At 37.1% G+C, this 271439-nt stretch overlaps 43 protein-coding genes, 2 long non-coding RNA genes and 2 other non-coding genes across 103 annotated transcripts in view; 28 read left to right on the top strand and 19 right to left on the bottom strand.

Annotated features, from left to right (window-relative positions):
* The first annotated feature begins 361 nt into the window (after positions 1-361).
* Positions 362-2641, top strand: LOC111778904 (uncharacterized). Its single transcript, XM_023658907.2, has 3 exons — positions 362-709; positions 1328-1482; positions 2212-2641. The coding sequence occupies exons 1-3, from the start codon at positions 556-558 to the stop codon at positions 2428-2430; spliced, it is 528 nt and encodes a 175-aa protein (XP_023514675.2). The 5' UTR covers positions 362-555; the 3' UTR covers positions 2431-2641.
* A 43-nt stretch (positions 2642-2684) lies between these two features.
* Positions 2685-5332, bottom strand: LOC111778903 (uncharacterized). Its single transcript, XM_023658906.2, has 2 exons — positions 5221-5332; positions 2685-4986 (listed from the first exon to the last, which is right to left on the bottom strand). Exon 2 carries the CDS (start codon positions 4904-4906, stop codon positions 3059-3061), a length of 1848 nt encoding a protein of 615 aa, XP_023514674.2. The 5' UTR covers positions 4907-4986; positions 5221-5332; the 3' UTR covers positions 2685-3058.
* Positions 5333-8900: 3568 nt separating this feature from the next.
* LOC111779156 (putative serine/threonine-protein kinase PBL25) lies at positions 8901-12939 on the top strand. The gene is made up of 5 exons (XM_087119246.1): positions 8901-9198; positions 9980-10173; positions 10286-10475; positions 11572-11963; positions 12174-12939. The coding sequence occupies exons 1-5, from the start codon at positions 9063-9065 to the stop codon at positions 12567-12569; spliced, it is 1308 nt and encodes a 435-aa protein (XP_086975372.1). The 5' UTR covers positions 8901-9062; the 3' UTR covers positions 12570-12939.
* A 436-nt stretch (positions 12940-13375) lies between these two features.
* On the top strand, positions 13376-15704 carry LOC111778049 (uncharacterized). Its single transcript, XM_023657660.2, has 5 exons — positions 13376-13523; positions 13882-13974; positions 14053-14150; positions 14731-15047; positions 15126-15704. The coding sequence occupies exons 2-5, from the start codon at positions 13966-13968 to the stop codon at positions 15503-15505; spliced, it is 804 nt and encodes a 267-aa protein (XP_023513428.2). The 5' UTR covers positions 13376-13523; positions 13882-13965; the 3' UTR covers positions 15506-15704.
* A 749-nt stretch (positions 15705-16453) lies between these two features.
* Positions 16454-21470, top strand: PRT1 (proteolysis 1). The gene is made up of 7 exons (XM_023659252.2): positions 16454-16766; positions 17716-17744; positions 17829-18008; positions 18956-19279; positions 19452-19655; positions 20286-20380; positions 20755-21470. Exons 1-7 carry the CDS (start codon positions 16594-16596, stop codon positions 21145-21147), a joined length of 1398 nt encoding a protein of 465 aa, XP_023515020.2. The 5' UTR covers positions 16454-16593; the 3' UTR covers positions 21148-21470.
* A 1121-nt stretch (positions 21471-22591) lies between these two features.
* LOC111778965 (cyclin-dependent kinase inhibitor 3) lies at positions 22592-25778 on the top strand. Its single transcript, XM_023658980.2, has 3 exons — positions 22592-23123; positions 25111-25224; positions 25412-25778. Exons 1-3 carry the CDS (start codon positions 22756-22758, stop codon positions 25479-25481), a joined length of 552 nt encoding a protein of 183 aa, XP_023514748.2. The 5' UTR covers positions 22592-22755; the 3' UTR covers positions 25482-25778.
* A 1501-nt stretch (positions 25779-27279) lies between these two features.
* LOC111779030 (uncharacterized) lies at positions 27280-29872 on the top strand. Of its 13 annotated transcripts, none has more exons than XM_087118836.1 (5): positions 27280-27801; positions 28029-28595; positions 28730-28780; positions 29074-29138; positions 29360-29872. In XM_087118836.1, exons 1-2 carry the CDS (start codon positions 27297-27299, stop codon positions 28106-28108), a joined length of 585 nt encoding a protein of 194 aa, XP_086974962.1. In that variant the 5' UTR covers positions 27280-27296; the 3' UTR covers positions 28109-28595; positions 28730-28780; positions 29074-29138; positions 29360-29872. The 13 variants fall into 13 exon arrangements, with proteins under 13 accessions (XP_086974962.1, XP_086974960.1, XP_086974963.1 ...); XM_087118834.1 differs by having other exon boundaries at positions 28730-29138; positions 29360-29454; positions 29541-29872; XM_087118837.1 differs by having other exon boundaries at positions 28704-28780.
* Positions 29873-30603: 731 nt separating this feature from the next.
* Positions 30604-30688, bottom strand: TRNAM-CAU (transfer RNA methionine (anticodon CAU)). The gene is given in 2 exon segments: positions 30604-30639; positions 30651-30688. It is a non-coding gene; the product is annotated as a tRNA-Met (tRNA).
* Positions 30689-31064: 376 nt separating this feature from the next.
* On the top strand, positions 31065-38862 carry LOC111779026 (Eukaryotic aspartyl protease family protein). 3 transcript variants are annotated; one of them, XM_023659057.2, is made up of 11 exons: positions 31065-31479; positions 31571-31700; positions 31801-32048; positions 34087-34314; positions 35147-35309; positions 35396-35469; positions 36106-36193; positions 36936-37011; positions 37817-37888; positions 38211-38406; positions 38582-38862. In XM_023659057.2, the coding sequence occupies exons 1-10, from the start codon at positions 31223-31225 to the stop codon at positions 38372-38374; spliced, it is 1500 nt and encodes a 499-aa protein (XP_023514825.2). In that variant the 5' UTR covers positions 31065-31222; the 3' UTR covers positions 38375-38406; positions 38582-38862. The 3 variants fall into 3 exon arrangements, 2 of the variants coding, with proteins under 2 accessions (XP_023514825.2, XP_023514824.2); XM_023659056.2 differs by having other exon boundaries at positions 31066-31479; positions 38574-38862; XR_015413544.1 differs by lacking the exons at positions 36936-37011; positions 38582-38862 and having other exon boundaries at positions 38211-38288.
* Positions 38863-39725: 863 nt separating this feature from the next.
* Positions 39726-44104, top strand: LOC111779027 (putative protein phosphatase 2C 33). The gene is made up of 7 exons (XM_023659058.2): positions 39726-39953; positions 40251-40696; positions 41355-41723; positions 41824-41941; positions 43069-43292; positions 43487-43684; positions 43805-44104. Exons 2-7 carry the CDS (start codon positions 40427-40429, stop codon positions 43838-43840), a joined length of 1215 nt encoding a protein of 404 aa, XP_023514826.1. The 5' UTR covers positions 39726-39953; positions 40251-40426; the 3' UTR covers positions 43841-44104.
* Positions 44105-44233: 129 nt separating this feature from the next.
* On the bottom strand, positions 44234-47034 carry LOC111779032 (small ribosomal subunit protein uS8mz-like). Of its 3 annotated transcripts, none has more exons than XM_023659076.2 (4): positions 46841-47034; positions 46574-46765; positions 44679-44839; positions 44234-44553 (listed from the first exon to the last, which is right to left on the bottom strand). In XM_023659076.2, exons 2-4 carry the CDS (start codon positions 46701-46703, stop codon positions 44455-44457), a joined length of 390 nt encoding a protein of 129 aa, XP_023514844.1. In that variant the 5' UTR covers positions 46704-46765; positions 46841-47034; the 3' UTR covers positions 44234-44454. The 3 variants fall into 3 exon arrangements, with proteins under 3 accessions (XP_023514844.1, XP_023514845.1, XP_023514843.1); XM_023659077.2 differs by having other exon boundaries at positions 46574-46705; XM_023659075.2 differs by having other exon boundaries at positions 46574-46732; positions 46841-47032.
* A 966-nt stretch (positions 47035-48000) lies between these two features.
* LOC111779028 (CMP-sialic acid transporter 2) lies at positions 48001-58540 on the top strand. Of its 2 annotated transcripts, none has more exons than XM_023659059.2 (17): positions 48001-48157; positions 48273-48373; positions 49078-49307; positions 50685-50801; positions 51348-51404; positions 52286-52363; positions 52842-52886; positions 54018-54077; positions 55281-55403; positions 55522-55599; positions 55926-55995; positions 56556-56663; positions 56813-56946; positions 57035-57108; positions 57342-57387; positions 57493-57554; positions 58114-58540. In XM_023659059.2, the coding sequence occupies exons 3-16, from the start codon at positions 49140-49142 to the stop codon at positions 57535-57537; spliced, it is 1203 nt and encodes a 400-aa protein (XP_023514827.1). In that variant the 5' UTR covers positions 48001-48157; positions 48273-48373; positions 49078-49139; the 3' UTR covers positions 57538-57554; positions 58114-58540. The 2 variants fall into 2 exon arrangements, with proteins under 2 accessions (XP_023514827.1, XP_023514828.1); XM_023659060.2 differs by having other exon boundaries at positions 49050-49307.
* Positions 58541-59476: 936 nt separating this feature from the next.
* On the bottom strand, positions 59477-64479 carry LOC111778895 (protein CYTOSOLIC ABA RECEPTOR KINASE 5). Of its 2 annotated transcripts, none has more exons than XM_023658897.2 (8): positions 64145-64479; positions 62308-62482; positions 61738-61991; positions 61493-61619; positions 61123-61396; positions 60422-60554; positions 60095-60181; positions 59477-60012 (listed from the first exon to the last, which is right to left on the bottom strand). In XM_023658897.2, exons 2-8 carry the CDS (start codon positions 62399-62401, stop codon positions 59881-59883), a joined length of 1101 nt encoding a protein of 366 aa, XP_023514665.1. In that variant the 5' UTR covers positions 62402-62482; positions 64145-64479; the 3' UTR covers positions 59477-59880. The 2 variants fall into 2 exon arrangements, with proteins under 2 accessions (XP_023514665.1, XP_023514663.1); XM_023658895.2 differs by lacking the exon at positions 64145-64479 and adding an exon at positions 63834-64080.
* Positions 64480-65399: 920 nt separating this feature from the next.
* LOC111778599 (Ubiquitin-like superfamily protein) lies at positions 65400-74093 on the bottom strand. 3 transcript variants are annotated; one of them, XM_023658515.2, is made up of 10 exons: positions 73945-74093; positions 73565-73664; positions 72134-72186; positions 71982-72063; positions 70519-70584; positions 70358-70425; positions 68447-68674; positions 67871-68366; positions 66065-66322; positions 65400-65766 (listed from the first exon to the last, which is right to left on the bottom strand). In XM_023658515.2, the coding sequence occupies exons 2-10, from the start codon at positions 73662-73664 to the stop codon at positions 65528-65530; spliced, it is 1590 nt and encodes a 529-aa protein (XP_023514283.1). In that variant the 5' UTR covers positions 73945-74093; the 3' UTR covers positions 65400-65527. The 3 variants fall into 3 exon arrangements, with proteins under 3 accessions (XP_023514283.1, XP_086975316.1, XP_086975315.1); XM_087119190.1 differs by having other exon boundaries at positions 67871-68363; XM_087119189.1 differs by lacking the exon at positions 73945-74093 and having other exon boundaries at positions 73565-73937.
* Positions 74094-75332: 1239 nt separating this feature from the next.
* Positions 75333-81314, top strand: LOC111778055 (uncharacterized). Of its 3 annotated transcripts, XM_023657672.2 has the most exons (11): positions 75335-75731; positions 76496-76590; positions 77563-77620; positions 77880-78074; positions 78815-78891; positions 79015-79097; positions 79302-79353; positions 80247-80315; positions 80454-80540; positions 80637-80698; positions 81022-81314. In XM_023657672.2, exons 1-11 carry the CDS (start codon positions 75614-75616, stop codon positions 81116-81118), a joined length of 993 nt encoding a protein of 330 aa, XP_023513440.1. In that variant the 5' UTR covers positions 75335-75613; the 3' UTR covers positions 81119-81314. The 3 variants fall into 3 exon arrangements, with proteins under 3 accessions (XP_023513443.1, XP_086975403.1, XP_023513440.1); XM_023657675.2 differs by lacking the exon at positions 77880-78074 and having other exon boundaries at positions 75333-75731; XM_087119277.1 differs by lacking the exon at positions 80247-80315 and having other exon boundaries at positions 75334-75731.
* Positions 81315-81805: 491 nt separating this feature from the next.
* LOC111779199 (histone H3.2) lies at positions 81806-82501 on the top strand. Its single transcript, XM_023659295.2, has one exon. It carries the CDS (start codon positions 81880-81882, stop codon positions 82288-82290), a length of 411 nt encoding a protein of 136 aa, XP_023515063.1. The 5' UTR covers positions 81806-81879; the 3' UTR covers positions 82291-82501.
* Positions 82502-83549: 1048 nt separating this feature from the next.
* On the bottom strand, positions 83550-92823 carry LOC111778519 (clathrin interactor EPSIN 2). Of its 3 annotated transcripts, none has more exons than XM_023658405.2 (14): positions 92672-92823; positions 91881-91971; positions 90476-90527; positions 90255-90334; positions 90064-90142; positions 89742-89825; positions 89488-89633; positions 88615-88962; positions 88003-88044; positions 87823-87921; positions 87585-87736; positions 86494-86708; positions 84557-86282; positions 83550-84463 (listed from the first exon to the last, which is right to left on the bottom strand). In XM_023658405.2, the coding sequence occupies exons 2-14, from the start codon at positions 91913-91915 to the stop codon at positions 83886-83888; spliced, it is 3636 nt and encodes a 1211-aa protein (XP_023514173.2). In that variant the 5' UTR covers positions 91916-91971; positions 92672-92823; the 3' UTR covers positions 83550-83885. The 3 variants fall into 3 exon arrangements, with proteins under 3 accessions (XP_023514173.2, XP_023514172.2, XP_023514174.2); XM_023658404.2 differs by having other exon boundaries at positions 92620-92822; XM_023658406.2 differs by having other exon boundaries at positions 86494-86687; positions 92620-92821.
* A 3792-nt stretch (positions 92824-96615) lies between these two features.
* On the top strand, positions 96616-98788 carry LOC111778612 (protein TRIGALACTOSYLDIACYLGLYCEROL 1, chloroplastic). 5 transcript variants are annotated; one of them, XM_023658540.2, is made up of 4 exons: positions 96616-96807; positions 97432-97444; positions 97522-97630; positions 97716-98788. In XM_023658540.2, the coding sequence occupies exons 3-4, from the start codon at positions 97584-97586 to the stop codon at positions 98722-98724; spliced, it is 1056 nt and encodes a 351-aa protein (XP_023514308.1). In that variant the 5' UTR covers positions 96616-96807; positions 97432-97444; positions 97522-97583; the 3' UTR covers positions 98725-98788. The 5 variants fall into 5 exon arrangements, with proteins under 5 accessions (XP_023514308.1, XP_023514307.1, XP_086975248.1 ...); XM_023658539.2 differs by having other exon boundaries at positions 97384-97444; XM_087119122.1 differs by lacking the exon at positions 97432-97444 and having other exon boundaries at positions 97575-97630.
* An 81-nt stretch (positions 98789-98869) lies between these two features.
* On the bottom strand, positions 98870-104440 carry LOC111778611 (MACPF domain-containing protein At1g14780). The gene is made up of 7 exons (XM_023658537.2): positions 103707-104440; positions 102881-103119; positions 101552-101744; positions 100753-100830; positions 100485-100668; positions 99937-100103; positions 98870-99749 (listed from the first exon to the last, which is right to left on the bottom strand). Exons 1-7 carry the CDS (start codon positions 103962-103964, stop codon positions 99042-99044), a joined length of 1827 nt encoding a protein of 608 aa, XP_023514305.1. The 5' UTR covers positions 103965-104440; the 3' UTR covers positions 98870-99041.
* Positions 104441-106920: 2480 nt separating this feature from the next.
* On the top strand, positions 106921-113934 carry LOC111778343 (splicing factor U2af large subunit B). Of its 9 annotated transcripts, none has more exons than XM_087119135.1 (14): positions 106922-107200; positions 108057-108349; positions 108654-108779; positions 109835-109905; positions 110202-110289; positions 110536-110609; positions 110744-110791; positions 110888-110947; positions 111289-111349; positions 111451-111563; positions 111667-112113; positions 112678-112810; positions 113099-113163; positions 113623-113934. In XM_087119135.1, exons 1-14 carry the CDS (start codon positions 107124-107126, stop codon positions 113758-113760), a joined length of 1794 nt encoding a protein of 597 aa, XP_086975261.1. In that variant the 5' UTR covers positions 106922-107123; the 3' UTR covers positions 113761-113934. The 9 variants fall into 9 exon arrangements, 8 of the variants coding, with proteins under 8 accessions (XP_023513870.1, XP_086975261.1, XP_023513869.1 ...); XR_015413360.1 differs by having other exon boundaries at positions 106927-107200; positions 112675-112810; positions 112942-113163; positions 113623-113777; XM_087119134.1 differs by having other exon boundaries at positions 106940-107200; positions 110539-110609; positions 112675-112810.
* Positions 113935-114446: 512 nt separating this feature from the next.
* Positions 114447-116437, bottom strand: LOC111778344 (F-box protein PP2-B11). Of its 2 annotated transcripts, none has more exons than XM_023658115.2 (3): positions 116107-116437; positions 115915-116039; positions 114447-115031 (listed from the first exon to the last, which is right to left on the bottom strand). In XM_023658115.2, exons 1-3 carry the CDS (start codon positions 116389-116391, stop codon positions 114638-114640), a joined length of 804 nt encoding a protein of 267 aa, XP_023513883.2. In that variant the 5' UTR covers positions 116392-116437; the 3' UTR covers positions 114447-114637. The 2 variants fall into 2 exon arrangements, with proteins under 2 accessions (XP_023513883.2, XP_023513884.2); XM_023658116.2 differs by having other exon boundaries at positions 115915-116033; positions 116107-116436.
* A 1909-nt stretch (positions 116438-118346) lies between these two features.
* On the top strand, positions 118347-118917 carry LOC111778347 (cysteine proteinase inhibitor B). Its single transcript, XM_023658118.2, has one exon. The coding sequence runs from the start codon at positions 118395-118397 to the stop codon at positions 118791-118793; it is 399 nt and encodes a 132-aa protein (XP_023513886.2). The 5' UTR covers positions 118347-118394; the 3' UTR covers positions 118794-118917.
* Positions 118918-119542: 625 nt separating this feature from the next.
* On the bottom strand, positions 119543-121399 carry LOC111778346 (CRIB domain-containing protein RIC4). Its single transcript, XM_023658117.2, has 3 exons — positions 120671-121399; positions 120425-120556; positions 119543-119979 (listed from the first exon to the last, which is right to left on the bottom strand). Exons 1-3 carry the CDS (start codon positions 120807-120809, stop codon positions 119726-119728), a joined length of 525 nt encoding a protein of 174 aa, XP_023513885.2. The 5' UTR covers positions 120810-121399; the 3' UTR covers positions 119543-119725.
* Positions 121400-121551: 152 nt separating this feature from the next.
* On the bottom strand, positions 121552-136709 carry LOC111778341 (histone-lysine N-methyltransferase ATX2). 5 transcript variants are annotated; one of them, XM_023658098.2, is made up of 25 exons: positions 135717-136707; positions 135484-135535; positions 135319-135393; positions 134938-135157; positions 132316-132439; positions 132087-132191; positions 131557-131762; positions 131002-131094; positions 130793-130890; positions 130150-130314; positions 129771-129914; positions 128845-128892; positions 127107-127224; positions 126949-127014; positions 126810-126871; positions 126352-126408; positions 125511-125579; positions 125176-125374; positions 124325-124600; positions 123879-123940; positions 123733-123810; positions 122899-122994; positions 122454-122557; positions 122233-122379; positions 121552-121935 (listed from the first exon to the last, which is right to left on the bottom strand). In XM_023658098.2, the coding sequence occupies exons 1-24, from the start codon at positions 136361-136363 to the stop codon at positions 122238-122240; spliced, it is 3306 nt and encodes a 1101-aa protein (XP_023513866.2). In that variant the 5' UTR covers positions 136364-136707; the 3' UTR covers positions 121552-121935; positions 122233-122237. The 5 variants fall into 5 exon arrangements, 2 of the variants coding, with proteins under 2 accessions (XP_023513866.2, XP_023513867.2); XM_023658099.2 differs by lacking the exon at positions 121552-121935 and having other exon boundaries at positions 122233-122378; positions 122452-122557; positions 135717-136708; XR_015413357.1 differs by lacking the exons at positions 121552-121935; positions 122233-122379 and adding an exon at positions 123230-123285 and having other exon boundaries at positions 122543-122557; positions 135717-136708.
* A 2817-nt stretch (positions 136710-139526) lies between these two features.
* On the top strand, positions 139527-149230 carry LOC111778342 (importin beta-like SAD2). Its single transcript, XM_023658100.2, has 22 exons — positions 139527-139894; positions 140128-140260; positions 140343-140430; positions 140628-140777; positions 141260-141422; positions 141778-141962; positions 142076-142249; positions 142679-142824; positions 142915-143038; positions 143114-143294; positions 143940-144099; positions 144323-144364; positions 144444-144562; positions 144649-144847; positions 145195-145326; positions 146057-146160; positions 146530-146709; positions 147305-147444; positions 147548-147687; positions 147784-147944; positions 148068-148197; positions 148301-149230. Exons 1-22 carry the CDS (start codon positions 139805-139807, stop codon positions 148456-148458), a joined length of 3099 nt encoding a protein of 1032 aa, XP_023513868.2. The 5' UTR covers positions 139527-139804; the 3' UTR covers positions 148459-149230.
* A 2933-nt stretch (positions 149231-152163) lies between these two features.
* On the top strand, positions 152164-152619 carry LOC147787679 (transcription factor IBH1-like). Its single transcript, XM_087119241.1, has one exon. The coding sequence runs from the start codon at positions 152164-152166 to the stop codon at positions 152617-152619; it is 456 nt and encodes a 151-aa protein (XP_086975367.1).
* A 1204-nt stretch (positions 152620-153823) lies between these two features.
* On the bottom strand, positions 153824-170079 carry LOC111778486 (signal peptide peptidase-like 5). Of its 5 annotated transcripts, XM_087119128.1 has the most exons (16): positions 169821-169944; positions 168469-168532; positions 168333-168394; positions 167924-168079; positions 164955-165066; positions 162167-162286; positions 161048-161202; positions 160407-160586; positions 158521-158555; positions 158271-158427; positions 157335-157388; positions 157176-157268; positions 155918-156060; positions 154839-154996; positions 154186-154269; positions 153824-154087 (listed from the first exon to the last, which is right to left on the bottom strand). In XM_087119128.1, the coding sequence occupies exons 4-16, from the start codon at positions 167957-167959 to the stop codon at positions 154005-154007; spliced, it is 1410 nt and encodes a 469-aa protein (XP_086975254.1). In that variant the 5' UTR covers positions 167960-168079; positions 168333-168394; positions 168469-168532; positions 169821-169944; the 3' UTR covers positions 153824-154004. The 5 variants fall into 5 exon arrangements, with proteins under 5 accessions (XP_086975254.1, XP_086975253.1, XP_086975251.1 ...); XM_087119127.1 differs by lacking the exon at positions 168469-168532 and having other exon boundaries at positions 169821-169960; XM_087119125.1 differs by lacking the exons at positions 168333-168394; positions 168469-168532 and having other exon boundaries at positions 169821-170079.
* A 416-nt stretch (positions 170080-170495) lies between these two features.
* TIC22-III (Tic22-like family protein) lies at positions 170496-177735 on the top strand. Of its 5 annotated transcripts, none has more exons than XR_002812555.2 (10): positions 170496-170973; positions 171386-171472; positions 174284-174898; positions 174983-175057; positions 175325-175381; positions 176506-176565; positions 176654-176734; positions 176813-176848; positions 177004-177175; positions 177477-177735. XR_002812555.2 is itself a non-coding variant. In XM_087119130.1 (9 exons), exons 2-9 carry the CDS (start codon positions 171407-171409, stop codon positions 177085-177087), a joined length of 1074 nt encoding a protein of 357 aa, XP_086975256.1. In that variant the 5' UTR covers positions 170496-170973; positions 171386-171406; the 3' UTR covers positions 177088-177302. The 5 variants fall into 5 exon arrangements, 2 of the variants coding, with proteins under 2 accessions (XP_086975256.1, XP_086975257.1); XR_002812554.2 differs by having other exon boundaries at positions 171369-171472; XM_087119130.1 differs by lacking the exon at positions 177477-177735 and having other exon boundaries at positions 177004-177302.
* Positions 171564-173932, bottom strand: LOC111778488 (Pentatricopeptide repeat (PPR) superfamily protein). Of its 2 annotated transcripts, XM_087119129.1 has the most exons (3): positions 173498-173932; positions 172713-172902; positions 171564-172622 (listed from the first exon to the last, which is right to left on the bottom strand). In XM_087119129.1, exons 1-3 carry the CDS (start codon positions 173888-173890, stop codon positions 171742-171744), a joined length of 1464 nt encoding a protein of 487 aa, XP_086975255.1. In that variant the 5' UTR covers positions 173891-173932; the 3' UTR covers positions 171564-171741. The 2 variants fall into 2 exon arrangements, with proteins under 2 accessions (XP_086975255.1, XP_023514113.2); XM_023658345.2 differs by having other exon boundaries at positions 171564-172902; positions 173498-173930.
* A 2406-nt stretch (positions 177736-180141) lies between the features above and the next one.
* On the top strand, positions 180142-182988 carry XTH15 (xyloglucan endotransglucosylase/hydrolase 15). Its single transcript, XM_023659397.2, has 4 exons — positions 180142-180430; positions 181505-181619; positions 182167-182245; positions 182359-182988. Exons 1-4 carry the CDS (start codon positions 180155-180157, stop codon positions 182750-182752), a joined length of 864 nt encoding a protein of 287 aa, XP_023515165.1. The 5' UTR covers positions 180142-180154; the 3' UTR covers positions 182753-182988.
* A 950-nt stretch (positions 182989-183938) lies between these two features.
* Positions 183939-186280, top strand: LOC111779220 (uncharacterized). The gene is made up of 2 exons (XM_023659316.2): positions 183939-184883; positions 185939-186280. The coding sequence occupies exons 1-2, from the start codon at positions 184150-184152 to the stop codon at positions 185955-185957; spliced, it is 753 nt and encodes a 250-aa protein (XP_023515084.1). The 5' UTR covers positions 183939-184149; the 3' UTR covers positions 185958-186280.
* Positions 186281-187537: 1257 nt separating this feature from the next.
* LOC111778113 (Nucleotide-sugar transporter family protein) lies at positions 187538-191212 on the bottom strand. Its single transcript, XM_023657768.2, has 8 exons — positions 190965-191212; positions 190596-190679; positions 190303-190517; positions 190124-190202; positions 189138-189307; positions 188704-188890; positions 188521-188598; positions 187538-187955 (listed from the first exon to the last, which is right to left on the bottom strand). The coding sequence occupies exons 1-8, from the start codon at positions 191013-191015 to the stop codon at positions 187809-187811; spliced, it is 1011 nt and encodes a 336-aa protein (XP_023513536.2). The 5' UTR covers positions 191016-191212; the 3' UTR covers positions 187538-187808.
* Positions 191213-192143: 931 nt separating this feature from the next.
* On the top strand, positions 192144-194219 carry LOC111778041 (F-box protein At5g39250). Of its 4 annotated transcripts, XM_023657652.2 has the most exons (3): positions 192144-192365; positions 193062-193127; positions 193229-194219. In XM_023657652.2, exon 3 carries the CDS (start codon positions 193273-193275, stop codon positions 194017-194019), a length of 747 nt encoding a protein of 248 aa, XP_023513420.2. In that variant the 5' UTR covers positions 192144-192365; positions 193062-193127; positions 193229-193272; the 3' UTR covers positions 194020-194219. The 4 variants fall into 4 exon arrangements, with proteins under 4 accessions (XP_023513420.2, XP_023513418.2, XP_023513419.2 ...); XM_023657650.2 differs by lacking the exon at positions 193062-193127; XM_023657651.2 differs by lacking the exon at positions 193062-193127 and having other exon boundaries at positions 192144-192548.
* A 4063-nt stretch (positions 194220-198282) lies between these two features.
* Positions 198283-199382, top strand: LOC147787678 (ribosome-inactivating protein cucurmosin). The gene has a single exon (XM_087118925.1). The coding sequence runs from the start codon at positions 198317-198319 to the stop codon at positions 199247-199249; it is 933 nt and encodes a 310-aa protein (XP_086975051.1). The 5' UTR covers positions 198283-198316; the 3' UTR covers positions 199250-199382.
* Positions 199383-202204: 2822 nt separating this feature from the next.
* LOC111778239 (ribosome-inactivating protein luffaculin 1) lies at positions 202205-203282 on the top strand. Its single transcript, XM_023657945.2, has one exon. The coding sequence runs from the start codon at positions 202237-202239 to the stop codon at positions 203134-203136; it is 900 nt and encodes a 299-aa protein (XP_023513713.2). The 5' UTR covers positions 202205-202236; the 3' UTR covers positions 203137-203282.
* Positions 203283-207198: 3916 nt separating this feature from the next.
* Positions 207199-208217, top strand: LOC111778051 (type I ribosome-inactivating protein trichoanguina). The gene has a single exon (XM_023657662.2). The coding sequence runs from the start codon at positions 207234-207236 to the stop codon at positions 208110-208112; it is 879 nt and encodes a 292-aa protein (XP_023513430.2). The 5' UTR covers positions 207199-207233; the 3' UTR covers positions 208113-208217.
* Positions 208218-209422: 1205 nt separating this feature from the next.
* On the bottom strand, positions 209423-212827 carry LOC111778089 (aluminum activated malate transporter family protein). The gene is made up of 6 exons (XM_023657733.2): positions 212368-212827; positions 211297-211437; positions 210931-211203; positions 210704-210831; positions 209967-210110; positions 209423-209887 (listed from the first exon to the last, which is right to left on the bottom strand). The coding sequence occupies exons 1-6, from the start codon at positions 212693-212695 to the stop codon at positions 209462-209464; spliced, it is 1440 nt and encodes a 479-aa protein (XP_023513501.2). The 5' UTR covers positions 212696-212827; the 3' UTR covers positions 209423-209461.
* A 7011-nt stretch (positions 212828-219838) lies between these two features.
* On the top strand, positions 219839-223317 carry LOC111778046 (E3 ubiquitin-protein ligase SINAT3). Its single transcript, XM_023657656.2, has 3 exons — positions 219839-220388; positions 222275-222661; positions 222761-223317. Exons 1-3 carry the CDS (start codon positions 220188-220190, stop codon positions 223088-223090), a joined length of 918 nt encoding a protein of 305 aa, XP_023513424.2. The 5' UTR covers positions 219839-220187; the 3' UTR covers positions 223091-223317.
* A 1338-nt stretch (positions 223318-224655) lies between these two features.
* LOC111778235 (phosphatidylinositol 4-kinase gamma 4) lies at positions 224656-227431 on the bottom strand. The gene is made up of 2 exons (XM_023657939.2): positions 225440-227431; positions 224656-225344 (listed from the first exon to the last, which is right to left on the bottom strand). Exons 1-2 carry the CDS (start codon positions 226853-226855, stop codon positions 224958-224960), a joined length of 1803 nt encoding a protein of 600 aa, XP_023513707.2. The 5' UTR covers positions 226856-227431; the 3' UTR covers positions 224656-224957.
* A 465-nt stretch (positions 227432-227896) lies between these two features.
* Positions 227897-232613, top strand: LOC147787677 (uncharacterized). Its single transcript, XR_015413232.1, has 3 exons — positions 227897-228024; positions 228103-228253; positions 232394-232613. It is a non-coding gene; the product is annotated as an uncharacterized LOC147787677 (long non-coding RNA).
* Positions 232614-237281: 4668 nt separating this feature from the next.
* Positions 237282-237421, bottom strand: LOC111789452 (small nucleolar RNA Z247). Its single transcript, XR_002814350.1, has one exon. It is a non-coding gene; the product is annotated as a small nucleolar RNA Z247 (small nucleolar RNA).
* A 1493-nt stretch (positions 237422-238914) lies between these two features.
* On the top strand, positions 238915-240583 carry LOC111778517 (Eukaryotic aspartyl protease family protein). The gene has a single exon (XM_023658401.2). The coding sequence runs from the start codon at positions 238964-238966 to the stop codon at positions 240362-240364; it is 1401 nt and encodes a 466-aa protein (XP_023514169.2). The 5' UTR covers positions 238915-238963; the 3' UTR covers positions 240365-240583.
* Positions 240570-244752, bottom strand: CNX3 (cofactor of nitrate reductase and xanthine dehydrogenase 3). 4 transcript variants are annotated; one of them, XM_087119271.1, is made up of 3 exons: positions 244526-244752; positions 243224-243821; positions 240570-240942 (listed from the first exon to the last, which is right to left on the bottom strand). In XM_087119271.1, exons 1-2 carry the CDS (start codon positions 244628-244630, stop codon positions 243234-243236), a joined length of 693 nt encoding a protein of 230 aa, XP_086975397.1. In that variant the 5' UTR covers positions 244631-244752; the 3' UTR covers positions 240570-240942; positions 243224-243233. The 4 variants fall into 4 exon arrangements, with proteins under 4 accessions (XP_086975397.1, XP_086975398.1, XP_023514171.1 ...); XM_087119272.1 differs by lacking the exon at positions 240570-240942 and adding an exon at positions 242094-242723; XM_023658403.2 differs by lacking the exons at positions 240570-240942; positions 244526-244752 and adding an exon at positions 244233-244441 and having other exon boundaries at positions 242094-243821.
* Positions 244753-254894: 10142 nt separating this feature from the next.
* On the top strand, positions 254895-258560 carry LOC111778516 (auxin response factor 18). Its single transcript, XM_023658400.2, has 12 exons — positions 254895-255440; positions 255558-255673; positions 255763-255858; positions 255936-255992; positions 256078-256230; positions 256310-256394; positions 256464-256554; positions 256644-256808; positions 256877-257063; positions 257133-257280; positions 257377-257960; positions 258038-258560. The coding sequence occupies exons 1-12, from the start codon at positions 255401-255403 to the stop codon at positions 258356-258358; spliced, it is 2043 nt and encodes a 680-aa protein (XP_023514168.2). The 5' UTR covers positions 254895-255400; the 3' UTR covers positions 258359-258560.
* Positions 258561-264161: 5601 nt separating this feature from the next.
* On the bottom strand, positions 264162-267438 carry LOC147787676 (uncharacterized). The gene is made up of 2 exons (XR_015413336.1): positions 267119-267438; positions 264162-264454 (listed from the first exon to the last, which is right to left on the bottom strand). It is a non-coding gene; the product is annotated as an uncharacterized LOC147787676 (long non-coding RNA).
* On the top strand, positions 264655-267136 carry LOC111778997 (protein trichome birefringence-like 26). The gene is made up of 3 exons (XM_023659023.2): positions 264655-265011; positions 265233-265519; positions 266063-267136. The coding sequence occupies exons 1-3, from the start codon at positions 264840-264842 to the stop codon at positions 266825-266827; spliced, it is 1224 nt and encodes a 407-aa protein (XP_023514791.2). The 5' UTR covers positions 264655-264839; the 3' UTR covers positions 266828-267136.
* Positions 267439-270298: 2860 nt separating the features above from the next.
* LOC111778216 (putative WRKY transcription factor 53) overlaps positions 270299-271439 on the bottom strand; it is a 1636-nt gene continuing 495 nt past the window's right edge. The window contains exons 2-3 of the mRNA XM_023657910.2: positions 271369-271439; positions 270299-270958 (exon numbers count right to left, since the gene is read on the bottom strand). The exon at positions 271369-271439 is cut by the window's right edge and continues 58 nt beyond it. Of these exons, the coding sequence (XP_023513678.2) occupies positions 270481-270958; positions 271369-271439 (549 nt within the window). The 3' untranslated portion in view covers positions 270299-270480. The remainder of the gene's footprint in view (positions 270959-271368) is intronic.

Genomic DNA, 271439 nt, shown 5'->3' with positions numbered 1-271439 from the left:
TAATGTTATAAAATACTCATAAACTTTTAAACATTAAAAAAAAAATGATAATAATATATGAGGTGTCGTAGACTTTCGTCCATATATTGACAATAAAAACTTATTTTTAATTTTTTTTATAAAGACTACTAATATCAATTCTAATTTTAAAATTTCAATTTAAAAATAATATTAGTATTAATGATTTTTTTTAATTTGGTATTTTTGAAATAAATAAAATTTTTAATTTTTAAAAAAAAAATTATATATATTATTAAAATTAGTTTAGGAATATTTTTTATATTTTTTAATTAATTTTAGCCTAATTAAGAAAAAAAAAATGTCATTGGAGGCAGGGTTCGGACAACCCATCCATGAAAGCTGGTATTGGATAATCCAGAGTGAGCCACGTTGTGGTTGCCTTCTTGTCAAGAATCAGGGGGCGTTTCCGGGTTGCTGACATCATACAGTCCAAGCCACAAGTACCCATTTTTATCTCTGTTTGGCTGTCAAGAAAACGAGCGAGAAACGCTGAGAAAGTGACGCCACGCATTTTTCAGTTCCCGTCGCCCAGAAATGACTAGTGGGGTTACACCTTCAGTTTCCCCATCCCATTTCTCAATTCTTCACTCTAAACCAAAGATTACCCACTTTTCATCTCCTTCAAATCTCAAATTTCGACCGATTTCACCAATTGGGTCTTCCAGATTCGTAGTCCGTTGCAGCTCTGGTACTTTGAATCTTCGCCTACTCTGTTTTTGTTTTGTTTTGTTTTGGTATATGTTCATAGTTATTGGCGAATTTTACGAAGGCGTTAGTGGTGAAATCTGTTTAAATCTGTGCTATTGATTCTCAGATTTGAGGGCATTTCTGCGTTTTTCTTGATTTTTGTTTGCAGATTGAACACTTGTTTTGGATTTCATATCTGATTATATGCCTACAAACTGTTTGATATATATTGTCAATGGCTTTATTAAGTATGAAGCTCGCCTGATTTTATAAGATTAGTATCCATTTCCCCCTTATTAAGAGCTAATTAGTTTTCTAGAGTAGGAATTTGTTCTCCTTGATCCTTTTTGTACTCTGAATTTGGATCAATTTATGAGATTTATCACGTTCTACAGGAGGAAATGTTGCACTTTTTTTTTTTTTTCTTTTTTTCTTTTTTTTGGTGAAGATTTGGAAGCTTAATGAATTTTTGGGATGGTAATGATCTTAAGAACATGATATTGATCTTATTAGAAGAAAATTCTGTAGAATCACAGTGGAAACATAATCTTTTTGGTTTCTATGATCTTAAGTTTCGTTACTGTTATCAAGCATTCAACGAGCTAGCTGTATGATGCAGGTGATGGCGACAGCAGGACTGTTCTAAATGCCTTTTTCTTAGGAAAAGCTTTAGCAGAAGCCTTAACCGAGCGCGTTGAGTCAACAATTGGAGAAGTTTTGAGTGGGATTGGTAGGCTGCAAGCTGAACAACAAAAACAAATTCTTGATTTCCAGGTAAGATGCTCCGAAGTTAATGATAGAACTTCCTAACTTTGTTTTTAATTTACTTTTCCTTTTACATGATAAAAGGGTTGACCAACTAATGAACTTAAAATCCGATGTCCTATGAGTTATCTCGACAACTAAACTTAGTCGAGTCTTAAGTGGTTGTCTTGTGAGAGTTGTCGAGGAATGGATATCAAAAGAGAAAACGACACTGCATTGTGGTCTTTTGTACTGTGGATTATACAAAAACAAAAAGAACAGCAAAAGAAGACAACTGTGAGATCCCACATCGGTTGGAGAGGAGAACAAAGCATTCTTTATAAAGGTGTGGAAACCTCTCCCTAGTAGATGCGTTTTGAAGACCTTGAGGGGAAACTCGAAAGGGAAAACTGTAGGTCAAGCCTGGATTGAAGCTTTTACTTACTGAAACCATGATGCATGGCTCAAAATTGCTGTGGCTCTAGCATCATTCTTATTCATTTCGAGTGTTTTTAGGCTAAAATTCATGGTTTGGGGCTCGTGGGTAGCTTTCGATTTAGTTTCGATGTGATGAGATTAGAAGTTTGAGATTAAAATTGACCGAGTAGAGTATGAAGAGTAAAAGCAAAGAAAACTCCCTTATGCATGCATTATTGTTCTCTTGAGAACATTTTAATTTCCTCCGAAACTAGATTGAAGTGAATGAAGCTCAATAATGCTGAAAATGGCATATTCATACTGGAAACAAACTTTGTACAGGAGGAGGTGATAGAAAGAGCCAAAGAAGCCCAGGAAAAAGCAGCACGTGATGCCAAAGAAGTACAAGGTCCGATATCTTCTTCTTCTTCGATAAGATCGCCTACGATCGAAGTTGCTTCATCGTCGACTAGTTCGACCAACCAACAACAACTCTCGAATCCAGGCTCTGATTCAGGAACTGCTCCGAACCAGGATCCTCCTCTTGGTGGCGAAGAGTAATTAATTGTGTCTTTGTCAATTCTCTTGGTTATATATAGAAGACTTATAGTGAATGTAACCTTTATATACTGATGATGAGTTGAGTAGGTTCGTCTTTCAGATATCTTATGAGATTCTTGACGTGACCGAACACAACCTGTTTAGTAACATTATTATTTGAAATTTTGAATATAGGAACGAGTTAAAAATGACTGTTATAGTCAATTTAATATGCCTACATTTTTGGTACTTGATCAAGTAGAGAGCTAAGAAACTTCTCGAAAAATAAATGTCTATCCAATGTATTTCGTGTAGATTTTCGGACTGAACCAAACCAGGTCCTGCGCCACCATTTTTGGTTATAGATCAAACGACAAGCACCATCACCTCCTTTTTGAGAATTTTTGAGATAATAACACTACAAAGGGTAGGACTAGTTGTTAAACTAATCATAATCCAAAAAGAAGAGCATAATTCGTCCCTGATTGCACCATCTTTGCTATGATCCTGATGCAGCTGAACTAGAAGAACAACAGGTCCTTTGCTAATCCTCCCCTCGAAGTCGTATCGTTAAATACGCTAAGAATTCAGATATTTGAACGTAATAAGCATGTCGATTAATCAAAACAAATCACCTCACCTCACCCTTTCAACTACTTGAGGCTGCAAATTCAGAAACCTTGTATCCCTGTGTAAATCTTTTCAATTTTGCAGTTTCACCCACGGAAGAAAGCCATTCTGTTAAAATCTCCATTGTTATATAATCAGCATTACACGCTTGTTCCACCATTCTATCCATAACTTCTAACGCTTTCTCCAACCATTTCTTCTCCTTAAGCCCTTTCAAAATAGCATTATATGTTGTGGTGTTCGGCTTAACCCCGTTAACGTTCATATCGTCAAATAGAGCAAGAGCGGAACTGACCTCATTTCTTTTGCATAGAGAATCTATCAATATATTGTATATCACTGTGTTGGGAGGAACCTTTGATGTGGCGCTCATTTCCTTGAAAAGCTTCATGGCTTCATCAGTATTGTTGTTCAAGCAATATGCATGAATCACAGCTCCATAAGTGAAGACACTCGGTAAAAGACACGCCTCCTTGGTCATCTTTTCCATAAATTTAAGGGCTAATTCTAGATTCCCCATTTTACTGAAGGAAGAAATCAAAGTGTTGTATGTGACACTGTCAGGCTTGATTCCAACCACCTCCATTTCATCCAGCAATTCATTAGCTTCATCTAATTTGTTCTTCTTACAGAACTCACTGATAAGAAGATTGTAGCAAACAAGATCTAGTCGAAACCCTGCCGCTTTCATCCTCGACACAACGGAGGTGGCATCATCCAACCTTCCAGCTTGGGCTAAACCACATATCAAAGTATAATAGACAATAGCATCAGGAAAACATCCAGCTTTGGACATTTCATCAAAAAATTCTATTGCCTTATCAATATTGTTCACTTTGCAAAAAGCATTAATGAACACCGTGTAAGTAACAGAATTTCCTTTCAAGCCCTTCTGCTGCATTTCCCTGAAGAACTCAACCGCGCTGCTTATTCTGCCATGCTTGCACATTCCATCAACTAAAGTATTGAGGGTGATTACATTTGGCACGACTTGTTCATTGACCATCTCGTTATAGAGCGCATGGGCTGGCTCGATTGCGCCTGCCTTACAGTACCCATCAATCAAACAATTGTAGGTAACGGTATTGGGTTTACAGCCATCAGATCTCATTGTTCCCAGCAAGCGCAATCCTTCTTCTTGTCTACCCACTTTACAGAGCCCATCAATCAATGTATTGTAAGTGATTGCATCAGGCGCAACGGCCTTGGCCTCCTCCTTTTCGCCCTTCATTTTCTCAAACACCTCTAGTGCATCATCAATCATTCTGAACTTACACATATGGTTGATAAGAATACCAAAAGTTATAACATTAGGTTGAACATTCATGTCCTTCATCTTTCGCATTAGCAAATTCATTTTCTCAAATTCCCTCTCCTTTCCCAAACCTGTTAAGAGCGCATTGCAGGGTGCAGCATCTTTAAGACCATTCCATGTCATCAAATCATCTAAAACACTCCATGCAAGATCTATATTTCTACTCCTACAAAGCTTGGAGATCAACTGGGTTAATGTAATGGGATTAGGAACAACATGGTGTTTACCAAATTTGGCTACCAACCCAGCAATTTCATTTTCCTTGACTCTCCAATCTGACCCATTTATCTTCAACAATCTAGTGAAAACAATATCAGCAGTTATATCATTGGGTCGAAACTCCGAACCTGGAAGCAGCATTTCGTCGAGCACATTCAATGCATTATCAACTCGCCCAGATTTCAGAAGCAAATCAATGATCACATTACGAACATATGTGTTTTTCTTATCTGGATCAAGTTCAGAGAACACAGCAAGCGCCTTATCAACCATGCCAGACCTTCCAAGACGCCGAAGCAGATTAACAGCATTCTGGGCTGTCGAGTGAGCCATTTCTGCTCCTTTAAGGTCTCGTAAAGCTCAAAAATCAAATTCGGTTAACTGGGTTCTCGAATAGGGAGATCAATAATGGCCTGGAAAGGAGAAGACAACAAACGCCGATCAGTTCCAGGGATAAGTTAAATCGTCTCGAACATAATTTCAAAAAAAAAAAAAAATTAAGAATTGTTGAACTGAAAGGGAGAGAGAGAGAGAGAGAGAGATCCAAATAGAATTCTCGGTCCTCAAATCTTCTTTGAAGTAATGGAATAGCAGAGTTCTTGAATTTTTTGTTTATGCTTTAGATTCCAAAAGAGAAGAAAGCATACTTGTCCACCGAAGTGAGAAGCCGGCGTTTGCTGCCAGCGGCTGAGCGAGGGGAGCAAGAGCAATTGAGAGAGACTTGGCGCCTTTTGGGCGTTTGTGATTTTAATATCTAGGGCATAATACTAATACTAATTTTAATTCCTTTTAGATTATGGTCCTTTTTTCCTTAGACCCAAGGACCCGGATTAATTTGGGATGTTCATTCGGTTGGATCGGTATAGCAACCCTAAAGGAGTGAATAAGTTAGAAGATATGACACAGTAGTTTTATAGTGGTTCGGTCAAACTCGACCTACTCCACTCCTCAAACGTCTCTTGAGAATTTGAATAAACAACATTCGAACAGAGATATGATCTCTTATTTCATTTTTCATTCTCGAAAAATTTCTCATTTATTTGCAAATGTAGCATTAAACGGAATTCGCCTATATATATCAAATAATTTTTAATAAATAGTTTCTATTTAAAATAAAAAATAAAAAAAAATATATTTTAATAAATCTAATAATATTTCATGAAGTTAAGTGAGGTTGGAGTTAGAGACAAGGACGAGAAATGTAATTTCTGTCTCTCTAACTCGATGACTCGATTTCAGTAGGGAGAAAAAATTCTCCCTTTTCCTCCCCGACTCTCTGTATAGCTAACACGATTTTGTTTCAGTTCTTTAGGGTCGTCCAAAAAGAAGGGGTCTTTTTACTTTTCTCAAAATTAAAAATTAATAAATAAGATAAAATAGAAATTATGGGCAGAGACTAATTTAAAGTAATTTTAAAAATTAATATTTCAAAAGAAAAGGCATTTATAACATTTTTGTAAGAATACTTTTAGTCATTGATTGGCTCGATGTTTGGCTCCATGTTTGTTATCGATTTTAATTATTTGTACTTACAAATATTATTTATTTATTTATTTATTTATTACAAGTAATCATGAGTCTAAAACTAATTAAAAGTTTTAAAAAATAAAATCTTGAGAATGTAATAAAAATTAATTAAAATTCATTTTTTGAAAAAAATAAATAAAGTGACATGCTAAATTGAGAAATTTATATGCATTAAGGGTAAATTTAATGATTTTAAAATATTAAAAAGTAAATTAAGAATTACCTAAGATAAAAGAATAGCCATTATTTGAAAAATCTATCCAACTTGGTCAAAAGATAACTTTCCTTTTTTAACCCATAGTAGAAAGTTTTCAAAGTTAAAAAAAATGGGGGTTATTGGAGGTCTAGCTTTTACCATTTTTGGGGCAAAAAGGTCATTTCATCTTTTATATCGTTTTAAAATTTTAAATACCATTGAAAATTATATTCTTACCATATGGTATATTTAACTTTAATTAATGGACAATTTTTTTTAATAGTTTATTAGAAGCCAAATGGAATAAACCATCTCTTATCGTCTCTTACTTAAGTATATGGGCAAAAAGGTAATTTACTCTTTTGAAAAACAAATTAAAATTAGTATATTTAGCTTTAATAAATTGAAAAGTTCCTTAAAGTTGGTCAAAGTATAACTCTCCTTTTTACTATAAAATAACAATAAAGAAATGTAAAATTACAAAATGGTACAATATGTCTCTACCACTATACTCTTTCTCGAACCAGATAATACTCTTTTAGATTAAACTACGTTTTACTCGACTATTTCTAATGACATCATGTGAACATAACAGGTCTTTTGCCTTGAAACCAAACGACCCGGTAAATAACTATTTTTGCTACACTATTTTACATAGTTAACTCTAACGATCTTTTCTCGGTGACGTAATTCTTGCCCTAAATATTTATCCGTCCCCACGAAAAAAAAAATGGTGTGTACAAGGGCATTATTGTATTTTCACTCAACCCCATTTAAAGCATCTTCCAAATATTATACTTTTTTTTTTTTTTTTTGTTCTTTTTGGTTCTTAGACATTTACGAGCCCTATTTCTCTTAGTTACAAGCTTCTTCACCCTCTCCCTCTCTTCCTTCATAGGTTGGTGTTGATGGTGGTTCATGGAGATTGAACCATTGTATGGCACCTACTACACAAAAACAATCTTCATCAGCTCACTTTCTCTCTCTCTTCTTCTCCTTCCTCCTCCTTCTAACCCTCACTTCCTCCCCTTCCATGGCGGCCGACCGCCACCGTCTTCTCTCCACCGCCTCCACCGCCACTGCCGTCCAACCATTTGAATCTCGACTCCGAAACTCCCCAGCGACGACCGGAGAGCTCGGAGCCGAAGCCCATGAAGTTCCAAGTGGTCCAAACCCTATATCCAACTAAAGACACAACAGAAAGATACAAACGTTTGCAGAGGTTTGGTGGTTTTAGTTTGTTTATTTGTTTGGTTTTTTTCATTTTATGTGTATGTAATAGCCCTTTATTTCTTGCATATATTCGTGATGATACTTTGGATTAAACTCATCATATCTTAGAGATTAAATCATATATTATACATATCTAAGAACCATTAAACAAATAAAAAGCATATAATATATGAAAGATTAATATAAAGCAGCACTGAGACAGGGCACAGAGAGAGAGAGAGAGAGGACCCTTTTGTTTTTGTCTTCTTTTCTCAAACACATTTTCCAATAAAGTTGATATGAAATATGATACCAAACTCATTTTTGGTTTAATTTTTCAAATTTTGAGGGCACTTTTTATCATTATATTCTAAGTTAGGGGTTTATTTTTTATAATTAAAAGTTAGGGGGTCTAATTTTTATTTGTATTAGTTTGAGGTTTATTTAGTTAAAAAAAAATTGGAATCGACTATAGTTTATGGGTATTTTTTTTAGTTCAGCGTCCCTGAGGTGGGGTGGGATCGAGATGAGACTTCCCTATCCCTGTTCTCATCTCTGTCACCTATTTCATTCTCTATTCTCACAAAAAATTTCATTTATTTTGACAGGAATTTATTGAATAAATTTTTTTTAATTTTTCAATTTTTAATATAATTTTTATTAAAAAAAATAATAAATTATCGACTTAATTTCTAAAAATTCAAATTTTAATTCTTAAATAATTAAAAAAAAATCGGGTTGCCAACGTTGCAAATCAAAGACATGCTTGTTGAATGACTGTAGGTCAACGCATTCCAAACGTTGACCTCCACAAAACGTGGAACCCCATGCTCTTTATATTATAAATAAAAAAATACCTCAAATAAATGCATTATGTAGCCATACATCACATAAATTTAATAATTTTTTAAATATAATCTTAAATTTAATAATGTTTGAATAATGGATGTGACGCTATTAACTTATGAATTATTATGATACTCGTAATATTAACGATGGTCATATATCTGTCTATCTTGCATTGGGGAGGGTATTATATCTCGATAAGAACTTTGATATTAAATATTTAGATAATAGAAAGAACGAGAAGTACAAAAATTATAAGATTTAAACTATAGTTTAACTAATTGACAGAAAGAACGATCTTCCAAACGATCTAAACGATAAGGGTTAAAATAAACGAAATGAAACTAAAATAAGTATGATAGTCAAACAAAAGGGGAAGATGACCCTAAAATGGCTCACACGTCGGAGTATGAGTTGTTTTATGGCAATCATTTGGTGTCTTTTTTTAACTCTTGTTTCCTCCAACCTTCATGGAAACACCAAAAGAACAAAAATTATAAATTATTTTTCCTCCTTCTTAGCCCTTCTCTCCTTAACTTCCTCGTTCAAGCATCGTTCTGGGTATCTCTGTTCCTTGCAGAGCCTGCAATTTGCAGTTCATCCATTGGTTGTAGGGGCCATTTGGTTTGATGTTGATACCCACAAGGGGTTTAAAAAGATGATATTTTTATGGTTTTTTGAGATTGTGGGAGGAAGATTATTACAATAATGGGTTGCTTTTCATGTTTTTCGTCTCACGGGAAAGCACCCAAAAGAAGAAAGAATTGTAGAAGGAAACAATCTGTTTCGTTGCATTCTCGCAGCCTTAAACCACAACAACAACATCATCCTGCTCCTCCTTCAGGTCATTTTTACTTCTTCTTTTGAATTTTCTTGTTAATTTTCAAATTTGTAAATCGGGTTGTGATAGAGATTGAAAGTCTCGATGAGGATGAGGATGGAGAAGGCTTCCCAATTCGATTCTGTTCATGGAAATTGGATAGGAATAGAGTAATAGAGATTGAGAATCTCGTTAAGGATAGAGATGGAAAAGGCATCCCGACCCAACCCCATTTGTGGAAATAGGGTAATGATCGTAATTGGAATTCTTGACCGAGATGGAAAGACATGTCCTAAACCCAACCCCATTATCTTCCCAGGACGTAGGAATGGTCATATTATGTAAGATCCCACATTGGCTAGAGAGAGAAACGAAACATTTCTTGTAAGCTTGTGAATGGTATCAGAGCTAGAGGTAGGTTTGGGCTATTGCAAATGGTATCAGAGCTAGATATCGGGCTGTGTGCCAACGAGGACGCTGGCCCCTGTTGAGGATTGTTGGGAGTGAGTCCCATATTGGCTAATTTAGAGAATGATATCTCCATTGGTACGAGGTCTTTTGGGGAATCCTAAAACAAAGCCATGAGAGCTTATGCTCAAAATGGACAATATCATACCAATTTGGAGAGTCGTGATTCCTAATAGCCCCTACATTCGTTGGAGAGGATAACAAAACATTTCTTATAAGGGCGTGGAAACCTCTCCCTAACATATGCGTTTTAAAAACCGTGAGACTGACGAAGATATCTTTGACCGTAAATATTCATTGAGCTTCTAAAAATGACCAAGTTTACATATATGTACAGATAATACAAAAGGAAACCAAGTGCAAAATGAAGCAGAGAAAGAGAATGAGATTGGAGGAAAGAACAACATTGCAGCAAAAACCTTCACGTTCAGAGAGCTGGCCACTGCCACGAAGAATTTCCGCGAAGAGTGTCTGATCGGAGAGGGCGGGTTCGGGAGAGTTTACAAAGGCAAACTCGACAAAATTTCCCAGGTACCATATTCATCGTCCCGTCTCCCGTTTTCCTCGATTGATAATCATTTTGTTTATTTTAAGACGACGCGTTATAGTGAGTATCAAAGAGTGTAGTTTTGGCATGTCACAGGTTGTAGCAGTGAAGCAGCTTGATAGGAATGGACTGCAAGGGAATAGAGAGTTCCTTGTGGAGGTTTTGATGCTAAGCCTTTTACACCATAAGAACCTTGTCAATCTCATTGGGTATTGTGCAGATGGTGATCAAAGACTCTTGGTCTATGAGTATATGCCTTTGGGATCTCTAGAAGATCATCTACTTGGTAATAAACATATATAAAACCTAACCCTTTCAATCTTTCATAGTTAGCTGTTTTTAATGGTGAGATCTCACGTCTGTTGGAGAAGGCAACGAAACATTCCTTATAAAAGTGTAGAAACCTCTCCCTCGTAGATGTGTTTTAAAACTGTGAGGTTGACAATATGTGCTAGCGACGGGCTTGAGCTGTTATAAATGGTATTAGAGCTAGTCACGGTACGGTGTGCCAGCGAGGATGCTGGGTCCCAATGAGGTGGATTGTGAGATCTCATATCGGTTGAAGAGGGGAACGAAACATTCTTTGTAAAGGTGTGGAAACCTCTACCTATTAGACGCATTTTACAACCGTGAGACTGACAGCGATACGTAACGAGCCAAAGTGGACAATATCTTCTAACAGTAGGCTTGGGCTCTTACAAATGATATCAGAGACAGTCACTGAGTGGCGTGCTAACAAGGATGCTGGCCCCCAAGGCGGTGGATTGTGAGATCTCACATCGGTTAGAGAAGGGAACGAAACATTTCTTATAAGAGTGTGTAAACTTTTTTGTCCCTCGTAGTTGCATTTTTAAAACGGTAAGGTTGACAATATTTGCTAGCGGTGGGTTTGGGCTGTTACAAATGGTATCAGAGTCAGTCATGGGGCGGTGTGCCAACAAGGATGCTGGCCCCAATTGGGTGGATTGTGAGATCCTACATTGGTTGAAGAGGGGAACAAAGCATTTCTTATAAAGGTGTGGAAACCTCTCCCTATTAGACGCGTTTTACAACCGTGAGACTGACGGCGATACATAACGAGCCAAAGTGGACAATATCTTCTAGCAGTAGGCTTGGGCTCTTACAAATGGTATAAGAGACAGTCACTGAGTGACGTGCTAACGAGGACGCTGGCCCTCAAGGGGGTGGATTGTGAGATCCCACCTCGGTTGGAGAAGGGAACGAAACATTTCTTATAAGAGTGTGTAAACCTCTCCCTAGCATACGCGTTTTAAAACCGTAATGGGTCAAAGAGGACAATATCTGTTAGTAGTGGGCTTGAGCTGTTACATTGATTTTCCATTATCATTTCAAACAAATGACGAGTTGTTGTGTTGGCATAGACCTTCCAGCGGATAGGAAGGCATTAGATTGGGCAACAAGAATGAAAGTAGCGTTGGGAGCAGCAAAAGGGCTAGAGTACTTGCACGACAAAGCCAACCCACCTGTGATATATAGAGATTTGAAAGCATCAAACATTCTATTGGACAATGATTTCAATGCAAAGCTGTCGGATTTTGGGCTCGCAAAGCTTGGGCCTGTCGGGGACAAGTCCCATGTTTCCTCCAGGGTTATGGGAACCTATGGATATTGTGCTCCCGAGTATCAAAGAACAGGCCAGCTCACTCTCAAATCAGATGTCTACAGCTTTGGCGTTGTCTTGTTGGAACTCATCACCGGCAAGAGAGTCATCGACGACACTCGTCCAGCTAACCAGCAAAACCTGGTCGCTTGGGTAAGCCGTTGAATTGACATGATTAAAAAAAAAACATTACATATGTTAGATGAACACGACTCTCTACCATGATATGATATTGTCCATTTTGAGCATAAGCTCTCGTAGCTTTGCTTTGAGCTCCCCAAAACTCAATCATTCCCTAAATTAGCCGATGTGAGACTTTCATCCAACAACGTATACGAACATATTTCATTTTCATGCATGCAGGCATGCCCAATATTCAAGGAACCAACTAAATTCATGGACCTGGCAGATCCTCTTTTGGGTAGGGACTTCCCTGTGAGATCTCTAAACCAAGCCGTCGCCGTGGCTGCAATGTGCCTCCACGAGGAAGCGACGGTGCGACCATTGATCAGCGATGTTGTCACGGCTCTTAGCTTCTTGGGTGCAGAAGCCACGCACTCGTCGTCTTTGTCGTTGTCGTCGATCGATGACCCTTCACCGGTAGTATCTGATCAAAATTTGATCAACCAATCAAAATCCAACGACGAGGAAATAGCCGAGGCACGTCAGCGAGCAGTCGCCGAAGCCATCGAATGGGGTTCCTCCTCCAAGCAAAATGCCGCCGCCGCGAGGCGCCGGGGAAGTTGTTCTTCCTTGTAAATTTGTTAAGAACAGATATGCACAATGTGGTGTTGATTTTACATGTATAGTATTGGATTCTCCACGATGTGACGATGAGATACAAAAACGGTAAAAGCGGGGTAGGGTAATTGTAGGATTAAGAATTCAAAGCTCTGACCTTTCGATCGAGATTATAATTATTTTAGCTAATGAAGTTACGTTTCGGTTGATGTACCATTACTCCTCGAGAACTTTTCAAGGGCCCAATCTGATGGTAATCGATAGTCGAGATTGATCCTACAAAGACGACTCCCATTACATGTGGGAGACAGAAATAGTTTCACGTGGAGTTGTAATGATCTCGTCGAATAGTTTCTTCTAAAATAAAGGTCGAGACGACTTCTTTAAACACCTCGACAGCTGATTCATGTTTATTTCCGAGCTCACCAATTGAGTTTTACCGTTCTTTTTGTGATTCTTATGATGTTAAAGAAATAAAACAAAAAGGGTCAGAAGGTGTAACGAGATTAAGAATTAAGATTATCTAGAAAAGAGTCGTAAAAAGTTCTCACAACATCGAGATTCTTTAGACAAAGACGGTCAGCGCTCGTTTCATATAAGATTATATAAATAGCTCATTTTAAACAAAAACAAGCACTAATTAAGATTTATATATATAGATAATAAAATTAAAAGATATATATTTTTAATAATTCAAGAATATTTAGTTTTTTATTTTTTATTTTATTTTAAAGTCAACGTAAAATTAGTATAAAATCAATTGGTCATTAAATGTTGACTTTTCAAACGCTTGCCTTTCAAGGAAAGAAAGAACGGTGGAATGGTAGATTCTAGAAAGTCGTAGACAATTCCAATGGTCCAGTCGACTTTTCCAATAATAAAGGCGCTTCCAAGTTCTACCGAACAAATCGTTCTTACGTTTTGCATTTTCTAGCCTAGACATCGCCTCTCCTCCGCGATCTTGCTTCTCAGGTTCGTCTTTCTCTCGCTTTTTGATCAATTTTGTTCTTCTTTTTTCGCATTTCATCTTTTGATTCGGAATATTTTTGGTCGGTCTTTCACAATTGTTTCTAATTTTCCCTTCACTTGGGATTTTTTGAATTTGAATCGGAGTTGGGGCTTTTTTCAGCCATGGAATTCTCTAGAACGCATAATTATTCAATGGATCACAATGCAGATCTTTTCTTGTATTTGCCCTATATTTTGAATTGGAAGAAGCATATGACGTTAACGATAATTTTGAGTTTCCGGTTCTCTTGATAATGTTGGGAGAAATATGTCTTGATGCGTTGGTGATTTGCTTGGCTCTGTTGTTCTATGATTTGCGTAGGTTATCCGTCTCTGATTCTTGCTGATTTTGCTTCCTTGAGCAATTGAAGATAATAAGAATAACTGTTGCTTAAACGCTGGAGTTATGGCTGAGGTAATGAAGACTAACACCTTTAATTCATTTCAATTTGTGGCTTGTGTTGTTTGGAAGCTGATTATGGGTTTATTTCAGGAGGGTCAGAAAGTCACTTTGAATGTTTATGACTTGAGCCAAGGTCTAGCGCGGCAGCTGTCCACTGCCTTCCTTGGGAGACCCATCGAGGCCATATGGTAAGTCATTACGCCCTGTTCATTAGAAAGGGATAGCCTGATACCTTGAATGCTAATAATGGTTTGATAAGCATCTGGTTTTTGGCTTTTATGTTATTCGTTTTGTTAGCTAGTCAAATTTAAAGAACTAAATAGTAGTTCATACACACTTGTTTTTGGAATTTGGCTAAGAATTTGAACTTTTCTTCGAGAAAGGTTGAGTCCATAAAGAACTCGCAAGGGAACAAACAATTTTTTTTTATGATATTCGTGAGTTTGTGAGCTAGCTCGCACCAATACCGACTATTTTCATAAGACAATTACCTGATCCCATTACATTTAGTTGCCGGAAACAAGCACAATTTTCAACTTCGCTTCTTGAAACCTTCACGTTTTCGTGCAGTGCTTGAAGTTCTGGATCGGCAACTAGTTTTTTTGAAAAACTTAAAACTTTGTTGAGTTGTCTATGGTTGGCTCCATTGAACTTCTACTAATGCATGCTAGTAACATAGTTTAGGCTCTGGCACTTTATTTCTTCATGATCTTCATTTGATAATTGATAGAAACTTGGGTAGAAAATTATTTCCTATTCTTTTGGCAGGCACACAGGAGTTGTTGTGTATGGCAATGAATATTATTTTGGTGGAGGTATTCAACATGATCCTGCTGGAAGAACCCCGTATGGAAAACCGATTCGGACGATAGATTTAGGAACGACCCACGTTCCGAAGGACATTTTTGAGACGTACTTGCAGGAAATTAGTCCTCGGTACACAGCCGAAACCTATAGTCTACTCTCACACAACTGCAACAACTTCAGTAATGAAGTTGCACAATTTTTAGTTGGTGCTACCATTCCTGATTACATTCTTGACCTCCCCAACATAGTTATGAGCAGTCCCATGGGCGCCCTCATATGTAAGTAATTTTAAGTAACCATGCTTCGATCTCTTATTCGTGTTCGTGTTCGCTTAACAAATATCATTTCTTGTCCAGTGCCTATGATTCAGAACCTGGAAAATACATTGAAGGCAGGTGCAGTTCCGATGGCCCCGCAGTTCAATCCTACTTCAGTAGGTCGGTCAGTTCCAACAGCCAACATCCCTAGATCATCACCATCGGGGTCGGGGTCGAATAACACTAGATCATCATCTGATGCCAAGCCACTTGAGATGGGTGCAGGGCCACAGAAATCAAAAGCAAATGGAACTGCTGACCCACTTGGGGATGCTCGTAGCAAGGTGCAGGAAGAAATTGGCCGAGAATTTGCAGCGATCATGGCAACGGGGACTCTGCGTGCGAGCGAAGCGGCAGCATTGGCAACAAAAAGAGTGATGCAGAAGTATGGACATGCTGCGGCCTTGTCACAGGGCTAGCTAGCTAAGCTAGTGCACATTTTCATTCATTTTCAATTGAAACGTTTACGGATAAAGAGGTGTATTACTTTTGTGTGGGTTTTAAGATGACCCAACAGCATTCAAAACCATACGAGAATCCATATCATTCTGTTACTGGTAGTTGTAAAACAAACTTTCTTAGTCTGATACCAGTTTCTGGAGATAAAGATTTAGATCATTTCGATAATAACTCCATTTTTAGTTTTCTGTGTTAGAAAAAAAAAAAAAAAAAAAAAATTGCTTGATTATTTAATTCATATAAGAAATATGTTAAACGATTTTGCTGCCTAAAAGAAAATAATTATCTAAGTAATGCTATTAAGATTAAAATTTTAAATTTCATATCATTATTTAATTTTTTAGAAATAAAATTTATGAATGTTTTTTTTACACGTGAGTTTCCTTGTTTTTTCCAAAGTAATAATAATAAATAAACATAATTTTTAACACTTATTATTATTTTTTTTATTATAAATTTAGTATTTTCTTAAAATGGAGAGTTACATATGTCATTGTTTAAAAATAAAACACTTTTGTCCATTTTCATTATTCAACTCGAGATTTTTAAACTTTTATCTATATTATATTGTCATATTTTTTTGTACGTTTATGGATTTAAAAGTTGACATTTTCATTATATTATAAAAAAATTTATGGTATGTAATAAAAATGTAAACCATAATTTTTAATTATTTTAAAAAGATGAAATTAAATATTTTTTTAATGAATTTAATATATTTATAATATTCTAAAAATACCATGGGCGTAAGATATTTCCATAAAATAGACACCTTGATATTTTTTTGTTTCTCTTAATTTAAAAAACAAAATCTTAATTATGATATTATTATTAATTAATAATTGCCGTTAGCATAACTATAAGGCGTTGGCTTCACATCTCATCATCATCTTAAAAAATGGTAACGAAGGATGGACAATTATTTTGATTTTGATTTTGATTTTGATTTTGATTTTGATTTTGATTTTTGATTTTGGTTGGTAATCGAACAGTGCAATTACAGCCTGCTATTTGATTCTATTCCGTGAATCACAAATCCCCCATTTTCATGTTTCTATCTGTTCGCCGCCCTATCTTTTCTCTCCTCCGATTTTTTCCCCAGTTTTTCAGAGGATTCGTCTCTCTCCCCTTCTCCAGAACCTTGTCAATGGCTGATTCTAAGATGCTTGACGATGTGGACTCCGACGACATTCCTCACGCTTTTCTCTGCTGTGTCTGCTTGTGAGTTCTATTCCTCTATCTCTCTCTTGTCTTTTGTTTTAGGGGGATTTAAATATGTTGGAATCATTTCTGATTGCTATTGTTTAATACTTGTTGCTTTATTTCAATTTGTTTGGCATGGAGTTTCCTATTCTGAGGATTAGGAATTTTGTTTTTTGTTCTATCGGTGCTTCATGTTTGCAGATATGCATGTGCGTGCCCTGCATTGTTGAGATGTTCTATCGATGAGATTAGGAATTAGAATAATCAGTTATTGTCAATGGCGTCCCGGAATTTGCCCTAGTTTTTTGTGATTTGAATTGGTAGTCGTTTTTAATGGCTGGAGGACTGAACTTGGCCAATGTAAATGGTAAAGAACCGATTTCCGGTGAGATAGCCTCATCTCGCCATCTTACTGCCTTGCGTATTCCAGAACCGATTGGCTATTTATTGGTTTGGGTTGTCTAGGACCCGCTCTAAACCCATATGTCATGGTTAAGATATAGAGTTCCTGAAGGTTTCAATACGAAGGCTATTCTTCTCTATAAAATCGTGCATACAAAAAGTTCCAGTTTGGGAAGCCTTTCCTCCTCTGGCCCAAAATCTACCTAGGTGGGTTGATATCTTGCATAATTGGACGAAATGTACTAGTAGTTGCCTTTTTCATTTTTATGCATTTTGTCTAGAGGTCAATAGTGAGGAAGACGAGAGATTACCAACCCTCTTTAATAGGTTGGGAGCTCTTCTAGTCCCTTAGGCCAAGCCCAGCAAAGATTGAACCAACCCAAAAAGTATTTTCAATTTTTTGGCCAAGCCTAGAAAAGATTGAAGCATATAAACAATCTATCCCAACAAGAAGCAAACGGTCAGAGGAAAAAAAGATGCAGTCCATCCTTTGTTCTTACTACTATTTGTTTTTATAAGTTCCTTCTTACATGTGTGGCTGATTTAAGTTGGTTGTGAATTGCAGGGATCTTCTCTACAAGCCAATAGTGCTCTGTGAGTATAATTAAATGCTTACCATAATTTTCCTTTTTTGAGAGTTGCCATCTGTTTGTTAATTTTTGGTTTCTTCTATTTCAGCTTGTGGTCATATTTCATGTTTTTGGTGTGTGCACAAATCCATGAATGGTTTTCGTGAGTCCCACTGTCCAATTTGTAGGCGTCCATATTATCACTTTCCAACCATCTGTGAGATGCTTCACCTATTGATCCTGAAGATGTACCCTATGGCGTATAAGAGAAGGCAAAATCAAACACTAGGTGAGCTTTCTATTTTCTGCTGTTATCACTGTGTAATAATATCTTCAATAGCTGCAATCATGGCTGTTAAAAACAAACAGCCATGATTTGCCAATATAATTTTTCGACTACTCGAGAATGATTTATATGTTTTAGTCGTATGTTTGATTAAGGGGAATTGTTTCTTTTAGGGAGGATGTTTTCTCTCTTTTGATGATTTGTAGACATACTTGGTCGAACTCGTTGTTGAGACCTGGTAAAAAATCATAGACACGATCTGCTTTCAATAAATTTCTTCAGAATTAAGTAGAGACCTGGTAAAAATTCATAGACATGATCTGTTTCGATAAATTTCTTCAGAATTAAGATATATGTAGTACAATTCATCTCGAATATCCTATAATAATTGAGTTCTGGCCACAATGTTTGTAAGACATTGACATATTCAATGACAATTTTTCCTTCTTGCTTCATGGCTTTGGTCATGATCTTCATTCATAGATTTGAGCAGCATCTCTATCCATGGCGTAAATGCGATGAATGAAATCTCATATGGAAAAACACAAATATAAATAAATCCCTAGATGTTAGGTATAGAAATACATTTGAGAGGTCAACTACTTACCCTATTTAGTGGGACAAATATCTCTTAACTTAAGGTTAGGAATTACACAAATATTGGTCATTCCTTCAACATTTTTTATGTTCCATATTGAAAAAAATAATTTAAAACACAAATGATTCATTACTTTATGCATTTGATGTTTATGTTGAAATTCAAGTGAATCTCAAATATATTATTTAATAAGTGGAACTATATTCGTGCAAATATAATTTCCTTAATGCAAATGAATAATGGTTCATGGCTGATTTTTCTAGTTTTTGGGCAGAGATATTTTAATCTTTTAGTTCACTTCTGTACCATTCTCTTTTTACTGTTTTATTCATTTAAATTATTCCATTTTCAGAAGAGGAAAGGAAACTTGGCCTGTTCTCTCCACAATATGATTCCCTTGCATGTGGCTCCCGAGCTGGTGAAAAGATTGAACACCTAGAAGATTCTGCTAATGGTGAGATGAATGCAAATACAAAAAATGACAACGTTGTTGCTGAATTAATATTAGAAGAAAATTCTGAAGTTGTTCGATCTGCTTCGGTTGAAATCCTCAATTCTCTTGGAGATCTTCACGGTCAAAATACTCAAAACCAGGAGACGGTTACAGTTGCCGATGTGCTTTGTCGAGCATGCACCCAATTGCTCCTCCGTCCAGTGGTTCTTAACTGTGGTCATGGTATATATAATCTCTTTTCATCCCTTTGTGGGCCTGCATTTTTTTCTATCCTCAATTATATACTAAAAGTAATATTTAAAATATCACGGTATTTCAAATTTAATACCATTCCCAAAATATCTTGACTTCAATGCCAGAAAGGTTGCAATAGAACTTATTTTTATGTTTACAGCATTTTGTGAGAGTTGTATCAACTTGCGAGTTGAGACACTTGAGTGTCAAGTTTGCCAGTCTTTGCAACCAAGGGGATTTCCAAATGTCTGTTTGGAGCTTGATCAGTTTTTGAAGGAACAACTTCCTGAAGAATATAAGCTTCGAAGTGACTCAGTACAGCTTAAACTAGCCGAAACTTTCAAGCATGAGAGTCCAACTTCCTGTACGTTTATTTACACTTGCTTAATTTATCAGCTTCAATATTATAGCATTCGTGATCTTAGATTAGTCCATTTGTTGTGCTTGTAGTGCGTGCTTTTCATTTCATGCTACTTCTCTTTTTTGCTTCTTCATTTCTAGTTCGTGTATTTTTTGCACTTCTGTTCATTCTCAACTTGTGCGGAATGAAGGTAGTTTAGTTGTCCAAACTATATATGTGTTCGAGCTTGTAGGAAAATTGCTTTGTGAATTGTTTGAGTAGGATGCCTTATCCAATGCATACTAGGCCTTAACATGGACTGTCGTAAGAGCTGGAATAGATAGACCATCTAAAATTTCCGGTATGTCTATATGATCATCGAAGTGATGCAATTTTCTTTATTTCAATGTTTACCTGTCTATATGATCAGGAAAACAAAACTTTGTACACATATAGGGATAGAAAATGATGGTGTAATTTACAAGTTTGTTCTTCTTCAATCCTTCGGATCAGTGTAGAAATGTAATTAAAATGCTTGATGGCATATTGTTGCTGTACAATAGTGAAAATTATTCATCAAGGTATTCTCATTAATACAAAATTAGGCTGTATAATATCAGTTTGCTTTATTTTAAGTTTATTATTTGCGTCCAGGTTCCAGTGAAGGGGGTAAGAAGGGACAGGGTCTACCAAGATGGGACGAAGTTGCTTCTAAAGTGCATCCTGCCGTTGGATGCGATTCGTGTGGGGTAATTTCCTTTTATTTTTATCATTCCTCTCATACTGTTTGAGATCTTTGTTGCTGAACTATAAAAGATATAACCAAACAGCGAGTTAGAATAATATTGAAACATAAAAGATAGAAAAACTGCAATACAACTTCAAGTATTCAACGCACATGGAACCTCCCTCTTCTTGAACACTCGAACTCGAGCCTAAACTTACTAAAAACTGTCTTCGTTCATTTCATCCCACTCCATCTCATTATAACAAACTCTTTGGTTTGTAGCCGATGCTATGTATAAGAGTAACTTTATGGTATCTTATTGAGTACAAATAAGGATATTTATTCAAGAAAGAAATCATTTGGTTAGTGATAGTACTCTCTTATTGTACACTGCAGATGTATCCCATCATTGGCGATAGATACAAGTGCGAGGATTGTTTCGAGGAAGTAGGTTTTGACCTCTGTGGTGAATGCTATAATACACGTTCGAAGCGTCCCGGTCGGTTCAACCAACAACATAGACCAGAGCACAAGTTTAAGCTTGTACTTCCTACAATGTTTTCAACTATGAGGTCGAGGATAGTGACAGAAATAATGTTAGAGGAAGGTTCTACAACCTTTATTATTGCTAATGATGAAGGTTCAGAAAGCTCAGAGGACATTGGCGCTATTCTCGAACTATCTAGCGATGCTCGTGAGAGCGAAGAGGACAATTCTGATGTCGATGTTAGAACTCAGACAAACTCCAATGACAGTAGAACTGATCAAAATATGTCTCGACCTACCTAAAATGTCGAAATCTATAGAAGACTCTGGTTCTTGGAATGATCTCTTACTCTGGTGTCTAGATGGTCTATAAACTGAAATTTCTATGTTTGTTCCCATGCCGAATAAAAAGAATAGGCGTTAAAAACTTCTCATCTTTGTACAGAATAGGCGTTAAAAGGATCCCTTATCTTCAATTTTCAGCTGCTTCTTCTTCAATATGTACAGACAGTGGACAGGCACCTCGGGCTGGTTTCTTGTTAAATAGCAACACCCAACTTCTGGTATGTATGCTGCGTTCATTCATGACATTTTCTGTCCAAATTTGGAAAATGAGTTCTTCTATAGTTTCTGGTGTGTTCTTGTGTCAAGAATTGTTTCCTATTGTGATGCCCAGGTAACAAAAATATTTTCATGCTTACTCGAGTTACAAACTCGAGTAATACAGCCTCTATATTTTCTTTTTAGTTCAAACGTGTGTCAGTAATCTCGATTGAGAGGACATGTTTTAACGAGTTGAGCTATGCTCAAGTTAGCCTCATCTCAGACAGGGAGGATATGTCCTACGAGTTGAGCTATGTTCAAGTACACATTTGATTATATTTTAAAAGTTATTCTCGATAATTTTTAAATGAAGTTTTTATTATTATATATGGTTAAAATTAATGGTGATTTCATAAATATAAAATTTTATAAAGTGTAAATGTTGGCATATTAGTAAATATAATACGTTAAGAGAAAGAATTGGAGGGAAAATTCTGAGGAGCTTGACATTTTGTATTTTGCATAGGTTTGTGTGATGAATGACTACAAATTTTGGTACATTTTAAAGCCCTAAATTTAGCTAAAAGCTTTTTTTTTTTTAATTTTTTTTAAATATACTTCATATAGTTTGATCGATTAAAATAATAAATCATATGGGTTATTTTTTAAAATTAAAATAATATTACAAATTTTAAATAAGAAAAGTAACATGTTTTTGTAAATTTAAATTTTGATGAAGAGACCAAATGAGATGAGAGGTAAGTTTCGTTGTCTCAAAGGAAGATAATTTGGATTACTAACTAAGATCCCTAAATAATCGCTCTTCCCAGTTCCCTCCCTGTTACTGAGGGAATCCTGGTAAGTTTCTTTTCCTTCCACTTATTGATATGCTTAAACTCAGCGGGTAGTCCCGCCTGACCTGGGGTCGCGTCGAGAACATTGTCGTTAGGGACAATGTTAAGATTCTCACTCACTCATAAAGAGGAGGACACAAGCTGAGGTCGAGATATAGTATCAATGTTGAATCAACCACCGTAGTGTCACGACAACAGATGCTGAGGACTCAATTTTAAGCCATCCCGGCACGATGAGGGTAAAATAGTAATAATATAAGCGGATTTAATATATATATATATATATATAGAAAATACATGAAAAGAGAAAAATAGAAAAGAAAATTGTATATGATTGTTTTGTTTGTCTGTTTTCCCTCCCCCGCCCACTTTCTTCTTCTTCCGCTCTTCCCTCTTCTTTTTTCCCTTACAAATTTTCAATTCCTCTTCTTCTCTTCTCTCTCTCTCTCTCGCTCTAAAACCTCTCTCATCTTCTCATTCTCTGAAACCTCAAAGCTCTGAATCCTATGACAAAATGGGCAAGTACATGAACAAATCCAAGATCGCCACCGATATCACAGTCATGGAGGTCTTCTCACAGCCCACCACGACCACTGTCCGCACCAGAGCCGCTTCCAAATCCCTCGCATTGCAGAAACTGCAGAAATCCTCCCTTCCAGACGCCATTCCCGACCTCTCCTTCTCCTATCTCCAGCTCCGCACCCGCCGCCTCGATAAAACCAACAGGTCCATTGGGGCTTCCGCCAAACAGACATCAAAACCTAAGAAGTCTGCTCGCAGTTCCAGTTCCTCCGTGAAAACGACCTCTAATTTGGACTGTGAAAGCCAGATTGTTGGCGTTGAATCTCAGGCTGAGAATTTGGAGTTCGAAATCTCAAGAAGGTACATTTCTGTTCTGTTGCTTCAATCGTGATTCTGAAATTAGTTAAGTGGATTAGTTTTTTTTTTTTCTTTTTTAAAAAAAAAAAATTGGCGAAGATTTCAAAAGTCTTTTGAAGAAGTAAAATATACTAAAGAAAACACACATATATGTATATGCAGATACAGTAGTGTTCAAAACATGCCCTAAAACTTCTGAACTTTCTTCTTCATAAACTTAGGCCTCTCTTTTACCTTCTAGCGGTTCGTGGATTATACATATTCTTTCACATAATTTAATCTTACATGTATCCAAACATTGAAAATTCTTCCTGTTTATTGATTTTGAATTCTGTTCTTGCTGGGATCAAGAATTTAATATGTTTGGGCTGTAGAGCTACCAATTGCATTTATTTTCTGCCATACGTTATTCAAATTTTTCTCTGCCGTAATTTTTGATTTAAATTGGTTTATTGTCCTTTTGCATATGGAAGCTTCAAAAAATTTTGGTAAACCACTCTGTTGCTTTGCAGTTCCTTGCCGAAAGATGTTTTGTTTTTAGTTTACATAAATTTAAATTGTCCTTGATTACTCATTCAAATTTGATAGATTTGGTATGTTCTGTGTATCATCATTTTCAGAAATAGAAAACCAGAAACAAAAACTTTGTCAGTTGTCAATTGGGTCTTCAATATTTTGCTTGATTTTGTTGTTCAATATTTTGCTTGAATTTAAATATCATTCGAGTCTTTTCCTCCTCCAATATTAAAATACTTTAGCCAATATAAACTAAACTGTTAAGGTACCTACTCCTTTATTTAACGTCAAAGCTTCAAATATTCCCATTTCTAACTATTTTGTACTACAATTACAAAGGAAGTTGTAATTATGTATTTGCCACCATAGATTCGGAGAAACAAAAACATATTAATAGATAAGAACATAATACAGCCAATTTCCAAAAAGAAAAAAAGTAAAATAGCTTGATACCTTAAATCGATCAAGACATCATAATTTAGATAAATCATCTTACCTATTTTTCCTGAACCCTTCTTTTTTCCTTTCTTTATCATGATATTAGTTGAAAAGAGATTCAATTTAAAAGTTTTATGATATTGTGTTATTAGAAACAATTATTTGGTATTCAGAAAATCCATAAAGGCAATGACGTTATATTCATTTGCAATGACATATCATTTTCACGGGGCCTAGATATGTCCCGGAACACGTATCATGGGATGCCTCTGTGTTGATGATGCTTTCTCTAGCTAACAAGCAGTTATTACAACTTTTTCTTTTGGTATTCTGCTGCTGCCAGTTGACACTGATTTTGTCCTATTAGATTCATTGCTTCTTTGCCACTAACTTTATGTTTTTTTTTTTTTTTTTACTCTGTATATCTAAGAGCTAGCATGAATGAGGAATGTATATACAGGCCCCTTGGTGATAATTTTGGCCCCTTGGTGATAATTTTAACTTCGGTTTTTCTTTTTCTTTTATGAACTACTGTTTTAGCTTTTAAAAAAAGTAAGATTATTTATTGTAGTTGTTTATTTTATTTTGGTTTTGAGTATTAAATTACCAAGTTAGTCTCTTTTGTTTGTGTGAAGTTCAGTCCTTTCAATTTGGTCTTATGATTTGGTTAAATCTCTCAAAAGCCTTTGGCATTACTACAAAAAAAAAAAATGTTTTGATGGTAATAGTCATGGGCATTTTTGAAAGACAACTAAATTTTATGGACGAAATTGAAAGTTTTAAAGCTAGAGAGATCAAATTGAAATCAAACTTAAACTATAAAGACTAAGACAATAATTCTACCTTTTATGTTTTACTTCAAAAAAAATGTGGCTAGAATTTAACAATGTTTTCCAAAAGTAAATTTGAGTCAAATGGATCACAAGCATAGATGGTTATTATTTAAGAACAAAAAACTAAGATCAAAATCCTTATGAACATGGGCCTTCATTGTTTGTGGATTTAAAATGACATTCAATTCCTTTGTACTGTACAGGGGTGCAAGTGAAAGCACGGCGGACAACCTGCAAAGAACCGTCACACCAGCACAAGAGATTGAGGAGTTCTTTGCCACTGCAGAGCACCAGCAACGGAGATCATTTATTGACAAGTATTTATTCTGCTCAAAATACTTCCTCTATAACGATTGAAGTTTTTGACTTAACATAATCTAAAACTGAGATGGTCTTCCCTGTTTAGTGTTAGTATTGAGAATACGATAGATGCGAGCAGAGTGGAAGCATTTGATGGTTGTGGAAAAACTTTCTTACAAGCCCCCCCTGAATGATTGTGTATAGGTACAATTATGATATTGTAAACGACAAGCCTCTCGATGGACGATACGAATGGGTGGAACTGATGCCTTGAGCTTCTCGAGAAAAGGCGGGAGGCCATTGCCAAGGAAGTGGTGGGAAGAGGGAAGAGGGAAGAGGGAAGATTGAAGACAGCCCCAGCTGGGAAGAGGTATGATGATACTACCAAACTATCTGTTGTGTGTGTGGAGAGAGGCTGGAAAATTTGCAGAGATGAGTATGAAAAAGGCAGTGTCCTTTGTGGAAAAAGTAGGAGTGAACACAAAGGGTGGGGGGGTCCTTGGGAAGGCCACACTGCTCACCTGCTATCCATAGGGTCCCATGGGGTCTGTTCTCAGCTCTGCCTTTTTAACTTTCCTCTTTTGCCTGTTTTTTTATTTTTTATTTTTCAAAAGAAAAAAAAGAGCCTGAGATGTTGCGTGTTGATTGCATAGGATGCCAGTCTGAAGTAGTTCCTTTTTTTATCTCATCTATCTTTCAACAACATTTCATTTTCAGATGTAATGTTTATCTTTCACATTTTCCCCTCTTCTCACTCTCATCCTACATTCTCTTTAATTCACTCTCTCCTCTCTTTCCTCTCTTTTAATGAACATGTTTTTAAGAACTACGATCCTCTGCAATTGTATCATATTGTCCACTTTGAGTATAAGCTCTCGTGACGATAATATTATATCGTTACTTTGAGTGTAAGCTCTCGTGGCTTTCTTTTTTGTTTCCCCAAAATATTTTGTACTAGGAGATAGAGATTCTAACAAAAATAAAATTTAAGATATATGTTGGTTTCTTTTTTTTTTTTTTTTTTTTTAAAGCAGAAATTAGGCATTAAAATTATGTAGCAGAGAAAAAAAAAATTTTTTTTTTTAAATGCCATGTTAGGCTAAAAAAATTAGAGAACAGAAAAGTTTTGTTCCTTTTCTAATTAAAAGCACTTTTAAAAGAGCATTTAATTAATTTTCTTTCTAGAAGCACTTATTTAAAAAAACATCTTTTTGGCAACCATTTATTTAAATAAAGGTATTACTTGCTTTAATATACTCCAATTTTAAATTAAAAAAAAAAAAAAAGTATAAATAAATAAATATATATATATATATATTATAAAGAATTTAAAAGGAGAAAAAACAAAAATGAAAGCAATAAGATATAAAAGGACAAAAGGGCAAATAATGAAAAAAAAAGAAAGTGTGAAATTAGTAAATTGGCAATGATGGAGATATGAATGAGCATTGAATGGACAGTACATTGGTAGACCACATAATTGGATTCTCCATCTTTGCCTTTCTACTTCCCCTTTCTCCACAATAATAATTTCTCACCATTTCTTTTTTTATTTATTTAATATTACTTATATTATATTATATATATTTTTGTTATTTAATCTAATTGGGCCTGGAAATAATATGGGCTTTTGTGAGTCGCAAGGCCCAAATTTAAAAAAGGGTACAATGGTCTGTTATTATATAAACTTCATTAATTACAAAGTCAATATATTAATAATTAACAACTTTATCAAAATTAAACCTTTTAATAATATTTAAAATTTAACTGAAAAAATATTGTATAATAAAGGATAAATAATAATAATAATAAAGTATATATTTCAAATTAGTCCCTACAATTTTCATAATCAAATTCTTAGCCCCTCAATTTTAAAATGTTTTAATTGTTTCTCCAAAATTTGAACTAATTCCATCAAGGAAAGTTTAATAGCATAGCAAAATAATAATAATAATAATAATAATAATAATAATAATAATATATATATATATATATATATATATATTCATGCCAGGTGGGCTCAGCTTTATAAAGCAACAAACTTCAATTCATTTCCCTCTACTCGTTTGGCCAAAAAAGCCAAAAACATATGAAGGAGGAAAACCGACGTATCCCGGAATTGGAAAAAATGAGTCCCCTTTCATTTCAAACCGAATCTCAGATTTCTCCTGAATCCGCCATTGGAGGGGACCCAGAACCTCAAATCTTCCATTACGAGCCTGAATTCAGTTCCGAAGACGATCATGACGAGTACGTTGTTCTGACGGACTGGAACAACACGAAGAAAAAGAACAAGAAGAAGAACCAGATCTTGCTTGAGGGCTTTGTGGAGGCTTCAGATGAGGAAAATTTGACGAGGACGAAGAGTTTGACGGATGACGATCTCGAGGAGCTCAAGGGGTGTGTGGATCTAGGGTTTGCGTTTTGCTATGACGAGATTCCTGAGCTCTGTAACACCTTGCCGGCGCTCGAGCTCTGTTATTCGATGAGCCAGAAATTTATGGACGACCACCAGAAGGTTCCGGAACATTCTCCGCCCGAGTCGGTGGATTCGGGGTCCAGTCCGATTCCGAATTGGAAGATCTCTAGTCCTGGTGAGCGATTCGATTCGATTCCTATTCTCGATATTGATTGGAAAAATTGGTAGTGTTTAGAAGGAAGTTGGTGTTTATGCATGGAAATTTGAAAAGAAATTCTCTCTGTGTGTGCTTTCCTGATAGTTTTTGAATTTTTAGTCTTCCGCTCATATTTTGAATTGTTGGTTTAGGTTGAATATGAGTGAGTTTGTTTATATTGGGTTTTGAAATTGTTCTCTGTTCAGGTGATCATCCAGAAGATGTTAAAGCGAGGCTCAAATATTGGGCGCAAGCGGTGGCTTGTACTGTTAGATTATGCAACTAAAGGAGCCTGCAAAATTGAGAGACTGTTGTGAATGGAGATTTTTCTAGATTGTTAAAGAAGATGGCATGGATCTTCTACTTGAGTTCGTGCTTTGCAATCATAAAATTTTCCATTTGTGGGCAGAGATGATTTATTCTGAAACTGTCTTTGTTTGGTCTGATTTCGATGATGGATGAAGAAAGAAGAAGAGGAAGAAGAAGAAGAACGTCTCAGGTTTTAGATCAGCCAATGATTCATTGGAGTTAAGAGTCTAATTCAATTCTTTAAGGTTAAGATATTAATAAATTGTAATAAGTAGAACATTGAGAAAGCATTATATTTCTTTCAAATTTTGGTTGCCTGTCTCTGATTATGTTTGCTGCTCTGTTAATTTGATGATTTTGCAATTCCAATCTTAGTTAGTTGAGTGGCTTTTATGCAGTGGTGGGAGCCCCATCAAAGCTTCACCAACAGCCTTTTGCTTCACACCTCTGCACATGCTGCTGAGGTACCTAACCTAACTGTAAAACAAAATACCATAATGGTTCTTTTGATGTTCCATTTTTTTGGTCTTGTTTCATATTTTTCTGACTTCCCGAGTGCTAACCAATGCCAGATATTGTGCTAACTATTTCTGTTCAGCCCACAAATATGGCTGGATGAATACGGGTTTGCTCGATGTCGCTGGGAGAGGTGTGGGAGAACTGCCTACTTCATCTGGGTTTATGATTGTTTTGCATCTTGAACTTGGAGGCATTTTCTAGCTTTGTATCATGAATGATAGTTTCTTGTTCATTTAGTTGGTTCTTCCTGAGTGCTAACTATTTCTTTCGATCCACACGCATGTCTGGATGAGTACCCGTTTGCCTTGCCAGATGTAGTTGGATGGATGACTGCCTTGTCTTGAATTTATGATTGGTTTGCATCTTGAATTTGGAGGTGTTCTCTTGTTCTTGATTGAGATGATCATTTGTTGTAAATTGTAGTACATGACTGACAACGATCGATGTGTTCTCTTCTTCTGGATTGAGATGGTCATTTGTTATAAATTGTAAGTACATGACTGGCAACGATCAATCGATCGTTTTTACTTTTGTTCCTTTCGTTCGTTTAGTTCTTACTTTTGTGGCTTACCGAGTGCTAACTATCTCTTGTCGGTCCACACATATGGCTGGATGAATGAATACCCATTTGTCCCATGGTGTTGGGATCGATGGGGGAAAACTGCCTATTTCATCTCCACATCAAATGAATTCCATCTTGAACTTGAAGATGCTTTCTGGTTTTGTATGCTGACTGATGGTTTGTTGTAATGACATGACTGGAAAACGATCAATCGATCGGTTGTTTTTTACTTCTTCCCCTCGGTTTGTTCTCATCTCTGGTTTATGGAAAGAGCAACAGATTCTTCCAAACATGTCCAATGTCTTTTAGGTTCTATCACGTGATACAGGGAAATGGAGAACTGCACAGCGGACAATAAAGATGATGAACACTACCACACATCCCAAGTGAGGCGAGGCTTTTTGTAGGCCATGTATGAGATTGAGGGGAACAAAGCTGAAAGAAACGGTTCATTTATGCAATCCTTGCTGTGTGATAGTGTACTAAAAGCTTATTCTTGTCGGGTTTTCTACGTTCTATTTTTAAGACGATTATCTTTCAGTTTTGGGAGCTAGCTAAGCTTGAATGTCCACCTTTGAACGACGTTCGTTTAATGATTGATTTATTAGGATATTCTGTAATTTTATTGTCGGGTTATGTTATACGTTTCTGCTTGTTCTACTAGACGGCTTTCAAAAGTTTGTTCCATATAAATTATGTCTTTTTGAAGGTGTTTTGATTGAATGTAGTGAGTGATGTGTTTTCTGTGGAGGGAATAAGGGAATAATTCTTTGGATAATTCCTTTTTGAGAATGATAGTTCATTTCTATTAAGAGTTGGCCAATCTTATTTTGAATGGGAAAGGACAAAAAAAAAAAGGCAATCATATTAATAAAATATGTCATTCTTATTTTAATTATTCTCATTATTTTAATCTCTATCATCATCTTGGGGTTAGAGGGGCTTAAACTCTCAACCTTATCTCAGGATAACTCTTTAAAGTTACGAGTCTTGCTACTACCCCCTTAGTGTGATATTTGGTATGTATCATCGATCGAGAGATTAAATGTTCGAATCAATGAGTGAACTTGAAAAAATATCAGAAATAAAAAATAAAAAATAAAAAAATTAAATGGAGTGAAAGAGGCTCAAACTCTTGACCTCAAGAGACTCTTTAAGGTACGGTCTCATGCTAGTGCTAGTCAAGAGACTTATGCGCTACCCAACTGCGCCTCCACCATGCCAGTGCTAGTCAAGAGACTTATGCACTACCCAACTAGAATGATCGAGATTAAATGTTTGAAAAAATAAAATATTAAAATTTGACCGAAGAATAATAATAATAATAAAAAAAATGAGTAAAAGGCCCAATAAGCATAGTCAATCCACGGCTACTCCATCCAAAAATGATTTGGGGTGAGAGAGGCTCGAACTCTCGACCTCAGGATAACTCAGAAGCTATGAGACCTACGCGCTAGCCAACTGCGCCACCACCCCTTGATGTGCCATTGTTATGTTTTAATTAAATAATCTATTACAGCTAAAATATCATGATTCTAAATCTTAAATTTTGTATCCAATAAATTTTTAAAATTTTAATTTACAAGATATTTCTAAATAAATTTAGAATTACTATGAATTATATTCATAAGTATAGTGACCTAAAATTAATTAATTAAAATTTATAATCAATTACTAATCACTTGAAATTAATAAAATGTTAAAATATAAGAATTAAATTGAAAGTTTTGGATGAGTAAGGACTAAATTTTTGTGAAAATAATGGGGAATAAAATATATATATTTTTTGAAGAAAAATAAAACAAAAGAAAAAAGAAAAAGTAAATTTAAGTGATGAAAAAAAGGAAAAGGAAGTCAAGAACACAGGGGCCTATTGGGTTGTTTGGTTTCTTGTACGCTTCCTTGGAAGAGTAAAAATGGTGTTTCCTCTGCTTACGATTTGAAGTTTCAGAACCTTAGGGCCAAGTCCACACCCTTCCGGAGCCCCTGGAGCTTGAACAACCGTCGACGATGGCCACCGCCGCCATCGGTACTTCACGCCCTTTCACTGTCTTGCTCTTTGTAATCATCAACTTACTTTCCAGCACCATCCTCGGCGGAGGCGGCGGCGTCTATGCTGATAATGGCGTGTTCAGCGTCAAATACAAGTATGCCGGACGGGAACGTTCTCTTAGTACTCTTAAGGCGCACGACATCAACCGTCAGCTTCGATTTCTTGCCGGCGTCGATATTCCCCTCGGTGGCTCTGGCCGGCCTGATGCCGTCGGGTAAGTGGAATCGTTTTTGTAATTTTTTTTTTCGGTGTTGTATGTGTCGATTGTGTTGTGGTTTTAATTGAAGGGTTCACTTTGTTTTCAGACTTTACTATGCCAAAATTGGAATCGGGACTCCTCCCAAGAACTATTATGTTCAAGTGGATACAGGGAGTGACATTGTGTGGGTGAATTGTATTCAGTGTAAGGAGTGTCCGAGGAGAAGCTCTCTGGGGGTATTGTTTTAGTAAATGTCTTGTTATTTTTAGCATGTTGTTTTTACTCTCGATTGATGTTGCGAAGGGGTTAATTGGAGTGTTTTTCCTTTGGCATCAGATGGAACTCACTACGTATGATTTGGAGCAATCCACTACTGGAAAATTGGTTTCTTGTGATGAACAATTTTGCTTGGAGGTGAATGGGGGTCCACTCTCAGGCTGCACTGCTAATATGTCCTGTCCATATCTTCAGATATATGGTGATGGGAGCTCGACTGCTGGAATCTTTGTCAAGGACTATGTTCAATATGATCGGGTTTCTGGAGACCTTGAGACTACAGCTGCTAATGGAAGTATCAAGTTTGGGTGAGTTGTTTTTATACTGCTTTTATGTACTCTATCGTGTAGCTCCAACTCAGTTTAGGGGAGTGATGAACGTGGGAGGTAACTTAATAGTCTGGAAAGATGAAGAAGCTATAGAGAGACTACCATACATCAATATCCTCTTAAACTTTGTCCCTTGCAAAGCTCAAAATAATGGGAGTCTTTGCGTAAAGAAAAAATGAACTCGAGAATGGCTGTCCAAGGGGAGTGCAAAATGCCCTTGTTCCTACAAGTTGAATACTGAGTATGGTATTCAAGCCATATTATTAGGCTACCAGCAGTCAGTGGAAGGAAAAAAGAGAATTTGGCACAATTTGAGATATCCACAGCCAGATGATAAGTGGAGCTTCCTTTGCCCCACCCCCACCATCCTACGTTAAGCCTCCTTATTTTGTGCAAATTAAAAATCTCCAGAAGATTCTTATCATAGTCTATGCACAAAAGGAAAATTTTCTTGTTAAGGAGACTAGAGGCAAATTTATTGTATGATGAAGGTACCCAAGTTTCACAGTGGTGACTTGTTGCTATGGTCATTTATGTACTGGCGAAGCTAAGAATGGAACACACCTTCCATCAGTCATTTATCTAAATCGTCCTCTAGTTCATTCTTGTGCTGAAATGACTATGCTTAATGAAAATGCTGAGCTGGAAGGTGGAGGGTTTGGACTGGAGGAAGAGGGCCCTTGTTGAAGACGTGGTTATTCAACAAAGTCTTGATTTGGTTAGCCTTAAAGAAACAAAATAGCACAACATGGACCGGAGGTTGGTTAAATTGATTTGGAGTTTCCACATTGCTTGGATGTCCTTTGAACATTGGAGTATCAAGAGATTCATGTTGTTTTTATAGGGTGCCCCTCTTTTGAATGTTCTTGTGGCTATGGAGGGTGATTTTATCTACCTTGCTATTTTGGTTGTCTACTCTTTTGGAATTAAAGGGTATGGTCCTAACTCTTTACATTTTTAGGAAGGTGTGTTGAAGAGAGATTGAATACCTCTCTCATCTTCATTGGGATGCTTTCTCCGATTGCCTGTGGAGATTTTTATATGCCAAAAGAGTGATGAAAAAATATCCCAGTTCTTCATGGGAGAAGGGATTGTCATTCATGGGGCCTTAACCCTTATGAGGGCTTCTCTGCCTATTCTTTCTTTAGTTGCTTGTTTAATCTTTCTCCTTATAGTGAGTCAGTGTTCTTAGCCCTATGGAAGGTGAAAATTTCAAAGAAGGTTGAGTTCTTTGTTTGATAGGTCATTCACGAAAGAGTGAACAAGTTAGATAAAATCTTGAGGAAGTTGTTCTTGTTGGTAGGGCCATTTGTTGCATTTTTCTGTTGGAGAGTGGAGGAAGATCTGGTCCGTATCCTTTGGAATTTTCAGTATGGTTAGGTTAGAGTTATTTTTTTGCAGCTTTTGGTTTGTAGGGTGTCAGACATAGAGAGTACAGGGAGATGATTGAGGTGTTCTTCATCCATCCACTGTTTAAGGAGAAGGGGAGATTTATGGCATGTCGGGGTTGTGGGTTTGTGGGGGAAAAGGAACAATAGAACCTTTAGGGTAGTATGGAGGAGCTGTGTAATGTTTGGTCCCTTGCTAGGCTCAATATTTCTATTTAACCTCGACATTGAAGGCTTTTTGCAATTATTTAAGGTCTTATTTTGCTGGAGTGAAGTTCCTTTCTTTAACGGAATTCCCTTTTGTGGGCTTGGATTCTTGCGTCACCCTTGTATTCTTGAATTTTTTCCTCAATAAAAGTTTGGTATTTCATTAAGAAAAACGTAGGTCATCGGTCAAGGATGAAATGTGTTATTTTACCAAATTTGATGTACAGTGAGAAAATTGAAATCTACGAATTCTGATTGCAATTATCAATGTCTAAGAGAAGCCAATTGCCACATTGTAGCTTTTGTCAACCTTGGCCTTCTGAGTTCCTGTCCTATTAATCTCTTAATCATTTCACTCAGAGCCACTTCTTTTAAACGTTTCTTATAATTATTTTTTTAATTTAATTATTCCTTTTTGGTAGATGTGGTGCTAGACAATCTGGGGATTTAGGTTCGTCTGGTGAAGAAGCACTTGATGGGATACTTGGTTTCGGAAAATCAAATTCATCTATTATTTCACAACTAGCCTCCTCAAGAAAAGTGAAGAAGATGTTTGCTCATTGCCTAGACGGAATAAATGGGGGTGGTATCTTTGCGATGGGACATGTTGTGCAGCCAAAAGTTATCATGACTCCGTTGGTACCAAATCAGTATGTAATTTGCTTTTTTAGCTCTCAATTGTTGCTTTTACTTATTGTTTGGTTTTCGTCTTTTTCCTATCTGTAGATTTTAATTGGTTTCTGTGGTCCTTGCATTAATTTGTTGGTTTTAGTTCTGCGAGTTTTATAAATAAAAACTTATGCAAAATGATATAAGATATTGTTTCAATGAAGCATAATAGTAGAGTTATTAAAATCTAATTTGAAAATGTTATGCTATTAAAGTAAAAATTTATGCTTTTGTTCTCCCTTTATAATTATTTGCAATGTACTTTTTTACTACTTTCTTATTCACTTCTTTTTGGAGTTTTTTACCTTTGAGCATTAGTCTCGTTTTATTTCCTTAACAAAAATTCATTTTTTTGGCAAGCCCAAAACTAATTTGTACAGTGCCATTGTTTTGTTAATTTTTGTGAAGCTTGTATAGTACACGACCTCAAATTGGAGTCGTCTTGACAAGTTATTTTGTAATTATTCCACTTTCTTCATCAACTTAGATTGGAAGGTTTCTATGTAGACTTTCTATTGGGGGAGTGACACCTTGTCCCTTTGCCCACTAGGTTGCTTGTTTCACTTTTTGTTAATGAAGTGATTTCCGTTTTTTATCCAGTCAATGATAAGATATGTCTTATTGTTATTTGTTTTTTGGTTGTTGAGTGCTTTCGACTACATTGAAAAATATGAATATTGATTATTTATGATTCAGAACCATAACTTTTTGCACTACTTGTGACTTCTTCTGTTGATAGCTTATTATGATTACCTTCTCTTTATTATGTATGTGATTTTTATCTTTGATTAATATCCTGTCATTAAATTCTAGGCCACATTACAATGTTAATATGACGGGAGTACAAGTTGGTCGTGTCATGTTAAATATTTCTGCTGATGTATTTGAGGCGGGAGACAGAAAAGGGACGATCATTGATAGTGGCACAACTTTGGCATATCTTCCGGAATTGATTTACGAGCCATTAGTGACCATGGTACGTGATAATTTCAGAGCTCCATCCATTTCAGAACTTTATTACAAATGTGAGATGACCATATTTGATTCTGTTGATTCTGGTAGATACTCTCACGGCAACACAATTTGGAAGTTCAAACCATTCATGGAGAATATAAATGTTTTCAGTACTCAAGAAGGTATGGAGCATTCTGAATCTGATGCTTGTAATTTTTTTGAAGTTCTTTAGGTGAAATTCTGTCTTTTTTTTAAACAGGTCAAAACAGAAGATTTTTCTTGATTAGTGTATTATTATATAAAAAAAGAAAAAACCCAAACAAAAACTTAAAGAGTGATGTTATCATTTGACCCAGAAACGAAATCAGCGAGATAGATCTCATCATCAGTGTACGAGTCATTGAATATTTTACGGGAAGGAAAGATCCTTAGTTTTTTTTAGCAAATTGTCTTTATTGCTGTCTTGGTGTACATGCACCTCCTTCTTTTCCGTTTTTTTTTTTTTTTTTTTTTTTTTTTTTTTTTGCAACTCCTTGGCATGGACTTTTGTCTCTCTTTTGTAAATTTCAGAGATCATTGAAATTTATTTCTATTATGAAATAGATATGCATGTATATATAATATATTTAGCCGAAGAACCAAGTAGGTGATCTTTTCCTATGCAACAGTTCTCTTGATATGTCTGCTTATTTTTGCTGGAAAGTTTGCCTATAGCATTTTTGGCTCAGCTCTCTACTGAGATTTAGTTATTACGTATTGTATTTGACCTGTATATTGATGGTGCTGTGTTGCTTTATTTGGTATATTGTTCTTTGCAGTGTCGATGATGGATTTCCTCCAGTTACTTTCCATTTCGAGAATTCACTCTTGTTGAAGGTTTATCCTCATGAATATCTATTCCAACATGTAAGTATGCTGGACTTGCGCTTCTGTATGTACTGACTACTAACCCTTGACCTTACTGCAAGAATAGGCGGTTTTCTGTTTCTTTTTTCTTTTTTTATTTTTTGAAACAAGAATGGGTGCAGTTCTTCTAGACCCATAATGTATATCAACGTTTTATGATCCAACTGATAGTACTGGTTTTTAGACTGCAATCTTTCTCTATCTTAGGACTTTTTGACACTGCTATTAATCAATTTGTGGTCTTGTCCTCATCTCTCATGAGATTTAGATGAGATTTTATTATTATGAATTTATTTACCTAGTGAACTTCACTATTTTCCATATCATTCATCCTATTTTACGTTCGAAAATTAATGTTTCGTACTATTGAAAAATAAAATGAAATGACATTGCGAGCAGAACAGTCTTGATGGGCCAGTCCTTTACAGTATTGCTTTCTAGACCAGATAGACATTTTTATCTACAAGAACTATTGTTTGGTACTTTTCTATTTTAGTTTTATTTAATGTAGTCCTTACATATTTTTGTCAATAGTAGTCAAGTGGGCTTGCTAAAGACGAATGTGTTGTCGTGCTTCTTGGGTTGTCTAAGACCTTGTATTTGCTTTTTACGCTAAGATGCTTTTGAACCCAAATAGTTTACTTTGTAGAGTTTGTCATATGTACTGAAATTTTGTTTTCTAATCGGGTTATTTGTCTCGGAGTGGTCGAATGAGTTGGTTTACTAATATAGACTTTCACAGGAGGGCTTGTGGTGTATTGGTTGGCAAAACAGTGGGATGCAATCTAGGGATAGGAAGAACGTTACCCTCTTTGGAGGTAAACTCCATAATTTGTCCGTCTGAATATTAGTTCATGTCTTAAAATGCTAATTCGCCTGCTATTGGCAAGAGGGCATGCTAACTTTTAGTATATCCATAATCCCTCATTCTTCTGTTGATTGTACAAGTTGTTTATTCAGGCAGTGTGCTATTAAGAGCTCTTGTTTACTGAGAACTTTATGGGTTAAAAATCATGCCATTAACGAAAAAAAAACTAAATGCTGCTTCTATACTGTTCTCTTTCTTGATGATATTACCTAGGTTTTTTTTCTGTTGCTATGACGAAGGCCAAGCTGATATTTGATATATTCTTAGAATATTACAATTAAAACAAGGGGTGAGGATTCAAACCTACTATCTATATAGGGAGAGTAATTAAATGCTGTGACTAATTTGTTCTTTGGTTGACCAAGTTAATATTTCTACTGGGTTCTACCTCAATGCTTCCTCTCGTTTGTTGGAGAAACGTGAAAGCATGTCGAACTCTTACCGGGTGTTACATATAATGGTACGAAATGTAATAATCAGTCCTTATAACACTTGACCATGGAAATAAAATGGTGTCGAGAAAGGATGTAGAGCGTATAAGTATTTGTAAGCGTATGTGTAAATGTGATTATCCATGACTTGTCGTGTGTCAACTCTTAGTTCCTACTGAATAGTGGATGGCTTTCTTTCCTTTCATCATGAAACTTTCATATATGTGTTAAATTAATTTAGCAAAAGGCGTATGACTGCTCTTATTTTCTTTGTTCTCATTTTCCTGTCATTTAGGCCTTCATTTATATCTCTTTTGCTTGCAGATTTAGTGCTTTCAAATAAGCTAGTTTTATACGATCTCGAGAACCAAACAATCGGGTGGACCGAATACAACTGTGAGTACAAAGTTTTTGCTTCATTGTTTTCGAAGTTATCGTTATCGTTGCATGTCATTACATGGTTTTTTTGCTCTTTTTTTTTCTCCCCAATATTTGCTGTATGTTATCTGAACTTCAGTGCTGGTCCTCAATTTTTTTATGATCGTCCTTTTTGTCTTAAAGAAACTCAAAACCCGAGTTTGAATCTTTAAATGTTAAAAGAGACCGATTTGAAGCGTAAATAATATCTCTTATGTCGTTTACTAACTAAACAAACATTTGTGACATCTTTGATAAGAAATTAATGTATGAATATCTGAGATTGTAGTTGATTTTTCAGGTTCTTCAAGCATCAAAGTGCAAGATGAACAAACCGGAACAGTTCATTTAGTTGGTTCACATTACATTTCTTCAGCGTACAGATTGAATACCAAATGGGCTGTGATGTTGCTATTCCTAATCTTGGTGATGCACTGGTCAGCTCATTTGAGATGCCTCGGCTAACACAAAATCCCAACAGCAAGCAGGCCCTACAGGTAATATTTTTAGAACAGACAGAATCAAGTATAGAGAATTCCTTAAAACGTTGAACTCATCTCAGTTGTGTATAATGAAGAGAGAGAGAAAAAGAAAAGGGAAGAGAGAGAATTTCTCTTTCAAAGTTGCTTATGAAATCTATCATCTCTGATTGATTTGTGTTTAGATTTGTAGAATTGAGTTGGCTATGTCTGCAAAAAGATCCGCAGACCCTCTTCAGCAGTATAGTTTCTGGTCCTAAAAATAGGAGGGCAGGTTGCCTTGTGGTGAACCCCAAGGGTAAAAATGTCAGAAATATTTATTCTTCTTGGAGCCATTGTTCATATTGCTCTCAAATTTCCATGTTTGAGAAGCTTTTTTTACTTGTATTTTTTTAGTTAGGGGTATTAATGTAATTTTATATCGCTAGAATATCATTTTTTTTTTTTTAATGAAATTTTCAAACTTTGAGTTTATTTTTTAAACCAATTCCATTCCAAACTAATGGTAAGAATATTATTAAATGTTTTTAAAGTATCAAGTTATCGAGTATTTTTATTAATTTAATTTTTAATTCGATGATATTTTTATTAACATCCTAAATGGTTCATTCTATTTTATGCATGTGCATCATGATTCTATTTTTTTTTTTCTTTTAAATATAAAAGTTTAATTTTGATTGTTTTGAAAGTTTCAATTTAATTTTTTTTTTTTTTTATCTTGATAAGTATTACTAAAATTAAAATTAGAGTTCTTATATGGATATATACCAAATTATTATTTATTGAGTTTTAACTAAATAATTAGGCTCCATTAAAAATTACTAGGACTAAATCGAAAATAAGCTTAAGTGTACGTGAAACGATATTTAAAGGTATAGATATTTGTCTATCAGGGTGTAAGGCGAGGAATTATTTTAAATTTTCATTTCCTTCACCTATTTCAATTTAAATCCCTTTTAAATTTTTATTTTATTTTCGCGGGGATTTGATGATAATTATTTATTCATATTTTTAACAAATTATTAAATTTGGATGGATAATTTTTATTTTAAATAAAAAGAATATAAAATATTATAATAAATTTAATAATATTTCCTAAAAATATATATAATATAAAGTTTTATAAACATAATTTATTAGAATTTAAATTTCAATATTATAACAAAAATCTTCCACTGGGTTGCACGAGTGAACGAGTTAATTATATATAATATATATATATATATATATATAATTTATTTTGTATTAATTAATTTTGGGATGTCAACAAGTGACTTCCGCCATTATCTGTTTCGCGGTCTTTAATATTCAAAGACGAGTTTCTAAAATTATTTATTTGGAGTATTAATTTGGATGAGGAAAGAGAGCGAGAGAAAGAGAGAAAAAACAGGATCAATTTCGGAGTTTTAACTTCGGGAATATGAACGAATCACAAGAATTTGGTCGAGGAGATCGTTGATGTTCTTCCTGATGAAGAACTGAACAACAATTTGTCAAATTGTAGATTCTGTTCTTCTTCTCGAAACGCCAACTATTTCTTAGTAAATCCATATGTGCATTCTCAGGTGAAGTACCTTTTGAAGATCATAGAATTGCATTTCGTTTTTTTTTTTTTTTCTTTTTGGTTCTGTCGTTTTGAACTTTTCGGTGATTAATCATTGCCTTTGGTCGGTTTGTCGTTTCTTTTCACTGTCGCCGCCTCCATCGGGTTTCGATCTCCTCTGTTTTCCGCGTTTATTTTGCTCGTCGGAGGAAACTTATGTCTAATCCTTGAGTTTTTGTCGCATTGTTATGTTGATAATTGCATCGATGTGATTGCTTTCCTGCGTGATTGAATCACTGTCTATGTGCTACATCGGCAGGTTTTGTGTAGGGATCATCACTGAGCAATTTGGAAGTGTCTGAAGAGGATTTCTATCGGTTTGCTGATTGAAATTTATCGCAATCATCAAATTGAAAGGTTGACGACGGTGGATTGCGTCGTTCTGAGTGTTTGGTAGGTCTGGAGTGCTTTCTAAACGTTGTCAGGGCCCTCGGGATGGGATCATGTTTCTCTGGGGAGCGCAAGAACCGAAAGATCGTTTATTCTGAGATCGCTTCCACTTCTCATAATGATGCCGTTTTTACCCGAAAGAGCTCCAGGAGGAAGATTACGAGAAGAGGTTGTCCCGTTGATGACGCTACAAGGGAGATGTCGCTTCATCGAGTTCCTGGCCGGATGTTTTTGAATGGATCAACTGATAATGCGACGCTCTTTACTAGGCAAGGCAAGAAAGGCGTTAATCAGGACGCTATGATTGTCTGGGAGGTTTGATTCGTTCTCTCAAATTTTGTTGATAATTTGGTGCCATTGCATGTGAATTTTGATGGTATATCCTTTTTCTGTTGAATGTTCAATATCCACGTTATGTAGAGTATTTCTGTTCTTCGTGTTTCAGGAACTACACATTTTAGAGATGTGGATTTGGTCGAACATCCTCTATTCTTGACGAGAATAGCATGTGAAGTTAGGGTCAAAATTTATGATATCTTCCTTTTAAGTTCTTCATGGGTAATATTAAAGGATCAGTCTTGAGATACCACTTTCCAAAATATATATATAAGAAACATGTTTGTTTTTCTCTCTGCGCTCCACCCTTAACTGTTATCAAATTTGTGGTAGTGCTGTACTCACTTTTTTAGTTTTAGTTTTTGTTTGGAGTTGATGTTATTTTTCTCTTTTCCTTCTAATGTAACTGTATATTTTTGTTATCCTATTTTCGTTATCAGGTATTAAGTTTTGCATTGATGTGATTATCGCTAATAGTTCGGTTTAGAAGTAATAAACGAACCCGCTTTGCAAGTTGAATTGTAGATATATATTGTTGTTTAAAAGTGAATTTTGTGCTCTGTGAGATCTTATTTTTCTGCATTTATGTTTTGATATGTTTTTTTGTTTCCTCTGAATAATGGCCTCTCTTCTTTAGAATTTTGGTTCAAAAGAAGATGCAACCTTTTGCGGAGTCTTTGATGGACACGGTCCCTTTGGCCATATGGTTGCAAAGAAAGTCAGAGATTCTCTTCCTCTAAAACTGAGTGCTCAGTGGGAATTGGACGCTACCAGAGGGAATGGGCAAACTGAGGCGAGATGTCGAGTCTCTCCACCAACGCTGATTAACAAGGACTCTGAAATCTCTCATTGTGATCTTGCTCGTCAGGACGGTTACAATGACATGTATGTCAACTTGAAAGAGTCTTTTCTAAAGGCTTTTAAGGTGATGGACAAGGAGCTTAAACTACATCCTCATATTGATTGCTTTTCCAGTGGTACAACATCAGTTGCTTTGGTCAAACAGGTGTTAATTTACGTCTCGTTATTTTCGATACTGTTGAAAAGTGCAGTTAATATATGTGGTTTGATCTTTTCTTTTTTTTTACCCTTCTTGTGATAAACAGGGTCGGGATCTTATCATCGGAAATGTCGGGGACTCGAGGGCTGTATTAGGTACCAGAGATAAATCTAACTCTCTCATTGCAGTTCAGCTGACTGTGGACCTCAAGCCAAATCTTCCAAGTATGCCTTTATTCTCACTCTCCCTGTAACTATGAATATATCTTTCCGTATTCCTAACTTGTCTGAAGGAAATGCAAACACTTTCCAGTTGATTAGAGAGTTCGGTAAACTCTCCTCTCCTTCTGGAACACTCTAATAGACAAAAAGCATAAAAATAATGAAAACCTTCCCTCTCTACTTATATACTTCCTCCCCTAACTGAAAATCCCTTTCATCGACCCCTGGTGGTCCCTCGCTCATGTCACAGCCTTTCTAAGTAACTTGTTGACTCTGCAATTCATTTATTGCCTCTCCTTGCATATTGATGGAATTGGGGGCCTAACAGATACTTGTCGGCACCTTTAAGAAATCACTTCATTTTTCAAGTGAGCATGTGTCCGACAATCGGGCTGATGAATACACGATATTCATTGGTTGGACGGAATAAAATGTTAAACCATCCATGCCTTAAGGGACCATCGGGAGTATTGGTGGAAGAGCATTTGCTATCAGTTTTCTCTGATGAATTGATGCTAATAATTGATATGAATTGAACATTTCCTTTTCGCTGAAATCTGTAGAAACAATATGCCATTACCTCATGAGCACTAACATTATTGTAAAGAACTGTTGATCACGTCCATAGAATTCTCTGTTGATTTTGGAATTTTGATTCCTCCTCTGAATAAGGGAACGAAGTGGTTCTGTTGACATGTTCTTAAACTTCGTAACCTGGACTCCTTGAGGCCAGCACCCTTTTTTTTTCCTGCTTTTGAGTTGGCTGATTATATGATGGTTACAGTGACTTCTAAAATTTATGTAAAGGGTGGATACACTATTTCATTATATGGAATAGTAGTAAGCAGCTCAGTCTGTATTCCTTGTTCTCTTCTTTTCCTACTTTTGGCTTGTCGTGGCTTGAGCTTTCCTGTTTGCAAAAGAGTTACCAACATAAAGCAGGTTTATCATTTACTAATTTACTCAAGTCCTAGGTTATTTTTGTTTATTCGTTTGTTTTTGGTGTAATGGTGTGGCGATCATCATAAAAATACCTTCCACTATTGATGGTTCAGGATCTCAAATAGAAAGTTCGTGCAAGAGTATTGTTTGTCTGTGTGTATAAAACCTTCTGTTTCTTCCTTCAATAGGGGAAGCTGAAAGGATCAGACTTTGCAAAGGAAGAATCTTTGCTCTTCAAAGTGAGCCTCAGATTTTTCGGGTTTGGCTTCCCAACAGTGATTGTCCTGGTCTTGCTATGGCCAGAGCCTTTGGAGATTTCTGTTTAAAAGACTTTGGCTTGATAGCCGTTCCTGACGTTTCTTATTATCATCTTTCGGAGAAAGATGAATTTGTGGTACTGGCTACAGATGGGGTAAGATGTCTAACCATTAACGTAGTGTCAATATTTTGATCATTTGCAGATTTTCATTGATCATTAGCTTTTTATATCACATTCCTTTCCTTTTCCTCATCCTCTCCGCGAGATCCAATTGTGAACCTGACTTGTCATTCAAAGGCATCCCCCTATGTATTCTAATCTTTTTCATTACTTATTCCCTTTCGCAGGTTTGGGATGTTCTCTCAAATGAAGAGGTTGTGGCAACTGTTGCATCTTCTCCAAGATCCTCTGCAGCTCGTAACCTTGTGGATTCAGCTACTCGAGCATGGAGATGTAAGTACCCTGCTGCCAAGGTGGATGATTGTGCTGTAGTCTGCCTGTTCCTGAACTCTAGTGAGACCGCTACAGCGATACCTAAAGAGCAGGTAGAAGCATTCAGAAATTCTAACATCCAGACTAATATGAAGTCTAAGAAATCGAAATTATAGATTTTGTCGTCGAAATATTCGAGGAACTCTGTTTCTTACAATTGGATTTTGTTTCAGGAGTTCACTGAGGAAATGGAAACTAAGTTCTCTTAACTCAGCTTTGGTCGCTATCCTCTCTACCAAAACCTTTGATTGCTGCTTCAGGCGCGTTTCGTCGAAATAAAAGATCTTCATTTCTATGATTATGGTCATTTTCCCTGTTCATCCTGTAAATCGTGATTGATATATATAGTTTTTTCCTTTTTGTCTTCTCTCTCCTTTTTATAGAAGAGAGATTTGATGGAAGCCTTGATTGATTCTTGTTCATCTCTCAGAAATAATATTATGTATAGATAGATAAAAGCTCTTTTTCCTCAACGTCTCTTTGGTTTACATTTGTTTTCAGTATTGAAATAAGGTAGAAGGAGGGCTTTGGAGGAGTTTTTAGAAAGAAACAAAATGGAAAATGGATGGAATATTATGCATGTATGCATGTATATGTTTAAATTAAACTTTAAACTTCAAACTAATTAAATTTTAGTAAGGGAAGAAATAGTAGTTAACAAAAAAGCACATAAAATCAAGCTTACATTATTGGTAAGAGCAATAATACTGAAAAAGTGGACAACAGTGCTCAAAGTCCTAAGATCCCAATGCAAAATGAGAAACATCTGAGAAAAATCACAAGGATCTTTCAATCAAGGAAGCTGCAAAAAATGGGGGTTTCTCTAATGAAAATATCCAAGAACCTGACCACCAACATTCCTTTTTATTGCCTCTTCATGATCCAAGATGCCTTCTGGAGTAGTAATCACAACATAACCCCACTGTAGAGCCAAGAGAGAGAGAGTAAAATATTTGGTTAATATAAACGAGAACTATCACCATTTATGGGGAAGATTGAATGGCGAATCGACTCGGATTTGAATGAAATATATATTAGTCAAAACACCTGACGTGTTGGAAGCGTTCGTATTCTGTAAGCTTCAATTTCCTTTGCCTTGATGTCCTGCCTGTGGGTGAGAGCCTTGCAATCCTTGATCCTACCTTGCAGCTCAACTGTTATCCTTCCAACTCGTTGTGGATCATGAACTTGAAAGTCATTGATATATCCTATATATAAAATTTGACGACTCCATAAATGAGATGCTTACAGAGTAGGATCACTAATACAAAATTATTGACAGTGATAATAACATTAAAGAACAAGCTATAGGCTAGGTCAATCCTCCTTTCTTTTCTTAAACAAGAAATGAAACTTTTCTTTGATGAATGAAAAGAGACTAAAGCACAAGCAAAACTGCAGAAGGGAATGAAACAAGAATAAACAAAGAATACAATGGGAAATCAAATACCAAAAAAATTGAAGAGACGACCCAACAAAAGCCTTCGAAAGAGTACATGTCAAAGAAGGATCCAATGAAAACGTGACAACCAAGTATCGGATAAAAAATCAACTCCCAGCAATGAGGGAGCGTCTGCCAAGAACAAAACAAAAGATCACATTCATGGCTGCACAAGAACCAAGACCACTGAGAAAAAAAAAAAAAAAAAACTCAGCACACCAACCAACCAGAAAGCTCCTCAAGCACCACCACCGAAAATAAAACCTTATGCACACCAACCAAAAGAAAAAAAAAGATCCCTATGCCTAACAACTGAAAGCAATGGTCTCAAGCAAACTTATGAATAGGAATGGAGAGATCGAAAATCACTCCAAAGAAACTTCCTTCCTCTATAATCATGCAGCTCCTCAAGCACCCACCGAACATAAAACCTTGCGCACAATCAGTAGACTTGGTTTTCATTTCAATCGATTGTTCCTCAGTCTTTAACAAAGCATAAAGATGTTTAAAAGTTGAAGGATCTGATCTTGGCTTGAATAGAGGTACAAAAGGCATTGAAATCATTTGGCAAACCATTCATGATGCATATAAGCATTTCTTAATCATCAACAGTCATTCTGATATTAGCAGGACAGTCCTTAAGATCTTAAGCACGTTGGCCATGCAAATCAATCAACTCATTAGACTTCTTGTTTCGGGTTTGTAGAGAAGATCACTATTTAATAATATGGAATTGAGACCAAAAAAAAAAAAAAAAACTTGGTCTCAAGGAAAACCGAAGTGTCACGAGATGTGACAGCCAACAACCAGCGACAATAGAGGGAGACATCATTGAATTGATGAGAGCCCTGATCACAAGATCTTGAGCGATCCAATCGCCATACTGTGGATTGATATTTGTGGCAAGCTTGCCATCATCATCCCAAAGAAACTAAGATGGAATTGGGCAAGATCCGTCAATAAACCCAGATAATTTATGAGCCCGAAAGATAGGTAAGATCTGATGATGCCAAAGAGACAAATTGATGGAGTCGAGTTTGATAGGCACGAGATTACAAACATTTGACAGAAGACGAATGAGGAGAGAATTTCGATTGAGGATAGAATCGGTGGTAGTGGGAATGGTAGCAGTGTGGAAGAAGAAGGTGAAACGATCAATAATACTCTTGCGTATTATTAATGGACACTTCAACATGTTTATAAGAGTAATTAAGCTCGACAATATAGAGGAACATAATGAACATTACTAACAACAATTTGTTTCAAACAGAAACTAATTACTACATGATAAAGCACAATACAAGTACATATAACATCAACCATGAAGAAAAAAAAGATACAAAATGATTACAAAAAAAGCTCAACATGAAGGCAATGGCAATATGAATCTGTCAATTGCAGGCACTGGAGCAGAAATACCATGTAATTAATAAGGCCTAACAATACTGTAAAATCCAAGTTAGTCCCGCACCCAGAAAGCTAAGAGAAACGTAAGTTTTACCATGATCTTTCATGACTTTAAGGAAGGAAGACATAACAGAAGAAATGGGTTTCAGTTCCACCGTAGCTTTTCCCCTCCTCTCAGCATTGACAATCGCTCTTAATGCATCGTTCAATATCCTCCTACCCATATCTTAGAGTACACGAAAAGTCACAAATCCTGAGACCAAATTTCCTCTATCATGGCGTTTTCCTACGTTACCGATAAAATTCTGACACAAGACTCGTGGAGAAGAAATTTCGAAATGGAAATTGATAGTGATGTTACCTGCGACCTATTTGAACCGGTGAGGCAGAATAGAAAACGACGGCGCGTTTGGCTCAGCCCTAACTCGAGATACAACTCCGAACTGCGGTGGAAGAAATGGAGGCGGTGAGGCAGAAGAGGAAACGACGGCGCGGTTGGCTCAGCCCTAACTCGAGATACGACTCCGAACTGCGGTGGAAAGAAATGGAGGCAATTTCCAGATGTGGGGGCAATTTTCAAAACTATAAAATTTGGAAAAATAGTCCTTTTTTATTTATTCCAATTTTACCCTTCATTTTAAATTTTTTTTAATGAGTTTTATTGTAAAATTTCATTTTAAAAAAATTACTATATGCTTTTAACAATTCAAAATTAATAATATTTCATACATTTTGATGTTCATTTTTTTTTTTGGGTTAAAATTTGTGAATTGCCTAAACATTTAAGCCTTTTTTGCCCTAAGAGCGATTGGTCGTGGGGTTATTTAGATTAGGTGATTAAAGAAAGCTTGGGTCCAATGGGCTAGGACTCGATTGCTCATGGATTCGCCAACCTAGGCTCAATCGAACCCAAACTCGCCTCCCAAAGAACATATGGCTTTAGTCATTCCTCTTCTAGTAATTATCTTCGAGATATATTTCATAGAGCTTAATTTTATTCTAACACTTTATATAGTGTTTACATTTTATGGATAAAATATATTTTTTTAAAATTTTAGCTAAATTAAAATTTGAGGACTAAAATTAAAGGTTATATTAAAATTTCTATTGAAAATATACATTTTTTGAAAGCAAAATAATTAGACAATTAAATATGAAATTCTTAAATTTAAAATTTAAAAATTTGAATGTTAAATGTTTGAAATATCTATTTTAGTTCTTAAATTTTAAAACCATATTCAAATTAAAAAATTATTAAAATAATATCAGCTCCAAATTTTTATTTAAAGCACGACAGGTAAAAGCTAAAATAGTGATTTATTATTTTTTATTATTATTATTATTTTAAAATTTGGCGAACTTACTAAATATTTAATAATTATTTATCAGAACTGAAAAGCTAAAGAAATATTAACCTCAACCGGCCGTTGATTGGTCTGTCACCATTGTTGCGTCACCCTCTTGGTGAAGAGAATTTCCGAAGCCGCGTTTGTGTGAATTCAACGATCTTAAAATTTGGTTTAACCAAAAAAAAAAAAAAAAAAAAAAAAAAAAAAAAAAAAAAGAGGTTAAGAGAGAGAAAGAGAGCTTTAACAACAAACGTTTCGCGCGATCTCTCTCTCTATATGAGAAATTTGCGTTCTCCTCGCATATGCTAGCATTTCGAATTCCGTAACAGGTAAGATCGGAGAGAGATCGAATTTTCTGGAGGAGAGTTTAGAAGCCTACACGATTCTGAATCCATGTTCGTTTTCAGTGTGTTTGCCTGTTTATTTTGAGTTTTTCTGTTGCAGTTGCCGCGGTGTTGGATCTAGCTAGCCCGTTTTACCGTCGGGGGAATTCTCGTCGAGCTAATTCTTCCTTGAATGCTCGGCTCTGGAGGCGTGTAGATCAGGTGGGTTTTGTGATTTGAGTGGATTCACGCTAATTTCTTTTCATGCTTTAACGACTGCACTCAGTGAAGCTGAATTTGGGTTCTTACTCTCACCTATTGACATCGAGCTACTCGATTTTGTTTTTGGGAATTATGATCTTGTTACATTGCTTTGATGAGGATCTCTGAAATTCTCTTTTTGTTGTCTTTGAAACCGTCGAGTAACGAGGTGTATTGATAAGATCTGACTGAATTTTATTTTGTTTTTTATGGATCTACGGTTTGGGTTATTTTATTTTATTTGATTTATTTTTTTCCTTTTAACTGATTGGGCCGGGTTTTTGGCTTTTAACATCTGTTTTGAAGGTGGGGATGGAGATTAGACTCTATGCTCATTGTGTTTTTTTGAATGTGGGAACGATTGAGAATGTATCGTTATGGATCTACGAATGCCCTGCGTAGTTACTGTAGCAATTGTTTATGATTATCCTCCAAGTTGGTGAGATTGTGTTAATAAGAGAAACATGATCTTTATTCCGATTTGACTTACGGCAATTGCATTGTATAATGTTGTTTATCTGTTCTCAATGTGCACCATCGTAATCTTAAGAAACATAACCTTCATTAGCTGAAGTTTGTATTGTTTATAAATTGTCTGTTGGTTACTAATTTTTAATTCGTTGGGGATATTGATTAGGTCTCTTGGATTTCATTTCATTACGCAGGGTTGGCTGTACTTTTTTGGTTTAGAGTCAGTCTGAGCAAGCAATAGTTTTGCGGTAGGCTGATGAAGAACGGAATGATAGAATGCAGTGTTTGTCACTCCAAGTTGGTTTCACCCACTACAAAGGGTATATCCAGGGCATATGATCGACATAAGAACAGAGTATCATCTAAGCAACGAGCCTTAAACACCCTCTTGGTTGTTGGTGACTGTATCTTGGTTGGTTTGCAGGTGATTGTCATCTCTGACCTATTGCTTAATTTACTTTTCTATGTCGTGAATTCTCAGTAAAATGTAGTGATGCAAAAGATTTATCTGTTTTTTTCCCTTCCTTTATGAAATGGTTTTGTGCAATACACGCTGTTGTTTTGTCCCAATCACCAGCTGCATCCCACACTGCAAAGCCTACTAATTACTATTATTTCTTAAGCTTAATTGGACCAGCAAGACACCTCGACAGCCTTTATTCAGTCTTTTTATTCATGGTTGTCCTTCTGTTGGTCCAAGTTGTTGTCATTGTCCACTATCGTTCTCCTCCATTATTCCTTGCCTCTCTGTTGCTAGTTGCATCCCACACTGCAATGCCTACTTATTACATCCCACACTGCAAAGCCTTCTGATTACTATTATTCCTTATGCTCAATTGGACCAACAAAACACCTCTTCTTCTTCTTCTTCCTTTCTTTTTTTGCTTTCCTCCTCCTCCTCCTTCTTCAAGACCTTTGATCTCTACTTGGACCCGATGAAAAAAATAGCATCACTTTTTATGGATTCGTTGAGAATGATTTTGATCTAGTTCATAGCCTATTAGAAGAAAGCATTTTGTTGGGATCTTCAAAGATAGAAAAAGATTGCAGTCAATTTTTCTATATTTTTGCAATATTTTTGCATTCTTTATTATCAAAATCTAATGCCTTCTTGTCCAATGGAATCATCTAATGAAGTCTCATGAGACTACCCTCACACCGGTTATAAACAAGCTCAAGCAACAATTTTACGAATATATTTTTCTTTAAGACGAAAAATTAGTTCAAGGTTTACCATATTAAATTTATCTTGTATCGTTCAAATTCCCCTTTGTGTATATGCTTCCTGGATATGTATCTCTCAACAATTTCGTGTCCTCCCTTTTAATTTTTATCAGTGTTGCTCTCATCAACTTTCTCGAATGATATGTCTATTTTGCTATTAATGTGTTCAACCTTCAGAAATTTTTGCAAATAGCAATTATGAAATGTAATAATTGCTTTAGCACAACTGCCTCTATACATTGATGGAACTTATCTCACTGAGTAAAATTCAGTAAGTATCAATTTTTATGTAGAAATCAACTCAATCGTTTCTTGTCAAACCATAGAAAGAAAACACTAGATGACAATATTTTGTTTCTGGTATTCAAGATTGAGATATTTTACAGTTTACATGGAAGATTGCCCATAATAACAGATAAGCAGGTGCTCCCACCGACCCCCACCCTCCCCCCCACACGAATCTTCCTTTTCTTGTTTGATGCTACTTGGACTTTTGTTGATAACTGTTTAAAAAGGTCAAGTTTTCAAGTGAACTATCGTTTTTAAATGTCTAACATTGGTTCATTTTCTTTGACAGCCTATATTGGTTTATATGTCCAAGGTGGACGGGAAATTCAAGTTCAGCCCAATTAGTGTTAACTTTTTGACTGAGATTGCAAAGGTTCTCTTTGCTGTTGTTATGCTGATAATCCAGGTACTTATTGTCTTGGAAACTGGAAATATATCTGAACAGTTTTGAGCCTACAGTGCTCAGTTTGAATGGATATCTCAATCGTGCTCACTTCAGTTTATACATTCACTAATTCTGTCTGTTTGCAATACAAAAAATTATTTCTTTTAATGTGGTGGGTGATAAAAAAAACACAAGTGACTTTCATTTCTTTCTCAAATGAAAGTTGTTTTGATAAAAGAATCACACAAGTGACTTTTGAACTTTTCTGCTTGTTTGGGTGCTTTTGTGGGAGAGAAGAGTAGGCAAGGGAGAGACTTTATATTTTATAATCCTTTTGCAATCGTTAATTTTATTGTTATATCAGTGAGTGTCCAGGTTAATTTTATTGTTATATCACTGACATACGATTTTAAATGAGTTGCTTTTGGTATAACTTTGGAATATTTAAATTTTTTCATCTAAATTCTCGTGAAAGCATCCATTGAATTTCTAGATTGAATTGCTTCCAAAAAGACCCTATGGCCTATGCATCTGGCTTAATTTTAACTCTTACTATGAATTCTGCAGTCTAGACATCAGAAAGTTGGGGAAAAGCCTCTTCTCTCATTATCAACATTTATGCAGGTTACTTTTCTCACATGACCATTTTCTAATTAAGTACCAATAGTTGCTATCGAATATAATCTTTATGCCTGACTTTCTGAAGTAAAATATTTTAGATTTACATGAATTGAGATAGATTTTGCCATTATTAATGGGGTAGGGAGGTTGGAGGTATTGATTCTACCCAAAGTGAGATAGCATTCTAGTGCTAACTATTCTTTGCCAGTTAGGTTAACTACTCTGCAACGCAACATACTATGTGATTATTCATTTATTTATTCTCATTTTTAAAGAAAAACCATACTTGCGTTGAGTAAATGAACAGATTTACTACCCAACAAAAAAAGCGGAATTCCTAGCCAAAAGCAATGGGAAAAGCCAAACCAACGAACACTAATTAGCAACACACCAACTGTTGAGATAATAAGAAACAAAGGACAAATACAAAACTCCCTTGCACAGATGTCCGTCCATAAGGGGGTGTTGAACCTAGACGAAGACCAAATCTTCCTTCAAGACAACTCCACACTCCTAAGATCCTTTGATTTGTCTAGAGCCAAATGTTCCAAGAAATAACTAAAAATGTGATACTTGGAAATCTTATCTAATGGCGCTTCTCTAAGCTGAGGGTTTGGAATTTAAATGTTGGTTTGAACTTAGTTTGCTTAGTTTTCTTTTTGAAGCTTATGGATTCTCCAGATCATTTAATTTGTTTACCTGTGCTAAGAGGTTTTACTCTCTTTTACGGACAGACACTTCTACTTGAGGGTAGTAGTTTTTTCTTTTTAACAATACTTCATAATGTTTCTATAGATTATTCTATTGTTTCTTTTTCCTTTTTATTTTTTAGTTTCTGGGCTTTCTTTAGGTATATTCCAATCACGTCTTATTTCCTTTTACAGGCAGCCCGTAACAATGTGCTCCTCGCTGTGCCAGCATTTCTCTATGCAATCAATAATTACCTAAAGTTTACCATGCAGGTATACAGTTCATATTTATGAAAGAGTTGTATTCTTTTTACTGGATACATCTTGGACTTACTTTTCATTGTTGGATTACATTGTTCACATATAACCAAGGTATTAAATTTTTGTTGGCATTTTCAACATTTTCATCCATATTTTCAAATATTTGTAAGGTTTGACATTGACATAAGGGGTGAATCAACATTTCAATTATATTGTAAGAAATTGATGAAATATTTAAACAAAAATAGCAACAAAATGCAACTAATGTGAATACAATATTAATAATTACTATTTTAACTCATTTAAAATTTTTTAAAGGTTTTCATTTATTAATTTAACTATTTTTTGAATTTTTTCGTTTCTAATACTTGTATAGAAATATCCATCAACACTGCCATACTATCGATATTTTCATAAAATTGAGACCTCGAATTTTCGTTGATGTTGACATTTTTAACCTTGCTTACTAACCATGTTACTCTCGATGCAGCTATATTTCAACCCCGCAACTGTGAAGATGCTTAGCAATTTAAAGGTATTTTGTGAATCAGTCAATTATTGTTGTGGTAGAGTAACTGCGATGACATGTCTTAGCTCATCTGTTGGTGACTCTCTTCTGATGCGCTAATTCTCCCATCTTTACCTAAATGTTCTCAGTTTCTAGTACATTAATTTGGTTGTTTCTGATGGAAAATCATACACTCAAATGCTTTTGAAGTCAATAATACAATTTTTGGTGGGTGAATACATGAGTTTCTTGACTTTATATGTTGTGCACATAGGAAATGATCGTGAAATATTAGTTGATGTGTGCTTAAGTTGGTTTGGTATCCACAGTAATTGGTAAATGAGTGCTTGCAGAACCGTTTTTTGTGGAATTCTAGTTGACGAATTCTAGTTGACGTGTGCTTTGACTATAATGTCTGTTGCATCATCATTGGCTTGTTCTTGTGGTGGACTTCTGTAACATTTATTAGATTTTTTTAGATATATACGAGTGTATGTATATATTGTATGCTTGTATAATAATGCAAAAACGATGAATTCTTGTGGAATTGGTGGTTTGGTACAATGTTTTAACATCTGTTTGAAACATTGTTGGTTTGTGTTTGTTGTTAGACTTCTATAACATGTATCAGGGACTTTAAACATGTTCTCACCCTTGCATATCATATTCTACTCTTACTTTTATAATGGTACAACATGATTTATCATGGTAAAAAATATAAACGTATTGGAAGGAAAAAAGTTCTATGATGTGCATCAAAACACTGTAGGAAGGGGAAGTTTTCTCTTATAACTCTTTCATCTTCCTTCTGTTTATACCTATCGTAATTACTTTGCAACGAATGGGCCCAGCAACTAACTATTATTTTCTTTCTGTGCTAACAGTAGGCTAGTACTCTCCAAGGATCATGTTCATGCACTCTTCTAAGTTTGGTCGAGGTTTAGATACTAAAAATCGTTGCTGGATTCTGTAAAACATTGACACAGACTGAGAAGGATAATTGAGTTAGCAGAAGTTAGGATTGTAATGGTCTCTCTTAGCCACATAGGGTGACGAGTCTAATTGAAAATTCTCTAATTGTGCTTCCCTTAACCTTAAAACACAAACATCTCATATAATTTTCCAAGAATAATATTTTGATTGATTGTGTATGTTCAGGTTTTGGTCATTGCTGTCTTGCTAAAGATTATTATGAGACGGCGGTTTTCTGTAATTCAGGTTAGTATATTTCTTCTGCCATTTTTGCCTGCTCAAGGTGTTATGTAACTGTGAACTATTATGATGTAGGGTGGAGAAGAAGTGTCCTAAGTGTAGGAATTTATTAATTATTATTTTTTAAACAAGAAATTAGAATTTTATTGCTATAATGAAAAGAGACTAATGCTCAAAAGATATAGAACAACACAAAGGAATATAAAGAAACACTAAGAAGGATTACAAAGGATATTAATAACAATCTAAATAAAACAAAATCCTCTTAAACTGAACATTGAAATAGAGGCCAAGAACGCCAAGCTCTGAGTAAAAGTGACCAGAAGAGGGAGGAGCCAAGGAAACAGAAGCACATAGTTCTTGGAAGCTGAAAAGAAAGCCCAAAACAACCAAAATAAAATAATCGATAAAAGCACAATCAAATTTTGAAAAGGAGAACCAACCCAAAAATGTCAAACCGCACAAAACTTAAAGCCACCAAATTAAAAGGCCCCAAAATCTTCCATAAAAGATTTCACTAAACCAACTGACAACAGTAGAACTTCAAAATGAAAAAAAAAAGCTTGAAACTGAAAACAATCTTCAAGGCCGTACAAAAAAGAAAAAAAAAAACTTTGAAGCCTGTAGAATACGAAAGAGTGCTTCTCATTGTTGGACCATCAATACGAAATAGTGAAACACAATTGGATCTCAATTTTGGTGATTGAGATGTGATTTCTTTCATCTATAGTCCACAAAAAATAAATTAAGGAAATTGAAGGATACTTTTCCATTGATTGCGGAGCTTCGATTGGATTTCCTCTATCATCAACCAAAAAGAGACTTTCGAATGCTTCTACAGAAGTGCCTTCGTCAGAAAATTCAACAATCACTTTATTAGCTAAATGTGTTTCAAGTTCCTTGCTGCTCATACTAACATTAGATGTTTCATCAGATTCGATATTATGGACAATTGAAGAGGGGATAGGATCCTTAGTGGGAGAGCTAATGATACCTTTGGTTAAAGTGATTTGATTCTGGAGGCTTTAATCTCCATCTAATGTGGTTAAAGATTCTACTCAAAATTCAGCATCTAAAAAAAAAAAAAAAAAAAAAAAATGAAGCAGATCTCCTTGTCTTATTTATGTAAAGGCTTTAATCTCCATCTAGGTTTTCTATTGGGGAGAACATAGAAGGTAATGGAACTTATCGTTTTTTCATTTACTCCAGTGGGAAGCACTTGCTCTGTTGCTTATTGGGATAAGTGTAAATCAGTTGCGGTCTTTACCTGAAGGTACCACCAATTTGGGTCTCACAGTCTCCATGGGCGCATATGTCTACACGCTGATTTTTGTAAGTGGATCTTGTTTTGTGGCTAGAATGCTAGCGTCTTACAACTTTAGTCAAACCTAAACTTGTTCTTCTCCCATTGGTTTCTAAATATTTCGAGTAACTTGTATCTTTTTTGTAGGTTACTGTCCCATCTTTAGCTTCTGTTTATAATGAATATGCTTTGAAGAGCCAGTATGATACGAGCATTTATCTCCAGGTAACGTTACTATTGTTGTGTTAAATTGTATCTAAAGAATAACCTGATGTTTAAATAGATATGTTTTTCTGTTTCATTTGTTTTCTATTTAGAAAAAGTAAGAATAGCTGTCCATCATATCTGTAGTGGGGGACATGTTTTCTCAATAGCCATTCCCGTTTATTTAGAATTTGGGATAATGGATGTGGGATCTTGAGTGGCTTTTCTTCTTTGACGTTCAAGTGATAGCATTCTTAGCATATATACATATATTTTGTATCTCTTAGTGTTCATTATTTCTAATGGTAGATTTTTTTTTTTTTTTTTTTTTTTTTTATGAATTGCAGAACTTGTTTTTATACGGATATGGTGCAATGTTCAACTTCCTGGGAATATTAGGAACAGTTATTATAAAAGGTATGATATAACGCTCTAATTTACTACCTCCCCAATTAAATAACAGAAGACTTTGTATGCTTTCTTCCAGAAGATGCATCATCTAAGTCTTGGATTTTTTTTCTTGTTCTTTTTCTTTTGTGAAATTGATCGTGACTTGGTATATGTAGTTTCACATTGAGTCATCTTTTGAACGCAATTTCTTATTATTAGACATCTCAATATCACAAAAGAAAAAGAACCAGAAAAAAAATCGCAAGTATTGATTAGACATCATATATGGCAATTTCTTATTATTAGACACTTTCTGTGATTGTTGGATGATCTCATGTTGATATACCTTTCGTGTATTGTGGTTTGACTTGAGCTCTTTTATGATTTGATGATATCATACCTACTATTTTGGCCCTTCAGTATTTTTTTAAACTCAGTTATTGGTCACGAAATTCTCTTCAGATTAGATTTTTGAATGAATTAATTGTTCTTCCTGGTTTATTATGGCTGCCTGCACTGTGAATGTACTAGCTCAATGGCAGTATAGAGTTCTGATTAGCTGCATTTTGACTTTTTGTATATTTTAGGTCCTAGCAGCTTTGATATCCTGCAAGGTCATTCGAAAGCCACAATGCTGCTGATAGCTAATAATGCAGCCCAAGGAATTCTATCCTCTTTCTTCTTTAAATATGCAGGTAACCTAAGCATAGATAGATTTCTCATTAAATTATTAGATTAAGCATGCCTTTTTTGTCTATTGCTATAATATCATAAGTTTCTGGACACTTTTGGTCCATGGATTAGTATCACACGTCTTATTAGATTTCTGCTTTCTTTCTTGCAGATACAATTCTGAAGAAGTACTCCTCAACAGTTGCTACTATCTTTACAGGCATAGCGTCTGCTGCATTGTTTGGTCATATTTTGACTATGAACTTTGTCTTGGGAATATCCATAGTTTTTATCTCTATGCACCAGGTACTTTGGGGAGGGGACGACCCTGACAAGGCTAAATATGCTACCAAAACATAATTGCCGAGCACTAATTCTTGATATTGTGTTTCAGTTCTTCTCATCCCTCTCAAAAGTCAAAGATGAGCAGAATGGGATCACAGAAATGGTGGATGTGGATAACCAGAGGTAGGAACTTATTTATGTTGTGAGACATTGATTTGATGTGGTTTCTAGTCTCGGGCTTATATTATATTTAAGACTGTTTCAGCTTCAAGGTTGACCCAGTTCCTTTGCTTTGAAAATTGCCAAAATAAATATTTTCTCTGATAAGGATTTGAGACTGTATTTGTTAATGGTGGATCAGCTGCTTGGTAATTTTCCTTTTTGGATATTTAATTTTTTGAGTTTTTTCTTTTCAGGTCAAAGGGTTCCTTCGTAAGTATGACAGCAGGGGCAAACGAAGAGGTGTGCATTTGGCTTCTTTTTAGAGCTTGTTTTCAGGATGTTTTATGAAAAATTCTCAGTACGCACTAAAAAACCATGAATGATTTAGATTTGGTTTATTTGCAGGCTCTTGTTGAATCTGATGAGCGAAAGCCACTTCTTCCAACCTAAAAGTTTTTCACAACCAGGTATTTGATGCTTTATTTTTTTCTTTCTTTTTGTATGAACTCTTAATTATTATTATTAAACACCTATAAAGGTCTCCACATTCACCAGATAGTTATGTTTTCTCATTCCTTAATTCACAATGAAAGCAAACTGAATTTATTTAATTTGGTGTTCATGATCAATCTAATCTGATCATGATGAAGTCACAATTCTTGATATGACCTTTTGGGTGATCAAGTTCGCAATTTGAAAACTTGGCTTCTTTTTTTTTTTTTTTTTTTTTTTTTTTTTCTTTGGAGTGGCATATTAAGAACCCATTTGGTTATGTCTGCCTAGACCGATCTAAAGCTGGAACAAGCTTTGGTTTCTCAATTCTAGGATACAAATATGATAAGCTATTTTAATTGTAATGTACACGACATAATGACTTGGTTCATAGGAGCTTAAAGAATTTTTCTCATTTTAAATGCTGAGAGCATAAAACGAAATTTGTGTATTTATCGTGATTTGGTATCATAAAGTCTGTTTATTCCTCAACTTTACTTCGACATCAAATCACATAATCCGCGCCTCTTACAGGATCTCTTGGGAAGTTTTGCCTGGATCATTGGACCTTAGGGAGACGGCGGGCGACATGTCTCAACCTTTATCAATAAATTTTTTTGATGATGGTTTCCTCCAAGGTTGCAATAGTCTTCCTCAGGTTGGTTTCGATATGAAATTTTTGTTGCTCAGATTAGATTAGATAATAACAGCATGGGTATTATCATACCTAAATAGCCCTACCTACATTTCAAGTCGTGGTTTTAGTAACATGTATTATTATTCTTTACCCCCAGACTGATTATAACCAATAATTCTTGTCTATTTCCTTCCACAATATCTCAAATTTTTATTTCCTTCTCCCATTGAAAATGTAGTGCTACAATTCAGATCTTATGACAAACATGTACTCAATTTTCTTATACATATAATGGAAATGTTATAAACTGTGTTGAAACATCAAGACTGCTTAATATGGGGATAGATCTCTGTGATTAAGAATGAATCAAAAGTGAACAGTTAGTTTCATTTGATAATCTTAACTGCTTGCAGCATTTTCAATTGTTCTCAGACACTTTTTTGAATTCTATTTGCATATTTTAAAAGAAATGTGAAGGGAGGGAATATGCTTTGAATACTAGAACTAATATCAGTTCATTGAAAGGATGAAAAGTTAGCTAAAATGTTGTGATTGTGTAGTACTTTCTGGATTGATTATTGCTTGGATAGATTAAAATGGAGAGTGGTTAGTGACACTATCCTTCGTATTTGGTTGGAAGCTTATTAGTTTTGATAAGTTTAATGGTTCGCTAATTTTAAATTATTGAGTTGGTATTCATTGTAAAGATAATATTTGCTTCGTTTTTTTAGATTCTTTGGAGGCGATGAAATTATGATAAAATTTCTGGTTAGATTACTTTAGAGTATGCTTTTGAACTCAAAAACTTCCACAAATGGAAGTTGTAAGAAACAATTTAGTTTAATATTAATTTCATTTTGTATCATCTTTTGGTAGGCATTTACACAATTAGGTACAGAAAGCGTTGGACTATAATTATTTGAAAAGGGAAAAAAAAAAGTTCCCAAGGAATTATGAATGCTTGCTATGAAAGACTGATAAAAAAATGTAAAGGCAGACAAAAAATCGACCACACCTCATAAAGTGTCAACCAAATATGGCTCAGCGGGATCCACCCACCTAATTGTCGACGCCAATTTTTGGGTACATTTGTTCTTTTTGCTAAACAATGACCTATAGACATTATAAATCATGTCTATAGATCGAAAGATACGAATAGTTACATCTTATAAAACATTCGAAAATACATAGTTACAGTACATCAATATCTAAAATAATCCATAATCATCATTATGGACTATAGTTTTGGGTGTGTGTATATATTAAATGCAGTCCCGTGGGAGTCCATTCATTTTGATATAAGTGAAAATCTACAAAGCAAGTTTTTGTTTAGATCAGAGTTGAAGAACAAAATATATAAAAAGAAGACCTAATAGCCTCAGGTGAATCTGCACTCTACAGTTTTGAGAAGGCAGAGTGTGTCAATGAGGGGCCTCCATTAATATTCAGAAACAGACAATTCTCCACACATTCAGCTACCATCACTCTTCTTAGAAGTCTCCCAAGACTCTGAAACCGGTCTACCACATCCAAGCTCACCATTTACACAAGCAAATAAAAGGGATATGCGTAAAGTTATCCCGACCAAATATCGTAGGCATATAAGAGAGAAACTATTCAAAGCAGAATTCAAACTCGGGGGGATGAAACCATGTACATTGCCATCAAGACACAGGCGCAGGGGGACCGGTAGGTGCGGGGGGCTTCAAAAGAGGTTGGAGGGCTTTCACAACTATGCTCATATTTGGTCGGAACTCAGATTCGTACTGTACACACAATGCAGCCACCGCTGCTAGCTGCATCACCGAACAAGAAAAGTAGATTCGTTAATCACCTGAACGAACTCCGAGCTTATATACCGTTCATTATATTGAGTACCTTCGCAATTCCTTTAGGAGGGTATTCTCCCTTTAGTCTTGGATCTACACATTGCTTCACTTTGTCCTCGCTTAGCCTTGGGGTAGCCTAAAGGAAATAAACATGTCAAACCATGTTTCAGATATAATAAGAGGGCAGACAATGTCTTTTTAGGCGCAACGCCCACGAAAGCGTATTAGGCTTTTGGAGTTGATTGCAGAGGCACGCCTCCGCAACAGCACCTTACTTGTCTCCTCTTTTTGAAAAGGGTGTCTGGAAACGCTTTTCAAAACACATGGAGAAGAGACAATGAGAACAATTTAACAAGGAATACACGTTACAACTCACCCAGGTAACTAAACTTTGCTGTCCGCGGGGCATCGTGTGATCGACAGGTTTCCTACCAGTCAAAAGCTCAAGTAGAACTACACCAAAGCTGTATACATCACTCTTCTGTGTCAACTGTCCAGACATTGCATACCTGCAGAAAGACATATCCATTGATAACAATGATGGCAAAATTGAAGCCACTTTTCTGAAACAAAAACTGCATTTCTTAAACTGAAAATGTTAATAAATGAGGCTAAGTTTTTGTAAATGTTTTTATAAAATGGTGTACAAAACAAAAGACTGTTACTAATTTTTTATTGAAAGGTTACAAATGAGACAACCAGAAAAGCAGCCTCCTAAAAACTAATGTACAACAAAGACTGGTTTAACACACAGGTAATTGAATATTAGCAATTTAGCAGTGGAAAAAGGTGTAAATATTTGTGCTCCTATTAGCTCGATATTAGCAGAAAGACAAGAATTCCCACTTCTCAGACATGTTTATGGCAACTTAACTAACAGAAGTCCTAAGCCAAAGGACTCTGCTGTCATTCTGTAAATCAACAGTAAAACTTTGAAGACAATTTATCATGGGTTTGAAAAAGACTATTAGAATTTGCAAAGTTCTAGTTTCACAGCATAAATTCACCCAAACTACCCTAATAGAGGTCTTCACACAATCAACCAAGAACAGGAGAAGAGAGTTTTAGAAACATTACTCTGGAGCATGGTAACCAAAAGTTCCCAAAACTCGAGTTGAATGAAGACGGGCTGCCATATCAGGGGCTTGATTGGAGAGGTTAAAATCAGCTATCTTCGCTTTAAAATCCTCAAAGAGAAGCACATTGCTGGACCTGATATCTCGGTGTATAATAGCAGGTTGAACCTTCTCATGCAAGTATTCCAGTCCTTTGGCAGCATCAACTGCAATTCTCACTCGCTGCATCCAGTCGAGCACTGGACCAGGTTGTGCTCCTTGTACTCCCTTCCTTCCTTCAATCATGGAGAGGGTGGGCTTATATCAATTACCCGATCTTAGATCAGTTATTAGTAACATTGTCATAAAGAAAAGTTAAAAGGATGGGATACCATGTAACACATCATGCAAAGATCCCATGGTTGCATATTCATATGCCAATACACGAAGATTTCCTTCAACACAATATCCAAGCAATTCAACAAAATTTTCATGTTTCAATCTTGATACTGTAGAAACCTGAAAGTCAAAAGGATATTAAAAGACCATATATTTGGTCAAGATATCCAAATTAAAAAAATTAAAAATGATATAGGTAAAAAAAAATGATGACATATTATTCCAATATCTAACAAACCTGGGTCAAAAACTCAAAGTTACTGTCAGGCTCAGAGGAAACATCGAGCTTTTTTACAGCTACATTTTTCCCATTATTCAAGCTTGCATAGTAAACTCTACCATAAGATCCTTCTCCAATCAATGCTTTCGACCCAAAATTATCTGTCTTTTCTTTCAGTTCATCCAGGGAGAGTGCAGGCACTTCAATTGTTGGTGCTGCCTTTTGTGCCTCAGGTTTAACAGGCGCTGACACGTTTGGGCCCTTTGAGTGGCCTAAATGTGAAACATAGTGAAGCTTCAGTGGAACAAACTTATTTATACTTCCTTAGTGCATACACTAGTGTACCAAAACGTGCCTCAATTGGGCAATAAAATTTCAAAAGACATGCATAAAAGAGTAAATATGTTGAGCCAATTAGGAACCAAAAAAGACAGACATCTTCATGATCCTGTCTGCTTTCTGGTTCTAATTTCCTTTTCATTATATCAATGATCAATGGTTTCTTGTTCAAAAAAAAAAAAAAAAAAACACCTAAGTGATACACAACTTTCCTCCGTTAACATTGATAAAGTAGCTATGGAAACTAACCATCTCCAAAATTAGTGGGGCTTTTCAAGTGCTCATTTTCAGTTGACTCATTTGTCTCTTCAACTTGACAAAAACAACAAAACCACTTGCGCATTCTCACTTTCTTCCTTTGCTGTCGATTATTCGTACTTTTGTTCGCTGGATGAAAAATGTTATCAGGAGGAGGAGCATAAGCCTGCACAATGTTAGCACAGTTTCACTAAGAGTGTAATGGCAGTGGCCTTCAGTAAACTCTCATAGTTAACACAAAAGAAACACTCAAATGGCTGCACAATAACAATAGTATTTTACCCTTATAAAAACAATGAAGAACAGAGTAAAAGATGGAAAATCGGCAACAAAGAAAACAGGTGAACTTCTAGTAATTTAAAACACAACCCGAAAGAAGTAGATAGAACAAGCATTATATTTCATAGTATTAGAGACCTTCACCAAACTACTAGAGACACTTCCATTAAGGGCTTGAAATTGTTGCATTAGACACAATCACACCTCAAAATCCAACCCAATCTTAACTACTTGACAACACCTAAATTTATAAGCAATTTCATGATCTCGTAAGCACGCTGATCTTTTAGAAAGGTTGTTAACTAATACTAATAAACTCGTCAAAAATTCCCCATCTAGATTGCTGCAACAAACCAGCAATGATGATGGGGGGTTTCACAAGTGAAAATCTTCAAAAGAATGTCTTACATCACTCTTTCTTCAAATTGGTGTCCATTATGCAAGAAAGAAAACAAATCACAAAGCCACTTGTTTATGCAATGCACGTACGCTCATAATTTCTAAACAACGATTCTCAATATATTTGGATGGCATCTCACATTTCCTAGGGAGGTAAAGAACTTTTTGGATATGGCTTTCAACGTTCTACCCTCTCAAGAATACAAAAGCCCTATTATGGAAAAACCTCATCATGGCTTTTTTCTGGAAAGAAATCAGAGAATATTTGCAGAAAAGACACCGGCCTACACAAAACTTTTCAAGAGTGTTGTTTACCAAGCTATATCTTGGTGTAAACTGCCTAATATTGTTACTTCCTATAGTTATACCTCCCTCATTACAAATAGGGAAGGTCTTTTGTAAACACCATGGATTATACACCCCTTTTGTAAATTTCGATCATCAATGAAATTGTCTCTTATTAAAAAAAAATGATGATGAGGGATTTAAAACTTGATGTCGTTGAAAAAATGCATATCATCTGGCATTCACCCCTATAAGAAAAGTAATAAGCTCATATAGAATTGGGCAAGCATAGCTATTTGGATCAAAATCAATCTATAATTAATATTTTCATGCCCCGAGATACTCCAGACACTGACAATTCAGCGTTCAATAGACTTAATTTAGTGAAAATGACGATTGAAAATTTTCAAAGAAAAGGAATAGAATGATATGAAATTGTGGAAAGATCGTTAAAGCAAAATTTGATAACAATACTATAAACAAAATGGACTTTGGAAGAGAAGGGAACAAAAAAAAAAACCCCATAATCGCCTCATCAAACGGATGATTCTTACCACTAGCAAATGCCTACCAGACTCCGAGTTCTTCATCCAAAAAGCAAGAGAAATTCAAACAAAACCGATTTAGCAGAATGCAGATAATAAACACACAAAAAAGAAGAGTATATAAGAAGAAGAAAAAATTTCCCGATTTAGCGACAACCTAAACAAAAAACTACATCGATATTCATTTCGAAACAACCAGAGAACAAACCAGCGAAAACTCAGCAGAATTTGGCCAAACAAAAAAAAACTAAACAATCAAAGAAACAAATTCTTGAAAACCGAACTGAAAATGGATAAGAAGGAAGAACGAGAAATTAAACCTGAAATTAAGAGATTGGAACGCGAAGAGCCTCGAAATGGAAAGGAAACAGAAATCGTACAGCTGTGGAGAAGAAGAAAAAGAAAGAGAGAATGGAAACAAAAGAACAACAGAAATACAGATGGGAATTGGTGGGTTTTTTGTTGTGTGTTCTTGGGATTTTTAGCGTCCGGATTCGGATTGAAAGCGAAGCAAAAGAAGAAAGCAACAAAGAAAAGCGGGAATGACAGAGAAGCATACACCGACGCCGAGCTGACAACTCTCTCCCTTTACTCTGAATTTCTCACATTAAGCCAAAGAAAATGGGAAGAAAGTGAAAGAAAAAGCTCCCTTCTTTTTCTATTACTATTTTTTTCTCCCCTTCACTCTCAAGTTTATCCACCTTCTATTTAATATTTTCTTTAATTATATCAAATTAATACCAATACATTAATTTCAAAACATTACAATATAACATTAGTGTAACGAGTTCGACATTATTTACAACATCATTCACATAAATTAAATAAATTGTAACAACGATAAACGATTTTTATGTATGATTATTAATTATAATATGATATTTATACAAAACAATATTTATTTTTACCATTTTTTTTTAAACTTTTTGAAGGGGAGTGATATAATTAAAATCTATATAAATATATTCTTAAAAAAATATATTTTTGTTTATGAACTTCGAATTAATAATATATTGGTTTATTAAAAAAATTCATGTGATGTAATCTAAATTTATGATAGACCCTTTTTTTTCTTTCGATGTTATACGTCTTCTTTTGTATCTTTGACGATGACGATAAAAGACAAGATTCGTCAACAAATACATATCTAATACAATAGAGTAAGCGGTGCGACAAACAAAGATGGACAAAAGCATCTATGATAAGACTAACAAATAACTAAATTTGACAACAAAAATAAATAGGAAGAAAAGTTAGTTGTTATAGCTGACCATTTAGTATATTGTTTAAGTATAGATACTAGTACGTTAAGATATAATACTTGTAACGACTCAGATCTACCGTTAGCAAATATTGTCCTTTTTGGGCTTTCCATTTCGGGCTTTCCTTTAAGGCTTTAAAACGCGTCTGCTAGGAGAAGGTTTCAGCGGTAGATCTGGGCCGTTACAATACTAATCCACACCTCAATCCAAACGAAGCTTTATTCAAAATGCAGAACCACAAAGAACACTATGCTTCCCTCGTCCTTTTAAAAGAGTGTATGGTCAAACTGAAAAACAACCTTGAGAGCAGAGATGACATCCGAATGTATAAAATTATTTAATTTTAGGTATTTACAGTGTCTGTGTTGTTAATAAACGGTTTAAGAGCAGGTTGTTTATATAATATAAGCATCACATGTAGTGTTGTCTAGACATTGGGCCTCATTTGCTATCACCATCATCACCACCATACTCAGTAGAATTACCATTCCAAAAGGAATTCCTACCTTTGAACCGTTCGTCGTCTTCATCCTTCTTCAACGTATGAATGCTATGAATATTTGCTCCAAATCTAGCTGTTGACAATGGTTGCTTCCCACGGGTATTGTTTCCGCTCGTTGTTGCAGTTCCTTGGTTTGGTTGGCGGACATGGCGCCTCTCTACTTCTGAAAATTCACTACCTGATACATATATATATAAACATATTAGAAAAAAAGTTCATTTCTAACTCTATACTTACAACAATGGCTGAATTTTCACATACTTAAAAGAGTAAAAAACTAAGCCACAAAATCACCCAAACCCAACCATAAAAATACTCAAAGCCAACCACAAAACCCCTGAAACTAAAGTAGACCCTTTGAAAGTTAAGAGACCATAACAAAATAATCCTGAAAGTTCAAGGGTTAAACCAAGATTTTAACCTTAAAAGAACATTAACACTCATGTGAAATTTCTATTTTAGGAAAAGGAACTCACTATACTGTCGCACATCTCCTTGAGTTTCATGTCTGGTGCCCCCAAGATAGGAGAATGGATTCACATAAGATAAAATCCTTCTAACGAATGCAAAGTATCCATCACCGTTTTCATCTGAAGATCCACCATTGGCTGCAGAATTTCTTTGATCAGCAGAGGAGGATGCTCCCCTGAAATCACGAGTAACTCCCAGATGTCGAACCATTATCAATGATTGTCTATTAGAAAGGCCCAAGTAAGACAATGATTTCTCCAAATCTGCAGCAATTCAAATAATTAAGAAAATGGTCAACTCCGAGCTTCCCAGTAAGAATCTTCATGTCATTAAGTATTACAATGACAGATTCCAACAAAACTTCAAATAAGGAAGTTAAAGAGTTTAATGAAGTCCACAGACCAGAAAAACACCAATTTGAGCCGGACTATTAGCTATAGTTATAGAATCATAGATGAATCGTTTGAAAGATCTGAATATCAGTTTCAATCAATACCAGCTGATCCTTAGTCCTAATCAGTGGATGCCAGTCCAGTTGATATTTTAGTAAGGCACACAGCAAGGGTTTCATGATAAGAACTCATAGATGTGATCACCATACCTCTAGTATCTCATTTCAAAGAAACAGGGGTACCAACATGTATTCGAAGTGCCATATAGGTTGGATGTTCTAATTTCAAGGAGGTGCTAGAATGGCAACAAAAACAATTGCCGGACTATGAGTATTATGCCGTTTAAAGATTATTTACATGAAACTCGAAACGTGAATGGTCAATTCAATAATAGAGTCACCTTTTGTAGGGGTTTGTATTGTTAGGTTTATGAAAAGTTCTTGTCCATGGTTGTTCTTTACATAGATGTCTTTGCTGTTTTTAATTCTTATTTTTCACTTTCTTTGGGAGTTTGTATCACTTGAACTTTTAACTTTTTTTCATTATATCAATGAGAAGTAATTCCTTGTTAAAAATAAAAAGTACAGCAGATCAACTTTCAAAGGAGGATGCTACATTTCTATTTCTCTCCTCCATGGTGTATTAGGTGTGCTTCTAACTCAGAGCATCTTGGACACTTTTTTCTAATTGCTCCTTAGCCTCAAGATATCGGATGGTGACTTTAGAAGCTTTTGACTGGTCTTTGAATTTTCCTAACAAGTATGATCTTGCTACTATTTTGGTGGGACACCCTTTCCAGAGAGCGAAGAGGATTTTGTGGCTTGCTATCATAGAATTTTCCTCCGATTTCTTTGCAGCAAAGAAATGGAAGAAATTTCAGAAACTCTTTATCTACTTTTGATCAATTTTCAGACCTAGTAATTCTTCATGCTATGTATTTTTGAAAGTGTAAGCACCCTTTTACTGATTATAACCTTTCTTCTTTGATGTCTAATTGTTGAGTTTTCATGTAACCTTTAGGCAGTGGGAGTTTTTACTCTTTTATTTTATTCATCAATAAAATTATAAAAAAAAAAAAACAAAAACAAAAAACAAAACTTGTCACATGGTTTGTTAGATTAACCACGTAACATATTTTCATATCATCCTCTAACACGTTCTAGCCTTCTAGCAACGTTTGTTTAATATCACTAATGATTTTACCTTTTCACAAACCTCTCAGGTTAAAATTTTAATTAGGCTTTAGTTCTAACACTAAATAGAATCCTAACCCAAACTTCAAACTTCAAAGACAAACAAAAGTAATTTATTGGAAATATAAATTAAAATTTTAATATTATTAGGGACCAAATGAAAAAAAAATCAATAATATATGAGGATCTATTGAATTTAACCAAGTAATAAATATTCAGATCATACCTTGATCTGTGAAAACCTTGCGTGGATATGGAACAGCTAAATCATAAGATCCAAAGGTACTTTCCTGGCTGTTATCCACGTAGTCTTTGACCATTCTCAAGGTGCTTGTCTTGGAGAACTTCTCCTGGACGTTAACACCATTCAGCAGCCGAATGTTTAAATGAATATCACTTGAAGTGTAGTTCTTGGGGGCACTGCCATTTTCAATAGCATTATTCTCATCCACAATTTTGTTCTTTTCTTGTTGGGCCACTTCCTTGGTTTCTGGAGGAATTGGTCTTGAAGCTCCTGATTGACATGACTCAATATGGTTTGGAATGATAGGAGAGTCGTGCACAATTGTGGAAGTATTTTCAGAAGAACAGTTTTTCTGGCCTCCAGGATCAGCCAATGAGCCTTTATTATTCTCAGAGGGATCAGGGGATTCATTATTATTCCCAACACTCACAGAATGATGTACAGTGGACTCCTTAACATCTGATTTGATGTCTTCCTCCTAAAAATTACAAAATAAAATGGAACCAATTATAAATGATATAACCATTTAGCCTAGGGTAAACAATGTTGATACCATACCTTGACTCGTTTTTCAGGCTCCTTCCTTTTTTTAGAGGAATTTTCAGTCCCTTTCTCTTCCTCTGCTACACAACTATTGACACCCAGATTAGTCTCTGAGGAATCAATATGATGATCTGCATGAGAAACAGCTGCCAAAGAGGAACTCCCTGAATCAGAAGGCCTCGAAGTAGATGCCTCAGACTTCTTTGAAGCAAGGGCTGCCGTCAAAACAGATGCGGTTGTTTCCTGCAGTTCATCTTCAGATATAACTAAAATATTCTGGTGCCTCAGACTTCTAAGGATGGTTCAAGATGAAAAATATTTCACAAAAGATAGGAGGAACAAAATGAGAGGCCTAACTTACCTCAATCACATCATAATACCTCATAATATTTCATTTTTGAAAAGCTATGAAAAATGAGAAGGGAAGAGAGAGAAAAGGAATAAGAGGGCAAAACATGAAAAGGCCATGTAATCCAAAAGATCAGAGTATAAAATTAGTAAAAATTGCCACCTCATTTATAGTTTGTCACATCTTTCTTTTTTTTTTTTTTTTTTTTTTTGTTAGTCAACTAATTGTCAAAGTTAGGAACCACTTAATAGTATTTTCCAAACCTCAAAAACTAAAGTGCCCTTTTGAAACCTTACAGACCAAATAGATGCCAAACTCAAATTTCAGGGATGAAAAGTGCATTTTGTGCACGATTCTTCTAATTTCTTCCATCCGACTAAGCTACAAAATGTCTTTCGTGGCGTTCTCCCACAAAACCAGCTTAACCACAAAAATCTAAACCGAGTACAAGAATACAGGGGATAAAAAGATGTTACAAGCACCTTCATGATTTTTACAGTTCACACAGAACAAATAGCACAACTCTGGTTCTGCCTTCTATCAATTGTGTCAAGTCTTGTCTAAGTTAAAGGACCCAAACTTTTTTCAGGACCCTTTTATCTTTGTCTTCTAATGAGGGACTTTTCGTGGATGACTAGACATTTTAGTATTTATGAACTTAGTTGATTTTGTTGGATTGAAGTCTCATTCTATAGGTCGTTTTTTTGGATTCCTTCATTGATAGGTTTTTCTTTTGTATGCTCTTGAATATTCTTTTATTTTTCCCAATAAAAGCTCAGTTTTTTAAAGATAGATAAATTAATAAGAAGTGGTTTCTCCATTTCAAATCACATTTGTAGTATGTTTATCGAACTTGAGTGTGGATAGGAGTTGGAGAAGGTCAGGGCAGCTTTGCAAGTTAGTATAGCCAATGTTTCAAAGGCATCAATCCTGATTAAGAGAGCAATCCCTTCCACATTGTTGATGAGCCCAACCCACCCATTAAGCTTCCGATCAAAAAGATTCATCCTAAGGGATAGGTTCAAATAATTGTATCCCCAAACCAGCAAGTTTTCTAAAAACTTGGACATGGAAAAGATTAGGAAGCCGTCAGTCCACTCACCCTCCCGACTTGGATTCAATTTTCAATTCATAACTAAACACGTCATCCCAAAAATTCCAGTATTTTAAATCAAGAGCCAGGGACCATTCCAGCCCATCTTGGATTACTTTTATGCGTCAACTGTAAATTTCTGATATACCAACTCTGACTTTTCTCCATGAAGCCTCTTTCTCTATTTTGAATCCCAATAATGCTCCCGGATTATCAAAAGAAAAGTATGATCTAAATGCGACTTTCAACAAAGAAGGAATAGAAGATTGGCTGTACATTGAAGTTTCAATTGAACCACCAAACATGCATTCCTTTTTTCAGCTCTTGCAACTCCAAATCCTTCCAACATCACACATTAAAACACAAAATCTGACAACTTTTACATGGTATATCACACACCAAGAATCTGTAGAGCTCCACATTATAACACAAAGTAGGTAAAAAAAATTATTAAAAAAACTACTGATAGGAAACAGTAATATACCTGGATATGAAGACCCAACCATGCCTTCTCTAAACTGGAAGCCAAAACCTCAGCACCAACAAAGCCCTCTAGAATATTTCAAGACAGAAATCAAAACTTGAACAGAAACATATAATATGTTTAGCTTGTGGCAATTGAAACTTCTCATCAACAATCCTTACCATTTTGCCAAAGTTGTATACCATTGTATCCAACAGCTGTTATACATGGTACAGATTTCTGCGGGTCTGCAGTAGACTGATGCAAGGAAAAAACTTCGACCTTGAAAAGTATTAGAGATCAAGTTCATGATGTCATTTAGAGACTGGGGGAAAGAAGATATATCAAGCTGAGAAGCTAGCCCAAGGAAAAAGAATAACAATCCTATTTAGAAATCGTACAAATTCTCATCAAGCACTAACTAAAAATAATAATAATAAATAAATAATACAGTTATCACCACTCCTTGAGTGTTACTGCTTTTAGACATGACAGTAGTAGGCACTGATAACTTTGATCTACAGATCAAATACAATTATACCAGCTTTATAGACGCCTTATGATTAAATATATTTTGAAAAGATCTAAGAGTTCAAAAAAAAAAAACGAAATATAAAAGTCCAAACTACACAATGGAAGGTGGTCTCAGTCTTGAAAATCTGAAGAGAATAAATGTAGTAGGAGATACCCAAGGTTTCAGTAGGTATGCTGTTGACAGTAGCAGTTTGTTCATAAAGAAAAATGAAGGTATGAGCAGAATATGTCCTCAAAACTTTATAATCAAATGCAAACAATGCATGGAGAAGGATTTTAAGTTTAACGTAAGAGGTAGAAGGAAGAGAAGAAAATTCGATGCCTCCACTTAAGAATATCCATACACAATAGAGAATTAGATGAGTGGTTGTAGCTACATATTACATTTGTTTCACGGATTTCCATCATATCTCCCAAGATGACTAGTTCATTTGAGGCAATTTTTTCAACAATATGTTTCTTCAACATCGTTGTGGAGATAAAGAACTAGCAACCCATCCTCCCCAAGACATTGAATGAAGTAACTTGGGGTTCAAAATTCCTAAAAATGTCTGTTTTTTTTTTGTTTTTTTTTTTGTTGGAATTTGGCTCTTGGAGCTGTAAGTACAGCAGTAGTACAGAAACTCCCATGTTTTTCTTCACCCTAGCATCTACGGCCGTTGTGGAAATGTAGACAATAACTGTTCATTTGATTATGAGTACAACTAAAATCGTTGGAACCAATTATTCAAGGATTCAGTCTGTCTTGGTGTCTCCACAACAAAATACAAGATTACTCTATTGGTTTAATTGTTGATTTATATAATTTATGAAAAAAGACAAATTATTAAACTAGTCAACTATTGCCATGTCAGCATAAAAAAATGTTAGAAAATTAACTAAAAAATATTCCAAATCAACTTTTTATTATTGTAGTTAACAGAGACCCAACGTCAAGGCCAATGTGAAATCAATTTTAACCAATTCTATTTTTTTTTTTTTAACAAGAAAAAAAGGATGTACAAACCAATTTTTATTGCTCAGGTTATGATTTCATAACAGTAAGTCAAGCCATGCCCAGTAACATGCAATACAGATAACAACTGAAAAATGCTACTCAATATAAGGATACATATCGATGAAAACTGAGCAGCATCAGAGCTTCCAGCAGGAATATGCAATAAAACGCAGTATTTTGACACTGCTTCAGCCACCTGGTAAACCATCAAACGAAGGAACATTAATCGTCAATTCAAGTATTTGAGACTCCAGATAGAAGTTTACCCTTGAACTTGTCCAAGTTGAACTTTCCAAACTGCTTGATTCAGCATCATCACCTAAATAAAATAAAAGGGGAAGGAGAAGGATAAATTACAACAGCACAAAATTCAAAATTCTCATAGTAGTCAGTTGTTATAATATCTTGAGATTGTTGATGGGTTTTGGAATAGAAAACTGAAAAGAAAATAGAGATTAAAATGTTCTTCTATAGGTAAGTGCGGTTGTAAAATCTCAAGCTAAAGAAACCCCAGGAAATTCAGGAGTCTTAGACCTTTCCTCACAGAATCTAGTTGAAGCTCCCCTTCCAATTACCATCCATGGGACCCAACAGAAAAATGACAATTAGGTGCAACACAACCTTCCTCTCTCCCAATGATTTCCTAATCAACACCCTGGCATGGCCCATTCTCCTTACTTCTATGCTGCAGGACCTCACATAAATAGAACATCCAATCCATCACACATTAGTTGTTTAACTACACAGAATTCTCATATCTTAGAGAAAACTTTCGGCTCTCTTTTTTCCTCTTTTCCTTCATTTTTCCTTTTCCTTTTTTCTTACTTTTTTCCCTCTCTCTCTCTCTCTCTCTCTCTGCATCTGCCAGCCCCGGGGGAATGGATATTCATGTTAATCTCAAAGAAAATGGGGTACGAACTAGTGGAATATACAATATTAACGGCAAGTGTCACCTGTGCTAAAAGCATAAGGAAATTTGTAGGTGCTAGAAAAGAATCCCACATCACAAAATACTTTTTCCCATAGTTGACTGAATTTGTTAAAATAAGAAACAAGGAAACTTCATTAGACAAAACAAGAGTGGAAGATAACGTGAAGGCTTATGGACAAGGGATCCCTAATCCTGAAAAGAGAGGTCAAACAAAAGGCCTCCGATATAGATTAATGAGGAAAAATGGAATATTAACAAAGATGTGTGTAAGGCACTCCATGTGTCAACATCTTTGGGGGGCTAAAACCCAATGGTAATACAACCGAGAGAGCACCTGAACATGAACAAATTTGCAGGCCTACTTGAGTATAAGAACTGAATTCCTTGCAATAATGTGATTAAGAAAAACAGAATTCTCCTAAATTTTTGCACACCTAGAACTAATCGTTCATATATCCTTGGATTTGGGTAAGAAATCAATTTTGATACGGGTCCTTAATAATTCACCTATCCTGATAACCATAAAAAAGGAACGAACAAATAAACTGATCTTCTTGAATGTGCTTTTCCAAGTAGAAACTCTAGGTTGGCTATATCTAAGTAGAAACATACAGGGAAAAAGGGAGAAAGTATAGATATACATCATCACTTCGACCAGTTACTCCCCCTCTACTTAAGGATAACAAAAGTTGACTTTCCTCCTTCCATCTAAAAGACGTCCAAATCAGAAAAACCCTTGAGTAAGGTAGAACGACTAAAAATTTACCGGAAATATAAACCACAAATAGTTTTTTTTGATTTTTGGATTCGATAATTGCTTCAGGCACGGATCCCTTGAATGCCAGTGATGATATAGACTGCTCCATCTGCACAAAGAAAGAATAAACAACAATGGCGATGAGGCAAAATCGCAGACAGTAAGAAATACAAAGAGAGTCAGATTTTAAAACCAAACCACTCAAGAAAAACTAAGTAATAATGAGAAGAATCAAAACATAAACAATTCAATTATATCCCCCGTGATAAAATCAGGACCCGTCTTCACACAGCCCCTTCAATCTCCATTCGTCTATCCACTTGCCACTGGCCGTCAATTCCAAAAGCAAAATTTGATGACCTATTACAAGAAACTGAAATTCCGATCACCTGAAACAAATTCAGTGGAGATTGGACTAAGAAATTTCAGAAGGATGAGCTGATTCTCTGTTGACAACCCCGACGCGCGGTCACGAGCACAGCAACGGACATTCGACGAAGATTTTTTCTCTTTTTCGCGGGTGTAAAATTATAGGTTAATCCTTGTTTCTTAAACTAACAAATTTATATATATATTATATATAAAATTAAATGATTTAATAAAGTCGATTTAGATCGTAAATTATTAAAAAATTTAAAACTTATTAGGTAAAAAATTAAAAATTTAATATTATATATTTTTTTTAAGATTAGTTTATTTATATATAATAAATATGAATTTTGTAGGTTTAAATGTTCGACTCGAATAGATGAAGAACAGGTAGTAATCAAGGCTAAACATTGAGTTAGTCATTCGAAAAATTGAATAGGTCGATTAATTACTCTATCTCAATGTTCGTATCATCTTTGTCCTAAACGATCAATATTCATAGCATCCAACGTGTTCTTACTGTCAATAAACATGTGTCGTTTTACTAAACCGTTCAACGACTGAACAAATAGAGTCATAACCTTTCTTAGTACGAGGCAAACTAAAGATAAATTTCAGGAGAAGTTCTTATAATCTAGTATTGAGATAGATAAATGGAGTTTTACATGCCTGTATTTTGAAAATGACATTTCGAGATTTGATCAGCTAATACACGATAGTAGTACATTTAGGTAACGATGAGGTTGGGCGTGTGGGAATGTTATAGTAAAGCTCAGAGTGCGTGTAGATTTGACAGATTGTTAAAAAAATTGACGATATTTAAATAAATAGCAGCAGAGCCAAACATTGCATTGTTACTCTGAGTTTTTACTTGTTTATTTACTTAATTCATTTTCATTTTTATTGTATCGCTAAACCCGACTTCTTTTAATGCATCAAAAGTACGAGATTTCACGTGGAATCAACTCGTCAATACAATTTGTTACTACTCGAGTTGTGAGATCCCACACTGATTGAAGAGAGGAACGAAACGTTATTTACAAGTATGTAGAAGCCTCTCCCTCGTAGATGTGTTTTAAAACCCTTATAGAAAAAGCTGAAAACGAAAAACCTAAAGGGGACAATATTTGCTAGCGGTGAGCTTTGGACCATTACAAATGGTATAAAAGACAGACGTCGGGCGGTATGCCAGCGAGGATGCTAAGCCCCGAAGGGGGTGGACACCAGATAGTGTGGCAACAAGACGCTAGCCCCAAAGAGAGTGAATTGTGAGATAGAGAGGGAAAGGAGTGGCAACAATTTTTTATTTTTTATTTAAAAATAATAATAATAATATTAATTATTATTATTATTTTATTTAGCAAAGAAAAATCCATGGCGTTGGTTGGGAAGCCTTGCATTAAAATATTTGAAATTTTGGTAGCCTTTGACTACCATAGGGCCGATCATTTCATATGATTTTGCCACAATCAAGATTTAATTCCCAAGAGGATAAAACGTGAAATTCCGTTCGCCAACAACAGCTCCGGAAATTCGGCACAATTTATAGATTTCAGATGGTTAAATGCGTTCTCTGACGGCTGCAATAACTCACGTTCAAGTTGGGAAATCTTCTCATCCATTCATCTCTACTGCCCATCTCTTGTTTCCGACTTAAATTCTTCTCTCTAATCTTGTTTGGAGAAGATAATGAGCAGTTTCAAGGATTTTTGTTCGAAAAAGACCGTAATCGGTCTTGGATTGGGACAATTTTTGTCTCTTCTTACCACTTTCACTGGCTCTGCATCCTCTGAACTCGCGAAAAGAGGTACATTCTTCGTATTTTTCTGCGTCTTTTTCTTGGATTTTCGTGTACTATTCTGAGTTGGAAATATGAGGATTCTGTGCATTATAAATAGTTTTGGTTTGAACTTCAACTTGTCTGGGAAGAACAGGGAGTTCTACAAAGCGCAAATGGAAGATTTACTTTCCTTTCATATGATTTAAGTTTTACTTCATGTTAAGAACTCATACAAAAGTCTAGCTTAAACAATATCCTCTATGAGGTTAATTCTCACCCCCACTTACCGTTGAACGCAATCACTTTAGCTTAAGCCTTTTGATTTAGTGGTAATTGAATAGTTTACTTTTTTGGAGCTAAATAAGAACCCGTGGCTTGTGATATCCCACCTCGATCGGGGAGGAGAACGAAATACCGTATATAAGGGTGTGGAAACCTTGAGGGGAAGCCCGAAAGGAAAAGCCGAAAGAGAAAAATATCTGTTAGCGGTGGGTTTGGGCCATTACAAATGGTAGAAGAGCCACTGAACGAGTATCAGCGAAGATGATGGGCCCTGAAGGAGGGTGAATTGTGATATCCCACGTCGGTTGGGGAGGAGAACGAAACACCCTTTATATAGGTGTGGAAACCTCTCCCTAGTAGACGCATTTTAAAAACATCAAGGAGAAGTTCGAAAGGAAAAACCCAAAAAGGACAATATCTGCTAGCGGTGGACTTGGACCATTACATCGGGACATTCTTAAATATGCAATAATTTATTAGTTATTAACACTTCATACTCTTTTGGGCAGGAATTAATGCACCGACTTCACAGTCCTTTATAAACTATGTCCTCTTGGCCATTGTCTATGGAAGTATAGTGCTCTACCGTAAGAAAGCACTCAAGGTGATTGTGATTCTTTTTGCTTTGATACATTTTGGACTGATTGAATGGCTACCCGTTGAAATTTGATAGTTGATGGAGAAAGAAGCTAAACAATTGAATGTTCCTCATATTGTTGATGAAGTTTTCCAGACTATATTTTCTTGCTGCTTTTGTTGTTTTTGAATTCTTTTGCATGGCAATAGCCAAGTTCAAAATATTTAGACAGAGCACATGTTGGGCACCAAACATAGTAATCGTAATGCTGTTATGAAAATCTTTTAAAGTTCACCTCGTGCATAAAAGTTTAACTTAGATATAGCTACCTTCGTTAGATAGATGGCTAAAGGTGGCCGTTGCATCCTATAATAATTTGGCTGTTGAATTAGAGATGTGAATTGTTGATGGCTTGATTATACCAGCTGCTATTTGTGAGATCCCACATCGATTGGAGAAGAGAACGAAGCATTCTTTATAAGGGCGTGGAAATTTCTCCTTAGTTGACACGTTTTAAAACCGTTATGCTGATGGCAATATGTAACGTGCCAAAGCGAATAATATCTATTAGCGGTGGACTTGGGCTATTACAAATGGTATCAGAGCCAAACACCGGGTGGTGTGCCAACGAGGACGCTGGGCTCACAAGGGGGGTGGATTGTGAGATCCCACATCGGTTGGAGAGGAGAATGAAGCATTCCTTATAAAGGTGTGGAAACTTCTTCCTAGTAGACGTGTTTTAAAACCGTGAGGCTAACGGCAATACGTAACGAGCCAAATCGGATAATATCTGATAGCAGTGGGCGTAGGCCATTACACTATTTCTTTGTACAACGCTGAATTATAAGGTGACATGGGAGCCCCTGATCTATTAGACATTCTCCACATGAAGATGTCAGAACAACTCGTGTTTAGTTATGCGGTTGATATTCTTTTCTTTTGCTAATTCATATCTCTGATGCGTGAATTTCTTACTTATCTTCTTTTTAAATCTTACAGGCCAAATGGTACTTCTACGTACCACTAGGATTGGTAGATGTAGAAGCCAACTACCTTGGTACGGAGATTTTTCTTGTCTTGACGATATTCTTTGATAAAACGAAACGTTATAGGACATACCAATATTAAGAACGTTCTTTCGCGCTGTGTGTTCTTCTTGTAAAAGAGGATTTTCATGAACCTTCTCTAATCATCATTGCCCATGAGTCATGAGCTATAGAAGTCTATATATATATTAGTCTTTACTTCTTATATCGTAATATTTTGCCTAAATGTTTAATAATTTGATACTGGCGTTGTGCTGATGTGAGGTGCAGTTGTGAAGGCCTATCAGTACACATCTCTCACAAGTGTCATGCTGCTGGATTGTTGGACAATCCCTTGTGTTATGCTGCTAACCTGGCTTTTCCTGAAAACAAAATACAGATTCAGGAAGATAGCTGGTGTTGTTGTTTGTGTTGCTGGTCTTGTCATGGTCATTTTTTCTGATGTTCACGCTGGTGACCGAGCTGGTAACGACACGAACACCATTAAGTCCTCTCTCCCTCTCTCTCACCCCTTATCCTGTAAGAGCCCAAGCCTACCGCCACCAAATATTGTCCTCTTTGGGTTTTTCCTTTCGAAATTCCTCTTAAGGTTTTAAAACGCGTCTACTAGGGAGAAGTTTTCACACCCTTATAAAGAATGCTTCGTTCCCCTCTCCAACCAATGCGGGATCTCACAATCCACCTCTCTTGGGGGACCAACGTCCTCGCTGACACACCATTCAGTGCCTGACTCTAATATCATTTGTAATAGCTCAAGCCCACTGCTAGCAAATGTTGTCCTCTTTGGGCTTTCCCTTGAGGTTTTAAAACGCGCCTACTAGGGAGAGGTTCCCACATCCTTATAAGGAACGCTTCGTTCCCCTCTCCAACTAATGTGGCGTCTCACAATCCACCTCTCTTGGGGGACTAGTGTCCTCGTTGACACACCGTTTAGTGCCTGGCTATGATACCATTTGTAACAGCTCAAGCTCACCGCTAGCAGATATTGTCCTCTTTGGGCTTTCCCTTCCGGGCTTACCCTCAAGGATTTAAAACGCGTCTACAAGGGAGAGGTTTCCACACCCTTATAAATAACGCTTCATTCCCCTCTCCAACCAACCCCCAATTTGATTTTTATGACATTCTATTACATCCGTAAGCATTTTCGTGATGAACCTTGCAAAATGATGTTTCCTTGTACTTACATGCACCAATATGACCTGCAGGAGGAACCAGCCCACTTAAAGGGGATGCTCTTGTTATAGCTGCTGCTACCCTTTATGCAGTTACTAATGTCAGCGTGGTAAGGCCACATGTGCGCAGTAGCAGTTACTTTTTCCGTTACAGATAGACTCAAGCCATTTGATGATTGGTTTGTGATATACAATTATTAAACACTTGATAAATGTTTAACTTTCTACTGAAGGAATTTCTGGTGAAGAATGCTGATAGAGTTGAGCTAATGGCGATGTTGGGCACCTTCGGTGCCATCGTCAGTGCAATTCAAATGTATCCTTAATTTTATATACGTCTCAATGTTCTATGGTATTTTTTCTATGCATATACATAAATTTTGTATACGTCTCGATGTGATATTGTTTTGGTTTTTTGGTCTAAGAAATGTCTCGAAATCGAGCGGGCACTAAGGTGACTGTGTGCCTGTGACATCTTTTAAAAGTTTATGTATCATGTTTCCCTTGATGATTTCCTTAGAAGCATAATTGAGCGCAATGAATTAAAATCCATTCGATGGACAGCCGGAGCAGTAAGGCCTCTTCTCTTTCTCTCTTTAACTCGCACTGTCACATAGCATACCTTCCCTCCTTAGAAAAGTAGTACTTCATAAAGAGAATACCTTTCGGTTTGATAAAGATAAGATGTTTTCATTTGCAACATCAAGCCGAAATGAAAATCCTACGCCAAATGCAAAAATGGGGGGCAGCTAGGAATCCATCGACCTGACATGCTTCTGTTGTTGGTTTCGTCTGTCACTGGATCTTTTATGAAGCCAAGTCGTTTAATCCATATGACTTACTTTTACTTGCCAAAACTTTAGAGATGGGCTGCATAGATGGAGTTTTTAGTGTTAATTTGTGAGATCCCACATTGATTGGAGAGAGTAACGAATACCAGCAAGGACGCTGGACCTTGAAGGTGGGTGGATTGTGAGATCTCACATCGGTTGGGGAGAGAACGAATCAAAAGGGTGTGGAAACCTCTCCCTAGCAGACGCATTTTAAAAACCTTGAGGGGAAGTCCATAAAGGAAAGCCCAAAGAGGACAATATCTACCAGTCGTGGGCTTGGGCGGTTACAAATGGCATCAGAGCCAGACACCTGAGGATGTGCCAGCGAAGAGGTTGAGTCCTGAAGGGGGATGGACACGAGGCGATGTGCCAACAAGGACGTTAGGCCTCGAGAGAGAGAGGGGGGGGGGGCATGGATTGTGGATCCCACGTCGGTTGGAGAGGAGAACAAAGCATTCTTTATAATGGTATGAAAACCTCTCCTAGCAGACGCTTTTTGAAGACCCTAAGGGGAAGAGCGAAAGGAAAAACTCAAAGAGGACAATATCGGCTAGCGGCGGGCTTGAACTAAACTCAATCTCTCCTATAATTTGATACTCGATTGTTATTGTTTTCTATCTTATTTCATTCAGGCAATTCCTTTTGCTGGGTTTTCTGTGGCTATGTTCATGTTTTACTCGCTTGTCCCTGTACTGCTTCAGGTATGGATTGGAATATTTCTTATCAATATTATGCAAGTTGATGGCTGAATGGTTCATCTCCCAAATAGTCTGCTAGTATTTTAGATCTCTAGCACCTCTTACATTAGAGTTTGGTTCTAAAAGTATGCATTTTCGCAGGTTAGCGGATCCACAATGTTGAACCTCTCTTTACTGACCTCGGACATGTGGTCGATCGTAATTCGTGTCATCGCATATAACGAGATGGTTCGTGGTCATTCGTCACCATCACGTCGTTCTTTTCTTTTCTTTCATGAGTCATATCGGACGTTTTGTTTGTCTAAATCTAGTCATTTTTTGCAGGTTGATTGGATTTACTACTTGGCCTTTGCTGTTGTTGTCATTGGACTTATTATTTATTCAGTGTATGTAATCTCTCTTGATCTACTTTTTATATACTGCTCTTAGAATGTGCTCGTAAAATACATATATATACTGCTCGAAAAGTTTCGGTTCGAACGACCTCAGGGTTGCGTTGCATTATCATTCCTTCAAGTCGTGGAGCGTTTATAGATGATTACCTAAATGATGGTTACTGATAAAGTTTTGAGAATCTGCCATTTTTATAGCCAACTTTAGCCATAGAAGTTTTTTTCCCCGTCTAATGGCTACACAAAACCATTGTTATTACATTTTGCACTTATCTAATAGTGCTAGACAAACTCTGAACTCTTATCTCTAAATGCAGGGGTGAAAAAGAAGAAGATCAACGTCGAGCTGACATCACCGACGAAGAATCCGAGCACGACAAACATGCATACAAGAAATGTCCTTCGAGAAACTAGGAACAAGGAACTTCAACCATTAGGTCGGATAGAAAAAATTAGGAAAGAGGTGTCTAATCTAATCTCGATTTAGAGTTCACTTACTCTTTCGTGGGGTTCTTTATGGGCTTATTTTTTTCGACACGGATAACATTTTGGTCGAAAATATATGTTTTTACTGTTTATATATATGTTTATATATAGGTAGGTTGACAAATATGTATTTGTTAATTATGCTTTTATTTGTCTTATATAATAGAATTTTTAGACCTGTAACCGTTTATTTAAATAATATTTTAAAATCAAGAAAAGAAGGTTGGATTGGTCGATATCAAACAACCCTTTTAAAATCAAGAAAAGAATGTTGGATTGGTCGATATCAAACAACCCGTTTGATTATTAACTTACGAATATCAAATTATATGAGCCAATAAGTTAACAAAAAAAAAAAACATGTTTTTATTGGAATTTTATTATAAAAAGGTTCAATTACAAGAATTGATTTTCAAAGGACGAAAAGTAAAGCGAGGGTTAGATATTTTAATTCCCTCTCTCAAATTCCCGCCTGCTAAAGGCGCGGATAGCGATCCGCGTGCTCAACTCAAAACATGATCTCAACCGTAAAACACAAACTCCAATCGACGGGTCACATTTACCCTCCATCATCCGAGCAATCACCTATAAATACTCTCGTGTCTCTTCCGCTTCTCACATCGAAATATTCATATTTCGTCTTTCGCTCTCAAAAATTTCATCCGAAGCCTTTTCCCGCTGCCGCGTCAATGGCTCGTACTAAGCAAACTGCTCGTAAATCCACCGGCGGTAAGGCTCCGAGGAAGCAGCTAGCGACGAAAGCCGCTCGGAAATCAGCTCCTGCAACGGGAGGAGTGAAGAAGCCGCATAGATTTAGGCCGGGAACGGTGGCGCTGAGGGAAATTAGAAAGTACCAGAAGAGCACCGAGCTTCTAATCCGTAAGCTTCCGTTCCAGCGGCTCGTTAGAGAGATCGCTCAGGACTTCAAGACTGATCTCCGGTTCCAAAGCAGCGCCGTAGCGGCATTGCAGGAGGCGGCAGAAGCCTATCTCGTCGGATTGTTCGAGGATACTAACCTCTGTGCAATTCATGCTAAGAGAGTTACGATTATGCCTAAGGATATTCAATTGGCGAGGAGAATTAGAGGCGAGAGAGCTTAGAAAGCCTAGAGGTGTGATTCGCGTTCAGAATGAAGGTTAGCGGTGTTGATTTGCCATTGAGGTAGTGTTAGAGAGCTTTAAAGCTGAATCGGTGTTTAGATTAGGGTTTTCTCCATTTGGATTACGATGTTCGTGGAACAGAACTGAAAATTCTACTTGGGGAAGAACGATGTATTATTTAAATGAAATAGTATCTGTATTAACTTTGCAATTCTGTCGTTACATTGCAATTCTGTCGATCATGTTGGATGATAAAAGTTTTACAGAAGTGATTATGGATTTATAGTTGAGAGCCATACACATGTCTGGGCTATAAGAGTTTATACTCGAAGTGTACCATTGAGAGTTTATATTCAAGTGTACAATTGAGAGATTATACTCACTTTGAATAATCAAAGTAGACAATTGAGAGCTTACACTCAAAGTGAATAATTAAAATGGACAATTGAAAGTTTATAAAGTGGATATTATCATATCATTGTGTATGAACATGAATTATATTCAATAATTGAGAGCTTATAATTAAAGTGGATAATTTCATGAGAGTTTATACTTAAAGTGTACAATATTATATTTGAATTTATTTAACTGACTTGAATTTTCAAAGAGTTTATATTTAAAGAGAACAATATCATATTATTATCGTATTTATTTAACTGATCTGGATTCTTAAAGAGTTTATACTTAAAAGTGAATAATATTATACTATTATGTAAAAGGTACATAGAGTTTATATTTAAAGTGAATTGATATTAAAGTGAATAATATAATATCATACTATTATGTAGAATCGTGTTTATTTAATTAACTTTGATTCTCAAACCTCAATTACGTACTTTGACTTCGGTTAATTCTCAAACCTCAATTACATACTTTGACTTCTTTAAATTAGATAGATTTTCTAAGAATGGTGCAAAAACAAACATATTTTCAAAAAAAAAAAAAAAAAAAAGAAAAAAGAACTAAAATCTAAATTTTAAAGACAAAGAATCAAATAATTATTGGGTAGGAAAAACTAAGAAAATCTATTTTCCTTGAACCTGAAAATCAACGGTACATACCTTTCTGAACATCTGGTGACATCAAAGATGGTCTTTTTTTTTCCCTGTTGATTAGCAAAGATGTGACACACAACACGGCACCAGTCATGATGTGGAAGACAGTACGAACTCACATTGAAAAAGAGATGATATGATCTATCAGAGAAATGTATGGTTCATAATATGTGTATTGTACATATATATATATATATATATATATTATATGTTGCTAATAAAAATCGAGGTATATCCTCTCATTTATCGATGTTCAGTTTGTATACAAATTGTGATAAGAATACGATCAGCAAGCAACTCACCTGTAGAACTCTCGGGGTATGTCGCTAGAAATGTTAAAGCATGCAAAGAATATCAAACAAATGAACATCGCATCCAGCAGATTTCATAGAAATGAATGAAATGGCAGCATTTTTGCTCTTCACCAAATGTCCAATGTGAAGAAGAACTTCCAATGGCAACACATCAAGTTGGCCATCCCAATCTGGTACACTCTCATGTAAAACTGGTGCTACACTTGTGAATCTTCAACTTGGTTTATTATTGGTAGCCACCACCATATGATTGTTGGGGGGCGTACCCACTCATCATTGGATTATAACTACCCGAAGCATTCGATCCCAGCTGATATCCACCTGGTGATCGGAATTGCATTCCTTGTCCCATACCCATATTCATTCCCATGCCAGGGTTCATTCCCATACCCGGGTTCATTCCCATCCCAGGGTTCATACCCGGGTTCATTCCCATTCCCATCCCAGGGTTCATGCCCTGGTTCATTCCCATCCCAGGGTTCATGCCCATGCCCATTCCCGGATTCATACCAGCATTGTTCATACCCATACTCATACCCATTCCCATTCCCATGGGTTGATTGATTCCTCCGTAAGGCCCTCCCATGCCAACATTGTTCATACCCATACCTGAACCCATCATTGGGTTAGATGGAGCTCTGAGGGCACCCGCACCGGCACGACCCATTCCAGAACCAGATCCCATAGCTTTACCCATGGTGATAGTAGAAGTTACTGCAGTTGTAGTAGGTTTTTCCATCCTCTTCTCTTTCCGATTTATGGAATCAAAATCCACTCCAATGTCTGCCAATGGATTTGTTTTAGCTGCACATAGAGCAACATATTTAGTTAACTATCAGAGACAACAGATATGATGCATACATACACAAGTAAGAATCTGAGGGAGCACGAACTCACGGCCAGATATGTTCAAATCAACTAGCCCTCTGTTAAGAGTGTCAGTCCAGACTGTTGACTTCGTCTCAAATTTGCCCTTAGACGGTTGAGATGCTATTGAAAGTGAATCTGTTAAGGTTGGAAAACCTTGTTGTAACGGAACTTGAGGGGGTGCAGCTTGCGGAAGAATGCTGCCCAGAAAATCATCACTCCTTGGCTGTGCAGCATGTCCATTTTGTACCTGATAAGCTCCATGTGAAGCTAATGGCTGGGATGTAACGCCATGATGCTGCATGTTTCCACTGCCAAGTGGAGCAGCTGGCCCACTTGGATTTTGCTGAGCAATTTGTGTCGTAACAGAAGCAGCAGATCCTACATTCTCTATAAAATAGCCTCCACCACCATTAGCCTGCGGATTTGAACTGCTTGTTGAAGCCATCTGTGGATAGAAAGGAGCTGTAGATCCTCCCTGGGGGGCCCCATAGCCAAGCTGTCCAGTGGGTGCTGTAGATCCCCCCTGTGGACCCCCATAGCCATGCTGTCCAGTAGGTTCCGTAGATCCCCCCTGTGGACCCCCATAGCCATGCTGTCCAGTAGGTGCCGTAGATCCCCCCTGTGGACCCCCATAGCCATGCTGTCCAGTGGGTGCCATAGATCCCCCCTGTGGACCCCCATAGCCATGCTGTCCAGTGGGTGCCATAGATCCCCCCTGTGGACCCCCATAGCCATGCTGTCCAGTGGGTGCCATAGATCCCCCCTGTGGACCCCCATAGCCATGCTGTCCAGTGGGTGCCGTAGATCCCCCCTGTGGACCCCCATAGCCATGCTGTCCAGTGGGTGCCGTAGATCCCCCCTGTGGACCCCCATAGCCATGCTGTCCAGTGGGTGCCGTAGATCCCCCCTGTGGACCCCCATAGCCATGCTGTCCAGTGGGTGCTGTAGATCCTCCCTGTGGGGCCATCCCATAGCCAAACTGTCCAGTAGGTGCTGCAGATCCTCCCTGTGGGGGCCCATAGCTTAACTGACCAGCAGGTGCTGTAGATCCTCCCTGTGGGGCACCATATCCAAGCTGTCCAGTAGGTGCACTTTGAGGCGGGAAAGCCATATTTGAGTACAAAGGTGCCGTAGTTCCTGGTTGGGGTTGCAAATTAAGGACGGAGCAATCATTTGGTTTTGAAGGCTGATTGCTTAAAGCTGTAAAATTTTGATGAGGTTGAGCAGGATCTGAGAAGGGAGTAGGCAACGCAGGCTGGTCGCTGGGGAATGAATAAGTTGCCAGGGATGCTGTGTTAGATGGAGGTCCAGATGGAGGTCCAGAAGGAGGTAGAATATCTGCCAGTATATCAATCTCGGGTTCTGGAATAGTGGATGGCCCTGGAAGAAACTGTGGGTCTGATGGTGCTTGCAAACTGGATAAGCCAGATGCACCAGTTGAAGCAGAAAATCCATTACTAAATTCAGAAGTAGAGACTTGGTTTGTTTCCGGTGTAGCTCCTTGGGATTGTCCAAGGCCTTGGTGCAGAGAAGACTGGAAAGGATCTGTCATAGTAGAAGGATGAGATTGTCCAAGGTTTTGGTGTAGGGAAGACTGGAGAGGATCTGTCATGGAAGAAGGTTGGGGTTGACCAAGGCTTTGATGCAGGGAAGACTGGAGAGAATCTGTCATAGCAGAAGAATGGAATTGAGGGGCACCATCATCAGAAAGCATAGCTTTAAAAGGAGTGTCGCCAAAAGGATCTTCAAAACTCTGCAAGTACATAATTCGAAGGTGCTCAATACGGATTCAGTTCAACTAAAGTTTCTATCTTTTATGTGTTTGATTAGAAAAATATATGAAAAATGTCCGTTTAGTTGTGACAGATAATGGAAAACCAAAGGGAACGATGTATATATGTAATTTTATCAGAGTGGGCACTTCTACACTGTGAATGAAAAACTTAAAATGCACCATCATATACCTGATTACTGACACTAGCTACTGACATAGTAGCGTGCAAGGTTCCTGCTCCAGAGTTCATGTGGGAATCAGGCTCGAAGGCTCCAGTCACGTTTGCAGACTCCACTGGCATAATGGCCAATGGGTTTGAAGGAAAATCCGTCAGTGAGCCAAGTAAGTCCATCTCAGTATTGTTTGGTGGAACAGTTGGAGCAGCTGAAAAAAGGGGGGAAGTACCTGGGGTTTAGTGCCAAGAACCAACAAAGTAAGATAGCTTATAGTTTGGTTTGAGTCAAAAGAGTGGATTATCCTTAACAGACCCATGTTGGATTATCTTTGATAGGATGGTACGCAAAAAGACTTGTACATCAACTTTTTCTACCATGCCAAACACTTGTATGTCGATATGTAAGTAACCTTTAAACTATATCAGACTGGGATCCAAAACCTCTCTACAGAATTATGCATTTAATTGATACTCAAAAAATTGCATAGAAACAGGATACAGAGGAGATGTTTATTGCATAACACAATTCATGTGTAACTACTATACTACGTTAAAATGGTGACCGTGGGAAGTAGGCTACCTATAACGATAGAATGAAATGCATTATAGATTTATTTCATTAGATCACGTTTCACTACTTTCCCTACATCATCCAAATTGACATATGTCCATACATACACTTCATTGTATACAGCATCCAAGAACCTTCATCATTTAAAATATGCCCTCTGAATCAATATTTTATGAAAAACATGATGTCGCTGTGACAGAGGCAATTGAGTGAACCATACTACCTATCCACGATATGTACAATTCAAGTCATATTCGTGAAGTAGATAACAATATTGTCATCACCAATTCCAGCAACCTTATGAAAACCAAAATACACAATACTGAAGAGGGGAGGGGGAGATTCTTCCCTATCAAAATGAAATCTAAATTTCCCAGTTTTAACTTTAAGCCCTTAGTACTATTAATATTCCTCAGTAAATGTCGCTATCACAATCAAACTCTTAAAGGATGATAACACATGCTGGGTAGAGCTAGATTTAAATGGGGTCAACCTGAGGTTAATAGCATTAAAAACTAACAGAGGTTTTGTGCACCTGTGACTGAACTGCGAGGATCAAATGCATCAAAGGACCCAATTAACTGGTTTCCAGATGTTGGAGTACCAGGAACGGGACTTGACTGGCTAGGTGCACTGGTAACAAGCGCAGATGAAGTAGCAGGAGCAGAGTTTGAGATTTCTTGGTCCCTTTCCAATAAAAGATGTCCAGTTGACTAAACAGTTATTAAAACTGCTAAAACTAGAAATAGAATTGAGCAGAAGAAAACTAATACCTATCATTATGAGCTGGTGGGCTTTGAGACTCGCTCACTGCCTCTTCATAACTAGGAGGTGCACCAGTGTCTTGCTCTGAAAATTTATGATCATGCCGCCTGCCAAAAGAGATTCAACTCATAATTCAATTCATAGAACTCAATTGAACACACTATTCCATGAAAGTTTTTAAGAATTACCTCACGTCTGGAGACCTGTCATCACCTCTTCCACTACCATCACTGCAAGAAAAAGAAATACAGGCTAAGTACAACCCATGCCAAAATTGTACACCAGAGTGATCTGGGAAGGATTGGTTCTAAAAATATCAAAATTTTCCTTTGCACAGTAGCTCTCAACAGCATTAGTATCTTAGACAAGGTTCAGAAGAGGCACTCCTACATTCAGCATTATTGTTTAGTTGGTGTCAAGGACAAAGCCAGAGTGATTTGGTCTAGTGCCGTTGGAGCTATTTTGTGGCCCATTTGGAAGGAAAGAAATGTAAGAAGATTCTGACAAGTCAAAGTCTCTTGATCACATTTCTGACATTGTCTGGTTCAATCCATCTAATTGGCGTGCTCGTCACTTTTTTTTCCTTAATTACCTTGTTTCTCTTACCAACCTCGATTAGAGTTTTTTTTGTTTCACCCCTTATTTTTTGGAGAAGGAACTCCTGTCTCTTTATCCTTTAGGTTGTGTTATTTAGCTGTTGACCTTCTTTTTTCTTTTACCTTTTTGATGTTTCTTATCTCAAAAAAAGGGGTTCCTTTACATAATAGTGAAAGAATAATTCGATAACACATGATACATACCGTGCATTGTCATCATGATCATTATCTTGATCCTTTCTTGAACCATATCGGTGATCATCAACACTTCTTCGTCCCCAACTATCACCATCCCTGGGACTATCTTTTCCATAGCGTTCTTCACCATCTCTCCTATATTGATCTCTATCACGTATATTTGAGTCAGAATTCCTCCCACGGTCATCAGCTCTATAGTCATATTCTCTTTCCCTTCCATAACCATTGCTATTCCTATCTTCGTCCCTGCTTCTATAGCGTCCCTCATTATAATCATCATCATAACGGTCTCCATACCCCCCAGCATTGGAGTTTGGCCTATATGCTCCACCAGCTAATGATGCACTTCGAAACCTATCCAGTCATACAAATGCATTTATTGTTGAGCACAACCACGTTAAACTAATTACAAGGAGCTATCCTAATTTTAAAAATGTATGAGGAAAGGGGGAAGGAAGAAGAAGAAGACAACCGAAGAAAGAAAGAAAGAAGAACAAATGACAGATTTTTTTTCATGCCAAAAATTTTATTTAATTTCCAAGTTCACCAGGCTAAAATACAGGCTCATGCTGTTCTTACAATATTTGACAGAGAGAAGTTTGCTTGAGAAGCTAACAGACAACACAATAAAGATGCAGATTCTAAAGGAAAAAATATTAAACAAAGTTGAAGACCAAGAAAGGAGAAGAAAACATTGAACATGATTCACAAACATATTATCATACAAGATTGATCGCCAAACTTTAAGTAAATAACCTGCAGGCATTAAAATCACAGATACTTCTGCCATATAGACAAAATTGGAGAAATTGAATAGAGAAAGAAGCAGAAAAGAGATGGAGCGTTATATATATATATACAGATATAGACTACACTCACTTGTCCCTGTTAGTATTAGCCTTCTGCCTAATCTCACTGATTCTTTCAGAATCGTTCACTAGCAGCACAAGACTCTGCGACTTCTTTCGTACATTTGATCCTTGATCCCTTCCACTAGAATCAATATATTGAAAGCTGGACAAGCCCTATAGTGGGAAAAAAATAATGATTAAGAAATTAGAATAACATCCAAGAAAATGGAGAAAACTAAATAAAACATGTAGTTGTTACAAAGAACTAAGAAACTGTATTACTGATAATTGGTATGCATGATCCTTGATTTCGTCTATTACTCGTTCGGATCCATGAGCCACCAGATACTCCAAGACAGTTAAACCCTGAAGCACAACATATTTTCTTTTAAAAGAACTGTACCCTCAAAGAACGCAAGAAACAGAAAATCAAGATTTCTTTTTCCCTGAATAATATAATCAAGCTTTAAGGACTTTCAAAAATCATGACAAAAACTGATGGAAGATAACATTTTTTTTCCCCTGTGAAGACAATGAACTGTTGGGGGGGAGAAAGATTATGTTCGCACACATGTGCGCCAATATCAAATGACAGAAATCAAACCTTGTATACATGCCGCCAATTTTTGCCAGAGTCATTAACACGCTTCCAAATTACTGCCATGATCATCTGACACTCATGACTGCATTAAGATTTAGAATGAGCTCTCTTCTAATTCAGGGTGGGTAGTAGAAATCATTCATGAAAACCAGGTAACACTTTCAATCAAAAAGAAGAAAAAATGTGATGCTTACTAATTTTTGCTTGCTTGAGCAATCTCTGCAAGAAGTGTTCCATGGGGGCCCCAAGGCTCATTGCTAGTAGCATCAAGAACCTGCCAGGCAGGAAATGATCTTATTGTCAGAGTTAGAAGTCTTAAATGACCAGGTATCACATTTCAAACGATTTTCACCTACAAGGAGAATCTATCAGAGAAGAGCCAAAGAAAATCATTAAGGGAGAAAACAAAAAATACCTTCTGCTCCAATCGAGGAACTTTAAGCACTGTCTTATTAACCTCTCTCTTGCTGCAAGAAAATGAAATACAAAGCCATTTAAGTGAATATCATGCAAAAAGGTAATCAAGCATACAAAGAGAGGGAAAATGCCAACATTGAAGCACGACCCTGAAATTAATTTTTTAAGAAAAGAATAACAGGAAAGTTTTGTTAAGATAATATTTAAGGTTTTTTGAAGCATGGAACACATTGATTCTATACAATAGGCATAGAGCATCGAATCTATAATTTGCAGAGAACATTTAATATAGAATTCTTGATTTAAAACTAAAAGCATGTTTGATTTAAAATATCTAATTCACAAGTATTATGCCTAGAAGTTTTGCAGATCCTTGAAGCTTGAGATCGTTTAAGAATGGGAAGAGAAGCTTCGGTACTTCAGTAGAATGGTTGTAGGGTCCTTTGCTGGTGTCTTTAGTTAGAGTACTACAAGACTTTTTCAAGAAGTATAAAAAAAGCATAAATTTAAAGTAAAGCTAATTGTTAAGCTTTCATCATTCAAATATTCTTTAAACTATATGTTCCGAAAACAGTTTCAGAACACCATTATTTAACATGAATTTGAACTTTTTAAGAACCTATCAGATAGAACTTTGTTTTCTTAGTTTTTAATATTTGCAAAACTAGTTTCTGTATCATAAATCATATAGACCTTCATTCTTTTTTTTTTTTCTTTGGAAATTTAAGATACACTAATTTACCATAACTTCACATTTCACAACTCTTTCCACATCACATTCTTTGTTCTTTCTTCAGCAGATTGATTAAATAAAAGTTAAAAAACTAATATAGAAATTTTGAACATAGAAAACCCAACTAAAGTACAACAACCTTTCCAAATAATTGTTGATAATTTAGAATTATAATGTATATTCTATTAACACTACAGTTAATAAATTGTCTTATATGATCTTTATAATTTACACCGTGATCAAATTAAAAGTTACTCTCTTCTATGAACTTAAAACATTTATAAATCATACCAACTAAAAATAAAGTAGAAGCTGGAAAAGCTTTATTGAACAGTATGATAAAATGAAGTCATTAAAGTTGGAAAAAGTTCATATACTGATAAATGTTTATTTTCCAGTTTAAACTGTTAAATATTTTAAAATTACTCTATTTTAAACTTAACTTTCCCTAATTAGAACTTTAAAAATAATTTAGGATGTGAAAGAAAACGTCCATTTGAAATTCAGAAACATGTCAAACAGAATTTACAACCCTTACAGCTGTGCACTTCAATCATAAACCAGAAACCAAACAGGCTCTACATCATCCAGTGCTAGAACTTTTTATTTCTAACATTCACTTGCAGTGATGAAGTCATATATGAGCATTAAAATGTGAATTATCACTCACATATCCCTGACAGTCTGACCAAAGACCTTCTTCATCGTTGATGCTTTGATGGTACTAAAATTCAAATGAAGCTCACCTCAAATATTCTGGGCTGTTTCAGAGAAAAACAAGTAAGAGTGTTTAAAAGCTTGGAATATAGATTAGAAATCTAAGTAATGAACATGAAAGTACACGTAGAACGACTACAATTCCAAATTATGGTTATTTGACATCAAACACACCATGGAAGGAAACTTAATTTTCATCTACATTGCTAGCCACGTAAGTATACAACGAAATGTACGTTACAAACTTTGATAGATATGCATACACGCATCAGCAGTCGAATGGACGAGAAATACCGAACCACAAATCATGATCCACATCTGGCATTGTGAAAAGTATAAACAAATTCAAGTCGGTGGAAGAGAATTGGAAATTTCCAACCAAAAGCACCGACAAAACCAAACCAAACCAAAATTCACCTAAATGAACAAGAATCGAGGATCCAGATCATTAACATCAATGGCAACTTCGATCATCAATCATCAAAAGCAACAAAAGGCCAATTCAAAGAAAGAAAAAAAAGAAAAAAGAAAAAAAAAAAAACAGTATTCCGAATTCAATTCAAAACTTCATTCCAACTAACATTCGCGATCAATAAGCTGAATCAATAGCAAAGCTGTGGATGATGTAAATGAAAAATAAAAATAAAGCGCAAGATCTGAAAGGAAAGCAGTAAAATGATAGAAGAGCATACCAATCGCAGAAGGAGGAAAGCGGATGGATCAGAAATGGAAGAAAATGCTTACGCCGGAGAGTGGAATGAGGATGGCGGATCTGAAGCTAGTTGGAGAGGAAAGTAGAAGAAGAGGCGAGATTTTTGAACATGGTCTTGGAAGAAGAAATGCTCTGTCGAGGAAATAGCAGCGAAGGAGAATGGACGTACCGCGAGAGAGATAAAAGAGACAACGCAACTTACACGCAGTAAATTAAGGGAATGTATTTTTATTTTATTTTTATTTTATTTTTTTATTTTGTCTCATTTTACTCATCATTGTTTATATCTATCAACCATAATCTAATGGAACTTCTATTATTAAATATCCTTAAATTCCTAAGCTCATTATTTTCAATATTTTAAATTAATTTTTTCATAATAAAATTTAAGAATCAAAAGAAAATAAAATATATTTTTAGGCGTCTTAATTATAATTTTCATTTAATTCATAATTTTTTAATATTACATTTTTTTACATATTTTAAGACTTTACATACTTATTCTCGGTTTAAATCATTTATATTAATTAGTTTAATTAATTTTCACTAAACACTTATTTTCGGTAATAATAAATTTATTTAATTAATGAAAATTAAAAGACTAAAGAGGTTAAAAATATAATATTTTGAAATTTATGAAGTAAATTGAAATTAAATTAAAAGTAAGGGTAAAAATGTAATTATACTAAGAAAGGTATAATTACATCGGTTTAGACATTTATATTATTAATTAGTTTAATTCATTTTCACTAAATACTTATTTTCGCTAATAATAAAATTATTTAATTAATGAAAAGCAAAAGACTAAAGAGATTAAAAATATAATATTTTGAAATTTATGAAGTAAATTGAAATTGAAATTAAATTAAAAGTAAGGGGTAAAAATGTAATTATACTAAGAAATGTATAATTATTTTTAATTAGAAAATATTGGGGAAATATGTGAAGAATGGTCGCATCAGAACATTGGCCGACACGTTGAAGATTGAAGTTTGAATTTTAAATATTTTTTAAAAAGAAAAGTATTTAATAAATTAAAAAAGAGGAAGAATATTGGTTTAAAAGAAAGTCATGATATTGTGACAATAACCAATCAATGACACTTGGCCCCAGCTGTATTGTTTGCGACAGCCACAACTCATGTATTTATTTATTTATTTATTTATTTTCGGGGAATAACTCCACCGGCCGACCTGTAACGGCGACGAGCACGTGATGTGCGACGCTTAGCTAACTCTGACTACAAATTGACGTCTGGTTAATAAGACCTTCATGGCCTTGTTTGTGACTCTAACCAATAATCGACACTACGTTTACGACATTCAGATGGCTCATAATGACATGATATCTTTGATGGTGACCTGCTTTCTTCTAAGGACGATGCAACGTACATACAAGCATTTTGACCAAAAACATCGATTAGATTTACATAATCGACTTCTAAATTCAGATATCAACATTTGATTTTGACCCAGGTCCCAAAACGACAGTAAGTTTTTAAAATTATGTATTATTTGGACAGTTTCCTTTTAATCGTTGTGTGGCAAGTGGCTCGAACATCATAATAAAATAATAATAATAATAATAAATAAATAATCATATAAATTTCTAAAATTTCTAAAATTTTTAATTTGCAACTTTTTATTTAATAGATTCTTAAAAAAAAATGGATCTATTAAATATAAATATTATTTTATGTATAATAAAATTTTAACATTTTAATTGTATATTTAGTGTATTTATTAAAACATTTTAAAGTTTAAATTTATAATTTTGAAATTTACCTTGTTTAGCATTTTGTTAATAACCCTTTTGCTGCACAACATATTTTTTAAAATTATGAAAAAAGTGAGGAAAATTAGTTTTTAAAAAAATTCAGTGAATAATAAAATAAAGAAATTATACAAAAGTTTTATTTTATTTTATCCAAAAAAAAAAAACGAAGCGGGAAAAAGATGGGGGGGGGGGGGGGGGGGGGAATTTACAAATGAAGAATCTCAAAATGCTCAAAGAATTTGGCATTTGTTCATCAATGGAGGAAGGATCTGTGGCTAGATGAAGCCATTTGGATCGTATCGAAGACTTACAGAAGTATTCCTCAGAGGTTTGCATCTTCCTCCCATTAGAATCCTTTTCTGCCATAGCCGTTGTCCGTTTTCATCGCCTTCATGATATGAGATTGCCGTCGATTTTTTTTCCTTCGTCTGTTTCCGATCTTTCGATGGAATTTGAAACAATCGCTTATGATTTTCTCGGTTTGCAAATAGCATAGCCGATTCATTGTTTCTGAGATTTTTCTCGTAATTGAGATTTCTGTTTCGGTAGCCACTTTTCACCTTGCAGATTCTGCTCTTTATGAAATTGAAATTGAAATTCCTCTTTCTAAATAGGTCTAAGATCGACATAGGAAGTCTCGATTGGCTTGAACTCTTCTCGTCGCTTCGAATTATATTCTCTGTTTCAGATTCTGCCGCGAAAATTTCCTCTCGATCTTGGCGATAATCTTCTCCCGCTTCCGATTCGCTCAAAAAATCATCATCATCATCATCTCCATCGATTTTACTCCCGATTCCGCAGGCAGAGAGTTTTCCTCCGCCGAAGATTTTGCAGAACATGGAGGCAACTTCGGCGAGCCACTTCTTCTTCTCGATCTCGATGGAGTTTTCTTTTTCCTTGATGTTATCGGTGCAGTAATCGAATCTTTTTCGGAAGGGTTTGAGAAAGAACGTTGGGACCTTGAGGTAAGAAACGGAAGGAGTGGTGGATTCCGCGGGGTCTGATCCTGTGGTGTTGGTGATGATAACCACGGAAGCTTCTTGAGTTTCTTCTTGAAATTCTTTTGGTCTGATCTTGTGTAAGAAACCGATCTCCATCGCCGGAGCAACTGTTGGATAAAACTGCACTGCAGTATCAGTTCTTCCTTCAGCGCCTCCACGTCTCCCATTTTCTTTCTCCAATGCGATCTCTTTTAATTTAAGTTCTAGTGTCATTATTATTATTTTTGTAATAACTAAATTTTTAATAATAACTTAATTCTCTAAATTTTAAATTTTATAACCAATGTAAATTAACAAAAAAAAAAAATATATATGAACACATTTAATTTCTAATTATATTGATATATATATATATAGGTCATAGGGGTGCTAACACATGTGTAACGACCCAGATCCACTGGCAGCAGATATTATCCTCGTTGGGCTTTCCCTTTTGGGCTTGGGCTCCTCCTCACATCTGCTAGGAAGGTTTCCACACATTTATAAAGGGTGATTTGTTCTCCTCCCAAACCAATGTGGGACGCTGGCCCCAAAGGGTGGATTTGGGGGCGGTCCCACATAGCTTGGAGGAAGGAAAGGGTGTCAGCGTCCTTATTGGCACACTACCTCGTGTCTACCCCCTTTGGGGAACAACGAGAAGGCTGGCACATCGTCCGGTATCTGGCTCTGATACCATTTGTAACGACCAAAATCCATCGCTAACAGATATTGTTCTCTTTAGGTTTTCCCTTTTATGCTTTCCCTCAAGGCTTTAAAACGCGTCGGCTAGGGGAAGGTTTCCACTCGAAATGGACTCTTAAAAGAGAAAATTGAGTGCTCTCAACTGCAACGATGTTGCGAGAAATATTTTTTCCCCGTATATCGGTAAGAGAGATCTTAAGAACCCGCCTACCATGCTCGTAATCTTTTTTAGCTACAATGACTATCAATGTTCCGATAATTTTGTAAAATTGAAAGTACATAGGCTAAACTGTTATTTTCACGAACATTAAGAAAATAAAAATATTTGGTTTTTAGTCGTAAATCGTCTAATTAACGTGATCGTGTTATTCGACTTGTGATATAATTATTGATTATATATGTCTGTTATGTCCATGTATGAGAAATTATTTAACGGAAAAAAAATATTTACATAATATTTTTTAATAATTTCAAAATGTAGAAATGAAATAAAATATAGCATTTTTAAACATTTTCTTTTTTTTCTTTGTTAAACTAAACCCTGACTTTTGTTTTCTTCTCTCTTTCTCCGGTTCCATTTTCGATTCCTCAATCCTTCCCTTCGATTTCGCGGGTCTTCTTCCGCGGAGAAGAATTGATCCACAAGGAAGAAAGCTGCGTGAATCTTGTTTGATTCATTCAAAAGACGGAAGAAAATCACTGCTGTTGAGGTAAATTTCCTTTCTAAACCCAAAATCTGATTTCTAATTACCTTCATCCTCTCGCTCTCTCCATCCCCAGTGAGAAATGAAATTTGTTTTTGTTCTTATGATTCGAATCGCTTGGCCTTTTCTGTCGCATAATTCTGACTTCGTTGAACTGTTGTTTCACTTTATCAAAAAGGAGTATTACATTTCTGTTGTATTGAACTGAAAAACTCTTTGATAATGCTTTCGACGTTTTGAGGGTTCTTTCCCAATTCTTTGCATTGGGAGGATGAGACTTATTGTGTCATTAGTAAATTTGTTTAACTTTTCTACATTGAATCTTATGATATGCCTCGTGGGAAGAAGTTACTGGAATATGATTTGGTGTTCAGGATTTCCTTTTTTTTCCATTGGAAAGAAGTTACTGGAATATGATTTGGTGTTCAGGATTTCCTTTTTTTTCCATTGGAAAGAAGTTACTGGAACAACAGTGTGTTCATCTTGTTCCTTGCTAGAAATCTTAGATTATTACTCTGTTGATATGATGCCCAACAGAGTGAGATTTTTTAATGTGATAAATACTGCATCTTCCTGTGCTAGTGTTCCTCATCTCTTTAACCCGGATGGTTTGGTCGTGTCATCTCTCAGGAGTCTATTCAATGTAACCGTTCTGAATTCTATAAGTTCTGAGTTCAAGAAATGTTTATGACATTGATTTGGAATCTCTATTTTTTCTAGTGCTTTGATTTTCAAAGTGAATTCAAGAAACTGGTTGATCTGTTCCACAGCAGGAACATACTATGCAAATAGCTTGTCAACCCCATCCACTAGTTTACTTCTCGATCAGGTCTCTCTCTCTCTGTACTCTCTCGTGCATGGAACTTTTCATTGTTATTTTGGGCTCTAAAATGATATTTTAATCTGAAATGCAGAAGCAGCTCTAAAAGACAAAGTGGATGGAAGAATGTACAAAACTTGCATTCAAGCAACTTTGTTAAACTTGTATTTGTGGAACCTCAGACTCGTAAATTTGCTATGCCTTTGTGCAAAAACAGATTGAATGCTATCCCAAATGCAGAAGATGGGCACCCTTCTGCCTCAATGTCAGAAGACATCAATTCAAATCCGGTGCTTAATTCTATAGAGGGAGAGTTGTGGAGTAAATGGTCGCCACCAAAGTATCTATGGAGAGGGCTATCAGTTCTTTTTCTGGCTGGGCAGGTCATTATGAGGACTTTAAAGGGTAAAGTCCATTGGAAAAATACTCTTCAACAGCTAGAGAGAGTAGGACCAAGATCTGTAGGGGTTTGCCTTCTAACATCTGCATTTGTTGGCATGGCCTTTACTATCCAATTTGTTAGAGAATTTACTAGATTAGGATTGAACAGATCTGTTGGTGGTGTATTAGCATTGGCATTCTCAAGGGAGCTGAGTCCTGTGATCACGTCGATTGTGGTTGCAGGACGAATCGGTAGTTCGTATGCTGCGGAATTAGGAACAATGCAAGTCTCTGAGCAGACAGACACGCTAAGAGTCTTGGGATCGAACCCTGTCGATTATCTCGTCACGCCAAGAGTTATAGCATCCTGCATTGCTCTTCCAATTCTAACTCTAATGTGTTTCACAGTTGGGATGGCATCAAGTGCCCTTTTGGCTGACAGCGTTTATGGTGTTAGTATCAACATTATCTTTGATTCAGCTCTGAGAGCTCTAAAGTCATGGGATATTATCAGCTCGATGATCAAATCGCAGGTTTTTGGAGCTATCATATCGATTGTAAGCTGTGCCTGGGGTATTACGACTTCCGGGGGCGCTAAGGGAGTCGGGGAGTCCACAACTTCGGCTGTAGTCATCTCTCTTGTAGGCATATTTATTGCTGATTTCACCCTTTCTTGTTTCTTCTTCCAGGGAGCTGGAGATTCCCTGAAGAACTGTATGTAAACTCATTGAGCACTCTCATACTTCTGAATTTGAAGTTCATTTGTAGCTTGGTATTTGCTTTAAACTTCTAGATTTCCCTCAAGCAATTGTTTAAACACACTTTAAATTATTAATTTTCAACAAATTATTCCAAAACACACTAAAATAAAAATAAAAACACTCAACACAGATCGGTAATCTCTCATTAACTTCGACTGTTCCTTTGTACAACAAACAAATCCAATGTATCATGTGACATTAAGTATGCCACACCAAAATTGTGAGAAAATCCCTTCAATGAAATAGAAGCCTATGCCACTATACATTCAACTGTTGTATCAACAATAATCTAACAGTGCAAACTTTACATTCAAACCAATCTTACCACCCTCAGTTACCAACTTAGCAGCCGTTACCAGCCAATGTCCTGGAGTATCATGTGGCCCCTTTACCACCTCAGCCGTATCGACGTATTTAAGAAGCTTTTTGGATCGAACCGGGACTGGTGGTGCCTCTCCATAGACACCAGAGTTCAGAGCACCAGGGACCTGCTTCTTTTTATCAGCAGCAGCTCTCTGTGTGAACGTAAATGTTGTGCTTAAATTTGTGAGGAAAGTCGACTTGCGAGAACCTTCAGGGGCAGCAGCCCATTCGGTTCTTCGGATGGTACAATTGGGCAAGTGAGTGAACTGCAGGCGTAGGTGAAGTATTGTCTTAGGCCACTTCCCCTTGCTGATAAGCTGAGCTCCTGTTACAATGTAAACACCATTTCCATCCTGCTTCAACCAGTTGGGATCGTGCCTGACAACTGAAGTGCACACATTTGAATATCTTTTCCATTTGACAGGTTCGAGGAATCGACCATTGGAGTCGCTGTCGTCGGTGCCTATCCACTGGCTTCGTCTTGATTCATTAGATGTGCCGATCAATCTAGCCATGACTTTTGGAAGGCTGGTTAGATGTTGTACATGTAGAGCCAACCAGTTGGACTTTTTCCCTTCTAAATAGAGGCGAAGACCAACTAATGGTTTCCTACTACTTGTGACCTGAAAGGATGGTTTAAATACCAAAACAGGGTCAATAGTGACTGAGAATCAGCTAGCATCAATGGACTGCTCAAAACCAGAGAAACACAAGAAACATACTTCAATTTTACATTGCTATGCAGCGTTGTTCTTTTGGTAAAGATGGTTTCATAACATTTGTAGAATACCAATAGGAAAAATTGAGTACCTGGGTGGAGGTGATGTACGTCCTAGGGCTCATAAAAGTGAACTGCAGGGTAGGGCAGGTGGCCTTTCTCCTCTGATGCCCGAGAGGCAACTCACAGAAGTTTGGTGCCCATTGGGTCGGAATTTGGAACTCCAAGAAGTATTGCAAGTCATTCAAAGAAGGTTTATCTAAAATTGCAGAATCAAGTCAGTCAGATCTATATTAATAGTGTGGGGAATAGTAATACTATTTTCAGAGAAAAGAATAGGAGGATCAACTAATGAACCAACACCATTAAAGACGTCAATAAGTGCAGCTAGGAGTGAAAAACTTCCAAGGATTATTCACTTACATCCCGTTTAAAGGATAAAAATGCTCAATTTACATCAAAATGTCCCGTAAATTCTACCAACAGTTTCATGCATGAAACGAATTAAGATCTATATATTTTTGAAAGGCTATTTCTCCAGAAGTAATACAATATTGCAAGTAGTTTGACTGGAAATTAAACAGGCAAGAAGGTGAAGTTGAACAAGAGTGAAAACTAGAACAAGCATGGAGTAGCTTACAGCGTAAGTACAAGTTTATCGCATGGCTGAGATAACCACTGCCTGCAACCCCAGTAAGAAGAGAAGTAATAGGTACAAATTTGAATAAAATAACTTCTGGTTTAAAGCTAACAGTCTGAAGCCAGCTGGTATGACTGTGAAGGAAAGGATCCCCTCCTCGTTTAGAACAAATTAAGGTGATTCCCTGTTATGTTGAAAGTAAAGAAGAGAGTATTACGAGCTGAAACAATTTTCCAAAACAAATTCAGGTTTTTCTTTCTTGACTTACATCCTTGCTTGATGTTTCTGAAATATTGGCCAACTGTATCGAACTTGACTGCAAAATTTTTGTAAATATTTCTGGAACCTACAAGAGAAGAGAAGACGGTTTAGAACTAAAGGACGCAGTTGTACAACCTATAGAACATATCTTATTCTAGTCACGTCGTGAGAAGGCTATATCCATTTAAAAAATATTTTTTAAAACATAATCAACTTGATCATAGTTCAACTAATTAAGACATATACTTTCAGATCCTACATCCATTGGAGAAGAGAACGAAACATTCTTTATAAGAGTGTAGAAACATCTCCCTAGCAGACGCGTTTTAAAAACCTTGAGGGAAGCCCAAAGAAGACAATATCTGTTAGTGGTGGGCTTGGGCTGTTACAAATGGTATCAGAGTCAACCACCGGGCAATGTGCCAGCGAGGAGGCTGAGTCCCGAAGGGGGTGGATATGAGGCGGTGTGCCAGCAAGAACGCTGAGCCCCGAAGGAGGGTGGATTGGTGGGGGGTACCGCATCAATTGGAAAAGGGAACGAGTGCCAACGAGGAGGCTGAGCCCCAAATCGATTGGGGAGGAGAACGAAGCATTTTTTTATAAGGGTGTGAAAGTCTCTCCCTAACAGATGTGTTTTAAAAATCTTAAAAGGAAGTTCGAAAAAGAAAGCCCAAAGAGAACAATATCTGCTAGCGATGGGCCTGAGTTATTACATGTACCCCAACCAAAAAGGTAAGAGATTAAAAAAACATGTTTTTGTTTTTTTTAGAGAAAGTAATTCAACAATTTTTTGCATATAGATATACCTTTACGTCTCTTTTTCTGTGCAGAGAAGAGGGACTTCTTTTATCTGAGAATAGAATATCTCCAAGATCCTCCAAGTGTCTCCGAAGTTCAGCAGGAGGTATAGACGAAGAAGGTCTCTGCCGTACCGAAATTAAGTCTTGACCTCCAATGGCGGTTCCTACTATTATATGCGTTCCATATGTCTGTATAAACCTGCCTACTAAAATTCATTAGTGTTAAAATAGAATGAAACTCAAGAAGCAAAATTTCGAGCTTGATATTATAGGTGTACTAAAAACACCGGGTTCAACTAATCCTTGAATAAAGCCTTCTGCAATATCCTTCGTTTTTTATTGGTTCCATTTAGACAGCTTCTTATAATCTTTCTAGCTTCTCAGGTGTAGCACTGGACTACTCATACTCCCTTCCCCTCATTGTATTTCTTTTCTTTCAATACAAATCTGTCTTATCCACCCACAAAAATTGAAAACTTGGTATCACTGTCAACCAACTTGATGACATAATATAGGTAGAAAAAGACTCCTTTAGTGGGGAAAAAAGGATGTATAGAGCTATGTGAATGTTGTATGTTTCATCATTATCACACAACTAATTCTATTGCAACCGCTATGACTGATACTCGAACAGTTAGCATGTATTAATAACTACAATTGGAAACGCGTGTGTAACCGTCCAAGCCCACAGTTAGCAGATATTGTCTACTTTGGCCCATTATGAATCGCTATCAGCCTCATGGTTTTAAAATGTGTCTGTTAGGGAGAGGTTTCCACACCCTTATAAGAAATGTTCCCCTCTCTAACCGATGTGGGATCTCACAATCCACCCTCTTGGAGGTCTAGCGTCCTCGCTAGCACAATGTCCGATGTCTGGCTCTGATATCATTTGTAACAGCCCAGTCCCACCGCAAGCAAATATTGTTCGCTTTGGCCATTACGTATCGCCGTTAGCCTGATGGTTTTAAAACGCGTATGCTAGGGAGAGGTTTCCACACCCTTATAAGAAATGCTTCATTTCCTCTCCAACTGATATGTAATCTCACAATCCACCCCCCATTGGGAGTCCATCGTCCTCCCTAGCACTCCGCCCGGTGTTTGGCTCTGATACCATTTGTAACAACCCAAGCACACCACTAGCAAATATTGTCCGCTTTGGCCCGTTATGTACCACCGTCAGCCTCAATTCTAAAACGCGTCTAGTAGGGAGAGGTTTCCACACACTTATAAGGAATGTTTCGTTTCTCTCTCCAACCGATGTGGAATCTGACAGTAATTAAACAGACGACACTTGATACGAAAAAGAGAACGCAAGCAACAATATCTAGAAAGTACCTGGACAACGATGCTGGATCCCAATTGGATGGAACAGCTTTCTTCACTTCGTCTTGTAATACAAGTGGAGATGCCGTTAAATGCAAATAGTATAGTGCGATAAAATAACCATCAAAAGCAAGATAATTGGCATCAGCAGCATCATGAAACCAGTCTCCACTCAAATTAAACATAGAATTAAAATAGCCCGAAGGAACTTTTCCTTGTATGGAGGATCTCTGATTCAGTAACTCAGACATCTGCACAGAAATACATGGAACCAAACCTATGAATCTTAATTTTTCAGAATTGTACAGTGAAAACAGTGCAATTTATTCAGAATAAGCTTTCCCTCTTTTTGTTCTTTTGTTCATGAACCATTTCAAGAAGTAAAACAAAAACAAACTTGACAATGATAATTGAAAACTTTCAACTATGTTCAGAGTCACAAACTTCCTCAAAAAAAGAACAAGAACACAGTGTTATCAAAAAAAAAATATGTTTGTTCAACGCCAGGAACACTCCTGGCTGTGTTCAGTGCTTAGGTACTTCCAACAACCTGAGTATAGTTCTAGCAGATATCATCGACGAATAGGTTAGATGTTCGAATTCCCGCCACGATAATAAATGAACAGGTAAAAAGCTTCATGCTAGATATGCCTACTGACAGAGTTTTGGGGAAATTTTATTGTTACTCATGAATCCAATTCGAACTTGAATCCATGAGATGAAATCAAAAAACTAAGTGAAAATTTTCAAACTATCCATTAGGCTAATCACATGGAAAAGGTCGAGTAAATTCCACAAAGTGCACGAGAAGATGAAAGACATGGAAAAAGTGGAGAACCTGATTGAACTGAAGAACATCGGATTTGAAACGAATTCGATCTCCTTTATCGCAACGAATGTCCTGAGAAACTCCCTGAACAACACCTCCATCGGGAAAAACAATATCTCTTTTATTTACATCGTCGATCACCACCAACCTCCGCCCTCCGGCGCCACTCCCCTTCACAAATTTTAACCTAAAATCATTCGTCAGATCAAACCCTCGCCCTAAACACTCCAAAGCGCGAGCCTCAACCGGCTTCTCCGTCGAAATCATCGTGGAACCTCCTGATGATCAGCGGATAATTGGAGGAACCACACGAATGAGATAAGATTCAAGAAGATCAGAGGAGGAAGAAGAAGAAGAAGAAGAAGAAGTAGAAGTAGGTAGAGATCTGAAAATTTGACCTGCCCCCAAATTTGACCAGATAAAATACGAATCATCATAGACTGACAACGGACCAAATATGAATTGAAAAATAATGAAAAACATTTTTGGGATTCAGAAACACGAGGGAAGATTGATTGCGACTTCGATGGGGAAGAAAATTCAAAGAGAAGGAAGGGTAAAATATTGGCGGACACGACGGAGCGACCCCACGATGTTTGACTGTGCGGCGGAAATGTCCACCGGAAAGTCAAATGCCGGTTTGATTACGAAAACCAATACCAACTCCTCCCACTTCTCCGTCCATCTGGATTTTCAACGCTATATTCTTTTCAAATGCAAATTGCATAACCACGACAAACCAAAGCTCCAACATTTTGGTGGTTGAATTTCACCAACTTCCCATCAATCCTATCTTCATGTCTTGTTTTCTAGAATTCTGAGTTTACTACTCTAAACATGTTTCCTCTCGATATTGTCCACTTTGAGCATAAACTCTCGTGATTTTGCTCATTATGTTGTATACTTTGAGCATACAATTTAAGAAATAATCATGGGTTTATAAATAAAGAATACTCTCTCCATTGGCGTGAGACCTTTTGGGGAAGTCCAAAGCAAGAACTTACCTTCAAAATGGTTCTAACATGTTATGAGAGCCATCATCCAACACCTCCCCTTAATCGAGGCTCGAAAGCAAGAACTTACATTCAAAATGGTTCTAACATGTTATGAGAGCCATCATCCAACACCTCCCCTTAATCGAGGCTCGACTCCGAGTCTTTTTATTGACTTACTCCTCCCCTTAATCGAGGCTCGAAAGCAAGAGCTTACATTCAAAATGGTTCTAACATGTTATGAGAGCCATCATCCAACACCTCCCCTTAATCGAGGCTCGACTCCGAGTCTTTTTATTGACTTACTCCTCCCCTTAATCGAGGCTCGAAAGCAAGAGCTTACATTCAAAATGGTTCTAACATGTTATGAGAGCCATCATCCAACACCTCCCCTTAATCGAGGCTCGACTCCGAGTCTTTTTATTGACTTACTCCTTCAGGAGTCTTAGTCATTTTTTATTGCTTTCGAGGAGGCTTGACTCCTTTTTAAATAAACACGACTCTCCACAATAATATAATATTGTCTACATGACTTTGCTTTGTGCTCCCCCAAAAGGTCTCACGCCAATTGAGAGAGTATTCATTGTTTATAAACCCATGATCATTCCCTAAATTAGTCGATGTGGGACTTTCATCATCCAACAATATCAACGTGCACACTGTGACAGGCTCATTTGATATAGAGTTTTAGAACGTCATATCGTTACAATCACATTATCCTTTAGAACGTCAAACAAAACCTTACATCTTTTCTTCCATATCCAACATAGTTTTTCAAAGTCTTTGGATTGATTTAATTCGCCATTCAAAGTTTGAAGACTTTGGATATGATTTTTTCAAATAAATCACTATATATATATATATATATATATATATATATATATATATAATTATGAAGTTGACATATGAAATATAAAATTTAAATTCAAAGAATTGGGATTTCATGTTGGAATAAAAACACTTAGAAAAATTGAAATATATTGACTAATAAAAATAAATAATTTGTTATTTGAAGCACACACATCTAACTTAGAAGTAGATTAATTTAATACGTGTAAGAAGACTAATTGACCTTATTGTTATTTTTACTATATGCTTTTTTTATGAATACAATGTAAGGTTGATTAAAAATATTATTTGTTTTGCTGGCTTAAGAAACACATTACTTTAAATAAAATTTAAATTTAAATTTGATCAATAAAATTTGGAATTAATTTTTAAATGATTGTTTAATAGAGTGGATCGCTAGCTGTTTTTTAAATGATTGTTTTTTAAATGATTGTTTAAAAGACGACAGTCAATATGTTTCAAGCAACGCGTCCATAATTTACTCCGTAAAAAAAAAAAAAAAAAAAAAAAATATATATATATATATATATATATAGATACAAGAGGATACAGGTATAACTAGTGCATTAGTGGTGGAATTAGTCTATCGAAATCAAATAAATGAAAATTTCGACTGACGAGTTATTTTCATCCCTCATTTGGTTGCGATCCCTAAAGAAGTTGAAAGATGACCCTCGTTATGCAGTAGGGATTGGGCATCCATTTTGTCGAAGCCTCTTGCCATGTCAAGTTACTGAAGCTGGTTTTGAGTCGACGGGAGATCTAAAATAGGTTGTTGAATAGACTGTCGAAGTAACACAACCTACCAAATGAGCTGTGAAATTTGCCGATAAAGAAATCAAATAGACGGTTCAGTTGTGGACGAATTAGCTGAGATCACAGGGAGTGATCTCCGCAGCCATCAAGGTAGTTGAAGTTGAGATTTAACGAGTTTCTATAAAAATTAGTTTAGATTGAACTAAATTAATACTAATTTCGTCTGTAGTAAGTTAAAAGTGTAACTAGAACCTACTTCGGTAAGAGAATATCTCAAACGAAAAACATGTTTTTTATTAACCAGACCAATTAAAATACAATTTAAATTATATAAATTAGAGATTAAATTCAAAATTTGAATATTATTTTTTAAAATGTTTAAATTCAAATTTTAGAGGAATTTTTTTTTTTTTTATTACCGAAGAATATTAAGTATATATAAAAAAATAATAATAATAAATTCAAAATTTAGGAGAAAAAATGTATTTTGTTACCGGAAGAAATTAATAAATATAAAATATAAAATTATGAAAAATAAAATATTTGAGCTCCCAAGATTTATCCATTGTTTACCGAATTACCAAAAATACCCATTGGGGGACGTCTCTTTCTGCGAGGGCTTCTACTTAGAGACGGATATATAAGCAGAGGGAACTCTCTTCCTAACCCTAGGATTCTCGTTGGCTTTGCTTCCTCAAAATTTTCAGCAAAAATTTTGTCGAGAAAAATTTCCAAATACCAGAACGATATTCGGTGGATCATACATCAAATTTGGACATGACGGATTACGACGGCAGGTACGAAGGTAATGGGGAAGATGTAGACAACTATGGCGATGGTTTTTCTCCTCAAGCTCGTGGGGGCAGCCATGGTGGCCATGATACTCACAGTGATTCCAAATCTCAGGTCTTTTACTCATACATGCGCAATTCATTTGTTATTTTACGGTTTAGCTGAGATTTTGGGAATCGATGATAGTGCTGCTTCTAACCTGAAAATATTTGCAATTGGAGCTCAAATCGAGTTTAGTTGTCACATTCTTTAGTTTCAGTTATCAGTGGGACAGTTGAAGTTTGATATTCTGTCGTAGTTTGAGTTTTGAGTAGTCTGAAAGACTGAAATATCACCTTCAAACTTCCATCTTGAGCCAAGAAAATTCATGAAATGGTTTAACTTCCATGATTTCCAATACTAATTCTCTATATCTTGTTTGGAACGAGAAAGAATTTATTATTTTTGTTTGGTCGTTTCTTATGAAGTATAAGAGAATAACAGTTTAAGTAATACAACATTTCAATCACGATTTAAGGTTAAATCAACAAAAAAATTCTATGAAATTCGAAGAAATCTACCCATTTTTTTCTTGAAGACTTTCCAAGTAAAAACTGAATTAATGCATTTAGGATCTTAACCCTTATATTTCTAGGGATAACGAACGATGGAATTCATTTGAAATCCATTAGTATTTGGAGTTGCTCATGGTTTTGGAGAAACCTATTGACCATAAGTTAATTCTCGGTATTCTTTTTCATTGGGAGACATTGTTTTAGTTGACGTTAGGCAATTGGGTGGATATTGGGAATTGGATCTGTTTCTGCTTGCTCTCCCCCGCATTAAAAGGTCTGTTGTATTCTCTTCCTTAGCTTGGATTGAGGCTTTTCCTCCCCTTCCTCTTATATATAATTTTATGATTGAAATAGTTTCTTATAAATTAAAAGATTTTGAAGAAATCAAGTGTTACTGACAAATCATTCTTTTACAGCATGCTTCTCGAGACTATGAAAGAGAGAGTTCAAAAAGTCGAGAAAAAGAAAGAGACAAGGGGCGTGATCGGGAGAGGGACAGGGAGAGGGATCGGGACCGAGGAAGAGAAAGGGACAGAGAGAAAAGCAAGGACGGAGCAAGAGATCGAGAAAAGGATAGGGATCGTGACAAAGACCGTGATAGGGATCATGACCGTCATCATAGAGACCGCCATAGGGATCGAGGTGATAGGAGGGAAAGAGGAAGAAGTAGAGATGATGACGATTACTTCAGGAGTAGAGACTATGACAGGTAATGGGAGTTTAATATCATTATTTTCTGCTATGACAGGTAATGGGAGTTTAATTTCATTATTTTCTGCTTACATTTTATAGTTCTACTGATAGTGGTTTCTGTATTAATTTGCCTAGCTTTTGTTTTTCATAATGCATTATTGGCCCTTACCTCTTGCACTTCAGGGATTTAAAATTAGAACAAGGTCACCTGCATTGTCACGTAGTGTATAAAGGAACTTTAAGTGCTCCGACCTTTTTTGGGTTAATATTTCTTATTCTAATCAGAGGCAATGGCATAAATTGGTTTGTTTCATTTATAGGAGGAGAGACTATGATAAAGACCGAGAAGACAGACATAGACGTAGGTCTCGTTCACGCTCAAAGGGAATATCTGAGCATCGGTCAAGAACTCCTTCTCCTTCACGATCAAGATCACGCTCCAAAAGGTTGGTAATAGAAGTTAAGAGTTATGGTTTTCTTTTATACGGTATCAATGTACATCTACCTGAAGTTTATGGGTTGTAACTTTGTAGATTTTTAATATTTCGACTATTTGATTGTAATTGACAGCTATTAAATGTGAGCAGTAAGATAATGTGTTTAAAAGCCATAGATTGATATGTTGTTATTTAAGTCAACTGTATGGGTTTTGTTGAGATTTTGAATAACTATCTGCAGTTATAATTTAAAACGTGAAAGATTGAGTTTTTGTGCACTTATAGTTCTCTGGCATTTCTCCAACTGCATTCTACTTTTGCAAGTTCCTCACATTACACAATTACCAATACTACTTTAACCAGATTTATCAACAATGAGAGTGAGTACTATTTTTGTCTGTCAGTCGTCTATAAAGAAAGAGGTGGAGTTGATTTGAGAGAACTTTAATTTTGGTTCTTTCTCTTCAAGTGCGTCTTTCATCAGGAGTTTTGTAATTTTGGTCTTTTTTTGATTTGCACCAATTGGAGAGGCCTTTGTCTTGTATGTTTCATTGTTTTCAATGATTTTATTTTATTTTATTATTTTTTTTTTTTTTTGCATCATTCTTTTGAAAGATTTGAACGTTAGAAAATTAGTCAGTATGCGGAATGTTATGAAACATTTGTTTGCCGTTTCATTTTTTGTTTAGTATGGATAGAGTTCTATTTTCCTATGGACCATAGACAATTGTTAATATGTTCTTCTAAGTTCTAAGTTGCCATGGAATATAAGGGACGTCCACATCTTGTTTTTGAGCTGTGTATCTGGGTAGTGTTTCCCAGAAAGAAGTTGTATGGTTTGGAATCATGTATCCACTCAACATTTTATTGTGAGCGACAGGTTATCTTTATTTGGTTTCCCGAGTGCTCCGTTCGTCACATAGATACCTGTTAATTTTTTAGTTTAGGTTGAATTTCTTCTGCATTATACAGTTTCTCTCTCACGGTGATGAGATTTCAAGGTTTAGCGCCTTTCTGCTTCTTTTGTCTCTGAACTTGTTATGCTAACATCTCTTTATCTGCAGCAAAAGAATTAGTGGTTTTGACATGGCTCCTCCGACTACTGCAATATTGCCTGGTGCAACTGCTGCTTCAGGTACCTAATTCCTTGCACACAGGAATATCCTTTTGTATTATTTAACTGCTTTTCTTTGTTGGATATAGTGTGGAAAGTTGACAACAAATTGCATGGTGTCATTTGGTAAGCTATATTTTGTTCCTTCATCTGCATATGTAGCAATTTAAAAATGTGGTCTTTGAGCAGGCTATGCTATTATTTATTATTAAATTGGTACACTCATTCTGAAACTGAGAGGTATTTTGGTTTTTTGTTGCTTGTGTTTGGTGTTTGTTTGTTGTTTTGTTTCTATGTCTCGTCCAATGTTTGAGAAGGCAATGTTGGGCTACTTGCCCCTATGTGCTGACAATGGGCGTGAGCTGACTTCTGTAGCTTTTATGTGCAAGAAGGACCAATGCACCGGTTAGATGGATCTTGTTCGTCTTCATCTGGAAACTTATTCCTTTTTGGGTAGTCTTACAAATATTTTTCAGAATATGTACATGTATAAAATTTGTATGCTTAAAGAATTTATCAAAGAGGCTAAGTCGCATCATATTGTGTTTCGTGAAGCATGAAGTAGGTTCAGGTGATACTTGAAATCCTATGTGTGCCAATGTTGTTGGGTTGATTATGATTATTTTCTGAGATATAGCGTCATTTCTTTAGCAGGCCAGATTCCTGGGACAACTCCAGCTATTCCTGGAATGTTTCCTGCCATGTTTCCACTGGCAACGGGCCAGGTAATTCTGCCTCTCCCATATCTTTTTTAAAAAATGGAACAATACATGATCTTTTGAAAAATGGCATTTATTATCTGACCGAATTTATATATTTGAACTTTACCTTGTTTTGACTTTTATTTGTTTTCATGCAGCCCTTTGGAGCACTTCCTGTTATGCCGGTTCAGGCAATGACCCAGCAGGTAATGATTTGCCTTGTTTATCTCTCTCTCTCTCTTTCTTTCTTTTGGTTTTACGCATTTTAAGTTGAACTTTGAAACTTTGGTGTTATTTTTTAGGCTACAAGACATGCACGGCGCGTTTATGTTGGAGGGCTACCGCCAACGGCCAATGAACAGGTTTATTTTGCACCTCTTGGCACTCTTCTTTTATTCATATTTTACTATATTATTTAATATTTGAAGTCCGTATCTTCATATGTATTCTTATCTGGAGTTCTATACCTTTTGCATCCAATTGCAGATCTTTAGCTAATTTGTTCTGGGAAGGTCTTAGTTTCCATTAATTATTGATTTTTTTTATTCTGTATTGCCAAACATGAATTATTATCCTACCTGTTGACTCAAAGAAAACTTTGAATAACTTATCTTGGCTATGTCTGTTCATCTCCTTTTCTCAAGTGTAGTGGCAATAACCTCGTTCATCTCCTTTACTCACAAAGTTTATTTGTTGTTTGCAGTCTGTTGCCACATTTTTCAGTCAGGTCATGGCAGCAATAGGAGGAAATACCGCTGGCCCTGGTATGGGGTTCTTTTTCTTTCCATCTAAAATTACTTCATTTTTTATTTCTATTTTTATGCCAAATTAACCAATTCTTATGTTGGCCATCTATCGTTTATAGGAGATGCGGTGGTCAACGTGTACATAAATCATGAGAAAAAGTTTGCTTTTGTGGAAATGAGATCTGTTGAGGAAGCTAGTAATGCAATGGCCTTGGATGGTATCATCTTTGAGGTGCGTAGTTTTCATTAGTGTGTATCTTATATACATATTTTATGTTCAGACAAAATTTATTGTGAAGTACATTTTTCTTATTTCTTATTATTTTTCAAATTAGGGAGCGCCTGTCAAGGTGCGAAGGCCTAGTGATTACAATCCTTCACTTGCTGCAACGCTTGGTCCCAGCCAGCCGAATCCCAATCTGAACCTAGCAGCTGTTGGTCTAACACCAGGTTCTGCTGGTGGTCTTGAGGGTCCAGACCGCATTTTTGTGGGTGGACTACCCTATTACTTCACAGAAGCTCAGGTCAGGGAGTTGCTGGAGTCTTTTGGGCCCTTGCGAGGTTTTGATCTGGTGAAAGATAGGGAAACTGGAAATTCAAAAGGCTACGCATTTTGTGTTTACCAAGATCTTTCAGTCACAGACATAGCCTGTGCAGCCCTCAATGGTATTAAAATGGGTGATAAGACGCTCACTGTTCGACGTGCTAATCAAGGTACCAACCAGCCCAAACCAGAGCAAGAAAGTGTTCTGTTACACGCACAGCAGCAAATTGCATTGCAGGTGAGTAAAGTTGGTAGGCCTTCCCTCTATTTATGTTGAATTTTTGAACAGCACATGCAATGCCCTTCTCCTACATAGGAGTTTTAAAATAGGCATACATCATTGAGATTATCGTTATGTATGTCTTTGTATTTCAACCGATTAACTTGGAGAAGAATGCTAATTGCATATTTCCATTAAGTAACCTTTATTAACTAGATAGTTCCATTGAATTTTTTATTCAGCCAGCACGTTGTTGAGTTCCTTTGAATGATCTGAAGGACTGAAAATTCCCAAAAATAGTCTAAACTTGTAAACTTTTGTAAAATGCATGGACTATCCTAAATAGCGATAAATGACTTTTAGTGGCAATTAGCCTGCTTTAGTTTCCTTGTCTGGTATGCATTTCAAGTGCACCTATTAATGAAAGCATGAATAAATCGAAATAAGACCTGAATCTGTACTGCTCTTTAGTTTGCTCTTGGTTAAATTTTTGTTGGTCATCTATCTCTTAATATGGTAATTTATCGCTGTGAAGTATTATCTTGGATTTATTGCTGTCTTACCGAATTCTTTTTGCAGAAGCTGATGCTACAGCCAGGGGCTGTATCCACCAAGGTCCTTTGTCTTACACAAGTTGTTTCCCCTGAAGAGCTTATTAACGACGAAGACTACGAAGATATCATGGAAGACATGCGAGGGGAAGGCGAAAAGTTTGGTAAGCTAATACATTGTTTGAATGTTTACATAACGCCATAGATTCTATATAGTAGATATGATCCTCAATGCTTCATTGCATACTTATTGTTTCCTTGTTTGTTTTTTCTGTGTGATATCTCTGTTTTACAGCCTTTTCTTGTCCTCACATTCTGGTAGAAAGAATCAGACAAATAACTTACAGACAGAAGCCTCCATAACCTTCTATCTTTATACGCCGACCCAATATAAGTTTCTTACTTGATTCTGCAAATTTGTGGTTCCAAGTGTTTATATTATGTCTTTGCAGGTACATTAGTGAACGTCGTTATCCCACGTCCAAGACCCAATGATGCAGCACCCGGAGTTGGAAAGGCATGACTTACTGAATTTCAACCATGCTTTCCATTTTTTTCCATTTTGAGAATTATCTGCCAGTTTATTCGTCCTGCAAACCCAATTTTTTTTTTCATACATTTGAGTGCTCAAAGGTTGCAAAAGCATTCATCTTATCATATTAAGATGGTTAAATTACGAATTTGGTGCTTTTGGTTTTGAGAAATTTAGAATTCAGTCTTTTTGACTTTAAATGTTAAAATTAGCCCCCATGGTTTGACAAACCTTCATAAATATTTGAGGGTTTTATCAAACCATAAGAACGGAATTCTAACTTCTTGAACCGCTGGGACTAAAAACCCTAACCTTTCCCAAATCATATGGAACAAATTTTGAGTGGTAGAGATTTGTAAAAAACTGAAAGTGTAGTTGAGTTTAAGATTTTTGTCATGTTATTCTAGAAAGTCTAATCGTTTCCAGACATGTTCTATACACCAGGTGTTTTTGGAGTATGCAGACATTGACAGCGCAACCAAGGCTCGAGCTGGTTTGAATGGAAGAAAATTTGGAGGGAACCAAGTAGTGGCTGTATTCTATCCAGAGAACAAGTTTGCCCAAGGGGAGTATGATGACTAAACCTCCTTTCACTTTTACACAGTTGTTGGACAAATCTGTCATTAGAAAGAGAAAAAAAGAAAAAAGAAAAAAAAAAATTTACCTTTATTCTTAATGTGGTGGTAAGTTTGTGTGTTAATCTTGAATCTGAATTGAGTAGCCAAGTAATGCAAGTGATCTAGATTTAGATTGTTAGATTCTTGAATCTCTCTTAACCTATTTAAATTAACTGATGTTGGAAAATTTGGTTCCATTTGATTTGATCAAATCTTTGTAAAGCCTTAGGATCTACTTGCCATTCCTCTTCTATGCTCAGGCGGCCACTCTCTAAACTAATATAAAATTTTTGGGGTAGGATGCTCTGTCGAAATTAATATCGTACTCGATTTTATTTTGTGATTATGTTTTGATCAAATCTTTGTAAGTTGCTTGGTTAAGTAGCATGTTTGGGGCATGGCTGACATGACGAATCTCCTTGGCAAGGTACTCTTGAACTGAGGCTTGTACCATCTTGCCATAGAGCTCGAGTTTTCTCAGATCATATTAGAGTTTCTTCTTTTCTAAAATCATTTATCGAAATGATGTCTATTCTGCCTACTTTTTGTTTTAGTTTCGAGGGCATTGGGGCGGGAATTCTCTGTGGGGATCAGTTCGAGGATTGAGATCTTGCATACATATCAGACAAACTCATTGAGATCTTGCATACATATCAGACAAACTCATTCGTGCTTGAATATAGTAGAGCCAAAAATAGAAGCACAAGAGGAAGCTAATAGCCTAAAAAAGCATCAAACAACCTCCAATAATAGGTCCAAATTCGATGGCTGAGGGGCTGATATACAACATATACCCCTTGGCATTATTTAAAGGAGGAGCTCCAAGCATATGAACAATGATATCAGTTTACAGGTCGGATCTCAATTCCTTCAACAATCAAGCCTTGATAAGGGCTACGAGCGAGCTGCTGTAGATTGAAGATAATGGAGCCATCGTCTCCCAAGTCGTTATAGAACTCACCCATATGAACTTCCATCCACCCGTCTTGTCTTTCTCGAATTTGAGTGGGAGCTCCTTCAGGAGGTTCCAACAGCACTTGCTTTGGTTCTTGGGTGTCGTCCCCTTCAGAATAAACCCGCAACTTGACCGGCTTCCTCTCGAACACCTGTGCCTCCTCCGTAAGCTTGAACACAAAATGAGCTGCGTAGTTTGTTTTCAGACTCAACTTTCTTGCTTCAATCCTGCCTTCTATTTCAAGCCACCACACATGGTCCAACCTGGCCACTACACCAAACCTGATACAAATTTTTTTGTTAATATGATGAAATATACGACAAAGATCCTTGGCTCGATCAAACTTAGAGTTTGGGATATAGAATTCATGATAGCCCAAGTCCACCGCTAGCAAAAATTGTCCTTTCAGGTTTTCTCTTCAAGGTTTTCAAAATGTGTTTGCTAGGGAGAGGTTTTCAGACTCTTATAAAGAATACTTCGTTGTTCTCCTTCTCAACCGATGTGGGATCTCACAACCTACCCCCTTTGGAATTCAGCGTCCTTGCTGGCACTCGTTCCCTCCAATCAATTTAAGACTCCCCTAATCCACCTCTCTTCGGATCCTTGTTGGCACACCTTCTCGTCCACCCCTCTTCAGAGCTTAGCCTTCTCGCTGGCACATCGCCTGTTTGGCGCTGATACCATTTGTAACCATCCAAGTCCGCCACCAAGCAGATATTGTTCTCTTTGAGGTTTCCCTTCAAAATGCATATGGTAGGAAAAGTTTTCACATCCTTATAGAAAATGTTTCATTCTCCTCTCCAACCAACCAATGAGATCTCACATTTCACTGTTCCCACATCCTTATAGAAAATTCTTCGTTCTCCTTCTAACCATATGTGAGATCTCACCATCCACATTACCAAGAAAATTCAGTTTTCCATGGAAGAAGAAAACATATTAGAATCAAGTATCGTTTCATCATAAACATAGTTAGCGAAGTATTGTTTCATCATAAACATAGTTAGCGATAGAGAATTAAAAGTAAAGCATTACAGGGGATCTCACTTATTGGTTAGTTTCATAGAAAAACACCAAGTTATTCTAAGTGTAGATGAAAGAAAATTGATTAGAAAGCAAGTAAAAGAGTTATTGGAGTGAGTACAAGAAAGTCGAGGTGAATACCTAGATTGAGGGTCATGTTCCCATCGCCAATATTGGGGAGTGTCAGACCAAACGATCTTCAAGTCCTTTGCTCCTCTCATGTACCGCACCTTCCCACTCTCTTTCTCCAAACCGAAGCTCTGAAACTTATACGATTCAAGAACATCTCATCAAATTAAGCTTTTCTTTCAAATTATCACTAATTTTTTTTACCGTGTTTCCGGTGCCGATCAGAAGTGGATGATCGGAGAGACGAAAGTACAGATCCTTCCTCGACAATGAATTCAGAAACTCCGGCAACGACGGCGATGACGACTGCGAAATGACGTCTTTGATGTCGGAGGGCAGCCGAGCTTCCCAAACAGCGTCGGAACTAGCGATGGATCTGAAGGTCCGGGAGACTGCGGCGGCTCGACAACCGTCCTTCACCGGCGCTAGGGCGAGGATGCGAGAGATGCACTCCTCCGGGAGCTGGGTGAGCCAGTCGATCTCGTCCATTCCGTTGCCCTCTCCTTTCCCTTTCGCCAATAATGGAAGAGTTGCAGAGAAAGCACGTGAATAAAGCTATGCCACTGCTTCACTAACTTTTTTGTTCTTTTATTGGGAATAACTTTACTCTTTAAACCCACAAATTATCTATCATATTCATTCATTGCGTATATAATTGAAATAATTGTGGATTTTACTTTTTTTTTTTTTTTTCAAATAATTTGGAGTTTTCATCTTTTTAGTGCCTTAATTTCAATTTGAATTATGCTTGTCTTGACTTGAATTTTGATATTCTTCTCCTTTCTTTCTTGTAATAGTTTCTTTGGTTGAATTTGTAAAGAAAAATTTGACGACGTGGGTGGATACTATTGCCACGAGTACCATGGTCGAAGTGTGGCATCATACTGGTGCTTCGAGTACAATTGTCAAGGTGTGGCATCTCATACTGGTGCCTCGAGTACAATGGTCAAGGCGTGGCATCATACTGGTGCCTTGAATACAATGGTCCGAGTGTGGCATCATATTGGTGCCTCGGGTGAGATGGTGTGACATCATACTGGTGCCTCGAGTGGTCAAGGTGTAGCAATTATATTGGTGTCTCGAGTACAATGGTCGAGGTGTGGCATCAAACTGATGCCTTGGGTACAATGGTCAAGGTTTGACATTATATTGGTGCCTTCAATACAATGGTCAAGGTGTGACATCTCATACTGGTGCCTCGAGTACAATGGTCAAGGTGTGGCATCATATTGGTGCCTCGAGTACAATAGTCTAGGCGTGACATCATACTGGTGCCTCGAGTACCATGGTCTAGGTGTGGCATCATACTGGTGCCTCGAGTACAATGGTCAAGGTGTGACATCTCATACTGGTGCCTCAAATGCAATGGTCAAGGTGTGACATCATACTAGTACCTCGAGTACAATGGTCGAGGTATAGCATCATACTGATGCCTCGAGTACAATGGTCAAAGTGTGACATCATACTGGTGCCTCGAGTACTATGGTCAAGGTGTGGGACCCTCACCAAAGGATTAGGAGGAGCATCAAGACCATGGTAACTAAAGGAAAGGGTGGATGTGATGAGTGTCGAAACAAGCATTGAAACTTTGGTAGGTATGGACAAGGGAGCCTTGATATCTACGGGCCAAGGTAGGAAGAAGAAAAGGGATGGGGAGAGTAGCATGCATGCAGGTTGAGACGTGGCGAGCAGGGCAGACGTTTAGTGTGTGCGTTGGCGGCGTGTGTTCAGAGAGACAACAGCATACTCTCAGCGCCATCTCGCTGACGCCCTCCTCCCTATCTTATAACCCCAACGCCCATCATATATTCAACCTTTTCTTACCCCCATCCTACAAAATTCCAAGTTTCGAGACTCGTGTAATACAAAATTTAAAAATTTAGGGACTAAATAAATATAAATTTTAAAAATAATTTTTTTTATACACGATCGAATATATTTGATAAGTAACTGTTGACACAGTAACTATCCTCCGAACAAGTCTTGCTTAGTTCTGAGAACTTGCTAAACCTCGAGAGTAGTAGACCTTTGTTAATGAAATTAAATTTTAGTAAATGTGTGAGATCCTGTATAGACTGATGAATAGAAGAACGAAATATTCCTTATAAGAACGAAATTAAATTAGAATTCTCTTTCTAACCCGATGTGTTTTAAAAACAGTGAGTTTAATGATCATACGTAACGAGCCAAGTTGACCATATGTTTTTTTTTTTTTTTTTGGAAGAATTTAAATATTTTGGAGGCCTTAATAAAAAAATAAAAATTTATTTTTTTTTTATTTTGTAATTAAAAAAAAAAAGTTGGGATTTATGTGGTGATTTCCAAGAAACATTTGTCGTGGGCCTCATTAGCCAAGAAAAGACGTGGCACGCCGCTATTCTGCTACCTCCTTCCCTATTTTCGTGTCCAAACAGCGCCACATCTCCTTCCCCATAAAACCCCTTTCCTCCCCCAATTTCTCTTCGTTCCCATCCTCGAAACAAAAAACGCCGATGACGAAAGCAAGGCTCTCTCTGATCGCCGTCGTGGTGCTGGCGCTGCTGGAGGTGGCGGTGCTGGCGGAAGGATACAGCGGAAGAATAGGCGGACGAAGAAGAATCAAAGACGTGAGGAGCAACGAGGAGGTGCAGGGATTAGGGAGGTTCAGCGTGGAGGAGTACAATCGGAGATCGCGGCGGAGTGGAAGCGGAGAGGTGAAGTTCTTGGCGGTGTTGGCGGCGGAGAGGCAGGTGGTGGCCGGAACGAAGTATTACTTGAGGATCTTGGGGAGTGAGAATGGTCGGAAGAGGATTTTTGAATCGGTTGTGGTCGTGAAGCCGTGGCTAAGGTCTAAGCAGCTTATCGATTTCTCGGCGTCGAGATTGTTTCCGAGTAGTATTTCAAATTTCTGAGGGTTTTTGGGCGTCGAGAGCGTTTCCGAGTCCGTCGGGAACAGAGTTGCACCAAATGCAGAGGTTAGGGGAGTGAAGTTTTTGCATGTTATATACTAAATAAAAAATTATATATTTTTCTTCATTTTTTATTTTCCAAATATTTTATTAAATCGATTTATCTCTAACAATATGAATGGATATCTGATTCACTATGGAACTATAGACTATAATTTTTTAAATGTTTAAATTAATATTTAATATATTTGATAGCTTAAAAAGTTAAGTAAGAAAAAAAAAAAAAAAATGGATTTATTTTTAACAATTTTACATAAACTTAAGTTTCAAAAGTTATATTTTCTCTTTTAGTATAAGATTTAGCTTAAAAAAAACATTTCTGAAGTGCAAAACAGATAACATCGCTAACTCAACCAACTAAATAAGAGCGTATAGAACTGACTTAACGGTACAGTTCTTGAACAACTTGAAATTGGGTCAAATTAGATTCAATTCTCAATTGCTCCTATCGTTTGAAATTGGTTGGGTCAAATTAGATTCAATTCTTGAACAACTTGAAATTGGGTCAAATTAGATTCAATTCTCAATTGCTCCTATCGTTTGAAATTGGTACTCCTATCGTTATTCAATTCTCAATTGAACTATTGATTCCAACTATCGTTTGAAATTTGGTCAAATTAGATTCAATTCTGAACTGCACTACTGATTCGAGCCATAGTCAGCTATAGCACATGGTGTCATATAACTGTACGAAGAAGAATCTTGAAGTATAAACAAATTCATAAAATGGAAGCATATGATACAAACATCATGTTGTCCTTAACCAACCAAAAACCAAGATGGTTTAAGGAAGGGAAATTAAGGATCCTTAAAAGCATCAAAGCTACATTCATAATGAAAAGGTTTGAAGAGGGAAAGAAAGAAAGAAAGAATGATCATGAATGTAGAAGAAGAGGAGGAGGTTGAGGTTGAGGTTGAGGTTGAGCTTGAGCAGCCATTGACAGCTCAAACTGCCTCAGAGAAATGGAAGGGAAAGAGAGAAAGTCAGTGAGATTATTGTCCCATCCCTTAATGGGGTTTGTAGTGGTTGAGCCATCCAAGCCAATGTGCGTCACATGCTTCACATCTGTTGGATATCCGATCTCCATCTCCACCTCCTCTACTTCTTCTTCATCCTCCTTCCTCAAAACTAGGGTTTTCCACACACAACACAACATATACAAATACATTAATATGGTAGGTAGGTAAAATTAGTTGGTGGGTATGCCTCATTTTGTTTAATAACTTTGGATTTATATAATAATCTTTGAGTTATTCAACTAATACTCTATTGGGGGTGGGTGTTTTCATTAGCTTCAATTGAATTGGTTGGATAAAGGGGATAATTCCAATTTCATTTCTAAAATTTCATGTCTCCGTTGTTCCATACTTAACTCGATCATATTGAAGAATCACATTTTAGTATGATTTCAAAATAGATCCTATCATTTTTCCATACTTAACTCGATCATATTGAAGAATCACATTTTAGTATGATTTCAAAATAGATCCTATCATTTTTTGAAAGATATCGAATGGGAGATGAAATTCAAGTAAATAAATAATTACAAGAGATATAGAGAGTTTTTGCTTACCAAATAATTGGGAGAAAGTTTTGAAGCTTCTGACCAACTTATGAACTCCATTTGAAATGTTAAGTAAAATGAAGAAACTAGAAGGGTTCTTCATTTTCACTTCAGAAATTTTGTGTTCACTTTCTTCTCTTCCTAACAATAACATATAACAACATATAACACCTTAAAACGGAACCCTGTTCGGTTGAAAGAGCAAACAATATTATTTGGAAACAAGAGAAGAGAAGAGGAAACCATTGATCTTACTTGCTACACTCGGGTTAACATCTGAACCATTAAGCTCTCGACCTTGAGTTGTAGAAACGGGCATACCCGTCGCGACGGTAGAGCGAGAAGCACAACCCGAGAAGAAGGGAAGAGCCACAAATTTTGCAAAGGCTCTCATATTTTCAAGAAGGGAAAAGTAGAAGTGATTAAAAGCGAAGTAAAGAAGAAGAAACTTGAGAAGAAAATGATAAGGTTTTGTGATGTAGTTAAGGGTATGAAAAGTATGAAAATGAGAAGGAAAGGGAGTTGGTAGTGTTACCAAAAGCTGGCTTTAGAAGCAAGATAGAATGATTTAAATGTGGAACAATAGAAGACCTACTCCAAAACAATCTTCAATTATAGGGGTGGGTATTAGTTAGATAGTTAGTTCAACAGTGCAATTCAAAACTAATATCCTCTCTCTCTCTCTCTCTCTCTCTCTCTCTCTATAGTAGGTTTAGGGTTGGGCCTATGGGCCAAGACATGTTAACATCAAATAGGGGGCCAACCCCTTTGGGCCACTCTTGAAGACCAAGGTAAGTGGACATTCATGTTGATGGGGAAAGATATGGGTTTTTCCCTTAATCTAGACTCAATCCTGTACTAACAAACATTGAATCAATATCAGAGTGAAGAGGAAGGAATTTCTGTTTTAGCTCCTAGTTTCACACATTAAGTGATGTTTAAGTTTCCAATTGTTTTGTTCTTCCTAAAGATGCATTGCTTTTTGTAACCATAAATAATCATTCCCAATCCAATATAGGAATAGCCATCAGAAGAAAGGTATAATCAATCAAATGGAGTTCCAAATTATTCCTATGTTCTTGCTCACTTCATGTGGTAAATATGGAAAATGGTTTGGAAAAGTGATAACATGAAGATTTAGAACAATTATTTTCAATTACTTTCAGAATATTCTGTACAGAAGATCAATGGTTAATGAACTCAAAGGAAAAAAAAATCAATGGTTAACAATGGAAGCATTTGATACCCAACTAATGGCAAATCTACAAAACCAAGGGCATTGGACCCATATGTCAACCAGACTAAGAATAAGCTTTCCTATGATGCTCTGCTAATATTGTAAATTTGGACTGCTAATCTCGACATCTGTCAGACGTTGTGTTCGTACAATTAGGAAATATGGGATTAAGGAAAAAAAGAATTGCCTGATTAGACATTGCTGAGTTGAGAAGCCAGAACTCGTCGCAAACATGCTACATGTCATGCTGAAGGTGAGCTGCCATTAACTTTACATGATAGTTCTGCCCAAGAGAATACAGAAAAATCAGCAACCACGGTGACAATGAAACAAGGAAAAGAGCCAGGGCACATTCAACAGAAGAATAGAGTCTAAAAGAGTTGCGAGTAGCCAAACAAAATATATTGAAAGGATCACCGGCAGATGTGTAGAGAATATCTGAGTGAATGTGATAGCTCATGCATTTTACACAAAGTCGGAAAACAAATAGAAATTTACCTCCAAATGGACTCGATCAAGCAAATTTTCACAATCAAAAGTAAGAATAGAAAAAATAAAAGATCATTCCTGTTTTGCTGACCTGCCTCATTCCCCTCTCCAATCTACTAAATCTGTCCGCGATACATGTAGCTTTGAAACTCGTTCTTCCTCTTCCGTATCATTGACTACACCCCGACATCTTGGGAAGCCGCAGTAACATGCTAGTTGTTCATCAATAGAAAAAAACCTGAATGCAGGTTGAATCGTCAGCATCCATAGAATACCAGAAAATAGGATATAATCACCAAATATGAGCAGAACCTATAATCATATGTAAGTTCTTCCCATCGCTTGATGTCCCTCTTTGCAAAGATTATTATGTGTTCATCTCCATTGACACTTATAACTCTTGAGTAGCAATTTGGCTGCATAAAGGAAACATTAATGTAAATAATCAATGAGAATTTCTTGTTTTGAAGAGGAAAAGGATGGAAATAGAGCAACAAAAGAAAACGGAAACCAATTTCCATAAGCAAACTCTTGCCAAAGGGTTATATTTATTGGGGATATGAAAACTTCCACCAATGATATTTTCCCCAATGAAAATGCAAGTTCCCAATATGTCATTAGGTTGTATTCGAGAATCGAACCTCCTTTACTTGAGGACAAGAATTCTCTCGATCCCGACATCAAGCTTGATAGAACGCTAAAAAATTTAAAGAGAAGAAGGAAAAATAAATGTATAACTTGAGAAAGTAATACATACTTCACAAGAGTGGTTGATCAGATGAGCAATGCTTCCAGCCCTTGTAGCGTCAATTACTCGTTCATCATCGATTCTAAACATGTAAGTGCCAGCACCCTGAAATAAATGGAACTCATTAACTTATCTTAGTCTGTTTTCATGAAGGTGGAAGAATGGGAAACTCCAACATCTGCTTGAGGATACAATAGAGGAATGCCCATAAATTTACCAAATTCAAGAAACCCACAATTCACTTCCGTCCAGAAAACCAAATTAAAAAGATGATCTTCCCAGGTTCCAGATCAAGTGACAATTTGAAATCTTAATTAATTAAATGAAGAATCTATCTTACCTTTAACTTTACACTACTAAATCACCTCATAAGTGGATCACAAGAATCACTACGTCCTTACAAAAGAAAAAAAAAAAAACTTGCCTTATCAGACGATGTTACAACGCAAGCACACCTTTATACAGTCAGATTACAAGAGAGCCGAAACAAACTAACGCTAGAAAGTACTTCATCTCAAAGAATGGTCGGTTTGTGAAAAAAAAATTTTATTCTACTTCAACTATATCAAAGAATAAGCACTCTACATGAGTTAAATGGCAGCCAACCAAACAAAACATAGGAATAAATGGAGCCAGGTTGTTTTAACATTACATAAGGGCACAATCAACCACCTCCCCCCCCCCCCCCCCCCCCCCCCCCAAAAAAAAAAAAACACACACACACACACACACGCCCACCAAGGCACTCAAATTAAAAATAAATAATAAAACAAGACCAAGATATTGATATTGGAATCGTAGTTAATGATGAGCAGGCAGGTTAATGGTTACTAATGAACTTACCACCAATAAATTATATATGAACCGCTCCCTCCTGTCAGCAATGGGAGGTCTTACAATTTCTCCCGTGTATTCGATTACCTGAAGAAATTAAGTTTCATTTACTTACTGAAAACAGGAGAAATCAAAGAAAACAACATTTTTTTTACCATATCTCCCGCTCTGTGTGGATACTTAGCAAAGATTCCAAATCCATGAATCCCAGACTTCCCTAGAGCCAAAAGAGATTCCAATTGAAAGAAAGGAAGTTAGATGGATGGGAACGAAAACTTGTTAAATGCTCAAGGAAACCCATGTTGGACAATCATAAAAGTGATTCATCATTTACTGTATTTTTTTTTAAAAAAAAAAAAATAGCTTGCTAATGCATTCACAAATAGAAGTTCAAGAATTGAATTGAGAACATTTTTATTTGTGATGATTTTTACTCATTTTTCATTAAGAAAAAACACATAGAAGTAGTACAATAACAATAAGACAAATATAAAATAAAAACACAGTAACTGAATAAGTTAAAATTATAATCAATGTTTCAAAAATACCATTACAAAATGGGGATTTAAAAAAAACAAAGGTTACTGAATTTAATTCTTACCGAAAGCAAGTCTTTTCCTGAAGGTCTCCCTCATAAATTTGTATTTTTCAGCCATAGAAAGTATGTTTTGAGGATCAAGCTGACAGGTTTTCAAATGTTGAAGAGAAAACTTCAAGCCTAGGACTCCACTGGAAGGCAATAAGTTTCCTGATGACAAGTGTTGGGAATAACCACTAGCTATATGAGGTTGATTTTCAACAAACAAGCGTTTTAAGGATGCTGCAGCAACGGCTTCAGGTGCTTTGCGCCCTCTTCTTCCAAAGTAATTATAAGGCTCTGCCAAGGAGAGGACAATATATCAAGGATTAAACACTTCAATGTGAACTAACAAAACCTATTCAATACTAGTACTTTCAAAGTAGCCTCTATCAGTAGTTAACTTTAACAATTTAATCCCTGTAATTTAAATTAGCTCCTATCGTGGAAGATATTATATTTAATAGAATTTCTTGTATATGTAGATCAATAAACTAACAAGTGGCTGAATGTGTTTATAAACTACATACACTAAATCATTGCACAAGAAAAGTCTACACTTATGAAATTTTTCATAATAGGGACTAAATTATTACAACTTTTAAACTGCATAAACTAAAAAGTTACACACTGGTTCAAGGACTCAATTGTTACTATTTTAAAGTTCAGGACTAGATCTCGAAAACTAAGGTTTATAGAGTAAATCTTTATACAATGAAAAAACAAGGATCAAAATGTTTTTACCCAAAGAATAGTTGAATTCGTCCAAAGAACAGCACACAAAAGAAAGAAACAAAACCAGTCACCTTAATTTTAAATTTTGTAACGGTTATATAACCAATCACACATTTACTTCAACAAGAGAAGTATCAAACCTGTACGAGCACAACCAGATGGATTGCATGGTGGAGTATAATTAGAGCACTGCTGTCCAGCTTGCCCTATACGATCCTCAGCCATTAAACGCTCATTAGATGGCGGCCTGTGTTTCTTGCAAAAGGAAAGTAATCGAATACACTGATCTTCTTCATCATCATCCGCAGCAAGTAAATGGAGCCTGTCATCTTCCTCAAGCTTTCACATTACAAAAAAGAAAACAATAAGAAAATGAATAAGATAGATACTACAAACAAAAATGTATGTACAAATATTAAAAATAAACAAGCAAACAAACTTCAACAAATGCATGCATAATGGATGGAAAATATACCTCAACACAAAGACCAGCAGCTCGTGCACAAAGAGGGTGATATGCTACATAACAAGTATTATTTGAACACTGTTACAAAGTAAGAAACAGTTAAAAGTAAGAATATAAATAAATGTAAAGCAGGGATGGGGAAATATGTCATAAGCACATAATTCTATCAAAATTTCCTTTTAACTTTTATTTGGAGTAACTCTAGTTGTCTTAGTCAACTTGCACTTGTGTCAATTATTCTAACCAAACTCTGTCTGATACAAGATTATTTGATGTAAATAACCTACCGAGTCCTGAGATATAATGAGTTGCCTATCTGTCCCATGGACCAACCAATATGATTTATTCATGTTAAAAGTTGATGAATGCAAATTGCATCAAAAGAAGCCAAGCTTTTTTTAATAGAAAAAACCATATCAAGTTAAAGATTAACATGAATAGAACAGGAGTAACAGAAAGCCCTTCTGCGGACTTGGATGCCAAAAAAGTAAGAACCACTATAAATCCTAGAAAGGGTACAGCGTCTTAAAGTCCAAAGTACGAATTTATCAAGTCTCTCTTACAATAGAAGTCTACATGTATATGTCTAATCCTATCCATCTATATCACCCAAAACCCCCCACAGCCGAAGTCTCAAAATCTTCTCCACTTATCAAAAAATCCCATATCAACCAGAGGAATATCAACCATACTAATGTCTATCGTAACTACATTGTGCATATATCTGCCAACTGGGTTTCCTTTTTCTGTAACCATTGGCTGCGTGGGGATAGCTCAAATTATAACACAGTAATTAAATCAGAAAGACAGCTGTTACACACACCCATGCTTAAATTAATAACAAACTTACTTGAATGCAAGCACCGTAAGAGACCCCACAGATGCTGCATAACAGCTTCCAACGATCCTGTTTTAAGTTTATAGTAAACGAATATGAACATTTATTGGATCGTAAAATTAAAACAAAATGAGCATTGATTATGCTGGGCAAACAATGAGTATTGAATATGCTACGCAACTTAAATTCAAATATTTAAGGCAAAATAAGCTAAAATTACAAAAAGAAGAACAGGTATTTACGCAACTTAGTTCTTGCTTCTAGGCTTCTTACCAATATATGAAGACAATTAGTATGACTTGATTTCATATCAAAATAAATAAAATCCACCATTGAGGTTTTTTCCATCAGTAATAAACAAAGTACGTTGAACTTTTTAACTAGGAAGTTTTTAGGTAAATATTCAAAATGGAAAAAGGTGTATGAATCTGAAAACCAAGTTATTTAAACATTAGAAACAGAGACAGTACCTTATTGATTCTATTAAGACCATCAATAGGCTCCATTTTCTTAACATCAGATAAACACGTTTCTGCAGAATGTGGAAAGTGAAAATACATATTATAATATTAAATTATCTAAAACACCTAAAAGAATAAACTCACAAACCAGGTATCCATATAGCACAAGCAAGATGAGCCCAGCGTCCATCAGTTGTAGGCTTCATTGCACCTCCTGGAAAATATAAAATTACAATTCAATATAACACAAAGACTATACAAAGACTATATACAGAAATGATACGTTAATGATATGAATTTAAATACCAATGACAGGACAGAGGCAGCACGGTGGAAGACAGTCGGGAGACCCAGGCCGGCACAAGTTGCATAACCATAATACTCCATCAACTGGTTCTAGTTCTCCATAGCACCTAGCATGAACCTACGTATAACAAATTAACAATTTCCAGGTGAATTTCAATATTATAATCTAAAAGAAAATACAAAATAGCTTTTTGAAAGCAGGATAGAGAAATTAAAATGGTAAAGAGCAGAGGAAACTAATTAGTTCATACATCTAATTGACATAAATATATAAACCATGCCAGAAATTTCATTTCACGAATACTGAAGTAAGTCATCCATATTTTTTTAACTAGAACTGAGACTTTTCTATTGATATTAAGAAAAGAAACTAATGCTCAAAAGATACAAAGCTCCACACATGAATGAAAAGAAACACAAAGACGGATTACAAATGACATAAATAGAAATCCAAATAAAACTAAATCATCTTCATCAAAAAAGAAAAAACAATAATCCAACTAAGACATCAGAATATGGGCCAAGAATGCTGATCTCCAAACATAAGATACGAAAGAAGGGAGAAGCCAAGGGAAACTAAAGAACTTGAGCTTGGAAGCTGAAAAAGAAAGCCCAAAACAACTGGAATATATTAACCAAAAGCAAGAACCCATAAATTCATAATCAAATTACGAAAAGGAGAACCAACTCAAAAACATCCAATCGCACAAAACTCCAAGCCACCAAAATAAAATCCCAAGAAATCTTCCAAAAAAGGCTTCATTAAACCAACCAACAACCTTCAAACTTCAAAATGAAATTAAAAATAAAAAATAAATAAATAAATAAAATTGAAACGGAAAAAGATATCAAAGCAACACAAAAAGAACAACCTCCAAAGCCTGTGGTATACCAAGAAGTATTTCTAGTTCCTGGACAATTATAACAAACGAGTAAAACACAATTAGATCCTAATTGGTGGTGACTGAGCCATGATTTCTTTCATCACTCTAGTCCACAAACCTCAATTTAGAAATGGAGTTCGGAAGGAATCTAAGGATATTTTTGCTATTGGTGTTGCTGATTGCGAAAATTTGAATTCCTCCAATCATCAATCGAAAAGAGACTTTCAAATGCTTTAACAAAAGATTATCAATTAGTATACCAGCTAAATGTGTTTCAGGATTCCTCATGACTCCTACTAACATCACATGTTTCATCAATTCGATATCATAAACAATTCAAGAGGAGATAGACTTCTTAAGAGTGGAAGAGCTAGATAATCTAAATTCCTTAGATGCTAAGTAACTAAATCTAAATAAATCTCTAGTTAATAAGTCACAATAAATCTAAATAATAACCCCTAGTTACTAGGTAACTAAGTCTAAATAATAATCCCTAGATACTAAGTAATTAAATCAAAATAATAATCCCTAGAAATGCAAAAACATTGGTATAATGAGAAAGCCAACATAATTGTTAGAAACAAAAAACTAAAAGGCAAATCATTATCAAACTGTGCTTAAATTTAGGCCAAATTATTTTTAATGTTTATAGGGGAGTTTGTTTAGTTCTGTAGTTTTTTATTCTCTTTCAAGGTTGTGGGTTCGTTGTGTATTTTTCTAGTTTTGGTTTTTTTGTAAAGTTATCAAACATTGAAACTCATACTCCAGCAAATAATAAAAAATACTATTTCAAATTTTTAAGATAGTTTGTATGACATGTTGAATTAAATTATGAAAAGAAGACAGATACATACCATCATTCTGCATTTGTCGCACTGCAAGAAGAGGTTATTTTCATACTCCTATTGAAAAGAATGATAAGCTCGATTAGCGGAACACAAAAGCATTAACTGTGACAATCATAATAATAAGACAGTTGAAATCATTGATAGAATTGAAAAATAAATGTAAAGGGTATAAAAAAGAGCCCATTTAAGCCCCTTACTCAAAAAGAAGCAAAGGGGAGAAACAAAGACGCATATACAGACAAACAAAAGGAACAACTAGAGGCCATGGAGACGAGGAGTCCAGGCCAAGAAGGTAGAATCGCACAAAAGACTCCAATCTAAATTGGTTTTAAAGGGAGTATTACAAAGGGAATTGTGAAGAGGACTCCAATTTGAGGCTTATACCATCCGTAGTCATAAAAATTTACAAAAGGATCAAACTTATTTCAGAACATGCTTAAGTTTCTTTCTTATTGTCTGGAAATAAGCATTTTTTTTCTTGGCTACAGCACCTAAACCTAGCAAAATCTCTCGAGAAATATTAAGAAACAACAGTCTACAATTTCCTTCATTTTTGTAGGAAACAAAATGACTAATCTTTATTTTAAAATTTTACTACAACAACAACTAAAAGTAAGGCACCCGTATACCCCAAAAGTCCATTGGGGGGGGGGGGGGGGGGGGGGGGGGGGGTGGAAGAACCCTTCAAATCGCACGGCACTCACAAATTTCATACTTCATTTACTATTATAAATTACAAGCAATTACTTTCCGCAAGCACCATATTTAAAAGGAAAAGAGAAGGAAAGGGAAACACGGGTATCAGCAACAAATGAAGGCTATTTTAGAAGGACAGTAGTTAATTGTGGATAATAAAATATAAAATTTCGAGAATGAGAGTGATTATAAAGGCAAAGGAAGTAAATGAATATAGGCCTGAAACCAGCTCTCACCTCATCCATATGACAGACACTGCACTTGTCAAGGTCTTTCCAATCAACACGAACAGGTCTATAACCAATGGGAAAATTTTTGTATTTTTTGGAGGCTACTTTGCCCAATGATCTTGAAGAAGAAAGTCCAGATTTAGATATCCCCTGCCAAAAGAAAAAAGGAATTTTACTTTGAAACATCACAGTTTATTAGTCAAAAATACTAAAGCTAGATTTTTCTCAGAGGACACTTAGGATACAGCCGCCACCTCACAGAATATATGTATATCCATTTCTATTGTTTCTTAGAAAGGAAAAAAAGTTTTAAGCAGAAATTAAACATGTGCACTAAATTGATAAAATTGCAACACCCAAAAAAGGGAAAAGAATAGATGTATACCTGGATGAGTTTCTTCACATCTGGATTGGAGAAACCAAACATGTCAGAACCAGACTTGTAGACAATTTCCCCTTTAACTTCGGCAGAAGTATCAGAAATATGTTGTATTTTCCTCATCCTTTTGTATATTTTATTCCAGCAAGCAGATGGAGAGGATCCTTTAAACTATAGCAATACACATGAGTTGCCAAACAATGGAAAAGGATTGCATTAATAACCTTACATTTTTAATGGGAAAAGAAGGCAATTAAAAAACCTCTACGATGAAAATCCAGTTTAGAGACACAAATTACTTGCATGACAAGATTAAAATAAGACAAACAAAAAACTTAAAGAAATGCAATCAAGAGTTTTATATGAATTCATGGAAAGTGAATCCCCAGCGGAAGGCCTTTTTCCATAACGATCTTCCATTAGAAGGCCTTTTTCCATAACGATCTTCCATTAGAAGGCCTTTTTTAATCTAAGTTTGCTAGTTCTTCCAGTACCTGGCTTCCATCCAGTTATAGTAATAGTTATAAAATAATAAATTTGTTTTTTCTAATGGCAAAACAAAAAAAAAAAAAAAAAAAATTATAGCATACTGACAATTTTAAGCCTTATCTTCAAATGAAAGAATATCCATCCTATTTAATGAACTAACCTGCTCTCCATCGTCCAACGTTACTCTAAATAAAGGTCGAAATTTTGATTCAAAATCTCTCAAAACTTCCATTTTATATGAAGTACGGACATTGGGATCTGGAAACAAGCAAAGGAGATGACAAGAATGTTGTTAGAAATCATCACAATCAGAAGATAAACCAGATATATCTGCAAAACAAAGATAATTACAAAAGTTCAAATATCCACCAGTTAAAGAAGAAAATTTCCTCACAGCTGTATACCCTTCGGGCCATACAGACCCATCATTCTGGAAATATTTAGAGTTTTTCACGACCTTTCCTGAGGGGAAAAAAGTGCACGGGAACATTATTACTAAACAGGTTATCAAAGATTAAAATACAATTACCCCTTGTGATGCCACATATTTTCACAACTAGTCATAAAGCTGTCACATTCATAAACATGGAAATGCAAAAATGAAAGGTAACCATATATCTTAATTGATGATTTGGCAAACAAAAATCCCAAAGAAAAGTCAATTGTGTTTTGTTCAATTGTGTCTGTGTGGGTGTGTGCTACTCACAGAAAGATTACTATATCTGCCTCAAAGGTATATTATGTGTCACAAGTAAATTGTAAAATGAAGATCTTGATCCTTTTTACCACGCCATTTCTAGCTTCTTGAAAACAGACATGTCAATTTAACCTAAATAACTTAAGGAGCAATAGAAATTCAAATTTTATCATGGCCTACAATTTCCAAATCCGTGCATGAAAATCAACATTTCATTCAAATCATACCAAGGCTTAGTATTTCCAGATCCCCAACCATAAATGGAGAAGATCCATATCCATTGGGTGGACAAGGCATCCCTGCTTCATTTAGGCATTCTTCCCCTGAATCTGTTGTCCCTTCTTCCTCTCCACTTGCACTTGCAAAATCATCCACTTCAATTCCATTTTGCAACTGTAGCATACTTGGCGGAAGTTTCTGCTCACTAAGATACCTGCTTTAACGGATCAGTCAGTAATTTCAACCAGTCACCTTTGTAGAGAAAGAACACACACAGCAAAAAGTAACAAGCATACTCCAAGTCCCCGTTACATCATCATACACAGTTTAATTTTACATAATTAGACTCTCCATGAGGCTAATGGCCGTATTATATTGAGATGGAAACCAATATGCACAGAACCATGCGCTCCGAGTGTCCAAATGAAAATTACACTATCGAATTTCCCAGTCCTTTTTTGGTCTGATCCTAATCATAGTAACTAAAATTTGACAGAGCTGATACCACAAACAACAACAAGAGTAATTACAGCATTACATTTTTGCCTCTTCTAGGCTCCGAATGAAGTGTGGTTTTTTGCATTTCTGGTGGAAAAAAGAAAGAAGACCTTTGAGAAATGAGATCGCCTGTTTTACTTTAATCCTGTACATTAAAGAAACTGGTCAGTATCTGCATTCCAAACAAAAAGTTCCTGAATATTTGGGGTTCAAGGTTTTGAAGTCATTATTCCAGACAAATATAATTTTAAATCAGAAAGGTTACAAACCTTGCGAAGTCATGTGTACCAAAAAATTGAACAGGGACTGTTCTACCTCCTGAAATATTTCTTAAGCCCTTACGATCACCAATGAGTGATTCATCCACTATAATTGCTGGCCACATAGCATGACCTGCATTTAACTAACAAAAGAAGTAATAAGAATATGTTCAAGTGAATGAATCATCCCATTGCAAGAATTACAATTTATATAAGAAACAGCCTTTATTAAGAGAAACAAGGAGTTTTTCATTTTTGCATTTCTATTACCATAGCGTTCTTTAATGGTATCAAAAGCACTGGTCCACACGAAGGCATGTGTTTTCTGCCTTACAATTTCTTTCATCTTCCTCATTCAATCCTTGATTTTGCTTACATCTTCAATTTTAACCCACCAAATTTATTCTTCCTTCAATTTTTACTTCTTTCCTTATCAATTTCAACTTTCAATTTTAGTTTTGCAATTTACCTGGCTCTCTTTTTTACTTTAACTTTCAGTTTTAGGAAAGATGGTGCCGGCAAACGCAGCAAGTTCACAGACTTTTGAACAAAATCATACACAACCCTGTCTGTCAATTTACTACTCTCTGTTGCAAGACTTTAAAGCTTGAAGCATCACAAAAAAGTGCAACACGCTCATGCTTTCCTATTTCCTTTTGACTTTTGTTCAAATATTGACTTTCAGCCTGTCACAGTATGTTGCTTCTGCAGTCTTTTTTTTTTTTTTTTTTTCTCTCTTTTTTTACTCTAAGCTGTTGCTTATTTTAGTACATTTTTCATTTCCATCATTTCTTCTTTTGCAGTGATAACCAGCACACACTCACTTTCTTTTATTAAGTTTCTTAAGATGCTCGTTCTTCATTTCATAAAACATTACTTTTTTACATTTTTAAAAAAATTTCACTAGACATTTAATGTATTAAATCCTGTCTTAAGGATAATTATGGCTATATTTTTTGCATAAATTTATCCTACATATTTTTTATAAAAATATTATTAAAGCATGCCTCTCTCATGGATGCATTTTTGCCACCTCTCATGTAGCAATCAAGAAGCTATTCAGTAAAGAGCCTATGAGAGTGTTAGAGTTCTTATATCAATATAATTGTAATTTTGTAAATGTATTAGTTGTGTTGTCTTTTATTGTCTTTTAACTTCTCTTAACCTTGTAACATGGATATATATTTCTTTAGTGAATGGATTGGAGATTATGATTCTCCCAAACCTTTAACACTAATAGAGAATTTTCACAATGGTTCTCAACCATATTATCAATGGGATATTTGATGTGACCCATCAATTGTATCAAGCTATTTTCTCTCGCACAAACCCAAGAATTCCTTTACTATATCACCAAGTTCATCTACCAAAGTGAGCAAATAATTGTCTTGCACTCTACCACAAGCCTCCAAGTTTTCTACCTTACTGGCTTACTAAGAGTTTGAAAGAGAATCCAGTAAGGCCTCCAACATGTAACCCGAAGAAGACCAAAAGGAAGGAACCAAAGGTGAAAATTCTAGAAGAAAGCAAAAGACATACAACGGCAATCTCTGCTCAAGAATAAACTAAAAAGCAACTAATTCACAAGACTTCCCATCATTGAGAGCACGGAAAAACTGAAAGCCGAAGAGAAAAGGAAAGATGGAGGCACTATTTCCTCATGAAAAGCAATAAAGATAAGGCAGTGGGATCGTTGTCAATCCAACAATCTTCTCAAGACAAGACAAACACAAGTTTCATTCCCAACTGAGAAAATAAAAAACCAAGTTGAAATACTTTTTCAACTATTTGGAGATAACTAGGAGAGAGAAACTTATCAGATTGGCTAGACTTCTTAATTTTCAGGTAACTAGTAGGAAAATGACAATATGTTCTATAAGACAGATACAAGAAAGCATTAGAATCTATTACTAGATATTTTTCCCGTCCTTTCCTGGGAGTCTATGACTCTTGGATTGTGGTCTACAGACTACATCACTTTACCTTATTGTAAGAATAGAAGAGCATGAGTGTAAGTTCTCATGTTTGGATGAATGGGTTTTATCTCTTCACCACAAGAATCATGCAGTGTCAATTTTGCATGTTCTGATGTCTAAACCACTTCTTTCATGCATACATCTACTTCACATTGAATGAAATATGTCACTATTTCACATCACCAAGGGTTACCAGAAATGGATTATTTCTGGAGAAAAAAACAAGTAAACCGTACTGTTTGGAACATGCATACATACATGTATACACACGCAATAAATAAATCTTTCTTTTTTGGTAAGAAACTCAGCTTCATGGATAAAAGTAAGTAAACAGAAATAAATCATTGATATTAGATATAATGCTTTCTAATTGATCCAGACTGTAGGGGTTTTAATTCATCTAAATACAACAGAAGTTGCATTGAATATTTCAATTCCAAATGATCATTGTGTAAAAGAATGAGAGTTTTGAACCTGTGTCGAATCAAATTCAACCAATAAATTAAACATAGAAGCAAAATAACTTATCTATCTTTCCTTATTTGAAAAACCACACGTCATTTCATTTTTCTTGCATGGACATTTCTTCCTAGTCACACAAAAGAGTGGGAAACGGATGGGAAAAGAGGGAAAAGGGAAGCGGTAAAGCACAGACCAGTAAGTTTAGCCCAAACAATATCCCCAGGTTCAGGTTCCAGGTAGTCATCCAAGGTTGCTGCTAATACGAGCATCTCATTGTATTCATAAGCATCACTATCTATGCCATCGACACCAAAACTCAAGTTCAAAGACTGCATCTCTTCACCAGAAATATAGAATTTGACTTTCTCATTTGAAAGTACCAAATCTTCTTTGTCGTCATCTTCATATTCAATCTACATGGAATTTTGTACGTAAGAATAAATGGGAACACCAACAATCAAAAGCCAACTGGTGCAATCAATACAAGAGAAGACACATAGTTTACAGTTAACAGCAAGTACGCCTATCAAACACCTACTGTGAGATTTAAAAAATTATATATGTGAGAACATACATTATGACGACCAGTCTCTGAATCATAACCCACAACACGACCATGGTACCAATCAGCATCCAATGGCCAATAAACCTGTAATGACCCAAAGAACCACGTTACTTCAACCCAAATCCCATAAAGGCTATTTGCAAATCAAACGCTGGGTACAAACAGAAGACTTGCCTTGCATTGTAATCCAATATACACTTTCGGGTCTACATCCTCAAAACTTAACCTGTGAATTGATAATCAGTGATATTCCAGTAAATAGAATTGACACAGTGAGAAACGACTGGGAAAAAATCAAGATGGAGAAACTATAAAGCAAATACTTCAAACAGCACATTTCCAGCTCCGAAGAAGCTGTTGCTCCCTCCGGCGCCTTAAATTACAACTCGAAAATCAGAAACCAGTACCTGACCCATCTCTTAGCAGTAGGAGATTTGAACATAGTCTTCTCAGAAATTTGTGAAGAATTGCGCTTCTTTCTCCGTCCAGAATTTTTATTGTTATTGCTATGAGTACGGCAGTCTCTCAACCTAGGACCATTCATTGCACGAATAACACTGGAATTAACCTCCAATTTAACAAGCTCGTTGCACCCAAAGTTATCCTTCTTCTTCTTCTTCGGCGTTCTATCAACTTCAAATTCGCCTACAAGATCGTCCACACCATTGACCATCTCATCAATCTCACAAGCTTCAGATTTCATAACAGTTTTGGAGCCCAATTCGACCTCCTCAACCAAAGAGTCGTACACAGAGGAACTGACAGACGAATGGCGGGGTTTCTTCCGGCGGCGAGAATAGACATGAAGCAAGCGAGGCGGCTTGAAATTAAGATCGTCGAAGTGATTCACCAGAAGCCTCCGGGCTTTCACCTTCTTGGACATTACATTCGAAGACCCACTTGTACTAACAAACGGAGACGTAGTGGAGTAGACATGATCAAGAGAAAGGTACCGAATCGGAGTCCCAGCATTATAAACATCGATATTGATATCATCTCCATCTTCCCCGTCTAAAATCGGTGGCTTTGGCCGCTGCTCGAGAGGAAATGCCATTGACAAGAAAAGCAAAAGAGAAACGCAGAGAGAGAGAGAGAGAGAGAGAGAGAGAGAGAGCAAAAGCTCCGACCACTTCTGCTCCCTCCAGCAACAAAACACCCCCAAAAATAGCGGCAATCAAGGGAAGTAGCTGAGAGCAAAAGGGGGTATTACACAGAAGTTCGCAAGAGAAATGGAAAATGGGGTTGTGAAAATTAGGGTTTTGGAGGGAATCGGATGGCGATGGAGATGTTCGCTTTTGATTTTGGAGGGAGGTTTTGGGGCAAAAGGAAAAGTTGTCTTTTCCCGCCGTGCGCAGAGCCCCAAAGCGAGAGAGAGAGAGAGAGACAAAGCAGAGTGCGTGGGCGTAAATCTATAACCAAATTATACCTTTGAATTGCCTCCAAACTCCAATTTGGGCTTTGGATTCGCAAACCGCGTTGTCGTGGGCCTTCTTCTTCCCAGGGTTTATACGAACATTGGTATCAACCATGGTTCCACTTACATACTTATACCATCTTCTAACGTCTCAAGCCCACCGCTAGTAGATGTTACCGCTAGTAGATGTTGTCTGTTTCGAGCTAATACATACGTAACAACCTAGATCCACCGATAGCAGATATTGTCCTCTTTGGACTTTCCCTCAAGGCTTTAAAAGTCGTATGCTAGATGAAGGTTTCCACACCCTTATAAATGGTGATTTGTTCTCTTCCCCAACCAACGTGGGACATCACAATCCACCCCCCTTCGGGAACCAGTGTCCTCGCTAGCACTTTTTCTTTCCTCCCATCGATGTGGGACCACCCCCAAATCCACCCCCCTTTGGGGCCAGCGTCCTTACTGGCACACCGCCCCGTGTCTACCCCCCTTCAGGGAACAGCGAGAAGGCTGACACATCGTCCGGTGTCTGGCTCTGATACAATTTGTAATGACCCAGATCCACCGCTAGCAGATATTGTCCTCTTTGGGCTTTTCCTTTCAGGTTTCCCCTCAAGGCTTTAAGGGGAAGGTTTCCACACCTTTATAAATGGTGATTTGTTCTCTTCCCCAACCAATGTGGGACATCACAATCCACCCCCCTTCGGGACCCAGTGTTCTCGCTGGCACTCTTTCTTTCCTCCAATCGATGTGGGACCGCCCCCAAATCCACCCCCTTTGGGGCCAGCGTCTTTACTGGCACACCGCCTCGTGTCTACCCCCTTCAGGGAACAGCGAGAAGGCTGACACATCGTCCGGTGTCTGGCTCTGATACAATTTGTAATGACCCAGATCCACCGCTAGCAGATATTGTCCTCTTTGGGCTTTTCCTTTCAGGTTTCCCCTCAAGGCTTTAAGGGGAAGGTTTCCACACCCTTATAAATGGTGATTTGTTCTCCTCCCCAAACAACGTGGGACATCACAACATATCACCGCCAGACTCGTGGTTTTAAAATGTGTCTACTATAGAGAGGTTTTCACATCTTTATAAGCAATGTTTCGTTTCCTTCTCCCGTCGATGTGGGATCTCTTTATTGTTACAGTTTCGATCCTTCCATTCGTAATTTCTTCATTTGTACTTAATCGACGTAATCAAATCCATTTCGCCTACTACTAAATATACATCCTCCTTACATTTATGTCAAAAGGCATTATCAGTATTGTGGATTTTGGCTTATGTATGTCCAAATGATAAATGAGATTGACGGGCATTTCACTCACCGGTGCGTTAAATCTTGTCTAAGAAACAAACTTTTTGTCCTCAAATTCAGACATACGAGCATACAAAATGAGCTAACTATTTTTATATTTTACATGAAAACGAGCATCAATTCTGTAATTGTAAATTGTATGTCAAGATTGTTAGATGAACACGACTCTTCACAATAGTATGATACTGCCCAGCGTAAGCTCTCGTGGTTTTGCTTTGAGCTTCCCAAAATGTCTCCTACCAATGAAGATAGTATTATTTGATTATAAACCTATGATCATTCCCTAAATTAGTCGATGTGAGACTTTTATCCAACAAAGACAAAATTGCATTTTAACAAAAAAAAAAAATCTATCATTCGTGTTATCTCTCGTCGTATGTCGTGAAATTGAATGCAATCAAAATGAATATTAATATCATGTTAGCTTAGGGAGATTTATCTCTATTTGTTTGTCTTGGTTGTTACCAAAATCGAGCTATTTCACTTTGTTCTAAGTAGTTCGCCTATGTAATTGCAACTTACGAAATAAAAAACCATTAATTTCACTTCTATAAAATTATTTTCGAACAACGGAAGTCAACATTACTTTCAAAGTTTTAAAGTTCCATTCCACGGTAATTTAATTTTTTTAAATCTACGATAATTTCCATATTTAATAAATAGACATTCGAACCCATTTCGACCTACTTTCTATGACGAGTAAGAATTGTTTGATTTTTTTAAATAATTATATCAATTGTTTAAAAACATACTTTATCTCGATCATACACAAAATAGGGTCTTTACGATATCATCAATGTCATAAAATCAAGTTGAAACTTAGTAATGATATATCGTCTCGTCATTGGACTTGTATGCCTGTTATTTTTAGTTCCTATAATTGGATTTAGAAGTCCGTTTTGGGCGGGTAAAAGTTCTCAACTGACCTAATACAACTAAAAGTTCGTTTGGATATCATAAAGTCATAGAGTGTCGTGACGTTAATGTAAATCAATAATATAGATCACATGTTGAAAAAGTGTACAAGTGTACCGTTTTCAACGGGTTATAAAGTGAAAAGTATTCCAAAATTGCCTCTTTACAAATTTGGAAACTTTAACTAGTTTTAAGATCGATCCGACACAACTAACCATAATAATTTGGTGAATGTCTTGTTGTTAACGGTAACGGATTAATAAACGATAAATCAGTGCACAACACAAACGTGAAATAACAGGTAAAAAAACATACACCGATTTCAAAACTTCTGTTTGCTCGTAGCGGGTAAAATAAACTTTATAATTTTAATATTAATTAATGAAAATTAAATAATTAAATATTTTAAAATTAAGTTAGGAATCTATATAATATAATGAATATTTAGTGAAGAAAATACTTAAAATATTTAAAATATTTAGTTTAAATGATTAAAAATATAATTATTTAATTTACTGTGGGTGTGAGTTGGAAAGGAGACTATATATGTATGTAAAACAGAGAGCAGCGTTAGTAGTGGTTAAGAGAGCCGTAAACCCTAGTACTTTAAATAAGTCATACACACTCTCTTCTCCCAGACCCCTTCTGCTTGTTGTTCATCATCCTCTCCTGTTGCATTATTTTCGCTGGTGGCTGCCGCCAATTCCATTTGGGAGGGACGGTTTCTGGGCGAGGATTGCTGTTCTCGAATTGGAGTCAATCATTGGTTGCTTCCAATTCAGTTGCGAGGACTTGTTTTGATTTGGGTTTTGGGTTTTGGGTTTCTTTCGTCGAATCTTTTGTTATTGGGAGTGATATGGATCTTCCCAGTTTGGTCGTGGTTCTTCAAGCTGCTCTCAGCCCCAATCCCGATGAAAGGAAGGCTGCTGAGCAGAGTTTGAATCAGGTGCATGATCATTGCTTTACTGACCATTGGGATGGCTTTCGATTAATTGGGATTGGATTTTGGAAATTTTGATTTTTTTTTTTGTTGGGTTTGGCGTTTGTTTATTTCTTGAAATTGGGTTGTCATTGGAAGGTGTGAATTTGTCTGAAGTTTAGTTGAAGCTGGTGGTTTGATCGGTTATTTTTGTTATTTAATGAATTGTTTTGATGGTGTTGGCTTATCCGTGTTTGCAGGTTCAGCATACCCCGCAGCATCTGGTGAGGATGCTATTGATCATTGTGGATAATAATTGTGACTTGGCCGTTCGTCAGGTTGCTAGCATTCATTTCAAGAATTACATTGCCAAGAACTGGTCGCCCGACTCAGGTACGAGATGGGTTTTGTTGCATTGTTCTTTGAATTATTGGCTAGTTTTAGTGGCTTAATTCTTCTTGTTGGGCTGATTCAGATGAGTATCATGAGATTTCTGAGAGTGATAAAGATGCGGTCCGGAAGAACATTCTCCCATTCTTGTCACAGGTTCCATCGTTATTGAGGTAAACGTCTGTTTATGTATGATCCAAGACTGTATATTGAAGATTGCCTTTCTGAATATTTTGTTGTTGTGGAAGTTTTTAAAAGCCATTGTTCTACGAACCAACTTTGTTTTAGATTCAGTAACTTGCAAAAATCATTGATTATGGTTTGTGTGGATCTTAAAGCTTCCTGTTACTTCGACATTGTATGTGTGCAGGGTGCAGCTTGGGGAGTGCTTAAAGACTATCGTTCATGCTGATTTTCCGGAGCAATGGCCGTGTCTTCTTGAATGGGTGAAGGAAAATTTACAAGCTTCAAACGTTTATGGGGCTTTATTTGTGTTGCGGATTCTTGCTAGAAAATATGAGTGAGTATATTATGTTCTTTGTAGATTTTTTTTGCCAGTCTGATTGCGATGCATACCGGATTGCAACCTTGAAGTGTCAACATTTTATGTCGTACTTTAGTGTTTAGACACATTCCTGTTGTACGGTCAACCAGAAGATCCCTTTTGATTTTAACTTTTACAAATTTAACCTATTTTGATACAGTTTCTACTCCATACCATTCGCCCCCCACCACCACTAAAACAGAAAGAAGGGAATGAAAAAACTATTTTTGTAGATATTTATTGTATGTCATCGTTATTATTATTTTCTTTTAATAATTCCTTGTGATACTCTTAATTTTCTCAGTCGCCTTGTCATGTATAAGGAGACTCCCCTTGGAGTCAAGTTCTATATTTCTCTTATATATATATATATATTTCCTTCATTTTTCTACATTTTGAATGAAGTAGATTTTACATACTATTTACTAAAGGTTTATCTTCTTATTTACCGTTGATAGGTTTAAATCAGAGGAGGAGAGGACTCCTGTTTATCGAATTGTTGATGAGACATTCCCTCTTCTACTCAATATATTTAGCGGACTTGTCCAGATTGGTAACCCTTCTTTGGAAGTAGCGGAATTGATCAAGTTCATTTGTAAAATATTTTGGTCATCAATATATGTAAGTTTTTATATGAAGATGTTACGCTCCCTTTAATTATTCCTGTGTATTTTATTTGGCTAGGTTATTACCTTAAAAGCAGCAAATGAAATGGATTTTTTTTGTTTAATTCACAAGCTAGGAGGCTCCCTTCATTTGCATTTTGTATACTTCAAGCTGTTTTGAAGTAGTTCTTCTACATCAGATGATTATTGGAGAAGTTAATGAACTATAATGATTATTAGATATTATATCTTCATATGCATGTGTACTTCTGTAGGATAATGTGCATATGAATCTTTCCACCGAGAATACATTGATATTATATATTCCTTTAATTTTACATGCTTTAAACAGTATTTTGCATATGTTTTAGATGGAGATTCCAAGACTTCTTTTCGATACACGTGTGTTCAATGCTTGGATGATGCTATTCTTAAATATACTGGAGAGGCCAGTTCCCTTGGAAGGCCAGCCTGCAGATCCTGAACTTAGGAAAGCCTGGGGGTGGTGGAAAGTGAAGAAGTGGACTGTTCATATCTTAAATAGGCTTTACACCCGGTGAGAGTTAATGTTAAACATTCATAGCAATTTGTTTTTAAAGGTGTTTTGTATTATGGACCCCCCTCCCTTTCTTTCCTCTGGTATTCTTGCTACTGACGCATAATTTATAGGTTTGGAGATTTGAAACTTAAGAATCCAGAAAGTAGAGCATTTGCTCAAGCGTTTCAGAAGAACTATGCAGGGAAGGTCATGGAATGTCACTTAAATCTGTTGAATGTGATACGTGCTGGTGGCTATTTGCCAGATCGAGTTACCAATCTCATTCTTCAATACCTAAGCAATAGGTAGTCTAACTTTTTTTTCCTCTTCCAGTTCCATACAGAATATTCTGTTCCTATGCATGCTATTTTCCACTTCCTTCTCTGATTTTTTAAACTCTTAGGTGGGAAGGACTCACTTGATATTTTTTTTATAATGTGTATTCACGGTTAGAATTGAAATATGAACATTTTGTAACTGAAGTAACAAGGATATGGCACTTTTATCTGTCACTGGTTAAGGAGTTGTTTTGACTGAAGTTCTAGCTTTCCTGTCTAACTTTGGAGGAAAATTAGTTGTTGGATATTAATACTTTAAGTAGAAAGTGGGTTCATTTTAAAAGGGGGAGAAAATTGAATTTTGTATGAATTCTCATTGTTTTTCTCTATGCTGTAAGTTGATATTATGAATATATTTTTATCCCTTGATTTCTGATGGTTTTTTTTTTGTTCCAGTATCACGAGGAATAGTATGTACTCTTTGTTGCAACCTCGACTTGATGTTCTGCTTTTTGAAATAATTTTCCCCCTCATGTGCTTCAATGACGATGATCAGAAGCTTTGGGATGAAGATCCTCATGAATATGTGAGGAAGGGTTATGGTAAGGCACATGGAAATGGGTTTACTTCTTGGAAAGCTTGAACTAATGAATACACTGCTCATATTTTAATGCTATACACATATTTTGTAGATATTATCGAGGATTTATATAGTCCAAGGACTGCTTCTATGGATTTTGTCAGTGAGCTGGTTAGGAAGCGTGGGAAAGAAAACCTTCCAAAGTTTATCCAATTCATCGTTGGAATCTTCAATAGGTATGTTTATAGATCTGATGGCAATGGCTGATTCCGTTTCCGTGAAATATGATACAATGCAATATACTGTCCCAGGTACGATGAATCACCTCTTGAATTTAAGCCCTATAGACATAAAGATGGGGCTCTTCTTGCTATTGGAGCCCTATGTGACAAATTGAAACAAACAGAACCCTACAAGGCTGAACTTGAGAGCATGCTAGTTCAACATGTTTTTCCTGAATTCTGCAGTGATGTTGGGCATCTCAGAGCTAAGGTCCGGTAGACTTTACTGTGGTCTTAATCAATTGTTTTTATTAATAATATCTAATATGAACATAACAACTGTGAAAAAATGTTAGTCAACCTTAATGACTTAACAGTATATTAATATGCTGGTAATCTCTATTCTCACGTTTCTGGGTTTCCACTAGAAGATTTTATGGAAGTGTGCTGGGGCATGAAGATGCTTCTCTTATTAGAGCCTTCTATTTATGCACAAGACTTGGATGCTTTTAAATGCACCTTTCCTCTCTCTCTCTCTCTCTCTCTCTCTCTCTATATATATATATATATATAAAATTTTGTTTCTAAACGAAACTAGTTTTATTATGATTAGATCCTTTGTTTAGCATAGTAGGGCTACTGCATAAGCATTCTGCAGCCATTTTTTCTTTATTGTTTATAATCTTATCAAATGGATGGATTTGTCTTCTTTAGCCTAAAAGAAGCGCAAAGGGATGCGGAAATTGTATAATAGCTTTTGCATGTGATCCCAAATCTCATTTTCGTTGTACACAAGTTGTAGTTTTCTCATTCTAATTGTGCTTTTTGTGAAAACATATTATGATGTTGGGTTTGATAAATCATGTCATCCACTTTAAATTTACATTCATTAACGTTTTTGGTTTAATTGCTACAGGCAGCATGGGTTGCAGGACAATATGCCCATATCAATTTTGCTGACCAGAATAATTTCAGAATAGCCTTGATTAGTGTTGTTTCTGGGATGCGAGACCCAGAACTCCCCGTTCGCATTGATTCAGTTTTTGCATTGAGATCTTTTGTTGAAGCTTGCAGAGGTTTATACTTTATGTATAGATATATTCTTGAGAATTTCCCATCACAAATAGATAGGTGGAGACTTGAATTACAATCTCTTAGAGGGCGTAGGAATGCTTGAACCACCAAGCATATTTTATGGTGGCAGTTTATACTTTATATTAGATACTTGCTAATATTTTTGGTCTAAATGCTGGTTTGGATTTCAGTTATTGACGGAATCAAGTTTCGTTTAATTTGCAGATTTGAATGAAATCCGTCCTATCCTTCCACGACTTCTTGACGGTTAGTTGATGAACATGTCATGGTCATAAATAGTTGTTATTTTGCTTATATTTAGTGACTGAGATCGTTTTCTTTTCAGAATTTTTTAAGCTTATGAATGAGGTTGAAAATGAAGAACTTGTATTTACTCTGGAGACTATAGTTGATAAATTTGGGGAGGAAATGGCTCCTTATGCGCTTGGATTATGTCACAATTTGGTATTTTTAATTCTAATTTCAATACAGAAATAGATGTGGATATTTTTATTGAAGGTTCAGAGGTGACTTTTTGAAATTGGATCCAGGCTGCGGCTTTCTGGAGGTGTATGAATACTGCAGAAGCAGATGATGAAGCTGATGATTCTGGTGCTTTGGCTGCAGTTGGGTGTTTGCGGGCAATTAGCACGATTCTTGAATCAGTGAACAGAATTCCTCGACTTTTTCCCCAAGTTGAGCCAACATTGCTCCCAATAATGCAAAGGATGTTGACAACTGACGGCCAAGGTTTGCATCATTTTGAAATATACTTCTCTTGCTTCTTGTTGGCTGATTACATTCCTTGAGTAAATATTTGATGTAATTAATTCTTCTTTTTCTGATCTTGTGAGATGGTTCCTGTGCTTTCTTCTTGTTTTGATTTTCTTGCGGAAGTATCTGGCAACAAATCCATTTCATTCTCTTTTTGAAACTTGTTTTTCATATATCAACGAAAAAGTTAATTTTAAAGTCCATGTTTACAAACTTTTTAATAATAGTAACTTAAAAATTAGTGCCAATAATTGCAGTAGGTGTTTGTTCCTCTTCCCTTTTAAAGCTTTAATGTCTTATTTGATCTTTGATGCTATTTGCAGAGGTATTTGAAGAAGTCTTGGAAATTGCTTCATTCATGACATTCTTTTCCCCTACCATATCCATGGATTTGTGGAGTCTTTGGCCACTGATGATGGAAGCATTGGCAGAATGGGCCATTGACTTTTTTCCAAGTATGTTGTCTTTGTAGCAAGCAAACTCATTCATTATTGACGATAATATGAGCTCTATGGGCATACCAAGGAACTTCTAAACACAGTTGACTTTTACATTCTGCTTTGTGCAATAGGACTCATAATTCTTTCCTGATGTAGTCTAGTTGTTTAATTCTGTTGCCAAATAAAATTTCTGGTAAATTGCATGAAAAAGTGCATGGGCTCTTGATGCATGGAAAAGTTTGAGGTAGTGGTCATAAGGGTTTTAACTATTTTCTGGTTGGATGGGCAATGTGAAACAGAGTTATGCTAGTGAAGCCTGTCTAGTGGTTTGGTACCCTTTGCTGCACCTTGTCTATAAATGATGTAGATGGAGATAATGGAAAAGAATGGCTGTTAGAGGAAGCATGTAGCTCACTGGAATGACATAACTCCATAACATAACTCCATACGTATTCAAACTAGCATTGGTAACATCAAGACTAGTTTCAATTTTTTATTTAGTTTTGTTTTTCATAAATCAAGTCCAGTTTTAGTTGTAATGCTCATGCTGTTGCATTTCATAACTTTTTAAGGGTTAGTCTGTTTGCAGTAGGTCAGACATTTAGTGTCATGCATGTTCGTATTTATTTAACGCAATTATTTCTGGCATAGTGTATGACTTTTAGCATGTAGATATATAAAATGAATGTTGCACTAAATAACCCTGGGTATAAGATGGCTGGTTCTGATGTCTTCTTGTTCACAGATATACTTGTTCCGTTGGACAACTTTGTATCCAGGGGGACTGCACATTTCCTCACATGCAAAGCTCCTGATTACCAGCAAAGTCTTTGGAACATGATTTCATCAGTGAGTTGCTTTACTCTTGAAAGAGAAGTTATATCTTCCATTTTGTTTTGAACAAGATACAACTTCTTGTTGAAATGATGAAAATGAATAGATATTCAAGGAATACAAACTTCGAGAGGGAATGAAAAAGAAAGAAGAAAGGAAAATACAATACAGTAAATACATCCATATTTAGGTTTAACCATGAAAATAAATATTCTCCCTATTTGGTTCGTTAATGGGTGATTATGTTGATTATTTAGTGACGATCTTTCTTGGTTTCTTATTAAAAAAAAGAAAAGAAAAAAGTAGTCGCACTTTAACTTAGCTGCTGAAACTATTTTTGTTGACTTGCTTCCAATCTGATAAGCTCGTACCATCTTACTCTAGATAATGGCTGACAAGAATTTGGAAGATGGCGATATTGAGCCTGCTCCAAAGCTTATTCAAGTTGTCTTTCAAAATTGCAAAGGTCAAGTGGATCAATGGATTGAACCGTATCTCAGAATCACAATTGAACGCCTGGACCGAACTGAGAAGTCATACTTGAAATGTCTTCTAATGCAAGTGGTAAGGGTTGAGGAGTTAGGTCAATATACTATATAGCTTTTCTCCCCTATCGCAATACATGTCAGCCTTGCTCCTTGGTTCTTCATACTCGAGTATTACTTCCAGATGACATGCTATTTAAGATAATTGAATTTAACCATTAGCAGGGGAATTAGATATCTCTTATTGCTATATCGTTTGGAACTTGGTATCTTATGAGATTCCATTCTATTCTGGAATGTTCAATGGTATAATGATTTATAAATTATGCAAGTATAGGGAGTTTTTTTGATCCTTTGTAGAGGTACTCTAAGCACGATCTTTTTCAGCAACCAATTTAATAGTTAATGACATTTGCTTGTATGACATGCTTTGGGTTCTATTTTTGCTCCTGTTATTCTTTTAGCATTTTTCTTATAAATATGAATATTGGTTACTTGAAGAATTTATTGGTACAGAACACTTGAATCTCTGACTGTGTAAGTATCTTGCTTGTTTTACTGATGGTATTTACAGTTGCAGACTTTCTTTTAAGGCTCACTAGGTAGTTTTCTTGAGATTTTTTATTCGCTTGGTGTAAATTGAGCTGAGGGTTTCGTTGAAATTTCTCTTGCAGATTTCTGATGCTCTTTACTACAATGCATCATTATCACTCAACATATTGCAAACGCTAGGTGTTGCAACAAATGTATTCAATCTTTGGTTTCAGATGCTACAGGAGGTCAAAAAGAGTGGTGTACGAGCTAACTTTAGAAAGTAAATTATTGTTCTCTCTCTCTCTTTCTTCTTGGTGGTTACTTGCTGTTGATGTTCTCTGGATGGTTTGGATTTTCCACCTGAATGGTCTGTCATGTTGCAGGGAACAAGATAAAAAAGTTTGCTGCTTGGGATTGACATCTTTGCTTGCACTTCCAGCCGATCAAGTACCGGGGGAGGCTCTTGGGCGTGTTTTTAGGGCCACCCTTGATCTACTTGTTGCTTACAAGGATCAAGTTGCAGGTCTCTCTTTCACTCACTCACTCTGTTTCTTGTTCCTTATTTACATCTATAATTCCTGGCCGAATTCACATATATATTCTGCTCCTTTGCATACAGAAGCTGCAAAAGAGGAGGAGGAGGTTGAAGAAGATGATGATATGGATGGTTACCAAAGCAATGAAGATGATGATGGAGATGGTTCTGACAAGGAAATGGGATTTGATGCTGAGGACGGTGATGAAGTTGACAGCATCAAGCTTCAAAAGTTGGCTGCACAGGTCTGCATGTGTAGTACATAAGTGATTGTCTGGAATGATATCAGCGTTTTATAAGTATCTCTGATAAATTATACAACTCAAACCTGAGTTGCGTTGTAATTTCTTCTTGAACGGACTTTGCAGGCCAAATCTTTCCGCCCGGTCGATGAAGATGATTATGACTCAGATGATGATTATGATGACGATGATGACGAGATGCAATCTCCCTTAGATGATGTGGACCCTTTTATTTACTTTGTAGATACAATCAAAGGTATGTGGAACTTCTTTTAGTTTGATTTATTAAGTTCCAAACTTCCTGACATCACTTAACTTACTATATATATGTTTTGGTCCTTCCTATTTGAAAAAATAAGCTATTCAAGCAACAGATCCAATGAGGTTCCAGAGTCTTACCCAATCACTAGAGTTCCAATATCAGGCTCTTGCACACGGTGTAGCGCAGCATGCTGAGCAGCGGAGAGTAGAAATTGAGAAGGAGAAACTGGAAAAAGCCACAGCCGCCTCTTCATGACCATGAGTCGAGTTGTCACTTGTAAGGCTAAAATTTTGAATTGCTCTCCTGGTCCCGTTCATGTCCATTGGTTTAGTAAATGATTGATGAATGCAAAAAGAGTCGGTTGCCATTCTCTTGATTTGATTGGGTTCAGTGTCCATGGATGATGTCTGAGCCCCCAAAAGTTCAGATCTGAAGTTGCTTGACATGGTGGTGCCAGCCAAGTTCCCATACCTAAAGACAATGCAAATAGTCTCGAGTTGCCAGAGTCGGTTATCCTTCGATCCAGACAGTTCGGTTTGGGTCGATTGTTCAGTGAGTCCCATGCATTGGATGGCAGAACATAACTGCCTATCCTAGTTTGTCTCGTCTCATTTTTGTCCAGGCATATTTCATATAGAAAGTTCATCCACATCTCCCATTTTTTTTCTTCCCTTGCATAGGTTATAGGGTCTGTAGTATTTTTGATCATTCATTCCTTTTCTTCTTAAATTATGTCGAACGGATCGGTATTATTTTTGTGATTGATTGTTCCTTGGCCTGTATTCATAAAGGTCTCGACCTCGGCCTGTATTCATAAAAGTCGAAGTTTAGGTTAGTATTTCCCTCCGTCGGCGTCCTGGTTTTGCAATGGGCGACGGAGTTGGCTAGTTTTTTTGGGTTTGCTGCAGAGAGAGCTACTAAGGGTAGCTTTTGACCATGTGGATTGTGGCTGCTGCTGTTTTTGATTCTTTATAATATAAAACTTGTGGATCAATCAATGAGAAGGAAACCTGTTTCCTTGGCTCTCTTTCTCTTTTCCTCTCTCTCTATTGGCTTTTTCTCGTGATCTTTTAGATTGAATAGTCGAGTTATGCATCTCGAGGCCAAGTTCTCTCGTGATATATTTTCTTTTCCTTTTCGGCCTCGAAAGCTCTGATTTGATTTGGGATATGGCATGGAAAGATGCTGTTTTTGCACACAAGAGGTTGTGGTAAATGGAGTAAGTGCATGAGTGGGTTAAAAAGGGTAAAAAGGTCAAAAGGAAAGTGGTGTTTAGAGAGAGAGAGAGAGAGAGAGAGAGAGAGAGAGAGAGAGATTATAAAATATTTGTAAGTGAGCAAAAGGCATCAGAAAGGGGAATAAGAACTTAGAGAAAGAAGAAGGAAAGAAGTATGAATGGTTTAAATATTATAGGAATTTTGGAATTTTGGAATTTGGTGGATGTTGAAATGTCCATTTTCAACAACCTTCCTAATTCTTTCCTTTTTTATTTCTTTCTAAAATCAAAAATCCTCCCCCACTTTGACCAATTTACCCTTTTCTTCTAATACTCTTTTTGATTAATTTTCATTATTTATTTTTCGGGTTTGAATGATACGTATAAGATATGATTTGTACTATGAATTAATAAGCATCGATGCATTGTCACATGTGATTGTCACACGGACAGAAAGATTTCTTATGATTTGATTACTAAATATGTGATTGTCACACGGACAGAAAGATTTCTTATAATTTGATTACTAAATTTCTTATGATTTGATTATTAAATTTGTTTGTGTATGTCCTTCACTTTTTAATTTTTTGTCACTCATTTATATCGTTGAAATTAAATCTACTATTCTTTTTCACTCCTTTTAATAACCCAAAATCCAAGAAATTGCGAAAAAAAAAAAAAAAAAATCTAATTAGCCTTGTGATGATCACATTTTATAGGCCATTTCGTGTGAGGTACGAAGGCAAACTATGTGCAAATCCTCATTGGATCTTACTTGTTCTTAACAACGATATTATTTATTTAAGTTTTTGGGTAATTTTAAATAAAGTAAAAATTCTTGTATTTTGTGTGAACACTGTGTGTTCGATGGATGAGTGTTACGTATACAAATGTTTATTTGATAAATTTTAATTGAGTAGACATAAAAATGGTATAAAATCAAATTAATAATCATTATGTTAAAAATGTTGAAAATTGTAAGGTTGATGGATTAAATAAAAATAATATTTAATTTTTAGAAATGAATAAATTTTAATCAATTAGAGAGAGAGAAAGAAGACTAATTAGGGATTAAACCTAAAACACACACAAAGCATTAATCAAAATTAAGAAAAGAATATAAATAATAAATAATAAATAATAAATAAATAAAAGGTTCTCTTCATGAGACAAGTGGGTAAACCCATCCCATGTGCTCTCATGTGGTGGTTGGCCCTATCTGGGTCCCACATTCCACTTCTCCTACCCTTCTCTCTCTCCTCTTTCTCTCACTATTTTTTTTTTCTTTACAATAAACAAAACTAAAAACAAGAAAATTCTCCCTTCCCGAACGCGTATGGGATGTCACGATCATGCTCGTTTAGGACGTGGCCCACGCCAAACCCTTTAATTGATTTCATGTTGTATTCTTCTACCATAATATTTTCTATTTGTATGACTGTTCGACGAAATCATGTATGAGTTCACCAGACTTAATCGTCTCAAAATGTATTATAGGGGAATGCGATTAATTGTCAATTATTCCTACCTCGAGTGATATGATAATTAAGGGGTGATGTTTTCTTTGCTTATAACCATATAATGCTGCTTTCATCTTTCTTTTAACGTTGCTTTCAAAACTCTCTTTCGAAAATCTCTCTGCCCCTTCTTCTCAAGACGGGGCTAGAGGTTTGAGCATACGTTGCTCGACCGTAGGAGACGTGAATTCAAATTGGCTTGACTCACTCGATGTAGGGAGTAAGTACCGCACAGTCGCAAAAATCAACAGCCAAGAAAAATACGATTATGACACGTCGCACATGTTCTAACAAGATTGAAAAAAAAAATCGAATTCCAAGCTCTTAACAAATGAGTTTGGTTCTTACTTCAAGACAGATAATACTCTCCTCAACGATGTGTCGACACACGACACTCTTGAATCTCGAAGAGTCTAGCTTTAAAATCCACGACTATTTCTAGTTCTAACAACACAACTACCTTGCCCAAGCTAGTAACTCAGCGAAGGTTCATTCTCAACTTTTCTTATTCTGATACCACTTATCACAATCGCACTTTAATGGCAGCGGACTTGCAATTGTGCGGCACTCACTTTTCAGCAACAAGTGAGTTAAGCCTATTCGTTCTTGCGTCGCCTACGGCCAAGCGACATACGCTCAAGCCTCTAACCTCGGTTCAAGAAGAAAGTTTTATAAAACGGGGCAGAGAGATTTTGAAAGAGAGTTTTGAAAGCAAGATTTGAGAAACTGAAATTGGTGTTATACGAGGATGCAAACAAAAGGCAACAACAACGGCTTACTGCATATAACTATCGGGTATGAAGAAGTTGACACAAAATATAGCTCTGATATCAATCGTTACAATCATACTTTTTGAACCATTAATTTGAGATGATAATTAGTGTCGTATTCGACGCGTGATCCCTGCTCTACGCCCTCTCAAAGTGATTAATAATAAATTATAAAGAAAGCCATTGGATTCTTAAAGCCCAAAATTCCCCATAGCCATCCAATTTCAATCCTCTTATTCCTTCTCCTATTGCTTCATTCCTTCCCCTATTAGGTTCTTTCTCTCTGAAAGTCTGTGTTTTTAAGCTTTATAGTGTTTGTTTGTGATCACTTAAACATTATTATTAGGTCCCTCTACACAACAAAATCTCAACTTCCAAAAAGATTTGTTGTGTCAGAGAGTTAGTTGTACTAGGAATTCGAGATCCTTGTCTCTCTCTCGATCTATCTTTTCTCTCTATGGCTTCTGAATCCGGTACAACTCCGATGAATTCCTCCTCTTCTTCCCTCCGCCTAGCTCGAACCTTCCTCCGATCCTTCTCCCGGATCAAATCCCGAAGACCCACCACCGCTGCCTCTCGGTCTGCTTTCGAGCTTAGACGCCGGAGTCGACGGATAAAAATCGCAGCCTACTCCTCCATGGCTCGCGTGGCTGGACCACAACGAGCATGGGCTAGAGCCCTCCTCTTCAAGCTCAATACTCGAGCTAGACATAGGACTTTGATGAGACGCCGCCGTTCAACGATGCCCTCGGCCTACCCCAACGACCATGTCGGGAAGCTCCGCCGCTTACTTCCGGGCGGGGACGGAATGGACGTGTGCACCTTGCTGGAGGAAACTGCTGACTACATCCATTGCCTCTCCGCGCAGGTTAAGGTCATGAATGCCATAGCTCATCATTTATCAACAAATTGATATCCAACACAATTTTCATCAACCATAGATCATATTCAATAAACTATACAAACAAGATGAGAGAGAAAGTAGATAGAGAGAGAGAAAGAGATTTTCTTTTTGTGCATATATATATATATATAATAATTGTGCATGCCTTGAAAAAAAGCTACACTTTTTATAGACTTTGTACTGTTTTTGTTGATGTAAATATAAAAAGGAGCCATTTTTTTTAATGAAATAGATGAATCTGAAGAACCCTTTTCTTTTTTTCTCTTGATGTTCTTATTAATAGGAACAAAAAAAGAAATTTTGTATGAATTTTGTATGAATTTACAAACTTTGCATCAAATATTGAGCAAGCTGGATTTTCTCTCTCTAAAAACATGTTCTTTCCTTCTCTCTCTCTCTCTCTTGTTAGAACATATTCCTTCTCTCTCTCTCTTTCTCAAAAACATGTTTCATTGTAGGTTGGATCTTTGTCCTGTCTCACTTTCGTAAAAAAAACATGTTTGGCTAATTATTTTTGTCATGTTTGAGTAGAAAAATGTTGCAACAATTTTTTATTTTTTTCGTCTTGGATGATCGGTTTGTTCTTAGAAAGTATGAAGTTACGTATTTAAGGTTCGTCCGAAAAAAATTGGGGAACCGAAAAATCTAAGCACCCTAATAGTGATTTAGATCAAACTCAATATGAACTTATTTGATGGAAGATATGTTCGTGACAATTCATTTCTTTCTACGACCATTTTTCATATGTACAAATAGATGTCGATATCACAAAACCGAACATGATCGAGACATTAGGTTGTGAGACGAGAGGACAGCCCAGCTCTTTCCTTTGTTCCAAATGGTTTGATTTTCTTGTAATGGTCAAAGATGAGGGGCTAATTTATAATCAATCAATTGAAATAATGGTACCATAAATAGTGTTCAATTGACTTCAAGTGTAGAATTGTAAAGAAAATAGAATGAAAGTTTTCTTTTTCTTCTTTCACAGGTTGAAAATGTTCGGGTTATCGGAAAACACAAACGAATATAAAACTTTCATAATAAAATGAATGTGAATTTCTTATAAAACTTTTATGACATGATATTCTCGTAATAAAACACATTGACTCAACTGGCTAAGACACATCTTTCAATTAAGAGGTTAGAGATTCAAATCTCTCCATGGTCGAATGGTTAGAGATTCTAACTTAACCCTACTTCGAATGGTTAAAAATGGAGATGAACGATATTTTATTTAAATTTTAAAAAATGAATATATAAATTTGGAGCCATTCAAGGCTGATCAAATTATAGAAATACATTTCTCATAGGTACATCAAGTGTTGGGGATACAGTAAAAAGATGTTAAAATTATAAAAAAGTGCCCTCCTCACCACCAAAGAATGGAAAAACCTTCAAGGTTCTCCAGCAGCTTCTGTTCCATAATTCCAAAGTAGACCAATCTCACCTCTGATCAAACCCAAAACAACAGTAACACCTGCATGTAAATCAAAACGAACGTGGTAAATTTAAGATTTGGGATATGATCTAATAGAAAAAAAAAAGATACAGAATAAGATAACAAAAATTTGTTACCCAGAGTGCATGGAACTAGATAAAGGAGTGCAGGTTGGCCATGTCCATTCATTAAATATAAGCCCAAATACGTAAAGAAGAGACCTGAAAAAGGTTGATCCAATATCATTAAAGGGACTAAAATGATTAGTTCTTGTAAACTATATAATGTAGACAACTAGATTTCAAGTCGTTTATAAAAAAAGTATCTATATGTTAATCAACTTGTTACAAAGAGAGTTTGCACAAAAGAGAAATGGATAGTGGGAGAATGCCGCTAAAGAACACGTTACCGAGCTACTATATGTATATGAAATTTCAGTTTTGTTTTTAAGATCCTCATTGTTGACCATGACCCAACCATTCATATCTCCCGTTTCTTGATCATCATCAATCGCGACAATAGAGAGTCTTCGTATATTATCATCAACCAAGCTAGCATATAAAGTAGACCTATATTCTCCTGCTGTTTTTCTTTCAGTTGCATTCCCCCATCTAACCTTAAATCTAAAAAATAAGTTAAGAGCTGAAAAATAATTACAAAACATCTTCGCCGCCACCAAAACTATAGGGGACTATCTCAACGAGTAAACATGCTTAAAAGATAATCGAAATGAAAAAGATAATCAAAATGAAAAAGATAATCGAAAAAAACATGCTGAAAAGGTCCTCACCAGTTCCATATCCAACGAGCAACCATGCTGAAAAGATAATCGAAATGAAAAAGATAATCGAAAAAAACATGCTGAAAAGGTCCTCACCAGTTCCATATCCAACGAGCAACCAAGGAAAATATCTATTACACTTCTCTTTCTTCTCTGCTTTATCAAATCTGGGTTAACAAACCAACATAAAGAGAATGAACTAATAAATTGGAAAAAAAAAAAAAAAATTAACATAAGTACAGAACATAACTATTAACAGTTCAAAATGGTAAACATGGTTATATTTTCATCGTTCAATATCAACATGCAAGTCCTGCATATCATTCGATCTGTCCTCCAAGGTCTAGAATTTCAGCTAGTTAAACTTTATCTTGATGGCACTACATATGATATGTGCAATTATCGAAGTGGGTACCTACACTCTCTTAGAGAATGGACTAATTGCATAATTGCTTATTTTAGGGATCTTAGATAAATCTTCCTATTCTTTTTTAGACAGAAAACGTGGGAGCAATGTGGGAGTGAGGTTACCTCCAACCTCAAGGGAAGGAAGTAAATGCCTTCACTGCTATTTATTACTTTTCTTAAGATAAGAAGTTTTTACTTCAATCGCTAAAGTTGATAAAAACTCCAGATTAGTAAGAAACTAGTGGATATTTAGCATTTAAAATTAAACCCCTGCAACGTTAAAGTAAAAAAGAATGGTGCAAGAAGTGCTCTTCGACATCACTAATCCTGTAGCATGTAATGCATTTTCTAAACAATAAAAATTGAATTCTAATGAAGGTGAATAGTTTGATCAAATGTGTATAAGATTTAAAGAGAGGAAGTAAGGACTTCTAGGATTGAACATAAGCAGGTAACTGCTTCAACTTAGAGTTAAACAAGAGGACTTGTTTAAATTAATGGAGAAATAAGGATTTATAGAAATATCAATCTACCATTCAAATATCAAAAAAATTGCATTATGATTTAGAACTTCCATCTTGTAGATTGTTCAATGATATGCATCACGGCTTGCATAAAAATCTTACACACAAACTGTCCTGTTTATACTAGTGGCATTGTAATGTAAGTGACATCAGTACCTGTGTGTAAACGAAACAAGCAAACCAGGGAAGAGTATATCTCCAAATCCAATCATATCGAAGCCGCCCCAAGGGTCAAAGGTGCGAGGAACTCTCAAGAGCATTGGAATGGCTTCCCCACCACTATTGTTCCCGCGGGCAACCTGAAAAAGTTACAAACATATCCAACACGATAAATTTTATTCCATGCATTTTGGGAATTATAAAGTGGGCTAGTTGAACTTTTGAAGTAGAAAGAAATTGCATGAGATGTACATACTAACCCCTTGCATGAGATGTACATACTAACCCCAGTAAATATATTGTTAGATATTTTAATCTAACCCCATTAAACATCCTAACAATATTCCTTGTGAAAACACAATAAATTACATTATCAAGTACTTTATTTCAAGTAGATTTTTTTTTCATGAACAAGAGTAAGGATGCAGAAGAATAAGATCTGCCAAAAATAAGCAACAAAAAAGAACATTTTCCTATTCAACAATCATTTCTATTTTGGAAGTGGCAAAGGTAGCTGATTGTGTTGATTTGAAGCACTGATTCCTTTGGTTAAAAGAACATTAAATCCTACAAGAAAGGCCTCAGTAGTTACAAATAACTTGGATTGAATATCCAACAAATAGTTTGGATAAAGAACACCTTCGAGAAGCTTTGATATTGCTATTGGTAAGCTCAGAACAATCCAACCAAATAGTGGATTTATCTTTTAAAAATCCATTAGAAACTCTACAATCAAATATCCAAAAGAGTAGCCTTAGATACTTTAATCCATAATATTTTATTTGGCTTGGAGAGAGAGAGCTGGAATGATAGCTGAAGGATATAATCGAGCTCTTACGTTCATGAAACAAAAGTAAAGTGGATCTAGAAGAAAGACGAAGGAAAAGGAAAATCTATTTCATAACCGCAGAAGCCTAATATGTGGAGGAAATCTATATTTCATATCCTGTACAATCATAATCAGTTTTATCTTCTAGCTAGATTAGACTTCTTAGCAAGATACGATTGACAAGTCAGTTTCCAAATATAGTGCCAGAAAGAAAGAATAGTAAACCCAAGCAAGAAAAATACTCAACATACAACAAGAGAACCCAAAAACATAAGGCTTTCAATACAGGTGACATACAAAACATGCCACTTGAAACCACACTATGTTCGTTTAATAGTCTCTTATTGAGTATATATCATTACACTACTTGAATTTGATTGGAAATTAAGTTCGAAGTAAATATACAGAAAAAAATCATATACTTACCGCAATCATTACACTTTCTTGGAATATTACTGGGGATATGAACACCCAGAAGATGTCGTAGACAAATGCACAGCAAAGAAGTACCGTTGCTACCTGAGATAATTAAGATTGTAAGGGCCTTGAAGCAGTATATGAACCAAATGGATGAACTTGGGATACCTTAATATTAGGTAATCGGGACATCTGCAAGACTGTTATCATCAGGCAGATACCCTATTAAGAACATAAAATTTATAATGTAAGCATTGAAATAGATCAAATAAAGAGTGAAGCAGCAAAGTTACAGAAACATGAGGCTTAAAACACAGTGACCTTAGAACGAGAACAATTTGAACGGAATGTAAAATTAAGTAAAATGGCTACACCAGTGATTGCACATGAACAATTTAAACGAGAAAAATGGGGCCATCATGAAAATGACAATAAAATTAAAGACTAATAAATCAGCTCACATTGATATTAGAACTTTTGGACAAGAAACAACATAATCTACACCAATCATATAAGTCACAATCTCAAAGCCAAGTAATATAGTTTATGGCTTACCAAATTGACTACTAGACGATGCTGGTGAAAATTAAGACAATCTTTTAAAGAAAACTAAATAAAACTTTCACTCAAATTTATGTCGCGATCCGAATAAACATGCAAGCATGCCATTCTGCTTGATAACTTCTCATCCCACTAAAGTTGTACAATGTACATGAGACGTGAACAAAGGAAATAGAATGGTCAAAGGAAAAAATTCCAAATAACTTTTCAGAGCAAAATTCAAAAAGTCAATCAGGAAACAAAGAGAACGTAATAGAATCTTCAAAATACATAAAATCCAATATATTATTTACTCAAACAAAAAAGAAATGGCCAATTTCGCCCTCCATACACTCAAAATAAACCAGGACTGGCCTACAAAATCATATTGGAGCAAGTGAACAAACCAATTTGAATTCAAATGATTTCTCATCTCCAAGGAGAAAAGTAGATATAGGGCCCTTTTATTTCCAAAAAATATGCTCGAAACAACTCTCGCCATCAGTGAATATGATGACTAAGAGATTAATTAGAAGAACAAAAGAAAGCAAAAAGGATACTTACAAGAATATTTTGGCCAGCCCAAGAGTATGATGAACGTCGATTCAGAGCCCAGACGGCAGCAAATGTTATACAACAAAGCAGCACAACAAATGAAAGAACAGAGATTTCCCCTATTAAAGGCAAATTCAGAGTCTTCTTCCCACAATTTTTGCATCTACTGCTCAATGAATGATATAAACAAGAAAAATTATAGAAAGAAACCATATAAACAACTCATAAGTTGTAGGAATAAATATGCAAGCAAACATACCTCAATATAAGTCCTAATATACAGGAATGCATACCCTGCAAGGTAAGCCTTCACAAGTTATTAAAGACATTAAAGAGCTGTGATAAAAACACACTAAAAGACAACCCATTAAAAAGAAAATATTTGAATGGAATGTGGACAGAAACTACTCTGATCAGAAAAACTATAATATCCCACGGTAAGACCCTGTTAAGTATCAAAATTCAAGTGGACATTCAAAAATCGTCGCATTGCCACCAGTACTATTTGTCGTCGACAGACTACCATAGACTAATCGCCTTTGTTGTGTCCTTGTACACAATCTCAATTCAGCATCCGTCCTCGTTCTCAATCTTATTCTTTGGGTCTAGTTTGTGAAAGATCTTTTATCTCCATGATTGGTTAGCTTCAGTAGCCCGTCGTGGCCACTTCCACTGTCAACACCGACTTCTTCCTTAGTCATTGATTTTGCACTGTCTATCAATTTCATTGTCATTCATTCGGCAACCGTCCGAAGGACTGTCAACTTCGTATTTTGCCTTTCTTTTCGATTATTTATTTATTTTCTTTTGTTATGGCTGAAAGGAGTTGCTGTGTTGATAATAAGTACTTTAGCATTTAGTTTGAAGATGGTGTCTTCTTTGTTCAAGATGTGAAGAACAAGATGATTATTCCTTCATCGTTATCATATTTACGCTGGTTGTAAGGCTTGCTTGTAGATCTTTTGCTTCTTCCAGTGTCTAAGAACTTTCTCAAGCAAACTAGAGATGATAGTGGTACAACTCATTTGTCAAAATGAAGGTTTTGTTTTGGCTGGTTCATAGATTACATTGTTTAGCCACCTTCTGGAGGATAAAAGCTGATTCGAGTCTTTGTGAATTTCTTAAAAAAAGGTTGGTATATTTTTTGGGAAATGCTAAAAGACTTCCTCAAGAATTCTCATGTTTCAAAGGATTTAGTTAAATTGTCTTAAAGAGATTTTTTTTTCTTTCGGTTGTAGTGTGGGGGATGTATCCAAAGAACATAAATGGAAAGCTGAGGATTGGGTTTCCAGCCAATGAGATCTCAATAGATTTTTTAAGTAAGGCTGAAAAGTTCCATTTCTGATTCTCAATGGGTTTGAAAGACAAAGAAGTGGTGAAAATAAATTTCAAAGAACTAATGGTTGTTTTTAGATTGTATGCTCACAACAATTAGAAGGAGATTAAAAATGCTTTGGAAGATCACTTTAAGAACTCTGCTTCAATTAATCCTTTCCAGGCAGACGAGGCTTTACTAAATTTTATGGGTGGAAACTCATCAAAGGCTTTTGATTTTGAAAGTAATTAGAGACTCTATGGTGATTAACATTTGCTTATCTAAAGGTAGCCTCAAGAAAAAGCAAAGTCATTTGAATTTTCTTGAAGGTTGTGTAATGGATCTCCATCAAGAATTTGTTTCTAACCTTTTGGGATCGTAGCACGTTTGAATCTATTTGTCATAACTTTGGTGGTCTTGAGAGTATATCTTCCAAGACTCTTAACATGTTAGATTGCAATGAGGCTTGTATAGAAGTCAAGAAGAATTTGTGGTTTTCTTCACGCTTCAATAGAAATCAAGGATTAAAAAATAGGGAGAATATGTTTATTAGATTTGGTGTTGTCACTACCTTGGATCCTCCAAATATCATTATCAGAATGACAATCGAAATGTAGATTGAATAGGCACCATTCTGCATTCTCGGGCAATAAATAATTATATAAAATTATAATACTTGAAGAAGAAAATGTGATGATAGCATCCAAGGCGAGGATCAAGTAGGAAAATGAACTATACTTCCAAAATGGTGTTCATTTTCTCACAACAAAGAATTACTATCCTAGTTTAGAACAAATCTCAAAACATACATGCAAGAGTTATGTCATTACCTCAACACCACCAATGCAGAACATTATAATCAACAGCCAAACGAACCACGAGGACATAAAGAAATATAGCAGCACCAAGAAACTAGATGCCGAAATGACAAATACTACTGCACTCTGTACATTAATATCCAGAGTTTCATTATCAAAGTCATCTTTGCCTGCTTCGATATTGGAAGGTCCCTGGTCAAAGAAAATAAAAAGAGAGAGAGAAGTGCGTAAGATCAGAAAAAGGCATAATTTCAAGAGAAAAGGGATGTCATCCCGAAAGAAAATTTATCAAAGTGAATGGTAGGAAAGTAAAATAATCTACCATTGAAAAATAATTTTTATTCTTTAAGTCAACACATTAAAGACCAATTTCATAGTGATGTGTAATCTACAAATAGACTGTAGATTCTTCAATCTAGAGTTACCCGGAAACAAACATCTATTCCTCATAGCAAAGCAACCTACGTCATCTAACCATGAGTTGCAGGAAATCATGAAAAAAATAAAATAAAAAATGAGTACTCATTCCGATGCATGATCTTGACATCAATCAAAGCCTTAATTGTGGATGAAACAATGAGAAAATTTTCAAGACTTGCTTTACACCTAGAAGCAATATTTTGTTCCCCCACAACGATGAATTATGAGTGCACCTTTGGTGATAATTCATTATAGCGCTCCTCGGTCTGCTGAGCAGTGATGTCTGACCAAAGTGTAGCACATGCAACTGTTCCAACAGACATCATCCACAAAAACACAACAGAGAAGTCCACAACTGGTCGCTTTGGAGCATATAATAGAAGTTCCACTGTAAGGACAAAGGTAATTAGAACTTAACACGTTGGAGAACAAAATTTATCAACAAGATAATTATTTGAATGTCACTAATTCCAGTAATGATTGGTCACTTCGCCTTCCATACAGTGTTTACTTAGGTTGGATTCTTCACCAGCATCTTCAAGGTGAAGAAGGCAAAAGAAGAAAAAAGGAAGTGAAGTGATGATTAAACTCTCATGGTGCTCGGTCACCTTTAATTCTCATTGTGGTTGATCACCTGCATAAGGAAACCCAATTTATTCCCTTCTTAGAAAAGTAATCCCAATGTATTCCCCTTTAAAAACCATATACTTCTCATATAGCACCCAAATCTTTTCTTTGATGGGTTGTTCGCCATCTTGGCCTAAGCCAAGACAAGATTTTTGTGAGTTCTTTTTTCCTTGAATAATTACTTAAATATCAGGGTACTTAATTCAAGTGAAGAACAATGTATCAATCCCCTACTTGATTTAGCAAACGAAGGTTGATAATTGTGGTTTGAAAGCCAAATTATGATACTAAACAATGGCTCCTACTCTTAAACAGTGGTCTCAATGGATAGCTTGGCCAGAGATAAATTAAACAGCACCTCTAATCATACATCATACTTCCAGTTGACTCCATTTAAGGTGTTATATGGGCAAGCCCCTTCTTCCATTCTTCCATGTATAATGGTGTCACCTATAACAGAGCAACTGGCTCAAATTCCTTTGAGAGAAGTTAGTTCTAAGATCTGAGGCCATCATAAGCATCCCAAAGATTTTGAGCTAGGTGCCCTCTCATTTAGCAGGATTCAAGTCAATCATTTTGGCATATTCATCTATATTGACAAAAAAGAACCATCTTTAGCTTAAGATTTAATCTTAAATATGAAATACCGAGTAAACCAGAGCACATAACGTGATAATTTTAAAATTTTTCATTAACTTTGAAAATGCATGAATAGAAAGGCTCACCTCTCTTGCCGTCGGTTATAGATTTTGTAATAGTTTCTCCGCTGCTCTTGGGAAGCATCACAACAGGAATAGAAATGTTAAGGGCAGTGTCTTTTTCAGAACAGACCATCTTGTAAAGATCTAGGTCAACAGTAAAACAGTTTACAAATTCAATATCTAAAAGTCAGGCCGTTAACTTCTTCATAAATTTAAATGACATTTTCAGATTATTCAACCAAGCATTGTGAACATATGAAGAGTTAATAACACTCATGCTAAACTACAATTCTTATCCGCCTTAGACAAATTTATCATGCGCTGAAAACAACACAGATAATTACAAAGTCCAGATAAAATAATATAAGGAAACGTCCGTACATTCAAGATTAAGAAGGAAATTCTAAAGACTTGAACAGCCTACTAATCTTTACGGTTTTCTCTTCGAATTTTACACTGTAGTTTAAAAGGCTTGGTCCAAACAAGCAAGTTATCTCGGTCCAAAATATAGGGATTGTGTATTTTTCTCTTTTATTTGTTCCCTTTTAAATTTAAAGTATACTTCTGTTAAAAAAGAAAAAATTCATTGATGTATGAATTACGAAAGAGGGGAGAAAAGGGAGTGAAGTGGGGCAAAAACAGCTAGAGGTGTTCGGTTGCAATCGGGATGGGGGATTGGGGTTCTTCATAGAAGGTGAGATCAAGGGCTAAGTGAAGATGTTGGAGGGTTTAATCAAGGTGAGGAGTTCTAGGATGAGAAAGAGTGGTCAATTGATAGGCTAGAGAGAGAGTCCTTTGTGTCCGATTCTACAAAAGTCAAAGGGTTGGTTGAAGTGGATCCCATAAACCCTAATCGTAAATTTGTGGGCCCTATCGAAAGAGAGATCCGAGGGATAACTGGGGTTGATCGATTCAGGTGAAAGGCACGTGAGCAAAGTTTATTTCCTTTTGAAAATATGCCTGAAAATTTAGGGAAGATTTTAGTGATCGAGGATAATCCTTGGTTTTAGGGGAATTTTCCAAAATCGGTACCTTTGAATTCAAATTATTAGTAGGTTGCTTCTCTCCCCTCTTTATTGGTGAATCAGAAATTCAAAACAATCCACAATCCCTAATGGTTGAGGTTCTGAAGCTGCATTGCGAATTCTTCTCTGACAAGTGAAGAAGGCAGCTTAATGATAATGGAATGAAACAAACTGAGTTAGATTTGACTTGATTTGTGCCTCCATAAGACTGATCCTTACGTTTATACGGCAGGAAATACCGATGAACCTCCACTTTTATCTCCAATAAAACAGAATATTGGGCCTACCCACAGGGTAAAAACAAGGTTTAGAATCTCAATCATTCGTCCATGAGAGTTTATCATACAGTCTTGTGGATAGGTATGCATTATACTCGAAGGGTAAAACTTCAACATATGACTGCCAATGAGGGCCCAATAATGGAATTGCCAATAATGGGTTGTCACGAAGGTCACATCTTTCAGAAGGAGAAAAGTCAAAGCCACTCTTTGGGAAAGTTTTTGAAAAATACGTCTGATCAGATGTACAATGTCGAGCTCGAAATTCTAATATTCATTATATGATGTTAAATCACCAACCTAACCCAAAATCTTAAGCTGCTGGGTTAGGTTAAATATAATTATATCAACATTCTCCCTCACATGTGGGCTTCATCAAAGTTTATAGAAGGCTCAACAAGGAGAAATCAAATATAAAATTGGGCAGGAAATAACATAAGAGGGGTTTAAACTCATGACCAACTACTCTGATTCCATGTTAAATCACCAATTAACCCAAATATTTAAGCTGATGGATTATGGTAAACTTAATTGTACCGACAAGCCAAAATAGGGTTGTGGAATTGGATAAGAAAAGTCTAATTGGGCCCAAGCCCATGGGTATTGGTCACGGTCTTTATCAAGCTCACACCCTCTAGGGAAACCCCCCAAGCCATTTGAATGTTAGATCGTGGGGAGGACCCTCCAGCTAGTAGCTTGATTGCACCTAAGAATTGGAGTGGGCCTTCCCATTCGCCGCAGGTTGGACCGTCGAATGAAGACTAAATATTTTAGAGAAACCAGGTTTGAGGAGGAGATGGGTCAGGTCGTGAATAGTTTTACGGAAATACGAATGGAATCTGATGCTTACATTTCCGACCCATCCGTAGTCAGTTTTCCTAAAGATTAATCTTTCCTTTCATTGCCGGTGACGAAGGAGTCTAATCAGTATAATCTTAAGTTATTGTTCGACAGGGAGGGGAGAGGAAGGAGCCTTTATACTAATTTTTCCAGCCATTTCTCCATTGCCAGAATCTTCTGGAGTTCATCCCTTCTCCCTTCCAGTTCTTTTTCGTTCATCTCCAAGCGCTATTCCAATATCTTTTCAGCCATTTTCTTGTGATTTCTCCATTCTCAACATTGTCTGATACTTTGATAAGTATCGTATGCATTTTTTTTGTGTGGCCAAAACAGTAACCAAAATTGCGCAATTCACCCCACAAAAGTTTCAGCCAATTTGAGGGGCTGAAGGTCTCTCCAAAACACTACACCTTTTACAAGAGAACAAATGCCCCCTACATTCCCATCCGCCTATAATCAGGTGCGTCTTCTCTAACTACCGACCCCTAGTTTCCCTTTTTAAAGCTTCTTCACATTCATATTTACATTAATTGACTTTTGACACTTCTTCACATATGCATTAACAATTGGAGTCTAACATACCCACTCTGTCCTTAAGTTAAATCTAGGAAAATAAAATACCTAATATGCACCCAACATAATATTTTATAGCTCAAGTAAAGTGTCAACCTTCGTTGTCATTTATTACCAACAGAGCTGAAGCACCCCCTGCCTGTGCAATTTCGGCCTTAATTGTGAAGTCACATTCACCACGTAAAGCCAAGGCAGCTGATCTAGATAGCTGCAGAGAGAGAGAGGTAAAAGAAAATACAAAAAGTAAAGTAAATTATAACTGTTAATGGCTTGGGAAGACACGAGTGATTTGACATCAATTCAGGTAAGTAAAGTAAAACAAATAAACAATATCTTCATATCTAAAATGTTAATTCAAAAAATTGAAAGGGCTAAAAAGGCAAATCAAATGAATCAGCTAACCTAACATTAAACACTCTATGAACTAGTGAAACCACAATAACAGGTTCGGTTTTGAATTTAAAAATAAAATAAAATAATATATATTCCATGACCCACACCAGAGTAGTTCTAGACTAGATAATGTCATGGACCAGTTCTTTTTTCATAAAAGAACCAACTTTCATTGAGAAAGAAATGAAAGAATACACACATACAAAAAAACTAAGCCCACAAAAGGGGAGCCCCGAGTAAAACAAGACCTAAAGAGTAATTACAAAAAAAAAAAAAAATCGTCACTAATGCCCAGAAAGAACATTAAACTTTCGTCACTAATGCCCAGAAAGAACATTAAACTTTGTTAGGGACCACGCTTCAAAAGGGTCCTTCTCAACTCCCCTAAAAGTTCCAATGTTTCACTCACCACAAAGGCACCATGACAAAGCATACAAACCAACTCACCACAAAAGCCTACCCTTCTCGCGAAAAGGCAGATTTAGGAAGAACTCCTCAATCATCTCTCGTGATATCTTTCTCTAGTTCACTAAAACCAAACTATCCAAAGAAATAATTCCAGACGGACCGCGGAAAATTGCAACTCCACAACAAATGATCCAGATCTTCCTCTATCTTCCAATAGAGAATGCAACAAAACGAGTTAACCAATGAAGGCATCTTTCTCATAGGTCTATAAAGTGAAAAATTTAACCTGTCAAGTGAAGAATTTAATCTCTATGGAATTTTCCCTTTTCACAGATAAGAAAAGATAGACTCACTAGGGGGAGAGATTCAACAACCAACAAAAAAAATAAGCTACATGAAAATCCCTTAGACGGGATGGGGATCCAACAATGAATATCCCTCTTCCCAAGCCTAACAGGAGCTCCTCAATCAACGAAAGAAAGATACAACATTTGTCGGTTCCGTATCAGTCAAAGCACAATGATACTCGTACAGTTAAAAATCCCACCAAAATTTATCTCAATAATCCAAGGAGAAAGGAGCATTTGTACTTGGTGAATTCATATGCATTCTTTTATTGGGGTTACGAGTTTGCGTACTTGCTTCTCCAAAATTTGCTTTCGAACATATTGGGAGAAGAGCACCCCGTGCTCCCTAGAACAGAAAGGCAAACCGTGAACCCCTTCAATCAAAAAACCCATCAAAGACCCTGGCCGAATTCCTTGTGAGCTCCCTTCCTCCACCAAAACCCTTCCTTTTAAGTCTTCTCTCTCACCATCAAACTAACTATTGAAGATTTAAAGGATTTATAACCTTCATAAAAGGAGTGGATGGTCCAACCCATACCTTTACTCCTTTCCTAACGGCTTTGAACACCCAAACACAAAGGCCCATTCCATTTCCTAAGCATCTTTGACCGCTTTAAACTCACCCATCAATGCATTCCAGCTCTTGCTATTCAGACCCTCAAGATTTTTTTTAAAAAAGGCCTTCTACATTCAAACTTCTCCAAGGACGAGAGGTCATATCTCCACTTCGAATTGGACAGAACTTGAAAGAAGATAAACTATTGAAACCTGTCCTCTTCTTCTCTAAAAACCAGACGAGTCACTGACCTTTGAAGCTTCCACAAGAAAGTCACGAACCCAAGCTACCATTCATCGCTGCTCATCCTTGTCATATTTTAGAGAGATATAAAGAGAGATTTACATCCGCCCTTCTAGCTTCAAACAACCTTCCACATAAACAATGGGAAACGAATGTACCAGGTTTGTATTGCAATTAAAATCTTGAAACAGCGTGAAATGAATGTACACGGTTTCTAAATAGGTTCCTTTTGATTACGATTATACTGAGGTAGTGGAACCTGATTTGGCTGTTTTTCCAGACTGGAAACTTTCACTTGTTTCTAGCTCCATTCATCCAGAATATTTTGCAATATGCTTGAATAAGGTCATCTTATGGAATATGCATAGAATTTTATATAAGAAAAATATTGAACTTTGAAAAAAGTGAAGGCTACCGCTCATAATGGACAGTTTTGTAGTTGGCTAGTTGTTTCTATCTCAGTTCATCCTTGGTTTGTTTGGTTTGATTCCGCAAGATTTCAAGTCTCGTCATGGTGTTCTCTCTCCAGACCTTTGATGATCTTTTCTTCTTAAATTTATGTCTTATTTGGGATGCTTTCTTATTTTCTTTGTGTTTTATCTTCTTTTTTTAATTTTATTCTTGTTTTATGTATTCTCTCCCCTGTGAAGTCTGAATCTATTGAGAATTAGTCTCTTTTCATTTTTCGAAAAAATAATTTGTTTGTTTCAAAAAAAGAAAAAAGAGTTACAAGTATTAATGATAATTTCTTCCAATGGACGCGTGAAAAACTATAAAACAGCACTAATTAATATTATCATGATTATACAGAAGCATAATAAAACGTCTCAAACATAATCACTTAAACCTAAAGGTGATGTAGCTCTTTTGTTCCCCTGCTACTATCCCCTTTCCTTTTGTATAGCCGAGGGCTATTTCTTTTAATCAGTTCTGATTAGTTTGTTGGTTCTTAAGTATTAAGTTGTTAAATTGTTAGTTAGAAGTTGTTTGGCTTCTCTCCACTAGTATAATACTGGTATACCCTTTTCCATCATTCAATAATAAATGTAATCTCTTCTTGGGTAATACACCAAAAGGTCAATTTTAACAATCAATGTAGCAAGAACAGTTATCATCACCTTTGAAGAACTAGAACAGCCATTTATAGGATTCATAAAAACAGCTGGCAATTTGAGATCATCTTCAGCCTGAGAAGGCAGCAAAGCCCCAAATCTTGCAGTTAAACCAACTAAGGTTTCATCTTCCGCATCATTAACCCAGATCTTAACTTTGACCTGAAGAATGTGCAACAAAAAGACCAATTTAGTTTCTTTACATGCTTAAAGGGAAACGTCTCATTATGATACTCATTCAGAAGTTCAAATGCTTAAGTTATATAAAAATAAAATAAAAAAATATCACAAAAATGTGGCAGTCAATAATCACTTGTCAATCTTGTCTTCTAGCATAATTTTTTTTTTTAAATAAGAAAATACTTCCATCTCCTCCCACTTGCTAAATGAGAACCCTCCCCTTATCAACTCTTACCTACAAAAAGCTCCTCATAATCCTCTCTAAATTCTTGCCAACAGCTAATGGAAACATGGAGCCTAAACAAGAAGATGAAGTAAATGAGAAGTCAAAATTCACTCAAAACAAAATGAACAAAAGTAAGTCGACCCACCTTAAATAAGAAATTCTTCTCCCAAGTAAAAGTTGCTTTTTTAACATTTTTCAAAATGAGGTTCCTAAACAACAAACTCATAGGATTATGACCAAGGAAGTTCAAAATAAGAACAAGGGATATAACCTATCTTGCAATCCACTAAAGAAGCTTAGCCAGCTTATAAGGATCACAATTAATGTGCAGAACCAAACACTTGCTTCTATTATTCTTCTAGCTAGAAGTATACTCGAAAAATTACAAAATTCAGATAAGATTAACAATAGACTCTTCCTTGTCAGAGCAAAAAGGATATGTCATTAGGAAACTGAAGATCCGATCAATGTAGGCTATCTTTCCCACTTTAATCCCCTGAATAATAATTTTCTCCACTCCCCCTGGAAACACTCTACTCGAAATATCCACAACCAACAAGAAAAGATAAGGGGAAAGAAGATCACATTTTCTTAGGATTCTCGAGGCTAGAATCCAACCTCTCATCTTGCCCTTAATAAGAATAGGTAGAATGATCTCCTCTTAAAGCACTTTGTTGAAGAAGTCCCTACACACGTGGTCCTAAGTCTTTTCAAAATTGATCTTCGAGATAACACTCTCCTGATTATGGCTCCTATAATCTTCAATAGCTTAATTAGTAATAAGAGCTTTGTTCAACTCACGTCAATAACGGCTCCTTAAGAATAAAAAATCGTATTATGAATGACCTTCCTCAATCAATCGACCAAGACCTTAGCAGTGATTTTATATACACTCGTAACTAGACTAATGAACTTGAAATCCTTGGCTTTCCTCATCCTTACCTTCTTAGAAATAAGACAAACATAGATTTCATTCAAGGAGTCATCGTGAACCTCTCTCATAAAAATCACGACCTTGTAGAAATCATCCTTGATGCAATCCTAGTCATCCTAGTAGAAGGAAATAGTGAAACCATCTGTAGGTGGAGCTTTATTCCTTTCAACCCCAAAAACCACCCTCCTAATCTCTTCCAAGGACAAAGGAGATTCCAAAGCTTATTGATCCAAACCACTTTTTCAAGAATCGCCATAGAAAATTACCGTTATTAAAATTAAACAACAAACAGGCGAAAGCAATTACTTCGTATCTATTTGTAGTCCTGAAAATAAACGCAGACGAAACTCAAAACCGTAATCTCAATCACATTGCAGAACGCTAGATGCTTTAGCTAAATCCTTTCAGAAATCATGCGTAAGTCTCACACCACGATCATCCATCCCAAAATAAACAAACAAACAAACAATAGGAATAGATACAGCCAACGCTAAAACGATCAGAATCGAAGATGCCAGATAAATGACAAACAACAATAACAAAACGAGGGAGGGTGGGAGTACCATTTCAAATGGATTATTGCAATTGCCAGACTTGGGAGCGGGGACATCCTCGGCGAAGACACACGATATACCGAAGAGAAAAAGGATAAACAGGATTGAAAAGAGATGGATATTTGGACATCTCGCCGGAGAAGAAGAGAACGCCATGTGAGTCCCCGTGTTCCCTCGGATTCAGATGGTAAAACGGGTGGGAGGGGAAGAGGGAAGAATGCAACGGATGGCGTTTTCTTCCCCTGTATCTTTTACCCGTTTGAACAGAGCAAATTTCTAGCTTAAAAACGGAATTACAAAATTGGGTTTTTTTTATTTTTTTTATTTTATTTATTTTATTTATTTTATTTAAATTAAATTATTAAAACAATCAAATTATAATTGATAAAAATAGGGTACCATTGGTAAATAGCATACACCCAGTTACCTTAAATTGTGTACGGTGCACATAATTTCCTCAAAATAGTTCGTTAAAACAAATATTATTATTTTATTGTTGGTATTTTATTTCAATTATATATATTCGAAGTTTTTAAATTTTAATTAATTAATATTCCTAATATCTTTTAACTTTTAATAAATAAATAAAATAAAAAATAATAATAATAAAAGTCTTTTGCCGTACGCATTGTGGGAGGTATAAATAGAAAAGTTCACCATTTCCGCGCCAAAATTTCGAAAAGCCCCGCCATCTCTCGAAGAGAGTACCAGAAGTGTTCTTCGGCGAGGGAAACAGCAGATCGCGAATCAGCACAGGAAGAACAGGATCAATCCGTTCTTCCACAATCATGCTTCCATGGCGACCTATCATCGCTTTGTCTTCACACACAGGAAGGAGGAAGTAGGAACGATTTGCCTTCTCTGCTTCTCCAACCTCATCTCCGATCCCCTCTCTTCCAGTTCTCTCGGGCTTTTTTCTCAGCTTCCATTACTCCGCACCTTCCTCACTTTCCACTCTCACTTTATCGTCCCTTCCTTCGTCGCCGTGCTCTTCTCCTACGACGATGATCCCATTGCTTGCCAAGTCACCGGTCTTGTTCACAAGCTCTGTGATGTGACTGAAGCCGATGGTGATGGATCCATTTGCGATAGTTTCATTGCCGGAGTTTTGGATCGGCTTTCTTAAGCCGTGTTGGCGTGGAGTCCTCGCCAAGTGTATATGGTAATGGTTTCTGTGTATGTTCTGTATTTTCGTTGTCGAAAGAGTGATGGATTTTTATTATTTCCTTGTAGCTTCATGTTATGGAATGCTTTTAAATTATCGGACAAAAAAATTCCATGACCTAATTAAGAACAACGATGTACTCGTATGAAATCTCGTGAGGGAAATCAAAAGAGGGAAATCGTCTTGCATTATGCATAGGTATTTATGACAAGTTCCGAATCCATCTTCACATGCAGCGAGGAGAAACGTGGAGAGGTCCTCTATGTTCTGTACAAATTGCCCACTATTCAAATTTACTTTTTAGTTTTCCAACTTCTGGTCTTATGCTCAGTAATACAGTAATTGACTTATTAATTGAATTATAAATTTATAAAGTTCTAACATAAGCGTAGTCCCTTCAATCTTGCAGGTACCAAATGTGCGATAAAGAATGATGGGGGTACTCAAACAGACTAAGAAATCGAAAATGTGTTTGTTGACGATCAAGGAGAAATTTGTGAGTATCTTATTCACTTGATTCAATCAGATGCACACAAGAATAAAAGATTATCGAACAGTTGTTTTTTTAGGGCTTTAGCAGAAAAAGATACCAACTAATCTTAACTGTACTACCCATTGATTCAAGTGAAGTAATAACCATTAGAAGTACATCAAATTTACAACAAACAAAACATATAAAACTCCCCACTGTAAAGCTCTCCTGGTTGTCAATGGCCGTCAAATCCCTACAAAAAATTGATACAGGCACATGCACACCAAGCTATTTTATCTGATTTTCAGTCCCATTCCCCCCTGGTTTTCATAAACTAGATCAATGAGTTCTTCATAAGTCCAAACTTTACTTTCCCTACCCACAAGTTCCAGGGAAGCGTATGCCTCTTCACAGTTTTTAAGGAACCTCCCTTTTCCAAATGCAGCTAAAACAAGCGAGTCAGTGTTTATTTCCACAGCACTGGATAGCAAGTTCATCCTTCTCCATGCCTCTAAAGTTCTGGTTCCATCAAAACTTTTGTTATTTGCATCTAATAGAATTCCAATGGTTACTATATCAGGTTTCACATGTCTTGCTCGTATTTCAGAGAACAGTGTTCTGAGCCGCTTAAAATCTTTCATTTTCAAATAAGCTAGAAGTAAAATGTTTGCAACAGTCACATTCCAAATTTCGTTAGCTTTGTCCATTTCCTGAACAACAGAGTCCATACCCCTTCGACTTGATAGACAAGCATGTGATAGAAGAAGCAGGCACCAAACAAGATCTGTCTTCCCAGCTTTGATGTGAAGATCGATACCCAAGGTCTCTATTCTTGAATACATATGGTTCTGAATATAAACTAGAGCCAACGTTCTGATTAGATCCTCCTTCATATTGGTCTTTGAGTTCAGGATCCTTCTGTAGAACATTTCCATTTTGTCCAAGATACCAAATTTGGCATAAGCTTCCAACATGGCAACCAAGGTAGATGACTGTAAATCCATTCTTTTTGAAAGAATGCTTCGGTATAATCCTTCCATCTTTTTAAGCAAACCACCTTTGGAGAACTCTCTGATAAGCAAATTGTAAGTTATGTGGTCCGGAATACATCCATCCAGTTCCATCTGTTTCAAACACTCGATCATCTCATCGTACATTCTATATTTTCCATAGGCTTCAATTAGGCCATCATAAGTATCAGCTTCTCGAGTCATATCGATTTCTTTCATCTCATCAATGAAAAGCATAGCAATTTCAAACTTACCCCTTGCAGCAAAACCATGGATGAGCGAATTGTAAGTACCCAAAGATGGTCGAAGGCCAAGACTTTTCATATCTTGAAATGCTGATACAGCATCCTCCATAAGACCATCTTGACTCAATAGAACTATTACTTTCTCATAGTTACTCTCATTGATTCGCGATCCCTCGATGCTCTTCCATGTATCAAATAGCTGCACAAAGTTTCAAAATTTCATTGGTAACAGGCACTAAAACTTGCAAAAAGCACTTAGATCCAAGCCATTATATAGATCTTAAATGGTACTCACTAATCAATCCCTGTAGCATCCCGGAATAAACCGTAAGGAAATATATTGTTATTTGAGAAAAGAAATAGGATATAAGAATCTTATTTCTATCAACTTTTCCTGGTTTACAGAAGATTAATGTAAAGCTTAATTAATATAAGAATCTTTGCATTCTATTTTGGTAGTTTGGGTTTTGGGGCTTTCGCTCTTGAAGTTTTTCAGTTGGATTATTGATTTTTGGTGGAGGTCTTAGCTCTCTTGTTTGGCTCTTTTTTATTCTTATGTTCAACTGGTGTGGTTGGAGTTTGCTTCGGAGTTGAGCTTTAGTTTGATGGGTCTTTTAGTTTCTTGGGCGTGCTCCTTTGTTTGTAATTGCTTTAGATTTTGTTTGTTTTCTGGTTCTTTTCCACTCCGCTTATGAGATTGCTTTGAACATTTTAGCATAGAATTAAATCATTACATATAAAACTAAGAGAAGCCAAAGAATATTTGAATCTAAAATCTTAGAGACAAGCCGCACCTTAAGGATTTCATGGGATCTTGAAGCATTTCTGAGGAATTTAACAACGAGCCAGAAATGGTCTCTGTTCCAATCTCCATGGTGTCTAAGTAATAGCAAAGGACAGGAATCCCTTTTCTGGAGGTCGGAGAGCAAAGCTTTTAGGGTATGGTGTTCGTGAAAAGTGTCGACTAATAGAGTCGCATGCTTTGTAGGACTATGCGTTGGAACTGCGCGAGTGGGTAGGGATAGAGGAAGCTTGGTGTAGGGCTCTGGGAGTGGGATTCTGGAGGAGAGGCAGCTGCTGCCTTTATTAAGGTCAAAAGGGTGTGGAGAAGAAGAAGGGTGATTGGATCGGAGTCGGAAGGGGCTGTAACAACAATGGAGAACACAAGTTTCCATCGGGACGCTCATAAGCCTCCACCCTTAAATCTTAAATCTTAAAGCTATTAAAAAAAAAAATTAATTAATTAATTAATTAATAAGAAAAAATAATATTTTGTTTTAAAAAACTTTAATCGTGTAATTATATTAATCTTTAAAAAAGTATGATTGAATTGTATCTTGGATGGGTTACAATTAAAAAAAACGAGTTAATTCAGTAATCCACCCAAATTTTTAATTTTTCAAAAACTGCATTCATCTCAAATATTAAAAAGAAATTTACAAAATCCAATCTTTATAAGCTTAATGGGTTTTTATTTTTGAAAACAAAACAAAATTTACCTATCTTTTGTTGATGAAAACCCCTCGAATGAGGCTTTTGCGTCATGCTCGCTCATTTTGATTCTTCTCTCCCTTGCGAAGAATACGCACCTTGGCGTTGAGTCTACTATCTTCTGCAACTGCAAAACCACACTCTCCCTTCTTCCTCCCGACGAAATGAGTTCCCAAGGAAATGACCCAAATTCTTCTTTGCCTAAACCCAGCCAACTCGAATGCAACCTGCGTCAAGCTCTCGCCGGCTTCCAAAACCAGTGCTCTGGGGTACTCCACAACCTTTCCAACCTTCCGCCCTTCAATCCCCCTCTTTCCCTCAAATCCCAACTTCAATCTACCTTCTGGAGCCTCCAAAACCAAGCGAAACGTGCACTTGACTCCAGAATTTCAGCCTTTGATCCCGTTGCTAAAAACCCGGTTTGGGCTCGGATTGCTGAAACTGCGAAGACCCCTCGCCCATATGCCCGGCCTACTGTCGCCTTGTCGACGGAAGCCATCGAAGAGCGGCTGGCTGGTATTCCTGTTTATGCCCTCAGCAATGCGTCTGAGGAATTCGTCTTGGTTTCTGGTGCTTCGACTGCAAAATCTCTGGGATTTTTTTGCTTTAATAAGGAGGATGCAGAAACGCTGCTTGGGCATATTGGAACAGTAGATCCTTCAGCGCAGAACGGGTCCAAAGTGGTGACCGTTGCCTTGAATAAAGTGGGTATTACTAATTTCCGCTCTGTTTGGTGTGGATAAGAACTTCTCGTGTTTCCAACCCAATTTTGTTGGTTGTTTTCGCAGGTTTTTCAGCTTCATGTTAATGGGGTGGCCTTCAGATTGATTCCTGAGTGCTCTCAGGTGAAAAACGCTCTGAGTGTAAGTTCTCTCTCGCTCTCTCTATCTCTCCTACGGTGTTAATTGGAGGGCGGGAATGGTTTTTGAATTTAGTTTCTCTTATCTTCTTTTTTCTTTTAAATGTCAAATACAATTTCTGATGCTTGTTTCCTTTCAGTACAGAAAGTCCTTTGCTGTTTTCCTTTATATACTTGTGGCTGAGGCCAATAATTCTATCTATACGCTTGTCATCGTCTTTGTTTATTATGTTCTTGTTTGTACATTAACAATACTATTTTGCCTGCGTAGGAAAGAGAAAAGGCTGGCATTTCTGATAATGGATTTCCTGGGGTCCCTGTTTTCCAGGTTAATTTCTAACATTTCTAACTCGAAATTGGTATCTGTAATTCATTTGTTGATCACTATGCAGTTCACGTTCAATGGTAGAGAAAGCAGTACTGGTAGAACACTGCCAACCTTTTACTTGGGTTGTATGGACCTTATTAATATCAAGTGTTTTTGAAAATTATGTTCTCTTTGTTTGGGTTTTCACTTTTCAGAAGTACTTTCGAAATCTTCCTTTCTTAAAAAGTGCTTTTGAAGTCTCAGTCAAATTTCGAAAATAAGAAATAGAAATTTGAAAACAGTTTTAGAAGTAAATTAGCAGAAAATGTTAGAAAATAAGCATAACTCTCAAAAACTTAAAACTAGGAATAAAAATGCCCAAAATTTCTGTTTTTCAGTAGTGCTGCAATCTTTTAATTATGTTGTTGAAATTAACAGTCATGGTAATGATTTTATGCTTTTTCTGAGTATGAGATTACTTATTGCCTTGTTGAAAGCTGTATGACTATATTTTAACATTTAATTAATTCCATAAATTTTAATTCTCATCTTTTTATCCCATTGGTTGAACGCTGTAATTGAGTTGAAAGATGGTAAATTAACTTTTTAGAGCAATTAACTCGTATTCCCATTTATACCAATCCTTTTTCATTTGTTTTTTTTTAAAGATTATAATTGTTTATGATGCAGAACTGTATGACTTTGAGAATTTAGTTGTAATTGAATCCATTTTTGTGCTGTTTTAATTGAAGGCTCTGAGAACTGTATTACTGATTCTGTGGCTGTTTCACTATGCCTCTTGGTGGCTTCTTGCCTTGAGGCAATCGTGAGACATGTTGCCTCATTTTGTGCTTTCAAAATGCAATTTGTAGGTTAATGCATTCAAAATAGGCAGCCAAATCACATGGAGTTAGAACTCTTCTGAGCTGCCTATTTGGGGAATCAACTATACCTTCAAATTTTTAGATTACAAAATTTCGAAATTAATGGACTTAAATCTTATTCCCGATTTCAAACTTAAAGAACGCATAGCTATATGAAGTTTTTTTTTCTTCCCAGTCATTGTTATGTTGTATGCATGGGTTTGTTTTTGTTTTGATCTGGTTAATATTACCTTGTTTGAGGATTTCTAAACATTTGCATAGTCGAAGAGCTTGATACTGAGGAGCCAAAACAAGAGTTACCGTCCTGCCTTTTTCAGAAAGGTCAGTTAAGAAGGGTAGTTTTCTTGACCAGGGAGTACCATTTTTACATGGATTCACTGTTGTAACTCTCATTCTTGGATTTTTTTAGGAGGATTTGGAGAATTCTCTAAAAAGAGCATCTCAGGACCAAAATCAAATGAATCCTGCCCTCCGACCTGGGGATGTACAGGTATAGCTCTCTGTGCTTCTTGGTACTGAAGCATGTTCCGTAGATGGGAACTTTAACATTTTTTTCTCAATCTTGTAGGTTGCTGCTTTTGAAGACATTATAAAAGGAATGAAGGTGAGAAGCCCAACTCTTTTTTATTTTCTAGATACTCTCTTATCAAATAAAGTTTCATGGAACACTCTCTCTATCTTCTAAGAAACTACTCTATTCCACTGTCTTTAAATGTTTGTCAAGAGACAAATAATTGTATACCTTTGTTTCATTGCCAGGATAATTCTATTTCAACATGGGATGATGTAGTCTTCATTCCTCCCGGATTTGATGTTTCAACTGACCCCAAAAAACAGCATTAGGCATCCGCATAGGAACTGAGATAGTTGCTGCCAAATTTGTCTCATCATACAAAAACCTTGTATGGATACAGTAGGGTACTTAGTTGAGGTAATATCTTGATGCTTCTGTAATTTCTTTTAACCTCTTTAGTTTGTTTGTTCTTGTTCATTTTGGCAACTATTTTATTAGAACTTTTTTGTTTCTTGATTTTAAGAATAGATACGAATTTTGGCAACATGTTTTAGACTATCCTTCTTTAAAATTGTGCAAACAAGAAACAAAAGCATTATGGAACTAGCCTTTTAAGCTGCCAGCTCTTGCCACCTTAAAACATCCCTTGGTTGCTCTTGCTACCTTAAAATATCCCTTGGTTGTTGGACTTGACAATGATTTGGGTACTGTTTCTTAGGTTCAAATGATTGGAAGGGAGGGGATCTTTTGTTACATTTGTGTTAAGAGAAGGAATCCCACCAAACTCCACGCCTGGTTTGTTGCTTGTCTCTGGGATTTGGTAGTGTGTGTGTGTGTGTCTACATGCTCTTTTGAGCTGTATTCAATAATTTATATCATAACAATATCATAGCCTTCTGCATCCTTTTCTCTGGTAGCTTTTATGGAATGTCTACATTAGTTAATATATTTGCTGCTCTGATTTGGATTTTGGATCACTTTTTTTTTGTTGTAGAGAAATAGGGAGGATGTTTTTCTTAGTTGATAGTAGTTTTAGGCTCCATTGAAGCTCATATTGACATTTTTGTTTCAAAAAACATATGGGCATTTCTTCGTTGATAGTAATATTTAGACTCTTTGAAAGTACCGAGGAGTAGTAGTCATGGGAGCAAGTGAAGTTATTCCCGAGCATCATTTAATGGGTTAAGATATAAATGATCATCAATGTTACCTCTCATCTTAGGGTGGGACAAGGAATTTGTTACCGTTCAAGTCCACTGGGGGAACGAAACATTCCTTATAAGGGTGTGAAAACCTTTCTTTAGTATATGCGTTTTAAAACTGTGAGACGTAACAGGCCAAAGTGAACAATATCCGCTAGCAGTGAGTTTGGGCTGTTACAAATATTACTAGAGTCAGGGCCCTTAAGTATAAATTGAGAGATCGACAATTGAGAGATCTCACATCGGTTGGAGAGGGGAACGAAACATTTCTTACAGGAGAGTGGAAATCCCACTTCAGCAGATACATTTTAAAATCGTGAGGTTTACGGTGATTCTCGAGGTATTGTATTTTCCATATGTTTTAATGAGTATACTTTTTTTTCTTCTTTCAAATAATGATTCTATAGAATTGGATTAGGGCTAAAAACCAATTAATAAGTTAGAAGAATAAAATAATGTTATACTAAATTTAAATTGTAAAGTTAGAATATTAATTGTAATTGTTAGTGTTTGAGTGAGAGAATAATGATGAAGTGATGGGTTTCAATATTTTACATTAAATCATTGGGATAAAAAAAAAGGTGATTAATCAAAAGGGAATATTAATTGCATCTAATCCTCCATCTTTGGTTATGATAATCAAATATAGGGTGTAGGGTCCAATTAGTGCCTCAATTATGCATCACTCTTTTCAAAATCCCTATTTTTTTTTCCTATCAATTTTTATTTTAAATTTCTTTTTATAATTTTTTAAAAATAAAAATAAAATTTATGGGTTTATGGAAGAAAGCATGGGCTGAAATCAAGTGGGTTGACTCATAATTTGGAAGCAAAGGAAGTGGCCAATGGGGAGCCATGCAGCAGCCAGCTGTCAAGTTCTGATTGGATAGAGCAGGAATGATTTGTGGTCCAAAGCTCACTCACTCCCGACCTTTATTCTCCCATGCCAAAACCCGTTGTCATCCACCAACACCATTTTTTTTTTCTAAATTTTATTTCAAAAATCAATTCAAATTAATTTGGATTTTAAAATTATGGTTTAATATTAATGATTTACCATCATGTTTATCATGAATAAAAATATTTTACACAATTACTTAAAATATCAATTACAACCCTTTCAAGAATATTTAAAAAAAGAAAAATTAAATCCTTTCACATATTTACTTCTTTACATTACTCCCTAAAAAGTTTTTAAAATATTAACCAGAAAATAAAAAATAGTTTTCACAAAGTTATAAATATGGTGTAGGTATAGGCATATGCATAGGTAGAGGTATGTGTGAGGGTTACACTCACTCAATATAATATACTAATTCTAAGAAACTATGTTGAAAATGTCAGGCATTTCTCAGATGTTTGTACTTCGTTTCCAAATTTCTTAAACTACTAGACAAAAGTCCAATAATAATAATATTGTTAGTAGGATTGCTTTATGAAGTTTCTTTTTCTAAATTCAAGATACAAAACCCATTAAATCAAATATTAAAATATAGTAATATTATCTGCGTAAACTCCTAAACAAATTATTATTATTCAATTACCACCATGTGTCTATTCTAAAGCCTATTCGATATAGCATTCAATGTTACAAAACTGTTGGTCACTGTTGGATGATGAAAGTCTCACATCCACCTAGGCTAATTTAAGGAATGATTATGGGTTTATAAACAAAAAATATTCTCCTCATTGTGAGGCTTTTTGGAAAAGCCCAAAGCAAAGCCACGTGAACTTATGCTCAAGGTGGACAATTTCATATCATTGTGGAGAGTGTGTTTGTCTAACAGCCACATCATAGCACTCAACCCACTTTTTGTTTTTTCTTTGTTTTTTTACTCACTATTTTACCCTACTTTTGTAAACCTCCACATTAAGTAAAGATTTATTAAAATGCCAAACCCAAAGAGTAAGAATCCCTCAAAAAAAAAAAAAAAAAAAAGAAAAAAAAAGGGTAATGTATTGTGTAGTAAAAGCCCTTAAAAGCAGAAGGTTTAGAACGTACTTTAGAGAGAGCCTCTAATCTGCCGCGCTGTCACCACCTTGCCTTCCCTTCCGCTCTTCCTTCTTCTTCTTCTTCCTCTTCACGCGTCCCCCACTCCTCTCATTACTACTCAATCCTTCTCTTATAAATTCCTTTCTCCCTTTCTCAGACAAACCCATCTTTCCTTCTTCCTCTCTCTCTCTCTAGACGGCCATGGCCTACGGCTCCGCAGTGAAGAGCGTGGCGTTTTGGTGGGTTCTTCTTATGGGGGCTTTTCGTGCTTACGGGGGAAGCTTTTATGAGGATTTTGAGATCACTTGGGGCGGAGATAGAGCTAAGGTCTTCAACCGCGGCTCCCTTCTCTCTCTCTCTCTTGATAAGGTTTCTGGGTCTGGTTTTCAGTCCAAAAAACAGTACCTCTTTGGCCGGATTGATATGCAGCTTAAGCTCGTCGCCGGTAACTCCGCCGGCACTGTCACCGCCTATTATGTATGTCTTTTCTTCTTCTTCTTCTTCTTCTTCTTCAGATTCCTTGGAGGGAAGATAACATTAACTGTTTTAATCATTATTCAAAATATTATAAAAAAAGAAAAAAAAAACGTTTTTTCTTAAAGAACATCACGGGATTTTGAATGTTTGAACGTTTTTTATGTTTATGAACAGTCAATTTCAAATAAAGTAATACACGTATTTATCTACAAAGTTATGTTTGAATTGAGTTGAATATAAATTAAATAACTAGGTGGATAATGGTAAAGATAAAATAAATATATATTTTTAATATTGTAAAAGCTAAATTAATAAAAAAACCTCTAATGATACTAGAAACTAATTAATACGACAAAAATAGTCTAATAACACTTCAACCCTTTAATGTTATTTTGAAAAGTTAGTACTTTTTAAATGTGTAATAAAGGTATTTTTTAATTTTTTAAAAAAAAAATTAAAAAAGTTTTAAGGTATTTTTGAAATTTTTAAAAGAAGTTTAGAGTATGAATTAAATTCTATTTTTGAAACAAAATATTCCTAATTTCCATCTAAAAAAATTCAATATAAAAATATTTTTTAAAGGGTTTTTTTTATAAAAAAAAATTAAGGATATATATATATATATATTGTTAATTTAGCCTCAACTAAAAGAAAAAAAGATATTTAAAATTATAAAATTAAAAACAAAAATAGGCATACTTTTGTTATTTATAATTAAAAAAGGTAAATGTAATTTTGTTTTATTGCTTTTTATGAACTAAATTTTGACTAATCATTTATCCTTCACGTGAATTACATATAGCTATTTAATTTAAACAAAATTAAAAAAAAAAACGATAAATGAATAAGAAAAAGACAAATTAAGTCGATTATTTATTGACATTTTAGATCATAGTAACAAAGAAATTGATGTAATTAGCGAAATCATAGTCTTAAATCACAAGGCATAGGCTGACTTTATGGGATTCTTTTGTCCAAAAAAGTGAAGAAATGATAAGATAGGGAAACAGTGAATTAATTAATTAATTAATTAATTAATTAATTTTGGGATTTGGGGTTTGGGGTTTGGGGCAGTTGTCTTCCGAAGGGGCAAGCCATGATGAAATTGACTTCGAATTTCTGGGGAATGTAAGCGGTGATCCTTACATTCTCCATACCAATGTGTTCACTCAAGGAAAGGGAAACAGAGTGTTGGATGATGGAAGTCCCACATCGACTAATTTAGGGAATGATCATGGGTTTATAAGTGAGGAATGCTAACTCCATTGGTATGAGGCCTTTTGGGGAAGCCCAAAGCAAAGCCATGAGAGCTTATGCTCAAAGTGGACAATATCATACCATTGTGGAGAGTCGTGTTCGTCTAACATGGTATCAGAGCCATGCCCTAAACTTAGTCGTGCCAATAAATTGGTAAATCCTCAAATCCTCAAATATCGAACAAAGAACTCCTAAAGAAAAGGAGTCAAGCCCCTCCTCGAAGGCAGTCAAAAATGACTAAGACTCCAAAGGAGTCGAGCCTCGATTAAGGGGAGGCGCACTTTGTTCGAGGGGAGGTGTTGGATGATGGAAGTCCCACATCGACTAATTTAGGGAATGATCATGGGTTTATAAGTGAGGAATGCTAACTCCATTGGTATGAGGCCTTTTGGGGAAGCCCAAAGCAAAGCCATGAGAGCTTATGCTCAAAGTGGACAATATCATACCATTGTGGAGAGTCGTGTTCGTCTAACACAGAGAACAACAATTCTACCTCTGGTTTGATCCAACCAAGAACTTCCATACTTACTCCATTCTTTGGAATCCTCAACGGATTATGTAAGAACAACAGTTTTTCCTCTTATTCTACCTATTTCTATGATCATCACAAGATTTCGAGTAAAAGTTTAATCATATTTTGGATTTCTGTTGATAATCGTTTTCTACTTCAGATTCTTAGTAGACAACTATCCGATTAGAGAGTTCAAGAATGCGGAGGAGATCGGCGTACCTTTTCCGAGGACTCAGCCGATGCGAATCTACTCCAGCCTTTGGAACGCGGACGATTGGGCAACCAGAGGCGGATTGGTCAAAACCGACTGGTCTAAAGCTCCATTTACAGCCTATTACCGCAACTTTAACGCCACCGCTTGCACCGCCGCAGACTGCGCTAAATCCTGGTCGTCCTTCTCCGGCTCCTCCTCCGCTGCCGAACTGGACGCCTTTGGCCGTCGCCGCCTCCGCTGGGTCCAAAAGTACTTCATGATCTACAATTACTGTACCGATCTCAAGCGCTTTCCTCAAGGCCTTCCGCCTGAGTGCAATCGCCGATCGAAATTCCTCTGAGAGTGAGAATGAGATGCTCTAATGGCGGCAGCGGAAACCACTGTTCTTGATCGAAATCGAAACGTATCTCGGAAGATAGGCAGTCTTGATTAGGGCTTTTTCTATGTTATTGTCTGCAGGTGAGGTCTATGAAGCTTCATGGTCCTTCACTGTTTCCTTCCATGTATAAATGTTGCTGTAATTTTTCTTTTATGTTTATATTATATCAAATAAAATAGTTAGAATTTCCGTGATTACCCCTAATAGCTCAAGACCGAATTAGAATCATTCTCAACAAACCGTGAAAACCGGGTTGTGGGAGAGCAATACAAGCATCGTGCTGCTAGGCGAAGCGGTGGAGTGCTGCACCCTAGATGGCGAGAGTCTAGTAGCCGAAAGCATCATTAGCTTATGCTCTGACCCGAATAGCATGGGGCACGTGAAATCTCGTGTGAATCAGCAAGGACCACCTTGCAAGGCTAAATACTCCTGGGTGACCGATAGTGAAGTAGTACCGTAAGGGAAGGGTGAAAAGAACCCTCGTCGGGGAGTGAAGTGAAATAGAACACGAAACTATAAGCTTCCAAGTAGTGGGAGGAGACCAGGACTCTAAGAGTTCATAACAATTGATCCCATTTTTTTCAACGGGCTCTAATAGAGACCAAAAAATTTGAATGAACGATCCAACCGTTAATTAAAAAAGTGTTACATGAATGGTCGGAAATCACATCAAAACGAGCGTGATCATGAAAATAATTTATTTTCTGTTACTCAATCATAAAAATTTTAAAATTAAATAATTTTAAGTTGGGTCGGTCTATAGGGATATCAATATTAGGTAGCTAATTCAATCAAGTTGGGTTCGTGTTGGTTGGTACGAATATCGATATCAGATGATCTGTTGCTCAATAATAAGAAAAGTTGTGTTCGTGTTGGTCTGTAGGAATATCAATATCAGATGGTCTATTGCTCAATATAAGAAAAGTTGGGTTCGTGTTGGTCTATAGGTATTAGATTGACTAACGTAACGTTTAAAAAAATCTAGATCAGAAGCTCTATAAAAAGTAATATTCTTGAAAAAAAAAAAAAAAAAAAAAAAAAAGGGGAAATTAGGAGTTGGTTGAAGGGTAATTTTGAGGGGGGGGGGGGGGGGGGGTATGAGCAACCGAATTAGGCGCCGGAGTGTGGCGTCCCACCACACCATACACTATTTCATAAAAATCTCTCCGCCTTTCTCTCTCGGAATTCTCTCTCGGAATTCTCTCTCAATCATCCTAATTTCGAGATCCATCCATCCATTCAATTTCAATTCAATTCAATCCCATCTCCATTTTGTTCCAATCCAATTCATTTCCTCTCCAATTCATCCAATCCCACCTCCACCTCCACCTCCCCACCTCCAAATTCCCTCAACATTCATGGCGGATTCGCCACTGAAACCGCCGCTCCAGAGGCCTCCAGGCTACAAGGACCCAAGCGCCTCCGGTAGCTCAGCCTCCATCCCGGTCTCGAAGCCGCCGGCCGCCAGAAACAAGCCCCGTCTCCCGACCTCGTACAAGCCGAAGAAGAGGAAAAGCAGCTGCTGCAGGCTCTGCTGCTGCGTGTTCTGTTTCCTAATCCTGTTCCTGATCGTGGTGGTGTCCCTCGCCGGCGCCCTGTTCTACCTGATCTTCGACCCCAAGCTTCCCCTGTTCCACCTCCTCGCCTTCCGCATCTCCTCCTTCAAGGTCGCCCCGACCCCCGACGGGTCCTACCTGGACGCCCAGGTGTCCATCCGGGTGGAGTTCAAGAACCCCAACGACAAGCTGGCGATCAAGTACGGGAAGATCGAGTACGACGTGATGGTGGGGCAGGCGGCGGAGTTCGGGCAGCGGGAGCTGCAGGGGTTCACGCAGGGGAGGCGGAGCACGACGACGGTGAAGGCGGACTCCGGGGTGAAGGGGAAGATGCTGGGGGTGGAGGACTCGACGAGGCTGGTGTCCAAGTATCAGAGTAAGGCGATGGAGGTGAAAGTAGAGGCGAGGACGGCGGTGGGCGTGGTGGCTCAAGGCTGGGCGGTGGGTCCCATCCCCGTCAAATTGGATTGCGAGTCTAAATTGAAGAATATTGAGGCCGGTGATATGCCTACATGCAATATCAATCTACTTAGATGGTATGTTCTTCCTTTTTTTTTTTTTTTTTTCTTCTTTTTAATTATTATTATTGGAGGTTCAAAGTCCCACGTCTGCTCATTTAAGGAATAATCATGTGTTTATAATCAAGTAATATCTCCCCATTGACACGAGGTCTTTCGAGGAAGCCCAAAGCAAAGCCATAAGAGCCTATACTCAAAGTGGACAGTATTATACCATTGTGGCATGAGAGCCTATGCTCAAAGTAGACACTATCATACCATTGTGGCATGAGAGCCTAGACAGTATCATACCATTGTGGCATGAGAGCCTAGACAGTATCATACCATTGTGGCATGAGAGCCTAGACAGTATCATACCATTGTGGCATGAGAGCCTAGACAGTATCATACCATTGTGGAGAGTGGCATGAGAGCCTATGCTCAAAGTGGACAGTATCATACCATTGTGGCATGAGAGCCTAGACAGTATCATACCATTGTGGCATGAGAGCCTAGACAGTATCATACCATTGTGGCATGAGAGCCTAGACAGTATCATACCATTGTGGCATGAGAGCCTAGACAGTATCATACCATTGTGGCATGAGAGCCTAGACAGTATCATACCATTGTGGCATGAGAGCCTAGACAGTATCATACCATTGTGGCATGAGAGCCTAGGCTCAAAGTGGACAGTACCATTGTGGCATGAGAGCCTAGGCTCAAAGTGGACAGTACCATTGTGGCATGAGAGCCTAGGCTCAAAGTGGACAGTACCATTGTGGCATGAGAGCCTAGGCTCAAAGTGGACAGTACCATTGTGGCATGAGAGCCTAGGCTCAAAGTGGACAGTACCATTGTGGCATGAGAGCCTAGGCTCAAAGTGGACAGTATCATACCATTTCGTTGGTGTAACAATTATAATTATTATTTCCATTCTTTTTAATTATTTTGGATTAAAAACATCTCACTTAAATATTTTAAATATTAAATTTATAGAGATGTTTTTCCTTTTTTAAATTATATTAAAAATATTCTTAATTAATATAAAATATTTTGAATAAGGGAATAATGGTATATATTTTTTATTGCAGGATCAATATACGTGGATGAGGTTGCAATTGCACTATTGCTCGGAAGTCAATTATATTATATTATTTATTTTTATTGGGTTGAATATTTTATTGGAACTTTTTTCTTTTTTTCCTTTTTTAATCGAATTAATTTTTCTTAAATATTACGACTTTAGAACGTCAAATAATTCTTTGACTAAATATATATTTGTTCTAAGTGTGAAATATAATGAAAAAAAAGGAAAAAAAAAAAAAAAGAGGGTTTCATTTAATTTGTACTAATATAAAGGGTGTTTATATTATTGTGATTATAATGTAAAGACAATGTAATTTGTTTTTTATTGATATATTTAATTATTCTTATTATTCTTTTAAACAATATTTGTATGAAGTTATTATTTGGATTGGAAAAAAAAAAAATTACTGAGAGATATGATAACTTCACCTTGGCATGGGACCTCGAGGGTGACTGACGAGATTGAGTGGCTGAAAAATTGTCATTATGCATTCTCTCAACTAATTGTTTTGATTGTTTGATGATTTGTATTTTGAGAAGAAAGTGAAAATATATTCTAATTTTTTTATAGAAATTTTGAGAAATAATTATCAATTTTTTTTTTTAATTTTATGAATTATTATAGAGCTAAATTAAAAAGGGTTAAAATATAAATAACTAAAATTTAAGATCAAAATTGAAAAAACGTTCCAACGTTAAATACTAAAATATATATTTAACATTTTTTACGAGTTTCTTATCCTACTTCATATTTCGAATTGAAGGGTGTTATTTCTGGCATCATATCCATAATTAGTGGCGCATTCATCATAATTTGAAACTCTAGCTCTGTATCAAGGTGATCCTCACTATCATCAATATTGCCACTATCATAAATATGTCTCTATCATCCATGCCACTATCATAAATATGTCTCTATCATCCATATCTCACTATCATCAATAAGAAATTTAACGTAGAAGAATCAAATTATAGACCTTTTAAATTGTAATGACTAATTAATAATTAATTAAAAAAATGAGTTGATGAATTGTTTTTATACTATGACCTTCAAGTTTCCAAGAACTACTAAAATATAAATTCAAACTTCAAGAAGTAATTAGATATCAATTTCAAACTTAGGAGATCGGAGGATCATCTTCGTCGTCGACTCTGACACCACCAATTCCGGCGATGACAACTACGTGGCCGGCCACGCCGATTAGATCCACCTCCACAATTCGCCAACAACGGAATCTGCTACTACCGGAGGAGATTGGTACTTCCTCAACGAAAATCGTTGACGACCTCGCAGCCGTCCCGGCGGAGAACCGCGAGTGCGGCGGCAGAGATGAGATGGAGTACACTACCAGCCGCCACAGACGACGGTGTTTCGCGGCGATTTGTGGGACAGTGTGGAGGATTTGGACAGAGTTCGAGCCATGAAAATGGGATGTGGGAGACTTATTTTGAAGGAAGAGGATTCATTTTGTGCATTGCATTGCATTTTGTTCAGTGTGTAAATATTAGATTCTAACAAACAGTTAATAAATATTTCTTAAAATTTATAATCCAAACCCATATAGTTTGGACTTCAATTGATTGAGTGTTTTAGAACATTTACCTTCAATCAAATCTCCCTTGAATTTCTAAAATGAATGTTGCATCATCCTTCAACAATGTTGGTGATAAAATACAAACACAGATCCATCCAATCCATGGTGTGAAAGTTTGAGCAAAAAAGTAGTAATAAGTTTCTAAATTCTAGGGCTCTACACATCTTTTTATATTACTTGCGCTATAATATGGCAAGTTCAGTTGTTCACAACTTTCATGGTGGTCTTTGTAAATCAATACAGACTCACCAAATAATAACTGCTTCGAGATTAGAAAGAATCAAGAATCTGATCTACGATCACTGGAAGCCTCTGCCAGACTCTCGGGGTCCGATTTTAACGATGGAGAAGGCAAATCCACAAGCATCTGAGGAGGAGCAAAATACATGTGCAGAGACATCATGCACACTATAATCCCCAGGAAAAGCTGTTTCATAAAAAAAAAAAAAAAAAAAAAAAAAAAAAAACAAGGGATATCAAATTGAGGAAGAAAATCGCTATATGTTGCTCTTGTTAGAAAGTTGTCGTGTATAGTGTATATGGGTACACCATGATCAAGCATTAAGTCAATGACTTTCGTTGCTATATAGACATCCCTCTTATGGATGGAATTAACGAAGGTAGAGATTGCTGTCTTCCTACGATCTCTCTTAGAAGAAGATATTAGGAGAGTCACCCGACGCGCCTCCTCTTATAAAACAAAGGCTAGTATTAGAGGTTTAAAATGATGAAAAAGCCATTTTTGGTATGGGAGGTAAGTTGGCCCACATGCAGTCTTTTTTTTTTTTTTTTTTTTTGTGTGTGTGTGGGAAACATACACGCAGTCACAAATTTGAAAACTGTTTTTTGCAATTTGCGTAATAATTTACCTTAAATCAAACATTAGATAACTACACTATGAACATGATGGCTCAAGATATAGCAGCTATATGGCAAGAAGAGCGTGAAACAAAGGAAATTTATAAACCAGTTTCATAGGCATCTGAGTTCACCTGCAGTGTCGGTCTGAAGTTAAACAGATGCACAGATAAGACAGTCGTCAGAAGCATTGCCATTGAAGTAGAATACACCTAGATTATTGAACAAAAAGAACCATGAGTATTACAAGATATGAAGCACAATGATGGCTAGCGAAGTATATAACACGAAGCCTTTATCGAAGATAAAACAGGTACCTTAACAATATTATCGGCATATTTCATCAGCCATGAAACCAAAAGCCCAGTAGACCCAAGATTAATAACCACCATCCAGGTAGTAATACTGTATCCGTTGAATATACGTTGCCACCATGGACCGTTCTCAAATCCACCTCTAAAATCATCCACGACAAGTCGTGCCATATTAAAAATAGACCCAAACCTGGAAGACCACAATCCAAATGATTCTAATGTTAATGCATTCTAATCACACGAATAAAGTTGAAAAACTGATGACTTCTTTAAGCACTACAAGGAGCCATTGGTCTTCTAAATCCGCTTATGAGAAAAAATGAACATAAACTTAATTCTTGGAAGAAAATCATATTCTTCATTTTGAAAATAAAACAGCAGATTAAAAGACAACTAAGAGTAAGCAACCTGATAAATATAAAAGAATGGGTACCTACGTGTATAACTGAACATTCTGCCAGTATAAAGAATCATTATTTTTCTTCATCAAGAATTCTGTATAAATGCCTGCTAATGCTGAAAGACAAGCAGAAAGAATTCCTAACATGTATCCTTCAATTGGTGATGAGAGAAGAGATTCACATGAAGCCTCTCCACATCCTTTTACCTGAATAAATGAAAAATTACAAAAAAAAAAAAAAAAAAAAAAGCCCATTAAAATTTATAGAAAATATCAATAATTAACTATTAATTTGGAAAAAGGGAGACTAAATGAAGACCGCAGAGAAAGCATAGGAGGCTAAGAAGCCAACAATTCTATAACTATTGGATCCCCAATTTCCAATATGAACTACATAAAATACCTAAACTACATAGATTCTGATTTAAAACATACTACAACCTGAAAAACATTCTACGCAGCTGCAGCACATACTAACTAAATGGGCAAAGTTGACTTGTTATGACTTTTCGAATTCTGTTGTTAGGTTGTTAGGTTCAGGCACATCATTCCTCTATCAATATTAACTCTCTGTTAGTTAGCTGAGCACTCTCGTATATAATATGGGCTGGCGGCCAAATTAGAGAAACAATTTTGTTGCTCGTGAATTCTGTTCCCTTCCTGGGTTTACAGCAATGTTGCTGGGCCCTTGTTCAACCTCTCTGCCGCCTGGAACCTGTAGCCTTCTTTATTTATTGCTCTTCATATTAGGAATTACATCCATTTCAGTCCGTGTTCACAGCTAGTTTTTCCACCCTTCCACTATCAGTGATGCCAAGCTAGGTCTAGCCTTTAGTCAGGAAATCATAATTATCTGTAATATGACTATTCTTATCACTCTTCCCTCCATTTCTCATCTATCTTACTGATCGCCGAAGACATCTCCAAGAGTATTTTATTTCCATGAAATTCCCATAATTAGTAACAAGTCCATAAGCCAGATTTGAATAAAAGTAGAAGTGTCTTTCTTTTCGAATGCAATACCTGGCTTGTGGTCGTCCCAACTGCCAACAGAATAATAGCCATCCACTGCAAGTTCGATAGCTTCCTCTTTAGGACTAGCCTAAATCAGGTAATAGAAATATCTGCTCTTATGTAAGAATAAGAATCCAAGAAATGATACGCCTTGATGTAACAGTCATTTGTATATGGTAGAGAATCACCTGAACAAAATTCCAGTCGTGACAATCTTCAAATTCCCCATTATCTGGTATGTGGATGTATCTACATACGTCAGGGTAGCAAATTGAACATTGTTGTGGATCAGATATATAATTGAAGGTATCGGATATAAACGAACAGTCCTCCAATCAGTGGTCATTTTCGGAGGAGGAGATTTCTGGCTCTCTTTCCACAGAAACATACTTGACACTAAAAGCTACAAATATGTATTCAGATATAGATTAATGATACAAAAAGTAAAGAAAATCACATTGCTTCAAGGAATGCAAAGCACCTTAAAAACTTCCGCAAGAAAGGGGACGGTCGCATAGTCATATTCATATCTACCATTACTTTGTGATAAAGTAGTTAAAATTCCCTGTCATACATAGAAGGTGAAAACGATTCATTAACCAGAGTCTCTAAAGCATCAAAAATGGAAAAGGAAACCAGATTCTAATTAGAATTATGACGATAACTCATCGCATCAAGTAACTAAATCAATCGAAGCTACTACACCATAGCTTAACAACACAATCAAAATTTCTACACAACTAACAGAACATTCTGCATCCATGTTGTTCGAAATGGTGATTGAAAGTAAGAGGCCGAGTTTCAAATTCTGTTGAGTGAAACGAGAGAGTACTGATTTGAAATCACAAACCTGAGAACTGGTGAGTACGGTAAGAAGCAAAGCGACCATGTACCACTGCATTTCGAGCAATCTGCGCAGCAACAGAGATCAGAGATGAGAGAAATCTAGGGCTTGGCGACAGCGAAGAATTCCAGAGCGTAATGGCGAGAAATCGAGATGAGGTGACGAAGGAAAAACGCATCCGGAGGAGGAGAGGCGGAGTACGCGGGTAGATGAAATTGAGATCGGGATCTCCTCATCAAAGAAATTGAGATTAAAAAAAAAAAAAAAAAAAAAAAAAAAAAAAAAAAAAAAAAAAAAGTTTTATTAAAGGGAAAATTATTATTTTAAGCCGTTCGAGTATTAATTTCAGAAAATATATTAAATATAAAATGAAAAAAATAGTTATGTTAGATAATGGTATTGTCAATTTTGAGTATAAGCTCTCATGCTTCCCCAAAAAGTCTCATACCAACGGTATCATCCGACACCTCCCCTCGACCCTGCCTTCGAAGAGGCTTGTCCATTTTGAGTATAAGCTCTCGGGTTTCCCCAAAAAGTCTCATACCAACAGTATTATCCGACACCTCCCCTCGACTCTGCCTTCGAAGAGGCTTGTCCATTTTGAGTATAAGCTCTCGAGTTTCCCCAAAAAGTCCCATACCAACGGTATCATCCAACACCTCCCCTCGACCCTGCCTTCGAAGAGGCTCAACTCCTTTTCTTTTTTAGTCATTTGTTCGACATTTGAAGATTTACCAATCTACTGGCACGACTAAGTTTAGGGCATGACTCTGATACCATGTTAGATGAACACGACTCTCCACAATAGTATGATATTGTCCACTTTGAGCATAAAATCTCATGGTTTTGCTTTGGACTTCCCCAAAAGGTCTCATACCAATGAAGAGAGTATTCCTTGATTATAAACCTATAATTATTATTTAAATTAGCCGACGTGGGACTTTTATCATCCAACATTTATTGCATTCGATTAAAATATTAAAAAAGTAATGTATACGAGATATATTGAAATATATTTTTAAAAATAAATTGCCTTCAAAAGAAAATTTAAAAATTGCAAACAATAATTAAAAAAAAAAAAAAAAAAACAACGGTAATATTATAGGACCTAATGGGCCGGCAGGAGTTTTTTTGTTGGCCCAATAGGAAATAAATGTCAATTTCTCTTACATTTTAAATTGTAGCAGTTGAATCATGGTCTCTCTCTCGTCGGACTTTCTGAGCGTGGTCTCTCTCTCTCTCCCTTGTTCTGATCTCGATTAAATCGGAAATTTCACCGATTCCGCCGGAAATTGAAGTGCGAAATTATTGATATCGACTAGGATCGCATTATCTCTTCACTCTACGTCATCAGATTCGGAGTAAAGTGTATTTTACTTCGTTTTCTCGGGCGTATGATCTCCTAGGGTTTGATCTCCATCTTTCTCTCTCTGTCTATCCAATTTTTATTCTCTTACAGCGATTTGCAAGATTGTATGGTTTTTCTGCATCATCATAAGTTTTGGCATTCGGTTGACTGTTAACCTTACCTACAATTTTCATTGAAGAACTCAGCGTTTCAAACTGGCAATGTCTATGAAACTTGGAAACGTATGGATGTTTCTTCTGCTACTGGAAACACGATTTTCAAATTTTTTTTGTTTTCAATTTATTTTTCAGTTTATGACATTTTCTCTTGTGGAAGAGGTTTTTGAGTTCTAAAATTCTAAGACTTTTAACTGATTAGTGTTGATCAGAATTGGTAGATGAACTACTCAACGTTTGAGCTATTCAATATTTCTTTTAATCCTCTCTTAAAGACTTTCGTTGTATATAGATGTACAATACACACAGCAAATGGCATCAGCCCTCGCCACTAAAGTACGGAGATCATATGTTAGTTTTGTGTAGCATTTTGTTCGCCTTCGAACAACTTATCTATTTGTTGTGTTTGTAGTTTGTATTTGAATGAGTAATCTATTTGTGTTTCCTCAGTTTAGCACGTGGTAGTTTTTATTTTTTTAATGAAAGCCTGTGGTAGTTTTTCTTTGAAACTCGTTCTATGGAGAATGTAAGTCATGGCTACCACTTTAATTCTCTAATGTAATTCATATGATCTTGTAGGTATTATTTGTTACTTTCTACTACAATGCTCTGTCTCCTCCTCTTGTGAAAATTTCCATCACAAATGTGACTATGTTTTCAATATAATTTAAATTACAGTATCATCTTTCCTCGTAAATTGATCTAAATGTATTGTTCTGACTAGTCTTTGTGATTTATTGTTGCAGGATCCAATCCTTGCCCCTCTTGTTATACTACTTCTATTTGGAAAATGAGATGGGAAGAAATTTTGAAGGTGATTTTTCCGTTGCTGGAAGGTGTGGACCTTGCTTCCTGCATGTTAGTGTGCAAGCAGTGGAGAGACATAGCTCGAGATGATTTCTTTTGGAAATGTTTGTGCGCCAAGAAGTGGCCTTCAACCTGCAAAAATCCCGATCCTCCGACCAATACCTACTATAAATTATATCAAAACTTTTACAAACGTCCCAATAATCGACGTCTTCTCCCTCCTCGACTTTCCTTTGAGGATCTAGAGTTTTTTATTGACATTTGGAGTGAAGACAGATTAATCTTCTCAGAAGTAGTTGCAGGTCAAGTCCTCCAGAGTGGTATGAAGCCACCACCTGGTACTAGTAATGTGATTAATTATCACCTAGAAGCCCCAGAGTTCAAGATGACACTACCTGTTCAGCCAAGGTTCTCAATTCCTATATCCCATACTGTGAGCGTATCTGTGCTCGTAGGACGCAAGGATTCCAATAAAGTTGCTCGTATAGTCAACAAATCTGTATTTGATTACATTGATCGAACATCATACAGGACATTGGCTTTTGACTACCTTGATTTTTCACCTCTCTACCCATTTGTCTCCGGAATCCGAGCATGGATCTCATTGCTTTTCTTGGACGATGGAAATGATGGCATAATTGATGTTTTTGGAATTGTAATGGATTTCTGTGATGCTGCAAACACAAAGGATGAGGTATTATGGCTTTTGGACTTGCTTGATTGGAAATGAAGGGTTACATTTTCTGGGAAAGAACATTCAAAAAGAGTTGGGGCCACATGGTGGTCACCAAGTATGAAACTCTCACATCGTTGCTGAAACCGTCACCCTGATTTTTCTGGTATCAATTATTACCTTACTTGTTTATTGTCACTGTACATAATTTTTCAACTCCTTTCATCAATAAATATGAATGATTTTCTTTTCATGAACTTATGTTTTCGTAGTTTATGTGAATCACCTGCACTTTGATTCAGACTTAAAAGCCATTTTCTATATTGCTAGGCTTATTTCTTAGCAATATATGTATGTACATGTGTTTGTCACACTATGTAGTTTGTAGGAACCGAAGCAAGGGGAGCTCATAGCCGCTCTCTTAGGAAGGATTAGAGCCAGTCCATTCATTAACATGACCTGTTTTATACATTGTTAGAGCAAGATAGTGCAATAAGAAAGAGGGGAAAAAAAAAAAAGAAAGAAAAAGCCAAAGAACATGCCTTGCCACCAATTATTTGTCAATGTCATGAAGGAAAATCTGTATCCGAGTGGCCTATGGATGCGAAATTAGGAGCAACTTTAATTGATAAACCATGGCATAGAGAACCTTTAAGATAGTGTAAGATATGGTTGAGAACTTGAAAATGTACTGTGATTGGAGGCTAAGAGAATTGACTCAATTTATTTCAAACAAAAAGTAATATCTGGGTTAGTGGTAACAAGATATTGTAGATTGTAGAGAAAACCCGAGTTGCAGAAAATCAGAGTAGGGTGATTTATAAGAAGAACATCTGTTGTTTACAAGGTTTTCCTTGTGCAGGGGTGATGGGGATAGTTAAATATTGTGTATCGAGCTAAGCTAGCTTGTAAATTAGTGATATACTTGGGTTGAGTTAAGATAATCCCTAAACTATCCTTGGGAACTTAGATTCTTTCAATATTACAAGGACCACCAATGTCATTGATTGTATATTTTGATGGTAGCTTTTTTTAAACATCATAGAGTTTTAGTTAAGCTGATGACAGTTATAGTGTACTTTCATAGATGGCTATAAACATCATGCCATATGAAGAGAAATAAAGGCATATTGGACTTGGATGGAATGGAATTGGAAAATTGTAATGGGTGTCAAAATTGGTTGGATTATTTGCAACTATGCCAAACGTCCTATTCTTTTGTAATTTCGTTTTCTAACCCATCTATCACGTATTGGTGGACATTTATCATTGGTAGAGCATTTTTACATCTGTCACTAATTGACTATTTCTATGACCATCATTGATGGAGATGTTTAACATTACTAGATGTCTACCATTAATTGATCATTTTCATGTTTATTATTGAGAACCAATTTTTATGTTTATTCTATCAATAGTAAACTCTTTTTATGCTTATTACCAGTCATTTCTATGTGTTTGATACACAAAAACGTATTATTGATATACTATGTCTACGCCTATCAATGATAGATATCTATTAGTGATACATGTAGGGGTAACAAAAATTATATTATGTGTATATTTGGTTTTAACAACAAGGGATAACACGCCCATTGATCATTGCATTGTAATTTGAGCCGAAGCTAGTGAGGTTCTAGGCGCCTTTGGGCGATATTGTGGCTTTCTAGAAGATTCACATTCGAGTCTCAAGAGCTTTTTTTTTTTGGAGATTTGTGATAGTTTATTATTCCTCGAGTGTCTGTTATTGTTATTCCTTTATTTGGTTCTTGATAATCCCAATATTTGCTAGAACTCTTTTCCTGCCTGAATTATCGCATCTTGGGATGATTTTGGAGAGGGTTTCTTGACATTTAAGTAATGTGAGAATGAAGCACTCAGGGATCCGTATGTGAGGTTTAGAAAGTTGTAGCAAAAAATTTGGTTTGCCCTATTGTGTACAGTTAGAAATGCTTTACAAAAGTTTGAATATAGTGATATGAAACTCTACTTAATTGGATTTAAGAACCTTTGTGGATGTATAAAACCCTTAGACAACAAAGGCTAAAACTCCAAAATCAAGATGATTTCATCCCAATGATATCAAACTTCGAGAATTCAATCTAACAACCAGAATTCAATCTAACAACCTTAATAAGAAAAAGATATTTAAATCTAAAATATCTAAGAACCTCAAAACAATAAGAAATCAACCCAAGGGAAAGATCGAGATCGAGATTGGAATGACTCCACAAGGAATGATATGGCTCAGTTTATATCAAATAGTCTCACGATCCTCAAGTGGTATATGTTGTCTTTAAGCATCTCAAGTGGCATATGTTGTCTTTAAGCATTTGGAGCTTTGATGGGAAAAGTGAATCTAGAACTTTGAAATTAAAAACAGAGTAGGCGCTCCTAAGGAAAATTTCTTATTTGGACTAGTGATAAGACAATTGTTGTTATTACATAGAAAATTTACCGATTGCAACCTTTGTGGCACTATTCGAGGTCAAGCAATGATTCAAGTTTGGGGTTTGATACCTTGTAGATATGCAAGTTATTTAGGTAGTATTCTCTTTGAGAATGAATTCTATGCGTTTATCGAGATTTTACTGTGAAATCATGTCTAATTCATCCGTTTGCATAATTATGATAGATAGCTGTTAAATTAGAAGACTGTAGTTTTATAAGCTCTGAATGACTAAATAATTGTTCGATCTTGTTTGTTTCTTTGAATGATTACGACCGTTTTATATAAAAGTATTTGAAAGTAGCAATAGAGCGAAAGATGATTTCTACTTTGGAACATATATTCCTTCTCACAAGTTTAGATACTTTCGTTAAGAATAAGAGAGAGAACGTGCTTCCAACATGTGAATCCTATCTCTCCATTCATACATCAATATCATGTCTTTATCAGAATTGGTTGTACCAATAATTCCAAGAGATGCGAAAAGTTGTGGAGGGCTATAAATGGTATCCCATGGTATGTCGTTTTCTTCGTATATTTTTTTAGTTAAATTATATGTTTAGAGATTTTGTTAAATAGATTTATTAAGCTTGTGTTTAGATGGTACAAAAAGTAGATATGTTAAATTTAAAGATTGAACTATCTTGTATTCTCCATTCACCTGCTACAGGTTGGGATTCGGTTCCCGTTATACGCGACGAAGAAGACGGATTCAACTAGATATGTCTTGATTTCATGAAGAACAAGTATGTTCTTCGTGCTTGCGAAACAAAATTGTTGGTACTTTATGGGAACTTCTCAGCAAGTTCCTCAATATCATCCCTCCTTGGGACCATTATGCTCCTTCAGGTATTCTCGTATCCGAAGGATACGGTGCTTGAAAATATACATACACGAATGGTTCCTAGACATGGACCACACAGGAAACAGAAAAGTATACTATACTCTTAGATGGCTCCTTAAAAACCACAGCTTGTGATGCTCCAATGGCATCCAAAATCCTGAAGTGGAAAAGGTTCACTTCAAGTCGCTGCATGCAAAATAAGGGAAGGTATTTCGCCTGGGCTCCCAGCTTTGACAGTGCCATTACCACCTCGTTTTACTACAATCTTATAGTGTCAGTACTTCTTTCTTGTGAGATCTCACGTCGATTGTAGAGGAGAAGGAAATATTCTTTTTAAGGGTATAGAAACTTCTCTCTAGCAGACACGTTTTAAAAATCTTTAGGGGAAGCCCGAAAGGAAAAGTTCAAAGAGGACAATATCTACTAGCGGTGGGCTTAGACAGTTACAAATGGTATTGGAGCCAGACACTGGGCGGTCTGAGCCCTGAAGGAGGTAGACACCGAGCGGTGTGCCAGCGAGGACGTTGGGTCCCAAAAGGGGGTGGATTGTGAGATTGCACATCGATTGGAGATGGTAACAAAATATTCTTTATAAGGGTGTGGAAACATCTTCCTAACATATCCGTTTTAAAAACTTTGAGAGGAAGCTCAAAAGGGAAAGCCCAAAAAGAATAATATTTGATAGTGATAGGTTTGTCTGGTTATACTTAGTTGATGACTGAGGTTGCGAGGTATAAATTTATCAAGCAACAAATTGGCAAGCGTGTTGAGCAATTATATGTTTGGAAAATAGTTGGTCTACTCTCTCTAAACAAATATAAATGGGGAATTTCGTGAGAATGAGAACTGAAATAGAAGGTGGGGACGAGAAAGCCTTATTTGTCCTCTTCTCGTGACATCTGTACCACCTTTATTTGTCAAGTAAAAAAAAAAATCGTAAATCAAGATAAGATATTGATTGGTGGGAGAGTGAATGAAGAAAATATCAAGTGCCACCCCTTGTTAATATAAACCATAGGGGGAGATGATCAAATGGCATCCGAACTCATCAACTGAGAAAGATGATCAAATCCTTAGCCCTTTCGTTTCTATTTCTCGCCATCTTCCTTAACACTCATCCATCCGAGGCCAACGTGCGCTTCGACTTGTCCAGTGCCACAAGCTCATCTTACAAAGCTTTTATCAAAAATTTGAGGGAAGCACTTCCGAAGGATGGGAAAGTGTATGATATTCCTGTGTTACTTTCGACTGTAATGGACTCGAGGCGCTTCATACTAATAGATCTCGTCAATTACGACGGTCAATCCATCACAGCAGCCATAGATGTGCTAAACGTCTATATCGTGGCATACAGCACAGGCACAGTGTCCTACTTTTTTCAGCAAGTCCCAGCTCAAGCTCCCAAATTGCTGTTCAAAGGCACTCAGCAAAGGACACTTCCATACACAGGTAATTACGAGAACCTTCAAACTGCTGCAAAAAAACTAAGAGAAAACATCGAGCTTGGACTCCCATCTCTCGACAGTGCCATTACCACCTTGTTTCATTACAACGCCGAGGCTGCTGCTTCAGCGCTGCTCGTTCTCATTCAAACGACCTCTGAAGCTGCAAGGTTTAGATATATCGAGCTACAGATTGCTAACAATGTTGGGACGAAATTTAAGCCAAGTCAAACAATCATAAGCTTGGAAAACAACTGGTCTGCGCTCTCCAAACAAATCCAAATTGCCAAGAACAAAAATGGGCAATTTGAAACTCCAGTTATCCTTATAGACCCTCAAGGAAATCGTGTTCAAATAACAAACGTTACTTCGAACGTTGTGACCCAGAACATCAAGCTGCTGCTGAACATTGGTGCAACAGTTGATACAATGGCCGCCAACGATGTGGATGAGATGACGAGCGGTGTTCCCATAAGGCTATCAAGCTGTGGCCATGAGATGGAAAAGAAGTCAGTGGAGAATGGCCGGCATGCAAATTATGTATCGGTGTAACTTTTGAAGTTACAGGTATAGATAGTGGGTATTAAGACTTTAGTAGTCCACCCACAGAAATAAGGCATGTGTTCATTGTGTTTATGTGTTTTATTTCTTAAATGCTAAATAAAATGGAATGATGAAGTCCCTATGACTCGACTAAACGGAATGAACGGGTCGTTGGGTATTATGGAGAAAGTTTATGATATAGATCTTGTGAGATCTCACCTCGGTTGGAGAGGGGAACGAAACATTCTTTATAAGGGTGTAGAAACCTTTCTCTAACAAACGTGTTTTAAAATTTTGAGGGGAAGCTCGAAAAGGAAAACTCAAAGAAGACAATATATGTTAGTTGTGAGCTCGATACATTGAGGCTGCCTCCTAGGAATCTAGATTTTTTTTTTCTCTTTACATGATTGATATTTTTAGTTGGTTCTCGTCCCATTAGATTCCTCTTTGAAGAGATCTATAATTTTGAAGAATCCAGAGTTGTTGAGATAATAATCGAAGTATTTGAACATGAAAATAATCGAATAGTGAAATCAAAGATGTGTGCATAAAAGATGACCAATTTCGTTGGACCAATCCAATTCAATTTCTGGGTTATTTTGACGATGTTGATATTTTCTCCTATTTTCGAGACTACATACGAGACTCAAAGAAAGTTGGAGTGGAAAAACAGCAAATTTTGTCTTCTCTTACCACCTATATTTATTGAAGTAAAAAAAAAAAAAAAAAAAAAAAAAAGTTGTAAATCGAGATAAGATATTGATTGGTGGGAGAGTGAACGAAGAAAATATCTATATTAAACTCTTTTTATGCTTATTATCAGTCATTTCTATGTGTTTGATACACAAAAATCTATTATTGATATACTATTCCTACGCCTATCAATGATAGATATCTATTAGTGATACATATAGGCGTAACAAAAATTATGTGTATATTTGTATTCAACAACCAGGGATAGTACGCCCATTGATCATTGCATTGTAATTTGAGCCGAAGCTAGTGAGGTTCTAGGCGCCTTTGGGCGATATTGTGGCTTTCTAGAAGATTCACATTCGAGTCTCAAGAGTTCTTTTTTTTTTTTTTTTTTTTTTTTTTTTTTTTGGAGATTTGTGATAGTTTATTATTCCTTTATTTGGTTCTTGATAATCCCTTTGCTAGAACTCTTTTCCTGCCTGAATTATCGCATCTTGGGATGACTTTGGAGAGAATTTCTTAATCAAGTATTTTCTACCAATGATGTAAAGGATATCATGACATTTAAGTAATGAGAGAATGAATCACTCAGGGATTTGTATGTGAGGCTTAGAAAGTTGTAGCAAAAAATGTGGTTTGCCCTATTGTGTACAGTTAGAAATGCTTCACAAAAGTTCGAACATAGTGATATGAAACTCTACTTAATTGGATTTAAGAACCTTTGTGGATCCAAAATCAAGATGATTTCATCCCAATGAAATCAGACTTCGAGAATTCAATCTAATAACCTTGTTTAAAAACAAGATTTTTAAATCTAAAATATCTAAAAACCCCAAAACAATAAGAAGTCAACCCCAGGAAAAGATCGGGATCGAGATTAGAATCACTCCACAAGAAATGATATGCCTCCGTTTATATCACATGGTCTCACCAACCTCAAGTGGTATATGTGAGCCCTATCTCTCCATTCATACATCAATATCATGTCTTTATCAAAATTGGTTGTACCAATAATTCCAAGAGATGCGGAAAGTTGTGGAGGGCTATAAACCATACAAATGGTATCCCATGGTACGTTGTTTTCTTCATAGTTTTTTTTTTTTTTTTTTTTTTTTTTTTTTTTTGGTTAAATAGTTTTCTTCATAGATTTTTTTTGGTTAAATTATAATTTTAGTTTTTGAAGGTCTAAAGATTTTTTAGTTCGAATGTATAGAGATTTTGTTAAGTTGGTGTTTAGATGGTACAAAAAGTCGATATGTTAAATCTAAAGATCGAACTATCTTGAATTCTCCATCCACCAGCTACAGGTTGGGATTCGACTCCCTTTATACGCGACGAAGAAGACATATTCAACTAGATATGTCTTGCTTTCATGAAGAACGAATATCTTCTACGTGCTTGCCTCTGAAAACAAAATTGTTAGTACTTTATGGGAAAATTCTCAGCCAGTTCCTCAATATCGTCCCTCCTTGGGGCCATTATGCTCCTTCAGGTATTCTCGTATCCTTTCGGGTACGGTAGGCAAAATAAGGGAAGATATTCCGCTTGGGCTCCCAGCTTTGGACAGTGTCATTACCATCTTGTTTTTACTACAATCCCAATTCTGCAGCGTTGGCACTTCTTGTAAGATCCCGCATCGATTAAAGAGGGGAACAAAACATGTTTATAAGGGTGTAGTAACCTCTCCTTAGAAGACGTGTTTTAAAAATCTTGAGGGAAAACCTGAAAGTAAAAGTCCAAAGAGGACAACATCTGCTAGCAGTAGGCTTGGACTGTTACAAATGGTATCAGAGCCAGATATCGGGCGGTGTGCCAGGGAGGATGCTGGCCCTGAAGGTCGGTGGATTGTGAGATCCCACATCGATCGAAGAGGGGAACAAAGCATTCTTTAGAATGGTGTGGAAATCTCTCCCTAGCATACGCAAACCTTAAGGGGGAAGCTCGAAAGGGAAAGTTCCAAGAGAACAATATTCGCTAGAAACAATATTGCAGCCATTATCAAATATGCCCATATTCTTAAGCAAATGGTATGTGGTATTATATTTGATGATGTGGTATTTTCGTTAAAGATTTGCCATCTCTGATAGACTATTCGAGATGTCAATTGAACTCATGGGGACCCGCTCTAAATAGGGGTAAGGATTCTGGAGTAGGGATAAATTTCTCTCTGTTAGTTAAATGGAGCCGGGGTTTATAATTTTTGTCCGGATCTCTAACCTGACCTGACCCAAATTTCTTTGATCGAAGGATATTTTTGAGTTACCATGAACTCTATAAAAACCATAGGTTGAGATGCTCCAATGGCATCAAGAACTTACGAGGGAAACATGGAAAGACTCTCAATGCTCTCTTCGCTAATTCTCACCGTCTTTCTCACCATCTTCCTTGGAGCTTCAGGTGTTCAAAGCGATGTCAGCTTTAGTTTATCGGGAGGATCTACTTCATACGAGAAGTTCATCGAAGATCTGAGAAAGACTCTTCCATCAAATGAGATGGTCTACAAGATACCTCTGTTACGTGCCTCCGCTTCAGGCGTGAGTCGCTACACCTTAATGAAACTCACCAATTACGATGGCAAATCCATAACGGCGGCTATAGATGTAACCAACGTATATATCATGGGCTATCTCGTCAATACAACGTCCTACTTTTTCAACGAGACTGACGCTAAATTAGCCTCCCAATATGTGTTCAAAGGTAGTACAATTTTTACACTCCCATATTCTGGCAATTACGAAAGGCTTCAAATTGCTGCAGGCAAAAAGAGAGAGGCTATTCCGCTGGGATTCCGAGCTCTGGACAGCGCAATAACCACCTTGTTTCATTACGACTCCACGGCCGCCGCCGGCGCACTCCTCGTAATCATTCAGACCACGGCGGAGGCTTCAAGATATAAGTATATTGAGCAACAAATTCTTGAAAGAGCTTACAAAAACGAGGCGCCAAGTCCGGCGGCTATAAGTCTTGAGAACAGCTGGTCTGCTCTCTCCAAACAAATTCAGCTAGCTCAGTCTAATGGCGGAAACTTTAAGAATCCTGTTGTGATTACAGACAATAAAGGCAAACCGGTTCAAATAAACAACGTTAGTTCAAAGGTTGTAACCAACAACATCAAGTTGCTTCTGAACAAAATAAATATTGTGGCTCTTGACAACGTTGCTTCGACGACGCTGAGGTTTGGAGCTACTAGGATGCCTTGACAAAATGGGTATGGAGAGATTGGGTTCCAACTCCACTTGAAGTAATATTAATATAGCATGTTCATGTCATCTAATTACGTGATGAATGCTATGAATTTGTTGTTTATTCCTTTAAATAATCAAATGTGGAGAGTACTTTTTTTTTTTTTTTTTTTTTAATCCTTTCAATTTTTTGCATGTGGGTTGATTGATTTTACTCTATGCATCTTATGATTCGTGTCGTAATCACTTCTCGGATTCGTTTACTTCTTCTTTGGCTACTCTCTTCCTCTCCCTCGTCTCCGACCGTTATCCGATGTCTCTGACATTATTGAGTAGAGGGTAACGAAGCATCTCCCTCCAACACCATTAAATTATGGACCCATCAAAACATGTCATAAAAAAATGTTTTACTAGGAATTTGTGAGATCCCACCTCGGTTGGAGGAGGAACGAAACATTTCTTATTAGGGTGTGGAAACCTCTCCCTAGTAGACGCATTTTAAAAATCGTGGGCTAACGACGAGCCAACATACAATATCTGCCAGCGGTGGACTTGAGCTGTTATAAATAGTATAAGAGCCAGACACCCGACGGTGTGTCGGACACTCGCTCCTAAGGGGATTGCATTGTGAGATCCCACATTGGTTGGAGAGAGAATCACAACATTCCTTATAAGGGTGTGAAACTTTGGGTTGGAGAGGCGAACGAAACATTTCTTATAAGGGTATGGAAACCTTGAATTGGAGAGGGGAACAAAACATTCCTTATAACGGTGTGAAAGTTTCTTTAGTAGACGTGTTTTAAAATCGTGAAACCGACAATGAATAATACGTAACAGACCTTAATTAATTGCACCCTTAATTAAGTGGATGTGGTGAGATATATAGACTTCTTCATATACATTATTGATTTGAATTCTCACTCCATAGGTAGAAAAGCAACCGAAATACATTTTAGTTTAAGCATTTTTTAAATAAAAATATTTTTATATCTTAAAATCTTTTTTATTTAGAAAAAAAAAAAAAAAAGTTTAAATTACAGTTTTTCTGGCACTATATTCAAAATTGAAATTAATTAAAAGTTTTTTTTCCTTAGAATACTTTTTATCAATTATTTAAGTCATTTGTTTTTTATTAAAAAAAAAAATCTTTTAATTAATCACAAATTAATTTTTTTTGGTTGAAAGTAAAAAAAAAAAAAAAAAAAAAAAAAAAAAAAAAAAAAAAAAAAAAAAAAAACACTTTTAATAATCTATGATCGTTTAAAGTCATTTGTTTTTTATTAAAAAAAAAATCTTTTAATTAATCACAAATTAATTTTTTTTGGTTGAAAGTAAAAAAAAAAAAAAAAAAAAAAAAAAAAAAAAAAAAAAAAAAACACTTTTAATAATCTATGATCGTTTAAGAATCTAGACTAAATATATTTTAAATTGTTAATTTTTTGAAACGTGATCATAGAATAGTTAATTTTATTTAAATAACATCACTTTCAAAAAATATTCATGACGTACAAAAAATATATATATATATATATATATATATATATTGTCGTCTAAGGTTGTCTTTATGAACACATATGCAAAACCTTATCTCTTGCTAAGATTTCAATGTCGGCAATTTACACGTATGGTCTTTGTCAAAAGGACACATTTTGTTTTTCACCTGAAAATGGTAACTTTGGTGTACACAGTTTCATAAATATTATTTTTGTATTTGTAATTTGAATTTCATTTGATTTGAATATCTATAAATCTTAATTAATTTAAAATTATTTTTTTATATAATTTAATTAAATAATAATAATTTTCATGCCGAACATGATTTTAAAATTTATATTAAAAAAAGAATAATAAAGATTATTTTAGAAAAATAAAATTGATAAAAAAAAAAATAAAATAAATAACGACACATTTTAAGCTTTATTAAAAGAGTCGGTAAAAAAAATTAAGCAACAGAGATAAAATAGAATAAATTTATAATTTTAACCTTTTTTACCTTTTCATCATTCCGCCTCAATAATCCAAATTTATACCACCTTTATATAGATGTGACATATTTAAAATAATAATTCTAAATAATATAATTAATTAATAGGACCACAATATTTTTTTTTAGAAATTAATTATTAGATATTTAAAATTCTCTTGATGTTATATTATATATTATCAATTATTTTGTGTTGATATTTCGATAAATAATAGGTTTGTAACGCTAAATTAATAAAAATAATATTGAATTTTTTAAAGTTTCTATAATATTCTTAAATTAAAAAAAAAAAATTAAAAAATGTATTTAAATTTAAAAAGAAAAATAAAAAATATTTGTAAACTTTAAAAAATAATATTAAAATCCTTATTTTTTTTTAAATAAAATTTTTAATTAATAATGGTTGAAATACGTTTGTTTTGATCCGTGACTCTAATTTGTCTTCATTCTTACTATGAATTCTTTCCATTATTACTTTATTTTTTTTTTTTTTTTCTTTTTTTAAATAGTGTATAGAAAAGGATGGAATATTTCTCCTTCTCTCGTTTTCAATCGAACTTTCGGGAACGTAATAATTTAGTCCTTCAACTTTCTTTTATAACAATTTAGTCCCTATACGTTCGTACTTTGTAAATTTTAGGTTTTGATTCTTCGGTTTTTATAGTGATTTGGTCTCTCTATTCGAATTGTTGGTAGAGAGTTCCACGTATCACCACCAATTTTTAAGTTTTTTTAGTTATTTTATTCTTACCATTAGGTGTACTAGCCCGTCTGCTTTGGCCCGTTAAGTATCGTTGTCAGCCTCACTGTTTTCAAATGCGTCTATTATGGAGAGGGTCTAGCCCTACACCGACCGATGCCTCGCACTGTTTGGTGACTGGCTCTTATACCATTGGTAATAATCCAAGCCCACTGCTGGATATGGTTCTCTTTACCCGTTACATATCGTCGCTAGCCCTTCACTTGGGTGTAATTACTCTTACCACTAGCAGATATTGTACGCTTTGGCACGTTACATATCGTCGTCTGCCCTTCACTTGGGTATACTAGCCCGTCCGCTTTTGCCCATTAGGTATCGTCGTCAGCCATTGTTTTAAAACGCGTCTATCTTGGAAAGGGTCTAGCCCTACTCCGACCAGTGTCTCACACTGTTTGGTGACTGGCTCTTATACCATTTGTAATAACCCAAGCCCATTGCAGCTCAAGCCCACTGCTGGATATTGTTCGCTTTGATTCGTTACATATCGTTTCCAGTCCTTCACTTGGGTGTAATTACTCCTACCACTAGCAGATATTGTATGCTTTGGCACGTTACATTTCGTCGTCTGCCCTTCACTTGGGTATACTAGCTCGTCCGCTTTAGCCCATTAGGTATCGTCGTCAGCCATTGTTTCAAAACGCGTTATACCATTTGTAATAACCCAAGCCCACTGCTGGATATGGTTCGCTTTGACCCGTTACATATCGTCGCTAGCCCTTCACTTGGGTGTAATTACTCTTACCACTAGCAGATATTGTACGCTTTCGCACGTTACATATCGTCGTCTGCCCTTCACTTGGGTATACTAGCCCATCCGCTTTCGTCCATTAGGTATCGTCATCAGCCATTGTTTTAAAACGCGTCTATCTTGGAGAGGGTCTAGCCCTACTCCGACCAGTGTCTCGCACTGTTTGGTGACTGGCCCTAATACCATTTGTAATAACCCAAGCCCACCGCTAGTTGATATTATCCACTTTGGCCTATTACATATCATCGTCAGCCCTTCACTTGGGTATAATAGCTCGTCCGCTTTGACCCATTGCGTATCGTCGTCAGCCTCATTAGTGCCTCGCACCGTCCAGTGACTTGACTTTGCTACCATTTGTAACAGCACAAGCCCACCTCTAGCAAATATTGTCCACTTTAGTGGTTACGTATCACCGTCAGTCTCACGGTTTCAAAACATGTATACTACAGAGAAATTTCCACACTCTTGTAAGAAATGTTTCGTTCTCCTCTCCAACGACACGCGACGACACCCAATTGAATTGTGGTCGTAATTAGAAAAAGAAAAATATCCAAAACATTGCCCCATCTATAAAGAGACATCAAGATCCTCATACCACTCAAACCAACCACCAAGACAAAAAGATGAACAAACTCATAGCAATCTCCTCTTTCTTACTAGCCATCTCTCTTATCTCTCCCACTCTCAAGGCTGACATAGCCTTGGATTTGTCCACAGCTACCAAAGCATCCTATTCAGCTTTCATAACCCACCTCAGGAATGCTCTTCCAACCAAAGCAACAGTGTGCAACATACCCCTGCTGCCTTCCACCGCAACGGGCTTAGCCTCGTTCACATTCTTCACCATCACCAATTATAACTACCAAACCGTCGAGGTCGCTGTGAACGTAACCAACGTCTACATCGTGGCGTATCGTGCCGGTGCAAGCTCCTACTTTTTCGAAGACACTCCAGCTCAAGCCAAACAACTCTTATTTGCAGGTACTCAAAAGGTAACACTTCCTTTTACGGGCAATTACGACAGGCTTCAAGGCGTCGTAGGCAAATATAGAGATATGGTTGAGCTTGGAATCCCCGCCTTGAGCACTGCAGTTACCAACATGGTTTACTACAATAAACAACTGACTGCGGCGGCGCTTCTTGTGCTCATTCAGTCCACTGCTGAAGCTGCGAGGTTTAAATATATTGAGCAACAGGTTGCTCAGCATATTAGCGATAAGTTTTATCCAAACCAAGCAGTGATAAGCTTAGAGAACAACTGGGGAGCTCTCTCCAAGCAAATCCAGATAGCAAATAGTACAGGTAAGGGACAATTCCAAAGCCCCGTTGAGCTTATAAGTCCTAATGGCACACGATTTAGTGTGACCAGTACATCAGCTGGGGTTGTTCAAGGCAATATCAAGCTCCTGCTGTACTATAAACTGAGCGTTGCTGATGACAACGACAGCCCGACAAGAATGCCTGACAATATTGTTGAATATGGAACTCATAATTCTGTGTAGCTCTATGGCTTTGTTTGAAGATCCACACATAAGAATGGATTGAGGCATGTTCATATGTGAATGTGCTTGATTTCATTAAATAATAAATAAGTGGGGATTTTGAAATTTTTTATTGATTTGTAGGGTTTGTGGCTCGAGTCTCTCGAAAAATAGATCAGTATAGTTACTATAGAACAAATATATGAACGGAATTATACACTTGTACCCTAATGTCACATCCAAAAATGGTTTGATACCCAATTATTGTAGCGGAAGTGGAGGTAAGATTGGTCGCACCCACATCCCAACACACAGAAATTAAATAAAGAGACACAAAGATTTACGTGGTTCGGAGAGAAGAAATTCTCCTACATCTACCGACAGTAGTCAATCACTATAACCAAAGTGTTTACTCGTGTATCTCTCATATTCTCACACTATAAAGGTTCTCCCAATTACTTATCGGCAAATACAAAATGACAATGACTCCACACTTAGACATAGCAATACTAATTTTCATACATGAATCAAATAAATGAGAATATGAACCAAAAAAGTTATGAACTAAATGAGAGTTATGAACCACGATAAATGACAATACATGCATAGGAGATGCATGAATCTATTCTTCATGACAACTTACAACAAATTGATCGTTTTTTTGTTTTTTACGAGGTCATTAACAACATTCATCTAATCTACTACATCATATCGCCTCTTGACATAAAGTGGGAAAAAAACATCTTTTCTCGTATCTCTGGATAAGGTAATCTTAATCCTCAGCCCAACCCAACCATCCAATTTTTTGGGTATTTATAATCTAAAAAAAACTTCTAACCCTTCAAATCTTCACGAAAAGAAGTTAGGATCTTGATTGACAAGTTTGATAACTTCGTACTACCCTTTAAATGTTGATTATAATAAGTTAGGATTATGTCAACCCCTGTTCCGCTCCAACCCTGTAAATGTTGACTACCAAATCTCTAAATGGTTCTTCCTCACTCGAGTCAGCTTGTAACATATGAAATGGAGGTTGAATCAAGCCTATCCAATTTTGTAGATGAAGAATGAATGATTGTTGAATCTTTTCAGCCATGAATCGTGTAATAGGTCCCGTTGAAACTTATGGAACACCATGATCGATGATCGATGATCAATCCCGCCTTTCAATTGTTGAATAATTCAAGATGAAGGTTTAAGATGTTTGTTTATATTATATGGCTAATAGTAAATATTCATCAGTTCTTTGAGGAGTTTTAAAATAGTACAAAGGGTATGTGAGACTCTATACAGTGTATAGTCATAATGTTATTTAAAAAGGAGATGTGATATATATATATATAACCAACCATTTTAATGATCTAATGAACTCAAGCCTCAGGAAAGACTCTCATGGCAACATGATGATCATTGTTATCTAAACACGACCTTTTCTTCTCCTCTTCCGAGTCGAAATTAGCAACGTTTGCTAATGTCTCGACCGCGTTCACGACATGTTCGATTCTCGACGCCGTTTCAATCAACAATGACACCAATGTAGCCAGTGGAAGCAGCTCCATTAGAGGTGGAATTGTTGCAGCTTCATGTTCTTCAATTGCTGTTTGAGTGCTTGGAAATGAAGCTATGGCAGCTTGAAGCTCTTGAACAGCAATGTTCATATCTGACACTTCCAAATCAATCTTTGTTGATTTCTTCATTGTCTTGATTACAATAGATAGCTCCTTCAAGACTTTGGAAGAAGAGGTGCTTAGTGCCTTGCATGGCTCAACTAGAAGCAATTTTAATGAGTTTGGTGCCTGCATGAACATCCAAAAAACAAGTGAATTAGATCAAATATTGCATTATGAAGAGGCTATCAATTGGAGTTTTAAGCACCTTTATCTCTGAGTTTAGGCAATCATGAAGAGCCTCAATGCAATATGCACATTTGCGCATTGCTACTCCGACCTCGAGATATTTTTTCCATGGATGTCGGAACCCGAAACGCCCATGTGCTGGTTCCCATCTTGCAAAATTTGCCTGCAAATATGAAAACAGTGTTCAGGATTGTTGAGAGAGGAATCTCACATCGGCTAATTAAGGGGTTGATCACGGGTTTATATCTCCATTGGTATGAGGCCTTTGGAGAGTTTATGCTCAAAGTGGACAATATCATATCATTGTGGAGGTTCGTGATTTCTAACATGGTATCAGAGCTATGCCCTTAACTTAGTAATGTCGATAGAAACCTCAAATATCGAGCAAAGAAGTTGTGAGCCTTGAAGGGTATAGTTAAAAGTGACTCAAGTATCGAACAAAGGGTGTACTTTGTTTGAGAGCTCTAGAGGATTCAAGCCTCGATTAAGGGAAGGCTGTTCGAGGGCTCCATATGTCTCAGGGGAGGCTCTATGGTGTACTTTGTTCGAGGGAAGGATTGTTGGAGAGAGTCCTACATTGGCTAGTTAACGGGATGATCATGACTTTATAAGCAAGGAACACTGTCTCCATTGGTACGAGACATCTTGGGGAAACCAAAAGCAAAGCCATGAGAGTTTATACTCAAAATAGACAATATGATAGAACTGCAGAGGTTCGTGATTTCTAACAAACAACAATGGTATCTATTTGCTTACCATTGACTCCTCCGATGCCTTTGAATTGAGGACACATTTATAGCTTTGAGCTTTCGAATCATGACACTCTTGATCTTCATTTTCCATCTCGGGATCATCAATGTTCTTGAAGTATTCCGAAACACAACCTGCATTGAAAACAAAAGACGGGTTAAGTGATTAGAACCTAAACCCTCGATCGAAGCACACCGAAACGAATAGTATGAATGAAGACGAGAGATATTTACCATCCAAGCCATCCGCAAGCTTATCCAAGTTGCGGAAGACAAGGCTATGAAGCTGACTGCCAGCCCACATGGGGCAGAAAAGCATGCTGACGATAATACACAGCGACGTCCCGATGGCGATGGTGGTGAGCCTGGTATGAGCAAGCTCGAACAGCTTATCGACTCGATAACTCGAGATCGAAACTAAGCAGAAGGTGAGGATGAAGATCATGGCGCCGTAGTCGAATTTTGTTTTTATTGATGGTATGAAGCGAGAGAAGGTGGTGGCTGAGGCTGCATGCATGGGAACATAGAGCCAATAAGAGAGTTGGTAATGGAATTAGTGAAAGCTTTTAGAGACCAAATGATTGAGTCAATAATGATTACCTAAAAGAAAAAGGGAGATTCCAAGGATTATTGGTTCAAATCTATCGCCTGACTCAGCTGCCACCCAATGAACTCCAATGCCCAAGCCACCAGCAAGTGAAGTCCCTATTACCCTATTTACACATTTGTAAAACGTTGCGCCTGCAAAATAGAGCAATTATCGAACGTTATAATCGACATATTAATAATTATGACGGGTGTTTCCGATCACGATGGAGATAATTTGTACGCTTTGGCTCGTTACGTTATCAGTCTCACGGTTTTAAAACGCGTCAACTAGAAATAGGTTTCCACACCCTTATAAGGAATGCTTCGTTTTCCTCTCCAACCGATGTGAGATCTCACACTCCACCCCTCTTGGGGGCCCAACGTCCTCTCTCGCACGCCGCCCGGTATCTGGCTCGGATACCATTTGTAACAACTCAAGCCCCCCGCTAGCGGATACTGTTCGCTTTGGCCCGTTACGTATCGTCGTTAGCTCACTGTTTTAAAACACGTCTACTAGGAAGAGGTTTCCACACCCTTATAAGGAATGCTTTGTTTCTCTCTCCAACAACTAATGTGAGATCTCACAATCCACCCCTCTTAGGGTCCCAACATCCTTGCTGGCATACCGCCCGGTGTCTGGCTCTGATACCATTTACAACAGTCCAAGCTCACCGCTAGCAGATATTGTCCGCTTCGGCTCGTTACGTATCATCATCAGCCTCACAGTTTTAAAACACATCTAGAGGAAGAAATTTCCACACCCATATAAAGAATGCTTCGTTCTCCTCTCCAACTGATGTGGGATCTCACAATCCACCCCTCTTGAGGGTCCAGCATCCTCGTTGGCACACCACCCGTTGTCTAACTCTGATACCATTTGTACCAGCCCAAGTCCACCGCTAACAAATATCATCCACTTTGACCCATTACGTATCGCCGTCAGCTCATATCTACTAGAGTGAGATTTCCACACCCATATAAGAAACGCTTCATTCCCTCTCCAACCGACGTGAGATCTCAAAGTAACCAAAAAAAAAAAAATGATAAGCTTATAAAGAACAAAAGGGGATTTGAAGAACTAACCCACAGTGGATTCAAAAGTGACAACAACAGTCATAATAGCCCACATAGCATTCCCTCCAATCCCTTCATACAAAGGTCTCATATAGTAAAAGACAGACACAATGGAGAGAGCCAACCCCACTTTAAGGCCATGAACAGCCTTCTTAGGCTCAGAGTTAGCTATGCCCCAAGCCTTTTCCAAGAACATCCAACCCTTCACAAACAATCCCCAAACAAAGCCCTTCACCCCCATCACCATTCTGCCCACAAATGAGCCCTCTGGCCTCAGAACCTCCGTTGCTCCATCACCCACATTCACCCGCCACTCCAAGCTTCCTCCTGATGCCATTGCTGAACACAACAACAACAACTTTGGCCACTTTTCTTAGCCTCCCTCTTGGACCTCACCACAAACCTTATATGCATACATAAATAGTCACTTCAACTCTTACCTTTCTTTCCAAAAGCCTATGAATTGGAAGTTAGGACATTGGAGAATAAAAAATTTGTATCCAAAACTTTGTTATAAATGGTGGGTTTGATGCACAATTTGGAGTAGTAGTAATACACTTAGTGGGTTATGTGGTGGCAATGGAAACAGAGAAAAACCCATTAACTCTAAAGGAAATTGAATTTATTGTGGAGAAAAAGATTTGTGTGATGAACAATGATTGACAAATGGAGATTTTTGGGGCTTAGATTTGTAATATCAACAGATGATTTGTTTGGTTTTTGTTTAAATTATTGCCTAAATGCCTAACTTTTCTATCCATGCTTAAATTAAGGTTAACTTGCACGCTTGGGTTTGCCTGTCACCCACCTAAATTTTAAAGGGTTTTATTAGGTCCCAATAAGGGTATTATCATCCAAATTTTTAATATCATCATTATCGTTCTTGGATGTCTTCTCGTTATTCATTTTTTACCTTTGTATAGGCGTTGTTCGTATTGATTTTATCGTATGTTGTGCGTTGTTAATAAAATAACTGAGTAAAATATCATTTATCTATCTAATGGAAGTAAGAGATTAAAAATGTAGAACGATACTATTAGTGAAATGAACAACTTTGCATCAAAAATATAGTATCTTGCACGTGCTATAATACCCTGTACGTAGGTATCAGCCCAAGCTCATTGCTAGTAGATATTGTCCGTTTTGGCTCGTTATGTATCGTTGTCAGCCTCACAGCTTTAGACACGTCTACTAGGGAGAGGTTTCCACACCCTTATAAGAGATACTTCGTTTCCCTCTCCAACCCATGTGGGATCTCACAATCCACACCGCTTGGGAGCCCAACGTTCTCACTTGCACACTGCTCTGTGTTTGGCTCTAATACCATTTGTAATAGTCCAAGCCTAGTACTAGTAGATATCGTCTGCTTTGGCCTGTTACGTATCGCCGTCAGCCTCACAGTTCTAAAATGGATCTACTAGGGATAAGTTTTTATACCCTTCTACTCTCCAATCCATATGGAATCTCACAATTTACCTCGCTTAGGAGTCCAACGTCCTCGTTGACACACCGCCTGGTATTTGGCTCTAATATCATTTGTAACACACCACTATTAGATATCGTCTGCTTTGACCCGTTACGTATTGTTGTCAGCCTCACGATTCTAAAACGCATCTACTGGGAAGAGGTTTTCACACCCTTATAAGCTTCGTTTCCCTCTCCAACCCATGTGGGATCTAACAATTCACACCTGTTTGGAAGCCCAGTGTCCTCACTAGCACACCGGCCAATGTTTGGCTCTAATATCATTTGTAACAGTCCAAGCCCACCACTAGTAGAAATTGTCCGTTTTGGCCCGATACGTATTGCCGTCAGTCTCATGATTCTAAAACGCGTCTACTAAGGAGAAATTTCCACACCCTTATAAGGAATACTTCGTTTCCCTCTCCAACTCATGTGGGATCTCACAATCCACCCCGCTTGGGGGCCCAACGTCCTCGCTGTTTGGCTCTAATACCATTTGTAACAGTCCAAGTCTACCGCTAGCAAATATTGTTCGTTTTGGCCCATTACGTAACACCGTCAGTCTCACAATTCTAAAACGCATCCACTAGGGAAAAACTTTCACACGCTTATAAGAAATGTTTCGTTCCCTTCTCTATTTGTTTAATGGGTATATTACATCGTTCATTTAACTCGTATTAGCTATGACATGTGGTTGCATGGGTGAAACATTAAAGGTGATGAGAATTAGGTCATGAATGATCTTTAACTGATTTAAATGGGTAATGGGTAATGGGTAGTAGTAGTAGTAGTTGATGATTAGATTGAAGAAAGTGAAGTGAAAGCACTTTGATGATGCCACTTTCTTGTGTGAATAATGTTCCTTAAAAGTATAAGCACTTTGAAAAGAGACCTCAACTATCACATTATAAATTATTTCAGATATGTTGCCTCAATTACCACTTACAATCCTCTCTCTTTTTTCCCTTTCTTTAATGCTTTCGAGTAATCACTCACCCACCGACTAGGGCTTATAAGAGCTCGAAAAGGTCGAGCCGAGGAGTCCCACATCGGCTATTAAAAAGTTGATCATGGGCTTATAAGCACGGTCGCAAAGGGTTCACGCACTGACCTTATGTCGACAAGAGAAGGAAGAAACGCTAGAGGAAACTCACACACCGTTGAAGAAGGAACATGCTGCTTGTACGTGTTGTCACCGGAGAAGGACAAGAACAAGCAACGGTGGGACTGTCGGCGGCTACTTTACGGTCGTGTTTCTAATTCTTTCTTAGTAAAACAAGAAACATAAATACTCATCCAAACAACCTTAATAAACAAATTTGTAATCTAGTTCGATATTGTCCGTTTTTGTCCGTTACTTATAGTCGTCAGCTTCATAATTCTAAAACATGTTCGAGTCCACTTCATGCTCTTATAAGTAGTGTTTAGTTTTTCTCCGATGAAATCAAAAGTTTATAGCAAAAAAATAATATAAAGTTTTAGGTATAAATCAAATCAAATTAGACGTTTTATTAAGTGTATATTGTACATCAAATATTCGGGTCCACTTCATAATCCAACCACATCGACAAGCCAAAAAAACAAAGAATTATTTGGTGACGTGGGCCGACCACAAAAATATCACACAATGAACATCAGCATTTGAACTCCGAGTTAGGTGATACCTAACGTTCATCTTAAAATATATGAAAGTTTGAACACCACGAGTTTGGATTCTGTGATTTTTTCCATTAAAAATAATAAAAGGGTTGGATAGTATATTATAATATTCATGTTAGGTTTGTTCGAGTCTGATTAATAATAGTTGTCATGTTATTCGGAATCATACCTTTGAGAGTTTCGAGCTATAATATTAACAGACATAACGTGCTAAGAGAACAAATATAATATATATATTCTTATAATAGTATGATATTTTCTATTTCAAATTTAGGAGAGTCTATGACTTAGACAGGCGATATTTCGGTATGAAATTAGACATACGAGTGATACAAAATAAATGATTAACATAAGATTTAAGAACGATTTAAGAGCTTACAATCTTGCTATTTACCGAGTATTTTTTTGTATAATCATGCTACTCTTCTTTTTTTTTTCTTCTAATGGAACTTGAACTTGTTGTCGAGACAAGTGCATATACGAGCTATGAGGTTACGAAAATCTAAATAGATCCGAACGTGCATGATTTTAGACTCCTCATGTCTAATATCAAGAGATCCCACATCGGTTGGAAAGGGAAACGAAACATTCCTTAATAAGAGTGGAAACCTCTTCCTAACAAATGTGTTTTAAAACCGTGAGCCTGTGGGCCAAAACAGACAATATCTATTAGCGGTGGGATGTTACATTGGTATCAGAGCCAGCCACCGGGCAGTCAGCGAGGACGTTAGGGGGGTGGATTGAGAGATCTCAAATCAATTGAAGAGGAGAACGGGCATTTCTTATAAGAGTGTGAAAATCTCTCCCTAACAAACGCTGTTTTAAAACCATAAGGTTGAGAACGTACACCAATTCTTATAACCACTCATAGTACTCGAAATCTTAGAGTATTGGTCGAGATTACAACAAAGAACGAGCTCGTGAATTCTATTACGATTTAAGGTTGAGTAAAGTGGCATGTCCATCCCTTCCAATTAGGATCATGAATCCAGAACATTTTGCATCCGACATTCTTGATACGAATAGTTCCATCATTCCAGGAAAAATTTCATGGATAAGGGAAGGATGTTCTGTTCCAGAGAATTGCAAATAACGACCAATATGTCTGCACGTGGCGAAAACAGTAGGCTTCATGGTCAGCATCATAGATGGGCTCGAACAACGTGCACGACTAACTTGATCGGTTCTCGTCCTTCTATGTAAGGATTCGAATTTTAGTTTTTTTTTATTTTATGCTAAGATTTTTATTTTTGCTGCCAAAACGAAAAGATATTATGCTGCATTTATTGTCGCTGGAAAAGGTATGATTTCTAGCAAGGAAATTTCTACCTTAATGGAAAAGTCATAAAGATCTTTTATATTCCCATATACAACTCTCCTCCTTCTTTGGAAACCAACTTTTGCTCTCCAAACGTTTAGGGTTTTCAAGGGTATCTGAGAGTACGGAAAAATCGAGAGGGTTAGCCAGGAAAAAAAACGTGTGAGGTGGTTCGCTGGATTTTCTTCGGTGAGTGGCTGGAGGGAGAAGCGACCGAGGCTATCGGTGTTGAATATCGTTGCACGTCGGTCGGAATAGGCGAGGGGTGTCGTCGCATCGCCGGAATCGGGGTTGTGACGTCGTCGTTGGCGGCGCAGCAACGATTAGGGTTTTCGTGAGATTTCGGGTAAGGAAGACGAAGGAAAACGGGTCGGGTTCACGTTCGGCCTCCGGACCAGCCCACGGAACGAACGCGAGCCCTGTGCGTTTCGGCCCAACGCGGACGCGCGCTGCAGCCTTGGTCTCGGCTCCGCACGCGTGCTCTCGGCTCCGTCAAAACCCGCAGCTCGGCTCCGTCAAATCCCGCAGCTCAGCTTGGCGGCTTAATTGGTCGGCTCGGCAGCTCGGCTTGGTGAATCGGTATCACTATAATATATCGATTCCAAGGTTTTTGGTCCTTCCGAAGCCGTTTCTGCCCTTAGTTTTACCATCCGAGGTCAGTATGGCTCCTAAACGTTAAAGACAGATTAGGTCGAGGGTTTATTTTGATAAATAGCATGAGGTTTAGCTAGGGTACCTTATGAAAGGTTCTAAATTTTTATGTGGTTATCATAGGACATACCGTTGGGATTAGCTCGTTGTGAGTGACTTCAACCAAGACCATCGAGGTAAGTGACCTTACTGTTGGAGTTAGCTTTCTACGTGTTGTATGATGGTGCGTGCCCTGTGGCCCCTGCATGCACCATATTTTATGTGATATGATTATGTGATGTATAGATTGTGTATGTTATGTGATGTATGAACTTGTGTTGACTGTTACCTGTTTATGTAAGTCATGTGAGATGCCATGTGATGTAAGAAACGTAAATGCGATGTTAGCACTGCTTATGTAATGCCATGTTAAATATGTTAAGGGACCTCATGCATATATGTATGTCACGTGCATCGGGATTCTTCCCCTTTATGATACGAAAGAATGAAATACGATATTTATGTTCGCCATGATATCATGCGGGCGCTTTTCTGTTCTGTGGTGTCCGGCTACGTGTAACACGTTGTGCCCGACCAAGTCAGGCCCAGGGGGTACGTAAAGAGCCCGCCTGGTGGGTTCATGTACACGTACATGGGCCATGTGTGAAGGAGTACCACACATCCAACCCTACCCGGAATAGAAAAGCGCCCAAGGCTATGAAAAGTTTATGAAAAGTTAGGTCCCGCTCATATGTTGCATGTGTTTGCATTCCTAACCCCAACAGTGGGGTGACTTACTGAGTATTTCATAAAATACTCAAGCCACGTGCTACCTACATTTTTCAGGTAAAGGCAAGGCGCCAATGTACGGTTGACGGCGGAGCTGAGGCCACCATGGAAGTTGGAGACGGGATATCTTTAGGAGTTTACTTTTATTAGGCTGTTTTAAGTTATAGGATTGAGTATCGTTTTATTTGGATTTATTTTGGATTCAGTATTGAAGGTTTATTTTCGGAGTTTAGGTAATGTTTTGGATTCATGAATTTTATGAAAGACTATTTCAAGGTTATTTATGATGAGCTTCCGCTTAATGAGATAAGTATGCATGGGTGACGTCACTAATTAGGTTAAAGAAAATTAGGGGCGTTACATTCTAAGTGGAAGTTGCAACAATGTAGTAGGAGTCGGGCGACTGCCAGACCCAGTATTTGTTGTTGCAACTACATCTATTGTGGACGAGTTTCGGGTCAAATTCGGAGACCTCAAATTCGAACTTTGAATATGAACTCAATGAACAAGCCATTTTATATGACAAGAACAATGAGATGTTGGGTTGGGTTCGTTTACGGTTTGATGATATTTTCAACTGAACCCAAAAGATCGGATCGATAATTTACTATGAGTTGCATGGCTATGGAAAAGGGGTTCGAAAGTTAATGACAGTTCGTAGAAGAAACTCGTAAAACGAAAAGGAATGAAAAAAAGTAGCTTTCATAAGAAGAAAAGGACACGACAATAATTGTGATGTGGGTTAGACAATATCGTTCGTAGGATCCTATACATGTGAGCTGAGTTAGACAACATCGTTCATAGGATCCTATGCATGTGAGCTAAGTTAAGACATAAGTCATCAATCTCATTCACTCATTTGAGTATATTGCTAAGAAATAACGTTGGGAAGAACACATAAGCATCGATGATAAAAGCTGAAAAAGCTTAGTGATATACAGCTTTTCCAACAATAACCGACCTTTTATCTTTTACTTTTGAACACTTTTGTTCTTCCACCATTTCTGGTTGTCGTTTTTTTTTTCATGTTTGAGTTGTCGAGAAAACCAAAAGTAAAGGTACGAGAACTTATGTTCAAAGTGGACAATATCTCGTACCATTATTTAGAGTTGTGGTTGTTTGAGGTCCTTAAAGAAAGAGTCGAACCTCGATGAAGGGGAGACTCTATAGATAGAGTTTGTTCGAGGGAAGAATTGTTGGGATGCAAGATCATTATAAGACCCCGAGGGAAAAAATCAATCAGAGCTAGGTGCCATCCTCAAATGATACCTTAATAATACTCTGACGAACGCTTATTTGAGATGTCTGAATTATGAAATTAACTCATGGATCGATTCCCAGTGAATATATTTGAGCGAGCAATGAAGACCAATGACATCTCGAGACTCGAGATAGTATCACAAAGCATTAAAGAGATATATATGGGCGAGCCAAACTTAATTTCTATATATATTTTTTCGATAAATTTTAAGAATCATAAGATACATAATTATTTTAGTAAATATAAATATAATTTAATAGATAACATATGGACATTTTTTTGTGTTTTTTTTAATTATGGTTTAATAAGAAGGGACAAGGACAGGAACAGCTCACGAACAAGGAACTTTCTTCATCTATAACCGATCCACCTCGACATTTCTGTCTGTCGTGTCGACCCATCCGAAATTGGGTCTGAAAAAGGAAGGGAAAAGAAAAAACCCCTTCGATTTTTAACGAATTTCTCGTTTTCTTATTAATAAATTTCCCCTGTCTCAATTTCTCCGATCTCAAAACCGCCCATTTGAGCCCTCCGATCAACAATTTTCAAACATTTTTCCGATCATTCTTCAGATTCCGTCAAGCCGGCGATATTAATGGCGGAATCATCTGACCCATCAAAACCCATGAATGGATTCTGATGTTCTTCCGATTGTCGGAGCGGAATCATTAATCATTCCAAGTCGGAGAGGCTTATTATTTTGCGAAAATGGAGTTGGATGGCCTCGAACGCGCGCCGCCGTCCATGGACGTGATGAACGAGGAGGACAAGACCCTTCAATGTCACTGTCAGTTTCCGTCGATTTCCAAGCCTCGGATCAGCAATAACGACAATCCGACCACTACAAGTGTCCACGAGCTGCTGGAATGTCCTGTCTGCACTAATTCTATGTATCCTCCAATTCATCAGGTTCCTTCAAGTTCGTTGCTGTTTTTGTTTCAATTCGTATGGTGTTTGTGGTTTCTGATCTGTTTGATTATGCTGAAGTTGTGGGTTTGTTGTTAGAGAAATGTTCTGTTTAATGAGGCCTTTGGTTCATGAAATGAGTATCAATTGTTAGTTAAACCCTTGCTGTTGCATATACTCATTTGCAAAATGAATAGCTTTTTTTTGTTGTTTAGAGACAATTGTTGCTATGCTTTGGCTTGTTATGTATCGTCGTCAGCCTCACGGTTTTAAAATCCGTCTACTAGAGAGAGATTTCCACACCCTCCATCGGGGAAGTGGGGTTCCTCTTGTGTAACAAGCCTTGCAGATATTGTTTGCTTTGGCTGGTTATGTATCGTTGTCAGTCTCACGGTTTTAAAATCCGTCTACTAGAGAGAGATTTCCACACCCTCCATTGGGGAAGTGGGGTTCCTCTGTGTGACCTCGTGTAACAAGCCTAGCAGATATTGTTCACTTTGGCTTGTTATGTATCGTTGTCAGCCTCACGGTTTTGAAATTCGTCTACTAGGGAGAGATTTTCCCACCCTCCCTTGGGGAAGTGGGGTTCCTCTGTGTGACCTCGTGTAACAAACCTAGCAGATATTGTTCACTTTGGCTTGTTATGTATTGTTGTCAGCCTCACGGTTTTAAAATTCGTCTACTAGGGAGAGATTTTCCCACCCTCCCTTGGGGAAGTGGGGTTCCTCTGTGTGACCTCGTGTAACAAACCTAGCAGATATTGTTCACTTTGGCTTGTTATGTATTGTTGTCAGCCTCACGGTTTTAAAATTCGTCTACTAGGGAGAGATTTTCCCACCCTCCCTTGGGGGAGTGGGGTTCCTCTGTGTGACCTCGTGTAATAAGCTTAGCAGATATTGTTCGCTTTGGCTTGTTATGTATCGTAGTCAGCCTCACGGTTTTAGAATCCGTCTACTAGAGAGAGATTTCCACACTCTCCATTGGGGAAGTGGGGTTCCTCTGTGTGACCTCTTGTAACAAGCCTAGCAGATATTGTTCGCTTTGGCTTGTTATGTATCGTTGTCAGTCTCACGGTTTTAAAATCCGTCTACTAGAGAGAGATTTCCACACCCTCCATTGGGGAAGTGGGGCTCCTCTGTGTGACCTCGTGTAACAAACCTAGCAGATATTGTTCACTTTGGCTTGTTGTGTAACGTTGTCAGCCTCACGGTTCTAAAATCCGTCTACTAGAGAGAGATTTCCACACCCTCCATTGGGGAAGTGGGGTTCCTCTGTGTGACCTCGTGTAATAAGCTTAGCAGATATTGTTCGCTTTGGCTTGTTATGTATCGTCGTCAGCCTCACGGTTTTAGAATCCGTCTACTAGAGAGAGATTTCCACACTCTCCATTGGGGAAGTGGGGCTCCTCTGTGTGACCTCGTGTAACAAGCCTAGCAGATATTGTTCGCTTTAGCTTGTTATGTATCGTCCTCAGCTTCACGGTTTTAAAATTCGTCTACTAGGGAGAGATTTCCACACCCTTATGAAGAATGACAGTGATACGTAACGGGTCAAAATGGACAATATCAACTAGCGGTAGGCTTGGGCTGTTACAAATGGTATCAAAGTCAGATACCGAGCTGTTTGTTAGTGAGGACAATGAGCCGCCAAGGGGAATGGATTGTGAGATCCCATATTGGTTAGAGAGGGGAACGAAACATTCCTTAAAGGGTGTGGAAACCTCTCCCTAGCAAATGCGTTTTAAGATCGTGAGGCTGACGGCGATACGTAACGAGCCAAAGCAAACAATATTTGTGAGCGGTGGACTTGAGCTATTACAGGATGTTTTTTTTGTTGTTCTATAAGACACATAGTAATAATGTTGTGAACTTATTGTTTTGTTTGTGCAGTGTCCCAATGGACATACCCTCTGCTCTTCGTGTAAAACGAAGGTAGACAACCGTTGCCCGACGTGCAGACAAGAGCTCGGTGATATTAGATGTCTAGCATTAGAAAAGATAGCCGAATCGCTTAAACTGGCTTGTAAATTCTGCACGTTCGGGTGCTCGGAGATATTGCCGTACTATAGTAAACTAAAACATGAATCTGCCTGTTACTTCAGACCATATACCTGCCCTTATGCTGGATCAGACTGTCCAGTTGATGGGGAGATTCCTTTCCTTGTTTCTCATCTTCGAGACGATCACAAAGTCGATATGCATTCCGGATGCACGTTTAATCATCGTTACGTAAAGGCTAATCCATGTGAAGTTGAAAACGCTATATGGATGTTAACTGTGAGTATCTGTTGAACGATTACACGAGACGATATCCAAGATCACGTCTTACTTCTTACACGAGCTTCTGTTGATGGCTCTTATTTCACCTTTGTGCAGGTCTTCCACTGTTTTGACCAGTATTTCTGTCTTCATTTTGAAGCCTTTCAGCTTGGTATGGCACCAGTTTACATGGTGTTTCTCCGATTCATGGGCGACGAAACAGACGCCCGAAACTACAGTTACAGCCTCGAGGTCGGTGGGAATGGGAGGAAGCTAACGTGGGAAGGCAACCCTCGAAGCATTCGGGACAACCACAAGAAAGTCCGAGACAGCCACGATGGCCTCATTATACATCGAAACATGGCACTGTTCTTCTCGGGCGGGGAAAGGAAAGAGCTGAAGTTGCGGATCATGGGACGGATTTGGAAAGAACAAGATAAACAGTGATATTGTTGTTGAATCAGCTCATAAGTCTTTGCCAATCCTAACTTGGAGGGTCCAATCAATATTACAGTGTACACAAAGGTCTTGAAACCATCTTCGACAACAAGTTCTTGTAATTGGGAATAGCTTACAAACATTAAACATTGAAGCTTGTTTTGAAAACTGTGTTCTTAGTTGTTCTTTTTCCAATAAGAAAAGAAGAGCAGAAAAGTTCAGCTGAGAAGCAAACAGGATGAACCTTCTAAACATCATAGGATCATTGTTTTTGGAACATTAATTATAACAAACAAAAAAAAACCTTAAAAACATCGAATGATTGATAAACTATAGCCAAAATCTGCTATACTAACTGACATCTCACCTAGGACGGGGAATGGAACATCTCTGCTATAATTCCCGAGAAATCTCTTTCCGCTCTATCTTCTATTTCCTGAGAAATTTCTTTCTTTCCTCTCTCTTCTATTCCCTGTTTTTCGTTCAAAATGAATTTTCACGGACCTCTATTCTTTGTCCCTCTATTCAACTACAAAGAGAATCTCTTCTAACTCTCTCTTTCATTCCTTGTTTTCCAGTTCAGAATGAGTCCACACGAACTTCTATTCCCGATCTGTGATGTCCCACATTGGTTGGGGAGGAGTTTCCAGTTAGAAGAGTCCACACGATTGGTTGGGGAGGAGAACAAACCACTCATTCATTCCTTGTTTTCGGAGAGGAGAACAAACCACTCTTTCATACCTTGTTTTCCAGTTAGAAGAGTCCACGAACCTCTATTCCCTATCTGTGATGTCCCACATTGGTTGGGAGGAGTTGGGGAGGAGAACAAACCACTCTTTCATTCCTTGTTTTCCAGTTCAGAATGAGTTCACACGACCCTACTCTATCATTCCTTGTTTTCCTGGGGACCCTACTCTTTCATTCCTTGTTTTCCTGGGGATCCAGTTCAGAATGAGTTCACACGACCCTACTCTATCATTCCTTGTTTTCCTGGGGACCCTACTCTTTCATTCCTTGTTTTCCTGGGGACCCTACTCTTTCATTCCTTGTTTTCCTGGGGACCCTACTCTTTCATTCCTTGTTTTCCTGGGGAGGAGAACAAACCACCATTTATGAGGGTGTGGAAACCTTCCCCTAGCAGACCGTTTTAAAGCCTTGAGGGGAAGCCCGCAAGGGAAAGCCCAAATAGGACAATATCTGCTAGCGGTGGATCTGGATCGTTCCACGATCCCCCTATTCAGCTAACGAAGAGAAAGTTCTTCTAACTCTCTCTTCTCCCTATTCTCCCATTAAGAATGAATTCTCATAAACGTCTATCCCCACGAACCCCTATTCAGCTAAAGAATAGAAATCTCTTCTAGCTCTCTCTTCCATTCCCTATTTAAATGATATTTAAATGATTTGACGCAGATAGAAGCCTGGCAACACGTCCACAAAGAAACCATATCGCATAAGGTTGTGAACATGCACCATTTCAATCATTCAAATGGTGAAACAGTGTGGTTAATAATTCATATGATGAAACAAACAATATTAAAAAAAAAAAAAAAAAAAAAAAAAAAAAAAAAAAAAAAAAAAAAAAAATGATAAGATATTTATTGAACTCCCAAGGGAAAAGAGCTTAGGAAGGCATACAAAGCAGAAAATATTAGGACGGCCATTCCAAATAATTGCCATTGACAAAGCCGCAGACAATCCTTCTAAGCAGCCAAAACAAAGAAGAAGAAACAGAACAGAAAACAGTCCTGTCGGTCGTTGGTACATAGTAATAATATTTCATTAACATCATATGTGCATTATCCACATATTGTAAATTTAATTACACCTATTATTAGTTGTTACTAAAATGGTCTTTTTTTTTTTATAACCTTCCCCGTCAGGACAATGAAGCAGCAATCAGATCCAGGCGGTGATCTATTATTTCATATACAGTTTCAAGGAATGTTGCTTCACTTGTACCAGGAAGCAAAGAATCCATTGCTTCTTCCACGCACTCCTCGATCACGGATTTCTTTGTCAAGTTTTCTCGACACATTATGTTACCGATCTCGAATGGCGTGAGCCCTCTCTTTGCCCCTTTCTTCAAAAGCATGGTCGAGATGCGAAGCGTACGAGCACATTCAAGAGGCAGCTCCCATCCATGGAACTTCAGAAGGCCAATATCTTCCTCTGCGTCCAGTGATTGTATGTAGTCTAATGTCTCTGCATCATATGGTTGCTGGGCTTGTGGCCAATACAGCCACTCAAATGTACAATCTTCAAACTGCAACACCACAACACCACAACACAAACCAAACAGTTCAATTCATATGCAATGCACGGTTTACGAGTTACGGGCTACGAGTCGAGAAAACTTACGCTTGTTGGCAAGCAGTATCCATGGTCGATCGGAATAAGCACAGTTCGACCCCCTTCTCTTTCTTTTCCCAATAGAATGTTTCCAGCATGTCTATCTGCATTTGCCAATCTGATATCTAAAACAGAGATTTTATGCACCTCTTTAGTAGGGAAAGCCCCAGCACCAAAATCCTCACAACTACCATTATTTTCCATGAACATCTGCAGGGAACCGATTTTAATCGATTTCTCGCTACGATGGCTCTGGCTGAACCCGTCGTGAAAGCACTTGACGAATACTGTAGGAGGAACACCAGCAAAGCCATTATCGTCGCCGAACATTGAACGGTGTCCACTTACTGGATGATCTAAAATGTAAGCTGCAACTTCTCTGAATGCTCCTTCTCCAACTCGGGTTCCTTTCTTTAGCCCTTCGCCATCTAACGACAATGGAAGCCCTCGCGGATTGTTCACAGCCATTGGCTCCTCATCAATTGGCTTAAAAACTGACACATACTTCTTTCCTGATGAGTCTAACATTAGATACGCTCCGCCAGTTCCCTCCAAGGACCTAACTGGAAAATGCCCATGGTCTAAACCATCTATAGTCGAGTTCAGCATATCCCAGATCGGTATTGGTATTTCGATCTTCGGGTTAACGACAATGGGCTCCATGAAGCTACCTCCATTAGGAGAAGGCCTTCTTGGTGCAATTTTTTTGTCATATTCATAGTTTGTCGTATAAACTTTTGTATCCTCATTGCATTTCTTCTTCTGATGACTTCCCCTAGAAAACTCAGATTTACATTCTTCTTTGAAATTCGATGCCACAATAGAGAGCTCAAAGTTCTTATCAACAGGTCGGCCACGAACTTTCGCAGACTTCCGAACAAACAAATGTATGACTGCATCCTTCCTATTACAAATATCAGCTACAAGGCTATGATCATCTAGAGCTCTTCCACCACACACTACTTCATGCTCATCAGTGTCCACAAATTCCTTTACCTTCTTCCCGATCTTCTCTTTGACATAAGCGATATCTCTATCGCGCTCGACATGGAAGGTAAACTCCTTCCCACAATAAGTCTTGACATTAATGACCTGAAGATCAGACAGCCTCAGCACCAAATGCAACACATTACCATCAGTAACACCATAATCCCGAACTAACGAACGATTTCGAGACAATTCTCGACCTCCACAAACTAACTTTTGTTTCTTCACCACAAATCCTTTGCAGGATTGGATCCTTAACTTCACAGATTCAATTGATTCCGATGCAAAGATGGGCATAGGACTCATAGAGCCCGAAACAGAAACGTATATCCAAATGGATTCATCAGATTCCAAAATCGATGGAGCAATTAAGCGATTAGGGGAAAATAAGTGGTCATTCTGAACAGGACAAAGAGCAATAACACCCATAGACGACATTTTCAACGAGGACGAAAATGAAACAGCCAAATTAGTGGTTCGGTATTCAAAGAACAAACGATCCAAGAAATTACATTAAAAAAAATTCACAGTTCAAGATTCAGCGACCATCACCAGCACAGTAAGATGATGAAATGAAAAAATCGACCACTCAAAAGAAAAAGAAAACAAGCACTGAAAAGAAAAATCGACGACTAGCGATCCATTCCCGCCTAAAATGGATCAAGAAATACAAAATTACCAATCCACTACACAGAATCCAAGGGAAATGATGAAACTCCGCACGAACCCTGAGAGAGGCTTCGGGGAACTGTAGCCTTGACGACAACAAATCAGGGCGATTGATCCGAGGAGCAGAAGAAGAAATCTATGGGAGATTTAAGGTGGAAAAAAAAAAAGGGGATTGGATTCTAACCGAGCAGGAAGAACCAAAGGGGAAATGGAGAAATCGGGATGTTTAAATTTCAGAATCCAAATATAGAAAATTGGCAATGCGGAAGAAACTGATGCAGAAAAATTAGGGAACAGATGAGACTTAGTGGAACACCAGGACTGAAGGCGATCGAAGATGAAGCCGCGGGTACACATCGGAGATTTATACGCGCCGCGTCGGAATATTGACTTTTTCAGATTTTTTTTTTCTTTTCTTTTTTCTCTTTAATTCTCTCCATAATTAATATATATAATTTATTCTAAAACTTCATTACGTTTTTTATTTGGTAATTAAAAAAAAAAAAATTATTATTATTATTGTGTTATTTACAAATATTAATATATTTTCTGAACATGAAACATCATTTAATATCATCCTATTTAATTTTTAAAATATAAAATGTCTAATTAATTATTGAATTTTTATAATTTTATTAAATTTATTTATTGGATAATTATTAAATGGATGGTTAAAACCCTAAAATGGAAAGTATATTTATTAATTAATAAAAAGTAAATTAAAATTTAATTGTTTAAAATGGATTTAATAATTTAATTATTTATTTATATAATATTATAGTAATATTTTTAACCAAATATTCAAATATTCCCGCTTATATCCGTTGAGGGAGCAACAGTTCATTTTGTAGCGCTTTTCGAGCGACAGTTCATTCCTTCGCTCTCTGAGATCGTTTACTCTCCACAACGTCTCTGAAATCCCTAAAATGTCATTAAAGGTAAATCTGTTCTTTCACTCTCTTGATTTCTTCATTCAATTGATTCTGCTAGCCCTAATATGTCTTTCGAACTACCAGGATCTGTTTGATATTCCTTCGCTGTATCAGGATCGAGATCGATTTATTCTCGGATGAAGATAGCGATGGAGTCGCCGATATTCCGGCTATTTTTGCTCAGATTTTAATCAACTATGGGCGCCGTTGCGTTCCGATTTACTCCAGTCGCCAGGTTAGTGTGAGACACTTTCTTCTCTCTGAAATTTAACATTGAATCCTCTTTTAGTTATTGCTGTCTGCTTTTATCCGTGGAATGTGGCGTGATTAAGTGCTGATCTCCCTTATTTTCTCGTTGGCTTGCTCAGTCTGTAGAAATTTGAACGATTTACTCTTCCATGTTTATTGAAATTAGATTGAGATACTCAAATTTAGATAAATTAATCATTGGTGTGCCACTAAGGACGCTGGCCCCAAAAGGGATGGATTTAGGGGCGGTCCCACATCGATTGGAGGAAGGAAAGAGTGCCAGCGAGGACGCTGGCCCCGGAGGGGGGGTGGATTGTGATGTCCCTAGCAGTGGATCTGGGACGATACAAATGGTATCAGAGTCAGGTTTCGGATGATGTGCCAGCCTTCTCGCTGTTCCCCGAAGGGGGGTAAACTCGAGGCGGTGTGCCAGTAAGGACGCTGGCCCCCAAGGGGGTAGATTTGGGGGCGGTCCCACATCGATTGGAGGAAGGAAAGAGTGTCATCGAGGACGTTGGACCCCGAAGGGGGTGGATTGTGATGTCCCACATCGATTGGAGGAAGGAAAGAGTGTCATCGAGGACGTTGGACCCCGAAGGGGGTGGATTGTGATGTCCCACATTTGTTGGGAAGGAGAACGAACCACCATTTATAAGGGTGTGGAAACCTTCCCCTAGTAGACACATTTTAAAGCCTTGAGGGGAAGCCCGAAAGGGGGGTGGATTGTGATGTCCCACATTGGTTGGGAAGGAGAACGAACCACCATTTATAAGGTGTGGAAACCTTCCCCTAGTAGACACATTTTAAAGCCTTGAGGGGAAGCCCGAAAGGGGGGTGGATTGTGATGTCCCACATTGGTCGGGAAGGAGAACGAACCACCATTTATAAGGTGTGGAAACCTTCCCCTAGTAGACACATTTTAAAGCCTTGAGGGGCTAGGGGAAGCCCGGAAGGGAAGGAAAAGCCCAAAAAAGACCATATCTATTAGCGGTGGATCTGGGGGATCTGGGACGTTACAAAAGTTATCTAAGGTTTATATTTGTGTCTATATTTGATCATTAAATTTTAAAAAAAATAGTCTATTCAAGTCCTATTAATTCCAAAATTGTAAGTCGATTGAAACTTTAGTTTTATATATAATAGTGTTAGGATAACAAACCTTGACATATTGATCACCCAAATATTTTATATGAATGGAGATTATTGATGAGAAGTAATAGTGGAAGAAAATGTGATTGCTCTAAGCTGCAAAACTATACAACTCGATCGGATAGTTGAAACACTTCAAGCCAGCCTTGCATCATAACCAAAATTGTAGATAGTGAAGATGAGTTGGAGAATGTTGAGACTCACTGGGAACAACTTTCTGGGTTAGAACAAGAAATGAGCCTAGCTTGAAAGAGGAAATTCAAGTGATATTGTATGAGGCAGAAAAGCCTAACCTTGTCCATCCAGGAAATTCTCTTATAGTGATCTTTCTTTTCCTCACGCTCTCGAGTCTAGTATGCATTCTTGTGATTTTTCTTCATGTATTTTATTGAACTAAAACACCAAAACTATTTCTATTTAAAGTTCCCATTGGAAACAAATGATTTGTTCTTCATTTATTTCAAGTGCCCATATCAGCAATGCAGCACTTCCTCTGTTGTTGTCAAATCTGCTAACAGTAAGGTATGGTTGTTAGCCTTCTTTATTGGGGGCCCTTGTTTGGGAGCTTGGATCGAGTCATGGCTATTCATATTTATGCCATTTGGTTCCCTTTTTGAAAAAGATCAGTCCATTCGTCCGTCCCTAAACCAAAAACTGAAACAAAGAGAAATCAAATCTATCAAAATCAGGTTAGAAACAACAAACCTCTATATTGGTATGATATTGTCCACTTTGAGCATAAATTTTCATGATTTTGCTTTCGGTTTCCTCAAAGGATCTCATACCAATGGAAATAGTATCTTTCACCTATAATATCTATAATATCAAGGTAGATTGTTAACAAAAATTGATGATTGTTTACTAACATTCAATGTGTTGAAGGAAAAGGTTTATTTTTGTGTTTAATCCTGTGGTTTCTGATTGGAGCCAACCTTTTAAAATATCATGCGATGCTAGTGATTATGTTGTAGGAGCGGTCTTGGGTCAACATCGTTATAAACTCTTTTAAGATCATTTGTTATGCAAACTTACACCATCACACAAAGAAGAAAACACTTGTGGTTGTCTTTGCATTTGATAAATATAAGTCTTACATGCTAGGGACCAAAGTGATTGTTCATACGGATCATGATACTATCCGTTGTTTATTCGAGGGTCGTTCTTTTGAGAAGTTGAAAGACGGTATTAGGTAGAGCCTATTGTACCTTGGTTTGTTGAGTATGCCAATTTTGTCAGAGGGAGTGAACTCTCCACAAAAGAAGAAATTTATGCATGAGTTAGTTTAGTAGTGTGAGATCTCTCATCGGTTGGAGAAAGAAACAAAACATTATAAGGATGTAGAATCCTCTCCCTAATATAGGTTTAACGGGAAACCCCATAAGAAAAAGTCTAGATAGGACATTATTTGGATGAATACCAGTTTTGCTGTGTAACTCTGAAAAACACAAAAACATATTTAAAATTGAGAAGTTGATGGGGTACATAATGGGCCAAAACAGACCATATTTGTTAACGGTAGGCTTGAGTTGTTATAAGTGGAATTACACAAGTATTCTTTAAGGATAAACCCTAAACCCGATGTTCGTAACCTTAATTTTCATCCAACTTAAGTAACTATTATTAAAAGAAAATAAAATAAAACAGATGTGAGCATTGAAAAAATTAAAATGAAAAAGAAAAGAGAACAAAAATGCTATCTAAATCCATTCCTATAATGTTGTCTCAATCCCACACACAAAGATAGAACTTATGAATGTACATTTGTACCCATTTCCCATTCCCTAGATTTTTGGTAATTCCAATGCTTTGCTATTTTTTGCTTTAAAAAAAAAAAAAGCCCAAATAATCAAGTTTGGTGACAGTGGGACCCACTAACATGTGCATATGCCTTTCTCAACATAACCCACTTAAAAAGATAATAATAATAATAATAATAAATAAAGAAAAGAATCTGTTTTTCTTTCTTTTTCTTTTCTTTTTTATGTTTCCCTAAACTAATATTTCTTTTTCTATCTCTTTAATATTCTAGTATTTTATTTTAACCTTTCCATTTTAGCAGTAAAATAAAAAAAAAATATCTTTAATCTAATCGGTGCATATTCGCCCAACTATGTTATATAGTTTCTTATCACTAGCCTCACCAACCAAGTTAGTGATTTGTATTGTTACTATCGGATGTCAAAACGTTTCCACTTATTCTCATATGTTATCGGTGCTTTTAAGGTCATTCCATTAAACCTTCAAGAAGGTTAGATTCAATGGTTGGTATGGTGATATGATTCGCTTCTATAGTTGTCTTTCAATCGTTGCAAATACTAAGCTATTTTTGTAACGTCCCATACCCAGAATTCTTATTAGGGTCTAGCACTTGATAGCCTTGGTATTTTCGAACGTCCCCAACAATTACTTGTTCTCTCACTTCTAAAAGTGAAGGTTATCCCTACAGATCAACACATTAAGAAAATTTCCAAGAGATCATCAACACATAGAATTGTTTCAAGCAAAACACACTTAACTTTGGAGTTCTTATGATTGAGTATCGCAAAGCAAGGTTGGTATAGATAATATCCTTCAATTCTTTTAAGTCTTTCTTAGTCATTCTATCTTCAAAGATTATTCAGTTTGAATGTGATTTGGTTCATTCACGTACCCCTCATTCACTCGGGTGACAACTTTTTAACAAAAGAAAAGTTGTTTTGATACATAGACCTAATGATACAATACGAGTAAACTTTCCCACCAAGTCAACGGGCAATTAAAGAAAAAAAGGGTTTCGTGTCTTTTTCCCGATCTAACCTTCGATTATGAAGGGATTTGAAACCCGTTTTCAAGTCTCATCTCTCCAGTTGCACTACGAAAAAGCCTTTACAATTCGCATCTTCATATTTAGCAAAGAAAGTCGGTCAGAGCGGAAAGAAAAAAGATATATAATAATAAAAAATGATTAAAATTATAATTATGAGAACATGTTATTTAGGGACGTAAAAGAAGAAGAAGAAGAAGAAAAAGAAGGGAGATTTGTGATGACAGCGAAGTGAGAAAGGGATTCCCTTCATTCATGCAATTTGTCCGCAATTATCTGAAGCATCAGACACATCTCATCTCTTGTCTTCTCTTCATGTGCAGTCTTACGTAGGACCATGTTTTTTAATTACCAAATGTCCTTTTTTTTTTTTTTTTTTTTTTTTTTTTTTTTTTCCCCTAATTTTTTGGTCGGTCATCTTCAAAACTATATAATTTTATCAAACAAAGTTATATATTTTTTCACCCACTTATTTTGTTGAATTAGGTTTAATTTCACCAAATTAATTCATATTTTTTTTTAATAATCATGAAATTAATATCAAATTTTAAATTATTTATCATACAATTAATTAATCATCCAAACACGAAAAACGCGTCTCGTGGTGTGATGACAACAATTTTTTGCTTTGTATTTTTATTGTTTAGTTTTATTGAGTATATGACTTTAATATATAAGACCTCTACGAGACTAAAAAATTGTTGTCTATGGTCAATTTTGCGAGCCTACAAGCCTCATTTTATAACTTTCCTTTTTGCCCATCCACGAGGCTATAAGAAGAAGAGAAAGGGGTCGGCTATCAAGGGAAAGTCGTTTCGGTGGTATGCCAAAAGGTCCGTATGGACCATAGTACAACGGGACAAATTTTAATTTTTAAATTATAGAAACTAAAAATATTGTTTTTTATTTTTTTATTTTTTTTATTTTTTATTATTCTAAGCTTGTAATCTACCTCACTTCACCACCAATATCCAACATCTTGACAAAAGGAAGCCATCTGTCAATATTGAAAATTTTAAAAATAAATAAATAATAAAAGGAAAAAGGAAAAAAAAGCAAAGAAAAAGCTGAGAAAAGAGAGTTTGCATCCATTTTTGCTTTTTGGCTGATAGTGGAAAAAATTAGGCGTGGTGTAATTTGAAGGCCCTTTTTAGTAATTTCCCCTTCCCTCTACTCATCATAGATACTTTAGTTGTGAGAGATATTTTCCCACTTTTATTTCTTCAAAATTATTTCAAACCATTATACCTTAATAATTTCGTAGACGACTTTTAAACCGATATTTTCATCGACATTCCTATAAAATTGAGATCTCAATATCGATATTTTACGTAATAGTTCAAGCCTGTCCGCTTGAACCCATTACGTATCGTCGTCAGTCTCACAATTTTAAATCACATCTACTAGAAATAGGTTTCCACATCGTTACTGATGTGGGATCTCGCATTTTAAACCCGAGGTTTATTAGAAATATAAAACTTTTTGTATGATTTTACAACATCGATATTTTGAATTTGAAATATGTTAACTTGAATATAGCTCAATTGATCGAAAAATTATTTTAGGTCTTGTTATGATATTAAAAATCGTTTCACTGTTAGACCGAGAGTTGGTGCTAATAGTGAATGCATATATATAGAATAGGGTTGACATAATAAATAATATTATTTATTATTGTGAGCTATAAATAAATTGAATAATAAAAATAAATAGTTGCTCAAACTTTTAATTACAATAAATGCATGCACGAATGGGGGAAACATGATAACTACTACAATCCCTACTACGTATCATTTATTGTCGATACTTTCTCTCACTCAGCTTCGTATTTAAATTTAATTATTTAGAGATATTTATTTAATCCGTCAAATTCATCTCAAATGAAGTGAAAAAAATAGAAAAGAGAGCGGAGAGAGATTGCACGAACCCACATCCTTGTTAGATTGAATGGCACGATGACCTATATGGGTCACGACCTCATGTATTTATAGATGCGTATAATGAAGATTACATTCCAAATCTATGATTTGGTAACAAACCATAAAATCATAGATTTGGTAACAAACCCTTCAAATCATAAACTAGTAAATCTTAGACTATTTTAGTATATACAGTTATGATCTATTTTAGGTTTAACACCCCCCCTCAATCTGGACGATGTACTACTAAGTTCAGATTGCGCCTAAAATAGCTAAAAGAAGGAGCTGGCAGTGGCTTTGTCATGATATCGGCGAGCTGATCCTTGGAAGATATGAGTCGAACATCAAGCTGACGAGTCGATACTCGTTCACGAACGAAGTGATAATCAACCTCAACATGCTTCGTCCGTCGATGAAAGATTGGATTGGCGGATAGGTAGGTGGCACCAATGTTGTCACACCATAGGCTAGGCGCTCGCGCTTGCGAGATCCCGAGCTCACGCAAGAGAACTTGGATCCAAATTAATTCGGCAGTGGCATCAGCAACCGCCTTATATTCGGCTTCCGTACTAGAACGAGAAACTGTCGATTGTTTCCTCGAACTCCAAGAGATAAGATTGCCACCAAAGAAGATCACATAGCCTCCAGTGCTTCGACGATCATCAGGATTCCCAGCCCAATCAGCATCTGAAAAGGCACTCAACAAATCAGTGCTGGACTTTGTAAGACACAAACCCATATCAATAGTGTCATGTAGATAACGGAGAATTCGTTTGACTGCCGCCCAATGTATAGAAGTCGGAGAGGACATGAACTGACACACTCTGTTGACACAGAAGGATATATCAGGACGTGTCAGAGACAAATATTGGAGAGCACCAACGACACTTCGATAGCGAGTAGTATCCTCAGGTGAGAGCTTTTCACCACCATTCAATAACAACTTCTCACTGGGAAGCATAGGTGTGGGCACACCTTTGGAGGTGAGCATATTGGTTCTGGCTAATAAATCTCGAATGTATTTATGTTGTGTCAGAATAAGTCCACTAGAAGTATGGCGGACCTCAATCCCAAGAAAATAACTCAAAATACCAAAATACCGAGCTACAAGATATGTTACTGTTCCATCTGTACGCACCTTGGGTTTCTTGATATTGTGCTTCAATCGAGTACCATACGGATGAGTAGTAGGTGCAGAATCCACATTTGAGGGGACGGCCGTATCAGCCGTTGCGAGGGGAGCAACCGATGCTACAGCAGTTGGTTGACCAACGGCCGAGGATTCGACCGGGCATTGCGCAATATCATCTGCTGGCGGAGAAGCCGATGCCTCAATCATTGGCGGAACAACCAACGCCGATTCGAATGGCAGCGACGCGGAGGATTGTTGCGGCAATTCCGAAGCTGATGTAGACACCAAATTTTCTGCATCCAAAGAGTTAGTAGGCCCAGACATATGCATGTGATCATTCTCCAAATTAGTACTGCTATTACCCAAATGCAAGGTGCACAAATCAGGGGCATTATGCGTCGACTGCATGATTGGGGAAGAATTAGGTGAGGCTCTCTTGAATGGAAAAACATTTTCATCAAATATGACATCTCTAGACATATAGACACGACCAGAATCGGTGTCAAGACACTTATACCCTTTATGTGAAGAACTGTAGCCTAGAAAGACACATTCCTTTGATCGAAAAAAGAGCTTTTGTTTGTTATAAGGACGAAGATGAGGCCAACAAGCACACCCAAAAATTTTTAATAAGGAGTAATTTGGTGGGGTATGAAAAAGAAGCTCTAAGGGGCATTTTTTATCGATGACACGAGTAGGAAGACGATTGATGAGATATGTGGCTGTAAGAAACGCGTCGTCCCAAAATTTAATAGGTACATGAGCATGAGCTAGAAGGGCTAGGCCAGTTTCAACAATATGACGATGCTTGCGTTCAGCAGACCCATTTTGTTGATGTGTGTGAGGGCACGAAACACGATGACCAATTCCAAGGGAACGAAAAAATGTGTTGTGAATTTTCTGATATTCCCCACCCCAATCAGATTGAACCCACTTGATTTTAGTATCTAGGAGGCGCTCAACATGAGCTTGGAATTGCAAAAATATACGAGGAGCTTCTGTACGATCATGCATCAAATAGATCCACGAAAATTTACTGAAATCATCAATGAAACTAATATAATATTTAAAACCCCCAACAGATGGAGGTGCAGGGCCCCAAACATCCGAAAAAATAAGTTCCAAAGGTGACGAAGACCTATGGGAAAAACTAGTATATGGTAATCGATGACTCTTTGCTAACTGACACGCATTACAAACTGACAAAGATGACTCACTAGCACACGAAATATTATTTAGACGCAAAATGGATTTTATTACTTGAGATGAAGGATGTCCAAGACGAGCATGCCATTGGGCGTGAGTAGTAGATCTGCTCACCAAGGCGTGCTTGAGATTATCGACATCGGATGGCTTAATAGGATAAAGACCAGATTCACACCTCCCATTTAGGAGACTTTTCCTCGACTGTCGATCCTTTATAGAAAAATGCCAAGGATGGAATTCAAAAAATACGTCATTATCACGAGAAAATTTATGAACAGAAAGAAGATGTTTGGAAATTTCAGGCACATGCAAAATATTACGCAACGCAAGAGGACGAGTAGCAGTATTAATTAGAGAATGACCAGTATGCAAAACACGCAAACCTGCTCCATTGCCGACTTGAACTTGTTCACCTCCATGATAACGTTCACGCACAGCGAGACGATCCAGGTCACTGGTGATATGGTCCGTAGCGCCTGTGTCGCTGTACCAATTTGGGTCAATCTTGTAAGAGGAAGTAGCCGCCAGTGCCGTAGGAGGAGCAGAAGAAGGTTCATCTTGATAGGACTCATCCATCCTATGCCAGCAGCGGATAGCAGTATGCCCCACTTTGCCGCAGATCTGGCAGGAAGGACGAGCAGAAGGGCCACGACGATCACCAGCAGGACGAGAGGGTGCATAACCTTGAGAACGACCACGACCGCGATCCCTACGCCCACGATTCTTCTGCTGACCACCACGACTAGCATAATTGGCAGAAGATCCAAGATTTAACTGAAGTTCAGCCTGGTGTTGTAGTTGGCGAGCTTCATACGTCATTAGATGTGCAAACACATCATCAAGGGTGAGGGCTTCACTCTTGGTAGTCATTGAGGTGACGAAGGGATCATAGTCAGGGCCAAGACCAGCGAGAAGATACGCGATCACATCATCATCCTGCAAGGCAGAGCCGGCGGCGGCCAGCTCGGTGGCTAGCCCTTTGATCTTGCAAAAATAATTTGCAGCAGATTGATCTCGTTTCTTGGACGTGGCAAGCTCAACACGAATCTGAGTAGTGCGAGCACGAGTTGACGATGAAAACATCCGCTGCAGGGTATCCCACGCCTCCTTGGACGTAGTAGCGGCAACCACATCATGAAGAATCTCCTCAGACATGGAGGAGAGAAGGCCGCTAAGGACTTGTTGATCCTGATCATACCACTGATTATAGGCCGGATTAGAGACCAGCTCAGCACCAGCAGCAGTTGAGGAAGGGATCAGCTTGGCAGGTGCAACATTGGTGCCATCGAGGTAGCCCATAAGCTTCGTACTCCGTAGGTAGGGGAGGAGCTGGGCACGCCATATGATGAAGTTGTTTTTGGTTAGACGAATTGTGACAACATGGTGTAGAGGGATTGGATATTGTTTAAGGCCAAAAGTCGCCATGGTAGTTGAGACGGTGTTGGAGATGGTGGATGGAGAGGAGGAAGAAGACATGGCGAGGAGTTTAAAAAATAAACCTTGGCTCTGATACCATGTTAGATTGAATGGCACGATGACCTATATGGGTCACGACCTCATGTATTTATAGATGCGTATAATGAAGATTACATTCCAAATCTATGATTTGGTAACAAACCATAAAATCATAGATTTGGTAACAAACCCTTCAAATCATAAACTAGTAAATCTTAGACTATTTTAGTATATACAGTTATGATCTATTTTAGGTTTAACAATCCTAACTAAGTGAAAAAAGATGTTCAATGGAGCAACGATGGATGCTGTTGAAGATTGAAGATTATTGGGAGTGAGTCCCACATTGGTTAATTTAGTGAAAGATCATGGGTTTATAAGTGAGGAATACTATCTCCTTTGGACTAAAGTCATGAGAGCTTATGCTCAAAGTGAACAATATCATACTATTGTGGAGAATCGTGATTCCTAACATGGTATCAAAGTCATGTCAATACTCAAAGGTGTAGTCAAAAGTGACTAAAATGTCGAACAAAGGGTGTACTTTGTTCGAGGGCTCCAGAGAAAGGAGTCGAGCCTCGATTAAGGGGGAGGCTGTTCGCCATGAGAGCTTATGCTCAAAGTGAACAATATCATACCATTGTGGAGAGTCGTGATTCCTAACAGATGCTGGAGGTTGTCTCGAATTCCCATCGACGTTTTTTCGAGACTTTTGGATCATAGCCTAGAAGCTTCGATTTTAGAGGCGGGTGGACAAATTCATCATCTGTAATGAACTTTACTCGTCAAAGAGACAAAACCCAGTTCGTAAAATAAGTTTTATATATATATATATATATAGAAGAAAATAGGTTTTTGAAAATTAAATATAAAAAAATAAAAATAAAAATAAAAAGGGAAGATAATGAAACCACAGTCATAAAAGTAGCGCACAAACCGCTTAATCTGCAAATCCCTTTATTTTTTCTCTATAAAATTTTACCTCTCCTCTCTCCAATTTCCATTCCACACCCAAATCTCCTTCTCTCTCTAATGGAGTCTCCTCCAAGATATCTCCTCTTCTTCTTCTTCTTCGCCGCCGTCGCCTCCGCCGCGTCGGAGTTCCAAACCCTTACTCTCCGCCGTCTTCCAATTCCCTCTCCCCTTTCCTTTCCACAACCCCAATTCGACACCCAAGAAACGCTCGAATCCACCGCCGCCCTCACGGTTGAGCTCCACCATTTGGATTCACTCTCTCCCAACAAAACCCCCTCCGATCTCTTCAACCTCCGGCTCCACCGCGACGCCCTCCGTGTTGACTCGTTGACCTCCCTGACTGCTGCCCGGAGCCGGACTCCTCTCCGGCGAGCCGGGTTCAGTAGCTCTGTTATCTCCGGCCTTGCTCAAGGTAGCGGTGAGTACTTCACCCGCCTTGGCGTCGGAACGCCTCCTAGATATATCTTTATGGTCCTCGACACCGGAAGCGACGTCGTTTGGCTTCAATGCTCCCCTTGCCGGAAATGCTACTCCCAATCTGATCCCATTTTTAACCCCTTCAAATCCAAATCCTTCGCCGGAATCCCCTGTTCTTCACCTCTCTGCCGCCGCCTTGACTCCTCCGGCTGCAACACTCGCCGCCACACCTGCCTCTACCAAGTCTCCTACGGCGATGGGTCCTTCACCACCGGCGATTTCGCCACCGAAACGCTCACGTTTCGTGGGAATAAAATCGCCAAAGTCGCCCTCGGCTGCGGCCACGACAACGAAGGCCTCTTCGTCGGTGCCGCTGGATTATTGGGTCTTGGCCGTGGTCGGTTTTCTTTCCCTTCTCAAACCGGACTCCGGTTCAACCACAAATTTTCTTATTGTTTGGTGGACCGGTCCGCTTCCTCCAAACCCTCCTCTATGGTTTTCGGTGATGCGGCAATTTCCCGGCTCGCCCGGTTCACTCCTCTGATTTTGAACCCGAAATTGGAAACGTTTTATTATGTCGAACTTATCGGAATCAGCGTCGGCGGAGTCCGAGTCCGCGGCATCTCCGCCTCCCTCTTCAAGCTCGATTCGGCCGGCAACGGCGGCGTCATAATCGATTCGGGTACATCGGTAACCCGGCTGACCCGACCGGCGTACACTGCTCTTCGCGATGCGTTCCGGGTCGGAGCGTCCCATTTAAAAAGAGGTCCCGAGTTTTCGCTGTTCGATACGTGTTACGACTTGTCGGGACAGTCGGCGGTGAAGGTCCCGACAGTGGTGCTGCATTTCCGGGGAGCTGACATGGCATTGCCGGCGACAAATTATTTGATTCCAGTAGACGACAGTGGAAGCTTTTGCTTTGCGTTTGCGGGTACCATGTCCGGATTGTCGATAATTGGGAATATTCAACAGCAAGGGTTTCGGGTCGTGTACGATTTGGCGGGTTCTCGGATCGGGTTCGCTCCACGTGGGTGCACGTGATGTCTGACCCTGAGATGGGATTTGTGTTCCTTAGGGACAAAACAGGAATAACAAAAAAAAAAGGTGGAAAATTAAAAGAAAAATAGGAATTTTCTTCATGACATTTGGGATTTATGGTTTTTTTTTTTTTTTTTTTTTTTTTTTTTTTTTTTTTGGTGTAATGTATTTAATATCTATTTAAGTAACTAAGCCTCTCACTTGGAGGTTATTTGGTTTTTTTTTTTTTTTTTTTCAATTTAAAGATTTGGACACATTTGCCCCTGTTTTCTGTTTTTTTCCAAAGTGGAGCACTTGTAATCAATTCAAATTATCTAATTTTATCTATAATATGTCAAAATCTCTAAAATTCATGTCCATTTTGGTCCTTTGCCCTTGTTTTGTACTTTGTTGTTCATGTAACATCCATGGATTAAAAAAGAAAAAAAGAAAATTTGAAAACCTTTGTTGTCGACGTACTCTCCGTTTCGGTTAGATGTAGCCATCACACCATTGTTGCCATTGTAAATGCAACTAGGACAATTTTGATGCTATGATCGTTGTCGTTGTGCTGATTGCCAATTGTTGGGCGTCGGGCTTGACTAGAACAACAAAGAGGGTTTATGCCATGCTAGTGAATTAGATTGTAAAAACATTATCAAAAAGACCCTTAATTAAGGAACCCTAAAGCCATGAAAATTGGTCATAAAAATGTTATCAAGAAAGCTAATTAACATGTAAGATAAATGTTTAATAATGATAAATAAAAACATATTGATTTATCATTATTAAAATTAAGGGTAATCAATAAACTATTTTTACGGTCAAAGAAAAAAGAGTACAAATTTAAAACAAATGTTACTTATAATTACTTTTATGAATACATGGATATACATCTTTGAAGACTTTAGAATATCCATTCAAATTTCTCAATAATTTTTTCTATGTAATATAATACAAAAATCCATGTCGCAATGCATATTAAAATGTAGGATCTTTGGTAATAATGACAAATCTAATTTAATCAATGGTAAATTTATCACATAATAAAACATTTAGTAAAAATAGCTCAAATTAGTAGACATACTTTCTGTTACTGATATCATGACTTCATAGTTCAATATATATATACATATACATATATATATATATATATACATATATATATACATATACATATACATATATATACAGATATATATACATATACATATACATATATATATACAGATATATATATATATATATACATATATATATATATGTATGTATGTATATAAGGCAAGATAGACCCTTATGGGCCTCCAATATTACAGTGCAGTAGCAAAAAGAGAATCCAATTGACACTCCAATGTGCAATTTTTGTAGGGTGGACATTGAACCTATTGTTAGAGGACAAAGGCTATACTTATGAGAGGCGAATACTAAATAACGTATAACGCAACTTTTAATTGATGACAACAATCCCAACAATCATCCTCCCAAACAAAGTACTATCGAGTCTCTCCTCAAATAGTCAACTAATAGTCTAGCTCATAAATATGTTAACTTCTCTTCTCTTCTCTAGAGCACACGTCAGTTCAATAGAGCTCAACCACGAATTTCTATCAAAACTAAATTTTTGAGAACCACAACTCTTTACTGTTATTGATACGTTAAAGACACGAATCTAATGCCGGGAAAAAAAACTTTTCATTTCTACCACGGGAATAAGTATAAAAATGATTGAGAAATTAAAAGAAAACAACAAAAATAAGAAATGTGAACTTCAAAATTGGAATAAAAAAACATACCCACAAAACGAGACTCCACTATGTGGAAAACTATGACAATCACACAAAATTCTCTCCTGACCACAATTGCAAAGAAGCAAGTCTCTCAAAGCTTTCAAATGTGGTACAAGAGGAAGTGTTGAAGGCTACTTACGAAATAAAATTTCCCTTCTAACTTGGACATAATTCTTTCCATTAAACAACAGTTAGAAAACATACTTGAGGAAGAGGAAATCTATTAGAAATAGAGATTCCGTCAAAAGTAGCTAAGATGGAGAGATGAGAATACAAAATGGTTCTATGCTAAAGTCGAATTGAAACATAAGAACAATGAAATCAAGGGAATTTTTATTGGTCCAAGCGAATGACGAGGGGGCATAAGTGGTGTTGAAGATACCTTTCTTATTCTAAAGCCAATTTTGAATCGCCATATGCAATCCATATTCAAAAAGTTCCAAGACACACGAGTCCAAGAGTTATAGTGGAAATCAATGTAAAACCAACAACTTTGTACGTAAAGAAATTGAAATGGCCTTACAACAAATGTATCAACTAAACACCAGGACTAGATGACTTTCCTGAGCTTCTTAATCAAAGGTATTGGGGGAATCCTTGAAAATAAAACAGTAAGAAATTACATTATGATATCCTAAATAGAAAAAAGAGCATGGGTGGATGGAATCATACAAGATAGCCTTAATCCTAAAAAAATTGACATCTAAACATGTGTCTCATATGATTGTTTCCAAGGTTCCAGCAAAGAAGCTAGAATAAGGATGTTGTTACTTGGGTCCGTCCCTGAAGAAGAGGATTAGGATAGTGTTGAATTTAACACCTCTTTGTGGTAGGAGATGCATCCAAGTAAGCTTATAGAAGAAAGAAGGGGGAGGGGGCGTAGATCATGCGTAGATGTAGTCATGGGGGTTCTTGTAACATGACTGCCAAGGGTTCACCTACTAATCTTTCCTTTTTTTAACATTAGAGTTCACCTAATAATCTCAAGGACAAACTACTTTTCAATCCAAGTTGTAAAACCAAACCAGATTTTCTTGAAAATGTGCATCAAATCAACTGTCTCAAACATTCAGAAGAAGTAAAACAACACATGTACCTTTAAGCTTTTACTCCTCCCTTGACCATTGTCCACTCTTCCCACCCGTTTTACTTTCAAGTCGCACATTTGTGATCTGTATATCTTTTGAAGCTGCTTTGCACATATCATAGACAGTAAGGCCAGCAATGGTCACCGCTGTCATTGCTTCCATTTCAACTCCCGTTTTACCTGTTGATGCAGCTTCTCCTTCTATATCCACACTGTAATTTTTGGGATTTAAATGAAGGTCGACTCGCACATGTGACAGGGTTATGTTATGACAAAGTGGAATTAGAGTGCTTGTGTGCTTTGCTCCACTTATTCCTGCAATTTTAGCAACACTGAGGACATCGCCCTTGGCCATTTGGTTAGCTAAGACCAAATCGAACACCTTCTTGCCAAGAATTACATTGCAACTAGCAATTGCAATTCTTTTGGTGCTTTCTTTTGGAGAAACATCGACCATTTGAGCTTCCCCAGCTCTGCCAACATGGGTCAAAGACACGGCATTTTCACATTCTTGAGGCGTTATTGCAGACTTTTCAACTGTAAAACTGTTATGTGAAGAACCTGAAATCCCACTAGGAGGAAGGTCTCCAAATACTGATTCCATTTCCTGAACAAAAATTACGAAGTTGGATAAGAAGGATACTGCTTCATAATCAGACTACACAGCTAAAATAAGTATTTGCACATGTAAAAATAGAAATTCATAAGATCCAATTCAAAAAATTTATGTTTTTGTCAATGATATAACAAAGTACAAAGATAGTATTTGTACAGAGTGACCATGCAACAATGGAGTAGGACATAATGCAAAACTTTGTAACAGACCACCCATAGAAGTCTCCGCTTTACAGATCCGTTTGAGTTATTTGTTCTGAAATCGAACTCTTCCATCATGAGTTAGAGACAAACAAAGTATATAATGGTATAATAACCAAAACTAAATTCATAGTCCTTCTTAAACACATAATTTAGACTATGAGAGCCATTCCGACATTTAACCTTCATTGCCATGACTTACTGAGTTGTGTAAAATGCTGATCATGATCAAGAGTAAGATGAAATCCTAAGTCTGGAAACGAGCATCTATGCCTTTCTTCTAATCACAATAGCAGCGGCCATAAAATGGCCAGACACAAAGTATCTCCGATTTCTAATAAACGATGAGAGAAATGCCTAACGAAATTTCCCCTTTTCACTTTCCCTATTTGATAGTACAGTACATACTTGTTCTTCATCTTTAATAAAGCTCGTATACACAACGATATCTACTTCGAATTCTGTACAAATACTAATCGTTGAAATCCAAAATACCTTGTTAAATTCAGCGATGGTATTTGCCAAATCATGGTCGCCGTTGCTGCTATACAACCTTCTCGATGAACGAAATACGGCTCCAAGTCGGCGAAGAAGAAGCATTGGATCAGAACAAGAATATGTCAAACAGCGGCCATGGAATCAAGATTTCGTAAGATTGCAAGAACAAATGAGTCTGGACCCCGGGCTTCACTGTGAAAGTCAAGACGCAGATGAAGAGGATGATTAGGTATGCCTTTTAATTTCATATAATTTCAAAATTGCCACTCATAACAATTGGTTGCACGCTTTTAGTTTTCATGACTTACATTCGGCTCGACCTTGCCTTTACTCAGGGCCAAAGTTTCTCAATGGAACGTAGCATCTCATCTTGTCAGCTCGATCCCCTTTAATATGGTTCTTATGTCTTGGCGCCATCCCGAGTCTTGAGATGTCGTCGGCCATCACAACCCGTTCGGTCATGCCATCGAGAACAAGCCCGCATGTCGCTGATCTCATCGGGACTTCCCGAACATCCATCCATCCGGATTCTATCAAGGCATCGGCCCTCCCGTGCCCATGTCGTGTCATTTACGGATACTGTACCGAATAGCGGGTGTATGTAGCAACCTCCAACACGCGGGCTGGGGTGCAATACCGGCACACCTGTGCTGCCCGGTGTCACGGTCATGCTCGTCCAAGGCGTGTTGCCCATGGCCGCATGCCCATGACAAGCCAAACCCTTTATGTCTTTTCATATTCTAGTGTTTTACTTTTGTATTTCTAGGAAGTATGACGTTTCAGAAATATCATGTCTAGGCCTGCCAGACATGAAATGCCTCAGAATGTACTATAGGGGGATACGACTAGTTGTCAACTTCTCCCTACCCAAGGTTATATACTGTGAGCCGTTGTTATTTCTCTCTTACTTGCTTATATAACGTCTCTTTCAAAAATCTCTCTGCCCTCGTTTTCTAAAACCTTTTCTTAAAACCAAGGCCAGAGGCTCGAGCATACGTCGCTTGGCCGTAGACGACGCAAGAACGAATTGGTTTAGCTCACTTGTCGTTGGAAAGTAAGTGCCGCACAATCGCAAGTCCGCTGCCATCAAGAGTGCGATTGTGACAAGTGGTATCAGAGCTTTGTTAGCTCCGTGACATAGCAAAGACCAAAAACATGTCGACGACAAAGTCGACACCCAAATCACAAGCCGACTGGCTTACCTTAATAGAGGAGGAAATGTTGTTCCTCAAAGAAGTCCCTAACACCATCCGCTTCCTGGAAGCACGGGTGAGGAATTGAATGGAAAAGTCGTAGAAATCGACGCAATGGGCAACCGCCTGGATGGGTTGTCAATCGCAAAACTGATGTTTCGAGTGACCTCGATCGAAGAAAGAGTTGCTCCTACGAGCAGCCCAAGACCGCCTGGTAGCCCCGATAGCTCTGTCGCGCACAAGGAGGAACGTGGCGAAGAGTTTGACGTGCTACAAAATACAATGATGAGTTTGTTCAATGGATTAGCTGACGAATTCAGAACAACGATCAATGCCATCCAAGAAAAGATGGCCGTCATGAACACCCGAATTGAGGTGACCATGAAAGCCGTGGAGAATGTCACGACTGGGCAAACTAATAAAGGATCCAACAAACTGAAGTTCCCAGACCCCAGACCTTTCAAAGGGAACCGGGACGCTAAAGAGTTGGAGAACTTCATCTTTGATGTCGAATAGTACTTCAAAGTCACAACGGCTTGTACCGACAACATAAAAGTGACAGTAGCCTCAATATATCTCATAGACGATGCAAAACTTTGGTGGCATACGAAGGTGCAAGACATCGAGAATGGATTGTGCACCATCGACTCGTGGGAAGACCTTAAGAGAGAGTTGAGGAACCAATTCTTCCCCGAAAACGTAGAACATCTAGCATTGGAAAAACTAATAGCCCTAAAACAAACTGGAAGCATAAGGGACTATGTCAAACAGTTCTCGACCCTGATGCTAGATATCAGGGGCACATCAGAGACGGACAAGGTATTCTTCTTTATAAACGGGTTACAACCGTGGGCCAAAACAAAAATACACGAGAAAAAGGTCCAAGACTTAGCTACCGCAATTGCCAGCGCCGAGAGACTCCTAGACTTTGGGAACGAAGTGGGTTACCAAAGAAGAACAACACAGGCCCCAAACACTGGGGGCAAAACATATAAACCGCTAGGTCATCGAAATGAAAGCCCCAATAGGCCAAACGGAAGTAACGACAGACCAAACGGGTGGACAGATAGACCTCCTCAGAACAACCAAGCGGGGACATCTCGAGGACCTTACCCTCAAAAGAACCACTTGACGACACCTTTACAATGCCTGTTGTGTAAAGGCCCCCACAGACTGTCCTATTGTCCTCATCAGGCCTCTCTCAGTGCACTCCAAGTGTCCATTCAAGAGAGCAACGACACAGGAGTTGAGACTATGCTAGACAAGAAGGAAGATCAGGACAACCCCCAAATGGGCACGCTCAAATTCTTGCCTGCCCTCCAACGGAAGGTCGAATCAAAGGAGATAATAGAGAAAGGGCTCATGTTCGTAGATGCGACAATAAACTCTCGACCAAGCAAGAGCACCTTGATAGACTCAGGTGCGACCCACAACTTCATCGCCGATCAAGAAGCACTAAGATTGGGACTCATCATAGAAAAGGACCCCGAAAAAATAAAGGCTGTCAACTCCGAGGCTTTGCCTATTATGGGAGTTTCCAAAAGAGTCCCCTCAAAATTAGGGGCTTGGACAGGAGAGTTGTGTCGTGGTTCGCATGGACGACTTCGACGTGGTACTTGGGATGGACTTCCTCCTAGAACACAAAGCTATCCCAATGTCACTGGCGAAATGCTTGGTGATCACCGACTGCAACCCCACAGTAATACCTGCAAGCATCAAGCAACCACGTAATCTTAGAATGATCTCGGTCATACAATTGAAAAGAGGACTCGCACGAGAGAAACCTACATTTATGGCTATACCACTGATAGAAGAAGTGACCACTGAGGAAACTATTCCAAGCGAAATCAAGGAGGTACTAGACAGTTATGCTGACATAATGCCAGAGAGCTTACCACAAACATTACCACCCCATCGAGGCATTGATCATGAAATCGAACTTCTCCACGGTGTTAAACCCCCAACGAAGAACGCATACCGGATGGCTCCCCCTGAACTAGCCGAATATAGGAAACAACTAGATGAATTGTTGACGGTAGGATTCATCCACCCGGCAAAGGCTTACGGAGCCCCTATACTATTTCAGAAAAAGAAGGATGGGACGTTATGTCTGTGCATAGATTATAGAACCTTAAACAAGGTGACGGTACGCATCAAATACCCATTGCCGATAATATCTGACTTGTACTTCACGGGGCCAAATACTTCACGAAGTTGAACTTATGATCAGGGTACTACCAAGTACGTATCGCCGAAGGGGACGAGCCCAAGACGACGTGTGTAACAAGATATGGGGCCTTTGAGTTCGTGGTAATGCCCTTTGGCTTGACAAACGCCCCAGCTACGTTTTGCACGTTAATGAACCAGATTTTTCACGAATACTTGGATCAGTTCGTCGTAGTATACCTCGACGACATAGTTGTATACAACACAACCTTAGAGGAACACAAGGTGCACCTGAACCTAGTGTTTGACAAGCTGCGGCAGAATCAGTTGTACGTCAAGAAAGAAAAAGGTGCCTTCGCACAAACATGTATCAACTTCCTTGGACATGTCATCAATTGTGGATAGATCGGTATGGATAGCGATAAGATAAAAGCTATCCAAGAGTGGAAAATCCCTACTTCCGTATCTGATGTGCGATCCTTCCTAGGATTGGCAAACTACTATAGGCGGTTCGTCGAAGGGTTTTCACGACGAGTCGCCCCATTAACAGAACTCCTGAAGAAAGACCACCCTTGATCATGGTCAAATAAATGTCAAATGACCTTTGAAGATCTGAAGGCAACCATGACGAGGGGTTTTGTCCTCGGGTTAGTAGATGTTACAAAGTCATTTGAAATAGAGACAAATGTTTCCAACTTTGCACTAGGCGGTGTCCTTATTCAAGAAGGTCACCCCAATCGCTTTTGAAAGTCGAAAGCTCAATGATGCTGAAAGGAGATACACTATCTCCGAAAAAGAAATGCTGGGTGTGGTCCATTGCCTACGAGTCTGGAGACAGTATCTCTTGGGATCACAGTTTGTAGTGAAGACGGATAACAGCGTCATTTGCCACTTCTTTGATCAACCAAAATTGACGACAAAACAAGCCCAGTGGCAGGAGTCGTTGGCTGCATTCGACTTCAAATTTGAACACAAGGCCGGAAAGAGTAATCAAGCTGCCGACGCGCTGAGTCGGAGGGCGAACATGCGACCCTGTGCATGTTAGTGTTGGGTTTTATGTCCTAAAACTCATAGTTTGTAAACAAAGATATATTCTATTTTCAATAAAGTTATTATTGATGTTTATTCAGTAAAAATTGTTATTGAATAAAGTGAACTTTACGATCATTAATCTAAATCCAATAAACTAAGAACACTCTGGCTATAGTATGATTACTTGAACTATATGTAGAGACATAAGAGTGGATCAAGTTCAAGTATATAGTCAAAATGATCTATAGTATAAGGATAAGGCTGAGTACCTTATTCTGGGGACACTATGGATGCGGCCCACTTTTGTATATGATATAAACAATGTGATCACTAAATTGTGCATGTGGAGACATGTGAGTGGGGGCGTCCTATGCAATGAGTATTGCATAAGATCGGACCATGAAGAAAACCACTCTCACTTTATAAAGTCGTTTACTGTTGAGACTGATTTTCTTTTCATTCGATAACCTAGGTAACTCGGTTTTAATCCTGAGCTAACCATGAACTCCTGTTTATTCGGAATTATCCTTAGATTTGCATGGGTGAGAGTGGCTCTAGTTCGCCGACTCAACAGGCCTCCCATTTCAGGGGTAAGACTGGGTGAATGGCTGGGGACGTGGGGTGCAAGATGGAATTCACTCCTACCCACTTTTACGGATAGAAGAAAGGTAGTTCCCTTAAGCACTGACTCTAGGTCTTGAACAAGGGGCCCCACCCTCTCATTGGCCTGAGAGGGATTCGGTTTACTGGTTGGACCACAAACCAATTGTTCATTAGAGGATCAGTGAGACATAAGGAACAAGAAGTAACTTCAGGGGTAAAACGGTAAATTGACCCAGCTCTGTTACGAACAACCTGTGAAGGATCGACTTACTAATCATGGTTATATCAGATGGACAGAAATATATCTATAGTGAGGGGAGTGCAACTACTAGGCTATAGTGGAGTGTCCTAGTAGTTAACGAATGTTGGTTAACCAGGTTAATGAGTTTAATCGGTTAATCTTGGATCGTTGGAGCCCATGATCTATAGGTCCATTAGGTCCCTCTGCTAGCTCATATCGGACTAAACCATAGAACAGTGTGACGAGTGAGTTCGAAGTGTTCGAATTCAAATTAGGGAATATGCGTTACATATATACGATATATTTAACCGCAATTTTGTTTTATTTACGAATTAAACGAAAAGAGAGAATCTGAGATATTTAAATAAGATTTAAATATCTTAATCAATTATGTGTCGGAATTGATTGGGATTGGCATTTGAATTAATATTGAATATTAATTAAATAGTTTAATTAATCATTTAATGTTGCTTTAATTTGAAATTCATTATTCAAATTAATTGTTGAATTAAAATGAAGAAAGTCAAAATGTTGACTTTCATCAAATGGAAAAATCCATGTTAGTGGAATTTTGAGGTGTCAAAATTTGGTTTAACCAAACTTGCATGTTTGCCAAATAAACCCCACAAGTTTGAGTGGAATTTTGAGTGTCAAAATTTGGTTAACTCAAACATGCATGCTTGCCACATAATCCCAAACATTTGAGTGGAATTTTAAGTGTCAAAATTTGGTGATCTCAAGTTTGCATGAACATGCAAACTTGACTCTTTAAATAGAGTGATCATGATACTTGGAAGGGATTCTTCATCTTGATGAAAAACCTTGAGAAAAACCTCTCACAAACACTCTCTTTCACATATACAAAATCCCTCCCAAGTTTAGTCACTCACCGGATTCCACAATCCCGTTCTAAGGCCGGAGGATAGTGGAGAAGACACTAGTGGTGGTTCGAAACCGGTTCGTGAGGCAAAAGAAGTTTGAACTACAAAAGGTTAGTATTTAAACCCATTAAGTTTTAATACTTATGAACATGCTAGTTATTTACAATAATTGATGTTCTAAAAGTGCCTAAGATCCAAATTGCTTCCGCATGTGTTATACGAACACCAACAGTTAGCCCATATTCACTCAAGTAAGATTGATGAATCGATGCGCGACATCATCAAAGAACATTTACATAAAGACCCATCACCCAAAGTCGTCGTCGAACTAGCTAAAGCTGGGAAGACACGACAGTTTTGGGTCGAGGGAGACCTTCTAATGACTAAAGAAAACAAATTGTACGTCCCAAGAACGGGAGAACTGAGGAAGAAGCTCATTCAGGAATGTCATTATACTTTATGGGCCGGACACCCTGGGTGGCAAAGAACATATGCCCTAATAAAAAAGGGTACTTCTGGCCAAATATGCGGGACGACATCATGCAGTACACCAAGACGTGCCTCATCTGTCAACAGGACAAAGTCGAGAAAGCCAAGGTTACCTGTGCCAACAAGGCCTTGGAAAAATGTCTCTGGACTTCATAACACACCTCCCAAAAAGTCAGAGAATATGACGCCATCTTGGTTATCGTAGACTGGTTCTCGAAATATGCAACGTTCGTCCCCACTCCCAAATTATGCTCGGCTGAACTAACAGCCCAACTATTTTTCAAACACATTGTAAAGTTATGGGGCATTCCATCGAGCATCATCAGTGATAGGGATGGTAGATTCATTGGCACATTCTGGACCGAATTATTCACCTTCTTGGGAACGACTTTAAACATCTCCTCGAGCTATCATCCTCAAACCGATGAGCAGACGGAACGGTTCAATTGCTTGCTCGAAGAATACTTATGTCACTTCGTCGACGCTCACCAGAAGAACTGGATACAACTTCTAGATGTCGCCCAATTCTGTTTCAATTGTCAAACGAGTTCGTCTACGGGAAAGAGTCCCTTCGTGATAGGGATGGTAGATTCATTGGCACATTCTGGACCGAATTATTCGCCTTCTTGGGAACGACTTTAAACATCTCCTCAAGCTATCATCCTCAAACCGATGAACAGACGGAATGGGTCAATTGCTTGCTCGAAGAATACTTACGTCACTTCATCAACGCTCACCAGAAGAACTGGATACAACTGTTAGATGTCGCCCAACTCTGTTTCAATTGTCAAACGAGTTCGTCTACGGGAAAGAGTCCCTTCAAAATTGTAAGTGGACGACAACCGGCCTTGCCCCATATTATTGATCATCCTAAAAAAACCCTCAAGCTCAAAACTTCACAAGAGAATGGAAGCAGACAATAGATGTAGCCCGGGCATATTTAGAGAAAGCTTTAAAGCATATGAAGAAGTGGGCGGACAAGAAGCGTCGCCCCCTCTAATTCCGAGCAGGAGATCAAGTCCTCATCAAGTTGAGACCAGAACAGATCAGATTTTGCAGCCGAAAGGACCAGAGACTAGTTAAAAAATATGAAGGCTCGGTTGAAGTTCTTAAAAAGATTGGGGCTACCTCCTACAGAGTTGCACTACCCACATGGATGAAAATCCATCTAGTAATTCATGTGAGCAACTTGAAGCCCTATCACCCTGACCCAGACGACGACCAGCGAAATGTAATCACTAGACCGAGCATCGATCTGAAACAAAGAGACACCAAAGAAATAGAGGAGATCCTAGCCAACAGGGTTAGGAAGATAGGAAGACCTGTACGGAAGATTCATGAATTCCTTGTCAAATGGAAGAATCTCCCTACGGAGGAAACCAGCTGGGAACGCGCCGAAGATCTGGACTCCGCTGCCACCCACATCGCCAGGTTTGAAAGTAGTCGGTTGACAGGGACATCAACCAATTAGGTGGGGGAGGATGTCACGGTCATGCTCGTCCAAGGCGTGTTGCCCATGGTCGCATGCCCATGACAAGCCAAACCCTTTATGTCTTTTCATATTCCAGTGTTTTACTTTTGTATTTCTAGGAAGTATGACGTTTCAGAAATATCATGTCTAGGCCTGGCAGACATGAAATGCCTCAGAATGTACTATAGGGGGATACGACTAGTTGTCAACTTCTCCCTACTCAAGGTTATATACTGTGAGCCGTTGTTATTTCTCTCTTGCTTGCTTATATAACGTCTCTTTAAAAAATCTCTCATTCGAAAATCTCTCTCTGCCCTCATTTTCTAAAACCTTCTCTTAAACCGAGGCCAGAGGCTCGAGCATACGTCGCTTGGCCATAGGCGACGCAAGAACGAATTGACTTAGCTCACTTATTGTTGGAAAGTGAGTGCCGCACAAACGCAAGTCCGCTGCCATCAAGAGTGCGATTGTGACACTCGGTACAGTCCTTGAAAAACTCATTTCAAAGGAAGTCACCCAAGATACTCTCGTCTCAGCACGTTCGCCCACACTATGACACACGTATGTGGCACAGGGCCCATATATAATAATCATAATAAATGGTAACTTTCCTTTAAAAAAAAAAAAAGAAAAAAGTATATATTTATAAAAAATAATGTGTACCCATAAATTTATTTTATATTTTCGATGAAATTACCTAAAAAGTCCAGCAACCTTAAATTAAATATTTATTGGAAATATAATAAACTATAAATTGAAAAATAATAAAAGAATAATGATAGGTGGGACATATTCCCATGGTACGAAATTTCCCACCTATCACAGGTTGCTTACACTTTTTATTTTATTTATTTTTATTATTTTTATTTTAACAAGAAAACGAGAACAACCTAGTACTTCATATATAATAAAATATATTATATTTTTTTTCTCCCAATACTTTTAATATTAATAAATTTATAAATTATAGCTTTACGCTTTGGGATTTGGATTATTTTTTTAAAATTTAGGTGAAATTATGCGACTTCATAGTTAATTGCCATTCATTTATGTTTTTTTTATAAAAAAAATCTCGTATTTATCAATTAAATAAATCAAAATATTAGTTTAATATTTTATTGACCAACCATTTGTAAATTAAAAAAATAAATAAATAAAATTGTCACAAAATTTATAACATAGATTTAATCAACTTTTATATTTAATAAGTTTTACTATTCAAATGGATAAATGATTAAATAATGAAAATCAATTTGAATTAATATAAATAAAGTTTGAAGACAAAAATTTAAGAATGTTTCATTTCTCTCCGTCTATCCAACTGACGTAGGATCTCACAATCCACATCTTTGGGAGGTTAACATCCTCGTCGACACAATGGGGTCTCACAATCAAGGGTCTAGCATCCTCGCAAGCACGATATCTCAATATCTAGCTCCGATACCATTTGTAACAACTCAAAACCCACGATTAGTAGATATCGTCCTTGCTTGCATACTGTCTAGTGTTTGACTCTGATACCATTTGTAACAACCTCAATCCACCGTCACTAAATATTATCCACTTTTGTCTGTTACATATCATCATTAGCCTCACGGTTTTAAAACACCTCTATTAGGCGAATTGTAAGGAGGGAACATTTTTTAGACACAGGGACGATAGAAAGAATAGGAGAAGTGATTTCACTATATTTTTTTATCAGGAACGGGCTCTGTCTCAAAAATGACAGATTGCCCATCGTTTCTTTAATTTCGGGAGAAATACGATCGGGGCTAATTCAAACCCTTTGGATAAAATAAGAACAGCCCCACATTCAAACCGTCTCTTCAGGAACATGCCCTATCACAAGAATAAAAGACAGATTGACCATTGTTTCTTTAATTTCGGGAGAAACACGATTCGGAGGGGGCTAATTCAAACCCTTCTGTTAAAATAAGAACATCCCTACATTCAAACTGCCCCTTTTCCCATTCGCAAGAACTTTTTCAGTTGCATATCATAACAACTGCTTCAAATACAGTATCGGGAAGTACCGCTTGTGGAACCTCGATAACTACGGGCTGAATGGTTCATTCTTCTCTCGATTTCTAGAGAAATGGAGTGAATCTAAAAATACAAAACATATTTGAAAAATTGGAAAAATGGCCCTACCCTCATTTAGAAGAAATAATTGGAAGAATAGACCTACAAAATTAGAAAAGGAAGCAAGTGAAGAGAAAGGAGAGAAAGAAGAGAGAAACAGAGTGCTCCAAAGAGCTCTCTCCCCATCTCAGAGAGAGAGAGAGAGAGAGAGAGAGAGAGAGAGAGAGAGAGAGAGAGAGAGAGAGAGAGGGAGACGGCGACAGCACTTGCAGGCAGAGATGGACAGACAACAGAGGCGTCTGAGAAAGCCATTTTTTGGGGATTTGGTAACGTTAAGTCAGCTCCCTTAATACAGAAGAGAGAGAGGGAGAGAGGGAGAGGCACAGGCAATGAAATTAAAGACACCAACAAAATTTGCCCCCAAAACAACCCTTTCCCTCAAACAAAATAACAACCTGATTTGTAACCGAAGCACTGCAGATAATAATAATCACACCCACACTCTGTTACACTCCTTAAACAAACAACTTCTACTCCTAATTATCATTGCTTGCATAACCGCTCTGTTTTCTTACCTTTTTTCTTCTTTTCCTCTCTCTCTCTCGCTTTCTTTCTTCTGGGTTTTGTCCTTTGATCGGTAAATGGGGTAGCCAGATTCTGGTCTATTTTCATTTGTTCTTGTTCTTGTTGTTTTCTATTACCCATTTGAATTGAATGACGCTTTCGGAGCAGAATCCGGCGGAGTTTCGCAAAGGTGAGAGACCCTGAAATTTCTTCTCTGTTTTCTGATATGGGTTTTAGCAGAAACCGAGGAATTTTGTAAATTCCGACCAGTTTTTGGAGTGTTTGATTGTTTTTGCTTGGTGGGTAGGTTTGGAAGGTGAGGGTCTGTTTGAGGAGCTATGGAAGGCTTGTGCAGGGCCTCTTGTTGAAGTTCCTTTCAATGGAGAGAGGGTTTTTTACTTCCCTCAAGGGCATATGGAACAAGTATTTTCAACTCTCTTCCATTTCAAACTTAAAACCCTTTTCAATTCTTTGAGGCTGAGATTTCTTCTGTTTGTGTTGTTCTTCATCAGCTGGAAGAGTCAACAAATCATGAACTCAATCACCAAATCCCTCATTTTGATCTTCCTTCTAAGATCCTCTGTCGTGTCGTGAACATTCGTTTGTTGGTAATTATTACCCTTTTTTTTGTTGTTGTTGTTCTTGTCCCTCTGCTGTTGTTTTTGTTGATTCTTCCAATTTTCAGGCTGAGAAGGAAACGGATGAGGTCTATGCTCAAATCACTTTACAACCAGAAGCTGATGTATGTATATGTTTGGTTTTAATGTTGTTCTGTTGTTTGTTGTTTGTTGTTTGGTTGTAATGTTTTTTGGTGGGTGGATGAGCAGCAAAGTGAGCCGCAATGCCCTGATCCAGAGCCGCCTGAGCGGACAAGGCCAACTGTTCATTCTTTTTGTAAGATTTTGACAGCTTCTGATACTAGCACTCATGGAGGTTTCTCTGTTCTTAAAAAACATGCCACTGAATGCCTTCCTCCCCTTGTAAGCTCAATTGTTGTCTTGTTTTTGTGTCTTTTTTGGTTTGGTTTCTTAATGTTTGTCTGTTCTAAACTAATCCTAGGATATGAGTCAGTCCACCCCAACTCAGGAGCTAGCCGCCAAGGATCTTCATGGACATGAGTGGAAATTTAAGCATATTTTCAGAGGTACTTCAGCTGATCATGATGTCCAAAGCTGTCTGTTCTTCTCTGTTTGATCTTATGTTTTGGAACCAGGTCAACCACGGAGGCATTTGCTAACGACAGGGTGGAGTACGTTCGTCGTATCGAAACGACTCGTTGCTGGGGATGCCTTTGTGTTCTTAAGGTTCATACATGGAATACTTAGATATAGAGAGTTCATCATTGTTTTGCATTTTGTTGTATGAAAAATGACACTTGATTCACTTTTGTTAGGGGTGACAATGGGGAACTAAGAGTCGGGGTACGACGACAGGCTCGACAGCAGAGTTTGATGCCTTCCTCTGTGATATCTAGCCATAGTATGCATCTTGGAGTTCTTGCTACTGCTTCTCATGCTGTTCGTACGCAGACGTTTTTCGTTGTGTATTACAAGCCGAGGTTTGTTTCTGCACGTTAAATCCTTGGCTTTTTGGTACGATTTAGCCGTAACGAATCGTCATCGACAGAACTAGCCAATTCATCATCGGCTTAAACAAATACTTGGAAACGATCAAGAACAGATATGAAGTCGGGATGCGGTTTAAGATGAGATTCGAAGGAGAGGAATCACCGGAGAGAAGGTTCACTGGTACTATTGTTGGTGTTGGAGACATATCACCAATTTGGTCTGATTCTAAATGGCGATCACTGAAGGTGAACATAGTTTGCTTGATTTAGATTCTTAAAGATAATACACAACTTATGATACTTGGCATTTACTAGATCCAATGGGATGAAGCTGCTGCAATCCAGAGGCCCGAGCGAGTTTCTCCGTGGGAAATCGAACCGTTTGTACCATCTGCGTCCTTAAACTTCACTCATCCATCCATAAAGAGTAAGAGGGCTCGACCCGTCGAGGTTCCTCCTCCTGGTAAGCGGGAAAACTAGTTGCTTTCTCGTTCGAAAAGGCTAGCTTCTTCCATGTCATTATGTTTGATTCCAATGTATGTTGATTGTGGGGTTGTAGAAAACACTTCTAGCTCGACTCCTACGGGTTTTTGGCTTCACGGATCGACGATTCCTCACGAGATACCCCAACTAAGTGGTGCTAATGATGTTCCGAGCAGCGGTAACCAGGTTGTTTGGTCTCTCTGGCAGCAAACGCTCGATGTCAATGTCGATAGCAGTCGAAGCCACTGCAATCCAATGGCACATGTTGAAGGCATTTGGCCTTCTCCTCCTCCTCCACTCTGTAATAACTCTCTGAAGCCTCTTCCCTCCCCTTATTCTCCATCTAGTACTTCAAAGCCTAGCAGTGAGCTCATTGAGCACGATCAATCTGAGAAAGGGAATAAACCCGACATCTCTCTCGGCTGCCGAATATTCGGGATCGATTTGAAAAAGAACTCTAGCATTGTCCCTTCCTTGGAGAAGAAATCGTGTTGCCAAACTACGGTGGCCGCTGACATTGCCAAGGATCCAGTACCGACAGCTGCTGTGACATCTCAAGCCGATGCAGGAAAGGAGCAGCAGCAAGTTGCATCAGACCCGTCGATGAAAGGAACACAGACGAATCACATTCCGAATTCATCGTCGAGAACACGTACAAAGGTCTAATCACGTTCCAAATCTTTATCTTTTGTTGTTTTCTATTGACTAAAAACATTCACTATTGGTTTCTTGAGAAGGTACAAATGCAAGGAGTTGCTGTCGGTCGAGCAGTTGACTTAACGACACTGAAAGGGTACGAAGATCTCATAGACGAACTCGAGAACGTGTTCGAAATAAAAGGAGAACTTCGCGAAATGAACAAGTGGTCTATCGTTTTCACCGACGATGAATACGACATGATGCTCGTGGGGGACGATCCATGGCCAGAATTCTGCAAGATGGTGAAGAGGATCTTTATATACTCGAGCGAAGAAGTTAAGACGATGAGTAGCAACAGCAAGCTCGTTTCGCCACCATCCTTAGATAGCTTGGATTCAGAGCGCAAGACAGAATCCTAAATGTTAGCAGCTTAGCAAGTAAGTAGTGTAGTAATTTAGGATGTTTTATAGAACATTTCGATGAAAACTAGGAATTTCTGGAACTGCTTTTGTTGGTAAAGGAGCTGAAACTGCTTCTTTTCTGCAGTTTGAAACAATCCAGCTACATTCCTTGTGTATAAAGTTCTTACTGTTCTATCCACTGCTTCAAATGTTCTTCCCATGTTCTTGAAAATCTTCGAAGAATTTGATGATGTTTTGAAATGTCTGAATGAGTTCATAGATAGAGAAGGTTTTGATCCAAAAAAGGTAATAAAAGTTGGGTGTTTGATGTTTGGTATAAAGGTAATGAGGCAAGAAGTAGCTTTCATTAAAGATTGTTTCTTCTCTTAAAGCCACTTTCAACTACAAAATCTGTTGGATAAAGACATATCTTTCCATTATTGCTTACTTAGTGATATGTATTATGCTTCAACTTAAAAGAACGAATTAATAAAAACTACCACTTTGAGTCGCTCGTTGAACTGTTCTTTGGTGAAACGAGCTGTTCTTTGGTGACACGGTCGAGAGGTACCATGCACGGTTGCCACTCGTCCATTTTTTTCTGTTGGTCTCTTTCCCGGGTCTCCTTCGTATTCCTAATCTAGTGGGTTGGGCGACTTTGTTTACCCTATCTTGGCGAATCGTATCCCTGCACAATGACACTGTTTGTGCGCACCTTACCATTCTCGCTCAATGTTTGTGATGTGAGTAGAAGCAATTGTAGACTTGTAAGTGTTGGACTATAATATTGTTACAATCGGTTTCAAATTATTTAACGTTAGACGAACTGGGTTTGTGATGTCTCATACCCCAGATTTGGATTAGGATTCGAAATTCGGATTCGACACTTAATGATCCCAATATTCCTCTACATCCCTCACGATGAAGAAGTAGGACTAGATCGCAATAGAAATGTTGGTGAATGTACATCAAACGTTCACCAAACATCTTGACTTCGCTCACCTACCTTTGAAGCGGGATGTGGAGGAGTTTCCTAGAGGAATCGAAAAGTTCGAAGCGGGATGTGGAGGGTGCTTATGCCCTATCAGTAGGTCCTTATCGGGAAGGGCCATACTTCGAATTTTAAAAGCGGAAGACTTCCTTACTCCTTTAAAGCTCATCGCTCTAATACAATGGATCGAGAGAGTCCACTAAAGGAAGTGTATTATGATAAAGAAGTTCACTCGACCGAGTACGATCCTTGAACTAACCACAACCACCATCAACGACCCATTTTCATTCTCTTTCTAAATGTTAACAAACGTTTGATGTAATCATTACAAATATTTTGATTTAAATCGTTCATGTAGAGACATGTGAGTAGAGATATCTAGTCTTACAAAAAAAAAAAAAAATTAATTTCTCTCGAAATGGAGAGTGGTGGGGACGGCGGGAGAATGGCGCGTGAAGTAATAGAGGGAAGGGAGAGAGAGTGGGAAAGTTAATTTAATGGCACCACATTTCTGAGCAGTGACCCGACATCCATCTTTTAGGTTGTCTTGTTCCCCCACACATAAAAATCAAAGTGGTCCCCTCCAAAAATAAATAAAAAAACATTATACATGGGCCCTACAGGCTTTAACGTAGGCCACGTGGTACGGTTGCTGTCCTACCCACGTGTCATGGCCCCACATTTTGTTTCCTCCTCCTTACACTCCCTTATTTATTTTATACTTACGTATGTATTACCAAATCATGACCATCTCTTTTTCCTATTACTTTATTTCTTTTTATTATAATTAAAAATTTTTTTTATCTTTTTTTGGGCTGACGTCATTTTATGTATCGCTCGAGTTCAACAATGGTACACGATTGAACCGTGATTAGATGACGTAAGGTTAAACATGCTGAAAACGTATGTGTTGATATGTAGGGATAACGTTCACTATTGAAAGCAACTCAAGACAAGTTTGTCGGGTGTCAAATTCAAATTCTAAATCCAAATATGAATCTTGGGTCGAGGCATTACAAAAGGAATAAGAACAAACCCCGTGAGGTCCCACATTGGTTGGAGAGGGGAACGAAACATTCTTTTTAAGGGCGTGGAAACATCTTCCTAGTAGACGCGTTTTAAAAATCTTGAGGGAAAGCTCGAAAGGAATGACAATATCTGCTAATGGTGAACTTGGACTGTTAAAAACCCTCTCACGGGCATGTATATGACATTTTTGTTACCCTAATTAGCTACTTAACTAAACCTTAAAAAACATTGAAGAAAAATTAACTCAATTTGGTTTGATGTTTTTATTTAAAATAATAATAATAATAAATAATTGAATGATGAGTATAATATTCATATTCTCCTACTCGCAAACCCCTTTTTATCTTGTGGAATACCACATTTCGGCAAATGATTCACAAAATCAAAATCTTCCAATATTTTCAACATATTCCTCCACAAATTAAATTAAATTTGATATGTACTCGTTCCTTTTCGGTTTCGGTTGGAGGTTTAAATTATCATATTTGAGTAGTTGGAACCCTCGAAGAGAATACCGACTGTGAGATCCCACATTGATTCAAGAAGGGGATGTGGAAACCTATCCATAGTAGACGCGTTTTAAAATCGTAAGGTAGATAGCAATACACAACGGACCAAGTGGACAATATTTACTAACAGTGGGCTTGAGCTAGTACAAATGATATCAAAGCTAGATACCAAGTAGTGTGCCAACGAGGACGTTGGGGTTATAAGGAGGGTGGATTGTGAAATCTCAGGTAGGTTGGAGCTAGATACCAACCTCTCCTTATCAGACACGTTTTAATACCGTGAGGCTAATGGTGATACATAACTAGCTAAAGTGGACAATATTTGCTAGGGGTAGACTTGAACTGTTACATACGTTCATGACCCGACCCAAATTGAGTTGATCGAAGCTGATTACTCCAAACCGAACATAATAACAACAATAATAAGAAGAAGAAAGGGTTAGTGGAAGAGTGGGATATAAATGATATTAATTTATTTAAGTAATTGAATTTATTGGGTATGAGCATCTTATCTTAGAACCATCAAATTGATTAAAGTTCTGATCTTTGAGATCATCATTTCCAATATGAACTTTAATTATTTATATAATTATGAAATTTTAATGCTAGATTTTGTTGATTAGATATTGACATCTTCTATTCTCCTTTTTAAAGGAATTTATCTTTTTTTTTTTTTTTTTTTAAATAAAAATAAATAAAGGTAAAAGAATATGATAAAACTAAGCTTCAATGGAAGATATGATTCCTTCTCAAACAATATTAAGCAACTCTTTTGACTAAACCCACAACAAAAAAGATTAATAATAATATAAAAAAGACGGACGGGGAAAGCTACCGACCCCGACCCTTCTTTCTAAATGGGGATGTCCTGTTGCTCATTCCCTGTTGGACCTAAGGGTTTGGCCTTTCCTTCTCCATAACCGCTCACACTTGGTTAATTCTAGCTTAGTCGTTCATGTCGGTTAGATGTGTATTACACTGTAACGGTCCAGACCCACCGCTAGTAGATATTATCTCTTTGGACTTCTCCTCAAGGTTTTTAAACAGTGTCTGCTAGGGAAAGGTTTTCACGTCCTTCTCCTCCCCAACCAACATGGGATATCACAATTCATCCCTCTTCAGGGTCCAACGTCCTTGTTGGCACTCATTCCTTTCTCCAATCGATGTGGGACCCCCACCAAATCCACCCCCCTTATTGACCTAGCGTCCTTACTGGCACACCGTGTCTACCCCTTTGGGGAACAGCCTCCTCGGTGACACATCGCCCGGTGTCTGAGTCTGATACCATTTGTAACGACCCAAGCCCACCGCTAACAGATCTTGTCTTTTTTGGGCTTTCCCTTTCAGGCTCTCTCGAAGTTTTTAAAACGTGTATGTTAGGGAGAGGTTTCCACACCCTTATAAAAGGTGTTTCGTTCTCCTCGATATCACAGGGACTCTATAGTAATCTTCTTTATTTATCATCCATAAATAGTGGTAAGATTCTGATAAAAAGTTGGTAGGAGAAGGATCATTAAAATGCTTCTTTGGGTGAAAACGAGACAAAGATATGTTAATTTCACTTCCCTATGGAGCTCATCAAATTCTTTGCCTTATTCTGCCGCAGTCGTTGATTCTCCAACTTTGCCAAGTGAAAAAGAAGATTTGACGACCATTTCTTTGTAATTTAGACGCCATTAATGATTCACTTGCTTTCTCTAGATGCTAAAAACAGCCCACCAAACACAATTTGATCAACGTCCACCGAAGTAGGGAGGGAGGTGTTTAAGTAAAGCTACGAGAATTTATGCTTAACACCAGCAATATAAGGGTGTGGGAAAAAAACTGACAATATCAAGATGTGTGAGATCCTACATTGGTTGGAGACTGGAACAAAACATTTTTTTATAAGGGTGACCCGTTTTAAAATTTTTTTATAAGGGTGACCCGTTTTAAAATTTGAAGACAAGTCTGAAAAGAAAAGCTCAAAGAGGTCATACTGCTACAAATAGAGTGCGAAAACAAGAGAAATCAAAAGATGACAATAGCTATTGGACTGATATAAGATATAAGATGGGTACGAGAAAAATAATTTTTATTCTTAAAAATATTTTTAATAATGATAATGAGCCATGATAAGTATAACAAGAACAATCATGAAAAGGAATGTCAAAAAAGTAAAGAGGAAGATATTTAAGGAAATTGCTAATTATGTGTAATTTTATTCCATTTTTTTATTCTCTTATTTAAATACTACAAAGAAGGTTTCATATCTTTGCAACGCCACTTTTTTCTAATAAATAAATAAATAAATATCCCTTTTTTTTTTTTTTAATTTAAAAGTTATTTTTTTTTACAGTTCCATCACTGACATGGGATCTCACAGTCCAACCACCTTCGGGGTCCAGCGTTTACGTTAGCACTCGTTCCCTTCTCCAATCGATGTGGGATCCGTGCATTTTTGTGGTTACCCGAGACCGAATATGAACGTTAATTTCCATACAAGGAGACTTAATTTCGGTCATTCTAGAAAAGCTTGATGGGTCAATAGGCTTGATGGGTCGTCCTTAACATGAGCTAAATAGGCTTGATGATGAGTCATTCCAACGCAAAAGCCCAAGAAAAAAAGATATAGTGACCACCCTTTGCCACAAAACTTTATTTATTATTTTGATGAGTAACGAAGTTCGTTGTCTAGTGTCTAGTGTTACTTAGTATACTCTTCCAACCATGTAGCGTTTTGATTTAACCTCGACCATGGCCATCCTTATGGAAAGCTTTAGGTGAAGGTCTTTCATCATCAACCGAACTTCATTTCGTGTACATACTTATGTTGCAACCTTCGACCTATGAGAGAGGTTATTGGCTGCATCTTTCATTCCATCCTAGATGATTCTTCTTTTTCACTAGGGTTTCACTATTCTTTCACTATAAACAAGGTAACTCGTCTTCTTATTTCTTTCACCTATTTATTGTTCACTTTTCTGTTCGTTCCAAAGTTCATTAGGAACTGAGCAGGGGAACCAGGAAAACTGACGAAATGGGTCGAGTCCGTATTACCACGAAGTAATAGCCGCATGCATCTAACTCGAGAGCCTTGTGCCAAAACTCCCAATACACACAAACGCCCTCTCAATGTGTTAACTGATGCATCATTCTCCTTGGTTGCATCATGACACTTTCCTCTCAATTATTGACATGACTCAATAAGTTCACAGTGACAACGTACTTCCTTCCTCCCTATACGAGCTCATTAATGCATCCATTATCTCAAATAATAAAGGAAAGGAGGAAAGAATAAAGAGAAGTCCACTAGAAGGGTAAGGCATATACTTATTAGTGGTTTGAAAAAAGAAGGCAAAGAAGAGCACAAGCTTGAATAGCATATCCTATACTTTTAAACCTACATAAACTACTACAATTAAACTTTAATGTCATACAATAATATATTTTTTTAACTACTACAGCTAAGATCGTAATACTTATCTAAGATTAAAGTGCAGGATAGATGTATTTAAATTTGGTTCTTACCAATATTTCGGTTTCCCTCTTGTTCGCTCTCCACCGTACATGTGCTCCTCTATCGCTTCAAGTGGTTGTTTTACCCTAACAATAAAGGAAATTAGTTCCTAACAAAACACGAGTACTTTTGTACCTAAAGACATGAGAAACGTCGAATATGTACCTAATAGTTATTAAAAGACATACATATAACAGACATAGAACAAGATGACAACCACATGGATGGATTTGCTCAATAATTTATCAAAAGAAAAGGAGGGAACAAGCTCAAAAGTGACAGCAATATAAGAAAGAAGCTTCATAAGGGATTCATCCCATCTACATCCATCAGCTTTTCAAGACTTAAACTCACAACCCCCTCACTTAATTAAGGTCCTCTTTGGTTGGTTGCAGAATTAAGTCTCTCTCTCTCTCTCTCTTTCTCTCACTTCGTTTCTTCGTCTCAGAACCAGAGGAGAGAGAGAGAGATATGAAGGTTGAACCCAATAACCCATTTCTTGTGAGAAAGCAAAGACATGTTCTTCTCAAATTTGCCCTCTTTTTGCTCTTCATTGCTCTTTCTTTTCACATGTTCCTCTCTGTTTCTACCAAGCTAATGTCATCTTCCCCTCTTCAAATCAGAGCTCATTCACCTCAAAATGGTGAGATTCTTTTCTCTTCACTTTTCCAGGAAAATGGATTTTCTCGGGAAAATCCCCCCTCCCTACAACAACTCTCATATCAACCCTTTTTTCAGACACTAATAGCAGACAATTACTCCAAACATTTTGGGGATAGATCTAAGTTCATCACTATTATCTTATCTGTCCGAAATTCCTATGTTTGATGCTCACTGATTCTGGTTTTTCATGTACAAATTCAGATACTAGAGCAGAATGTGATATATTTGTGGGGGAATGGGTAGCAGACCCTGCTGGACCCTCTTACACTAATGAGAGCTGCCATGTCATTGAAGCTCATCAGAACTGTGTGCGAAACGGACGACCCGACACGGGTTATCTTTACTGGAGATGGAGTCCGAAGGATTGCGAGTTACCGAGGTTTGATCCCGGGAAGTTTCTTAATCTAATGAGGAACAAATCATGGGCTTTTGTTGGCGATTCCATTCAACGTAACCATGTTCAATCATTGGTTTGTACTCTTTCTCAGGTACTATACAGCTTCCAATTCTTTGAGTTTCAAGCAATTATTAGTCTTGTTTTTGTGTATCGTGTCGAGATTCGGTGATTTCGTGGGATCGTTTTCAAGCCTAAACAGAGGAGAACTATGTGGTTAGATCCCCAATTGAAACAGGGGTTAAGAAGTTCATTTCCAATGAACTTAACTTTGTTTAGAAGCAAAGGAACCTTATCTTTTGCATCTTTCTTTATGGTGTCATTACAAAGAGAAGATGTTTGGTCTACTGCTACAGTAAAACATCAATATTTGCATCCTCAATAATTGACCAATAAACAACCTACACTATAAAATCTGCTTGGATTTCAGATCTAAAAAGCCCCACATTTTAGAAATAGGGGGAAAAAAAGGTCTGACTTGGATGCTGGAAAAGGACCCACCAACACCCACTGGAACACTTTGAATATTGTCGTGTGGACTTTGCTTCTTGTCGTGTTCTTTTTTATTCTTTGGCATAATTTATTGTTTGTTGATATGTTTTGTTATTGATGAAAGTTCGGTGGAAATGTCCCACAGGTGGAGGAAGCAGTTGAGATCTACCATGATGAAGAGTACAGATCCAAAAAATGGAGCTTCCCATCTCACAACTTCACACTTTCGGTGATTTGGGATCCTTTCCTAACGAAAGCGGTCATTTTTGAGGATATCAATGGAGTTTCGAGTTCGGATGTCCAGCTCCATCTCGACAAGCTCGATGAAGAGTGGACCTCACAGTATAAGGATCTTGATTATGTTGTAATTGCAGGTGGGAAATGGTTTTTGAAGACTGCTATATACTACGAGAACGACACTGTGATTGGCTGCCATAACTGCTTGGTAAAGAACTTAACAGACCTAGGGTTTGAGTATGCGTATCGAAAAGTAATCGACCGGGTATTTGACTTCGTCACGGGTTCTGATCACAAGGCGTTTGTGTTCTTCAGAACTACCACACCGGATCACTTTGAGAATGGAGAATGGTTCAGTGGAGGGCAATGCAATAGGACAGTGCCCTTCAAGGGAGGGGAGGTTGACATGAAAGATGTGGACGTAGCAATGAGAAAAATTGAACTGGAAGAGTTTGGGAAGGTTAGTGGGTCTGGAAAGGGCCAAAGTTTGAAGCTTATCGACACGACCCGACTCTCATTATTGAGACCTGATGGGCACCCGGGTCCATACAGGCAGTTCCATCCATTTGCAGATGGAAATAAAAAAGTTCAGACTGATTGTTTACATTGGTGTTTACCAGGTCCAATAGACTCCTGGAATGATTTGCTAATGCAATTGTTGGTTCAGATGTAAAGGATTGAAGATTCAAAGGGTTCGGACATTTTTGGAGAACACAAGATTCAACTTTCACAGGGTTGGAATAGAAAGTGATATTACTTCAAAGGATTTTGGTTGGCTGTTTGTTTTACCTGGAAAAGAATAAATGCTTTATATATATATATATAGAAACAGAAATGCCTCCATTGATCAACCTTGTAAAACCATTTGTAAACAAAAATATAAGCTTGATGGAGCTGAAAAAAGAAACAAGGACACCTAATAATCAATCTTTTGTAACAAAAAGAAGAGTGATGGTTTATTTACTTTTTGTTTCTTCTTGTTTTTGGTTTTCCTTCTGCAAATCTAGACAGCATAAGGATCCACCACACACCCAACTGTTCGAATACATTCCCCACCTACATCCAATTCGAGAATAGTCGATGAGAAACTTTTGGTTCGTGGCCAAAGAAACGTTTCTCATCTGGTTATTTAAAGATAAAGATCACTAGTCAGGTCTAACTGAGAATCTTAGAACTAATAACAAATTCTCATGAGAAAGCAAAACAACAATTTAAAGACAACACCAATCCAGATACAATCTCTAGATGATTTAAATTGGAACCTTCGCTGAATATATCCTTCATTTTGTAGCTGGTTCCGGCTTCCTTTCCTTTGGTTTCAGAAATGGATCCTGCAAATGAACATTCATAGGAATGATTACGGTCAATTAAGGAAAAAAGAAGTATCGAGTATGTTTTCCTTTGGAGAAATAAACACTACTCGTCCAAAAATGAAATGCAAAACACAGGATGAGGAAGAAACACTCCAATTGGCACCAAATTCTCATTACAAAAGGTTTTACAAAGCGAGCTACACTTTGTGGCATGCCCTTTCCCAAAAGATACAAATATGATCAAAGCTATCGGAAAATTTTTCAGTTCTTTGACGTTAAGTTTTCAATGAAAGACCCTAATAACATTGTTCCAGTGAATTTTACAAATTTTCTTATTTCTTCCTGGCCAATCAATGAGAGACTTAATAACAGTGTTCCAAAGAATTTTCTTCTTTCCTTTGAGAAGATTCCTGCCCAATATCTTGGAATCCTTAATGGTTAGTAATGTAAATAACAATTTGAATTCAACATAATTTTTCTGGACAAATTTCTATATTACAATAAATTTTATCTATAAGGAAACTGATACTTGATCCAGAATCCATAATAATGATCCTCAATACATGGTTAATTAATTGCTAATTAGAATCTGAAACTGTAAGAAGTACCTAAGAACAGATTATATATTTTCAAATCCAAGATATAAAAATGGCCTGTAGAAGCTCTACAAAGTGTTTTTGGAATGATCGAGAATATTTCAGTTGAAGATGAACATTCGGGGTAATAACACAGCACACCTTCAACGTAACATTCAAAGAAATGTCTTGGTTATTTGGTGAATTGATAAGGCACACATGTGGACTAAATTGAAGCCGTGCTTGATATGCCAGAGCAAACCTCAGCAAAAGAGGCCAAGCCATTTTTAGGAACATTATGAGGTGTTTGGCTAGTCAAGTACAAACTTCACTCATAAAGACACCGCCAAGTTAAGACTATAGTCACATAAGCTTTGATTTATTAAAGTTTCGGCAACATTAAGAGAGCTCAAATCATGAGTGAGAATTGCCAACACATCAATGGCAAATAATACAATATATAGACATAATTAAAAAAGGCAACTCAGAGACATATGCAGCAATTCTATTGTCTGTAAATGAATACAGTGGAGAAGTATGAACCAGTTGCCTACCCACAAAACACATACAGTGTAATTATAGAATAAAGTGTTAATAATATACTGGAAAGAAAAAATTGAACTTAACCAAACAGAGACATTGAAAATATTCACATAATCAAACTCTTTGAATTAATGATCACCAAACCCAAGAATAAGGCATTCATCCTACCAAATTCAAATCCCGAGATTAGAAAAATGGGTGAAATGTTCTTAGATTCCAAATTTGTCAGGCAAAAGCGAAAGTTTCAAAAGAAAATAAGGAAAAAAGCCACATCCATCTCCACCGAACAGATTCATTTTCAATTTCATAACACGATTTCCAGATACCAAAAGAGAGAAGAAGGAAAAATTATGCGAAACCCTAAATCTAGTCGGCCGCATAACAACAAATCCAAATCATGGAAAACAGATCATATACAAGAACACACATACACACAAATTAATAACAACACCAAAATATTAATCTAGATGAATTAAAAATCAAAAGCGAAGGGAGTTGAGGAAAGCAAGGGATTACTTCTTTAACGAAGATGAAGTTTGCGACGGCCAGAGAGACAACTATGCCGCCCAGGATAGCGGTGGGGCCGGTGAGAAGACTCCATTTCCGGTAGATCATCTTTGGTTTTGCTCCTTTTTCCGTCTGATTCCCAATGACCAAAATGGCTCAAATGGTGTGCATCAGCTATCGTGCTTATAGGTTGGAACTCACTAAATGGGCTTACCATTTTCAGGCCCAAAACTTCGGTGGTTCAGATCTGACCAAATGGACGGTGAGATTATCATTGGTTCGAGGCCCTTATGAACAAATCGAGAATGCTTTGGGGGTATATTTGCAAATTATGTTTAAAATTTTATTAGTTACAAGAATTTGAAAACAAAAGTATGTGAGTATTTATTACCCAAAAGTGAGAAAATTTTGACAGTAATTTTTTGAAGTTTATTTTTGTTGGTAAAATATTTTAAATCTTGGAAGAGCCCAAGCCCACCGCTAGCAGGTATTGTCCACTTTGGCCCGTTACTTATCGTCATCAGTCTCACGGTTTTAAAAGAATGTTTCGTTATCCTGTCGTCGATGTGGGATCTCCCAATCCATTCCCCTCCCTCCTTGAGGGTCCAATGTCCACGTTGACACACTGCCCACAATGAATGACTACACTGCCCACAATGAATGACTCTGATAACATTTGTAACAACTCAAGCCCACTGCTAGTAGGTATTGTCCGCTTTGGTCCGTCACTAATCGCCACAAGCCCACTGCTAGTAGGTATTGTCCGCTTTGGTCCGTCACTAATCGCCATCAGCCTTACAGTTTTAAAGGAATGTCTCGTTCTCCTCCCCAATCAATTTGGGATCTCACAATCCACCCCCTCTCCCTCGGGGGCCAATGTCCACATTGACACACTACCACCCCAATGAACAACTCTAATAACATTTGTAACAACTGAAGCCTACGGCTAACAGATATTGTGAGTTGGCTCATTACGTATTGTCGTCAATAACAGATATGAGATCTCACATCACCTTACATCACTTTTTCCTCGAGCTACGTGCATTGGTTTTGTGAGAGGACCCGGCTTTTAAAACGCCTCCTTGGATTGAGGATTGAATATTATAAGACACAAGCTTCCTTACGTCGTTAACTCCCTTCAACGATGGATACATCTCGGCTCGGGACTTGAAAATGAGGGTATTTTGGTCATTTTAGAAATAAATATGAATAGGAATTCCAATCTTATTGTTCTAATTCAAATACACAAGTGGTAAGAAAGTTACCAAATGCCTATTTTCTCCTACAGAAAGATGAATAAGTACACTGAATTCAAAACCAAGCAGCAATGCAGGAGACCTTCACATTATCAAATCATCTCTCTTTCAATGCCGATTGCTTGTTTATATTCAGCAGAAGGATTCCAAACTACAATACTCCTCCAAATCTCCCATGGAAATATTGGTGAATGAACTCGGACCTGAGACCAAATCTCCATCCCCAATACACCAAAATTCTAACCCCTCCAACTCACTTCCCCTAAAAGGGCTTTGATCCTCTTCAACTTCAGATCGAAACAATGGCGACGGGGGACAAAAGGGTCGTCGGAGGCTGTCGTCCACGTTGTCCGAGCTGACGGTGAGGCACAATGGGACATCCTGCTGCTGCAATGGCTCCTCTTGTTCTTGTTTTGGTGGCATTGGCATTGGATGTTGCTGTAATTGTGGGTTTTGTTCTTGTTTTGGTGTGTTTGATTGAAGAGATTTGTTGCAGGTGTGTTTACCTCTGTACGTTATTTCATATATGGATGGATCATTGTCTGATCTTTGAACTTGTTTTGTCGCTAAACATCCTTGTGCAAAGCGGTGTGAGCATCTGAAATAGCCTCTGCAATTCCCAATACACAACAAAATGATTCAGTTTTGCTGTCATATTACTTCATAAATCGTTGATGTGATCGACTAAATTGATCATAATCATTGTTTTCATCCATCAAATCGAACAACAATTCTCCACAACTCTCCACACTATGATATTTTTGTCCATTTGAAGCTTCTCCACACTATGATATTTTTGTCCATTTGAAGCATAAGCTCTTGTGGTTTTCAAAATGGCATACCAATGGAGATGTATTCCTTATCTATAAATCGAGGATTGATGTGAGACTCATCTCTCAACCATTCTCAAAAACTCTTTTCAGTTTAGATGATTAAACCCGCAGGAACAAGAACAGAGGAACAATATGAACACGATTTGAAACAGAGAAGAGAACATAATGAGATAAAAAGGTAAGCGACCTGGGGAATTTGGATCCAAGAATGTCCTTCTGCCCATACTTTCTCCAGCTAAATCCATCATCAGGAAGAGC

Source organism: Cucurbita pepo, chromosome 17 (assembly GCF_057944985.1).
Source record: "Cucurbita pepo subsp. pepo isolate OVF chromosome 17, ASM5794498v1, whole genome shotgun sequence".
In the NCBI taxonomy this organism is placed as follows: Eukaryota; Viridiplantae; Streptophyta; class Magnoliopsida; order Cucurbitales; family Cucurbitaceae; genus Cucurbita; species Cucurbita pepo.
Note: the sequence above shows the minus strand (reverse complement) of the source record. Positions and strands in the feature narration are given on the sequence as shown.

Coding starts and splice junctions, on each gene's coding strand:
- LOC111778904 (XM_023658907.2), top strand. CDS start 556: ATGACTAGTGGGGTTACACCTTCAGTTTCCCCATCCCATTTCTCAATT. Junction 710..1,327: donor CGTAGTCCGTTGCAGCTCTG/GTACTTTGAATC, acceptor TGTATGATGCAG/GTGATGGCGACAGCAGGACT. Junction 1,483..2,211: donor AACAAATTCTTGATTTCCAG/GTAAGATGCTCC, acceptor AACTTTGTACAG/GAGGAGGTGATAGAAAGAGC.
- LOC111778903 (XM_023658906.2), bottom strand. CDS start 4,906: ATGGCTCACTCGACAGCCCAGAATGCTGTTAATCTGCTTCGGCGTCTT.
- LOC111779156 (XM_087119246.1), top strand. CDS start 9,063: ATGGGTTGCTTTTCATGTTTTTCGTCTCACGGGAAAGCACCCAAAAGA. Junction 10,476..11,571: donor TCTAGAAGATCATCTACTTG/GTAATAAACATA, acceptor GTGTTGGCATAG/ACCTTCCAGCGGATAGGAAG. Junction 11,964..12,173: donor AGCAAAACCTGGTCGCTTGG/GTAAGCCGTTGA, acceptor TCATGCATGCAG/GCATGCCCAATATTCAAGGA.
- LOC111778049 (XM_023657660.2), top strand. Junction 14,151..14,730: donor AGACCCATCGAGGCCATATG/GTAAGTCATTAC, acceptor TTCTTTTGGCAG/GCACACAGGAGTTGTTGTGT. Junction 15,048..15,125: donor TCCCATGGGCGCCCTCATAT/GTAAGTAATTTT, acceptor TTTCTTGTCCAG/TGCCTATGATTCAGAACCTG.
- PRT1 (XM_023659252.2), top strand. CDS start 16,594: ATGTTTCTATCTGTTCGCCGCCCTATCTTTTCTCTCCTCCGATTTTTT. Junction 16,767..17,715: donor TTTCTCTGCTGTGTCTGCTT/GTGAGTTCTATT, acceptor TGTGAATTGCAG/GGATCTTCTCTACAAGCCAA. Junction 17,745..17,828: donor CTACAAGCCAATAGTGCTCT/GTGAGTATAATT, acceptor CTTCTATTTCAG/CTTGTGGTCATATTTCATGT.
- LOC111778965 (XM_023658980.2), top strand. CDS start 22,756: ATGGGCAAGTACATGAACAAATCCAAGATCGCCACCGATATCACAGTC. Junction 23,124..25,110: donor GAGTTCGAAATCTCAAGAAG/GTACATTTCTGT, acceptor TGTACTGTACAG/GGGTGCAAGTGAAAGCACGG. Junction 25,225..25,411: donor CGGAGATCATTTATTGACAA/GTATTTATTCTG, acceptor GATTGTGTATAG/GTACAATTATGATATTGTAA.
- LOC111779030 (XM_087118839.1), top strand. CDS start 27,297: ATGAAGGAGGAAAACCGACGTATCCCGGAATTGGAAAAAATGAGTCCC. Junction 27,802..28,028: donor TTGGAAGATCTCTAGTCCTG/GTGAGCGATTCG, acceptor TTCTCTGTTCAG/GTGATCATCCAGAAGATGTT.
- LOC111779026 (XM_023659057.2), top strand. CDS start 31,223: ATGGCCACCGCCGCCATCGGTACTTCACGCCCTTTCACTGTCTTGCTC. Junction 31,480..31,570: donor GGCCGGCCTGATGCCGTCGG/GTAAGTGGAATC, acceptor CTTTGTTTTCAG/ACTTTACTATGCCAAAATTG. Junction 32,049..34,086: donor AATGGAAGTATCAAGTTTGG/GTGAGTTGTTTT, acceptor CCTTTTTGGTAG/ATGTGGTGCTAGACAATCTG.
- LOC111779027 (XM_023659058.2), top strand. CDS start 40,427: ATGGGATCATGTTTCTCTGGGGAGCGCAAGAACCGAAAGATCGTTTAT. Junction 41,724..41,823: donor CAGTTGCTTTGGTCAAACAG/GTGTTAATTTAC, acceptor TGTGATAAACAG/GGTCGGGATCTTATCATCGG. Junction 41,942..43,068: donor CCTCAAGCCAAATCTTCCAA/GTATGCCTTTAT, acceptor TTCCTTCAATAG/GGGAAGCTGAAAGGATCAGA.
- LOC111779032 (XM_023659076.2), bottom strand. CDS start 46,703: ATGGGTAGGAGGATATTGAACGATGCATTAAGAGCGATTGTCAATGCT. Junction 44,840..46,573: donor TAAAGTCATGAAAGATCATG/GTAAAACTTACG, acceptor TTTTATATATAG/GATATATCAATGACTTTCAA. Junction 44,554..44,678: donor GAACGCTTCCAACACGTCAG/GTGTTTTGACTA, acceptor TTGGCTCTACAG/TGGGGTTATGTTGTGATTAC.
- LOC111779028 (XM_023659059.2), top strand. CDS start 49,140: ATGAAGAACGGAATGATAGAATGCAGTGTTTGTCACTCCAAGTTGGTT. Junction 55,404..55,521: donor ATGTCTACACGCTGATTTTT/GTAAGTGGATCT, acceptor TCTTTTTTGTAG/GTTACTGTCCCATCTTTAGC. Junction 56,947..57,034: donor TTTTTATCTCTATGCACCAG/GTACTTTGGGGA, acceptor ATTGTGTTTCAG/TTCTTCTCATCCCTCTCAAA.
- LOC111778895 (XM_023658895.2), bottom strand. CDS start 63,869: ATGAAGAACTCGGAGTCTGGTAGGCATTTGCTAGTG. Junction 61,992..62,307: donor CCCCACTAATTTTGGAGATG/GTTAGTTTCCAT, acceptor TTTCACATTTAG/GCCACTCAAAGGGCCCAAAC. Junction 60,182..60,421: donor AGCAAAGTTTAGTTACCTGG/GTGAGTTGTAAC, acceptor TATTTCCTTTAG/GCTACCCCAAGGCTAAGCGA.
- LOC111778599 (XM_023658515.2), bottom strand. CDS start 73,664: ATGGAGCAGTCTATATCATCACTGGCATTCAAGGGATCCGTGCCTGAA. Junction 72,187..73,564: donor ATTTGTGGTTTATATTTCCG/GTAAATTTTTAG, acceptor TATTTTATTTAG/GTGATGATGCTGAATCAAGC. Junction 65,767..66,064: donor AGGAGATGTGCGACAGTATA/GTGAGTTCCTTT, acceptor TATATGTATCAG/GTAGTGAATTTTCAGAAGTA.
- LOC111778055 (XM_023657672.2), top strand. CDS start 75,614: ATGAGCAGTTTCAAGGATTTTTGTTCGAAAAAGACCGTAATCGGTCTT. Junction 75,732..76,495: donor CTCTGAACTCGCGAAAAGAG/GTACATTCTTCG, acceptor TCTTTTGGGCAG/GAATTAATGCACCGACTTCA. Junction 78,892..79,014: donor CAGTTACTAATGTCAGCGTG/GTAAGGCCACAT, acceptor TTTCTACTGAAG/GAATTTCTGGTGAAGAATGC.
- LOC111779199 (XM_023659295.2), top strand. CDS start 81,880: ATGGCTCGTACTAAGCAAACTGCTCGTAAATCCACCGGCGGTAAGGCT.
- LOC111778519 (XM_023658405.2), bottom strand. CDS start 91,915: ATGAAGAAGGTCTTTGGTCAGACTGTCAGGGATAT. Junction 87,922..88,002: donor GACAGGTCTCCAGACGTGAG/GTAATTCTTAAA, acceptor CTCTTTTGGCAG/GCGGCATGATCATAAATTTT. Junction 86,709..87,584: donor TCCTCGCAGTTCAGTCACAG/GTGCACAAAACC, acceptor ACTAAACCCCAG/GTACTTCCCCCCTTTTTTCA.
- LOC111778612 (XM_087119122.1), top strand. CDS start 97,584: ATGCAAATAGCTTGTCAACCCCATCCACTAGTTTACTTCTCGATCAG. Junction 97,631..97,715: donor CTAGTTTACTTCTCGATCAG/GTCTCTCTCTCT, acceptor TCTGAAATGCAG/AAGCAGCTCTAAAAGACAAA.
- LOC111778611 (XM_023658537.2), bottom strand. CDS start 103,964: ATGATTTCGACGGAGAAGCCGGTTGAGGCTCGCGCTTTGGAGTGTTTA. Junction 103,120..103,706: donor ATGTTCTTCAGTTCAATCAG/GTTCTCCACTTT, acceptor ATTTCTGTGCAG/ATGTCTGAGTTACTGAATCA. Junction 100,669..100,752: donor CAGAAACATCAAGCAAGGAT/GTAAGTCAAGAA, acceptor TCAACATAACAG/GGAATCACCTTAATTTGTTC.
- LOC111778343 (XM_087119133.1), top strand. CDS start 107,124: ATGGCGATGGTTTTTCTCCTCAAGCTCGTGGGGGCAGCCATGGTGGCC. Junction 110,948..111,288: donor CGCCAACGGCCAATGAACAG/GTTTATTTTGCA, acceptor TGTTGTTTGCAG/TCTGTTGCCACATTTTTCAG. Junction 113,164..113,622: donor CAGCACCCGGAGTTGGAAAG/GCATGACTTACT, acceptor TCTATACACCAG/GTGTTTTTGGAGTATGCAGA.
- LOC111778344 (XM_023658115.2), bottom strand. CDS start 116,391: ATGGACGAGATCGACTGGCTCACCCAGCTCCCGGAGGAGTGCATCTCT. Junction 116,040..116,106: donor TGATCGGCACCGGAAACACG/GTAAAAAAAATT, acceptor GAATCGTATAAG/TTTCAGAGCTTCGGTTTGGA. Junction 115,032..115,914: donor GAACATGACCCTCAATCTAG/GTATTCACCTCG, acceptor AATTTGTATCAG/GTTTGGTGTAGTGGCCAGGT.
- LOC111778347 (XM_023658118.2), top strand. CDS start 118,395: ATGACGAAAGCAAGGCTCTCTCTGATCGCCGTCGTGGTGCTGGCGCTG.
- LOC111778346 (XM_023658117.2), bottom strand. CDS start 120,809: ATGAGAGCCTTTGCAAAATTTGTGGCTCTTCCCTTCTTCTCGGGTTGT. Junction 120,557..120,670: donor TGTTAACCCGAGTGTAGCAA/GTAAGATCAATG, acceptor TGTTATTGTTAG/GAAGAGAAGAAAGTGAACAC. Junction 119,980..120,424: donor AACTTTCTCCCAATTATTTG/GTAAGCAAAAAC, acceptor GGAAAACCCTAG/TTTTGAGGAAGGAGGATGAA.
- LOC111778341 (XM_023658098.2), bottom strand. CDS start 136,363: ATGGCATTTCCTCTCGAGCAGCGGCCAAAGCCACCGATTTTAGACGGG. Junction 135,158..135,318: donor CAGAGACTGGTCGTCATAAT/GTATGTTCTCAC, acceptor AATTCCATGTAG/ATTGAATATGAAGATGACGA. Junction 130,315..130,792: donor CGTTGGACGATGGAGAGCAG/GTTAGTTCATTA, acceptor GTATTGCTATAG/TTTAAAGGATCCTCTCCATC.
- LOC111778342 (XM_023658100.2), top strand. CDS start 139,805: ATGGATCTTCCCAGTTTGGTCGTGGTTCTTCAAGCTGCTCTCAGCCCC. Junction 143,295..143,939: donor TTGGGCATCTCAGAGCTAAG/GTCCGGTAGACT, acceptor TAATTGCTACAG/GCAGCATGGGTTGCAGGACA. Junction 144,100..144,322: donor TTTTGTTGAAGCTTGCAGAG/GTTTATACTTTA, acceptor TTTAATTTGCAG/ATTTGAATGAAATCCGTCCT.
- LOC147787679 (XM_087119241.1), top strand. CDS start 152,164: ATGGCTTCTGAATCCGGTACAACTCCGATGAATTCCTCCTCTTCTTCC.
- LOC111778486 (XM_087119125.1), bottom strand. CDS start 169,967: ATGGCGTTCTCTTCTTCTCCGGCGAGATGTCCAAATATCCATCTCTTT. Junction 161,203..162,166: donor TATAACCGACGGCAAGAGAG/GTGAGCCTTTCT, acceptor TTGTCCTTACAG/TGGAACTTCTATTATATGCT. Junction 160,587..161,047: donor ATAATGAATTATCACCAAAG/GTGCACTCATAA, acceptor TTCTTTGACCAG/GGACCTTCCAATATCGAAGC.
- TIC22-III (XM_087119130.1), top strand. CDS start 171,407: ATGATGGGGGTACTCAAACAGACTAAGAAATCGAAAATGTGTTTGTTG. Junction 174,899..174,982: donor TGACCGTTGCCTTGAATAAA/GTGGGTATTACT, acceptor TTGTTTTCGCAG/GTTTTTCAGCTTCATGTTAA. Junction 175,058..175,324: donor AGGTGAAAAACGCTCTGAGT/GTAAGTTCTCTC, acceptor TTGCCTGCGTAG/GAAAGAGAAAAGGCTGGCAT.
- LOC111778488 (XM_023658345.2), bottom strand. CDS start 173,890: ATGAGCGTCCCGATGGAAACTTGTGTTCTCCATTGTTGTTACAGCCCC. Junction 172,903..173,497: donor GATCCCATGAAATCCTTAAG/GTGCGGCTTGTC, acceptor AACTTTGTGCAG/CTATTTGATACATGGAAGAG.
- XTH15 (XM_023659397.2), top strand. CDS start 180,155: ATGGCCTACGGCTCCGCAGTGAAGAGCGTGGCGTTTTGGTGGGTTCTT. Junction 180,431..181,504: donor GCACTGTCACCGCCTATTAT/GTATGTCTTTTC, acceptor GGTTTGGGGCAG/TTGTCTTCCGAAGGGGCAAG. Junction 182,246..182,358: donor TGGAATCCTCAACGGATTAT/GTAAGAACAACA, acceptor TTTCTACTTCAG/ATTCTTAGTAGACAACTATC.
- LOC111779220 (XM_023659316.2), top strand. CDS start 184,150: ATGGCGGATTCGCCACTGAAACCGCCGCTCCAGAGGCCTCCAGGCTAC.
- LOC111778113 (XM_023657768.2), bottom strand. CDS start 191,015: ATGCAGTGGTACATGGTCGCTTTGCTTCTTACCGTACTCACCAGTTCT. Junction 190,680..190,964: donor CCGTACTCACCAGTTCTCAG/GTTTGTGATTTC, acceptor TATGTATGACAG/GGAATTTTAACTACTTTATC. Junction 190,518..190,595: donor TTCTTGCGGAAGTTTTTAAG/GTGCTTTGCATT, acceptor ACATATTTGTAG/CTTTTAGTGTCAAGTATGTT.
- LOC111778041 (XM_023657650.2), top strand. CDS start 193,273: ATGAGATGGGAAGAAATTTTGAAGGTGATTTTTCCGTTGCTGGAAGGT.
- LOC147787678 (XM_087118925.1), top strand. CDS start 198,317: ATGATCAAATCCTTAGCCCTTTCGTTTCTATTTCTCGCCATCTTCCTT.
- LOC111778239 (XM_023657945.2), top strand. CDS start 202,237: ATGGCATCAAGAACTTACGAGGGAAACATGGAAAGACTCTCAATGCTC.
- LOC111778051 (XM_023657662.2), top strand. CDS start 207,234: ATGAACAAACTCATAGCAATCTCCTCTTTCTTACTAGCCATCTCTCTT.
- LOC111778089 (XM_023657733.2), bottom strand. CDS start 212,695: ATGGCATCAGGAGGAAGCTTGGAGTGGCGGGTGAATGTGGGTGATGGA. Junction 210,111..210,703: donor AGGCATCGGAGGAGTCAATG/GTAAGCAAATAG, acceptor TCATATTTGCAG/GCAAATTTTGCAAGATGGGA. Junction 209,888..209,966: donor GCCTAAACTCAGAGATAAAG/GTGCTTAAAACT, acceptor ATGTTCATGCAG/GCACCAAACTCATTAAAATT.
- LOC111778046 (XM_023657656.2), top strand. CDS start 220,188: ATGGAGTTGGATGGCCTCGAACGCGCGCCGCCGTCCATGGACGTGATG. Junction 220,389..222,274: donor TGTATCCTCCAATTCATCAG/GTTCCTTCAAGT, acceptor TTGTTTGTGCAG/TGTCCCAATGGACATACCCT. Junction 222,662..222,760: donor ACGCTATATGGATGTTAACT/GTGAGTATCTGT, acceptor ACCTTTGTGCAG/GTCTTCCACTGTTTTGACCA.
- LOC111778235 (XM_023657939.2), bottom strand. CDS start 226,855: ATGTCGTCTATGGGTGTTATTGCTCTTTGTCCTGTTCAGAATGACCAC. Junction 225,345..225,439: donor GATACTGCTTGCCAACAAGC/GTAAGTTTTCTC, acceptor GTGGTGTTGCAG/TTTGAAGATTGTACATTTGA.
- LOC111778517 (XM_023658401.2), top strand. CDS start 238,964: ATGGAGTCTCCTCCAAGATATCTCCTCTTCTTCTTCTTCTTCGCCGCC.
- CNX3 (XM_087119271.1), bottom strand. CDS start 244,630: ATGCTTCTTCTTCGCCGACTTGGAGCCGTATTTCGTTCATCGAGAAGG. Junction 243,822..244,525: donor CCATCGCTGAATTTAACAAG/GTATTTTGGATT, acceptor ATTTTTGTTCAG/GAAATGGAATCAGTATTTGG.
- LOC111778516 (XM_023658400.2), top strand. CDS start 255,401: ATGACGCTTTCGGAGCAGAATCCGGCGGAGTTTCGCAAAG. Junction 255,674..255,762: donor CTCAAGGGCATATGGAACAA/GTATTTTCAACT, acceptor GTTCTTCATCAG/CTGGAAGAGTCAACAAATCA. Junction 257,961..258,037: donor CGTCGAGAACACGTACAAAG/GTCTAATCACGT, acceptor TTTCTTGAGAAG/GTACAAATGCAAGGAGTTGC.
- LOC111778997 (XM_023659023.2), top strand. CDS start 264,840: ATGAAGGTTGAACCCAATAACCCATTTCTTGTGAGAAAGCAAAGACAT. Junction 265,012..265,232: donor AGCTCATTCACCTCAAAATG/GTGAGATTCTTT, acceptor GTACAAATTCAG/ATACTAGAGCAGAATGTGAT. Junction 265,520..266,062: donor TGGTTTGTACTCTTTCTCAG/GTACTATACAGC, acceptor AATGTCCCACAG/GTGGAGGAAGCAGTTGAGAT.